This window comes from Lonchura striata, chromosome 2 (genome assembly GCF_050655825.1).
Source record: "Lonchura striata isolate lonStrDom1 chromosome 2, ASM5065582v1, whole genome shotgun sequence".
Lineage (NCBI taxonomy): Eukaryota > Metazoa > Chordata > Aves > Passeriformes > Estrildidae > Lonchura > Lonchura striata.
The window spans coordinates 107,418,348-107,664,632 of NC_140704.1; the positions used below are offsets into that span (position 1 = coordinate 107,418,348).

The window sequence follows — 246,285 nt, forward strand, 5'->3', positions numbered from 1 at the left end:
CACTGCAGGGCTGGTAAATGTAACACCATCCCATTGTGAGGGGTCCCACCCAGAGGGGGAAGCCAAGCACTCTATTATTGTATAAAGGGGTAGCTTTTTGGGGAGACGAGGCAGCTCTCTTCGAAGGATTCCCAGAGAAGCAGCTCCCTCTCTCTCTTTGCGGGATGTCACAGCGGAGCAGCCGGAGCACAGGGAGGCAGTGGCGGTGGAGCTCGGAGGCAACCCCGGCGCAGAGGAAGACCGGCCCCACTGCCACCAGATCTTCAGAGGAAAACTATACCCTTCAAAAGATCACCACTGCAGCTGCAGTTCATCAGCCACTGCAAGGGGAGCAATCGTCCCAGCAGGACTGCCACTGGCACCCCGAATCCTCAGGTTGTGGACTTTTTTCACTGGTTTTGTTTGTACCAATTGCATTTGCCTTTTTAAATTGTTGTCTAGTTTTTCTCCTAGTAAAGAATTGTTACTCCCATTCCCATATCTTTGCCTGAGAGCCTTTTAATTTAAAACTCCTAGTAATTCAGAGGGAGGGGGTTTACCTTCTCCATTGCACAGGAGGCTTTAGCCCTCCTTCACAGACTCCTGTCTTGTCGAACCAAGACATGCCTGAAGCTATCACCTTTCTCTGCAGTGCCAGGGGAAGAGGCTGGCACCTTCCTGACATGAAATGTGGGTAAAGGAGGTGTCTCTGCTTTCTTCTGCATATGTACAAAGTACAAGACTATGGAAGGGGAAAGCCAGCTGAACTAACCACTATAATTCCCATTTGCTTTAATACAGAGACATACAGCTCTTGTTTAGTTGTGTCCAACCTGCAAAATAAGTAACATCCAGGTAAAATACTGGCCCATCTGATATTTAGTGCCTAACAGACACCATGGCATTCCTGATGAGGTATTTACAGAATACTATTTCCATTGGCTTTGGCACCCTATTTATTAGAATAACTAGTTTAAAAAACATCCAGTTAAAAGCAAATGAGACACAGGGACCCTCCTCCCAACTTGCTTGGAAAGTACTTCTCATTGCACTGCAATTCATAATTGAATACTTACACAAAAAGTCATGGTGGGTAATATTTATTGCAAGTTCTCTCCAACCCCAGTGTTGTACCATTATTTCAATACCTCAAGTTACATTCAACTATATTCAATTACAATATAGTAGTAGATTGCATTTCTACATTAAATACTAGTTCTTATAAAGAAAATTACTCAAAGAGAAAGAAACAGGCAAGTTAGAGACCATAAAGAGAAAAAAAAAATTGTAGGAAAAGAGCAGCAAATGCAGGGATCGTAAAGAGTGAATCTAACTGCCCTCTGGATCTGAATTTCACAGTGTAATTTCCATACAGTAGTCATAAAGATTAATCTTCTTCAGCAATATAAAGATTTTCTTTTCAGAAATTCTCTCCATCTTGTTTTACATCGTAAGTGTCTAATAATCAAATATATTTCAGTTAATTTGAATTAAAAAACAGGGAAGAAAAATTCTTGGCTAAAGCAGAACACCAACAAAATGTAAGACTTATTTATTACTGCTTTTATATTCTCCACCACAAAGCTGAAAAAACATTATTATTTGAACAGAATTACAGAAGCTTATTTTGGCTTGGTTGTCATTAGAGACTAAATAGATGAATTTGGTAGATATTTGGTTTCAAGCACTATTCTGAATTGTCAAGATTAATCACAATGATACAACATATTTTTTTTTTACTTAATGTCCCAAAACAAGTTATTCTACTCCCAAGATAAGTGAAATTAATTACCCTACTATAATTATAATAACCCTAAAACAGAATTAAACTCAATTGGAGCCTGCACACAGTAAACCCCCAAATGTTTACAAGTGCAGGTTCACCATGCATTTGCTACACTCCAGTGCCATCTGTCTATAAAAAGATAATTAACATTTTCAATAAGAAGAAATACAGCATGTTGTGTAGTGTATTTGGTCCTAGGCCATTGAATCCACTTCAGTTTTTACAATGAATGATGCTGCTAATCGTTTTCTGAATTAGGAAAAAAAAAAAACAAACAAACAAACCAAAACCTAAGAAACATTGTGCCCTCAGTGTATATTTGAAGCAAGATTTCCTGGAAAAAAAACAGAAATAAATCCAGAATGCCTTGATATAGAGATGCTCCCTGAGGCGTCACTCTTATAGTACCCCAAAATAAACTTATAGGCTTCCTCTAACAATTGAGATGCCTTTTGAAGACCCCAGAGGAGCTGGGAATAGCTACTCTGCAATTTGCATTTAGAAGACCATTTGGGGACAGCCTTTTCAAAGTCCACAACCTTCAGTGGAGGGACACAAAAATAAACGCTCTGCCAAGCACTGCAACACAAGGGATCTGACAGACCCCAGCGAGTACAAAGCAGGTTCATTAAATGCAGAGCCTTTCCTTTCCTCCTGCACAGTGGCTGGCTGGGGAGGGTTGTTTTCCTTCACTCTCTGTGAAAGTTGTACAAATACAGCCTTTTCTTTTTTTTTTTTTTTTTTTTTTTTTTTTTTTTTTTTCCAGAAGTATGGTAACAAGTTTTAAACCAGTCTGATGTTATTTTAACAGAGTTCATCCTGGTCATTCTGCCTAAACGTGTATGCGCACACACCTCGTAAGGAAGCAAAAGGAAGCAAAAATACCGTATGCTTGATGCTACTACACTTTGTGTGTGTGTGAAGGAGAAGCTACTTCTTGATCACACACTTTTTGAACTGCACAATTTTCTCCCAACAGAAGGGAAAAAAAAAAAATATATAAAAGGAGCTGTTGAAATGCAAAGTATCCCTTTTCAAAGGTTCAAAGGGCAATTAGAGCTGATAAGGGAAGAAGCACGTTTCCAGGCGCCCGACCAGCCGCGGCTGTGGCTGCGCGGGGCCGGGAGGCGGCCGGGCCCTTCCCGGACCGCATCTGGCTCTGCAGCGGTGCCATCTGCTGGTGCCGCTGCTCCGCCGGGAACCATCCCCCGTGCCGGGCTCAGCTCTGCTCGGGCCTCGGCCAGCAAAGGGCAAAGCCAGGAAGCATCAGCCCCAGCCAAAGCTTCGCTTTAGAAAAGCACTCTTGTATCCCACTCAGGGCACTTTATAAAGACAATTCGTTAGACAAAGAAAAGGAGAGGAAGAGGAAAACAAAAAGTATTTAGTGCTATACCTCATTTTCTTCCAAAACCGCTATTTCCTTAAGTCAGGCAAAATAGTTTTCTCATTAAGTAGCTACTAGGTCAAAGGAAAGCATGTATTCGCAATAGTATGTTAACAACTAACACCATCTACCTGTTACAGACATGCAATGAATGACCGTGTTGCAATCATAGCTTGGAGTCACAAATGAGAGCAGGTGTAGGGATTAAGCAAGAAGAGGTGTCTTTAGGCAGGAATCAGAGGCGGGCAGGCAAAGGAGAAAAGCTGAGGGTGCAGGCCTAGGGCAGGGGGTGAAGCAGGGCAGAAGGAAGCTCAGCCAAGGTAGCAGCATGCATTTGGGCACCGAAGGTGTCTGGCAACAATGTTTGTGACTGCTGATTCTCTAAGCCACAGCTCACTCATCTTTGCAGTACACACACTGCGCTGTGTCATTGACACATTGACACACACTGATGGTATAGGTTTTGAGCTAGGCATTTCACCATCACAATATTCAGTGGTGTTCCCCTCAGATTTTGCTCTACTTTTTTTCATCAATCTTGGAATAAAACCATTTCCTGACAAAAATGAATTCATCATACCCATCCCTCTGACCTCAGCCCCACTGTACCTGTTTGCTTTCTCCACCCTCACCAAGTTCACCAAGGACTGCAACAACTTTATCCCAAACTTGTCTGACCAGGTTCAGCATATTCTGTTGCTTCAGTTTTTTGCAAACTACCATCTGTTATCTTTGCTTTTTCTTGTTCCATTTCCAAGCTTTTCAACACATCTAATCTTGCTGGCAGCAGATCAAGTACTGCGCAGATATCTCCAGCTGTAGAAGTCCCATCTGCAGCTTCAGGCTGTCCCTTTGCCTCATTCATTTCTTTTTCTTTAATTGCAATTGAGGCCTCCTCAGCAGCATTTTCAGATGGTTTATCATCAGCTACTGCTGTTGAGACAAGCTTACAGCTTGCAGTAGTTGCTCCTATTTCAGCCTTCACTACATTGTTTGGGAGGTCTTCACTGCTTATTTCTCCCACATCTTCTGTCTGCATTTCTTGCTCTTTACTCTCTTCCTTGCTACTGGAGCCCACATTGATTGAGCACTCACAATAATAGTAACCAGATTCCTGCTTCTTCTTATGCATGGCACAGAGATCAATTTGATGGAGGACCTCTGTGCCAAAGTGGCTGTCTTCATATTCCTTATACAGATCCGTACTAATTTTCCTGAAGCCCTATTTATTGAAAGAGCAATATGACATGATATGTATAATATATGTGCACAAATACAGAGGCACATTAGGAAGGTGTATCAAGAATTATTTTAACAAAACCCAGCAAAGAAAAAACTGCCCTCCCTCCACCCCTGATTTGGGCAACAGCATCAACTTCATGGTAGTGTTTAGGTTGAAACTGAGAAAAGCCAACCATTACAAATTAAAGTTATAGAAATCTTAGCTTTTGCCCAATCCTCCATCTACCCCACCCTCCTCAAGAATAAGAAACATGCCAAAGATACAAATTCAGATCAATTTAACCTACTGTTATATAAATGCATCCACCTAATTTTAGATACTTCAGGCAAGTTCACAGCCACCATATATATAATTATTCTGAATTGCCTCTAGAAGGAATTGCTTGATTTCACTTAGAGTTTACCTTACTCAGGTCCATCTTAAAGCTGTCTTAACAGACTGAAAAGTTAACCCTTCTCCTTGGTGCTCACTCTCCACAACAGTAATTAAATTGTGCGCAAAAGACAGGTTAGAAATAGAGCTCATGCACCTTCATTCCTGTAAGCAAAGTAATGCTCAAAAGAAATTTAACTCTGTGACTAACTGGGGAAACAAGCTTATTTCAGCAAGCCAGAAAAGAAAAATAAAACCTCAGCAGCTCTTAGATAGCTACCAAGCACTGTCAGTATCTCAATGGCTAAATGCTACAACAGTCACAGCACACAACTGAAAGGGTACATTCCTAGAGATGCATTTTTAAACACTGACACATTCTTTTCAGACTAAGAAAGGTTTCTTCTATTGCCATAACCAAAGCACATGCTTAGAAATCATTGCAATATGACTGTCAAGACCAAAAATCAGCAGCTCCTCAGATTTGTTTTCTCCCCCTCAATAAGTTTGGGCATAGCAGCACTAGCTGCCCTGTACATGTGTCACTGGGGATGAGTGACCAACCCAACAATTCCATTGTTCCAGGCTTTTAATTCTGACAACAACAGGCTTCCAATTTAGCCAAGGAGCTCCCACAAAGCATTTAGCCTATAGCAAACCACATATGCTAGAGGCACATATGGAGATGTAATGAAGGACAGATGAACCATTAAGCAACAGAATAGTCTCCACCTTCTCCTAACTTAATGAGTATGTGAGCTAACAAGGCTCCAAGGAGCTCCTTGCAGCACATTGCCTCAAAGTATTCTCAATCAGTTTGTTCAGCCCTGCTCCCAAACACCAGGGGAAGAAAAAAAAAGAAAGCATTTTTACAAGATTTCTTCCTCATAATGACAGACTTATTAGCAGGTGGGTATGTACAGTTCACAGCATGGAGGTTGTGAGAGGACAGTCAGAGTCACCTGGATAGAAGTAGATATAAATAGCTTCACAACCGAATACATCAAACCATTAGGCACTGCTGCCCAAGGTGATTAAAACACTTGAACATTTAAATAAACCAACAGCATGCTTTCTGTGCCCCAGAAATACCTATGTGTCAGTCAGAGGGAGGCTGCTCAGGAGCCGGGAGCTACATGTCACCTAAATGCCATGAGGTTCAAGTTCTGCTGAAATGCAGAGACACACCACGCATGGGTTGTTTTCTGGGTAATTCAGGAGGATAATGGAAACTTGAGCAAGGTCACATCATTGAAGATAACTTACCAAGCAGCCAGAAGAGGGCAGGATTAGGACTGCCCTTCCATTAAAACGCACCAAATATTTTAACACAACTATGTGACTTGTTAATTCTTGTTAAATAACAAGTATGCTCTCTCACAACCCAGGGTAGCTATTTTCACACTTCTATTTTCACCAAGTGAATCTACTTAAAGCAGCATTAAAGGAAACAAACAAACATTTTCCACTTTAGCACAGAGGCACTTGATCCACCACTTTGGTCCAGCAGAGGTGAGATCAGGCAGTGCCAGCACTAAAGGCTAACAGCCCACACTGCAAAAATTCTTTGCCTGGAAAAGGCTCTTACTACAAAGTAATGAAGTAGATTCTCTTAAGAGGTGAACTGTTCCCTTTTGGCTTATTGGAAAGGTAGAGATCAAAATACCTGAAGAACCCATGTTTATTTATGCCAGGGTCACACTTCCTATTTTGAACCTGATCTTCAAACAGCACATACTGCTCCTTTGGTAGCTATTCTGAATAAAAAGCACACAATCCAAGATCTCTCCAGCCTCTTGAGATATTTAGACACACAACCAAAGCCAAAGATGCACAACTTCACAAGGTGAAAGTTTACAATTGTATCAGTTTTAAAAAGAACCAGCTCTTTCCCCACAAATGAGAACCCACCAGTATCACCACATACCTCTCATTAACAAAGTATGCTTGAGACAGAAAATATAAACTGCCTTAGCAATTACCTCTTAAGCTTCATATAAGAACTTCAACTGTGTGAACAGCACCCTTTCTACAATGAAACAGTTATTTATGGTATAAAAAAAGCAATTACAGCCAGTAGATGGCATCATAATAACTTAAGTGATATTTTGTCTTATTCATACTTTGGCATCTTCTAGTGTTTAGGAAGGCTGATTTCTCTTCTGCACTATTTAGGAATTGGATACTATAAAAGTAAGCAGTTTCCTCCTTTTATTTATACTATATTTTGAAAGAAATGCAGTAACTGGACAGTGAATGGTCTTTGAGGTTATGTCATATGTCTAGGGTTAAGCCTTACTAACCTCAGGGAGATTTGTACATGGACTTACAGAGCTCACATGCCCCTAATAATCAACTCAACATATGGCCCTACTCCAGTTTCACAGTCCTAATCTGCAAAATAATATTTTAGGGGCAATCATTTTATTGTGAAAACAAATTTGCATAGAAACGAGTAATGCTTGGTAAACAAGGGAAGAGCAGAGAATATTGTCTAGCTGAATTCCAGGAAATTTTTTGACACTGTTTCCTGTGAGATCTCCATAGAGAAGGCTGATGAATTATTAGCTGGCTGAACAGTGAGGTGGATTGAAAATTGGCTGAACAGCCAGTTCCCTATGGCGGTAATTGGTGCCACAAAGTCTAGTTGGAGGCTGGTAACTAGAGATATACACAAGGGGCCAGTACTGGGTCCAGAACTGTTTAGTATCTTCATTAATGATCTAGATATTGGGGCAGAGTGTACCCTCAGCAACTTCACTAATAACAAACTGGGAGAAATGCCTGATTCACTAGAGGGTACTGCCAACCAGAGGTATCTCAATAAGCTGGGGAAATGGACTGATGGGAACTTCATGAGGCTGAACAAGAAGCACAAAGGTCAGCCATAGGGGAGGAATGAACCCAGGCACGAGTACAGGCTGATAGCTGACTGGGAAGGAGTTTTGCAGGAAAAGGACCTAGAGGTCCTGGTGGACACCAGGCTGACCATGAGCCAGTCGTGTGACTTGCAACAAAGGCAGCCAGTGGTATCCTGGGCTGCATTAGGAGGAATGTTGCCAGCAGACTGACAGAGATAATTCCCCTTGGTTCAGCACTGGTGAGGCCACACCAGGAATACTGCATCCACTTCTGGGCATACCACTTGATATTCTAACATTCAAAGATGTATACACTTGCATATTTATATATATATATATGTACACAATGAGACAGCATACATAAATCATGTTATGCAAGATTAAGCTATATTTAGTGCTAGAGATCAAAAGAGGAGAGCATGCAGGAAATTAAAATTCTATTTTTTAATTTTAAATTTCATAGTAAGAGGAAGTGTGAAAATACTCCAGCCAAGAGTCAACAGTAATTCCTACATACCTACTGTATGTTTCTTTTGCATTAGACATTGCAGATGCCTCTGCTCATGAAAATCCCTACAGGCCATATAAAAGAAAGAGCCTCCAGCACAGAACTATCAGTCCTAGCCAACTTTGATTTTATCATGTATACAAAAGGCTAATATCAAGTCAATACAAAGTACTTGAACAAGGTCATTTTCTTCAGCTATTATAGCTTTTTCTGTTTCCTTTCTGCATGCTCCTCTAGTGTTTCAGGTTTGCAATATATTGACCTCATAAATACAAGTATTATTCCTGGAAACAAGCTGGACAGTATTCCACTGGGAAATGAGCAATCTAATCAGAGTTGGTTTTTACTTTAATTGTTTGTGATAAATCCCATACAATGCTGCAGTAAAGGTTAGGAAAGCACATCACACATTTCTAATATAAATCAAAGCACCAGCCTGACTTCCAACATGACATTAATCTTGTTCTGAGGTAAATATTAGTCAGAAGACAAATATTGCTCAGAAGCCATCCTGCCCTATGGAAACAGCTTGACATTGTTTTTGTGCAGATTTGACCAGCCACAATGGAAGGGAAGCAGTCTGTACTCTACAAGGGAGCCCTACAGAGTGTTAACAACAGATCTCATTTCTTCCAGTCAGATATGAACAAACAACTGTGTTGCCCAGCTATATATAAGCTTTGTTAAATAAGAGAAGTTATGTTGTTCTCTGGTTGCAATCCCAAAGATTTCATTGAAGGAAAGTCAATCACTAGAACCAATTCCAGGAAAAATATTCTTTCACCCTGTTACTTACCCTTCTTCGCAACCTTGATGCTTTAGAGAGCTTCAGGAAAGTTAGATGTGGTTTGAAGTCCTTACTTCCTGAAATGTCTAGATTCATTTCAATAAAGCATTCTTCCACAGCTTCTGGAAAAAGATAATATAAGCAAGAAATAAGTAGTAGTGGGGAGGTAGGGAAAAATATTTACAGAGAGGTTAGACAAAAAGCCACTATCCCTGTCTTAAACAAGACAGTTAAAACATACCCCAGGTAACCAGTTGCTGCACTATCACAGGCAACAGAAAAATTTGAAAAAAGTACTCAAACCCAAAGTTCTGCATGACATAAAGACATCAGTTGTAAACCTGAGACTAGATCCAAACTTTTGTGTTTGTGTTCTGTGTTTGCAACACAATTCTTTCAGAATTCACAAATTCCCTATCAATGGTGAGCTTGAGAAAGCACCTGCCCATGGCAGCCCTGCCAGGAACAAGATCCAGCCACCACCAGTGGCTACAGCTAGGGTCTGTGGCAGAACAGATTCTCCCCAGTTACTACAAACAGCAATGCAAGAAGCAAAGTATATAGCAAGGTAAGGTTTGCATAAGGCAGATCCCTACAAGTCAGGTAAAAATAGGCGTGTTTTGTTCAACAGTTGTGCTTAAACAGTGAGAAACCTGAGACTGGTAATTCCAGTGAGAAGTAATTCCAAAATTACATTTAAAGCCTTGACTAAGGCTGAAGTACCCCCCAGAATTTTTTCTTATTGACATAGATCTTTATACCTTGATTATATAAAGCAGATAAAATGAGGAGGAGGGGGGAGGGGGTGGGAAGAGAGTTAAAAAAGAAAAATCAGCATTTTAAAATGGAAACCTGCAGATTTTGTAGCTCTTCTGGTCAGATCCCCCCATCTTGAGGCCTATTTTTGTTACTGTTCAATTGCTTAAGCACTGAAAGAAGGAGGATCAATTCTGAAACTGTGTAAAAAATAGCATATTACATACCAGATGAGGGCCTTTTTTGAAATTGAAATCCCTCTGCTTCCATTTTGGTTTTCCACCTATCAGGTAGTCTAACTACATGCGTGTTCACTAGTTTGTATATGCATTTGTATCAAGGCCAGGTCTCTGGCTTGGAGTTTAGCTAATTAATAGTTTAAAATGTTTCTTCTCAGAGTATTTATGAAGGAACAGCAGCTGGGGCTGTCTGATCACTTTGCCAAGGCAACAGCTTTTTATATTTTCCATCTGGAATACACAGAGAATAGGATCCAGTTGTCCAAACAAGCATCTAATGTCCTTTTAGGTGCCTTACTGGATGTCCACCTGGCCTCCAGCTGCTGCTGCAGAAGGTACAGTCCAACTGTAGGTCTGGTGTGAGTGCTCAAATGCTTTAGGACATCTGAAAATTGTCCTAGGTGATTATGGTTAGGTATCAAACCACCCCTAAAGTGCCCCTGGTACTTTGTCAAATAGAACACATTAACATGAAGAATTTCTGCATATTAAGTCTTTTTGTTCTCATGCCAGTTGGTCAAAGCACAGCAAGCCCCAGAGAAAAAACACAGCAGAAGAGTGTCTAAGTTTCTTCTAGAAAAAGTAGCCCTTCCGCATGCATTATCCAGCATGCAACCTCCCCAAGCTGCATAAAAAGAAACCAGGTAGCTATTAACCTAAGAAAGGAAATCTGAAATCAGTATCAGAATCCAGCCTCCAGAACCAGCAGGAAGGGATCAGAACTTCATCAGAAAAGCAGATGATGGAAGAAAGATCAAGGCCAGCAATCATCTTCAAGAATCAATATAGGAACAAGGCTCCTGGATGGTGTGCCCTGTCCATGCCAGGTTGGCTCTCAATTTTCCAGCCACTGTCTTCTCTAGCTCATATGAAAAATATCCTACTCATGTTCCAAGACATCTTAAGCAGTATCTTTTCTCCAAAGTGGATGAGGTCACTAGCAGCAAGATAAACCAGGTAGCGCCCAGAAATTTCCAATTAATTGCAGTTAATTGATCTAGAGATAGGTTAACTCCACTTTGAAAGTGAAGTCCATGATGTAGCACCAAAAACAGATAGAGGGCCAGTCACCTGGACAATATCAGGAATACTTCAGAGGCTAAAAGACTCAATTAGAGCAGGCAGAACTCTTAAACTTTCTGACAAACCATCAATAAGGGCATGATGAGGCAGAGACAGCTGACAGGAGTGTCTTGACCTTTGCCAGCCAAATAATTGGCCCATCATGCCGCTCAAAAAGACAACATTTAAACTTCTCACCTAGCTCATGACAACCAAAAAACATTGACCAAAAGGTAAAGAAAAAAAAATCCCTATTTATTGTATAATAATTAATTCAATTGCTTTACTGAGAGAAGGGGAGACAAAACCAATCTCTTTGGAGATGTCATTGAAAGGATAGGCTTTGATACACATTTGCATAATTCCCAGACTCATTAAGTTATAGAAATGGTCAGAAGTTATGCAGAATAGAACAACACTGGAAGCTACAACTCTCTGAATAGCAAAATCATTGTTAACAGCATTAACAGCTTGAAAACTGGCAGCTTGTCTCCCAGTCAAGGAATTATTTCAGGCAATCAGTGAACAATCATATTGCATTAAAATCACAAGTACTGGCAGAATATTCCCAGGGCTTGCAATCAAAATTTTTCTCCTCTATCTAATTAGGGGGTTCAGATCAAAAGCTAGATATTAGGTTTCCTAAACCCTGAAGATGCATGTTACCCAGGCAGAGAACATGAAGGATCTGCCACCCACTATTGCAATGGCTTTTAAAGCTAATGCAGGTCCAAGATGCTATTTAAAGAGCATCATAGCATGCATTCTGCAGAACCAAAATTAAACACTTATGATGGTGATGAAACAGCATGATAAAGATCGACCTTGTATGGTATGACTCATTGGGAATAAAATTCTGAGTTAAGCAAGACAATGAGTCCAGGGAAACCAGTTCCTTCCAGATGAGGAGTGAGGTACCCATTTCTGTATCTTTCAGGAGAGAGGAAAGAGCCAAGGCAGTGCTGTCAAAACAGTCAAATCAGGCATCAAAAGAATCAAGCGGCCCCTTATTTCAATGGCACTGAATTGTATATATATTGTAGACCAGCATGTACCAAATATGATCTTACAGGAAATTGCATCATCTGGCTTCTACTTTGTTAACTTCCAGTTAAAGCCTTGAGAAGAAGCAGTTTGTGCATGAGCAGGTTTGTTGAGGTTGTAATCCTAATATCTAGGGACAACCTCAGAAAAGCACAGCTGTTTTGGGTCAAAATTAGCTTTGGGATGGATGGAACAAGAAGAGAAGTGAAGCTCAGAGTCAAGCAAGAGGTAATGGATAGTCAAGTGGCTAATTTTATATAGCTGAGGCAAAGAAGCGGTTCATAAAGGGCATCCCCTGTCTTATTATAACTCTACTTAAGAGATAAACAGGAGGATAAGAGAGCAGAATTATAATATCAAGCCTGAGAACTAGAGGAGGTTGGAAACAGTATCAACAAAAAAACCGACTGCTCTGAGAATCATAGTCTTTGAAGTGTACAGTGTCCTTGTATTGAATGACTCTTTGAGAAGCATTAGTTGAATTATGCTTCCTTTTTGCTTAGTATGAAAATAGCAAGGAAAAATAATGTATATTGATTATTTTTGTTCTGTTGGAACGGAAGCCCAGAACACAGATTAGGTTCTGCATTGCAGGCTAAAGCAGGTCCTAAAAGCAGAACTGGGTAGGGAGGAAGAAGAGAGTATCAATGCCTTCTGAAACTGTACTCAGATGCAGGTAAGCAGATCAAAAATCTGGAACATCTCATAAACCCTTCAGTGCCTTGGGAAATTAGAGCAGAGAACAAGCTATCCTTACACTTCTGTTTCATCTTCTATAGTGGAAGCAAAATATTGATTTGCTGGTGTTATACATGCATATGCAGAAAAATACTAATTTTTGTGACCTTCCACCCCAGAGGTACTTGCAATTTCATGTATATTCCAGTTTAAAGGAAGTTCTTTTATACTCAGAGGGGGCCAACACTTAATAGGCTTTCAGATTATTAGAATAAGCACAGCCTCAGCTAGAAGTGCCACTTTGAACACTGTACACACCTCAGGCCTGTGAGATTCCAGCTGCAGAGAAGGTTAAGTTAGCCTGTGTGATCTTCACATGAATGTCCGTGCATCTCACCTGTTCCATACTGCTACAGACAACCTATTTTAGGCCTACTGCTTTGCAGGAACTCAATTGATGGCTTCATATTTAACAATTAAGAAAGAGAGGAGATGAAAGGCAGTACATCACAGCTGTGCACAACAGCTTGGGCCAGTGCTTAGAGGAGCTGATGGACTCTACAAACTGGTTTATAAAATAGAGAATAAGGTATTGTACTTACCTGCAATTCTGTTAAGCATTTCCTGGTCTTCCTCCAACATTTTCACATATAGCACTTTGTTATTAAATTCTCCAATCCCATGGAATGTCAAATTAAGGTCTTTACCCTGCAAGATGTCTTCCACTTTAGTCTTGCTTTGCTTCAGTGCCAGAACAGCCCTTAAAAATAATCAATATATAAATGCTGAAAGTTATTATGTTTTTTACATGTGGAAATATTGTTTTATTTTAATACCTTAATCTGACCACTCTGCAACACTATGTAACATATCACAGGCACACTGTATTTCATTGTTAATTTTTTTTTAACAGTTAGAAAACTGTAAATAAACTACATCTTTCACTTCAACCTTAGTTTATGTATTTAGATGTGAGTTTTGTTAGTGAACATTCAAAATATTAATCCATAAAAATTATGAATATATGCTACTGAAGAATCAAAAGTCATTAAACTGAACTTCCATTTGTGTCATATAGTTTAAAACTTTATCACTGTCATTTTCAACTGTCTAATTTTATTCTTAAACTAAAACAAATTCATTATCCCACATGAAGCTCAATTAGCATTTTTCTCCATTATATCCTCTTATTCCAGCGTAGGCAAAAAAATTTCGAATTGATGGTTATGTTCTTAGCTCTGTATCCCATGTTAATAAAGTTTAGTTATGCACACCAAAATCTCAAAAATTGAATTATCCAAAGACACTAATACTTCAAATTAAAACATTTTTCTTAAAGACATACAAAAAGTATAACAGTTAAATTTCTAATTGTAGACACCAGAATTCCAACTAAACACCTGCTGAAGTTTTACAAGTGCCCTTCTTTGCCCTGGTGTCTCAGGAAGGGGAATCCTGTCAGTCTTCAAAGTTTGACCAGAAGCCTTCTAACTAAGGCTTCATACTCCTAACAAACTGCAACATGACTAAGGACTGCAGGATGCCATCCCATAGGTTTCTGGGCCTCCTGTAGCTACATTTCCTTTATCATTACACCTAGAACAAGTTGTGACTGCATTCATTCCACTCTTTAAAAATATTGGACCTGTGTAACATACCAAAAGAGACCAGGCAGTAGAACCCACATAGCACAAACTAATGCCCTTTGGAAAACCTCTTTAATGCATACAGAGGTCACTTCAGCCAACATTATGAACAGTCCTCACTACTACATTGGAGTTACTTCAGCTATAATAGCATAAGAGCAGCTTCTTTCCAAAACTTATGGGAACTCAACGATAAAGATACAGCAAGGACAGGACTGAAGTTGGAAAGAGTGAATTCTTTGCAGAGGATTTTTATTTTTCTACCTTAACAAGTATGGCTAATCTAGCCCTTCACTTAAGTTCATAATGTTTAAGCAAAAATTAAATACTGCTAAGACAACTTCTCCCATAAAATGGTTTCTGTTGCAAGGGACCTTAAATATAATCTAGTTCCAACCTTCCTGCCATGCGTAGGGACAACTTGGAGTAGACCAGGTGACTCAAAGCCACATCCAGACTGCTTGAATATGCCAGGGATAGGCCAATCCACAACTTCTCTCTGTTCAGGGCCTCACTGTAGTAAAGAATTTCCTATCAGTATCTAATCTAAACCTGCCTCTTCCCAGCTTGAAGCCATTCCCCCTTGTCCTATGTCAATGTAAAAAGTTCTGCTCCAGCTCCTGCCCTAAGATTTGAGGGGCTTCATTCCTACTGTGAGGGGCTGGGCCAGCTGTATAACAGTGCTGCTAGCTTGAGAAGTGAGAAACATTTAAGCTCAAGGAAGTCTTTCATATGACAGCACAGAGCAGTAGCCACTGAACTACAGCCTCATTTAGAGGAGCTATGGAGGTCGGTAAAAGATACAGGATGAAAAACATTTGGCAAGGCAGATCTGCTTTTCATTAGGTATGTGCATTATTTTTACATTACAGACACACATCCACTCTTAAGTTCATTAACACCACTTAGCTCCACTCACCTCCCTAACCAATTGATTCCCATTTTGATTGCTGCTCTCAACTAGCTTCCTATTCTCTTGGACATCAGCCTGCCCAGTCAGCAGCACTGCTACAGGGTTTTATTACTGAATTACTGTATACTGTCTTCTGTATGTCTCCTTAGCCCATATAACACTCCTTTTTTTTCCTCCCTTCAGAAACCCTAAAAAAATCTCTGGAATGAAAAAATAAAGCAGGTAATTTTAAAATAAGGCACATACAAGCCTGGCATATGCATCTTAATCATGCTTAACTACTGCTGCCTATATGGGCAGAAGAGGTTTTGTCTAGTCATATTGGGGTTTTTGACACCTTTCCAGCTAGGCATTCTACTTTACACCCAGCAGATCCTGTGTGACACTCATATGGTGTTGAGGCCTGTTTTTTGTTCCCGTGCTGATATGTGCCAGGATTTCTGGAGAAAGGGCTGTTCTCATCAAGTTCCCACCTATGCCACATGATGACTTCCCAGGCACATAAGGGCCTTTCCTTTCTGCCTCCCTGTGTCCAGGAGTTCCAGGTTTCCCAGTGTGGTACAGTAAGGTAAGGCTTAGAGAAAAAAAAAAAACAAAAAAACATGCAGCAGACTGGCATTATTTTCTGGACCTTTCTATCAATTCTAGCCTTCCTGACCACAGGGCAGCTTTCCTTAGTCATCTGTCAATAGCTCCATCTTAATTCACGGGGCCCCAGTGACAGCCCACAGTTTCCATTCAACAGGAGAGCAGCTTGGGAAGCAACTAGGCAGATTTTTTTGTTGTTGTTGTTTTCTTCTTAATACAACAGCTAGCATTTTCCAGCTGACAAAAAAGCTGATCTGAAAAGCTGTGGTTTCTCAAAAGACAGCAGCTCAGGAAAGCTTATATCTGTTGAGCTAATTTGTGGTAGTAACACAGTAAGAAAGCAGTAATACTATTTACAACCACAGAACTTTTTCTCTTCACCCCATGGCAGATAAGAAAATTTCAATCTCTGATGCACAGTGAGATTTTTGTAAAGATCTTTCCCCACAGGTACTGAAAGCAAGCCAGAAAATGATCAAAAAGTTTAAGAGAAATTGTGTGCTGGCCCTAATAAAACATAATGATTCACAATAGCAGCAGTAAGGCTACCACATTTACAGAAAAATTAGCTGCTCTTAAATTTGGCAGGATTCTTACTTTTTCACTTCTTCTGTTCCCAGATGAGCTACTATTATAGTAAGGTGCATTGTTTGAACAGGAAGAAGAGCCCTTGACAGGTCAGGTTCTTTAGAGACTATGAGTTCTTGAACATCTTCAATTCTGTCCAAAATCTGCAGTGGAGTAAACAGGGGAAAAAAATAAATTTTCATTTTGAAATGCCTATACATTACTGGAAAAATTCAGAATACCAAAGCTTTATACAAACAAAAATGTGACTCTGTGTTTAAGCCAGGAACTCAAAGCCACCTTCCTCCCCCTCCCCACCCAAGATTTATCATGTAGCAACTTTCAGTTTCATACTTGATTTCTCAGGAATTGATTTATCTGTTTTCCTTTTTTAAAGCCTACAGGCTAAATTCATAGCTCTCCTGTGAACCAGAAGCCCCATATCTTAAAGTAGGTATTAATCTAACCCTAAGAATGTTATTAAAGCTCACAGCACTGTGTAAATATTAATGGGATCTTCATGCAGTTGTCAGTTGTTAATAGACTGTGGAAATTAAATGGCATTTCCATAATTAATCTTATGCCATTTTCTGATTACAAGTTTGATCACAGATTAAACTGATATCTCTTCCCAAAAGGATAATGTAGCAGCAAAAAAAGTAGATTGACTGGGTAAATATGCCATTTTCTGAGCTGGTGTTTCTCAGAACTGAGTGGCCAGTTTCTCACTCTTGTGGATCTATCTGTGCCTTTAAACAATTGACTCCAAAGATTTTTCTTTTTTCAATATGTGCTGTAAAGGCTTATAAGCCAGTCATGGGAACAGGCAAGAGAGAGAAGAATTAATTTGCGCAGGTACTAAGTATCTGGTGTAATCTCAAATTACAAAGAAATCATTTATAGATTTTCAGATTATTTCAGTAAGAAAACTCTGCCTTACATGCCTAGGTGCTCATACATATTAGAGCACCCCTTTATTCTTAGATAGATCGAAACAGCTGGGTCAATATGCTTTTGTTCTGCAGTCTTTCTCCATAAAGCCTAGCAATCATTGTGCAGCCCAGTAAATAGTCCACAACGTGCACATTAGAAGAGATTAGCATAGCACATTCCCAATAAACATGAGGATAAAAGCCACACACAATTAAAATAACCATTTGAAGACACAAACTCCCTAAATTCACCAACCTTATGGTACATTTGTCACTGTGAAAAACACAGCACTGACTCTACATTAAGTTAATTCCTACTACAACTGAAGCACAATTTATTGCAGCCTTCTATTTAGAGCATATGCTTAGACTGTGAAAACATTGAGCAGGAATCAAGCCATCAGGCTGTCTGACCACACAAACTACAACTTTTGCTTCAACAGACTAAGCTAACTATTAACAGTAATTCTACAAAAGAGCCTCCTGTTGTTCTCCCTTACCCAATCTTCCCAAGAACATCCTTCAAATAAGAAAGAAGATGCTTTTTCCTTTCAGTTTGAGGTTTAGACATCTGGGAAGCTTAGTTTGAGTGGAATTCTTTCGTGTAGTTATTTAACTGTTACAGACCAGTGTTAATATCTTTTCTCACCTCTTCTTATCTTCACATATGATTCTTCACAACTTCCTGCTCCTACTCCCATGGGAACCATCTACCCTATCACTACATCTTTTTCTGGGGGGTTCATCAGTCTTTAGCATTTTTCTATAAATGCTGGGTGATTTATGGGATAGATGGTGGGTTTTGGGAAGTGAGGACCATGAAGGAAGCACTTAAAATGGAGTACTGAAAGCCTGAGACCATAACATTATTAGATTCAATCCAGTACAAGCCTGGTATCCAGTCTCTTGGAGCTCTGCTTAGACACCAAAGAAAAAAGGGCTGTGCACCCACCAGGACTGGAACAGAACTTTTCCTTTGTCCTTTTGAAAGGGAGAAAAATGTTGACAGCCCTAGGCCCTGCCACTTGGAGAGCTCTCTTAAATAATTAAGGCAAAATAATTATTCCTGAAACACTGACAGCATCTTTAAAACCCTTCTGTAATTGGCAAGGTCTATAGAGCAGCAGACAACCAAATTGTATGGTCAGTGAGGTCAGAAACCTCTGCTTTAAAGGTAAAAACATCTAAAGTTACTAAAACACTATTATATGTGCATGCCCATATGTGTATATACACATACATTTGGCCAGCAGGTCAAGGGAGGTGATTCCCCCCCTCAACTCCATTTGGTGAGATCCCACCTGCAGCGCTGCATCAAGCTCTGCATCTATCCTCCAGCATAGGAAAGGCATGGACTTGTTGGGATGAGTCCAGAGGAGACACACCAAGATTATTAGAGGGATGGAGCACCTCTCCTGTGAGGCAAGGCTGAGACAATTCTGTTTGTTCAGCTTAGAAAAGAAAGGGCTTTGGAGTAACCTAATTGCTGCCTTTCAGGTGCCGAAGTGAGACTACAAGAAAGATAGAGAAGGACTTCCTACAAGAGCATGGAGTGACACAAGGAAAAGTAAATTCAAACTGTAAGAGAATAGGTTTAGATGTGATATTAGGAAAGAATTATTGATTGTGAGGGTGGTAACAGGTTGTCCAGAGGTTGTGGATGCCCCATTACTGGAAGTATTCACAGCCAGGTTGAATGGACCTCTGAGTAACTTGGTCTAGTGAAAGGTGTCTTTGCCTTACAGTACTGCATTCTTCAGTGTTTCTTTCAAGGCCACTCACTGGACAGTCTCAGGTCACTGATACTCTTCAGGGTAACACTTAAGAGAACGACAAACTAGCAATATCTTGGGCAGAGCATCCAACCAGGATGCCAGAGCTGCCAAATTACCAGAGCTGGTGCAAATGCAGGGAAACCTGTGAAAGCAGAATTGAGAGAGAAAAGAAAAGGAAAAAGAGGTGAAAGACATTCTTTGGGCTGCATAGGATATGGTCCCAGGCCATATATTAAGACACTCAAATCTGATTAAAATAGCAGAATAAGTTAAGCATTCATGACCCTTCAAGCTGTTCCATGATCTCATTCTTCAGACAGTAGGAAACTTTCCAGTTTCTAGCTTAGATTTATTCTTTGCCCATTTCATACCCATTTGTTCATCTGCCAACATTGTCTTCAGCTTACACAGTTACTTTCCCTTCCTGGCACTTATCTTCCTGATGTGCTCTGCACTTTTGTTCACCTCTCAAAAGCCAGTCATATGTAGGAATCGCAAAAGTTATAGGAGGCCATCCTCCAGATAACCTTCAAAGATCATTCTCTGCCCAAGACAAAGCCAGAGCAAATAACTGCCTACCAAGAGGAAGGCACCTTTGACATCTTCCTCTAACACATAAGTGCATAAGTGTTTTTGCACTTAACTTAGGTAAAAACAAAAACTCAGAAGCCTGCCAAAGCAGGCTACTGTACTGCAACTGCTTGTCACGTTGGAGAGAAAAAAAAAGAACAATTCTGTGCAACAGATACATCACTCTTACTTAATTACTGCCTTTCAGCAGCAAAAATAGTCATGCCAGATACCACATGAAAGCTTAAGCTGGGGAAGAAAAAGGAATCAAGTTATATATTGCAACAAACAAGATCTATTTGGTTCATTGGAAAATACACCATAAACTACTAGCAGAAGCTGATAGTAGAATGTTGTATTTTTCACTCTGTTCATACAAGTTTTTGTCTTTTACATTTTTAATAGGAAAAGATACCAAGATACATATATAATAAAAATATTAATAATTTACAGAATTTATATGCCGTTTCTCCATTCTGCCCATGCTAGCTAGACACAGTAGTTTCTGATTCAAATTACGATTTTCCCCTGCTGGTCCCTGTCAGGTGGAATAGTCTGCTCATTTTCTTAGCATTTTCAAGGCTTTTCTTTCTCTTCATAATATATTTGAGTGCACAGTCATCTGCTGCCCTTACATAAAGGTCATAGGACATGTTCCACCTCACAATGCTGCTGTTCCACAAATGTTGGAACAGAATCCCGTCCAAGTTTCCTTGGAATAACAGCAGATACCAGGACAAAGTGAGAACTCTGTCTGCTTTTGCTTACCTTGAGCAGCTGCATAAAAACCCCATTGCCATCAGCAGGTAACAGTTGTCTGTGAAAGGTTAAAAAAAATCTGTCCACTGCAGTGCTGCTTTGGAAATGAGACAATTCATAGTCTTTTTTCAGAAAGCTTTGAATTACCTTCACAATTCATAGCAGCAGAATGGGAATAAGTAGCTCAAGGTGAGCCAGTATCTTCCCACTTTTTTTACAAGTACAGAGTTGTGCAGAAGTTGTGCAAGACTCATTTGAAGCCCCTAACTGCTAAATAAAGTATGAAATCTGTCTCTCCAGCTATTGTATAATTTTTGGAATTTCATTCCATGGATCATAAGACAGGGCCTGTAGCAGCCAAGCCCTGCAAGAATGCATGACATATTTCAGAAGAAACATTTATTATGGTGACTGGAATGCTTTAGGTCCCCCCACAAAGCCTCTAGAGGAGAATATGTCTATTTGTACTTCCACTGTTTGCTGTACTTTGTCTTAACTTATAACTCTACTTAGAGGTAAAATGATCTGTTGCTTTTTCCAATACTGCTTAAACATGGGAGTCACAGCACATCTTGAAGTATGAACATAGAGATTGCACACATGGATTCTTGAAATTAACTATCTATATAGGATCTCAGGGCCAATTTATTGGATAAAAGATGGAGAAGAAAAAACAGATCAATTCTCTATAATCTTCTGCAGAAGAGAAGGAAATTCTCTTTCTCCATTGTGAACTTCAGTGGACAAGGAGATGAACAAACAAATCCATACCCTTGCATTAAATACAGCCCTTAGAAAATGTAGGATGGGACAACACAAGATGATGAAAGCCAGGTCTTTTATTTTAAAAAAGATTACAGAATAGAAAATACTAATTATGAGAGACACCACCTCAGACCCTATAGAAAGGGCAGTGGCAATTGCAGAAGTGATTTTTTTTCCCTAGCAGTAGCAGAAACATGGATGTGTATAAACACACAAAAATAAAGCACAGCACCTAAGGGTTGCTATGAGGAAGTTAACTTCATCCCAGACCCAACAAACCACTTGGGGTAAGCAGGCAGAATTTGATCGCTCTTGGCTTTTTAACAACCCTTGCAATCAAGACAGGAAATTAAGCCTAAGTTAGGTTTTTTAATAAAACTACTTCAAAGTACCTGATCATCTGTTATTGGAATAGCAACAAAATAATTTGGAGGCTCTCTTCGACGTTTCTTAGAGAGTTCTTGTCTTAGGTCTTCCTTCTGGTCTTCTACAATCCCCCTGGGCCCTTCTTGGATATTACCTTGCTCCTGTATTATCTCTGTACTTCTTTGGTCTTCCTTTTGCAGCAGCAGGTCTGCTTTTAGCTGTTCCTGCTCTTGGCTCTGGTCCTGCAGCTGTTCCTCTGTCACAGTCCCATTCAGGTTTGCTTTGTCTCCAGCCTGCATGCCATGCAGCTCCACCACTTCTGCTCTTTCCTCTTGGCTCTGATCCTGCTGGGCTTTTTCCACTTCTCCTCTTTGATCCTGTTTTTGGCTCAGAACCCCCTGTTGCTCCAGCTCCACCACAGCAAGCTCTCTCTCACTTTCAGATCTTGTCATCATCTCCCCCTGATTTTTTTGGGGGGTCCACTGTCCTCCATTAGCTAACACTCCTTCACCTTGGTTCTGGAGGCAGGTTACCTCTTCTGGGTCACGGCCCAGCTGCAGCTGCACAGTGACCTTGATGCCAGCAGTGCCTTGTCCCCACTGCTGGGGCTGTAGTTGCACAGTCACCTGTGGGAGAGATGGCCCTGGGCCCTGCTGCTGCAGCTGCACCTGCACCGCCACTGATGGGGCTTCCCATCCGGGGCTTGGCCTCTGAGGCTGCACCTGCACTGTCACCTCAGGGGAGCCCCACCCCTGGCTCATGTTCTGGGGCTGCACCCTGACAGTCACTTTTGGGAACTCCCACCCTGACTCTGTTGGTTGTGGTCCCACGTTTGGGGCCATGCCTCCCTGCACTGGCTGCCTCTGTGCGTGCACATGGATATCATTCCCTCCCTGCGGCCCTCGGGCAGAGGCCCGTTGCTGTGCTGCTGAGGGATGGTTTCCTTGGTCCAGCTGTACTGGTGAGCAGATTCGCTGAGCTCCTTCTGGGCTTTCATCTGCCTGAACATGCTCCTGGACCACCTCTTGAGGCTGAGCTCCCTCTGGACTTCCATCTACCTGAACCACCTCTTGACGCCGACTGCTGCACATCTCCCGTTTTATCACATTCATCCTGTAACAAAGCTTTCTTCTTCTAGGCTGGAGGTTCTCCAAGATCCTCCTCTTTCTCTGGGGCTTGAAGTACTTTTTTAAAGGAACTGGGGGAAAAGAAAAAAGCCCAGCAGTTATTTTTTAAAAAATATTTCAGTGTATTTTAAACTATCTTAAAGTTCACTCTGGGTTCAGTTCTGCAATTGGACTCACTCTGGGGCAGCTTCAACCCAGTCAAACAGCCAACTCTAAAAACCTCTGGAGAGCCTGACTGAAGATTGAACTACTGCTTCTAATCACTCTACCATGGTCCTGACTTCTGCTCTTGCCCTGATTAGGTCTCCCATGCTTTAAAGCATGAGTACACCATTTCACAGCATGCAGCACCACAGAGACAGAGGCCTTATCAAAGGACTGCAGGTGTGCTGCCTAGAGGTGGTACTCACAGAGATTAAGAATAGCCTGAGCCAGACTCAGAAGCTGAATACATACAGAAACAAGATTGCCCGTGAAGCTCTGGTCTCCTGTAACTGCAGCATGTTGCCATCCAATCAGACCTGCACACATGATTTTTTTCTTTCCTGTATATACCTTACAGGTTTTTTTATACAGAAAACTGCTGCCACATTCTCATTTGTCTTAATGCCTCCCATTCACCCTGTCTCATTCCCTTTTCCTCTTCTGTGAAGTTGCAGAGGGAGATGCTTTTCCCACCCATACTGTTTAGATACAAGTAGTGAAGGCACTGACAGAGCAAATGGATTTTTTTCCTCCTCAATGCAGAGGTTAATTCCACAGAAGCCCAAAAATACAAGAGTATTTCTTAATTAGTCAATGCAGCTCAATTGCACTCAACAGAAACAGCACTTTTTAAAGAAGATGTCTAAGCAAATAAATTCTACAGACCAACCTCTATGAGAAAAATATTTCACACCCCAGGTTATGACAGGCCTTGACTAAGTCCTTCCAAGTCATGGCAACACTGAGGGTTTTTTCCCCCTGAAACAATAAAAGGTAGGCAGATATTTTTATAAATCTACTCTCCAAGACAACCAAAATGTTTGTTCAAATTTTGCAGGAAAACTTGATCCCTTCGCACCCCCACAAAACCCACAACCATGAAAATAGTCAAAACTAAATAGAAAAAGTGTAAAAAAATTGACATACAACCTACATGTTTTAATGTTGGGTAATCCAAGAGAGAGGTAGTACAGTTATCTCTTTATTTAAAAAGATAAAAAACAACCCAAAAATTTATTTTTGTAGTGGGATAAAGATGACAAGTTTAAGAAACTCATATTGAATTCATATGAAGGCTATTATATGTCCTTTCCAGAATTCAGATGTTGGCACTTTATTCCATAGAATGGACTAGTTTTTAAAAGGATGTTTGAATGCTTGCATATACTTCACATGTAATTTCACTCATCAAAAAGCTACGTTACTTATACTTTATTATGCTTTAAGAGTTTTGTTGACTGTATGTCAAAACTAAAGACTTAAAGAAACTACTAAAAATTTTTAAGATGCGAGAGGTCAAGTGCTTATGAAAGTAGACCAATCTTATCTCTCTGGAGAGAAAGAACTGTGGTCATAAACTAGCGATGAAATTGGCTGTTACCCATGATATTTGGGACTGGACTCCAAAAGAAGCTTTTGTCCTTTGGAAGAGTGTCTAATCAGGGATATGAAGAATCCCTGATCAGCTCAGTGATCCTTAATAAGGAAACAATCTAACAAAGTACTTCATCCTGAAGCAGCACAAAACTTACTTTCAAACATCTCACTGACCAGTTTTGACAAAAACAAGCTCTGCCTTTGTTTTCATGTCTTCAATGTCCAAATGAGGAACTAGAAGAAAAGAACAATATTGAAGTCTCCCAGAGAAGCCCTTTCAACCATGTAACTGCTGTAAAGCACTTGTTCATTTTTTAAGTACTTATAATGGCACAGCAGCTCCTGAGACACCATTACACTCCTCTGCCTTCTCTCACTGTCATGGATCTTGAGAAAGCAAGCCTTTTATTCCCTTTCAGAAGCCATTATGTAAATTAAGCCTCAAACCAGTGCAAGCTTTGGTAAGTACCTGTAACAATAGTTCAGTCAGCTTTAGATAATGAACATCTAAATTCTCTGTAAACAAGTATTTAGAAACATGTAGGTGAGTCAAAGTTTAATGCACCTACAGTGACAGGGTTCATGCCACTGAAACATCATAAACAACACTGAAAACTTTGTTTTACTACCAGTGTGCAGCTAAGGCATAACAGAAGTTTTAAAAGTACCCTTCTCTTGCACTCAGCCTAAGCTGCTCTGTGAAAAACCATTAAAACAGGTAACATCTTGTAACAAGCTGCTCTGGTGTTGGACATTTGTTGTTGGCTTTGTTAGGCTTCCTTTCCTTAAATAACACGTAAAACCATGTTTTACATGTTACTTAATGTCTCTTGCATTTGTGCCTGCACAGTAACCTTCAGTAGGGATTTCACAGACCGTCATCAACCTAGCAAAGACAATGCAACAGCTCAGGTTGAATATAGAAGAATCACACAGAAAGAAGCCTCAATGTCCTTTACAAGCTAATGGACTATTTTAATGGTTTTCCATACATAGCTTCAAGGTACTCTAATCAATATTGCACAGTTCTTGTCCCTACACTACAGTTTTGCTCTTAAGCCTGTATTGCTTCATATGTGCACATCTCCCACAAAACTTTCATTAGATAACCCCACCAATCTAAAAAGAGCTAGAGATGCAACTATTACCCAGCCATCCCTACACTGCTGCGAGTCCTTACAGCCATTGTGTGACTGTCAACAAGCTGAGAATTATGGGCTCAGGTTTTTTATGCCTTGACTTAGTACAACCCAAACTCATCAGAGGCTAATGAAATGGCAGCACCTTGCTCCTTCAAATACTTCAGTACCTGTGTAAAACAAAACGTTGCTGGATATCCTGAGTGGTAGAAGCATCCCAGAGAGCCCCAGGCTTTCCCCAGGTCCCCCTTCTAGCTTTTATCCAGAGCCCTGCCAAGCCATTTAGGCCAGGTGACAATGCCAAATACTTGTCCACACACAGCAAGGTCCAGTGCAATTTGGGCAGCCAAGATCCGAAGACTGCAGTCTATACAAATAGGAAAGGTTCCTGCTCCTGTAGCACAGAAATATGCCCTTATGAGGTCCTGAAAAAGGCAGGAAGACCACCCACCTGCATCCAAAACATTTAAACCATGAAGAAAGCTATTTCTTCAAATAAATAGTTTGCTCCATTTTCAGCCTTTTGACAGACAGAGCTCATGCAGACCCTTGTATCCCAGCCAGCAGCTCTGAAACAACAAACACACAAGCTCCAAAGGCAAGCTTCCCCTACCCTCAATCCCATGCCAAAGGCTGGGGACAGATAACTGTGCCTAACCCTTGATCAAAAGGGTTCAGGAATATCCAGAAGGAAAGCTGACCTGTCCCATGAAGATGCAGGCAGCATTTGCCCAAAGATGTGTCTTTGCTGCTTCAGACCTCAGTCTGATACTTCCCACTTCCTCAATCTCAGAAGAATCAAATGCCCAGTGTGGATGACAATAGAAAATTAAACTCTGCTGCCCTAGATTTGAATTGCAGTGCAAAGCAATTCCCCTCTGCCCAGCTGACTGCATTGCCAGTATTAAGAGACACTCTGGAAGGCAGGCAATATTCACTTCTACTCAGAAATAGATTTTGTGCTCCATAGAAGTGCTGGAAAACTGCTGACTGGCTAACATTGCCTCGGTGTCTCTAAAGGATGATGTTGAAGTCTGCTTACAGCCACTCTGATGCATGCAAAACAGCTTCACTGCACAGAAAAGCCATGCAAAGAGCTTTTACACAGTTCTGCTTCATCAGATAGATCAGAAACTCCTCAGCTGTGACAGTGACACTGGTCTGGAAGCCCAAAACAGTCTGTTTATAGGCCTTTGTGTAAAAGTCTCTCCCTTGTTACTCAGTTGCAGGAGAGCAGGATGCAGATGCAGTTCAGTAGCTGAGGGGCAGATTTGAATCTCGGGTTCTGAGGGAAGCTTAAAATGCTGGAGATGAAGGGAAGATTTACCAGGCCCTGGACAAGCATAGAGACACACCTACTATAATAATTCACTTCCTGTGTTTTGGTCAAGATCTGAATGGCTTCCTGGGCTTTCAGTTCTCCCTCTGTTCCTCTTCTTGACAGAGCTAGCAGTTTACTGAAGTAATCTGATGCACATGAAGCAAAAGGCATTTGAAGTGAACAACCTTTCCTGCAGCACCCAGGTCTTTTTCTCTAAGCAATACTGCCCTCTGGCAAGCCATGCCTAAAACATCCACCTCATCCTGCCATGCCAGACAGCTGTAATTATATAAGTTGCTTTCCTCAGTCTTATGATATAGTTGTGTGGTACCAGGCCTTATTTCTTCCTCTCCCATCCCCCCCCCCCCCAGAATAATTGCATGCTTTGCAGACTGGACATCTCAGATACCTGCTTTTTCTGTTAAGATGCCTTTTCAGCATTCAGCTATCACAATGTTAGAGGAGAAGAGGAAGAAACAAGTCAAGGAACCTGACACAAATACTCTTAGAACATTTCTATATGAATTTGCATCCTTTAAGTCATCACAGTATGCCACAATTTCTGTTCATTTTATTCCCTATCAATCAAAACTAAATTAAGTTAGATCAAGAGAAAGCACATAGACATTTTTTGGGCCTAAGATTCTCCTTCTTACCAGTTTATTGCACCTTCATAAGTTGAAATTTTGTTGCAGTTGATGAGAAATTATAGCAAGAAGAGAGAAACAAGTTTAAGTACAATTAGAGATCATCCATAAAATAATATTTCAGCTAGAGAATTGTTTTTCTGAAATGTATTTGGCCCTGTCTCATCATACCTTTTGCTAGAGGTTCACTACAGGGCTAGGAGGTAGTGTGAAGGTGGAGGGAACACAGAGCCACAGTTAATTAATCCATAATAGCAAATGAGTGGCAACAGTGTTCCATGGTCTGTACCTACATGTTTCTTCAGACTGGACCAAAACCCTTTAGACTGAAGTAAATCCTTCAGCTGCCTTACTTATTTGTATGTAACACTGCTGATCAAGAGGCACAGAAGTTCCAGAGTTTCTTGACATTCATTAGCTCCATTTTCTCAGTATAAAAGTGGTAAAATCTGGCAATTCACACCTCTCAAAACTGATACTGTATTTGGTGATGTCTATTTTTCTCTGATTAGTCACCAAAGTAGCCAATGAGCTTCCCAAAGGCAGAATTCCAAGCTGCTGTTTAGCAGTAGGCCACTAAGTCCTTACCAAGGCTAAATTTAAAAGGTTTGTTCACCTACAGAGAGGAAGCCAACAAAACTGGGTGGAGGGTGAAAATAAGAGAAATGGGAGCTCTGAAATGAACAATATTTATGTTTGGTGGAAAGACATTAGAGACAGAAACAGCACCCTTCATAGGAGCAACACATACTTTACAAAGCTGCTTTTTCCTTAGTGGCTCATTAGGATTCCACACTTTGTCAGACCACACTGAATGAATTGTTCCCAGAGTAGAGATGAAAGATAAAAAAGGCTTGACTTATACTTAATGATTCAGCATTACCCTATCTGTATGTGGGTGGAGTTTCAGCATATAGGATGCAGTATGCATATAATAGTGACTAGGGTGTCTCAGAGACCACCACTAACTGGTGGAGAAGGAAAGCTGACACCACCATTCCCTTGAAGATGAATGAAGTTATTAGCTTTCCAATGAAAGTGTATAGCTTGCTTTATTAGCCATTGTTTAAAGCACCATAATTAGAAAAAGTGTTAGATATGCAAGATAAACCATCCTCCTTCAAATACTACATGCTCCCCTGCGAGTTATAATCATTATACATCGTGTTAAAGAGGTTTTGTAGAAGTTTCTTTACAGTGACTAGAACCATGCAATCATTGTGCCACTTTCACATTGCAGCAGAAAAACCAATACATCCATAAAATGTGTCCCAGTCATTGCTTTTCTTTATGAGGATCTCTGAGCAGCTATTAAACAGTAATTATCTTGGATGCTGTACTAATCTTTTAGGTGTAACAGAGGCAGATATTCTGCCCATTGTCAGCTGGTTCAGTTGTTATCCCTGCTGCCCCTCTTTCCCTTAGCCTCAAGTGAAGCAGAACTCAGTTAAGGTATAATTCATCTGGCCAAGTTAGTCTGCATTTCAAAGTGTATCTTCATACTTCCTAAAATGAAACAAGTGTGCTACCCAAGATAAACTTAAAATTATTTGCATAAGATAATCAGCACACACTTGAGATTACTTTGATTTTTGGTAGGCATATAATTTATGCAAGCAAACATTCTTTAAAAAGGTAAGATTCATCACTTCTGATACATGAGGAACTAAAATACTGAGACTGAAGTTATAATTAACAAGGATGATGTTACAAACAATTAGCTGCTCTCCAGCATACATGGCAGGGGTGTCCTGACTTCATTACTCCTTCACAAAGGCAGCACCAGAGCTCCCATTAAACTGACAGGTGGGAGGGCTAAACTCAAGACTGATTTGAAAAAAACCTTTTATGGTAACCCCTCACTTGGGCAGAACCTTCAGGTCAAGCTCTCCACATCTGGACACCCTGAGCCAGTTCAGCCAAACCTGGCACCCCCATCACCCTTTGGCACCAGCACTTCTGAGGCACCCATGGGCCAAGTGAACACCACACAGGAGGGACATCTCTTGCACAAGGGCTTGTGTCTTTATTGGAAAGCAGGTTTTGTGTGCATAGGTGGGGTTTAACACTATCAGATTTACAAATTCTACAGCTGTGGCTTTGTGACAACATAGTCCAGGTATTGTCCCCTTTCTCCACCACAATTTCTCATTGCACTTACACAGATTCCATTATCTCAGCTATATTTCACAAGTCAGAATAGTTTAAGTGTCTACTTCCCAGCTATCAATTCAGGAGATAATCTTTAATCCGAAATACAGTGCATTACATCACCTCAGCTTCTGCTTATGATTGTCTCCTGCAGCATCCAGCCAGCGTGACTGTCTGCCGTCTAAAGGATTTACTCAGTAAATTAATGGCTCTTCTTAAGTATCTCATATCCACTTAGAAAAGCAAATATAGATTATTTGTTCCTTTAAAAAATTTATTCTACAAGCACACAAGAAGTCTCCATCTTAAGTGACTGAGTATCTAGCCTTGGAGAGAGAGAATGCTGTATTTGAACAGCTAAGCCCTCACAAGTTTTAATTTATAGCCATATTTCCCAACCCTGCCTCAGCATCCAAGCCACTCACTGTCAGATCCTTAGTTCACATCTCCCTGAAGCCTTGCTAATCAGACAATTACACAAACACTGCTCAGACAAAAAGAGTGAAAGGACTCAAAGACAGACATTCTTTAGGATCACAGGATACAGGCAGAAAACTGCAGCCTGGGTACCAGTCAGCTGTGCAGAAAGTGGTGCAAGACAATACCTGACCACCACAGAGCATCCAGTCCTCCTTCACCCACAGCAGCCTGGGCTGCAAGCAGGGCTAGAGGCAGGCAGAACTGCTAAAAGTCAGCATGTTCCTCTCCAGAGGAGTATACCTGAAGGACCAGAAAAAGTATCTCTCAAGACCATTAGAAAACAAAGCACCTCAACTTTTTTCTTTCTACTTGCTTGGAGACTGGAGGTCATTTTAGAGAAACAAAACTGCAAATATCCTTTAAAAAACATCTGCCCTTTAAACAAAGAATAAGGAATTATTTTAATCTTGAATTCTGTTACTAGATCTAAAACTGCCCAAAGGTACTAGTAAGTCACTGGCTTTGACACAATACCTAATGCATGCATTATACTATAAATATGTTGTACCTTTCGTATAACAGAAACATATCAGCTGGAAACTTATTTAGTTCAGCTAAGCATGTTTCATGTTATTGTGAAAATTACCTTTTTGGTATTTAAACAAGGGTTTTAAGTTGGTAGCTTATATAGTTAATTTGCAAAGAAATATCTTTCACTTCTTTATTAAGTGTTTCAAACTACATTTTCCACTCTTCTGTTCAAAGGAACATAATATGTACCTAACAGCAAAACTGAATATTTTTCTATAAGAACCTGCATTACACACACACTTCCTTAGAAATTTAAGCATGTTAAATAAAAATTATCTTTTTTATTGGTATATGTAAACAGAATGAACCATTGAGTCACAACTGGGACGATTTTTTCTGCCATGTAAACACACTTCTGCAGAGTCATACTCCTCTTGCAGTTCACCCTGCACTGAGGAACTGCAGATCTAGTCAGACATGAAAAGGTAATTTGTTTTGGGTTTTTCTTTTCCCAGCCTCCCTACCTGTACACTCAAAGGAAAACTCAGGAAAATCAGTATATATGCACAGTCCAATAAACTACTTCTATTTCAATAAGTAGCTCACATTATGCATGCCTTCTGTCAGATGAACACAGATCCCTTTTCCAAAAATTATATAAAAGCATCTGAGCAGGGGGATGGAAACTGTGACGTAAGAGGCAGCCAGTGGAAAGACATATGGAGGCAGAGAGATCAGAAAGATATCAGCAGTTGGCAAATCTCCTCTTACATTTCACATTCATATGCTCACCACATTTAGACACAAAAACAGTATCTAATACTCCAGCACCAGAAGAGAGGCTGTTTCCAGCATTCTCCAAAGAAGCACATTTTATTGTAGACATAGCCCTGTGCAGCACAATAATCATACATTGCTCATCTGAATTTTGTATTTAAGCCAGACATACTGACAACACACTGGACTGTAGTGAAATCATGCTACACATTACTATTACACCATAATGTAAGTATGAATTGTCAACTTGTATTTATACATTGCCTTTGTGTCCTGGGAAATGAACAGAGTGATACCTGACTGTCATCAAGAAACCTTCTCAAATTGAAAATTAATTGTTGAGTACAAAAAAAAGTAATCCCTGAAGCATCTTGCTGTATTCACTCTTGTCAGGTTATACTAATGAAGTTCTCAAAGTTTTTCCTGTTTTTTTAATTTCTTGGTTTAGGGTTTGTTGTAGGGGTTTTTGAGGGTTTTTTATTTTTTGGTTGTTTAGGTGTTTATTTCTCTGTTTTGTTTGGTTTTTTTAGAAGGATTAAGGATTTTCTATTTTTTGTTTGTTTAATGTTTTTTTGGTGGGGTGGGAAAGGTGTGTGCAGGGTAGTGTAACAGGACATTTTCACTTGCATTACTGCAATATGTCCAATGAAGAGAGTCAAGAACTACTGCTTCTATGCCACAAAATACATACTGTAACATGCTTCTACCAAACCCTCCTTGTGGTGCTTATGCCTTTTGCCCAGAGGACAAATAAAAGTAATTTCCTACAATGGCAACATACTCCCAGCTATCACTGTGGATGCTGTACTTGGACTGGTAAGCTTCAGAGAAAAAAAAAAATAGAAGCAAACCTATTTTGTCCTGGTTCTCTTTTAGCAGGATGGATTGAGCTGTATTGATCCCTCCTTGTATACCAGGAAGTGACTACCCCTAGAAAATGCTAGTTGCAACCAGTAGTCTTGGGATGGGTTAGAGAGCTTGCAGCAGGACAGGGTAGAATGTTACCTCTGACTGTCCCCCAACAAGCTGTCACAAGGAAATGAAAGTTTGCTGCACAAATTTAATCTGGTACTGCACAAAGTTTTATTAAACTGCACAATATGCCCAGACTTACAAGTTATAGGATCAAATATTAGTTTGGACAGAGCTCAAGTCTGTACTTAATTATCCAACTTAATATGATCTGCTGCTGCTGAAGGTCAGTAAATGCAGAGCTTTTCTCCTTTCCATCCCTCAAGATTTTTTTTTTTTTTTTTGAAGCAACACATTGGGACATCCCAGGTAAGGAGCATTTGACAATGAGTTCCCAAATGTGACACCAAAAAGCCAAACTCTCATGCAGCCTATTAACCCTATTAAGTAAAGTCATGGTTAATTATCAGCCATAAAATGTTGAGATCTGTTTGTTGAATACAGACAGAATTTCTTAAGCATCCATTAAGAAGCTATTAAGACACATGCAGGCACTTGAGTACAGCAGGAACAAATTAACTGCTTTGATATATTTTGTGATTGTTGTTGAGTCCTCAAAGAAATGGCAATCCTGAAAGATAACTTTTCCATCTTAATTTGTTAGGATCCTCTTGGGGAGGAACAACAGCTCTAGGTATGTATTATTGTCTTGGTTTGACAATTATGCAAACATTACTTACATGCTGTGGCTTGTGCAGCACGTCAGAATTATTGTAAGTAATTGCTACCCTCATATTCAAACAAAATTAATGTGGCACAAACATCTTATAGCTATTGTCATTTTCCATGGCTGAAGTGCTCTTGTGCCATTTCAGGCAGGTCAGGAATGCTCAAAGAAGAGGTGATTTTTTGCAGGTCAGTTATCTGCACTTCAAATGTGATGCCAACACACAAGAGAATAGCAGGAGCAGGAAAGGAAATGCAGAGCACTTACTAGATGAGATACTCCAGGGAACAAATAAATGGGGATTTTTGAAATTTCAAGCTTGTTTCTGTAGAAGTTTTAACAAGGCTATAACTCAGAAGCATTCACAGGAAAAGAAAATATTACCAAATGGTAAAAAATAAGTAATTGCAATATATTTGTGGAATACACCTTCAACATATATATAGGCTCACACCCTCTTTAGAAACTGCTTTGAGTTTTGTTCAGTCTCTGAAAAGGGAAACCATGCTTTACTTAATTAACTGCTCAAACGATCTATAAAGAAGGTATTTGCAGGAGTTATTTTGTCTTTATTATGGATTTTTAGGAAGCAGTAATTCACCTTTCTATATCAAGAAGGAGGCAGAAGAGAGAGTACATAAAGCTATAAATACTATTAATTGCAGAGTAAGACACAATATCATTAAGAGTTATGGAAACTGTCCCATCTCCTTTATTCCTTTTGTATCCGACTACCAAGTTTAAGAGAAAGAGTAATTGAACCATTCCATCAAAACCCTGGTGTGGATTAAACCTTTGCCAAGAATAGCTAGCATTGATTACTTATAAGAGCTAGCAGTTTTAGAGCTGGTTTAGAGGCACAGAATAAGCCCAAAACCTCAGAAGTTTGGCCTTGAATGAGAAGACAGCTGTGCCACCAGCATGAAGGAGACAAAAGCATATGATCAGTAGCTTCAGAAGCAATTCAAATAGATCAAGAAGAGACATCAGCTGTAGTTGATCTATTTAAATTCATGAGATCATATTTGGAAACATGGAAGAGAGCTGCAGGAATAATACATCTCTTTGAATTAAGTCTTGCAGAAAATTTATCTTTTGATAGTCTGTCTTAACATCTCAAGGCAGACTGACACCATTAGATGCAACATCAATAAAAGGAATAAAGAACACAAAAACTAATGATTAATGAAAGAGCTCTAAAAAATGCTCTGGGTTGGAAGAGGGCTGTTTTTTTAGAATTAAACACTATGGCAACAAGAATCTTTAGTTACAGCTTGTATACATATATATACACACTTTGTATGTGCGTATATATACATATATTTTTGTAACCTAAACATGCATCTTAGACTGCTGATATGTGCCAACATAAGAGTATAAATCAGATCACTCTCTCCTTAAGTGTGAATACCCTTTACATTGCATACCCATAAGTTCCTTTCAGCACTAAAAGGATCCCAAAAGCAAGGACAGATTATCTAACAGAGAATAGCAAGGATTTATCCCTGTTAGCAGTCTGCAGAGGGCCCACAAATCCACTCTGCAGATCAGAGCAAGCAAGTTAAGGAAGCAATTTTCCCCTCACAATATCACCCAGAGTAAGTTATCTCCCAAGGCCATGCTCTTATTAAAGCAGTTAAAAAGCCTAAAGAAAGACACAGCAGACTTACTGCATAGCTAAGTGGAAGAGAAGCAAATTTGATTTAAGACAATTATTCCATAGGTGAAAAGGAACACCAGCCACAAACAGGCACTTCAGTCAGCAAAACAGGACAGGCAGCCAGTGGTCAGCAGGGGACAAGGGCAAAGTGATCACCCCTTTTCACTGCATCTTACCCAAGCAGAGCTCCCCAGACCCTCAGCAGTGTTGTGTAGAGCCAGAAGACATCAAGACATCCCTTCAGAGGTGATGGAATGCTCTCAGCTCAGGCTACCATCCTTCAGGCACCCAATTAAGTACTCCCAGGGCAAGGTAGACCTGCATTACCAGGGCTCATCTGCACTTCTTGGGCAAACAAAACAGAGGTTTTACACTTCAAAGCTACTAACCTGGCATTGTTCCAATAAGCACCAAGTTCCTATCCAAGCTACTATCAAAATCACATGCCATACCCAAAGGACAAGCTTAAGTCTAAGAGAAACTTTACTGTCCTGTTTCTCTGAAGAGCATCATGACAGCAAACACTAAAACATAAGCAAAAATAATATACACAAGTTGTGAAGAAGTGGGACACTTCTGTCATTAACTATTCCCAATGGTGGCAGCTGATTAGGCCTATAGACACCTGGTAACTACCTTAGATGTAGGTTATTCAAGTTGCAGGTCTTTGAAGGCCTATTAAGGGCAATAACAGAATTGCTCAGAATTTGCTCTTCTGTAGTTTTTCGATCACATTAGCATCACAAGTTAACCCAGCCAAAAAAAATCTGAGAACAGAGATTTAAAACAGGATCTGTATAAACAATTCATAACTCAAATTCATAGCAGACTGCTACCTCCTGCTACACAAGCCAGCACTAATGGACAGCACTACAATAATCTTATACCTCAAGGAGCACATTTCAAAGGGAGATCCCCTTAGAAGTAAAAACAGGGTCATAAGGTACAGTATAGAACCATCATAAAAAGCCACAAAACAAAAATGCTGAGCAATTAAATTTTTCTGCCTATAATAGTTTCATTTTTACCTCCACTAATATCAACTTAGCTCAAACCACACTTTTTCCTCCCTCCCAACCCACAAAGTCCTGTTGCCCTCTAACTTTTCAAGCACATCAGCAGAAGCCATAATTTGCCATTTTTCTGCACACAGCACATTTGCTTAACCGAATATACCTCTTCAAATTGCAACACTATAACCATGAAAACAGTTATGAAGTAAAATGTAACCATTGATTAATTTACCTACCTGCTCAAAACAATACCAACAGCTTACATGGAAGTCCTTTGAAATGCTTTGGTCAGCAACAACTATGACACTAGATATAAATCTTCTAACTAATGTTTTCACTACCTATAGACAGAAGGGAGACAGCACTGGGATGGGGTTTTATACCAAATCCAATTCACATGACTGAGGCTTTCTCATGAGTGTGACTCATCTGCACCTGTGATAAATAAAGTGGTTTAAGCTGAACTACTTGCTACAAGTTACTGCTTATGAGATAGAATTGGGAAAGCAGCAGAGCAAACATTGATACAGAAGAAATGCCTATTTCCTCAATAGATTTACTGTTTTGGCCTGTTTTCTTATACAAAACACCAGAGGATCTTGGACACTTTCAGGCAATTGTTAATGAATAGATGACTAGGATTGGTTGTGACCTAATTGTAAAAAGCTTCTCCTTTACTGTGGGTTCTTCCTTTTTTATTGTTGCTCTTCATGTGCTTTGAAATTGGCTGAGACTACACTCTTGGTGGCATTTAGAGCTGAAGTTAAGTTAAGGTGTGTGCAGTAAAGCTTTGTAGGCAATGTGGCTATTTTGGCATGTTGCTTTTAAAGGAAGGGATCCAACTTATTTGATATGAGGCATTTTCAGCATTTTTTAAATTAATAAATTGACTACTATTAAATATGTGCCCCTAAGCAAGCAATATAATTAGATGAGCAGTGAGTGTTTAAATAAAAAAAATTCTTAGAATAGTCTGACCTTTGAGGAAGCAAGAAAGCTAAAGCAGTTATTGCACAACTTGCTGGTACTACCAAATTCTCTCAAATCATGCTTCAAAGGGAGAATGCAGATTACGTTGCAGACACTACTGAGTCCTGTACTAACTCTCTCCCGAGTATGTTAGGGCCTCTGCATTTTTTTAGTCATAAAAAATTACATTGCATGTCATTGGATCACAATAACTGATGTCTTTACACAGTGCTGACAAGTATTTTATGGAAAACATTTCATTCAAGGTTAGCTATGGATCAACTAAAAGACGGATTCACCAGTTAAACAGGAAGATCCTGAAATCTTCTTACACAATATATCCAGAAAATAAGGCTATTTTCTTTACCTAAGGAAGTCCAGTTACTGACAGAATTTATCTGTATTTGTGGGCCCAGGTGATTTATGCAGGCCACAGCTAGGTTGTTTTCTTGTCATCCTGATCTTTCCCTTTGGTTGTGGAGGAGTCTGCACAGCCATCCCTCAGCACCCTACTCCTTGTTAGAGACAAGGCATAAAGACTGGATGACCCACTTAGTGTTCAGCACAGGGACTGGTGATAGAAACCCTACATGGTGAAGTAAATCTTGTGGGAGTAGTTCCTCTTGGAAGGGAACTGGACCCTCATTGCTGGACCTGAGTTGATGCTCCTGCTGTTTGGAGTGTGGCTGGAATGACCTTATCCCTACCACTGTCCTAAGCCAGAGCAACCTCTCCTCCTTCCCTTTTGGGGCAGAGTGGGGGACTTTCACCTCTCTGGGGCCATATATGAGCTGTAGCTGTAATGGCTTACTGCGCAAGTGAGAAGCATCACTTACTTCTTGTGAGTGCTATCAAGGGTTATTCAGGTAGGTGTTTTCTTAAGTATTATTGCTTTGTGAAGTTTGACTATTATTTTTTATTGACTTTGTAGGCAAATGAATATTTGAACCAAGCAAAGTTTGTATCTGCCCCTAGTTCAGTCACAGCCCCGCTAATTGGTCTACTGGAGCACACTAATAAAATTTGGTGCCTGCTGCACGGGCAGAAGGCACTCACTGTTTCAAGAGGCAAGAAGGGACAGCTTGGTGGGCAGTGAGAGGCAGTGATGTCCTGTGACAAATTTCTGTATCAGAAATAGCCAACAATTTTCAAATGTTCCCAAGAAAGAAAAAACACATTCCAAAGGCTTGTATTAATTGTTCTTTTTATTTTATTCTTCTTCTTTTGTCCTATGACAAACATATTCTTAATTTTGGACTAAATCTGCAATAAAATATTTTTATGGTTATCTAAATGGGTTGCTTCAGATTTTAATTACTCACTGAAGACACGTCCTTTCCCTGTTGTGAATGCTGCTACTTGAACAGCTGACTCAATTACATTTTCAGAGAGGTAGTTTTTAAAAAAGGAACAGTATTGGAATAAAGTGCTTCTATTTCTCTGTGGTTTAGTTTAAATTAACTATGCAGGGCATTCTCCAGAACACTATAATAATTAGCTGTTTTGTTGTGCTGTGTTGAAAATATCAGAACAATCCTTGCCCGGGGAGACTGTTTTGATAGGAATCACTTGCTTTTGTGCAGAGATTGCATGACCTTTAAAGATTTGATACCCTTCTCTACCATTTACAGATGCTGTGGTGTACATTTAATCTCAGGGATGTTAACCTTACTAAATTTTGAAGTGTAAAAATCTTCTGTTTCTCTGTTCTGAGACTGGTTTCTCCTCAAAGGAAATCTTATGGTTTTTGCTCATCTGGTGCCTCAGCTGGTATTTTTCTGTCCAAGTCAGCCTCTGATGGGTTCTGGCTAGGATGATGTCAGCAGTTTTACTTAGGTGATCCCCAGCTACTCAGTCCTGTCTCTGGGCCTGCAGAAAGAGCTGATGGCAGATGGGCAGTTGGCTGTGACTCGCCAGTCTCTTACTGCTCTGTACTGGGGACAGGCTTGATGGCTTCTCCACCAGCAGACACAGGGCAGGACATGCTTGGTAGTCTAAGCTTAGGGACTTCTGTGTGTAGAACATGTATTTTTGGGCACAAACCTGGACTTTGGGCTGCACCAGGTGCACAGCATGAACCAGCCTTTGCAGTGTGCCCTATGGAGCACATTGCAGGGATGGGGAAATTGATGCTGAATCTCCTACGTAGTTTCCCACCAACCACTTGCACAGGATGTGTAAAAGCATAATCAAATTAGATGTGTCCTACCCATAGCTGGTCTTGATGTAACATGTGTGCAGGGACAGAATTTTTTTAATATTTTCTAGCTTCTGGAAGTGGCAAAGGCCTACACAATGAAATACACTGGGGATATATACAAAGCTAATGTAATTGCCAAGAAACAGTTAGGAAAACAATTCCTAGCCCTCATTCCTTCACTCAAAAGCGTATTCATGTCTTAATTACACTCTTGTGAGATTATCCTTTAAGAAGCAGATGGATTGTAACTGCCAGCCGGTAATACCAGGTATCTTTTCCTTTCTACTGAGTCCATGCTCACAGTACTCTTAACAGCACATTTTCTTGGAGCATGTTTCTTTGCTTTTGCTAACTGGAGGGAAACCTTCAAATATTCATATATATGTATATATATCTGAAATATAGAAGGTCCTTGAAGTCTGCCATCTGGGTACAAAGAACTAAAAATCACATAGGAGATCTAACAGTTAATTTTCCTTTAATGGTCTGTCTCTAGGAATATCATCCTCTGATTTTCTCCAGTTCCTAAAGAATAATTTGGCTGCCTGTGCAAGCTCAATTTGAGTGTGATTCCACAGCTGCAGAAACTCATTGATGTGTGGTAGTGAGCAAATCACTGCATTTTTTTCAGGGCTCAGCTGTTTAAAATATACTGAATGCAAAATCACTGGTAAGTTACAATGTGTTTTAATTACCCTAATTAAAGCTTCTGTAGTATGGCACAGTCCATGATATTTCATTGCAAATTATAGCTCATGTACCTACCATGGCAAGCAGGCATTTTCCCGCATCTCTTTATTCAAAAACTAGGAAGAATGGGAAGAAACAAACTTTTCAAGCTAAATTGCAGACTAACTAGTTGAAGTCTTTTGACACATTTTTAAGCACCTCTACAATAAGAAAAACATTTAAATTATGGGTCTGAAGAGCTTCATCTGATGGTAGGAGAATAAGTCATCCTTCCTTAGGCTTTGGTCTGGTTCTATTTTTATTAGGTTGACTACACCATACAAAGGGGTGCACTTAATATTGCTCATCACACTGTGTACCATACCGTGCAGATTGCAAGTCTTTCTGCTGCAGATAGGAACACATCACACTCATTAATGGCAAGTAGATGTCAAACCAGTTTGGGAAGTATTTATTTGGGGATTTTGCATCAAGACGAAGATGAGAATCTTAGGAAATGTTTTTCTGGCTTCACTGGATAGATGATATGGATTTCCTGGAGTGCCCTTCCATGTTTCCTGCTACAGCTTGAATTGCTTTTCCTGTCTTGGCATGGCCAAAGACAGGCCTTTGTAACTTTATGGTTTTTTCAAAGTGCCAAGTAAATGTTAACAGTAGTTTCCATCCAGCCTGGTTACAGTCACCCAGATTGGGTATGGACCTCTTCACTACTGCTGGATTTGACCAAGTACGGCAACTGAGCAAAACTGAGTGCCTGAAAGAAGCCTCAGAGACCCAGGAGATACTGTCCTGAAAGGCAGAGGAACTTAGAAGAGCTGGTTGCCCTCCTGTGAGAACCCCAGCCTTGCTTTGGGTCCTCATGTGGTGGTGAAATTCCTCCTCCAACCCGTGCTTCCAAAGAAAAACTCCGCAGGCTTAGCTGTTCGGTCTCAAGGCAGTTTATTGCTAGTTATCTAACAGATTATGTTCTTGGACTGCGGCTATTTGATCAGCGGCCTGGGTAGAGGCACACACACACCCTGACATCCTCTCTGTCTGCTGTCTTCTTCGTCTCCCCCTCCGCCCAGGGTTGCTGCTATCTTTTATAAGATATATTACGTATAACATGTTTACAATTATTCCCCAATACCTACTACCTACGTTGCCAAGTGTTTTTCTACTCTAAACCAATCTGTGAGTGCCAACATCACTAAGAACATGGAGGTAAGGAAAAAGAAGGAGGAAGAACAGGATCAGCCCACTTTCCTCCATCTTAGAACTTCTGACCCCCATGTACAAAGTGAAAACCCCCCTGTACATGTGTTAAAACCCCCCTGTACAATACTAAAAAAATTTCCCCTCTACTTTGTAATTACTTTTACTATACTATCTAACCTTTTGTGACTGCTCGTTCCACCTCCAAAGTTGGCAATTCATTCCATGGCTCAAACTCAAAATCACAGCTGTTTTTCAGCTGTCTGCCAGGGTCTAGAATGCTTCTGACCAAGGCCTGGAACCTCTAAAAATGTCTGAGAGACATTTTGAGTTCCCACACCCTTCCCAAGCAACCTTCTTAAAAGGTAAGGAAACTCTGTTTCTGTGCTCAGGAAAATTAATGTGTGTCAGGATGTCAGCTCGACTGAGTGTGTAATTCCCAATGACCTCAAGCCACAAGAGTTGGAGGCAGGGACAGACAATCCACAGACATTGTTGAGTTACCACCCAGAATTATTTCAGGGAGAAAATTTGGAAAGCCAAGCACAACTGAATTTGACTCCACATAGATATGAAGGCTAAGAAGGCAACCTTCTGCAAGTTCTTCGGCAGCAAAAGGAATACCAAGGCATATGGTACTTACTGCTGTCTAGGAGCAGACAAATTAACAGCAAAGGGCATTGATGAGGGCTTGATTATCAAGGTCCTCTTATGCTCTTTATTAGCAAGGTTTGATATCCGACCTCACTGTTTCTGCTCTTAGTAGCAGCACTTAGAAAATTGAGGGAGATGAAATGAACATACATGTCCCCAGTGTGATAAGGGAGAATTTAATTCAAGGATGGAGCTGAAGGAGCTGGTCCATGTCATGCAAAATTGCTCTTGGTGTTCAGGAGAGTTTTCTCATTACTGCGAAAAGAGGAATCTTATTTTCATTTAAAAAAAAAAAAGAAAAAAAAAAAGAAAAGAAAAACAATGAAGAAACAACTACAGCGTGGCCAGCCTCACATCAGGAAGTAGGAACACTACAAAGCAAGTCCTCACAGAAACCCTGTCCAAGTACATGAGAAACTGAAAGTTTTGGAAACAACTAACACAGATTTATCATGAACAAATGGAAACTGATTTACCTGATTGAATTCTACAGAAAAATGTGAGGCTCTGTCAATGAAGAGAGAACAGTGGATATTGCTTACCTTTATTTTGGCTTTTACTTTAACAGGTTCCTCCATGGTAAACTTGTAGGCAAACTGGGAAAACTGTGAGGATTCACTGTAAGGTAGACAAAAAATTGGCTTGTTTTCTTGACTAACACAGTAATAGTGAGTCATTGAAAGGCTGGGCAGCCATGTACAAGTAGTATTTCTCAGGTATCACACTGTATCTCCATTGGTTTTGATGCCATTTAGGTTTTGATTTCTTTTTTACATGTTCTCTGTATTCTTTCATATGTATTTGTAACTCTGTCACTTATTGTATTAGTAGCTAGTTTTCCCAGTACTTTCCCATGGCCTTTCTCTAAGCAGAAAGACAAAACAAATTCCAGAGCTCCAAGCCCCAGGATGTACAAGGCCCCAGTGCTGTCTTGGCTCTTCCTGGGAGCCAAGGCCAAGAGCAACTCTTGGAAATACATTGTCATGAGCAAAGTACAACCAGTGCTGAAGGGGAGACTCCAGAGAAGGGGCTAGACCTGGCAGGGAATTGCATCACCACTGGTCCTCCTAAATGGGGCTTTTATCAATCATGCTAATTTCCTAAAACCTATAAAAATGTACTCACCCCTAGGGGGGTGGGCTTTTGTGAACACCTTTCCGTAACTGCCTCTGGAGGCCTTCAAATAAGGATCCCCTTTTATATTACCTCCTTACTAAAATTATCTCAAGTTTCATTTCCAGGTTAAGAAAAAGACATCAGTTATCTTGAATGAAAGGATGAAGTGTGCTTTTAGCAAATTGATGGGTGATAAAAAATTTGCGGTGGAGTATCTGAAGGACTGAAAGGAGGGCCTTCTGCAAGCTATAGCAGTGGACTGACAGCAACTTCATGATGCTCAATACAAACAAGAGTGGAGTCTTGTATCTGGGATGTATCTAGGGTAATCCATCATGTGCATTGGGGCTGACTGGCTGTGGAGCAGCACTGCTGGATGGAACCTGGAAGTCCTGACAGACAAGCTCAACATGAGTCAGCCACATGTTGTTATGGCAGTGGGAACCATCTACACACATGCATTGGGAGAGCATGTGCTTCTTCCTTTCCTCTTGGCACTTGTGAGACCTCAGTTGAAAAGCTGTGACCAGTTTCAGTCTCGCCAGTACAAAGAAATACATGGATGCGCTGGAGAATGTCACAAATATGTCTGGAACAAAAGAATAGGAGAGGAGAAAGAATTGGATTTTTCAATTCTAAAAAGGAAAGGGCAAATAGATTAAATTGCTGTCTACAAGCACCCATGAGGGTGTTTACAGTGGAGATGGGGATAGATTTAGCAGTACCTAGTGACAGGGAAACATGATATGCTGCAGGCATTGAAAACCCCAGTGGTTAAACTCTGGAGCAAGCTGCCCAGGAGGTCTGAGTAGAAAATGCTAAACATCAGGGCTTATTCTTTCCTGTCATAGTCCTAAAAGCATGCAGAACATTTGCTGATGAACATCTATTTAGCAAAACCTTTACATGTAAGTATAGCCTCTCCTTTGTCTTTCTCAGCAATGTCTAATCCTTTCTTCCTTTCAACGTCACGTGTTTTAAACTGGTTTTCCCTGGGTATCTTTTCTCTCCTTGGAATTCTGTCTGCACTTAGTAGCTTCGAGAACTGGACACTGAGCCCTAACTACAGATCCTAGGCAACACATGACATAAAAAAAAAAGCCAAACCTGCTTCTTACAACTTAGGTATGATTTTTAGGTTACAGGATACAAAAAGTTAGTTTGCTTTTTTTTAAAGTAGCATCGCAACATTGGCATATATGCAGTTAGGGATCAACTGGATGAGCTAGGTCAGCTTCTGTAGTGTTGGTATTTGGCTGCATGGTTCATACTCTGGTTTTTTAATTTCTTCTCTTGCTCCCCTGCAGTTTGATGCATTGAAATTAATTTTGCAAATTTCAGACAGTTACCTCTTGTTTTCAAAGTTGTAGAGTTTGAGGTACCCTTTTCAGAGTGCCACAAATTGTCTTTGGTTCCTTCTCTGATATGGAATTTATTAACAGAAATATTGGATTGTGGTACTGTAGTACCCACCACACCAAATTTGTAGCTAACATCATGTTCAGTTGCAATAAGAGACCTCTTCAGCACTGAGAGTAAATAACCAACACCAAAAAAGCCCCAGCATTTCTTGACACTTTTAACTTGTTCTTCCTTAGTCTTAAAGTTAAGCTTTCTGGTTTGTTCCACAAATTTATTTTTCACAGATGCATTCTGAACTTTTCCTGTTCTCAGACCTTCTTTGTCCTCAATGAATATTCAAAGAGAATTGTTCCAAGATTACTTTGGCTTATTTCCCTAGACTCCTTCCTGGAATTTCAACTATCCTGACAATTAAAATACTTTTAACTCTTTATGAGTATTATATATGTTCTTCTAGATTATGGCCTGTGCCTTAAGTCTTCTGCTTAAAATTGCATTAAATGTCTGGCCACAAATAGCCCTAATTGTAGATGAGATACAGATCCAAAGTACACACTGACTTTCACTAAAAAATCCCTTAAAAAAATCCCAACATATAAGCCACTGGTTTTTCAGATAACTGGTTTTTATGTAAACACAACTGACTTGGTTCTCCTGGGTCCTTTTTCTTACCTTTTTTCTCCATACAATCTATATTAAGTGTGTAACTATTTTTTTTTTTTTTACTGATTTTACTTTTTCTGTTTTGCCTTAGAAATACTCTTCACTTCACATTGGTCAATGTTTAATCTCCACATTGATATTCATTTCAAACTGGACACTTCAGTATTGTCACTTACTAAAGCCTTTTCCAGAAAGTAATCTGACATAATGAATGTTTCACAAGCTTCATGTGGGCTGACATTACTGAAGTTGTGCTATATGCTGTTAAGGTAGAAATTATGTACTTGTTTTCAAAACAAAAGCTTGCTCTTAGTAGTGAATTTTTCATGATAGAGATTTGGTCTAAATATTCATAACTGAGCCAGTTCTTTAGGAAAAGTGACAAAAAAAATCACGTGCATCTTAAAGACTGAAATTACATATTTTTTTAATCAAACATTCTGATTTAATATTAAATATACAAAGGCTATAAATAGGTATTTTTGAGGAATGTATTACTTAAATGCAAATCTTCAGATGCTAGTATTTACATTACACTTCTTTCTATCCTCTGAACAGGTACTGCTTAACAGCTAAGGACAAAAAACTGGTAGAAGGGAAGTAGTCTCTCATTCATGGCAAGCTTAACATGAAGCAAAAGGAAATGGAGAAATAATCTTCATAGCTCGTATTGATCCCTTTATATTATTACAAGCTAGAAAGTCAAGCTATTTATTGACTGAACTTTGGATAGCCACCTCTGATTAGCTCAGCTTTCATGAGCAAATCTTACAGTTCAGTGAAAATGCTGCATGCTGTCAGAAAGTGTAGGAAGATGTGAGGTTACAAAACAGATGTCATTTTTCTTCTTTACCAAATAAATTCAAAAATATTCAAGGTTAACCTTATCACAGTTGATGATAAAACAGAAGGTGTTGACATGCTTCTGAACTTACAGTTTTCTCATTTTTATTGAAAAATGAGTTAAGATATTTGTCAAAGATTGACAAAATATAAACTCACAAAACGGGATATACTTCTGAACTTATAGTTTTCTCATTTTTATTGAAAAATGAGTTAAGATATTTGTCAAAGATTGACAAAATATAAACTCACAAAACGGGATATACTCAACTGTAAGAATTGCTTACTGAAGTTCTCAGACCAAATGTAATGATGCCTCTACATTCATGTTGCCTTTAGCAAACATACTTGCGAGTAATACCTCTTAAATTCCAGCCTGGCATCCTCTGGTCACAGAGATTTCTCCTTGGAAAATTGAATTTGCAAGACTGGCAAGTTTGGATTCTTCACTGGCAAATCAAAAAGGGCTGAGGGACCTGCCCTAGGGCACTGTCCTGTGCCATCTTTAGCAGTCTTTAGGTTCAGATAGAGAGGACAATGTAGCTCTTGATGTCTTACGTTCTATAACTTCTCAGCAGTCTATACAAACTCAGCAAAAAAGCCTACAAATACAGTTATGAGACCAAGAAAATCTAGAATAATGTGTATTTCCAGACCTGTTCCACGAAATAAAACTTCTTACTGTCTGAAGACCTTTGGTCAGAAACAATTCTGTGCTCCACATTCTGTGAAAACAGATCTCTAATACCCCTTTAATGGTGGGTTTGGAGAAGGTGTAAATTTTCTTCAGAATCCAGATCTAGAGGTGAGTGTAACCATGAAGTTTTGAGCAAGACACATTAGCTAGGTGCCTAGTAACTTGGATTTTACTAGAAATAAAGACATACCCTCATTTTAAACCTTCTTTCTAGAATAGGAAAACTTCAAAATATTAGAGCTCAATTCAACAGGAATGAGAATAGAGGAAAATTGAACTTACAAATAAGTGGAGTAAAGAAAAAAAAGGTGGCATTAAGACTAAACAGACAAAGTATTCTCAGGAGACAAGGATAAAGTCTTCTTTTAAAATCCCATAATCATACACTCATAATCTCATATACCCAACTTTAGCTGCACAGAATAGATCCCGTTGCTAAAAGTTAAAGCCAGGTAATATGTATTAACTCTCTTCATGATGCTTTTCCACAGATGATCTGAAATACCAAGCTGTAACTGCATTGGGTAACAAAAAAACCACCATTGAGTCTAAAATCTAACCTTAATGACCATTCTTATTGATCCAATTGGATAAAAAATTAAGGCCTTGGAATTCGTTTCCTCCAGGGGATGCAAAGTACCCAGTTCCCTTCACTGGGATGATCAACTCATGAGGGATCCAACATGGCAGAATCACTTTTTTCCCCCCTCTTCCTTTGGACCTGTAGTGAAAGAGTACTATTTCCAATGCAAACCCTCTCTTCTGAAAGAAATTAATTTCCCATTTATATTGAATCAGTTGCAATGCTAGAAAGCACTGGTTGACTTTTGCTGGCATTTTCCTAAGCTTCTTAAATTCATCATGTCTTAAATCCAGAAGATAAATATTCACAGGATTTTTGGTTTAAAACTAGTCCTTTTGGGGTGCTTTGGAGCAAACTTATAAAAGTGCTGCCTGAAATGAAATGCAAAGTAACAGCATCTGGGATTAACAAACAGCCATTTTTAAAATAGCTGCTTTTAATTACTGAGCTCTAAATCAAAAAGTCAGTGCAACATCAAGGGGTGCTTTTCTCTATTGAATGTGAACACCATTTAAAAGTGAGATGTCTTCTAACCCTTTAATTTACACCTTCTAGGGATGGTTCTGAGTCATAGTTTTAATTTCTTCCTATTTTTCCCTCCATGGCTTGAAAAACACATTTCAAAGTCTTAAATAAGTGAAGAGACCTGATCCAAAATTCCTTGGCAAATCTCCCTCCTATTGTGAGGAATATTTGCTGCCAAGAGTCCAAGACTGAACTCTGTAAGGACAGTGTTTTCCCAAAACTCCTGGGTCACTTCAAATATCTTTTGAAAATCTGATCTTTGTATATTGAGTGGCTGAAGTGTTGCTATCTGTATTTTCCTACAGTAATATTCCTTTATCCCTAACACTGGGATAAATGTTGACATTTGTCATTTTGACATTTCAGAAAATTAGAAGAATGCTTGATTTCTATGTGTCTCTTTTATCCAAAACAGAACCTCCATGTGCGCCAAACTCACATAGAGGAAAAGGAGTGCATTAAATGTTGCCATCACTGAGCTCTGGTATTCCTCCCAAAAGCATCGTGGAAGACTATCATAATTATGTAAAACTTTTTACAAGGCTCATAGTGTTACTACCACAACATTTCTTCTGACATGAATGAGATGAGTTTCATTCACAAGAGAGACAAATTTCATTCAGGTATTCGTTACATCCTACTGATGACTTGTAGTTTCTAGTATGTGATTTTATCCTAGGTAATAGAAGAAAACATTTCTTGACTGATATTTTCTGAAACCAATGTACTAAAGAGGTGCAGAAGGCAAGCGGTGTGGTGGGCGATTGCTAATGTTCTGACAGTACATGGTTTGGTATGGGGGAACATTTATTAAACAAACAATGTTAACCTGACCTAAAACTGAAGTTTGATCTCTAACAGGAAGACCTATCTAATGATTAAACCATGGAATTAGGCTGTTAGGACTATAGCTAATAAAAGCCTGGGGTGCTTATAACTGAGATGCTGCAATTCTTCATTCCAGACACATGCTGACCGCAATGAAATCCAAGGACCTCGGGAGATGATTTAAAGCCACTCACTGAGAAAAGAGCTGCTTCCAGCCAGCCCAAGGAAAGGATTAATACAGGAGTGAAGGCGGGACTCTGACCTCTTTCAAGGCTAGGTGCCTGAGGGAAGCATACCAGGTGATTCACAGCAGGGCAAGATTCACTGAACCAGAAGGGAGGTCTTAAGGAAGCTGACTCCGCTTTTCCTAGCTCTGTGGTATGTAGCTGGGAACAGGTAAGCTTTGCCCTAGGCAAAACAGGCTGCTTTGCCCTAGGCAATTACAGAAGAGTTGGAATGACCCTGAGACCAGACAAGTGGGGATCCCCACCCAACAGGGATGTGATATAGAAAATTAGGTACTGCCCAGGAGAGTGGGCTCTGCTGGGAGAAGAAGGAAAACGGAGGGTCACTTATTACCCCTTGACACAGCAGATTGATTTGGCTGAATGAATGGGAGTACAAAATGCTGCCACTCTTTCTCTCCCCTACCTGTAACACCAGCCTTTAAGTCTTAGAGAAGCTGTGCTCCTGCAGTGACCTGATAAGATTCCCAAAAACACGCTGTTAGAGCACAGTATCTAATGTGTTCATTAACGTGTTCATTAATGTGTTCATCAATGTGTTCATCATTCTTTAAATTTTTTTTTCTGTAGCAAAATGTACAGCTTTTAACATGAGTTACAATAATTACAGTAAAGTCAAAGAGAGAGCTTTGGAGTTTAACAAAACCAGTTTTAAAATATGCAAATTTGGTGAGTTTTTTGCAGTGGGTTTAAAAACAGCTGTCAGAATGTCCTTACAATATGTGGTGTGGTGTGGCATAATGAATTTGGTGCCACCACCAAATTTTAGATATTGAGGCCTAGATAGGTACTTGAAGAAATTTAGGTATTCAGACCTATGAATGTTGAGGGAGCCACATGAGGATGATGAGAGCTGCCTAAACTCAGATGGATGGAGTCCTTCCAGGTGCCTGATGGTGCCCAAATAATCTGCATCGGGCAGGCAGATCCGGACATACAGGAATCCCATACTCTGTTGGAAAGGCCTCAGGAGGGCACCCTATGGGGAATCCAGTGAACTCTGAATATCCATGACAAGGCACTTGAACCACTTTCTCAGTTTTTGGGGCAGTGTTTACTGCAGAACAAGAGATGCCCATATGGACCCTATCTGCTCAGCCCTTGCTGTGGAGTTCCACACCCCACTGCATTTTGTGGGGGAAGACCATTACAATGGGTAGTATCCATGTCCAAATTCATCATTTTTCAAGAGAGGAATATTTTTTTTATTCTGATCCGTAAAACCTAAGGGAAAATTGAATCCTAAAACTGTATTTTATTATGTGTTGATAAAGCACTGCAAAGATTTTCAATGCTTTATTAAAGGTTCTTAATATGCTTGATTGCATATATCCCAGTCAAAATCTTCTCCATCCTACATAGGTATTTATCTCAGCCAGCAGATTTTGTTTGCTCAGATCCAAATTAGAAAGTATTTAAAGAAGATAGCACATTTCTAAAAATATATTGAATTTACAATGAAGCTTTAACATTCTCTTGCTAAATTTCACACATCTGATTTGCTTTCTGAAAAGGAAAGGTAAACACAGAAAATTTCTTCTCTAGTTCTCATGCACTGCTTGCAACAATAAAAGAGGAATATTTCCTATATTACTCCCATGTATTTTAAGTAGAGAAAAAATGCCCATTCCTTTTACAGGCAAGGAAGTCAAATTTCCAACTGCAGTTAAAGCCATGTTTTGTTCTATTTATTGGGAATATAAGCTCCTATGCAAATTGAATTGCTGCTGTTCAGACCCCAGATGAATACAACAGAGGAAGATGGAAGTAAATTACTTCTGTCTGTCTTAACAGAATTTTTTAATAAAACCTACTTTACCCAGCCATGAATCTTGCCAGGTTAAATTCTCACTTTAGCCATGTTCACATTCTTAATTTATTTTAACTGCAGCACAGAAGGTTAGGGTAATGGGAAGAGCTGAAAGTGGAATGGTTACAGTGAAACCTACTGCCTGTATTTAGATAATTTTCCTTCCAAGTGACAGCCCATTAAACCACTAAAATCTTTTATTTGCTATTTAAAAAAAGACTTTGAGTCCCATGACCTAATGAAAGAAGCCTTAGAAGAAAATCAGCAGATTTTGTAAAAGTAGAACTAATATGATGTGCAGAGCTTTTACAATACTATAACTTTTGACTTTGTAGGAAATGAGATAGTGTATCACAAAAGATACTTGTTACAGAGATTACAAATGTTTCTTTCTCCCTTAACTTTAAAAAATAATACTTTCAAAATTCAGGTTTAACAAATTCTTCTAATCACTACTTTAAAAAATCAATTTCTATGTAAAATATATGTGGTATCTTAGACAAAGTCCATTATTTTTGCTACTGAACAACAGAATATAAAAAGGGTTTCCATCTTAGTGTCATACAAGTCTACCTTGATTTTTATCACAGAATTCAATATAAATAACGTTTTGAAATATTCAGTTATCCAAAACTTTTAAGAAATTCTGTAGATCAGTTTATATGGTATCTTTTATTTTCTGCCCCTTTCTTCTCTTTACCTGATAGGGCCTGCTTCACTTCTTCTACATCTCTTAGCTGGTCCAACCACTGCAAATACTCAAACTAATTGTGATGATAGCAGGAATCACTGCAACAATATGATACACATCTCCTAAGTTATGTGCTTGTAACCAAATGTTACCATTATGCTTTAAGTTTGAGTACATTATGCTCTCATATTTGTCTGTATTTTTCTGTATATTTTTTGTGATGTCCCACTTGCTAAGAAATATAACTTTTCCTACTTCTATGAACATTTATGTTTGGTCAGAGAGCCCAAGCTGTCCAAGCGTGTTCGGGTTTTCACATTTCACACACAACTCTGGCTTTTAAAAACTGCTGAGAACATACTCCTGGGCAAAAATGGACCCTGAGCCATCCAAAAGAAATATAAACCAATGAAGGAAGAAAAGACAACTGTGCAGCTTTATGTCTGTACTTGGGAGTATGAGAGATTTCAGACAAGGAAAACAAAGGATGACAATGTGATAAAAGAAAATACATGCAGCAAATTTCAAATGGAATTCTTAATTCATTGCAGGAAGAAACAATATTTAAAATACCTGTTCCAGGCTGCAGAAGAAATTTTAAGCCATTATATTAAAAAACAACAAAACCAAAATGAACAAATAAACAAACAAAACAAACAAAAAACCTTTCCTTTTTATGACAAAGTGGGAAAGTTTTAGCTTTGTTTACAATTCCAGAAATATCTCAAAAAATGTAAAAAGTCAGTAAAGTAGTTGTTTAAAAATACTATTAAAAATACTATTACCTTCATATTTAACACAGGATTCAGTTTGATGCATGCACTGCTCATAGAACTCAATTTCTTTCCTAGAATGTGTGGTGTTTTCTACTATCCATCAAGGCCGGTCTTGTGGATGGTACTGCCTTGGCTAGACACTGGCAAGGAATTTTTCAAGTCAAATACAAATATAACTTTGTTAAATATACGTTTTATTTAATCTTCTGTTATGACACATGAAGCTATGGATGTTAATGAAACACCACAAATCAACAGAGTACATAGAAATTAAAGAATTGACTTTTGCCTTTTTTTTTTCCTTTGTTTTTTAAATTTTTCTATACAATATGAGTAAAATATAATATAATATAATATAATATAATATAATATAATATAATATAATATAATATAATATAATATAATATAATATAATATAATATAATATAATATTATAGAGTTATAATGACTGCAAGACAAAAATTTCCCTATTTTTATAGCCAGACTGAATGCTGGTCTGGTTTATGATTCTTACAACTGGTACTTCAGTAGTCACTGACTGAAATTTAATACAAAATTTTACCAATATGTAAAAATTTGCACAGGATCAAAAAACCAAGACTATTCTAGAAATTTTGGGTATGACCCCAGGAAGACTTGTGGTCTGACCTTCCTGCTCAAGCAAGGATGCTCAGAGCCAGTTGCCCAGCACTATGTCCCTATGGCCTTTGAAACTCCAAAAATGGCTGGAAAACTCACAACCCCCCTGGACAACCTGGGTCAGTGCTTGGTCACCCTCACAGTAGAAAAGTGCTCCCTGCTGCTTAGAGGGAACCTCCTGCATTTCACGCTGTGCCCATTGCCTCTGGTCCTGCCATTGGGCATCACTGCAAAGAGCCCAGCTCCATCTTTCTCACACCATCCCCTCAGGTGTTTATAGACATTGATGAGATTGTTCCAAGTTGAGTCTTCTCCAGGCTGAGGAGCCCCAGCCCTCTCAGCTTTTCCTCAAAGGAGGAATGCTCCAGTCCCTTCAACTTTGTGGCACTTTGCTGGAGTCTCCAGTTTGTTTATTTCTCTCTTATACTGGGGAGTCCAGAACTGGATCCAATGCTCCTGCTGTGGCTTCAACTGTGCCAATCACTGTGGCACAGACTTTTAACAGAAACCTTTGATAGGCACCTACTTCAGGACAGTCTTTCTCCTTATCAAAAAGATCACTTGCTGCTGTCACTTTTCGGATAAGTAATGCCCAAATGCTCAGCCCAAAGGGTGGGAGGAAAAAACAAAGGGGCTGCAGATTTCAGCATTGATTTGTCAAAAACAAAATACTCATTGCTTCAGATGTACTTGGAATTTTTTAATATAGACTGAAGTCTATATCAATCTGACCAGCCTGGTCTTCAAGAGGTTGAATTCCTTGTAAGCTTACCATAGAGCTCTCTGAACTTTTGAGGGTTTCCTTTTTTCCTTTTAAGTATGAAGCAACCACTAGCTACTGCTGTGTGCCATTTTTCTAATCTATATAGACTGTATAATTTGTATGAGATCCTTAATATCTTGCTTTGTGAACCACTTTCATGAACCATGAAACCCAAGAGTCTGCAGATAGTCAAATCTACTTCCTCAGAGCAAAGCTGTGTAACTCAAATACATCTTCAAATACGTTACTGAATTTGGAAGGAACATTTGAGGCATGTTGTCCCCGAGTTAACCCCTCCCCAGAAAAATACAGTGTGGAATTAAGACAAGTTTCTACCAGCAGGATGACTATGTCCCACACTTATGAAATATTTTTCTTCTGAGTTTGGAGCATTTCATAGAAGCATCCTGATCAAGAGTGGTGCCCCACTACTCTTTCATGGTCTCCCATGAAAGGAGAACCTCCCGCACCACTCTGGTTTTGCACAAAAGTGGCCACTGTGAGGTTGTAGTGGATGGACATCCTGTTCCCCTAAGAGGACACAGCTTTGGAGGAAGCATCTCATGGGACCTGTAGCTGCTGAAAACAGAGGCTGCTGTGCACCTGATCCACCAGCCAGCTCGTTCAGCTGGGCACACTGTTCACAATGACAATGGTGTTTCATCACCTCTGCAGTTAGGCCCACAGATATGTTCAGGAGTGTTGAGACCTTTTATTTCCCCCTAGGCACAGTATGGAAAATGGGTTCTGTAAATTATATGGCAAAATGACCTGACCAAATTGCTGCCTACACTTTCCTTTTATGTGGTACCAGGCTGGATGCTACATTTGTTAGTTCCCCAGAGGGCAGCCAGCCCTGTTAGGTGCTCTGCCTTCTGATTTCACACACCATGAGAAGTGAAGTGGGCAATGCATTGTATTTGGGTAAAGAATATTATGCTGACAATGAAATCATCCTTTCAGAGTTTTATTTTAATAGCAATTCCCCCCACCCCAGGAAAAGATAATCAGACTATATAACCTTACTATTTGCAATGCAAGTAGCGTGGAGCTTTTTCTTTATGAAAGCTGTACCATGGTCATGGTCCCTACACATATCTTGGAATAAAAAAAAACAACAAACTAATAGCAGTCAAGTAAACAGAACTGTATTTACCTCAGCAATAACACCTTCTTTGTGACACACCATTTTCCTTTCCCCCTTGCAACTTCGTAAGCTTTGGAAAACATGTTTTTGAAATACCTCTGTGTGTGAAGCTTATTAAATTAGTCTGTTCTGTTCAGTATTTTTAAAAAAGTAGATTAAAACTCAAGTCATTTCATGGTCTGAAAAGAGTGTCAATAAAAGTGAAATAATGTTTGTACAGTTTAGCAAGGTGGGTTAACCTTTCAAAGAACGTAGCAAATGCTTTCTGGAAAAAGAAATTACAATCACATGTCCTCTTGGCTTCGCAGAGGTAGTTTTCTAATGCATCATGAAAGAACTGCAAATACATGTATTGTACAGAAAGTATGCTGCTAGTTGCCCTGTGGCAGGTTTAAGAAAGGCGACAGCCAGAGTACACAGCAGAATGGTTGCTGTGTCAGTTTTGACATCTGTTTTGGAAGAATTTTGTCTGTCTCTAAAGCAGTGTGAACCTCAGTGTACAGTCACTTCTGAAGTGTTAGCTAGTCCATGTTGTGCTGAGCACATTGATGCTTTGAAGTGTCAAAAGCTGCTCAAGATATTTTAGCAATATATAAGCCCATTTCCTTTGACAGAAGATTCAAGACAAGGCTGTGGGAGAGTGAAATTTCTTCTGGAAGATTACACCCATTTCTATATTAAGTGGCAGAAAATCTTCCAGTCACTCTAGCCTTTGAAAATTATGATCTAAATTCTGAGTCTGCTTATATCCTTCCCCTGATTGGGTGGCTGAAGCTCAGGAATTGTCTCCACTGAAAACAAAATGACTGTGGATGCAGGTGAGGAAAGCTCTGGGCTAGAAAGAGCCTAGAAGAGTAACCAAAATGGGGAAGGCAGAGGAATATGGTACAGCATGGAGAGCTCTGCGCAGTTTAATCATTTTCCTGCACACGTTTCTTCTGTTCCCTGTAATAGCTTATTGTAATCTAAAATTCAGTTCATTATGAACTTTTTTTCCTATTCTGTTAATTTGAGAGACTTTTACAATTAGAATTCTTAAACCAAATTCATTTAATGCTCAAAAAGACAGAATTGTGGCTAATTAAAGATAACGGCAAATCAACCACATAAAACAATCACATGCTGTACTGAGTATGATTACAACAGCCAATGTATTGAGCACTGTGAGATATATCTTCTGTTGCTGATGGGGAAATATGCTGTGTCTTCTCTGATATTGCAATTTCCACCCCCTTTGCTCAGGTAGCAGTTATCCATTTTTTTTAAATGCTGTCATCCTGCAGATTAGTTGCAGGCAACAAGGCTTTTCATAGTCTGGTTCTAATTCCCCATTATGATACAGCACTGTGCCTTAGGCATTGCACTGCAAGCAGTATCAAAGATTTACTTTCTACCAGTCAATGCTGCACAGGCACCAAAGCCAATCCTTCTATCAACACTGCCTGCTTAAACAGCTATGGATGGTTCATCAACCCCCCCTGTGCTAACAGGATAGCACACAGCTCTCATCATTACTTTTCTTCACAGTTTTCTTTATCCTTCAGTTTTGTTTTTCTTACTGAAGATTTTAGCAGGCCACAATAGAGCGTATGTGGTTAATACACAAGGCATAAAATAAGTTTGGAAACATATTAATCAATTTGAGAGGAATTTTTAGGTACTGAAATAACTGATTAGCATCCAAACTTGTGCATAGATGGAGACACACATTATCAGCATCAACTTAGATGTCAATTTAAACCTGCTAGCTGAACTCAAGGTCCCCTTCAAGAAAATCTTGGGATGTACAGACAGCTACTCAAAAATAAAAAGCTTTGAACTCTGTTGTAATAGGGATGACACTGAGAGTGTCTGGACTAAAATTATTCCACTCAAGATTCCACCATTAACCTTAAAGCCCGAGACTAATTTCACTTTATATAAATTAAACGAAAATCTGGAGCGTCAGATATAAGTAGTTAAGAGGGTCTACTTTTGTCTCAAGAGTGACCCTCATTTATGAGGTTGTGGATATAGACTTGAACAGGCATAATACGAATAATTGCACTAAAGTGTGAAATTTTGGAGAGTCAGTGACTTTTGTATTGCAGACCATTATTACTAGCACAGAAATAAAATAATGGAACAAAGATACAACTCATCTCTTGGAGGACTTAGCAATGTTTTAGGATACTTTGTCTGCTGACAGATGCTAACTAAGCTAGAATAGTAAACATAATCTTCAAGTGCTCCTCTTTGTGGAGAGTGTTTATCTGTTCAGCTAAACCAATGCAAAAGCCACAGCTTTGCCTAAGACATATAAGGCTCCAGTGCAAAAAATATAGCTGTTCACTTTTAAGAAGCAAAACTACCTTTATTCTCACTTATAATGGATTTGTTCTGAAATTATGGGAACATGAAAAAGAATTGCAGAATTCTCTTGCCAGTTTTGCTCACTTTCAGGGATTCTTGAGCTGTCAGAAGGGGACAGAAACTTACTGTTCATGAGAATCAAGCCCACTGTATTTAACAGCACAGAGAACTGTTCAAGAATGGATAAATCTAGTAAAAATAAAAGGTAATCATTAATTAGATTTGGAATATATCACACACCTCCCAGAACAAGGACCTTTTAATTAAAAATGAGGCTACAGACTTCAGTTTTCCCTGTATGAAAAAGTCATAGACTTTATTTTTATCTACAATTGTTCTTGGTAACCCATGCCAATCTGTAAATACTCTGGATTTTGTCCCAAAACCCTCCAGTAAATTACCTCATTAAAAATATAACAGTATAGAACAAATTGGCAGAACATGATTGCAGCTTCCAAAAGTCTTAATCTTTTAATGTGCACAATTACTTTAGTAACTGGGGGCCAAATGCAGATATAGGTGGAAGATCTCTGCTACTTAATAGTAAAAGAAATATTAATATTTAATATCTGTTTGTGTCTGGATTTAGTCTGGCTTATACTGTCAATTGACTTAACGAAGGTACTGCTAAGGCATTTTTTCCAAAATGAATGTTTAAAATCTGTGAGGGTAATTTGGGAAAGCTTGTTATTTTGTAGACATAGCCTTATTTTTGTATCTTCTTTTAATTATCAGGATATGTCTGGACATTTCTGAATTTCACAGATTCAGAAACATGCGAAACATTATTTGTACCAGAGGTCCTGGGTCATATCACTTTACAGGAAAAACAACAAAACCAGAGTTGATTTCATTCACATTTCTCAGAATGAGAATTTGGAAATAGAAATGTTACTATGAATAACAATGAAAAAAGTAGATTTTTACTAAAGGGCTAATTTTTCCTTAGAGCAGGATCACTATCATTCCAGTATTTCTGGTCTTCTGTTTCTCAGAGTACCAAGATATTACATATTCAGTGCAAACTGCTCAGAAATTATGATGTTGGGACAGCTTTCAAAAGTATTTCACATCAAGTCAAGTACCTTCTGATATTTTTATAGGTATAAAGAAAAGGATTTTTTTTTAAGACCATGATAAAAAGCTTCATTTGGAAAAGGTATGTTTACACCTTCAAACAGAAATACCTATAATTTTGATTATGTGAAGCCATTTTTTCTACAATATTTATTCATCATTTGTGACAGTCACTTTGGCATCATCTCCTTCAGCATTCCCATTACAGCCAATTATTTTAGTAAGTCAGAGTAATACCCTGGAATGCCTTTGACATGGAAATCTCCCTGGGTTTGGGGACTGTTCTTGCTGCAAGGGTCTGATTTCAGTAAGTAGGATGGACTAAGGGCTCAGTCCTGAAAATCCAATGCAGTCTTGCTGCTGCTTGCCATGGCAATCCCCAAGGAAAACCCCGGGGCGCCCAGATGCTGAAGTAGGAGCACCTGGTTTCCTCCCAGGGAGTGCATGGCTTCCTCCACACTCCAGCTTGGTGCTCTGGATTCACCCTGAAGGGGTTGAAGTTGACAGCCCATGTCCATGTGACTGCCTGCTTGCTCTGGCACCATGTGTTGAAGGGACAACGTGGACAGTTCCATGCTTGTTATCCAACACTGATTATATTTGGGTAGTGCTGGTCTTGGCGTGCACGAGTGCTGATCCCCTGGTCTCAAAGTGTGGTGGGTCAGCTTTGGCTGCAAAGCCATGTTCTTCCTCTCCTTCCTCATCAGTGCAGAGGGGAATGGATTAGTGCAAGGTGTGATGAAGCCAGTGCAGCAGCAGGTTTCCTCTTCAGTTACATTTCTTTAATTTTCCCCTCAGACTCTTGTCACTCCTCTCACTTTATTAAAATCCAATCTGTTAAAAATGTTTTTACTGTTAGTTCAGCTGAAAACTGAGCTAGGGTCTCAGAGTGCTTTAGTCGAGCTCATCCACAGTCTTTTTCTTTCTTCATTTTGTTTTTTTTTAATGGGGCTCTTGTGTAATACACTCACCTTTCCTCCACACAGAGCTATAATCCTCTATCACCAAGGTAAGAACTACCCCCATAGGTCTTCTTTTCTCCACATGAAATCTCACACAATATGGACATGTTATGGAAATTTAAATGTCAGTATTCTTCCACAATGCCTGATGATGATCAGGAATGGCAAGATGAGACCTTCATGAGTTCCAGACAGAAAGAGACAGCATATATTTGGTGTTTCTAGAAAGGGAGAATATAACTGCACCACTTAAGCTATCTGTCCTGTGATCATCTGCATGCCTGCCTTCCTCCCTTACCTCCCCAATTTTTTTCATCCATGAGACAGGTGAATGAACAACAAGATTTAGGGCAGCAAAGGTAGGAAAGACAGAAGACTTGGAGGGTGATGGGACTGGTGCTACCCATTCAGAATCTGACTGCCAAAAGTAATGGCCCACAGAACATAGTCCCATCCCTTAAGACTTGTTGGGGGAAAAAAAACCCAATTTTTCCACCTTTCTGAAGGAGGGTTTACCTTCATCTTCAGCACTGATGTGCTGGTCCATGCTGAGTGGAAGAGGGAGCCTTGGCTTAGAGACTCATGGTAGAGTGCAAACACTACAGGTGGAGGACAAGGGGTGGGGGCAGAGCAAGGGAGGGGTAGCTGCCCCTATCCAAGAACACAGTTTTTAGGAAAAAAACATGCCTTGTATGTGTATTGACTTTTTCATGGCATGTCCCAAGAGAGATAGAGCTACAGCTGCTGTGCCTGGTGAGTGCCTGTCTGGATTGCATTTGCTCCACCACCTGTTGCAAGTGAGAAGTCATATTGTCTATTGTAGAACTAACGACAGACGTTAATTGCAAGCAAATAAGCAAGGGCATGGCTGCAGCTCTGCTGGCTCTATTTTGACCAGCTGCAGCTCCATGAAGAGAATGCCCAGGGGAGAAGAGAGAACCTAAGCCCTGGTAAGAGACTTTTCAGTAAAAGCAGAAGAGAAAATTCACTGTTTCCCCATAAAGATAAAGAAGTAAATAAATAAATAGAATAGCTCTCCTTTAATTAATTTCTTCTACCAAACAGCTATATCTGAAGTCCTCTTTTAGTTCAGAGGATTGCAGTTTATTTCTAGACACTGAAATTTATACAGAAACCAACAGGTTTTCCTGACTAAATAAAGCATGGGAGAAAAAGCTGTAAGCATACGGTAGCCTTAGAAATCTTATATGCATGTTGCAGTGAAGATGGGAGAAAAACAGCTACTCTTGCTAAACACGTCACTGAATAATCCACTCTGTTACCATGATAGCCACACTGCTACCTTGAAAGAAATCATGCTTGTTTTAATGTGGCATGATGGATGAAAAAAATAACCTCAGATCCACAAGGAGCTGGAGAAAGAACTAATCAATCATGTTCCGTTTCATTCTTTCTAAACAACTATTGTTCCTGATAACAGGTAAGTAAATAGAATTTATTATCCCAGTGGAGGAAAGCTGAATTAGTTGCCTGATGATAAGCTTCCACGCCGTGAGCAAATTGCCTGTTTGCAGACACTCCGAGCTCTAGGGAATGTGTAAGGTCAGAGGCATTCTTTCTGCTGAAACAGTGCACTTGGTTTGAAAGGCTGTGCAGCTGGTGATCCTCACCCAGCAGGGATTCACAGGCTGCATTTGGGGGCCTCTCTTGCTTGCAAACTTGGCTTGGCAGTACCAGTGCTTTTTATGTGGCCAGGCATTCCCTGACCAGGAACCCAGGATAAGGCTTCACAAATGTAGGATTCAAACCTTTCTGAGCAAATCTAATGCTGTATACACTGGAAAAAAACCTTCTGCAAGCTGCCATATGGGGCATGAGTCCCTTTGGTCTGGACAAACGGGGCTTGGGGGCTCATGTGACTGATTGAGCAAGTGTGGGTGTGGGTGTGAACGTGGGCTGGGGGAGTCTGTCTCAGCTCACATACTCACCACTGGCCAGATCTGATAGTGGGTCCAAAGTTATGCAATCTTCACATCCTGAAAGTTGCATGGAAATGAGCTGTAGCACAGGTCCAAAGGCCATCTTAGTGCTTCCTCCAAGGGGAAGTTTGCTATGGAATTATACCCCTTATATAGGTATATACCAGACAAAGTAAATAATGACCGGGTTGCTCACTTAAAAAAAAAAAAACAAAAAAACAAAAACAAAAAAAAAAAAAAACAAAAAAAAACCAAAAAACAAAAAAAAACAAAAAAACACACAAAACGCAGTGAAGATGAGATAGTTCACAAATTCAGAAATCCCTGCAGGAACTGTCACTACAAGAATTTTATGAGTGATTAGTTGCTCATCAAGTTATTCCTCCCTTCTGCTTTTCCTCAGATAGTTCCCCTGTTAACCTACTACTGCTCTATAAATATATTTAATTACTGTGGAGCAAAATAAAATGTCTGCTACAGAAATGTGCTTTACAAGAGCAGCAAAAAATTTGAAGACTCAATTGGCCTCAGTGTGTGGGATCAGGCAAAGGTCATGTGGATGAAATATAACATGATCACCTAATTAAACACTCACAGGGAGTACACACATGGAGAGTTCTGTCTGTTAACTCAGTATGGTTTTCTTAAATTTTGAGTGCTTTGTTCTGAAGTCCTTTTTTTCTTTTTTTTTTTTTCCTTAATAAAAAGGCTCATTTGGAATTGTTTTGAAGGGCTTAATGATTTCTTCAAAGAACAGGCATGCATCATTTGAACTTTAGCAGCAGTATTGTTAATACTCACAAGTACAGCATAAATCTTGGCTTCCTGATCACTTTTACTTGTGGAATAGTGCCTTGCTAGACTGCAAGCAAGACGTTTGGAAATGAGGGAAGGTGAGATTCACACGTTGTTATTAGATTTCTTAGATACCTAACAGCAGAAAGGGTGGATGTGCTCCTGGGATCTCTACCTCGCTTCCTAGAGGGCAGAATGCCCCAGCAGCTGCAGACCGTCTGCCTCCATGATCTCTCTTTACTTTGCTTTTACCCACATAATTTGGTCTTTTATCCATCCATCTCTACCACACACCCCAGTGTCCCAATACTTATCCCATGTGCAGTTGTTCTGCCTCTCCAGTCCTACTCTAGCCTTCTTTTCCCACAAATGAACCCTCCCTCAGCCTTGACACCTCCTCAGATGCACTTCTTTAACACTCCTTCTTATTTTCAATCCCAGGCAGGAATTTCTGCCCCTCCAGCTGGCAGGAGATCCCACAGCAAGGTGCTGAGCTTCCTGCTTACAGGATTTTGACTTGACCACTCCATATCTGGCTGTGGAGTAAGCTGGCTGCAGGCAGAATTTCAGAAGACAAGCTGCCTCCCCCAAAGCTGTGACATGGACATCTAAACTGAAATTATTCATTTGTCAAGTAAGTCAAAAGAACATTTAATGATGAGACCAGTTCCCTGCCTACAGGAGAAAAAGAAGAGGATGATCATAATATTTCTTAAAATGAACTGGAAAGTGGATTCTTTCCTCATCCCATCCACCAAAGCTGTTCTGTTGTGAAAACTCTGGAGGGGGGGAAAGTCAGCTGGTGGAAGGTGTTTTTTACATGGGTTGCTGCCCCACAGTTACTGTGCAAGGCAGCAGAAGTGGCTGTCAGGTGAAGACTGTCAGTCTGTGCCATGGTGGGGGTAGCTCTCCGTCCTGCCTGGTGTAGCAAACCTCTGTCAGCAAGGGGACAAATCTCTTGGATTTGCCAAGTATTGGCAAGAATTTACTCTGCTTCTCCCACAACCCTTTTGCAAAGAAAATGTTCTCTATTCAAATACCCAATGTACCTTCTAAGACCCCTAGATAACTTCCCTTCCCTTCAAAGGGAGGTGTCCTGACCATATTTGCAGATCAGTATTTGCAGAGGCAATGCCTTGTGTGGCTATCTCACTAGAGGAGATCCAAACTTGGCTGGAAGCAAGCCTTTTGTGATTCCCATCCTCACAGAGACACATAATAGAAGAGGACTGTGATCCAAAAGCTAAGCTTTCATTAATGCCAAAATAAAACTCATTTATAAATAGAATGTGAACCAGGTCATTCTTGCCAATCCAAGTTTGTAGACAGTCTGAAATAACAGCTCTGAGCAGTATATAAACTGTTCCCATTCTTCTCAATGTGGTGCTAACTAGGAAATCTAATTATCACAATTTAAATGTCAGCATCATTAAATGTTTTGCTACTGAATACTCTAACAGAAACATCCAGCTAATATGCACTTATTACATTCCCAAACCACCTCCCATATTTTTCACCATGTGCCAAATGTACCACCTGTCCTCTGCCCAGTCACCAAAACCTCCAGATTCCTCCTTACAATTTTACTACAAAGTAATTTAGCATTGTCAATCTGGCAGCTTGGGATTCATCTTGAAAAGCTGGGGAGAAGGTAAATAAAATTTGGTGTTGAAATGGAGACAGCAAGAAATCTGTTGCATGCAGCAATACTAATTTAACTGAATATAATACTGGTTTTAGTAATCTTTTTTACATTCGGTTTGACCAGTAAGATGTTCATGATTGCATTCATCTGGGTTTGATGGCATTTCAGACAGTGTCATTCCAGTTTGTTGAGGAGTTGGTAACAAAGATGTTGGCTAGAAAGATGAGGCAATGCATAAGGGTAAATATTTGTCAGAAGAGCAGTTGCTTGCTGGTTCCTCAGTACAAGCACTTTTCACTGGTTGTTGCATATGCTGTGCCAGAGGCCATATTGAGCAAATGGCTGTTAAAAAGTTGCAAATAAACTCATTATTTATTTCACTACTCACCCAAAGCTTTTTTTTTCCCCCCTGTTGAAGATAAGAACCTTTGTTTGAAACACTTAAATCAACTGGTTGTTTGAAATAAAAATTGAAATTTCAGACTCACTCATGACAGAATCATAGAATCATTAAGGTTGGAAAAGGCCTTCAAGATCATTGAGTCCAACTGTTAAAAAAGCATTGCCGAGCCCACCACTAAACCACATTCCGAAGTGCCACATCTACATACCTTTTAAACACCTCTAGGGAGGTTACCACCACTTCCCTGGGCAGCCTGTTCCAATGCCTGCAACACTTTTCAGGAAGAAGTTTTACTACACCTCCCATGGCACAACTTGAGGCCATTTCTTCTTTTCCTTCTGATTGGTGTTTTGGAGAAGAGGCTGACCACCACCTCATTAAAACTTCCTTTCTGTTAGTTGTGGAGAAAAATGAGGTCTCTCATGAGTCTCCTTTTCTCCAGGCTAAATACCCCCAGCTCCCTCAGCTGCTCCTCATGGGACTTGTGCTCCAGACTCTTCACCAGCTCCATTGACCTTCTCTGGACACATTCCAGCCCCTCAATGTCTTTCCTGAACTGAGGGGCCCAGAAGTGACACAGGATTCAAAGTGTGGCCTCACCAGTGCTGAGTAGAGGGAGGGACAATCGCTGTCCTGGTCCTGGTGACTGCACTATTGCTGATACTGGCCAGGATGCCACAGGACTTCTTGACCACCTGAGTGCACACTGGCTCATGTGTTCAGCCTCTGTTGACCACCTCCCAAGGGATCTTCTCCCGCAGGCAGCTTTCCAGCCATGCTGCCCCAGCCTCTGGTTCTCCAGGGCATGCAGGACCCAGCACTTGGTCTTGATAGAAGGGCAGTGAAACTGGTGAAGGTGTGAGCACCCATCTTCATCCATGGCAAGTTGGTTGCTCTGCAAGAATGTTGCAGGAAACAGTATCAATAGCTTTACAAAACTCTAGGTAGACAATATCCACAGCCTTCCCCTCATCCACTAAGCAGGTCATCTTTTCATAGAAGGAGACTGGATTAGGCAATCAGGACCTTTGTTTCACAAGCCCCTGCTGGCTGATCTGCATGAGTCATGGCATTCAAGATTATCTTCTCCGTGAGCTTCCACAGTACCCAAATCAGACTGACAGACTGACAGGCCTCTAGCAGGCCTGTAATGGCCTAGAGCTTGTATGTGCAGTGTGTAGACAAAAATTATTTTACTGAAATGCATGTTCTATGTATGAAAAAATCAAGAGATGAAGAGATGGATTGATGTAAAACTGCCATAGTATGGCTCTGAGCTTCTGAAGAGGTGGATTCCCTCAACTCCCTCTAAAACCCTGTGGTTGGAAGTGCACAATTCTGGCCTTTCTATCTGCTGCCATGCCCGAAGGGTGCCCATGCATGGCAGCCTGTGTGCCAAAGCAAGTCCTGTGGATGGAGCAGGCTGAGATCTTACACAACTCCTGAACATGTCTGTAGCCAGTAAGTGAATGGTTCTGCCCATGACACAAGCCATGACACATCTGTCCCAGGCAGATCTGATTCCAAATATAACATTTTTTAGTAGGAGAGACAGATCCAGAACCAGCAGCCAAGGCTTCTTGAGGAAAGGCACAGACACCTAACTTTGGCTGCTGGCAAAGGAATGTGTCCAAAGTAAGAACTGCAACCTGAAGAACCTGTGAACAGAGCACCCATCCACATGGGTCCTCCACTGATCACCATAGGTATCTTACATTGCAAGACATCACTTCTCTGAGTGGTTGCCATTGCTTCTCTGGGTCATGGCAACATCCTTAAAATAACAAAATATATTATAGAATCAATCTCTTGAGATCATGGGTTTGAGGTAAGACTATGAGCTAGAGTTGCAGTCCTGAAAAGAAAGACTGTATCTGAATTCCTGATGGTAAAACATATTTAGTGTGAATTACACTGCATTGCAGAGATGGCAGCAGTCAATGACACTTTACACTGATTCTTTAGTGTCTCTTGTATCAATAGATGTATAAACAACTGCCACAGGAACTGTGCAAATGGAGCAAAATGAGCAACCAGGTATCTGAACTATAGCCTTCTTTCCAGATGTTCATGTGAGACATGGGTTACAAAAAAATGTCTCCCTGATGATGTAATCTTGGACAGGAAGATAAAAAAGAGCTTCTTTTGTCAAAGCACCTGTACTAATCACATGCTCTCTGTCCTTTAGATAATATCACTGCTGTCAAAATCAAATTTAATACTTCATAGTTTCAAATCAGGAAACATGAGTGTTCTCTCACAATAATCTCTAGGTGAGATTCAAATTGCAATTCCCTTTAAAATGTAGGCTACTGTAGTCTGTGTAGTTGTTCCAAGGTTTTTCAACTCAACAGGTTGCTCAAAAAAGGGAAGGCACAATTTTCACTGGTACCCACTGTAGACTACAAATAGATGCTAATTGTGATTTTGGAAACAACTAATCAATGAGCACATTAGCATAGGGACTTTATCTCCCATATAACTGACATATAACTTTAAAAATCCCCTTGTTTGGTACTCCGAAGAGGTCCTCTACTCACTTAAGCTGATCAGCTTAATAACTTCTCTTCTAAACTTGGTGTCTCAACCAAAAAGTGTAGTGTGGGCTACTGCTTGTTTTGGGTTACTTCCAAGAGCTAATTGATAGCTATTTGGATGCAGCTTTGCCATCATTTTTGGAATGATACACCAATGAGAAAAAAAAAAATTCATAGCCAGTCCACAGAGACCAAAGATCTCTTGTGAAGAACTTGGTGAGGAACCATAAGAGAACAATTCAGATGGAAACAGCATTGGATTTCTAAGGGTATTTTGTTCTTGTTACATCTTTTAATCTCTTTCCAGTCTGCTGATGCTCAGAGCAGAGAGTGTGTGGTCTCATTGCAGCCATCCAGAAGGAGAGAATTAGTGGTCTGCTCCATGACAAGATTAAAGAAGACAGACTTGTAAAATAAATAAAAGTTTAGTTGGATACAAGCATTGTCAGTGGGAATGAAAACCATCCCAAATTTTAAAGTACTATTTTAAAAGCCACCCATTCATAGAGAAAAAAATTAGAAAAATAACCAGATATTCAGTAGTGTGTCAGATCTTAAGCCTCTCTAGGGAAAAAATAGTCTCCAGAGGTGAGGAATCAGCTGCTGGAACATGTCTGCAGCAGGATCTGGAGCTCATCTGTGAGTCTCAGGATGGTGCTGGCTGGAAGCGTGGTATTTCCAAGCAGGCAATGCTTTATTGTGTGCCATACTGCAAATACTTTTGCTGTTCTGATCTTACCAGACTGTAAACTATTTTCTTTCCTGCTCCTGGGGGATCTCACAAAGGAAAATTATAAACAAACAAAGTCTTCCTCTTTGTTCCCATGTCCTCTGACTGTTCAGTGAAGTTCTCCTATGAAGAGGCCTGAACTGCAGCTGAATGGGCAAGCTGAGCTGAATAAATGCATTTTGATGAGTTGAGATCTCAGAAGTCGTCAGTGGTAGAAAGTGCATTGATACAGATCCATCAAAGAATTTAAAAACTATGTCCAAGGCTCTTAGTACTGGTGATATTTGACCTATAATGAAAGTAATTTACTTGGCATCATCCCTTCCAGAAAGATAACACACTAATGGCTTGTTATTTGATAAATTACTTCAGTGGAAACATTTCTCATTCTTGAATAAGGTTTTCATCCATAAAGAGAGTATCAAATCAATGGTAGAGGTCTTTGCTAAAGTGAAAAAGTATTTGGAGACTCTTTTGAAAAGTCCTTTCCTTTGGTTCAGATAGTTTGCATAAAGCAACATGATGAGGTTTCCACTTTGAAAACTATTTTCCCTGAAAATAGGATAAAATTTTAACCAAGAAAGTATATTTTATGTGATATATCTTTTGTTCTAATAAATTATTTCTTCCTGCAAATGGTCTACTAATCAAAATAAAAAATGAATGTACTTTTTATTCTACCCATGTATGCTATTGTAATTCTACTTTATTCAGCTACTATAAAAGGAACTTCTTTTTTTCCTTAACTGTCTTTCTTTCCAATTGAATAAATATACAAACAAAATATGTAATACAAAACACATACTGGAAAAAATGCTTAAATGTAGAAATTAGAGGCACTAATATGGTTTCTGCATTATTTATTTTGCAAGGAGCAAAAAATGCTGGTCAGGAAGTAGCTGAGTCATATTAACCTCTGCCAGCCTGAAAGCTGGAGACACACAGAGATGATTGTAGGCAGCTCTAAAGTTACCCCAGGTAACTGCAATGCAGAACTGGATGAGGTCAACTTTGGTAAAAGGAAAAGCACATAATGTCTGGAGAGATGAGGGATTGCAATGGCTATTTCTTGGTCTTTGAAGAAAATTTTTTTCCCAAAAACCTCATGTTTGTGTTTACCAGCAGTACCAAAGTTCACTGGTGGAATTCTTTTAATGAAAACATAGTTCTTAAATAAGTACTGCAAATTCTTCAAAGAAAGCCATTTTGAAAAAATGAACAGTAGCCTTTGAAATCTCTTGGGTACCTCACAGTATTCGCCTAAACTTCTAGTAAAAAAGATTCAGATGTATGTTCTTTATTTTATAATTCACTTTTCTTTCTTAACAAATGCTATTTTCTTATCATTTTTACATGGTTGAATTAATCAAGACTAATGAGAATAGCCCTATTTCTATTCAGAAAAGAAAAAAAAAAAGAAAAGATAGGAACCAACCACAAGAGTCATCCTCATACTGGTAAAAGTTACTCAGATGTGCAGTTTGCTTAATAAGAAGAGAAGATAAAGTTTTTGATTTTGCTGGGAGTATGCACTGTGTTTGGAAACATTCCTTATCTCTCTATGTCCTAAATACAAATCTGGAAATTGAGAAATGGCCCCTCCTCTTACAGACATACGGGAGATGAACTGCAGCCTGAAGGATGCACTTGGTTGTGCCAAGCAGTTCCTGCTACTCTTAAATCCTGAAGGATTACTGTTCAAAGGAAACTGGAAACATCCAAACCCATGTCTCACATCCTGGAGGTTTTAGAATTTCCACGGGATTAATTATTTACTGGGACCTAGTTTGGGTCTGGATTACAGTGAGGGAAATTGCATTTGAGTCTGTCAGCACAATATTCACCTCTCTCAAGTGTGAACTCAGCCATCGGTGTCTGCATCAACCACATCAACCAGTCAGCAACTGGAATAAAATTTGAAATACTTTAGGAGAAATTGCTGATGGTTTTCTGCCTAGAAACAAGATAAAACAGATTATATCTGCAATTCTGAGGCACTCTCTTAATTCTGAAGTGGTAATGTTTTCTAGACCAAAATACAGTTAAACTGAGGGACAGATAAAAATGGATAATAAATTATCCTAGTTTATTGTATGTCTTTTGATAACATTTTCTAGACATATGTTTGTGGGACTGGAGTTATAAATCTATAAAGGTTTTAATTATAGAATTCTGAGGTTAAGTATATTGAGTCTATGCTGTCAAATCTTTAATTCTAAGATGTTTCTCCCCTTCTCCCCTGTTAATAAATTGAATGATTTTGACAAGGAATGTCATTGATTTTTTTTTTTCATTTTGCATTTCATTCATGACCACTTTCATTTTTCAGAAAAAAAACCATTTCTGCAACAACAAAATTTATTGGAGAGTTGAACTTCTACTTACTTTTACTGCAACATCCTTCTTACTTCATGGTAAGTTATTCTATAGGATTTTCTCTCTGTGTAGTGACTTACTTTAAAAAGGATAATGAACAGAAAAATCATGCAATTCTTACAAATCTCTGACATTGATGTAGAATGTTTTAATGCAATATAAATGGAAAGTTTCTGTGTAAGACTTTGTAAAAATTATCCTGTTTAGGCTGCAACAGTCCATAGCATCACAAATTCATCTTCATTGTGTTGAAAAGTCTTTCACTTGCTTGAACTCTCAGTCTTTATCTTATATCACAGTAACCTTTGGCAGTCAGTACATATTAGCTGTTTTCCTTCTGTTTATTATAAATCTGAATTAAAATCTCAAATCCTGTTCCAATAACCTGCTTTATTAGCTTTATTGTAGGCATGAAATCTAGTCATAATGTTCTAATAGAGGGGAGCACTTAATGGTTGTATATAAAAGTAATTTCATTCCTTTAAAAGCTTTACTGAGCAAGGTGCTTGAGGATTAAAATTGCCCATAATGTTATCAAAAGAATGTAAAACATATTGAAAAAGTTTCATAAACAACATAAAAATGCACATGTTTTTATTATCAAGCTAAAAGGTCATGGAGTAAATACAAACTGACAATTTTAATTCTACTATTAACTTTGAAGGCACAATGCATCCTCTGAAGTGGCACAGTCACAGGCTTATCGGAGAAGTGGTGACACATAAACCACATGATTGATCTTCCTCCCAAACTGCTGAACACACTTTTCAGTGGCTTTCTAGTTTCCTGCACAGGTGTCAGGTTCACGGATCCTCCACCAAAATCAGTCCCTCACACCCCTTTACACTACCCATGACTCTGGCATATGGCATGTATGGCATGGGATGGCAGGTGTGGCTGCAAGCAGTTTGGAAAGATTTTTAGAATAAAAATTCATTCATGAATAACAGGCTAAGAAAACCAACCTTAATCGCTGCAAGCAAGATAGCCTACTAGATTACCTGTGTAAGGCTTAGTGTAGTGGGATTGAATAAATAAATCATAAAAAATGTTATGACTTTCACTAAAATAGTACATAAATTGATATGTACATTCATTTTTATTCTTTAAGGATTCTATGTATTCTCTAGTCAGCATACCAGTAACACTCAGAAGTCAGAAAACATATGACCCTTCCTACATTCCTAATATCCCAGAATACTAGACTTCTGCTCTTTCTATGCTCTTTTAAGCTGTCTCACTGGAGTGATGACCACAAGACCATCACTGGAGTGATGACCACTATTCAGTTTCACCCATAAACCTCACACTATTTACAGGTAGGGTTTGGCTGTGTAATTAGAATTTTTTTATGCCTAGTCTCCACATTAATATCCATGCTAGAAGTCATAATTTAAGTCAATTGCTGTCTTCTGTTGGGCCAAGACCCCAAAGTGGACAAGCTGTATCCTTTGCTTACAGCTTCATTGTCTTTCTAGCAGCACTTGAAAAACACTTGAAAACATTGTCTTTCTAGCAACACTCAGTTATGAAAAGCTATATTCCTCCACTCATATCATTAAGAATGATGCTACAGGTGTTAAAGAATTACTGAATTTAGGCATATCCATTCTGTTGCTTTTGCAGTTCTATGCATTTGATTTTAGTGTGTGGAGTTAATAAATTTTATAAAAGCGGATAAATGTGTCAACATATTTATAGTTATTGAGTCTAATTGATGCCATTCTGTATTTCTTAATGCATTACCTATTGTTTGCAGGATCATTTTCATCTTTCAGCTCATTTGAAGTCTTTTGTTTTTTAAGTAGGGCCCTCATGAATGTTAATCTTTTTTTTTTTTACTGTAATAAGTATGAAGTCTATTTGAGGTCCTATTTTAATAATTAGTTTTGATCCTTTTAGTTGAAATTTAAAACGAGATTAAAAAGAGATTTCATGTTTATACTCACCCAAGACAAACGTTATCTCACTAAGGAATTACCATCTTCTCTCTTTCACTCTCTACTGTGGAAGGGCTGAACTGATTTTCTGGATTTTTTTTAATGATATATGTACCACTTGTCTTGTGATAACTTTTGCAGCTGTCAGGAAGTTTAACCCTTCCTCTCCAGAATTTGAAATCTGTGGTCTAGTGAGGGATAACAGTGTGGTCTGAAAACACACGTAAGTTCATTAGACAGTCCTGCTTCAAGCATTTTTTATTTTTGCATATAACATTCCCTGCAGATTATGAATTTTAAGTATGTGCAATGATTCTTTTGAAATCAATCCAAGATCCATGCTGCTAAATCACATACAATAATCTAAATGGTTTTAATAGTAACTGTCACAGTAACTGTGACATTGAGGAATGACATAGTGTTAATACAAAGGCTGTCAGGAAGCACCTTTACAAACTTTCTGATCCTCAGAATGTTTTCAGTTCACTTGTCATCTTTGTTTCTTCAACTATAAAAGCCAAAGCTTTAAAAGAAAATAGTGAAAAGGCAGCTACACGAGCATGCCCTGCTTAATGTCTTCTTAGGCTTCTTGGCAGCTCACATCAAAACAAGCCCAGCCTTACCTACAGCTGGACCTGGCTCTTCACATCCATCCTAGCCCACCTCTGTCAGCAGATGCAGTGCCCATCTGGCTGGGGGCTGACCTCTGAGGGAACCAGCGGGAGATGTGGCCAGGAGCTGTGAGAGAGAGAGCACAGGCTCAGCAGAGCAGGGCAAGCCCCACAAATCACAGCACCTACCTTGGAACTAGCTCTGATCCCCAGCTATAGCAAAGGGAAATGACAAGCCCCTACTACTTCATATTGTCAAGAAAAATAAAAAGAAAGAAAAAAAGCAAGAGAGAAGAAAACAAACAAAAAACAAACAAAAACCAAGGGAATCTGCAGCTTGTAAATATTTGTATGATTTCGATCTGTAGGCTCATCCCAAACTCCTGAGGATCCGAATCCTTCTGCTTCTCCTTCCCTCTCCTAACATGTCAAAGCTTACCTCCCACTTCAAAGAGCTGTGTACCCTTCCCAGCTCAGCCCTTGGCACAAACCAGGTGCATGAGAAGACAAAAATGGGGAGCTGCCATGCTGTGCTTTGGGTATGAGTCCTTAGCATTGCAGTGGGGTGGTAAGAGGCAGTGACCTATAATGGATATGATAAAAAATATTCCAAATAAGTATACATCTATCTTTAACTATAAGGCACCTGTTCATTCAGAGGATTAAGGCATTGCTAGACTTCTGTGAGTGTTGGCACAGAAATGCAGGCTAGAATTTTCACCTTCAGATTGGAGCTATTTTTGTTGTATCAGTGAAAAAGCCCAAATTACAAACAGCCATCTAAGAGTACAGAAGCATAATTTCCACTGTCAAATTAAAAAAGGTTTAGTCAGACATGAAAAAAAGCATTTTATGTGAGCTTCATGAACATGTTCAGAAGAAAAGATGGATTTTCAACAAGATGAAAGGGGACACATTAAAAGCAAATGTAACGAAGCTTTGCTGCTCTGGTACTGTATAGCATCCTGAAGGGATTTTTCATGTCACTGGGGTAGAGAGCAGTGTTTCTCTTGAAGCGTTTCCCTGGACAGCCTCAGGAAATCAAGCTGTGACACACATCTGGATAGCTCTGTACACAAATGGCATCACATTTAGAGATGGAGTTGGCACAGAAAAAACCGTAGTCCATGCACCATTACACATTTCTGCAGATTCTCAATTCAACAAGAACCATAAGTAGACTGAACAGCTTTGTCAGCAAGTGAATATTTTTCTGTGCCACAGACCATCAGATATAAAACTTTACCTGGAGAACCATCTACAGCACAGTTGGCTAATATTTTATCATTTTGAAAAAATATCAAATCACAAATCTTTAAAAAAGCACAGTAGGAAATATGAAATATAGTAGCATGGCATGATCCACTGTTTGCACTAAAATAATAGCTGTGGAAGATTAACACATTCAGAAAAATCAGAACAGCTTAAAAATTTGTCAGACTGGAAGTATTTAAGACGCTGAAAGGGTTATTCATACAAATTAGATGTTGCTTTACTGTTTATCCCTAAAGGAAGAAAGGTTTCATAACTTTGTGGAAGAAGCTGTATTGCTCCAAGGCTGCAATACACATCTTTTTCAGTCTATTTTGTGAGAGGAGTTCTAATTGACAGCAGGATGAGACTCTAGCCTGCTTTATGGAAGACTGATTTAAGTGCTGTGGGTTATATGGTGTTGCAGTTAGATAAGGCTGTTCCTTGCAGGAAGCCAAAGTTCACAGAGTTCTAGGGCTGCTTCAAGTTGACATTGTTTTTACAAGTTGGAGAAAATCTGTTTGTTAAAATAGAAATATTTTTTCCACTGAAACACAGAAGGACAAGAGAGTTAGCTGTCTTCCTGTTTGTGAAATCTTTTTCTGGGCTTTTCAGGGTTGGAAAGAAAAAAAAGTCATTTGTTCTTGGCTACCTTTCTGGGGCCACACACATACTCTGCCTGTCTGATTGCCTGCTTGGTTTGTGCTTCTTTCCATCCACAAGCTAATGCAAAGCTTCAACCAAATCAGTGCCCCATTTCCTGGTTTTGCAACCAGTTTCCAGTGAAATCCCTCTAGCCACATGGCTGAGCTTCCGATCCAGCCTTCCTATATTGTGCTGCACCTTGGGCGGTAGCTTGTCTTGTTTCAATTATGACTAAATAAATGAGACTTTAATTCTTCTTTCATTTCTTCTAAAAGAAAGATGATCAGCATGCTCTTCCACTTCAGTGTGGTCTGGGATTGTCCAGACTTCACACTTGCAGGCAGACACCAGTTCTGTCCAAAAACACAATATGCCTCCTGCATATTCACATCAACCAGACCAAGGACAGATATTTCTCTGGTTTTACTGCACTTTTGGCCTGGACTGATGAGCCATTATAAGGAAGAATGGCCAATCTGCAATATTGCCATCTCCTTTGCTTTGACATAGCTTTCCGATTGAAAATCATCTAATTTGTTTTAATTTGAAACACTAGAGTGTATGTGTTCCATCTCAAACTTTGAACAGAAGTATTTTCATTTCAAACTAAAGAATGTACATACTTGGCAGCACTAACTGGGAGATCCATGTGGATTTATTTAATTTTTCAGATTAACTCAGAAATAAATTTGATGGCAATGGATGAAAAAATGCTCTTTATTTTACAAGCATAATATGGTTTTAATATGCTGGCATGTTGTTAATGATGCGTAACATATTTCCGTTCATCAAAGTCAGAAAATGGAATTGCAGTGGAGTCGTTTGTTGTTTTCTCATTGAGAAGTAGGAAGAATGTGCTCTGTGCGGTATCTGAATTACTCACAGAATCACAGAGTGGCTGAGCTTGGAAAGGACCTCTGGAGGTCACCTTGTCCAACCTTCCTGCTCAATCAGGGACACCTACAGCAGATTGCCCAAGGCCCTGTCCAGATGGCTTTTAAATATTTTCAAGGGTTGACCTCTCTGGGCAACCTGTGCCAGTGTTTGACTGCCATCACTGTAAAAAATTGTAGGGGTTTTTGTGTTCAGATGGAATTTTGTGTGATTTCATTTGTGCCAGCTGCCTCTTGTCCTGGCACTGAGAATTACTGAGGAGAACCTGTCTGTCTCATCTTTGTTCCTTCCTATCAGGTATTGACATACATATGTCAGATGCTCTTTCTCTTCACCAGACTGAGCAGTCCCTGCTCCCTGAGTCTCCCCACCTCAGAAACTCAGATGAATTAATGACCTTTAGGACCATTAGCTGGACCTCTGCAGTACGTCTGTAGCTTTCCTGTACTGGGGAGCCCAGAGCCTGACCCAGCACTCCAGCTGTGGCCTCACCAGTGATGACCAGAGGGGAAGGATCACCACCTTTGACCTCTTGGCTACACACCTGGTCATGCAGCCCAAGGTGCCACGAACCATCTTTGCAGCAAGGGCCAGTTGCTGCAATGAAGGTCACATTGCTGGCTGGTGGGCAGCTGCTCACACATCAGAGCCTCCAGGCCCATCAGAATCTCCTGGATGATCCACCTGACCAACCCCCAGCCTGTACTGGTGCTTGAGGTTGATCCTCTCTAGTTATACTTTGCAATTTCTTTTTATTGAAGTACATGAGATTCTTACCTGCCCACTTCTCTAGCCTCTTAAGGTCCCTCTGGATGGCCACACAACCTTCTGGTATCTGCCACTCCTCCTAATTTTGTCTCATCTTCAAAGTTGTATTCTGCCCCATCATCCCAATCATTAATGAAGAGCTTACAAGATACTGACCCCCATCATTGAGCCCTTATGTGCTAGGGACTTGTCCTCAGCTGGATCTACTGCCATTTACAACACTCTGGAGCTGTCATTCAGACAGTTTTCAGTACACCTCACTGTCCTTTTACCTAACATATATATTGGCAGCTTATTTACCAGGGTCCTACAGGAAATAATGTCAAAGTCCTTTCTTGCTTTGAAAAGATAAACAATGTCCACTGCTCTCCCTTCACACACTGAGCAGGTCACCTCATTGCAGAAGCCTGTCAGTGCACTTAAAAAAATACAAATAATTTATTTATTGTTATTCTTTTTAGGGGTCAATTTATGGAGCCTGAAAAAGCAGCATTTAATGACATTATGACAAGATCATAATTCACAATAGTTTATTTAAAGTCTTTTCTGTACAAGGCAATAGATATGCACTACAGATTGTTATTATTATAAAATTAATTGAAATTATTCACTAAATAATGAGACAATCAATAAATAAAAGCTCATGAGACATAGAAATGGCTTTTTAGGTTGCAATTTTAAAACAAAAAATGACATTTTCTTATCAGCAGTGAAAAATTGCTCTCCTGACATGAGCAAAGAATGATGAAAAAGTAAATTCCTTTCACTTTCAGAATGAAAATATGGGTTGAATTTAAAATTTTAAACAGCATAATGTGGACATGCAATTATAGTCATAGCTGGCAATAAACGACCAGTTAGATCATCTGGTCAAGTCCCCTGCCAATGCTAAATTGAATTTTTTATGCAGTTTTTATTTTTTTAGGCAGTCTGGACACCTTCAGTAAATGTGATAAATACATTTTTAAATAAAAGTTTTTTTGTGGTGTCTCAGAAGCCTGGAGAGAGAGAAAGAGAGAGAAAGAGAGAGAAAGAGAGAGAAAGAGAGAGAAAGAGAGAGAAAGAGAAGTATCACTTCAAACTACTCACTGTTGATACATCAGGTTAGTCTCATTTCAATTTTGCAAGGAAAAGCTGGCAAGCTTTAAAGGAGGCCTCACTGCACAAAGAAATCGATGGTAAAGTGCACATTGATTTCAATAAATCTCTTTCAGTCACCAAACCGTACATATTAGCTGGGGAAGAAATGCTGCCTCTTCCTGTCTTTTTGTCTTTAAACATCACATGCACTGATGATGGTATAAAAATAAAACTGGGCACAGCTCTAATCCCAGGTAATAATGGTCTCCAGTTTGAAAGCAATTCTTAGGGACTGGCAAATTACAACAAACACTGCCCTGGTCCCTCTAACAAACCCCAATTTAAAATAACCAGGCAGGGACAAAGCTGCTTCTGAGGTGTAGAGTTTCCTTTACTGGAAACAGAGCATTTAAAGAAACGCTCTTGGATTTTGCTGTAAGCAGGTGAGCTGTCACACCGGGATACTTTTCAGGAACATGTTGCCATATGGCACAGCAGTGAGGATTGGTGCCATGGTGGAAGGTCTGCAGGATGCCCCTGGGGCCAGAGGGCACCGATAGCCAGTGCTGCCGGCTGATGCGCCGGCGATGGTGGGGATGCGGAGACTTATCAGGAGGGCCGTTCTGCAAAGAAAACACCATCTGCATAGTATTTTGCTATAGTATTCATCACCACTTTTATGTGAACCTAAACTTAATTGCAAATCTGCACCTCCAGTGTCACGCTCAGAGCATAGATCTCAGGAAAATGTTGGACTCCTCCTTCAGAGTATGAAGTTCAATTCCGGCCAGTCCCGCTCCGACCACTCGATCTCCTGGAAGTGTGTTAATAAGCAGTGGCAGATGAAACATTATTAATTGGGTTCATTTAAAGGAAAAAACCCACCGCTGCCACACAAATAATACAGAGGCCCCATAAAAGTTTGGATATATGAGGCCAGCCCACACTAGGAACTGCTGAAATGTGTGGAAATAATGATGCTCTCCTGTACAAATGGCTTTTTAGAATGATGCTGCAAATTCTTCCCTTCATTCATCACCCTGTGCTTACAGGCTCTGTGCTCTCCTGAGTCAGACCCCTGGGGTATCCCATATTCATATCATGGCCAGAGATGAACGTTTTCTCTGTCACAAGGATTCAACTTTTTATCACCTATTACCACAAGTTGTCATGTTAGGTTACTGTAAATCAGATTAACATTCTTCTAATGCAGACTTCGCAGGGAATACTTGGCAGGGGAGTTTCAGAAAGGGGTGCTTAGGATAGTAATTTTAGTAAGGAGAGACTCCCATACAGTGTGCTAAAAGCACTAACCATAATATAAGAAAAAAAAAAAAAAGCCTTAGATCTGTTACATCCTATTAAGTAACGATGTAACAAATATATGTAAGCCACCTCCTGAAACGTGTCTTTGGAAATAGGAGTAGAAAGCACCAGCGGAGGGTCAGCATGATTTATTTCTGTTTTACCTGCCCCAGAACACCCTCATTTCCTGATGAACACAATGGCTTGGCACAACTTGAAGCCCAGCAAGTCAGATTTCTCTCAGCAGACATCCTGATACTCCAATAGATATTTTAGGAACTCGCCATTAGTTCCTTTAATTAATGCCTCTCCAACAGGGACTGGCGTGGCCTTTTCCCACATCAGCAGAAGAAAAAACACTTCAGCCATTTTGTCCCAGGGCTGGGTGATTGTTATGAGTTACCTGAAGCCAGCTCCCCTAAAGCCCCAGGTACCTGCTGCCACCCTGGCAAAGCACCAGCTTCCCACAGTCTTCCCAAACCTAGCACTCACTTTGTAGCACTTGTTCTACACACATGACTCCTTCCTAGAGCCCACCTTGACCTTAGCAGAGATAAGAAACCCCTTACAGGGTGTGGTGCACTGTCAGTCCATTCCACAATAGCCAGTGGAAATCTGTGGGGAATGGCATCCACTTTCCTGCTCACAGTTTCACTGCTTGCCTCACAGCTCTGCTCCTGCTGGGAGCCCTGGCCTCACTGCTCCCAGCTGGAGCCATGTCTCCTCTGACATCACTGGATTCCTGCTGATGCATTGGCCAGGGTCGTGTCCCATCTCACTCACCTTGTCCTGTGCATCTCTTGCATATCAATTTGCAAAGCTGTAAAAGTCAATAGCTGTACATAGATCCACAGTAAAAAACAACAAAAAAACCCAAACCACTAGTGCAGGCGCCCAGGAAATTTGCTTGTCACACAACTCCCTGCAATAGCAGGATGTTCTGTCTGAACCAACCTAAGCATAACTTATCAGAGAAAATTATCTCATGTGCTGAACAAAATTTTCCCCATTGGAACTTCAACCTTTGCCACTGGTGGCTGGCACACCGTGCCCCGCCTACCAAGGAGATCTCCCCCACGGTTATCCTTTGAACTCTTAAGGCTACATCTGATGGATCTCAGCAATTATTTTCACTGTGGGCAAACTTCAAGCTGAGGTGCCAGTAGGGGCTGCTGGCTGGAAGCCAAGGGATGCCACAGCCCTTCCTAACGCTGCCTTGCACTGTGGCCTTTGGGACACAGCCCTCCCTGCCCTGTCGCTTGCCTCCTCCGGGAAGGGAGACGGCCTTCCCTGCTGCTGAGCAGAGGGATTTGCTGGGCTCTGCGAAGCCAGCAGGCTTTCTAAATGCAGCAATTCTGGCTGCCTCCCACGGGGGATAAATCAGCCTTGGCGTGATTTACAGACCTTGGCAGGGTCAGGCATAATCTTGGTGTTAATGACTTAGGCGTGACACCCAAAGCTCCTGGTCTGGGAACAGTCTTCTGCTTGTCTGGAGGGACATCTCACTACCATTTTGCCAAAGACAAGTCAGCTGAGAGTAGTTCTGGCTCTTCTGTATGCTTTGGCCCAGGAAATTCTCACTACTGTATGGGTATTCCCATCACCTCCAAATGTGGCTGAACATTTCCCATCTTGAGACAGCTGTGTTCCCAGGAACTGCAACTTCACTTCCCCAGAATTTCAGGGTGGTTCCTCCCAAATCCAAGGGGGAATTTCCACTTTTTGGAAACTGCTTTTTTCAAACTGCCATCAGTGCAGCTGCATTCTTGTTTCTGTCCCACAGCTCTCAAATGCTGTCCTTTTATTTTTCTAGAGTGCACCCGTGAAGGGGCTACCTATAATTTAAATAGAAAAACAGACTGAAAGTACGAGGTGCTCAGTTTTTTTGAGGGCAGCATTGCTTGGGAAGTCCTCAGGAAGCCCAACCGGCCGTATCCTCTAGCAGTTGCACAGAAGTTTGCGGTTTCCCTGGATCTGTCACGGACTACTCACCAGTGACATCCTGCCTGAGCTGCCGCTGCCTGCTCGGGGCATTAAAGTAACCATGTTCAGATGGTTCGGACCGGGCGGCAGCGCCTGCATCAAAGCCTCTCAGCGCCTGCTGCGGCAACGAGCTCCGCTTTAGCGTAACAGCACGAAACATCGGCATAAAGTAACCTCACGGACCCGCTTTCAGTACTTTGCTTCTTCCCTCAGAAAAGAAAAAATAAAAACCACAAGCCAAACCATGGAGGGCGGTGGGGTGGCAAGAGGAGCTGGTGCGTCGCACGACTCCTCACCTGTCCGGGCCGCCAGCCCCGCGGGCAGGAGCGTCCCGCAGCGCGCTGCCCACCGCCGCCCCCGGGCGCTCCGGGCGGGCGGAGGCGGGGCGGCGGCGTCTCCAATGGGGAGGAGGGGGGCGGTACGAGCCGTGCGGTGCCGAGCCGAGCCGAGCCGTGCTGTGCCGGCTGCCGGAGTCTGACGGGCGCTGCAGGTGGGAGCCCGGCTCCGCGACGGTGCGTAACTTCGCCGGGCCGGGGCTGTCCGGGCCAGCCTTCTTTGAGGAGAGACGCAGGAGCCGCGTCCCTCCCGCAGCGGCGGCGGAGAGCACCTCCCGGGACAGGCTCAGGTGAGGAGCCCTCGCTTCCCCGGCCGCCCTTGCTGCCGCCCTGGCCTGGCTCCGGTCAGCGGGGCCCGCGGGTCGCGATGCGCAGCGGGACCGCCGAGCTGTCCTTGGCTTGAGGTCAGCGGGGAGGGCCGAGGGGCGTGCGCTGCCCCCGCGGGCGCGCTGCCGCTGCGCATCGCTCCGCGCCGCTGCGCGGGGAGGAGGGCTGGGGCGGCGGGGCTGCGGCGCGGGGGTGTCTCTTCGCCTGTTTCCATTCCCTTCTCCCCGTTTCTCCTTTTGGCAGTCCCGTGCCCTCCTCGTCCCCGCCGTGAGTCGTTTCGGGGGTCACCGGACAGGGTTTTCCCCGCTTCGGTGGCGGGGCGGACTTGCTGCCCGCGGTGCGGAGCGGGATGCGCGGCGCCAGGCGGTGCGGTGCGGGAGTGCCGCAGGCGGGATATGGCTCCTGCCGGACCCTGTCCCTCAGCCGCCCTTCCCGCCTTTCTGCCCTCCGCGGAGCGCAGCATCCCGCGGAAGATCAGCCTGGGCGCTGATCGGCGTCCGCAAAGTTACGCGCGGTGCGCGGCGGGGGTGGGATGCGGGGGCGCGGAGGGGCCGCGCTGCGCAAGCCGGAGCGTAGCCGGGGGAGCATCCGCTGGTAAGCCCAGTCGGTGATGATGAGGCACTGAAACCCCTTTTTGGGGCTTGGGGCCAGTCGTGATGAAGCCGCAAGATTTTGCGGGCGGCGGGGGTCGGTGCTGCTTTAGCATTGAAAATGTCTAATAGTGGATATTAATGAGGTGTTCCCCACCTCCCCTCCCCCCTTTTCCCTACCTTTTCGGATGTTTAAAAAAAAAAAAAAAACGGAACTACTCAGCTGGTGACATTTACATTTCTGTAGTAACAGCAATTCATTAGTAAAGTGATACTAGCAGGAAAATGAAAAGTAGTAGTAATGGAGCCTCGGGGTGGTTGCAGATAGTGCCGAGGGACCATAGTTTCCCCCCGCCCCTCCCCGGCAGTGGACAGCGGCGTGGGGGAGTCGGGGGCGTTTGCGAGCCTGTGGGAATGCGGGGGGCTGGGAGCGCAGGGTGCAATGCAGAACTGGAAGCGCCGAAACTCTGCATTTTGTGCATAGTTCAGTGCTGGGTGGCCATTTTTCTAATATTTTTTCTGTCAGGCTGTTGGATCCCTAAAATACTAATTTGGGACTTGAAAAAACACCACCTCAGGCTCCCCTACCCTTTTGTTAGGGCTGTTTCGATGCCAGATACTTGTGGTTTTGTATTCCAAACGGGTGATCATTCATCAAGCTTTAAACCACGTCAAGATGTAGCTAAACATTTATGAGGAGGATCTTTTCCCCTTCTCTCTGGAGTTTGCATGTTTGTTCATCTGTTACTTCCAGGGAAGGATTTAGTCCCTAGTATGATGGCTGAAATGGTGGCACACAATTCAGTGTTCTGTCAGAGGCTTACCTTCTTTCAGAGTTTGGGATAGGCTCAGGCAGTATTAAAAGCTTGCTAAGAGGATGCTGTTATATGGTTTCCTCCATTTTTGGGATCTGTTAGAAGCAGTCTAAAAATACTGGATCATCATTCCTCACACTTGTAACTACAAGACTTTCAAAAAACTGTTATTAGATATGCACCTTTTTTTCTTTCCCCTCCCTTTTTTAACCTTGCAAACTATCAGTCCTGGTACTTAATACTCTTGTATTCTTGTTCTGGCAATTTGAAGGCATTACTATTGATGCTGAATTGAGCAGTTTTTAGCATCAAATCCTCATTATTACACAGGGTTGGGTATTTTAACTTGCTGAAGAGTTGGGTATTTTAACTTGCTGAAGAGATACCCCCTAAAGTTCCTAGAAGCACTCAACCTTTGCCAAGTGCCATAAATGTGTGCAGTTTGTGCAAACTTGTCAAGAAAATGGCCTTTTATTATTTTGTTGTTTTTTAATTGGGAAACAGATTATCACTATCTCGGCACTACTTCTGTCCTTCCTGCAGCAGCATTTATTTCAGCATATGAAGTTTCTTGAAGTCCCTTGCTCAAATATTGGTTGCACATTACTGCCCAGAACTAGCTTAGGAAGGCACTTTACTATCTCATGCAACCTTATCTGCCATTCCACAACTTCATAACAAACCCATTGGAACATGAAATGACCTTGGAAAGGTATCTTTCAATCTGACACGAAGCATTCTCTTAACAGGGAACAGCACTGCTCCACAAAGAGCTGATGTTTTCAAATGGATGCTTCTAAACTGATTTTATTGTTTTTTTAAAAGAAGGAAGGGAGATGGGTGGAATATTGAATTGGAAAGGAAAATATTTTTTTAAAAACAAACCCACTCAGCTGAAGTTGAAGCACCACTCAGCTTTAGGAGGTGTATTAAGAATGTACATATGATTGTGATACTTAAGTCTAGGGTGAAAACAAGTCTTTAATTTTAATCAAAGAAAAACAGTATTTCCTCTTCCAGTTCTGATTTGTTCATTCATAAGATCTTCAAAAGCCTAAATTATTAGTGGGATTAATTGAAAGCTAGCTGGGTGTGTCAAATGGAGAAAAGAAGTGATGAAGTCTGAAGGAAGCTTTACATTTAGTTGTATTGTTCTTGATATCATAATGTGATGCTTCTATATGGAAAATATTCCAGGACCCTTTCAGTCCCCAGAATACTGCTCCTCTGGAAAGGCTGCAAGAACACTTGAGAATCAGCAGCAGTCAAGGGGGGAGCCTTGCAGCTCTTGGGGGAATTAATGGAAGGGGTGCCTGGCCAGTAAGCTAAATGGGATTTCGGCCCAGATGCTGGACTTTACCTTGCATCAGGCCTTGCAAAAGGGTGGCGGGTGCGTGCCCATGGTGCTTTCACCTCTCGGTGAGATGGTGCCTCTCATAGAGCAGCGCGGAGTGCCGGCCTCGGGAGCTCAGGGTGTGAGTGCCACCTGCTGGGTGCTGAGCCACTTTATATCAATTATACACCGTTTATACATATGCAGGATGCATTTGTGTTTATGTACATACGCTATGTTTATGCATGTATTTATTTGCATGCAGGTGTACAGCTTTTCCCAGACATGTTCTTGGGTGAAACTCTGAAACCTTCCCAAGACAAACCTAAGTTCCTCACCTTCTGAGGACTTAGCACAGCTTGTGTTTGGTGACACTCAAACGGGACTTGGGCTTTGAATTTCAGGGGTAAAGGGGAGGTTTTGATACTGCTGACATTTAATTCTGCCTTTGTTTTATTGAAGGCAAGCGAGAATTTTCAGCTGTATAGCTCATGGCTCATGGTGTGGTAAGCTTTCACAAGCACCTCAATGGTCAAACACCAGGCTGGGGAGATAGAACTGAAATGGAGGCCTAACAAACCAAATTCAACTTTGTCCATGTACCACTTCAATGTAAAATCTTCACAGCATTGCCGATTTTATATTTTTCTTCATCTTAACTCACATATGTCCAAAAGATTTATGATCATCCCACCTGGATATGAAATATCACTCCTCATTTAAATTAACTGCAGACCTATAGGACTTGCAGAACATTGATGGACTTTTTTTTCCCCTCCATTTTAAAGAATACATTTTTCATATTCACTCTCTAACATTTGCATGGAAGAGTAAAATATAAAAGTTTGATTCTGACCTAGAATTGCTACACAATAAATCCAAATCTGACATCATTCCCAGCAATGATTTTCCAGTTTCCACTAGCTTCCACCTCTCCTAGCCTACTGGGGCATTGGCTGGAATGATGTTTAAACACCAGTTTGATACAGCTGAATACTGAGTGATATCTGTTGCAGCACCAAGGCTTGTAGTTGTTCTGTGTTGTACTGACAGTATTAGGGAAAGATGCGCAGCCCTGGGTATTGGGGCTTTGCTGGACAGCTAACCTCATTAAGGCTTTATTGCTTACTTATTTTGTGGTGTGCTGGTGCCAGATGAGTCTTTTACCCTGTCTGTGGATTAGGAGTGGGTCCAAGCTGAGCTATAAAAGTTTTCAGGAAACTTTTAAATGCTTTCAGCTGGAAAACCTATATTGACGTACTCTTGTGATAAATTGATAAAACGCTTCACATGGTTTTGAAAGCGTATTCCATGACTTGAGATCTGTACTTTCAAGAGTGCATAACAGTCAGGAATGAGTTGATGGAGCAAAAAGCAAGTAGTGTAATTGCAGAGTTCATCTTCAAGTGTGATTCTAGCAAAAAGAAAAAGGCACCTGCCATTTCAAGAGGGATTGCAAGATAGATTTTTGAGGAAGGGGACCCAATAATAATGCATAACTCAAGTTCACTGTCCCCTAAAACGTTTACAGTTAATTTGATGCTTGACAAATTGTGATTTCAGTGTCTGGTGAAGAAGCAATTGACCCTAAAATTGCTGCCTGAAGCTGAACCAACGTTTTCAGTTTCATAACCAGTGTCATGCAAAAACAGTATGTGAAGAGGAACACGGGAAATGCAGAATGTCCCTGTGGTCTTGCTCTTGTGTATCTCTCTTCCCCCTGACCCAAGCAACTGGCATGTGGTGTAGGCAGTGGATGCTGCTGCAATTCTCAAGGCAATTTGCATCTCATTCATTCATCCCTCCCATTATGGCATATTGTGACCTTTTTTCTCCCCTCAAACCTTCTGAGCTGATAATGGAACTCTGCCCCTTATAACATGTCAAACTTCAACAACCACGTCCTGTTTTGTCTCAGAAGTGTATCTGCAGTATTGTCAATGGGTATGCTGCTCTCCTGTCCCCTCCCCATTCTAAATAAACCAGTTCAGCAGCTCTCCTGCATGAATTCTGCCAGCTCTGAGTCATCCATACATTTTTGTTTTGTTCCTTCCTCGTGTTTTTGCACACTATGTTTCCCGCCATTCCCACCTACTCAACATCTGCTTTCATGTGATCTCTCATATCCTGATAAATTTCTTAATTTTAAGCTTGCTCCATGCCACCTTCAAAATCTCACTTTCCTTAATATGAAGGCCTGTGTCCAGTCAGGTAACTCAATGGCCTTTACAGTCCTTGGGAGTACCCTGGAGTCGTGTCTGCTCCAGTAAAAATGTTCTCCAGTAATCTCAGCTTCCCTTGCAGAGGTAAAAGACAGGTAATATCTTGAGGGCAGTCTGTAACTACAGTCACACTGACAGTAATGGTGCATGGTTGCAGCTCTGGGGAAGGACTGGGGTACACAAGACTGACAAGAGAAATCAGAAATGAAGGCAAATATTTTGCAATCTCTTTTCCCTTTCCTCTCCAATATTCTTCACAAGAAGGCACTGGAATGTCTCCTACTGTAAAAGCACTCCTACAAAAACAGCAACAACAACAACAACAAAAAGTTGTTTGCTAGCAAAGTGGTAAATATGTGAGCAATCATCTCCCTTTTTCTGCAGCATTTCGTGCTGTCTTATTAATGGGCCGTGAAGGCTGAGGAGGAGGTAACTCATCAGCCATTATCCATCGAAGTAGGGGAGCTGCCAATTAGTTGCTTGTGCCAGTTTCATTTTCTTTTTTGACACTAAGAGATAAATTTGCCTTCATATGGCATAGTTTCTGCAGAGATCAAATAGAAAACACATCCCCGCCCTCCTGAGTTGCTTTGAGATTTATGGAGGTGAAAATGAAAGTCCCTTTACTGGTACCCAGAAAAAGAGCATTGAGTTGTGAGGATGTTCCTGAGAACAGTTGGTTTGGAGAATTTGTATGATTGAAACATGTGAACTGAGAAGATATGTCCCAATCTGTTGGAAGGGACTTTGCCATGGCCTTTGACTTTTTGACATCTTGTCAGCCTTGGCCTGGTGATCAATCTGATGGTCACAGAGCTGCTGGGAGATGATGACAGCATTTCCTTCACTGCCTCCTTTCCTTCCACCTCAGGCTTAAGCACTCTCCTCGCCTGCTCATCTGTGCTCAGGACCTTGTGCACTTCCTGAACTTGCACATGCAGTTGATTTCTCTAGTCAAAAGAAGAGCATGCCTTTGTCTGCCCTTACATACACACATGCAGTTTGTTTAGGTTATCCCATAGCAATTGGCATTTTGTAGCTATCTCTTTAAAGCATTTTGTCTCCAAAGGAATAATAATGAAAAAAACCCCAACCAAACAGAAAAGCAAAAAAGCCCCAAATGCTAAATTGGTTGAGTGTTTTGGAACAGTTGCCAAAAGAAATCAATGCTGAGCCTGGGAAAGCTGTAAAATTCTTTCTTGGGTTTTTATTAGTAGAAGAGAAGTGACACACACTGAGTTTGGTCACTCAGACACTGTTCAAAGTCCAAATTGAAAAAAAAAAGTTGTTTCAGCTTGGGTGTTCTTGATGATTTGCAGATGTGTAATAGTGCATAGATACTCAGCTGTGGGGTAGGCTGCAGGTTCCCTTAATTGCAAAGAATAAATTACCAATCCCCCATCCATGACTGAGGATTCTGAAACTGAGCAGTTGCTGTGGTGGCTTTGCCTTACTTCCTTGCAAATGTTACATCTCCTCATCAAGGATTTTGAAATGTCAGCAGTATAAGAGAAAATAATATACCTTTTACTATTTGTGATACTGCACACCTGTTACTGCCTGATGGGGGAAGTACAGTAGAAAGTTTTTTTTCTTAAAAAGATATTTTTCTCCCCTCACAAAATGTTCCTTCTGAGGTCAGCCTTGACAGATCTTTATTAGATTGTAATTATTGTTCTTTTATTAACATGGATATTGTGAGGGTCTTTTATTTCTTTCTAGAATAAATTGGAGAGTGGAGGGTTGTTTATGTTCAGTCCATTTAATGAGTTACCTGAAACTGTCTTGTAATGCAGACTTAACAGAAAGCAGTAGTGTTGTGTTGTTCATTGAATCTTAAGAGGTTTTTTTTTCTTCTTTTTCTCTTCATTTTCCTGCTGATGGCTATGACTTGCTGAAACCATGGATTTCACAAACTGGATGAACGGCTGCCTCCTGGAATATGGATAATTATGGTGAGTGTGCAAAATGAGTATCACTTCTGCTTGCTTGGGAGAAAGAGGAGAATGTTATGTATTGGAAGTTGTGCTTGATGAAAATTAAGGCTGTTTTTGCAGTGTTGGTTTTGTCAATGCAACAGGCAAAGCTTACTAAATTTCAAATTATTTTTGATGAAGTGGCTTTTTTTTTTCCTTATTCTGTTTTATCACTGGCACAGATGAAGGAATTAACATACTTTGGATTAATTTGAAATAGTGTCATGTTATGGGATTGAGTGTTATTGTCTTTGTAATAACTTTTAAATTACTTTTCTGTAAGACATGCTGTGAAGCAACAGCTTAGAACATTTTAATTTTTCTTTTCTGACTTATTCAGTTGATTCTGCAAACAGTTCAGACAGAAGATTCATTGGATGGCTTTTTAGAAAAGCACTGTGTCACTGTCCTTACTGTTCCTAGTACTGGTGTTGCCTGTGGTGTGAACTTTTAAGGGATGATGTGTTGATAACATGTTTGTATTAAATATTGTAAAAGAATTTTCTACAAAAAGGTCTTCCATCACAAGTAGTCTCTGGGGAGGTTTCTTTTTATAAAATGAAAAAAAGCGCAGAGCTCTGTCAGGGTCACACTCTTTCCTTGTGTGCAGATGCCAGACCTGCAGAATATTCTTCTGGGGGTATCTGCTGTTGCTATCTGAGGAGGAGATTTTGGCCCTTTGGGCTTTTAATAAAGGTGGCTGGACTGCTTCAGGGAAAACATTTGCTTTGAATGTATCAACCTGGAGATCTGCTCCAGGAGCATGGTTGGAGGCAGTAGTATTTACCCAGTGTTGTCTGTAGGAGTAAAGAAGCTGCCTCTGAGCACTGAGGGGAGGTTGGCAGCTTAGCAGTCTTGGGATTTATCTCTGAGCTATTTAGACCTAGCAGAAGTGACTTGTTGCTACTAATAGGTTTAATTAGGGAAAACAACTTGCTTCACCTCTCACTGTGTGGTGACAACCTTGCTTATGCACAGCCTTAAGTTTTGAGGGACAAGACAAATGTGATTTGGGAGCAGTGTTGGCTGTGTGTCCTATCTCAGAATGAGGTGAGTGTTCCTGGTGTGGTGATGGCCCTGTCCTGGGTAAGGCGTGGGAGTGAGCGTAGGGCTGGCACTGGCTACTTGCTGACAGATTGTGGCTGACTTTAGCTGGTACACACCTCTTCTGGGGGGAGGGAGGAAGGTTGACATTGGCTCTTTCTCCCTCTCCTTTTTCAGTTTCTTGAGTGTGCACAATCTGCATCACCTGCATTCTTGCGCTGTTGCAAAGAGCCTAAGACGAAAAGATGGACATCAAACTTAAGAATTTCTTATCAGGGACTGATTTAGAGAAAATTTGAGATAAAGCCCGATAGTTTACTTTCAAGTATTTCTGAAATATTGTTGCTTAATCCTTTTTATTGATCCATAGCTTATGCTGGGAAGCTCTTGTCTCAGGGCGATTTCCAGAGTCCTGGAGGAGGATAATGGCATTAACCACATATCACGTGACCTTTTAGGCAGGATGAACATTTGTTGCACTACTGCATTTACCTTCACTCTTAGTTCTGGTTATGTCTTTTATTCTTCAGCTGCATGTCTTAAGAGTGCTGTTAAGAAGCCTTCTGCATGACTGTACATGGTGATTTGGTGATGAGTAGCAGTAAGGTCTGTAAGGCGACTGCTGCTTTGGATTGCTGTCCTTTGATGTGCTAAGGAGCCTTGAGGAGCCTGAGAGAGCAATAGCTTCTGGGGCCAGGAAGCAATGCATATTTCCTGTGATGGACACACTGCTCAAAACTCTTTGAGTCTGAAAACTAGCAGACTGCATTCCTCATAGCTTTGCTCCAGCATGTATCTTGCTTTTTTGGCCCATTTTGTAATATGCATGAATAATTGGCTCTCATGTTGCACCTATATAAAGAGATGCTTCTTCCATGTCTGGAAATGCAGTACTGAGTGCTGAAGTGCTGCCATCACCATGGCACATCAGGGAAAGTTTGATGTGATCACATGGGTGAGTTTTCCACCCAAGTTTTATTCTTAGATTTGTTTTTCACTTTCACTCTGATTTGGTTATATTTGAATTTTTGGCAAATGCTGTTAGCAAAGTTAAAATCTGAAACAGCAATCTAAATCACAGAGCAAAGTGTACTTTGCATAAACAGATAAATAGCAGAGCTAAAAGTATAAAGAATGCTTTATTTTCACTGAAAGAGTGACATCATTGCAGGCTCTTCTCAGTGGTGGAAGGCCAAGAGACAGTGGATACCAGCTGAAATGAGAGAAGTTCACACTGGTTACAAGGATAAAGTGTTTTCACTGAGGACAGACAGTTGGATAAGGACACAGGTTGTCTGGTGAGGCTGTGCAGTCTCCAACTGGGAGTTTTCAGGACCTGACTGAACAAAGCCCTGAGCTGGATCTCACAGCTGGCCCTACTTGAAGCAGAAGCCTGGACCTCATGAGCCTCCTCCTAGCCTGAATTAATTTGTGATCCATTAAAAAACACTTGAGGTTCCAGGTAGCTATATGCTGGGAAAAAGAGTAAAACAGGAAGAGTTAAGTGGCAAGGTCATGGACAGTGTTGTGATGACAGCAAGTTGTTGGGGGCTGCTATAAGATGAAAAGGGATGTAGCATCTGGAGTGCTGTCTGGGGCTGCCTGTGAAGGTTTGTTGCTTTTGGTTTTTAATTGAGCAAAGCAATTAAAACTTGATGCTTGCTGCTTCTGAAGAAGCCCTATGCTTACCTTGTGAGAAGAGATTTCAGAAGAAGTAAATTCTTCATGCAGGAGATTTCCAGTCTTTAAGGGATTTTTTTGTTTAGTCAGTTGTTTAGTTTCTTTTTTTCTTTTTTTTTTTTTAATATATTGATATATGGCTATTTGCATTCCTTCAAAAATTGTGTGAGAGTACAAATAGGAGGTGGATGAAAATCTGTGGGTTGATCAGACTGAACATGATCCAGCTCCCCAAAGTGATGTAGGTGCTTATAGGTGGTTATGTGAAGCCAAACAGTGCTTCTGTAGAGGAGGAGAAAAGTGGTCAAGGTACTGATACAACCATGCAGGGTGAAACAGTGAACCTATAAAGAGGAGTGGACATCTCAGAGATGACAGCAGCACTTTTGGAGGACCAAAGCATTGCTAATGGTTTACACAACCCTCCAAGTGTGTTTTTCTCTGTGTTTTCAGGAAGATGGATTGCAACACTGGAGTTAGTCTGGCAAACATGTGAAAGAAAACAGAAAATTTCTAATTTTTCTTTCTCCTGGAAGGGCATTAGTTTAGATTGACTTTCCTCCGTTGTGTTTGGAGGCAATACAGGTGAATGTGGAAAGCAACAGTTAGTAAATCCAAATGGGATTTTAAAAGTTTTTGCTGAGTTTTGCACTTCTTGAACCACTTTTCTATCTGCTTCCACCCACATGCTTAGTGAACTGTCATTCTTGCCAGTCATGCCCCAGCTGTGATGGGATGCAGTCAGTGGGTGGGCTCCCAGCAAGGCCAGAGATTCATCCCTTTCATGTTCTGAGACTGAAAGCCATCAGGAATATTGCTGTGAGAAACTGAAACTTTAGATTTTAGGCTTAACTTTACGTTGTCTGTAACCACTGTGCTCCGTGTGTCTGCACAGTGTTTCCAGAGTTACACTTGTGTGACTGTAGTGGCTTTGTGTCCACTTTCCCTACAGCACTAGATACTACACTGAGTAATTTGCCTTTTCTTTTAATTTCTTTTATACATATGCAAAGCCTTTGTATTTGTTCTTCTCTGTGTTTTTCCCATAGCTGGTTATTTTCAGCTGTTGCATGGATAATAGTGCTGATGAATAAGTATTTAGTCTGACACATAAAAGCATAGCCATAAAGAAAATGAAGCAGGGAAAATTACAGTGGCAAAGGTTCCTAAATTATAGTTGTACAGGAAGATTTTGATAAGGAAGTAGTTAAACATTGTTATTTAGTCAAACCTACAACTGTAGCTGCTGCTTCGATTGTGTCCTCCTTTTGCTGACATTTAATTTGTGTGGTTGGTGACATATTCTTCCTTCTAATAAAGTCCCTGTTTTATTGAACCAGAAGCTTGTGGAAGTATATGGGTGTGTTCTTCCAGATGGTTTTAGGTGAGGAGTGAAACAATTGCTAATTATTTTCAGATTTACTTGTAAAGGAAATGTTAGGTGCTTGCTATTAAGTGCTTACCCACTGTTAAAAAAATAAACAAACAAAACCAAGACACAAATCAATCTTTCCATCTGGGAGCAGATACATGCCCAGTTTAGATATACTGGAAGGCAAACGTAATAGGACTGAACCAGGATGTTCACAGACTGAAGCATGGATGTTTGAGCAGGCTGTGTACTTGCTACAGCTGCAAAGCCCATTGCTTTTATGGCTGCAGTATGTTTGCTCACAAGCCCCAGCTCTGACAAACAGATTGTGATTATCGTCCCATGCATGCTTGTCGTGGGGTCGAGCGGTCACTTGTCAGCATGATGGTGAGTACAAGCCACCATCTCCTAGCAGCAGGTCTCATGTTTGAAGAGCTTTGCTTGCTTTTAGAACATCCCAGCAGTAACGTGCAAGACTCAAAGACCATCTTTCATCCACAAGGCTGTGGGACCAAGGAAATGTTCTATGTAGGCTTTTCACAGAAATAAGGAGTGAGTAGGGCCCTTCAGGGAAAAAGAAAACTTTCACCGACCATCACAGATGCTGTATTTTCTCTTCTGGAAATAGCCATTAGGATCTGTGTTGGTGGTAGGTCAAAACTTCCCTTTGACTCTCCTCCCAGCCAGTTCATAAAATGCCTTAAGGCAAGCTGGGTTACTGTGGTTAATTTTGTTTGAACAGGATGGATCATTGTGAGCAAAAGGTAGCTTTCAGTGGTAAAGATAACTGCCTTTGTGCTTATCTTAACTCCATGAAGCTATTACCATAGGTTTGTTAGGAAAAGAATGAGGTGAAGGCAGTGGCCTGGACTGAGCAAAGGCTAAAGCAATCAGTGATAGCTCTGCTGTCAGCAGAATTGCATTGCTGGGAATTGGGTCTGAGGCTTTGCACAACTTTATTGTCTGCTTGGCTTCCAGCTGCTCCTGCAAGCGTGTCCTTCAATAAGCTAAGGAAAGGCCAAGGGTTGTCTGCCTGCAATTTCTGCCTGCCCTTTGCATTGTGAGGCCAGTTCAGAGTGGGGCCAGAATACTGCAGAACTGTTTGTGGTGGAGCCTGAGATAAATGGGTTTACCCAGTATCCATGAGGCTGCTCAGTTTGGATCTTGGCAACTTGGCTCCTTTTTCTTCTTTTTCTTTCTCACCAGAATAGTTGTGCTGGGGTTTGGTGTTGTTGAGTCCTATTTTTAACACCAAAGCTCGCTTATCTCTCATTGAATGTGTGGTATGCTTCATTTGAGAGAGGAGGCATTTTATCAACTGTCACAAATGAGCCTTCTTGCTAGAGCTAATTTCAACCAACTGAAAAAGGATTCTTCCTATTTAATTTTAATTTACATGTGCAAAATTTTCATAAAGTTGGAATCAGTACAGTTTATTGTCAAAATAAAGAGATGTGGGACCCAGCCATAGTTCTTTCAACCCAGCATTATGTTTGTCATATGCTATTACAAGTATTCATGTGCACTTAATTTATTTCAAATATTGTGGGTCTTTACACCAAACTATTATATCTGTAGAGGAATAAAAATTCCTGTGCAGTTGCCTAGTATTTTTTACTTTATGCAGAGATATAATTGCTGGACAGTATATATTTTTGCATTAAAGACAGTTACTGCAGCTGTTTGAGTCCTGTCATGTTTATGCATGACCAGATATCATAGTCAGCTGTAAAAGTTTGCTGCAAGGAGAGCTTTCATTTTGCAGTCTTGGGAAGTGGGCTCCATCTAGTGTTTAAATTAAAGATTAGACTCCAGTTCCTTTTCTTAAATGCCCTTGCTGTGTGGAGAAAGGACACAGAGGAGGAATTGTGATAGGCATTGCTTTCGCTGATGATTCTCTAGAATGAGACTTTTTCCAGTACAGCCACTACTGGAATAGAACCTGAAACACTGCATCTGTTCTATATGTGCACATGAAGCTAAAATAATTATTTTATGAAATAGCACATGGATAATAAGAAATTAAACCAGCATGGCAATATTTTGTGGTTAGTTCTTCTCACAGTGTTTGATGTGGCATGTTGGAAACTAGCCTGGTCATCCATAAAATCAAAATTAGGAAACTAATTGTGGGGTTTTTTTTATGATGTAATGGATTTTGAAATGTGTATTGGGTATTAATATCCAGTCATCAGAGTATCTTTCAATATCTAATGCTTCTATAAAGAAGCATGTGGAATTCCAACCTTTATTTTTATAATTTTCTCAGTATTTCAGTTTTTGTAATATTTAACCCTCTCTCAAATGCTACTTAATTTTTTTATTAAAAAGGATATTGCATTGTGAACTATTTTTAACTAAAATAGAATAGTAATTGATAGTTAATCTATTATGTCTCCAGTGCCCTATTAATAAATGCTATGAAACAGAGACAAGAAATACCAACTTGAGAAAGTTTTTAAATACCTAAGTCTGAAAGCAGATTTACTTCCTACACTCCATACTGAAGAAGCAGGAACTCAGAATTTTAATCAAGAGGGCACAACCAAAACCTGCAGAGAGGAAAACCTTGCCTGTCTGAGGACTGTTTAGTTTTTAGTACAGCGGGGTTTTGTCCAGTTGTGATTTTCCCCTCTCCTTAAAGGGACATTTGGGGCCGCTTAAACAAGCTTTTACCCTGAGCAGTCTGGCACTTTGCAGCACTTGGAGACTGACAGGAAAGATGCAGGTGGGCACCATGGCTGGGCTGAGTGTGACTGCATGCCCGAGCCAGCAGCCCCTCCCTCCCTGCCTGCACGGGAGTGTTGCCAACCTCTGCCCTTACTCAAAGGCACGGTCAGATTGTGAGTGTTGCCCTCGTGTTGCTCACACTGCGGGCTGCAGAGCTGCCTGCCCTTGCGAGGTGGAGGAGATCCCCCACGCAAATCCCCAGGCAGCTCCTGGCTTATTTTCTGGCAGTTGCCTGAGAAGTGTGGAGCAGGGGCTGGGATCCAGGCCTGAGTCATTGGCAAAGAGCCTGTTGTTGTTTCATCTGTAAAATATTTGGGGTCTGGTCTTTCCAGTTGACACTTGTGAGCTGAGTGCAGACAAAGTTAATGGGAAACATCTGGTGCCAGGAGGGAGTGGCGAGATGGTACCTTGGCCACGGGGAAATGGGGAGCTGTTGTGGTGGGGTGCAGGGTTGCCCATGTGTCTGCCATGCTGGGGAAAGGATTAGGAGCTGAAAGGGACAGCCATGGCAGTGGGATGTGGGTGATGAAACCACCTGGGCATTGGGCACCACTGCCACGCCCTGGAGCCTCCCTGAGTTGGACTGTGCTGGTGTCATTTGGCTGAGGAAGACAGCCAGAAGTTGTGTGGTGGGCTAAAGTATGTATACATACACACACTTTCTTGACAGCTCATAGTTTGTTGTTGTTGCTTATGTTGCTTTTTTTTGTTTGTTTGTTTAGGCTTTTGAGACACTGGTGTACTTGGCAACCTCTAAACTTCCCCTATAGGTGTAAACTTGGTCTCTCAACCTCACTAGAGATGATGGCACTGGAATAGACATCTGGATTTCTTTTACTATTAGATGCTGTCTTCTGTAGGAAAAGAAAAAAAACCCACATTTATTTATCTGTGGAATTTTTCTAAAATATAAAATACCATATTGTTAAATTAGTTTTCCATGTTACTTAATTTCACCTGTTGCTTTTTATAGAAGTGAAGGACAATGAAAGCAAACATGTTTATGTCACTTGGGGCTTCTGGGTCTTATGTTAATCCTGTAGATCACTACATATTTTGTGGATTTTGTGTTTATGTTACCTATGTAGAAGCTGTGGTTATATTTCAATTTCTAAACAAAAGTCAGGAATGCCTGTGTTTTCCTTAAATCCTTTTATCACTTTAAGCATAATGAAACCTGGGCAAAATCTAAACTGCTGCTGTACCTTTAAAATATATTTGTAAGACTGCAGACCAAAAAGGCAAGGAGGCAAGGCAGTAATTATTTTTTTTTTTTTTTGGTCTGCCATCAACCCAAACACTGCACCACGCACAAATGCCCTTTGCATGGTAACCAACACTGCACTTTGAGCTGAAGCTAGAATTGAACACAAAGGTCCTACAGGTGGCTTTTGTTGTTACTTGCCAGGTAACAGGATGGGAGTCTTCACTCATGTTGTTGCTTTTAATCTTCAAGAGGTGAGCTGTGAACCTCTGCTTGTCGTGTCCAACACTGCTGGGATCACAGTGGTGGTGTCTCATGACCAAGTGAGTTGGTTTGCTGCTGGCAGGGGACATAAGGTCCCAGAGTAGTTGTTCTTCTCCTCCAACATGGCCTCATGGCACAACTGCACCAGTACTTCATGGCTGGGTCCAGGACAGTATTTGGTAAAACTCTACGGAGGAGGGAAAAAGCTCAGGAAGGCTGGATTTAGCCATGAGGGTTGGCAGCAGGCAATGTGGTGGTGGCACCAGGGGAAGCTTGTGAGTCCTGTGGGTTGCTGCATCCACCAGGTCTCTCTGCTGAGCATGGAAGAGACTAAAGGAACAAAGCAAATGCCAGATAGTCGCTCTGCACTGCAAAATGGGAAATCTGAGGGTAATGTAGAAGAGAGATGCTTTGCTGTACTTGGAGAGCTGTTCCAGAGTTTGTGACAGGAATCGAAAAGGAAAGCATAGCCTTGAGAACATGAGGTTTGAAAGGTTGTTTTGGTACATGAAAAATGGATTTGGAGCTTTCTGATAATTCGTGTTGCACTGTTAGAGAAATGAAATGCTAACACAGAGATGGAATGGAAAAGAGCAGAAATAATTCATGGTTTGAAGTAGTGTATGTCATGAAGATGATGTAATTATTCCTAACCTATTTAACCTGAAAGAAAAAGAAAGCTATAAATAAAAGGGTTGGGAGGAGGAGAAGGAGAAAGTGTTTGACCAATAAGACAACTTAACTATTTTAGACTTGGTATCGCCAAATAAAATTATGGAATAAAATAATTTGTCATGTACCTGTTCTCTTTTAAGGTAGCGGTAACAAATATGTAATGCACTGTGGAAGTAAATAATAGGGGTAGACAGCTGGCATCAGCTAACTGATGTGTTGGGTAGTGTATCGAGAGAGAGAGAGAATGCACTAATACATCAATTAATTGGACTGAGTGCTAAGATTCTTAATTTAGACCAGAGGTATTTTTAAGGTGTGTAGATGTGGCACTTAAGGATGAGTTAAGCAGTGGATTTGGCAGTGGTAGGTTAACTTAGACTCGATGGTCTGAAGGTCTTTTCCAACATAAACCATTTTGCAACAAGCATTTCAGACTGTGGTGTGATCAGGTCCTGGCTGTTAATGTTCCCTCAGCATGATGGGTTAAGCACCTGTGTCACAGTAGACATATGTTCACCTCTCTTGCACTTTTGTCCCTTTTCCCCACACAAACTTGAGCCTGCTGGCCTGGGAGCTGGACCCAACTAGCACCTACAGTTTTGCATTGGTTTTGGTTACCTGACTTGAACTCCTTTCTTGCTCTGCTGGAGATTGATGTCTTTGGTAGCCGCACAACCTCTTGGGTCTGTGCCATGGTAGCATGTGACATTGGAAATTTATGAGCCAGAAATAGGCTGCTAAAAGGACATTCTCTTGAACTGAAGGAAGAGAAATAGGGAAGGCAACTTTAATGTCCTGAGATTGAGAGGATTGGCTTCATGACCTAAACCATTGCTTTTATCATTAAATTTTCTTTTTAGTTGGGAAAGAGATGCTATCATCCTCCTTCTTAATGTGCCCGTAAGAAATAAAAGCAAAAATCATTGTATTGTAGCTCTGTTCTTGTGAATTTGATATTGTGAAGTGTCTTGCTTTTGGTTTCTTCTATGCTGAGAGAGACATAAATCATTCCTGAAAGAAAGCTTGCTCTAATTTGTAGACATGAAACTGGTACAAATTTGCCTGTTATTGCTGACGTCATTTCTTCTTTGTCTGATCTCTTTCACTTGGCATTAAAATCGTATTACTGTATCTCATTTAAAAATTGCTACAGCTAATAGAGAAAACCTTTGCTTTAAGTGTTTTGTTGGCTTGATCTAATCTATGTCCTTAATGTCTGCTCTGGGACTGGATCCAGATCTTCAGTGCTGACAAGTGCCTTTTAACATCATTTATTTATTATGGGGAAAACAATTTAAAAGCTTAGTTATTAAAGCCACTTTTTATAGGGGAAAGTAATGAAATTACCTGGTTTGAAGGTAGAAGTTACACAACTTAATATATAGTTTTAAATAGCATTATTAAACCCGAATACACACGATTAAAATAATTTGAGGTTTATTTGGTTACAAAACCCAAGCAGAGTTTCTACTAAAATGAGACTTTGTAATGCAATGGCCAAAAGTTGCTGCTCTGTCAGCAGTGCAGTTTGCAGGTTACAAGTAATCCAGGTTTTATTAGTTTGCTATGCCAGACTGCCTGCCCTTGCACTAAGGCCCTTTTGCTTGAAGCCCAAGCAGGTTTGCAGCTATTCTCCATTAAAAAATAGGCATGAGGTTAATTGGAGTTATCTGGGGGCTGATTGCTGTGTAAATAGCAATATAAAACTAGATTGAACTAGAATATGCAATAAGATTTGTAATGGTTTTATCCTTCTCAAATTTCTGCTTTGCTCTGAAGTTATAAGGGTGCAACAAATACCAAAAAGCTTTTGGTCCTAGAAAAATGGTATGTGATCTAAATTCAGCAATTAAAACATACATGTTCTTGTATACAAAAAAAAATTATAACTTTGTTTTGTTTTGTTGTTGTTGTTTTTAAGAATTCACAATACAATGTTGAATTAATGAGAATTTCTTTTTCTTGATAGTTTTGGTTAAGGGAAGAGTTGACAACTAGTCAACTGGTGTGTAAAAGAAAGTGATGAATTAATGTTGTGAAAGAAGAAAAGTAGTTTCATTAATTCCAGGGGTGATTTTACTTTTTGTTTGATTTAATGGCTTTCACGCTTTGATTTTCATTAGCATGCAAATATTCTTCCTTGCTGTGCTCAGTGTTGAAAAAGATAAAATAAAGCAAAATAGAAAGAGAATCTATGAAGACAAATCTTTTTCTTCCAAAGGAAAATGTAAATGTTATCAGTACTAGAAGAAATAATAATAAAAAAGTATGCTTCTCAGAAAAGTGCAATAATCAGAGTTTGAATATTTCAAGAACAATTTTGTTGTTACATCAAAATAGCTCAATCAGAGCAGGAAAAAATCAGTATTGATAAATGATGATGCCACCAAGTGAGATATTTCAGGCAGTATTGTCACCAAAGTGTATTTATAGAGCTCACAGGAGCTAATCAATTCTAGACTGCACAGGAGTGGTAACTTTCCTGGTTGGGATTATTTTACCTGCTGTATGTCAATGTGTTTATTTTTTAATAGAAAAGAAACCATCACTTCTAGGATATTTGGAAATGAGAACTTTGACATCCAATATGAAATACACTACTATTTCTTTTTTCTGGAGGGAGGTGGGATAAAAAAGCCTCCTTTTTTTGTTGAGAGAAAATAGTCCTTTAACTTTTTTACAAAGGAAATGTGCCTTGAAAAATCCACTTTTCAGATCAGCCTGTTTTATAACTGCATACATAAGTTGCAATAGGAATTTGGTTGCTTTGCATGTAAAATTTAGTGTTGCTGATGTTACACTGGTACTACTCTGTATATTATTAAAATGGCTTGCTGCAACATTTCCAGCTTAAAAAAAATGTAAGTGGGAAAAGCCCTGTTGCTTGAAACCTGCTGGCAAGAAGTTAGGTGAGGGAAGGGTGTGTGCATTAAGAGGAGTTGCAGTCTGAAAGGGAAGCAGAAGATGCAGAGGCCATCAAGCAAATAAATTAGGCAGTGTTCATGTACGTACTCCACATTTGCTTAAGACAGAGTGTGTGAGGGGCATCAATGTCAAAAGGCTCTCTTACACGGTTAAGTGACTTTATAATTGTTGGATTATTAGGAAGAAATTCTTTACTGTGAAAATGTTGAAGCACTGGAAGAGGTTGCCCAGAGAAGCCATCAATGGCCCATCGCTGGAAGTGTTCAAGGCCAGATGGGATAAAACTTTGAGCAACCTGGTCTAGTGAAAGGTGTCCCTTCCCATGGCAGGCAGAGATGATCTTTAAGGTCCCTTCCAACCCAAATCATTCTATGATTCTATATGTCCCAAGCTGTCTTGGAAAAATATTGCTGCTGATAAATTCTTATTGCTTGAAATAGGAAAGAAAAATTTTAAACCACCTATTCTACCATTAGGAAAAGGAAATAATGAGACAGAAATTGGGAACCTTTTTTTGACAAAAGCAGTCCCTCCTCCCAAAGCACACCTGTAACTCCTTGTTGGGACTTCCCCTTGAAGTCTTACTATGGTTTTGCCTGACCTGTTGTTTTGTTACAATGCTCAGATGTGCTTCTTCCTCCCCACTGCATACAGATGTCTCCTTTGGATCTCCCCTTGCTTCATGATTTAGTGCTAGTGACCTCCACTTGCTGATGTGCTTGGTGCCTCCCCAATGTGTCCAGCCCTTGCTGTCCTTCCATGCCCTCCTGTCATGCTGTGGGAAGCCCAGGTGCCCCTCACCAAGTTCTGCTGGCTCTGGCAGGGCTCTGCCCATCATCTCAGCCCTGTGTCACTTGGATGCCACCTCACTGCCAACCTCATCCATTGTACCACACCTTTGCTGGCCCTGGCCAGATGCATGAGATGCTGTGCTGCCAAGGCTGGTGACTCTCTTTGCACAGACACAAGTGGCTGGTTGGTTTCCCATTCTTCCCTTGTATCCCACTTTTCCCAATTTAAATGCTATGTTTGCATTTACCAGCTCTTTTCATTTCCCTCCTGCTCTGTTTTTTTGTGGCTTTCATAAAGCCTGAAGCAAAATGCTGCAGACCACTGAAACTTTCTCACTGCAATCAGAATGGGAACACAAGGCCCAGGACCCCAGGAGCAGCATTGGAAAGCTTATTTCTGTTTGGATCACTTACCAGGACAAATCTTTTGAACTGCTTTAAAGTTTTGAAAAATGAGTTTCCCTCTAAAAGCCTTGCATTTTCTTATGGTTATAGGCTGAGAACTGATTTGGAAGTGTCCCAGAAGTGGAGCCATTTGGCTTGCTGTTGCTACCTAGAGTGGTCACCAAAGACAGCTTTTGTTTTTTAACCTCTACAGAATGTACCCTGCCCGTAATTGATGATTGATGCCAACCTTAGATATATATATGGTGTCTCACGGGGAGAAGAAAATCATTGCAATAAAATTAACATTTTAGTTAATTATGTGTATTTTCCAGATGTTCATATTTACTGGAAGAAACTTCAATTATTTCACTTTAATGCAGTTATATTTGTTCTTACGTCAGGCAGAAATGAATCAGTACTTTTCTGGCTCATAACATTTATTCTGTAAATTTTTTTTATTATATCAAATCTCTGAACTTTTGAATAGGAATACACAATTCCAGTAGCTTAACTATTTTTATATTCAATTTTGGACATACAGGATGTTAGATAAACACATCTTTTATCCATCATGAGGTACTATGTTTTGAAATAGGAATTGTGTTTTGGCCAGCAACATAAAGATCGACTTGTGGAGTGAATGAATGTGTATCACTACTGCTGGTGAAAACATCCTTCCCTTGCAATACCCCAGGATGTGCTTCCTACACTCCTTCTGGAGATTTTCTTTCTAACCATGGTTAAATGGCAGCCTGGAGATAGCCCAGGTTTTGATGTTACCACTGAGTGGAATAACACAAATGTCCTGCAGTGTGTGTGGCAGATAGTGCCCAACCACTTTGACTCTTCAGGATAAATTAACTCTCTCCTCCTCTGTTATGATGTTTTTAGCTTGGAGCTCTGCCAGTCCAGCAGGAGAGCATCCTTCTCTCAACTCTTTCCTACCATCACCATCTCATATTCATGGTCCAGCTCCTTTTCTCCCTCTCCTTGCAGTACCTCAGCTTTCACTTGGAGTTTCTTCCAGATTGACAATTGTTAAAATGCAGAGTAACCCTCTTATCTTCTATGTTTTAGTCTTCCTTTTACATACTAAACAGTTTTTCTTGCCTGCTGCCTTCCTCTAGGTCCTCCTTTACCCCTGGTTCCTGTACAAAATGTAGCCAGAAAAAGACTTTTATTAGCTATCAAGTTTTCAGACCAGTACCTCAAATCCATAAATGGCTCTTGTGAGCTTTTTATCTTTCTTATGACTCCCTTTTGTGGTGACACTAAGAGAAAAGCAGTGATTGCTAATTACAGGCCTGCTGGGTGTCCATGGGCTTCTCCTGCCTGCCCTGCTGTGTCCCAGGAACCAGCTCTGGCTCCAGTCCTATGCCTCAGTTGCAATAACTGCCTTGAAGCGGCATTTGGGAGGGATGCAACTGCTGTTCCTTTTTACAGTGACATGCCTCCTCCTGATAATGAAAGTAATATACCATTAACAGGCTCTTGTAAAGGAGAGAAAAGCATTTTGCAGTAATTAATCAAATCCAAACATCTTTGCTTCCACCAGCAGGAGATTGGGCTTTTATATGGAGAGATCTATTATCCTTTCTTCTATATGACAGAGAGAGACTTTTTCTGCACAGACTTTGCAGCTTCTTCCATATGCCTTCTCCAGCTGGGGTGGTGTTCTTTGAGTCCAGTGATGATAATAACTATTATTTTTTTATTATTATTATTTATTTTTGCTAGAGCTTTGTGAGAGGTAAATTTCTCTCCCTTTGGGGTAAGTTCTACCTGATATGGAGCTGAGAGATATCCTATCTTCTTTTGTGAGTCTCAAAAAGTAACAATTCAACACAACACATTGGTCAGAGCAACAGCAATTGATGGAAAAATACTATTCCAGCACAAATCATTAAAAACAAACCCCCAAACCAAGAAATCCCCCAAAATGTACTGTTGGTTTTAGAAGTATCCCATCCGCAGAGATCTACAGGATCCTGGGTGATGTCTGTGACCTCTTGCCCAGCAGAGAATTTTTTTTTCTTAATGACAACTGTCTGGGAGGACCACTGGAAGAGATTCCCCCTAGTTGTCTTCCTTCAGAATCTTCCTTGCCTTTTTCTGAGCTGAATATGGAACCAAAAGCAGCTGTATAAGCTTTTTTTCTTTTTTTATATGTGAGATATATTCTTTTTATATGTGAGATGTTACTTCTGCCAAATAAACTGCGTTATACCTGTTGAAGCCATTTTGGTTTGTTCTTTTGTCCTTCAACTTCATGTGGTGTACTAGAGTTGAATAACTTCTATCAAATTGGTTTGGAAGTTTCCATGTAAATTCTGTGTAAACGAAATAATCAAGTTTGATAGGAACAGTTTTTCATAAGTTTTTAAAAGACAATGCATGGCAGAGATCAGTGTATCTTATTTGCTTATGAATCCATCCCCCTGCCCCAAATTTATAAAACGTGCACAGAGTTCACCAGACACTTTGGCAATTGCATTAGCAGAGGTGCCGCTCAGGTTTCTGCATTGCATTTGGCAGTGTCACCCATGGTGCCTGCAGAGGAGAGGGTGAATAGGGTGGCTGGTGGTCAGTGGCCCTAGCTATCATTGCTAAGGGATGGAGGGAGGAATGCTTTAGGAATGCCAAGTGAGTCCCAGGCATTGGTGGCTTTGCAGGGGAAGGAAACTGCTTTTATTCAACTCTGCAAACACTGCAGAAAGTCCTCGAAGTCTCTGAAGCTCAGTAAGTTGTTATAAAACTATTTAACTCTTGAGTGTGTATATTTGGTATAAATATAGCTGTTCAGCTGAAAAAAAAAAAGGTCTTTTTTTTCTGTGTGCATTTTGTTCCTGAATTAGTTTTCCCATGATCGAGGGGTTTGTGCTCTTTCCTCATTTAGAAGTATTCCCCCACCCTCTTTGCAAGTGTAAATTGCTCTCCTATAATGAGATCAATGGACCTTCACTGATTTACAGTAGTAGAGAATAATTTGGCTCGTTATGCATTTGATGAAATACGATCTGTGGTTATCTTGGCATGGAGAGATAGTAAAACGTTAAGAACTAATAAAACATGTCATATTCTCCAATACTGTGCTCTATGTGGATATATTACTGCATACAAGTGGAGGAAAAGTATCCATGCGTCAGCCCAGATGGAGACTTTTCTCTACTTCCTACTTCTGTTGTGAAACTTTGTTCTGTCAGTCAGGGTGGGCAGAGGCTCTGGTTCAGTCTTGGGTTCAGAATGTGTCCTGGCAAAATGCAGCCCCTCCTTGCACAGGCAAAACTGGAGGGTTTGATTGCCCTTTTTTGTCTAATGGAAACACAAATCCTAATGAAGTCTCTTACACTGATACGAGGATGATGTTAAGGGAGATTGTCACTCAAAACAATCAGGATTTAAAATCAAGCAAATCACCTCAAAATTGTTTTTTCCTGTAATTTGGCTGAGTAAGTAACCCATCGCTTTTTGACAGCCAGCTGGCTACAGGAGAGGCTCTCACATTCCTGCAGGTTTGGGGAAGATCCTCAAAAACCTCTAACCTGTGACAGCTCTGGTGAGCAGTTTTTGCTGCCTGGCACTCTTGATCCTTTGGGAAGAAATTAAATATGCTTTCTTAATTTTACTTTTTCTCCAAAGAAAGTGTGTTGCAGTGGTATTTTCTGTGATATTGATACATGTTCCATCGCTGGTATTGAGAATTTTGGAAAGGTAATTGAGAGTATAAATAAAATTGATTGTGAGATGTGTGGAATGTACTTTAAAAGTACTAATGCAAACTATGTGCAGGTGTTTTTCTGTGGTTTGTTTTGAGGTGAATAATTTTTGTTTGTCAAGTTCATGTGTCTCTCAAATTCACAATGTAGGAATGGGAATATTGCTGAAAATAGGCCTAAAGTAAGTTTGAAACAGCTCTGCTGCTGGCCAGCTGGTTACTTCAAGTTCCTGCGAGTACTTTGTAAAAATACATTGTTTCCTCATATGCAAATGTTTTTCCATCTATATAACACTATAATGACTTAGATAAAGATCTGGTTTATTTCTGTCTTGCATGTAGAATTCTCTGTACTGACTTTTTGCCCTATAAAATACACGTGGCATTTTTACTAAACACACTAAGAGGAATGGGAATAAAATGTCTAAAGGGATCACCTTGAGCTTATAACCTTTATCCTTATAGTGAAAAAATTCAGAGAGCTTTGAGTTTTTCACAACGTGGGTGCCACTGGTGAATAGGGTTGAGTTATCTCTGTTTTCAGTAATGGCAGAGCTTTTTAGTAGGTTTGATTTAATAGGTTGGATTTAGTAGGTTGGTTTGATTTTTCAAATCAATCAACAAATTGATTTGTTTTGGGTTTTTTTTTTTTTTGGTAGGGTGGAGGAAGGTGTGGGGTATGGTTTTGTTTTTGATAGAGAACTCTGTGGTGTTTATAAGACTAGAATATTTTAAACACTTAGTGGGTTAGGAACAAAGGAGAACAAAGATGATTTTAGCAAGGTGAAATAATTCTCCAGCCTCCTGGAGAATTGTACCCTGCACAGGAGGCTTGGATTAAATTTCTATGCTATGCTACTTTAAAATTACTCTTTTCCTCCTCTCAGTGCTGATGACCTGAAGGGAGTGTTTTGGCTGCTCAGTGAGGCCTCCCTGCTGTGAATCAGAGACATTCTCTGGTGGCAGGAACCACAGATTAAATATCTGTGAGGACATGGCAGTCCTTGGGGCTGCGTGCTGTGGATGCTTCGCTTTGTTTATTCAGAAGCTGCTTTAGAATGGGGCATAGCAGTGCTGGGGTCTGTGCAGAGAGCTGGTGCCTGTGGCTGTACAAATCCCCAGTGCTCCAAATCCAACAGTGACACCTCTGTAAATCACAAATGTTAGCTTCCTTAAATACTCTGGATTTTCCATTATTTCCTTGAAGCCATGGATGCTTCATCTCATACCTCTTGTCTGCTGTCACCAAAACATTCCTCCGGTGTTCAGCTATGATACTTGTGAGAAACACACGTTTGTAAAAATGGGAGAGGTCCTTGCTTGATGAGGTCAAACCAAGCTGAGGTCAAATCCAGCTGTGGGTTGTTCCAGGGCATCCTGAAGTAGGTAGGAGCCTCATGTGCTAGCTGGCACTTGCAGAGATTTTGCTGCATTTTGTACCAGTTTCAAACTAGATCGGAAAATTAAGATTTAGGGGTTCCCGCTGCTCCACTCCCTCCCCAAGAAGTGACAGCAAAGGTTTTCAGACTTGGTTTTCATTTTCATTTTTTATTCTACCTAAATGCCTGATTCTGCTGCTAGTGGTATCAATGGGAGGAATAAATGCAGATCAACCAGGACAAATAAGCCCTTGGTAGATTTTTGAGATTTGGTTTGGTTTTTTTTAAGAGTATGTTCCACCTAAACACTGATTTCATTCACTTGTATTGCAGGTCCAGAAATGGGAAACCTTGTCTCAAGTTCTGTAGGATATTTGTAGCTAATGTGAACCAGCATCCAGGTACAGTCCCTGTGTCTTTGGCACTGTGCTCCAGTAGTGCCCAAGCACAGCAATGCCAGCAGTCTGAAGCAGGAAGGATTTGGGGTGCTGAAGGGATTTTGTGTGGCATGTTCTCCTAGTGGTCTTCACAGGGATGGAGCCTCAGTACCTTCTCTGATGTCACATATGATTGTGCTGGCATAGAGCTCTTGGATAAGGTTCCCTAAGCATAGTGCTTTTGAAACCTGAGCCTGCTTCTTTGAATTAATCTCTGAAGTCACCCAATAGCGAATGCAAATCTTTTTAATTTTTGGTAATAAGCAATGTGATCCAAAATATCACGTGTTAATTCAGTGTCTGCATTTCTTCTTGTTCCTGAAAACTTGCCAAGCCAAGGCTGTGCTCAGAGCATGGTCTTGAGGTTCATCAACCAGTCTGAGTACCTACAGCTTAAAACTATCATGGGGCTGCTCTTCTCAAGTACAGCAGAAAACAAAACCTGATCATATATGAGAATATGCAGAATAATATTAGGAAGTGGATAAACTACATTAAATTTTTTAATAACTTTTGTAGGACCACAGTCTTTATGATGCCTAAAGCTGTTATTTTCAAAATCTTTCATTGGAATCTGGGTTTTTTAAATTTTATTTTACATGTCTATCATTTCATGCTGTTTAAGATTTCACAAGTGAATATGCTCTGCTTCTGTGGAAAAAGTTAATAAGCTCCAGATGTGATTTCATTCTCTCCAGAGGTAAATTTAAACCTAGTAATTCTTTAGAGGCTTTGAATCAGTCATTCTTCTTTTCCTTAATACCTAGCTGATGAATTACAAAAGTAATTCAAACTTTGTTTTCCAGTTCTTTTTCTTTTCTGCTGGCAACTAGCAATTCTTCTGCTGTGGTGCATATCAAATCACAGCTCACTGAGGCTCCTCACAAACACGAGTGCAAAGCTCTCACATTGCCATGCTCCTTGGGGTTTACACTATTGGGTTGAGAATATGAAGTCATTGAGGACTCTTGAGCTGAGAAGAGAAGCCTTAGAAAATATTGGTTATGCTATTTTAAAAAAATGAATTTCCACCACCCCTGGCGGTTGCTTAAAAAGTCATTACTATATTGCCGCTTTTTATGTCACTTGCACAACTTTTCAGAATAATTTGCTTTAGAAAATTTTGCAGTGAAACAGTCTTGACAAAATCAGATTGAAGGCTCAAATAACAAAGACTGGAATTGCAATGTTCCTACAGCCAATGAAGTGTAATTTACCAAGTCAGTTCAATAATTTGCCTCTAAACTTCAGAGTAAGGTTTTATCCTGTGACTGCCAAATTTAAGATGCCCCAAACCTCACAGATAAAGCAAAGATTATGTTTATAGCCCATTTACACTGGGAGCCAGACTGCCAGTGTGGAGCTGTGCCAGCTTGGGACAGATGAGAAACAGGCTCTGTACAGAGATCATCAGGTCTGTGCTTTTCACATCTAGTTTTTGACCCTGACATCCAATCCAGTAACCACAAGTGTAGCTGAACTGCTAAAACCCAGCAACTTTTCCTTTTATTTTTGTTCCACTGTAGAAACATGTGTCACGTACAAATAGTGGAGATCATCTGCTGTTGTAGCAGCCCTCCTCACAGCATTCTAGCAGAGAGTGAGATTCCAAATGCAATGACACCAAAAACCCTCTAGGAATGTAGCACATGGGGCTTTAGTAGTTTGGGAAGGGCAGAAGATGATAAGGAAGCAAAGCTGGCCACTGCAGGGACACTGTTAAAGTATTTTGTCAGACAAGCAGCAAAACAGCAATGCCATTGGTATGGGAGGTTATTGCACCCCAGCTGAGATCATCATCAGCTGTTTGGTGTGGGGCCATACACTAGACCTCAGGAGAAGCCAGTCACATCACTTACTGGGTCAATTAAATATTGAAGAAACACAGCATCCTACCTACATTGCTGCAGTGGCCATGGTTGGATTTACCTTCCATGAACTTTACACTTGAGAAAAAATTCGTTCTCCATTGTGGGCAAAGTGTAATTAAATAAGAATCTCAGAGGGATGAATCAGCTAAATCTATTCCTTTCTCCAGATTCCTGCTTTTTGTTCAACTTTTTTGTCCAACTTTTTTGTCTAATATTAATTTGATTCTTTCAGAGACAGACATTTTAGTGGATTAAGTATACCCTAGAGGTTGATAATATGTTGCCAATGTTTTTAACAATATGATCCTTTAAAAAAAAAAAAATCATCCATCAGCTTCATGCTTTCCTCAGAGAGGCAAAAAAAAACCCTGTCAATTCTATATCCTTCCTTTTGTTCCCCAAAAGATAGATCATTTCGTCTTGTTGCACATCTGGTTTAGTACTTCCTAGTTGTGTTGATTTTTTTTTTGTCTGCCTTCAAATGAGGATAGTTAATATTTCCAGAAGTGATGATGGAAGAAACATACACTGTTTCTTCTGTGGGAGGTGATTTCGAAGGTCTTCTCTAATGAAGGCTTCAAGAACTTGCAGAATTTGCCCTGTGTTAATGGGGCTGCCTTTCAGAGCAAGCAGGAGTGTCTCAATCCTAGGCTTGGACACAAGCTGTTAAGAGGTGTGCTGGGATCCAGGTCTGGGTGGGCAGTCCTGCCAGGTGACTTTATGCTCCAATGACTTTTCCCTTGGTGAGTGTCAGTGATTCCTGTTCATAGTTACAGTGCCATGCAAAGGACTGAAGTTTTTAGGAGTTAGGAATAGCCACAAAAAACTGCACTAGTGGACTGAGAGGGAGCCCTATGAAGCTCAGCAAAAAAAAAAAAAAATGCAGAATGCTGCACACAGGAGGGAATAAGCCCTGGCTTGGGGGATGGCTGCCTCGGTAAAAGGACTGCAGGAAAGGACCTACAAGTCCTTTTGGTGGACAAGCTAAACACAAGTCAGCAGTGAAGGGCAACGACAGAATCACAGGCCATGAAATCATTTAGGTTAGAAAAGACCCCTTAGGTCATTGAGTCCAGCCATAAAAATAACACTGCCATGTCTTCCACTAAACCATGTCTATGGTTAAAAAAGAGCACAGATGGAATGTCAAGAGAAGTCCCCACTAGTCAGCAAAAGGTTATATCTGGAGTCCTGTACCCAGTTTGTTCCCATGGAAGAATGGCTTTCATTTTCAGAATAAAGGTTATCTAGATAGCAAGGAGGATGAAGAATAAGATGAAGGACCAGTTTCAACTTTCCACCAGAGATGGAAAGTGTGACTTTATTTATCCCAGAGAAGAAATTAATCAAAGGGGAATCTTATGGAATTGTTTATAAATAAGGTGGATCAGCCTCATCCTGGAAGTGTACGGCAGCAGAAGGATGTCCTGCTAGGTGTAACAAAACAAATTTCATAGTAAAGAGGATCAAATATCAGCACATGTTGCCCAGGGAGTATTCAGTCTTCATCCTTGAAGATATTCAGAACTTGACAGAACAAATGCCTGAACAGTCTGATCTAACTTTGAAGTTAACCTTGCTTTCAGCAAGGAGATAGGACTTAATGATTTTGAGACCTCTTTCAATCATAGTTATTCGATGATTCAATTAAAATCCTATACTTTTTTAACTCTTTTGATTTTTATCAGACTGCTAGACAGGTCTTACTCATGGAAAGTGTTTTTCAACCCATAAGTACTCCTGATTTGAAATACTTCAGCTAATTTGTATCTGAAAGGGGTGTATGCCTCACCGGGAGGGGAAGAGAAGGGATTTGGGCTTTTTACCAAGCCAAAATGATCTTAACCTTGTTTTCAGGAATGAAAGGATAATATATTGTTTTACCTACATTAGGATATTTTTCTGTTCTTTCTCAAAAGTTCTGTTGTTCTTGTGCTTTCAGGCAAAGCCTATTAGCTTGGCAGGCTGCATGGCTTTTTGGCAAGGCCTTACTGAGTGAAGTGCTGCACAAAATGTTTATGTTCAATGAGGATTTGAGTTCAGGTTGGTAAGACTAGGTGTGGATGAAGGAAAGCCTTAGAGTAGAGTGTTATGATGATCAGAAAGTGGGGAATAGAAGGAAGCAGGAAAGAAACAAGTCAGGAGAGGGGACTAGAGAGTGATATCTTTGCTATGTCCTAGGTGGAACTTGTTTAGTGGTGTGCTCAGAAGCTGCCAGCCTCCTGTTTATATTTTGCAGAAGGGCTGTGATAATAGGGCAAGGCCATGGCGGTGATGAAGTAGCAGGCTGGACTGGACTGATCCATTCAGTCCTGTCCACTACACTGAAGTTCCTTAGTGAGGCTATGCCAATTATCTGAATTTTACCTCTTCTGAAGTTTGAGCTGTGATTTGAGAATTTCAATACAAAATTGATGAGCTGCAGCTGAAAAGTATTGGGATTGTGCTAGAAGATACCATGTGGTGTAAATGATCTTGCCTGGATAGCACCAGTTGGGCATCCCAAACTGATGGATGTTTTTGACATTCATGTGTGTGCCTCAGTCCCCTGTGTAGAAAATGTGGCTGGAAAGGTGGCAATTATCAGTATTGATGGCTATTCTTGCAGCGCTTGTTTATCAGTGTTAAGCACCACAGGAAAGCAACTAACACTATCCTCATGACTCAGTTCCTTAAATACTCTACCTTTTCCACTGGATAAGGCAGCAGTTCCCTCCTGGCCAAAAAAAAAAAAAAAGGATGAAAGAGGAAGGTTGAACATAGTGCATCAGTAGAAGGCAACTTAATTCTGCCATTTCTAAGTATTGACTTGTATAATGCAAATGTATTCTGGTAGGTAATTTTACCTATAAAACTGTGTTCCTATTAGATTTGTCAATATTTTTGTTGTAAGCATTGGCCCTAATGATTCCTCTGAAGCTTCTCAGTCTGCTTGCATTACTCAGCATTATTGTTGTAAAAGGAGAAGTCCAGGTTGTCCTGTCCAGTTCACTTAAAGAAAAGGTAAAATTATTTTTCAGAGGCTGAGTGGACTGTTGTGCTGCATGGGTTTCCAACCATTCTTTAACCTCACTGACAGTGAATACATATTTCTTCTGAATTTTGGCTCCTGCTTGTGATACTGTTGAAGTCTTTATTTTTAGAGTTGCTATCTTTTCTCCTGCTGCCATATCTGTCTGCTGAGTGTTGCACTCCTGCCAAGTTTCACTTGCTCTAGACACAACATAAACATAATTACATGTAAGAAATGTGAAAATGCTGGGATTCATTGTGAAAAGGGGGTTCAGTTTCAAAATAATTTCACTTTAGTGCTGTTTCTACTCTTAATCCTGGCTGTCTAAAGCAAGGGCTACCTGTTATTGATGTGTAAAGGTTATAGTGTGCTTTAGCTCCTTTCACTGCTTGGAGTTCTGAGATGCTACAAGAGAAGAATTATTAAATTTAATTGGCTTTATGTGTATTATTGTGAAAAGAAATTGTTGTTTTCATACTGACATTTGAAAGGGATCACCAAAACTGTGAAATAAACTGTGTGTGAGGGGGGAAAAAAGAAAATACAGGAGAAAAATATTTTACCTTTCTTAAAAAGAAGGTAGCCCTAGTAGTAGATGGTACTAAGGACAGAAAAGATTTTAGTCATTGTCCTCTGAGGTCTGTCTTCATCCCAAGCTCTTTAGTTTTCTGATTATTAAGGATATCATGTAAACCACAATGAAAATTTAGCCATGTTTTGAGAAAATAAAATATTTGTGCTTGAAGAGGAAAGGTAAAAATACCCAGCAAAACAACAACTACACACAGCTTACTTAAATCAGTTCAGAAAACGCCTGTTTTTAGTTAGCTCTGATGAGTGAAACTTTGAGGTTGAACTTGTGTAATGTGCATTATTTGAACATTGCTTTGATGACTTTTTTTTAAAACTTGTGGCAGAGTCACAGAAACAGAACTGAATTGGTAAATTGGATGAGTGCTGGCATCTGATCCAGTGCTGGTGCAGAAGGATGTAGCTGCACATCACAACTGTTATAGCAACAGAAACCCACTGAAAACAAATTTTTGTTAGGATCTGGGGTGGATGTTATGCAAACACATATTGAGAGACACAGGAATAGTTGAATATAAAATGTTAATTTTATTCCTGCTGCTCTTCTGTATGATGTAGGATTGTCTGATATCTGGTGAGACTAAAAAGGGTTTGATTCTCCCTTATCTAGATAATTTTCTGTAGCTGGGAAATAAAAGTGGTGCCACAAGCAATGAGGAAGGGAAGGAATTGCATCAAGTAATTGCAAAACAAAGTGTGGATGAGCCCTAGGACAGAGGACAAGGCTCTTGGGAAGGCTGCACAGTTCATGGGTGATGTTCTTCTCTAGGACTCTTGTGCCTATTGTCCAGAGCTTGTTTTAATCTAAAAACTACTTCCATGCTGAGCTGTGAGCCCAAGAAAATATTATATTACCCTTGACCACACATGGAGCAGTGTCTTGCAATTATTTAAAGCAAGGGGAAAAAATATTCTGTGGTCATTTGTTTGAATCTGACTATTGGCAATGGTTCTGCTGGCCTGAGTAACTTTCAGGCTAATTTCTGAAGTTCCTGGCAGAGCAGCCCTGGAGTTGTGGGGGCTGTGCCCTACTCTTCCCCTCCTATTCACTCAGAGGCTGATGGCAGCTCATGCCCTGCCTGTGCTTAGCCTGACATCATGCAGAAAGGATGCTCTGTGTGCCCTCTTTCTCTGGTGGGGGACAAAAAGTCAGCTTGGGAGAGAGGGATAGTCCAGACCATGTGTTTTGAGAGTTCTCCTCAACAGGGAAGCATTGGTGTGGTAGGATTGGTGAAAACCCAGCTCTTCTGTGTCTGCTCACATGCTGAGATAAGATAAAGTTGTGAAATGGAGCAACCTATTTAAAAATATACTTCATTGTTAGAGAAAAACAGGGGTATGAAAGAGGGAAAGATGGGGTTGTGGTGTGGGCTGGTCATGCTCTTGTAGCACTCATTTAAATTCCCATTTATAGTTTCCTAATACACACACTCATCTCCTTTTTGCCTCGGAGCTATTTTAATTGAATTTGCTTGTTCTGCCTGCCATTTAGCTGTGAGCTGCTCTGACTAAAGCCAGTTCCAATGCAATAACAAACCAAGCTGTTTCACTAAATTTCCGGCATTAAAAGCAGCTGACCTTCATGTGCTGTGGGAGGATTGGGGGGGTCTAGTGGGTCTGATGCTGAGAGATGCACATAGAATCCACTGCACACATCACTTGGATGAGAAATTATTGTAATTGCACTAACTGTCCATATTAAACACAGTTGCCGTCTTTTTATGTGCAAGTGTGTTTGTGTAATTTTCAAATATTGTCTGCATTTGAATTGAATTATCAAATGGGCTGAAATAGTAAGCTAGAATTCTTTTGGGATGAGTGTGTATTTTGTAATAATTAGTTCATTGCTGAGCATAATTTAGCTGTTTCTCTTGGATGTACTCTTTTCGTTTATTTAGAAAAAAATATTACATTGAATTGACTTTATGTGTATTAATGGGAAAAGAAATTGTTGTTTTCATACTGCCATCTGAAAGGGATCACTAAAAAATTCTCCACAAACACAGCATTGCTACTCTTGGATAAAATGTAAATAAAGTAATTGAGTCAAAAGTGTACAGCTATTAAAATTGTCTAATTTGCAAAACAGAGCAGTTTCTCTCTGACACTGTTGGTTTTGTTTTTCTTGGCCACCCTGCACAGGGCAGGGACACCCTTTCATCATTAAACTGTTGAGTTTTCCCATCCTTTTCAATGGTGAGGGCTTCACCTACTGAACTTTGTTTCAGGGAGGAGTATCATGTTTGCTTATGTAAAGCTATGTGGCAGATAGTATGGATAGAACAGACTTTATTTTTTTTTCCACCTGTGCTGTACTCCTGATAGTCTGTTTAAGGCTCTTGTTGAGTGAGTGATGCAATTTTCAAACAGGTTTGGAAAGTCTCTGTTGTTTCTCAGTGGCTTGGCTGGAAAAGAACATGTTGAGATATGGCCTGACAGTATCACTGATGGGTAACCCGTGTGCAAACAAGCAGAGAGGCAGCTTATTTGTGTGGTTTGTAATGCTGCTGTAATTCCTACTTTTATAAACAACCCAACTGTTCAGACAGAGAAGCCCTCTTGTGAAATCTGATATAATTATTGGCTGCTGCCAGAGAGCAGAGTGTGCATTAGGAAATGGTATGGAGGAAGCAGGGCTGCTTCTGTCTGACCCCTCCTTTCCTCTCACCAATGTGCTCGAGTCAGTGCAGCTTTCAAATCAGATTTGAAACCTGTTTGTTTAAGCAAACTGCTTGCTCTGATTCTGGTCTTGAAATCATAGAGTCATTAAGATTGGAAAATACCTCTAAGACTGTTGGGTCCAACCAATAACCCAGCTCTGCCCAATCCACCACTAAACCATGTCCAAAAGTCCCCCATCTACATGGGGTTTTTTTTAACACTTACAGGGATGGAGGTTCCAGAACTTCACTGGACAGCCTGTTCCAGTGCTTGTTATATTTTTCAGTTAAGAATTTTTTTCCTAATATCCTCCTATTGCTTAGAATAACTTGAGGATACCACTTCATAAAATAACTTACTAGAGAACATAATAGGTGTTAGAACAGGGTGATGCATTCTCAGTGTAATAGTGAACAAATGTGGATTAGTGGACAAAATGTCTTGATTTTTTTTTTTCCTCCTTCTCATAGCCATGATTAGTTTGAATTTCTTCTATGCTAGAGAGCAAACTTTATCAGAATACGAGGACTACAGAAAGTAAGGAAAATGATAGTCTACAGAATATAAGAAGCCTGGATAAGAGCAGATCCAAATATTGTCTGTCCACTAAGAAGTCTGAGATATAGAAAACTAAAAATTTTTTAAAACCTGTCTTTGTTGGGATTCAAGAAATGTCACATGACTCAGCATGGTTCATACCGCCTTTCCTTCCCATGTTTAATTTTCTCATTTGAGTAGCTGTTACAACACTCAGCTTCCCTTCCATGAGTTACTTTACTACTCTTTGGAATATAAGGTTTAAGCAAAGTGGAGATGTAGAGATGTAGGTGGAAGGAAGAACAGAGAACTGAAATTATCAGAGACCTGGTATTTTTTTATTTCCCCAAATATATGTGTATAGAGAGAACCTAGTGTAAAAACAAATAAAGGAACATTGGAAATTTGTGAAATTTCAACAATACAGTTGAAAGTTACCTTATTGCAACATTGCAATGCTTTCAAAATACTTTATCTGGTAAAAATTTCAGGCTAGTTTTAGTCTGCTCCACTTTGTTAATATTTTCATCTCATCTATTTCACAGAACCTAGATTTCTCAGGTCAGATTCATTGTTGGCCCTTCATAAGTGTAGCTATAACTGCTTTCTGTGGGCTAAGTAAATTGTACCCAAAATATTCCTTATTCTTTAACTTAGTAATGCTATAGGCATTTCAAAAATGTCTCTATTTTTCATTGCTTTCTTTTTCACTTGTAGTTAAGCAAAAATAACTGAACTTTTCCTTATACAGGGCAAGTGTTTTATAGGTTTCAGGCGCTGAAAGACGTAACAAGAAGTGGTTAAGAGCAGTTGCTGTACTCGTGGTAGAGAATTTAGGGGTATTAAGGACTTCAAAGTTAAGAAATTAAGATGTAACATGCCACATTATCTTACCATAATAGCTCAGTTTGCATGTACATAATGCAGTGTAACTTCTGTTTTATGGCAAGTTTTTCAGATGCTGTAATTGCCTGGTGAACACTGCTTTGCTACGTTCATTGGCTGATGAATTCTATACAAACTTTAGACACATCACATAATGGAATGCCTGGAAAGTTGCAAAGTGAAAATTTTATTAGATTAGCTGAAATGAAATTGATAAATAATAGGGAAGATAATTTTAGCTTTAAAAAGGCTTTGAAGAGGGTGAGTGAATAAAATATCCACATTGATGATGCAGCTTTTGCAACAGACCTTGTAATTCACATGCATTTCAAGATCACAGTCAATTACAGAAAAACAAAACTTTGCTTTGCTTTACTTTGTAAATTCATCATTGGTGAGTTTGACTTCAGAAGTCCTTACTTTAATCATCATAGTGGACATATGTCAGAGTATCTGATTTCATGGGTGTTGTGGAGTATAGAAAATTTATTTCTCTCAAAGGCTAGACCTTTTGTCATGCTATTCCAAGAACTGGTCATTAAAAGTTAGGGTTTAAAATTATTATTATTATTATTATCATTATTATTTCCTGCTCATTAAAAATAGGGGAATGGAAACCGAAAACCTACCAGTGAGGAATTCACTGATGACATGAGAATACTTTCTTTGAAGTGTAATTTCAGAATACTATACAAAAATGATCTGGCTTTCTGAAGGGGTTTGGCACTCTTGCACCCCAAGAAATGCATCAACACAATTGTGGTGGATATTCAAGGCCGAGTTCTCCAAGAATGTCACTCCATCTCCTGCCTTTTTGTCTGAGTGGAACATGAGAACAAGAGCTCATGTTTCATCATTCCTCTGTATAATCACTTTCAGGTTCCTTCAAAGCGTGGCAGAATCCCCCACAAAGGAAAATAAAGCAAGACTTTGTGTTGCCTAATGCAAAGCAGAGGGTGGCTGGCGCAGGGAGAGCCATGGAGACTCTGCACCACCAGGCACTGCCACTGCATCTGTGATGCTGAGCATTCAAATCCATCCTGTAGTGGTATGACAAATAAAGACAAGCAGTGCTGGCGGTGTAGCCATGGTGGTCCAGGATGGACAGTCTAGAGGAGCAAAGCTTGCCTCTCTCTCTAGGGGACAGGTTTTGTTTGGTGTGAGCTGGGCCCTGTGTGGCCCTAGCAGGCAGGTATCCTGTTAGATTAATCGCAGTGTTTGTTGTGATGGACGATCAGCAGTGCTGCCTGTCAGCTCACACACTGCCAGGGGGTCTGCTCCTTCCTGCCTGGCAGAAAGATCCAGAGGGGTACTCAGAGCACTGAGCTTGCTGGGGTACCCATGGAGTGGAGAGGACTAGGAGCAGTAATAAAACCTTATGAACACGACCTTTCCCATATTTCATTTTCATCTTTTCAATTTTTCTCCCCAAAATGTGAAAGGAAGATAGGAGAGAAACTCATTGAAGTCATCTGAACCCTCTGAAGGCTGTTTTATGAGTTCATTTATCTGGCTTGCTTGTGTTTCTTTGTAACTTCTTTTTTCTGCTGTTCTTCTGTTATTTTCTTCTATAAAAATAATTCTTAGACTATAGATTAGCTGCTGTATGAAGAGCAGTAAAATGGCCCAAACCTCCAGGAAAGGACTTAATAACAAAGTCAGAATTGGAGGAGTTTAGGACATTTTATTCCAAACTAATTGAATTATAGAATTTTCTTGCAGTTGTAAAGGCAACAACTGTGCACTGCATACTGCATAAATGTAATGCTTTGTATCAATGCCAGTGTGTATATTTTTCAACCTGAATATTTGTTCAGATTTTAGTTTAGAAGCCTTAGAAACTTCAGCACACAATTTGCCTTTTTTTTTTTTTTTTTTTTTTTTTTCTTTTTTTTGCTTTCTTTTTTCTTGAATGTGATGACAGGAATTACTGCATTTACTTTTGTACCAAAACCAAATTGTGCACCCAAAAATTAATTTTCTGGGAAAGTAGCAGAGCATCTCTACTTCTAAATGCAGGATCTTTATTCAAGATTGTACATTCCTATCAGCCTATTTTTCCAAGCAACTTTTTTAAGCAGGCGAGCTGGCCTGATGCTTAAGGCATTGAGGATGTTGCTTGGCAACTTTGGGCTGTGCATGCGTTTCTCTGGGAGCAGCTGGACAGATGTTTGCACACAGGCTGACTGGGAGCAGTGCCTGGTGGTGACCAAGTAAACCGAGTTCTAAAATGATAGTTTCAAGGGATCTGTGATAAATTAAACATTTACACTGTGAGAGGCTGTTCATGATGCTTGTTATTTGAAAAGTGTAAAAAGCTTTACAAAAGGTGAGAGGCTGAGATGCCTTTCTGGCTATTTTTCAGTGCCTAGGGGACAAGACACATACCATTTGTCATTTGGATGAGTGAAATTTGCTTTGTTTAAAGCTCTGAGTTGAGGTTGATTGTTTATGGTGTTGCCTTTCCTCTCAACAGTACCAGTGTCATTTTCATGCTATTAAGAGGATTTACCCTTCAGAGATCCCAAGGCAGATATCACAGGGTTGTTTGGTAGGTCTGTGTCCAGTTAACAATTGACCACATTTCAGTTAGAAAGAAGACAGCAGAGTGTGACCTTCTGCTACTTTCTTTCCTGATATACAATTTGCTGGGGGCACACAAGGCATCTAACTTTAAGGTATGCCACTATATATGCCAAGGAAAAATACATAGAAAACCTGGATAAGTAAGTAACTTGTGATTTTTCCCTGTGAGTACTGATAGTGAGAGTGAATTGCAGAGGGAGTAAGCTGTTGAAGCAGAAGGAAGGGATGAATGTCTCTTCACTACCTTCATTTTAACTGGCAGTATCCCAGTTGATTTGAATGTGAGACTTAAACTGTAATCTGGATCAGATCATGTTTTAAGGCATTTTGAAAGCGTCTGAGCAGCTATGAACGTCAGGTGGAGGAGCTCCTGGCTATGTGCAGAGGCTGTTTGCTGGTGCCAGGCTGGTGCCATGAACCACACTCAGGTCAGGGCTGAAGGATAGGCATATAATTTTCATCAGTTGTTCCCATAAATAAAGACTGATGCCCAATATTATCATCTAATGCCAGCACAAGCTGGTATAGCCCTGATAGAGGCAATGGTGTGATATTGCTGCCACTCTCACAGCTCATGTCACACCACACCACCCACTCCTCAGTCTCGTACTGATGAGATCTCACAGGGAATCATAGTGAGGAATTGATCAGATTTATTGTTTCTCCTCTGTTTTCACTTCTAACTTGAAAGGGTTTGCCTTCTTCTTCCCACAGACTTAATAAATATTTGTAGTGGCTTAGTGAAAAGGGCAGGAGATGGAAGTGGGAAGGAGCAACTGAGAAATTGTGGGATTGATAAAGAGGTTTCTCCTGTTGGTATTACAGATGTCTAACTGGGAGAATGTAGCAAACTGGGCCAGGGACAGGCTGTGAGGAACAAGGATGACATCTGGCTTGGTGGGCTTGGAGCCAACAGGCTCAGCCCCAGGTCCTTGTAGCAGCCACTTCTGCTGTAAAATTTTATGTAAGGAAAGACAGAAGAGCAAGGTGAAGCAGCATACTGGGAATAACTTTGCACTTTTCTAACAAGAGACAGAGAAATTACAGTGCATAAATTGAGGTTTTGCTTTGTTGTTGTCTTCTTCAAAAAGTATATTTGCTAGATTAAAAACACCAGTCCTTCCCCTTTCTGAAAGTTTACTTATTGTTGTCCAATCTGGGTTCTTCTACTCTTTTGTCACTCTTAGAGAATAAAACTAGAGAGGGACAGCTTGACAGGAAAGATAGCCAACCTAAGGTTCTCGCTTAGACATGTCAGGCCACAAATGTTTCAATTGTAAGGAATCTTTGAGCCTAAAGGAATCCTTCAACCATTGAAGAAAGCAACCTGTGACATCATAGCATATGAGACAACACAGATACAGGATAAATGTGTTCTGTTTTGAGCAGACCTTCTTATCTTTTCCCAATAACATTTTAGTATGATGATAAACATTCATTGTATTTTAAACAAGAACCTACTACAGCTTCCCTTAATTGCTATTAACTTTCATTAAGATGAGAGTTGAACTGTGTTGGGTGCTATGCAAACATTCCTTAACGTGCCTTCCCTCTCTGGTAAATCTTGCAGCTAATGAAGACAAATGCTATGAAAGCAGTTGGGGGCTATGCCTATTAACCTGGCCACTGCAAGCCATTTTATTACAGGTGTCATAAGGAAGAGGCGTCTTCCTCATGGGATTTGTAGAAGACGGTTATGATTCAGGATGGCATTTCTATTTCTGATAGTAGTCCATAAATATGAGCATTGATTCTTCTTTGCCTCAGTGAGACTCTAGCTTATGCTTAGGTAAACTTCAGCTTAAATCCTTTCCTGAATTAGATGAAAAGATATAGAAGAGCTAAAAATAGTATTATAACTAAAGTGCAAGACTAGGTGTAATTGTATGGAAAAGAATGAAGGAAGCAACCTAGTAAAGGAAAATAGTCTGTGTTGACCTCCATAGAGATGCTGCCCATCTGGGAAGTTTGTGGTCCTAAGTTGCTACTGGAAAGTGAAAGTTGTTCTTGCCTCCCTTATTGCTGGGCTGTTCAGAAACACTAATGAAATGAAAATAAATTTGTACTGACTGCACATTGTGTTGTTGGTTTCCTGTAGTTAGTGTATATTGAATCAAACTACGGTTAAACCTTATTAATGACTATGAATAAACAAAATAAATAAAAAATTAAAACCTTAACTGATTCAAAGCTTCAGTTTATTATTCTCTCTGAAAGATAACTCAGGCACATCCCAAAGCATCATGTATCCATAAAATATGGCTACCTTTGGTTCATAATGGGGGCTGGAGAACTGAAGCAGGAGGTAAGCCTTGATAATCCTGTTAATGCTTTCAGTCAGAAAGTAGCCACAGATATGAAAGTGGCAAAGGGCAATGTTGAATTAATTGCAGTAAATCTTCTACGGGCAGGATTTCAGTTGCACAGCACTGGGGCCAAAATTACTTATTGTTCCTTCAGTAGTCTTAAAATGGGGTGGATTTGGCAGTGACTGGCAGAGTGAGAGTTACAGGCAACAGACCAAATGAATCTCTTCTCTGTCAGTAAACCAGTGTCAAGAATTAATCTAACCTGCTGTGTCACTGAGTTCTGCTTAAGGATAGCTCATCTAAAGGTTTACTACTGACATATTTTAAGGCAACTATTGGGCATTATGTTTGTAGTGAGTGAAGACAAAAATAGAAAAATTGGTTTGATTTCTAAATCTTACCTTCATCTCTTCACAGTGATCATTCTTAATTATGAGAAATTTGTTTCACTGCCATGCAGAAAGTTAAGCTATGTGAGTCATGGACAGAATGGTTTGCTTTTAATAAATGGAAGTGAATACGGTAATAATAAAAAAAAAAAAAGAAAAAAATCAGTTAGACTCCAAACCCATCTGCCCGTCTAGACAGATAGTGCCAAGCTCCTGTCTGCTAAGAAGTATCTTCTTAATAATGCTGTGTTAATGCTAGTACTTTTATAGTGCTTGCCATTTTTCAAAGTGCTATGCCCAGCTAATTCATCGTTGGCTGGACTTAAGACGGCTTTTTGCTGAGTTTGATAGCATTTTTGTGTTTTGCTTTTCTGTTATGTGCTATTTTGAATGCCATGTCCAATCAATTAGGGAATCACAAGAATGTTTTAGGCATCAGTTCCCAGAGCTGGGCAATAATCCTTGTCCCTGTTCTTCCAGGGTTGCCTATTCACTTTTCCTGGCAGAGACCATGTGTTTCCCCATTCCTCTCCCTTATAAAAAAAGTCCTTGTAGTGGCCAAATGCTTTGCACAGGCCTCTTTTCCTTACAACTGTTTTCCTCTGAGTGGAACCCCATGGGGAAGGGGTGTGTGGGGGTGTGTGTGTGTTGGCACCTTTTCCTTCCCCCCCCTCTAATTTACCTGCTTCATGTCAGAGGCTGTGTTTGCTATTATTCTTCCGTGGCTTTTTCTTCCTCTCTTTGAAGGGCTTTCCCAAGCAAGTTGTAAGTGTTCACCAAAGGTGAGAAACTGAAACAGCAAAATGGGTGGATGGATGGAGAAGAGAATGGAAGACAGAACTTTCCACCTGTTTTACCCCTTTTATTAGCTGTGTGTCTTTCTCTTGAGTGACACTGACTCTTGCTCATATAGTTGGGTCCTGCCATCTCAATACAAAAAATGGAAAAAATACAGGGAAGGCATATGGTATGAGGGGAAGGAAACTGCTTTGGAGGGAAGATGAAGAGATGACTCTTGTAAGGGCTGAGGAGGAATAGATGGTTGGGAAAACCCTGGCAAATAGGTATGGTGCTATATGGTGCTAGAGAGGGGGGAGAATGGGCCAAACTGGATATGAGAAGAGGAAAGGGGATGGTGTAACAGGAGGAGGCTGGGAGAGGTGTTCTGCAGGCACTGAAATGGAGAGGAGAAGGTATGTGGGTAGTGGCACACAGGGAGCTCATGTCTAGAGCAGCAGGGTGTGGGGGGTCCAAGGGCTGTGCATTTAGAGTGACTGCCAGTGTGTGGCATCCTGCATCCCACCCAAACTGTGCTGTTTTTAAATAAGGACAATGTAGGAGTTAAAGGCTCCTCCATGGCAGGCAGCAGGGGCTGCATGACTTGCTGGCAGCAGGGCCTTATGTGGAGGTGAGAAGGGACTGCCTTGGGCTGCACCAAGCCTGATGTGTTGGGAGTTAAGATGAATGGAACTCAAATGGAACTATTTGCTCCTGAGATCTAGGTCTGAAGCACCACTTCCAGAAAGAAAAGAAAATAGCAAAAATAAAATTATTGTCGTATAGCAAGGCAGGAGACTGGTCTCTTCTCATGCTACCTGGATTCATCATCTGGTGTCTTCCTTTTGTGTAAACAGACACTGCTTTAATTCAAGTGAAGTGCAGGGGGATTATTCACATTTTCCACCTGTGTAAGAAGAGTATGGATTCAGGCTCGTGATAAATTACTGAAAAAAAAAATGAAAATGCTGATTCATGGAAACCTTAACTTCCTTGGAGCTTCCTTCTGACAAAAGTCATAACAAGTTGGGCAACAAACCCACTTTGGAATTAGAAATTAACATTTGAAAATTAAAAAAGAAGAATACTGTGAGTGTTGACAGCACTGAAACTTTGGCCCCTATTGGTAGCCCAGAGGTACCAGCTGCCTTTAATCTGTTGCAAAGATTTCTTGTTTATAGGAGCAGCCTGTTAATACCACTTGATGCTTTGAGGTTAAATCAATGTGCTGGAAGCCTTCTAGAGCCTCAGATGAAAGATGCCATTATGTATGCAGAATATCCACAAAAGGGATCACAGAGAATAGTGTAACTGTGGGGTAAATCTGCCTGCAGTACTGCTCAAGGATGACATGGATGGCTGGGGAGCACTAATATTCCTGTGATGTGTCTGCATAAAAGTGATGTCAGCGCCTTCCTCTGTAATGGGCAGTGCAAGAGCTGCCAAAGGTTGAGCTGATAAATTCTTGATTTTTTTTTTCACAAACATTTCTTGAGTCTCCTAGTTTGCTTTTGAGACTCAATCTGATTCAGAGCAAGTCAGTCCTTTTCCTACTTTCCTCTCATTTTTTTTTTCTTTTTCAAATCAAATCTTGTTAACTCTAATGTGTGTCTTAGCTGTCAAGCCCATTCCCTTGTGATTTGTGATGGCTTCCAGAGCTCCTGGTGGAAAAGAGTATACAAGTCTTGTTATTTCAACTGCGTGACCAAAGGTAAGCCTTCTCTTAGCTGATGGCCCGCTTTTTCCTTTTGAACTCTTTCCTTCTCAGACACATTATGGTGTGCCAGATCTCCTCAACAGCGCTCTTGCATAGCAGGTGAAGAGGGCGGTGTGTGTCTGGCTACAATTCCATGTGAAATACAGAACAGCACAGTTTTGCAGGTCTGAGAAATGGTGTGCTTCTGCCTACTGTCAAAACCTCCTCTTCTTAAATCCCCCAGAGATGCTGCTAATTAAAAGAGCTATTCCCTGTCTCTCCCTTTCCCCTTGATTCATGTCAAACCCTGAGTATGATTTGGATCTCATAAGTTTTCGGAGCTTTTTAAGTGCCCTATCTAAAGAGAAAATAACAAGCCCCATTTCTTGTTATTCACTGTACCAGGATTGAAAGTGCAGCATCAGAGTGTGTTGATCTGTCACTCCTCTGCAGCCAAGCCATCACTGCCCTTCCTGTGGTCAATTCCTCCTACAGAAAAGAGCATATTCAGCTGCTTCTGGTCCCCCAGAAAGCAAATGAGCAGTGCCTCTAAGCATGGTGCTGTAGCAGTCTCAAACCCAACAGCCACTCCTATGTGTTTAGAGGGGAGAAGTCAGTTTTGTGCTCTAAGAGGAGCTATGCATTTACCACACTGGAATGGTGCAAGTAGGATTAATCCCCTCCCAAAATGCCTTTGTATGCACTACAAATTTTTTATGCTTTCTGACATGTGGCATGTTGTGGTCTGTACTGGAGCACAAACTTCAAAGTCCTCTTCAGTTTCACATTATCCCTTTTGGATCAGGATCTGATGTGCAACAGGACTTCTATTTTTTTTTTTTTTTTACATTTTGGCAGTCTTCTTGAGTGAAATACGGTTCATATTTTCAGAACATGTAGTTTGTCACTGAAAATTAAAATTGAAAAGGCTGGTAACATGCCCCCCATCAAAACCCCCACATGTAATTCAAAGCCAGACCTTGCCAGCTCACAGCTTGCTGCTTTTAAGTTGACAGGGAGCTTCTCAATCGCAGGGGTTTGCCTGAAACTGCTAAAGCTATACTCATCTCCCTAAATACACGGATTCATTTAGCTGAGCCAAAAACCGGCCGAATCCCTCCAGACACAGGTGGGGATCCCTGTGCTGCCGGAGTGGCTTTATGCAGTGCCCGGGGAGCAGCCTTCGGTGGCTCAGGGAGTAGGGCAGGCGGGAAGGCTGCCTCCACAAACCTGCTGGCATCCAGCTTTTGCCGCTCTCCCCTGCGTGCAGTTCTTTTTTTTTTTTTTTTTTTTCCCTTCCTCTTTTTCCCTCCCTCTCTCCGGAGGAGCCTCGGCAGCCCTGATTTGCTGGGGAGCGGCGGAGGCTCGCTCTGGGCAGAGCCGGGCTGCGCTGCCGCTGCTGACGCGTGGCCGCCGCCGCGCCGGGAGCAGCCCCGCGCCCGCCGCCCCCGCTCCGCTCCGCGGCCGAGGAACCTCCGCGCCGCTCCGGCCCCGCTGCCTGCGGTGCCCTCCCCGCAGCGGGGAGCTGAGGGTATGCCCGGGGGGGCGGGGGTAGATTGCATCTCCCCCCTCTTATAATATATGCGTATTTATTTTTGTATATGTGTGTGTGTGTATATATAGACATATATATATATAAATATATGTCTATATATATTTACATCATTCTTAGGAGCCATTTCTAAGCTGGGGGGGCGGCGTGTGTGTGCGGCCAGGCTGCCTGGGGGAGCCGGGCGGGCAGCGAGCGGTGCGCCCCGCAGAGCGGGGAGAGCGGCGGGGGCTCTGCGGGGACACACACAGCCTCGGCTGCTCCGCCGCAGCTCTGCCGGGGCACGGAGGGTGGGAGGGCGACTGCAATTTTAATTTTTTTTAGGATGATACGCATTTCTGTGGGAAACTTCTGTAGGCGGCGGAGGGGGGCGGGAGAGGTGTGCGGCGTGGTGGGGCGCACCCCGAGCCCCCCTAGGGCCGTGCCTTCCTCAGTGCCCCGCTCACCTGGGGGACACACCACCTGGGCGGTGCAGGGGCCCGGCCGGGGCTGCGCTACTCGCGATGGGGGGGTTACCCCCTACCCCCCCCCTCCCCGCCCCGGGCCGTGGCTTCTGCAATGCGGTGGGTGTGGTTATGCACGGAGCACATCGCAGCCCCGGACCGCTGCAGTGGCAGCAGCGCGCCGGCCCCTCCCGGCCGGCAGCGAGGGCCCGCCGGGCCGGGCTGCCCGCTCCGCCCCGCTGGAGGGATCGCGCCTGCCTGCCTGCCTGACCCGGCGCGGGCTCCCAGGTGCTCGGCAGCGCGGCCCGGATGCTGGAACCTCTCTCTTCCCCATCCCTACTCCTGGCCCCGCGGAGCGCGGCGTGGAAGTGTCGGTCTCGGCCAGGTCTGTGGGGAAAGGGGAATAGAGAAGCCGCGGGTGCGACCAGCGTGAGGGCTGAGCGGGTCCGTCTCTGCTCCCGCATCCTGGGTGCGGCCCCGCGCCCTTGGGCTGCCAGAAGGACCGGGGCGGGTCGGTGGAAAGGGATTTGGTCTTTTTCGGTTGTCCCATTTTTCATTCAAAGGCGAAACTTCATCACATATAGCAAGAAGCTTAAAAACTTGCACTCCTGTGGAAATCGCAATGGCAAATTATCCCTGTCTGGCCTTGTGCTGTCTTGATTTAATTTCTCTTGGGGCTGTACTGGAAGAGGAAAGTGCTAGGTCAAGGCAGTTGTTACTCTCACTACCGTTCTCCGGCGTGTGCCCCTGTTTGAGGCAGAGATGGAAACTATTTTCTCCATTGAACATCTACGTTGCTTCGAAGTTGAAGGGAAACTATTTACAATGTTAGAGGTCTTTTCTGTCAAAATGATTGCAAGTCAGAGGCCCGCTTGCCAAAAAATTAAAAATAAAAAAAAAAAAGAAAAAAGCTCTAGGTTAGGTGTGTCCCATGCATATCTGTTCTTTTACAGCCTGGTGAGCTGAGTGATACATTTTTGTTTTACTTTTGGTGTTGTCAGCAATTGTCTCTGTCCATAGAAATCTGAAAGGTTTGTATAAACAAAGCAAGTATTATTAAATCCCATTAAAAATGAGAATATAAGCAAACTACATAAGGCTTGGACCAGTAAAGGTCAGATGCAGTTGAATGTATGCTTTTTCTCTAATTCTATGGAGAAGAGTCCTTTCACAGAGTATTAAAAGGTCAAGATCATCATGCTGCATCACTGATACTGTTAAATTCACTGGTCTTGCTGCACCTCTGAGTGTGTACATGCATAATAGACTATAGGCAAATAGTGCTATGCTGGTCTGCTTGGGTTGGAAAGTTTCAGCTCTAGTGTGAGGATGAGATCTGCATGGCAATCAGGGGAGAAGAGGAGAGCCTGAGAGCACTGCATTGGAGTAAGAGCTGCTGGAAGTTTATTCCTTATGGCATTGCATGAACGAGAAGGCTCCTTAAGCTGCTGGCATGCTGTAGACCTTCCTGCTGCAGCAGGGAACATGACACACATCGGGAAACATTAAAAATACACTGGTTCTGTTTTATCAGACAGTACAGCCCCGGCCTCTCCCCTTACTAATTGCCTGCAGTCACATCCCTCTGTTAGTGGTGCAGCTGATGGCCTTTTCTCCCCAAAGGCTTCCCCATAGGACGAGGATCTCGTCGGATGCGCATCAGGAGCTCATCCCATGGGAGCCCGCTGCTGCGGTGGGCAGGTTTAGCCTTGAGGAGGAGCAGCGGGGGAGGGGGGGCGCAGGGTGTGGCACCCATCCCCAGCCCCCCCTGCGCCTCAGCCTCGGCAGCTCCTCGCTGGCTAGGGCTGTGTCTATCTGCTGGAGAGCTGCACCAAAACTGCTGGAGAGGGCTGGTTTTGGGTTGGGGTTTTGTTCTCTCTTCCAAGAAGGAGCAAGTGAAGGTGAAGTTGCAACTTACGTAATTTTTCATTTAATCAGGATGAAATCTTTTATTGTCTGTAGTGGAAACCTGCTGAATATTTACTCTTTAATGATAAATAATTGTTATTCAGAAATTTTTCTTTGAAATCCAGGAAGGGGTAGGTAATAGTAGATTTGTCCCACAGCAACATGGTCGCACCTATGTTTGTTATGTTTGTTGTTTGATGCATGGTTGTGAGTTCCGTGGGGGTTATGCATGGCTGTTTTCTTAAAATATGTAAAATGTCACGGGTTTTTTATTTCAGGCATGATTTTGAATTAACAGAAAGTTCTTGAAATGTGTTAAATGTGTTATTCACGGTGGGTGACATTCAGACTTGTTTCATGGTAATCTCATGTACCAGTAAATGACTGCTTGTTGTCTGAGGGAAACGTCAAACCATTTGTAAGTGGTTATAAAAGGCTTCTTGTCTCTTATGAGTCGAACCATCAGCTTTATTTCTTGGGCTATGGCATTTTCAACACAAAAGTGTGAAACTATGTGACTTTGTACTTCAAAATACATCCTTGGCTGAGAATCTGTGTGTAGACAGTGCATGTTTAACATAAGTTGGACTTTGAAAACAAAGGGTCAGTCTATGCAGGGAGGGCTGTTGTGAGTCTGCAGGATTGTGTTTTTTTCAATCTGTACAGCATGGCCCTAGGATTTTGTGGTTTAGCATCTTATTTATCACATTTTTACAGGAAATATGTCTGCAGGGTTTGAATGTTCAAAGTGTTTTGTTCAAACAAAATTTCTCTCTAATCAAGTGAGTATAAATGGATGTATATAACTGAAAAATATGATTGCTGTCAACTAAGCTGAAAATTAGACTGAAAAAGTGTTTATTCTGGATGATGAATTGTTTCTATTTTGTACAAAAGTTGTACAGCATAAGAGTGTTACCCAGAACTAGACTTAAATAAGCATCACTAAGCAGTTTGAGTCAGTAGCATAAAGGAAGTCTTTAAAAGAGATGATCCACTCATGAAGAAGAATGATAGATTAGCTAGCTTTTACAGCATGTTTATCTAAATTTTCAGTCTTGAGTATTAGCCATTTATAATGGCTGGGTCCGTTATAAATGGTCCAAGTCTAAATGAGTATATGGACACAGCACTGGTACTCTCAATAGCTGGCTTAAAACAAACACCCAAAGAGAAAGGCTTGTTTTCTTTGGGAAGATCTCTATTTCTTAAAGGGAACAGCCCAGGTAGTAGAAGAGGACCATGAGCACTTTCTGTGACTTCAGTAAGAGAAAACCTACGTGCCCTTTGCTCCCTTCCCTGTCACTCTCAATCATTTTCACCATCACCATCAGTGCAGAGGAAGCTTGAGAGGATTGCTGAGGACTGAGTACCTCTGGAAAAGCAGAAATGGGTCAGTATTTGGGACAACTGAGTTAATCTGAGACAGTGTGCTGTATAGACAATAAAATCAATATCTCCTGTACCCTTCCTGAGTATTTGATATAATACAATTTGAATAATTGTCAGCTTTTTGTCTCTGGAGGAAAATGAAATCTTTATATTTTACTTCATCTTTCTGTCAGCAGAGCTGGCTGTTTTTGTATAAAGTGGGTAAAAGCAAAAAGGAAATGATTATCTATTAAATCGTGAACCTATTCGCATCCTATGGGATGCAGTACATGAAAGAGTATTACATAAATGAAAGTTTTAAAAGTACACAGAACAAAAAAATAAAATGGGGAAGGCAGCTTTTCTACATAGACCTCATAAATTTTTATCCTTTCCTTTATATATTTTGGAAATACTTTGTATGCCACAGATAGAGACTCCTTTCCAGTGGCTTCACTATCTATCAAAACTGATCTGTTGGCAAGATGAGAAACAAAAGAAGTATGGAAATCTGCATGAGGATCACCCACCAGATGTTTGATCCCATTGAGAAAAGTCTTTCAGTTTAAAGGGTTAAAGAAGAATGTGGAAGCTGGGGACTCAGAGCATGTGTTGGGGATAAAGGGCTAGAATAAATGGAAAACACATGTGAATACAAAAAAAAAATCAGGAAGGGTAAGCGAATGTGAAGAAAAAAAAGCAGGATACAATTTTGAATACCTGCTCATGTGCGAGTATTTGTATGAAACAGATGTTTATTGGCAAATGGGACAGGAGGAAGCAGTCACAGCATTGCTCTATTAGGTGAGACTTGGAAGAAGAAAGCTCCTGTGTGGAATAGAGAGTGGTTGATGATTCTAAGTTAGGGCTATGTTAAAATTAGGACTACCAAAGTGTAGCATGTACCCATTGCCTGGCTTTTACGACAGGCTTTTTCCTAAAACAAGACTTTTTTGGGTTTTTTTTGTTCCCAGATGGGCTGCAGGTACCAAGTGAGTGAATAATTTGAGGTGGCAACAGCTGACCCTGGTGGGCTTTTGTTCGGAGCTCTGTTGACGAACAGTGAGATGTTCATGGGAAAGAGGCAGGGAAAACACCTGCAAGGCAAGACTAGGGCAAGCTGCACACTTAGGTTTTCTTCTGCTTTGTAGTTGTGTCCTGCTCCCCTAGTCAGGCTCTTGCCTATCGCTCCCCCTGCGTGTCCCCTTTCCCTGGCTGAAATCACTGGCTGGGTCCCCCTGTCTTTGGGCTCCTTGGTGGAATGCCTGCTGGAACCCAATCCTTTGGCACTCTCCGTTCTTCCCATCACCCAAGATAGTGGTCAAGTACCTGTGTAGCTTCTCTTCCTCCTCATCTGGGCTTTTTCCTTCATATTCCTCATCCTCAGAGCTTCATCCCTTGCAGCAGCTCAGTCACAGCACTCTCCACCTCCCTGGAAGAGGTGAGTAAATCCTGGGAGACAGTCACGTGCTGGGGTGCACCAGCAGCCCTTTTCCTGCTTGCAGGAGGTGACACCACTCATAGCATCCAGGGAACTTGACACTGCTGGTAGCAATGGAGCAGGAGGACTCCCTGGTGGTGGAGGCTGCTTTGTTTAGTCTTTATGAATCTGAGGGCAATTATGTGTAACACCTCCAGTTCCCTAGGAGGTACTGGCTGCAAATAAAATCTAGTTTAATAAGCCAGGAAATGTAAACAGGCTGTGAAGAACAGAAGAAGAAAAAAAAGAAAAAAATACGCCAGCTCTTCCAGACCTAGGAAACATATGTTTATACTAACTGAGGGACATGTTCTTGCACCCTGATTCATGTCGGGGAGTATCTTGGTCCACCAGTCTTCCCATGGAAATTGGTAAGCCTGGCTGTGAAGCAAGGCTCAATCTGGTTTAGGTGGAGGAATCAAGATCTGACCCAGCCAAATCGTAGCTTAGGTCAGGAAGCTGAAACCTTTCTAAGGACACTGAAAATTATTACTTCACCAGGTGCTCTGTATTTATCACTGTTTTCTTTCTATTAAATTACTGCTGTTGCAGAGCAACTGCTGGGGTAGACAGAGCTTAGCCCCTCTGCTCCCAGCATGGTGTGATTGCTGAAGGTGCCCCACAGATGCACTGGAGTCCATACATGGACATATGCATATATACAAAGAGAAACATCACTGCTTGCCTGTGAGAATTATTTGTGGCAAGAAATCTGATACCTCTTCTTTGTTTCTGGTAGTGGTTCCTAACCTTTCATATCAGCAAATACGAGGTTTGACAAAGACAGTGGGTGATGTATAAAAGTGTGTGCTCAGGAAATCAAGGTCTTTTAATTTGGCAAGATAGTCTTGATAGTCCAGGCACTGGTTGCACAGAGCCCTTTGTGTGCAGCATCTGGCACTGGCATTGGCTGGGGAGGTTGGGGAATGATGGGCAGCTGCTTTTTTGGAGGTCAGCAGGTCACTTTGTCTTGAAGCAGGCACAAAACACAGGTCTCACTTCCACTTGGGGGACTGGCCCAAGGCACAGTGGCTTCTTGTAAGTAGGTTTCTTAACTAATCATTTTTTAATGATCGCGCAGTTTGCTGACACCACCAAGCGGTTTGGTGTGGCTGACATGCTGGAGGGAGGGGATGGCATTCAGGGGGACCTTGACAGGCTTGAGAGGTGGGCCCGTGTGAACCTCTTGAAGTTCAGCAAGGTCAAGTGCAAGGCCCTGCACAGGGGTCAGACAAACCCAAGCTCAAATACAGGCTGAGAGCTGGATTGAGAGCCAGCCTGAGGAGAAATACTTGGAGGTGTTTGTGTTAGAGAAGCTCAACATGACATCAAGGCATGATTGCAGCTCAGAAAGCTAACAGCATCCTGGGTTCTGTCAAAAGCAGTGTGGCCAGCCAGCTGGGGAATGTGGTTCTCTTCACTCTGCTCTCATGAGACCTTACCTGGAATATTGCTTCCACCTGTGGGTCCCCAGCACAGGAAAAGTGTAGACCTGTTGGAGCAGATACAGAGGAGGGCCATGAATGTGATCAGAGGTCTGGAGCATCTCTGCTAGGAAGACAGACTAAAAGAGTTGGAGTTGTTCAGACTGCAGTAGAGGAGGCTCTGGGGAGACTACATTTGGACATTTCAGTTTAAGGGGGCTTACAGAAAAGATGGAGAGACTTTACACAAGCATGTAGTGTTAGGACAAGGTAGAATAGCCAGGTTTTCTAGAGAAGTTTTGGATGCCCCATGCCTGAAAGTCATAGAATCATAGAATATACTGAGTTGGAAGGCCCCATCAAGGACCATAAAATCCATCTCCAACTTGGGGTGTCCAGAACACGCCAAGATTCATACCGTGTACCTAAAAGCATTGCCAAAGGCCAAGTGTCAAGGCCAGGTTGGATGGGGCCTTAAGTAACTTGATCTAGTGGAAGGTGTCCCTGTCCTTGGCAGGGGGGTTGGAACTTGGTGAGATTTAAGGTCCCTTCCAACCTAAATTATTCTAGAATAAGGGCAGTATGTGGCTACTTTAACCATGTGTCTCACTAGGCAAGGGCTGTTGTAAAATCTCAAAAACAACACTGGATGGAAGAGCCCAGCTGTAGGATTGAAAGGTGAAGTGAGATGACAAGGGGCTTTTTTTAGCCTTGGAATTTAATTTGTCTTTTCTATTTCTTCTATCTTTCCCATTTAGATCATTCCAGAAGACTAAGGTTTTGGTCAATTATATGTGCTTAAAGAGAAACACTGTAATGTAGTTTCCACTGTACTGGAGCATTATTCTTGTACAGCTGGAGCTGGCAGCCTTTCATTCCCTTACCACCTCCTTTTTTTCTCCTAAAAATAGCAGCACACTACAGCAGTATTACAGGAGAGGCAGAAGAACGTTTCCTGAGCAACAATTTTTGCTGGATAGTGGTTGAGGTAGCATCAAGAGCAGATTTGGGGGAAGTTGGAGGAAGATATAAATAGGAGCAGAACAAAACGGGACAAAGATAAAATTGGTACAGAGAAGATGAGGCTGGTCATTGAAAAGGCTATGGATGGTGATGTTCACTGGGCTGTGTAACAGTCTGCCTGGGGAATTGGGAGAAACCTCAGCACTTGAATCATTTAGGAGTTGTCGAGACGGAGCACTCGGCAGCACTGTATGGGTAACAGACTCATGGTGCAGATAGGAGGCGTGGGTGACATGACCTAATTTTCGTCTCTGATTTCTATGATTTATTAAAGAGTTTTGCAGACTTTCTCTTAGCAGGCTTAGAGCTGGAATTTGAAGCATGGCAATTAGGAGGTTCCTTTAATACTGTGCCAGCACTGTCAGGGTTTCATCAGTTATTTGCAGGGGTAGTGTGCTAAGTGAAGAAAACAGAAGTTGGGGACAGGCTCTATGCCAGCTTGGACCTGGTATTGAGAGTGGTTTGCTTTCTGTGTTCAGTTCTGCCCTCAGTGCCACTACTAGTATTTGTGGATTATAATCACCTATTCATGGGCTATAGTAGATACTTTGGAAAAAAAAAACAACCAAACCCAAAAAACAAACCACCACCCACAGCCACTTCTTATGCCACCCTATTTAATGACACTCTCAAGAAATAGAGAATAGTTGGTTTGCCTCACTATCCTGATCTTCGGAATCCTTTTGTGCCTGGGTTGGAGAAGCAGAGCTAGCGGACAGTGCTTCTGCCCTCACTGGTTTTCCAACATAGGGAGAAAAGACAGCACCTACTTCCTTCATCAGTATATTTAAATATATTCAACCAGGCTTTCTGTCTGCATAAACAAGCTAAATATGCCACACAGTTATTGTGATGGTGAAATGCTGATATACTTCAAAGTATATATGAAAGAAATGCTGAAATTACTTGAAAGCTAAACGAAACATACTTGAAAAGCTGATCTTATGTTTCTAAGTGTTGGTGCTAAAGTTGTTATTTCTGATCTGTTAACTGTTGACCACAGCTCTTGTGAACCTCAACCACACAGAATTTCATGCTTCAGGTTTGAAAGTATTCTATCCTCACCTTCTACTTCTTTGACTTCTATTTCTTGACTTATTCTTCATTGTGTGAACCTGAAGTTTTTCTTACACTTGCACCATATATAAACTAGGAATATTTTTCTCTTTAGCTTCTCTGTCAGCATGATAATGCAGAGCAGTAAAGCCAGTCCTTTTCTCAGCCCTAGGGGACAGTGATTGAATTAAGGATGCAGAGTGAAGAATAAAAAAATTCCTTCTTTTTAAATTGTTACCAACTTTCCATTGCTGTGCTGTAGGAATAGACACAAAATGTCTGTTGTCAGTACAGGGCAAACTGCATGGTTTTGGGGTTACCCATGGGGTAAAAATGGTTACATTGACCATTTTACAATGGTTGCAGGATAGCAGCAGCTTCTGTAACAGCAATGTCTGTATTAAAGCAAACTCTTTACCTGGCTTTGGACTTCCTCCCTCTCAAGCACCAATGTTTTAACCTATCTGCTTTGTAGACACGATCGCTGTATTTTCCCCATCCTTTGTTGTTCTGAATCACCTTCCTTACCCCCAGTAGAGGATTGATTATTGCAATTTATTTTTCTGTTTCCCTGTGTTCCTGCATTTTCCATCATCTAAAGCGCCCCTTTCTAGCTCTAGCCAGTGTTTCTTCCAACTAAAAGCAAAATAGCTGGTATGAAAAAAGATGCCCTCCATGACCTTCTGATCCCATGATGTTGCTTTGAAGAACACCGTTGGTGTAGTTATGCCTCCTTCTTTAAACCAGTCTGTGGAAATCGATACGAGTGTTTGATATTTCCATAGATTCATAAGAAATCTTGCTGTGCTTTTTTTCCCTAAGTGAAAAAGTGCTGGCATGCACTAGAAGATGTGGCAACAAAACATCATATAAGAAATTTTCGAATTGCATAAGAAGATACCCATCACTCTCTGGCTTCCGAGCAGTTATAAAGGAATAAAACAGATATATTAACTACATACTGCATTGTGTACTTCACTGAAAATGCTTTGCCACCTTTCTTTAAAAGCACGCCAAGGTTATCATTGTTCCTAACCTGCAGAACTGTGAGTGTGCTTCCTTGATAGTGTCCTCTGTGCCTGGAATGTTGTTCTAAGAAGAAAAAGCTCTGCAGGACAGTATTTGGCAAACAGATCAAGGTCTCAGCCAAGGAAATACATTGTCTGTTCATTTTCTAAACAAAAGTAGCTCAGCTGAAAGCATGTGTTTTGTATCTGGTTTCCACTGGCTGTATTTTGATTTTGTAAAGTAGATGTGATATGCAATTATTTCTGCAAACGTGACATTGTTTAAAAAACACTAGTTGTTAAATATTTCTTAATTAAATGTTGGCTGCTGAGCCTGAAAGAAACTGTCCAGAAATGCAGAAGGGATAGCACAAACATTAACAAGAGTCTGAATAAGAGTTTACATAATGAATGGAATTATTTCCTACTTAAAAGCATACTGGAGATGTGGGCTGAGCAGAATTCACTCTTTGACAAATCTCATGTTTAAGCCCAACATTTCTACATTTCCAGGCTTTCTCCTGGCATTTAGTCTTCATTTTAATACATTTGATAGCCTACTCTTAACCTACTATTCTGAAGTTGTGTTGTATGGAAACCCCATTTTATTAACACTGTGGAAATTTTTAGAACTTTATTTCTTTCTCAATAGGAAACTATTGATCACTAATACTAGAGAGGCACAAAATTGGGACGTAAGAGTAGTGTATAGAATTGCTTAAGATAACAGTTCTGAAAAATGTATGATATCTTCCAGAACTGGGGTGACAAGGCACAATGACAAGTGCATTCCATTAGAAAAAGTTAATTCCTTGAAAACTTAGTATGAGCTTGGAATATTTCACAGACTCACCAAATAGGCTGAATTGGAAGGGACTTTCAAAGATCTTCAAGTGCAATTCCTGGCCCAATCATCACACCATGTGCCTGAGAGTATTGTCCAAACCCTCAAACTCTGCCAGGCTTACTGCTGTGACCACTTCCCTGGTGAGCCTATTCCAGTGCCCAAGCACCCTCTGGGTGAACCTTTTTTCTAATATCTAACTGAAACCTCCCCTGACACAACTTCAGGCCATTCCCTCAGGTCCCATCCCTGGCAAATGAAGTAGTGACTAGCAACAGATAAAGTTTTCATTCAGTTTCAAATAAAAAGCTGCTCTGACTCCTTAGTCCTCCCTGTCTGAGCCATAAGCACAGAACACACAGCTCTTTCCGGGTGCAGATAAGGCCTCAACTTCATTTCTGTCACCTTCCTTGCAAACCACAGCATTTCTTATCGGTGGACTTGTCCAAGGTCCTCCCTGCTTTGGAAAACAAAAGGTAGGATGTAGCAGTGGGGACAAGGACGAGGTCCTGGGTCCTCCTGGCTGTTGTCCTTGCAAGGAGCAGGACTTGACCCTGAGGTGCTGCAAGACATGGCTTCCCCTTCTCAGGGATGTTCTGTAGCAGCTCCTGGGGCTGGTGGCTGACTGCCTCCTCTGCTTGGTCTTTTGTCGTAGGCGCCGCCAAGATGAATAATTCAGTTTGTCAGGTGAAAATTTAAATTGCATCAGTCACACCTCTTCTAGAGTTATCCTGTGATTAAAAATGACAAATGGGTTTCAGTGAAACACTGTTTTCATATTCTTCTAACCTTTCAACACATACATATTTGAAGCTTAAAGAGTGTCACACGCACTCTTCGAAATCCATCTTTCAAATTATATGTTTAATGTAAGGAGGGAGAAAAGTTTCATCTGTAGTTTAGAAAGAACTGAAAGTGTATCCATTTTCACCTAAAATATTGACCTCTCTTGCCTTGCTGCTAGGAACAAAGCCATAGCTGTTCAGGCTTTGAATTTCTACACCTGTCTGGCATGATCTCTTTGCTGAGAAGTTATGCTTTTAGACTTGACAAAACCTGAATTATTAATCTGGTAGCCTACAAAATAGTCTTACAGTAGTTGATAAATCCTGCACAGTTATGGAAATCCATTAAAACCTTAATGTTGAATTGTTGATCTCAAGCAGGAGTTTAACATGGAAAACCAATGCACTCCTTTCCTGAAGGGGCACCACTTTGTTTAAATAGCTGGTAGCTTTCAGCAAGGTTGCAGCCTCATCCTCTATGAAACTAGCCTGCAGTTTCATAAACATGAAGGCTGTATCTTGGCACTCAATTTTCCTCTGCCACATGAGGCAAAAGGCAAAACCAAAGCATGCTGTGACTCCTGAACATGTTGAAGGAGACACTGAGGTAGCTGATCCTGAACATCCCTGAGTCTTCATCAGCAGGCTACAGGCTGTGGGCTGTCAGGACTGCCAGCTGGCACTTGCCAATCCTACTATGAATGGAGCCTGCTGGCTGTTTTCAGTGATGGTGCTTCAGCAGTCAAGCAGATGTTGCCTTCCTCTATAACAGATAGTATTTGGAGATACAGGCTCCCGGGTTTTGGTGTGCAGAGCTGCAGAGCTCTGGGAATGAGGATGATGTGTGCATCTCTCCAGCCTGCAGGTTTGGGTTGGGGAAACCTTTTGGGCTCAAAGGTTCAGCAGGTGTCCCAGACATTTGGGGCTTAGAAAAATAACAGCATCTTGTGGCTGTTTAGAGGGGGTTTTCTTGTAATGGATCTGAAGGGCTTGTGGATGATGAGTCTTTGAACCCCACAGTGTGTGTCCACTGGGTGTTACACTGCCTTCACTGCCTTTGTTCAGCTTCCTTGGAGTCTTGTTGTGTTACACTACCAAAAAATACAGCATTAGCTTCAGACTTCTTCTCCCTTTTTCAACTGTGAAGCCAGTAATTTTCTTATAAAATATCAAGTCCTCTTGAGCACTGCAAGAATATTTCCAGACGGAAATGTTGTCAACCAGCTCTTCTATTCAAATAATCTCTTACATGAATATGAAAAACACATTTTCAAGATTGAAGTGCTAACCCAAATTTACTGTTGAAATATCAGGTCTTTCATTATTTTAATTCAGGCTCCTGTTTAAACTTTGGACTTGAACCAAACAGCTTTGTAAATGCTGTGGTTATAGAGCTCTTTCTCGTATATTTTCCATATGAAATATGTAAGCACTTGCAGTGTTTATGCATCAGTTTTCAAGCTCTGCATTCCAGCTATTGGCACTATAAAAATGCATTAGTTTAATCATTAAGATAATACTAGTTGGCCATTTAATTTCCCTGGTAAAAGATGAGACAGTTTCTAAGTGAATGGAAGGTTTTTAGCCAAAAACTTGTAAGGATAAGAGGCTTTGATTCTAGTCCATGGTCTTGGAAATTGGAAAAAGAGCTTTTTAAGGACTACTTAGAAATAAATGATGGATATTGGTGCCATCTCTTAGTGTGGCAGCTGGAAAGTTTAATTATAGGCTGGGAAGTCAGTTAGGGATTAAGGAAAATGTTAGCAGAAGGGGTGAATGTTAATGACAGCTGTTTGCTGTAGGCTTCAGTGAGGCAAAAAACATACAGAACATAAGCATAGGGACAAACATATGCTGGCTTTGAATATTCAGAAACACCAGGCCTTTGTGCTTTGGCACGTGACACCAGTTTGCGTGAATTCATTTTACCATCTCGCAGTTGTGGAGGGTGGAGAAATTCTTTCTTTGAGTTTCAGAGTCCTCAGCACAGGGGAGCTTGTGTTCACAGTTGGAAAACAGCACCTGGGCCAGGGATAAATATAGACTGGTAGAGAAGCATGTACTCATATCCTCTTTAGGAGAGTGGAGTTGGCCTGATGGAAGGGGATCCATACAATGAAATGTTTGGGCTGAGGCCCTGACATGCCCATGCCTTGCACTGGCTTTGCTCTTGTCCCAGGCAGCACACTGCCTGTGCCTGTCTGTGAACTAAAACAAGTTAGAAAACTCATGGCACGGAGTGTAGGGGCTGTAAGCACATCGTACCTGCTGTTGCAGACCCACACATGCAGTTGGTGGGAAATTCCAAATCCTTTTGCTTTTGAAAGCGACACATTGGGAAGTAGTCCTGCATCTGCTCAGAGTACCCATAAATCCTGTTGTGCAGGTCAGGCACCACTGCTGAGGTTAAAAACAGTGCAAAGGGCAAGGATGGTTAAAGCAAACACAGTGTCAAGGCTGTAGTCTTCCTGTTCTGTCATTTACCTAGGTACTCAGTTTAGGTTTTTCATTCAAGTACATTCAGTCTGTTCTGAGATTAACTGACTAGCATTTTTTTTTTTCTTTCTATGGCACAGGTTTTTCACTATATAAATTTTGTTTGAATGAAGAGGAGTTGGAAGGGATGTGTGCCAGACTCAAGCTTGCTAGGTGCATACATGTCTTAACAAGTCTGCTTTCTAATAAAAAACTATTTTCTGCAGTAAGCAGATGTCATCCTCTGAGAAAATGATAACATAAGCCATCTTTTGAGAAAAACAAAAACTCCCCAAAAAATTATCAAAACCCCCACCCACCAAACCCAAGAAACAAACTCCCAAAGTTAACCCAAAAAGGCCAACCAGCCCACAAAACCCAAACCAAAATTTTTGTTGTGAAGTGTTTGAAAAGGATGTGCAATCATGGCTTGTTGGAGTTTCTACTCTTAGAGAAGTTTGGATTTATCCTTCTTTTATGTGAGTTTTAAAATTGCTGTTTATTCAGCCTTATTCAATGCTTTACCTTAGAGACTGCTATGGCCACAGTATTAGAGGAATAAACTCAAAGAGTCATCTTCTCCATTAAAATTGATCTAAGTTGAACATGTGCTTTATTTATTCATTTCGTAGATTTATAGCTGTACATGATCTTCCTTGACAATTAAAACTTGCAGTGCACAAAAATATATCTCATTTAATAAGCTGCAAAACTGTCTCCTGTGAGACTTCTGGGTCTTACAATATTGAGGTTGTTGCAAAAATAATTCAGCCTGTCTGCACTTACTTGCATGTGACCAACCATAATGAGCGTATGGCTGTGGTGTATAGGGTGGTACAGTCAAGTGTTTGGAAAATAACAAAATAATATTCATAAAAAAACTGGGAGTTCTGGGTGCTTGCCAGTTTTGGTTACAGCTGGAGCTGGGTGGTTGAGTAAAGGCACTGATGGTATCTTCTGTCCTTGCTGGCTTCAGTGGGTGCTGGGTGGGTGCAGTGGCACATAGGGGTTGTGGGCTCCCTCTCTGGCCCAGCTGTTTCCCACTCACTGAGGAAGAACAAAGGTATTTATACCTCTTTTTCTTGGAGAGCTTACAGTTCAAGGGAAGCTGTCTGGCATTGGACAGAAAGCACTTCATGCGCTATTTAAAATGCTGGACTAGAATTCACAGCAGGCATTTCCTGTCATCTGAAGTGTGAGCAGAGGAAGAGGAAAAAGGAAAAAACCCTAATAAAATGCATCTCACTTTAGGGATGGTGAAGCTGCATACTTGAACCTGTGTTACTTAAGGTTATGTCAGTGCAGGTCAAGTGCTGAACTGCAGATGAAATAATAAATAAAAAGAATCCTGGTATTTTTGAAGGCAACACACTTTTACAAGACTGTAAAAGATTATAAATGAGGTAAAACAGGGAAGTACCTCAAATGTGTGTGGTTTGGAAATTGTGCCCTTGATTGTGTGCTTGCATGTGAGCAAGAGAAGAAATCTCTTTCTTGCTCAGTCTGCAGGCTGCTGTGATTTTCTGGGTAGTTTCAGTTTTGGTGGTTTGTTTTTTTTTTCCCTCCAGTTGATTTTTCTCCCCTCCTCCCCCTGCCCCTTCAAGTCCCCCTTGGAGAACTCATTAATTGCAGCTGTAATTCTGAGGCTTAGATGCAATTCTGGGCACACGTGACGCTGCCATGTTCCTGGTCTTATTTACTACTAATGGATTAGGCAAAAAAGAAAGTCTCAGAGCCCCACCCTGAAATATTGCAAGCTGCTTTTCTTCTTAAGAACTCCTAAATATCCAAGCCCACACTTGCATCCACTTAAGCCAGCTTGAACTAGCTTCTCTGCAAGTTTTCAGTTGTCTGAATGCCAGCCATTGTCTACCACTTGATTGGAATGAAGCAGTATCCTATATTGGCCTGTCAACCCTTTTTTGGCTTCATGCCCCCAAGGCATGTTTACTCTCAGAACCGAAGGTAGGAAGAGAAGGTCTCCGTGGTAGTGTAATGTAGGCTGGGGTTTTTGTTCCCTCTTGAGAAACCAGTACTGAAATTATTCTTAAAATACATATTAAAGGAATCAGTCTCTATATCTCTCTTGACTATTCCATTTTTTTCATTGGTAAAGCAGAGCAGGTAGTTCATTTCATGAGCGCATTATGATGCCCAGAATTAACCTGAAATTGCAGTCTTTCCCCACCATTTAACTTCTGGTTCAGTAAGGGTTGAGGCAAACATTTGCCAGCCTACTGAGAGGAACCTGACACTTCTATTGTAAATAACTTTTCCCCAAAAGCACTGCTTGCATTGGAACAGTTTGGGCTCTGGCTTGCAGCCATGGGTTCACCTAAGCATGTTACACGAAGTGACAGGTAGACAGAGGAAATACATATTTTAGTGTGCTTGACTCAGCTAGAGACCATAAAATGAGGTAGACTAGACTTTGCCTTTCCTAGCAGATGTGAGCTTGCTCTCAATTTATTAATAAGTTGCGACACTGCCAGCAGTGCCACTCAGGTCGGCTTAATGGCCCTGTGGCTTTTGAAGGTGGACAAAAACATTGAGTTCCTGCCTTGTTTGGAAGGTGTTCTCAGCTCCTGTGAAACCATTGCAGCAAACATGCTGGGGGGCAGCCTGGCCAAGTTTCTGATGCCCCCAAGACCTGTCAAGAAACTGGAGTGCGTATGTCAGGAGTGAGTTGAAGCTATAGGTGAAAGTGGAAATGTTTCCAATTGGTACTCCCTAATATTTGAATAAATATGAGAGTATCATGGCATGAATGTACTTTGGATGCAGGGAGCTGCAGTTGTTCTAACATAAATCATGCGCGCTCTTGGCACTGAAACGAGATCTTTTATAGTAATAAATATTTTAATTTTTTGAATGATACCCAACAAAAGAGAAGGGACTTTGTCAGTACAATTTTTTTTAAAAAATCAAATAATATCTAGCCAGTAAGTAGAGCTTTTCCCTCATTTTTTGTTGAATAAAATGTAGCTAAGTTAGTTTTTATCCACTATGGAGATCCTTTGGCAGCAGTGTGGAGAAAACAGTGTGGGATTATGAATGTATCAATTGTTGATAATTGTCATAATATAGTGAAAATATTAACTCTTTGCTAGCTGGACGTACAAAGAGAAGTATTGTTTTTAGACATAAAGTTGTCCTTGCAAGGTACAGCATCAGTAAGGACAGTTGATCTTCAGCTGAAATTAGGGTTTGGATGCTGTTGCTCTGGAAAGAGGTGAACTGATAGTAAAGAAAACGGAGGAGAGAAGGAAGAGCCTGAGAGAGGACTAAAAATAGGACTGCCAGAAGAAGCAGAGGCGAGAGTGGTCTGAGAGCCAAACAGCAGCTGTCTGCAAGCTGCAGAGCCAGGCTATACATCCACTATTGTCAGGGTGAGGAGAACTCGGTACACTTCAAGTGGGAGGAACTAGGTCAGACATTTTGGAAAATTTTCCCAAACAGCAAGGCTTGGGAGCCATTGCAATAAATGGCCTATGGGGAACATGTAAACTTCAGCATTGTGGGATTTTAGTAACAAGTGACATAAATATATGTCAGGTGGTGTTTAGGCAGTATGTATCTGATGTGCTTGTTTTGTGGTGGTACATTTGGCATGTTTGCATGTCTGTATCTCTCAAAAAAAATGTGGTGGCTGCTGCTGTAGGGATCATTAATGGAGCTGGGGGAAGGGTTGGTTGGTTTCTAGCTTCTTTGCAAACCCAGCTGTTGTAAAACACATGTATATAGTGAAGGTGACAGAGAGCAGAATGGGTTGGAGACCAGCTGCAGGGTACCAGTTCCCTGGAGCATTCATGACATCCAGGGAGGTGGTGGATTACCTCATTCATTTTTTAGCTCAGATGTAATGGCCCTGTGAATATTGGCATAGAGTTGTTCCCCACAGAAAACAGACTACAGAGAGAGCAGAAGAGTGGAAGGAGAGGTGAAGTGTGACTCTGTTGTTAATCTAGCATCAGACATAGCTCTAGGAGAAGCTTGTGGTTGTTGAGTCACCATTTATGATGCTCTAGGGAGTAACTGTATTTCCTATTTATTAGCTTCTGAGAAGGTTGAATTGTGCACTAAGGTATCAAAGTTGTTTGATATGTTAAACTTTGAAAATAAAATAATCATTAGTTGCATGCACAGCAATCCATTGTCACTTGACCAGAGACTCTTGTATAGGATCCTGCATAACATCAGGAGGAAAGATGGCAAAACCCACTTGTTCATGGACTTAGTTCGCTGATTTGGGCACTTACCTTGTTAGCACATGTGACAAGTTTGAAACTCAGCACATTAAATAGCATCTGATATCAAAGTCTCTCCCTTTATTTCTGAACTGTAGCATTCTCCCGTAAATTAAGGTAGATTGTAGTGACAGAATTAGTGGCCTTCTGTAGTGGACAGAATTTGTAGGCTTAAAAACACATTATCAAATATCTAGCAAAGGTATGTTTAAAGAAAAGTATGTGGGGAAGGAAAGAATTTAGGTTTTAAAGTAATTTATTACAGAGTTTGGGAATTGCAACATCTAGCTTAATTACCTTCACTTCTCCTCTCAAATTATGAAACCCTAGTGATTTAAAAGCTGCAAAGAGCTTTTCTTCTTTCTGCTGCAAGAGTTTGTCCATTCCCGCTTATGCTTTTTTTTTTTTTTTAATTAGGCTGCATTACTGCAACTTTCTGCTTTCTTGTTTTCTCCTCCTCCCTCTTTTTTTTTTTTTTCTTTTTCTGACCGCTGTCTTGTGGGGACACTTTAGGCCACCTGTCTGTCCCAATTGCCTCAACCCCTTCTGTCCTCTCTGAGCTGCTGTCGTTTCTACGTGTCTGAACTCCAGGAAGGTCATACACATTGTAGAGGAATTGCCAGATCTGGTGACATCCATCTTCAGAGACAGCATAATCCAGTATAACACTGGGTCAGGAGTATATAGTGTAATTACTATGGAGCAGTATGTGGAGCATTTCAGGGTTTAAGAGGTAAAAAGGGTTAGAGCCTCTTTAAAGAAAGCTATTTTCTTTGTCAGGCTGTATTCGATGCTGGTCTGCAAATCCTTGTAGTATGGTGTAGCTGCACAGATGGTGAAAGATTTTGGCTTTACTGGGATGTTATGTGAAGACACTGAAAGCTTGTTGTTAATTCCTTACAGAGCTGATTGTGCAAAGGACCTTCAGGACTGAACTAGTGTGCATTGGGAAGTGTAAAGAAGCTTCCCATGCTTTGGAAACATTTAACTGAAAAGGTTCTAAAACATCTAATCAAAGTGTCACTGGCTCTGGAAGAGAGTCCCACTTTCTGGCTGATTTTAAGTGAGATCACACTACAGATGCCTGGACCCACCATAAATATACTTGTTGTTTATGTGTTTCCACTGACCAATTTGTTCCTAGAAGTCCCAAAGCATCCTCAGATCTTGGTTTGCATCCAGCCCATGATTTTACAGCTGGTGTCTATGAGGCATTAGGGCTGACTGTGGTATGTGCATTTGAGTTTTGGGAGCAGGGGGGAGGGAAATGTTGGACTGCATTTTCAGAGGTTTCCAGGAGATTGTTTTTGCAGTGACAGTGTAACCTGGAGCACACGTGTTATGGGCTAGCTGCTGGTGCCAATTGAACAGTATTTTTGTAATCTCTAGCAGGTAATTAAAGCTCTGGGGAGTGTGGAGATCCCGGAAGAGTTAGGTATGAAAACGTAGCTGTCTGATGCCATAGGTTTGGTTGTTTAGGCACACAAGATTTTAATTTGTTTGGTGAGCCAGTGGTTTCCTGATGCAGTGCTCCACAGTGGAAAGTCTTTTACTTGATATTGCAGGATGTGTTTTATATTTAAAACTGACATGAATGCCCAGGAGATTAAAATCTAAATATGAAATGAATAATCCATTTCTGAAAAACAAATGCTATTACAACTAAAACCACTGTGATGCCTCACCATCAAGTAGTCTTGCTGCATCAGACCCATTTAGTGCCTTCAAAAGTTGAAACACGGGGTGTAAAATTAGTGTTAGTATAGGAAGGAACAAAAGGAAAAGAGGAAGATGAAATAGGAGCACTTCTGTCCCCAGGCCTTAGCATGATGGCTTTCCTCACACAGAGCTGCCTACCTTTAACTAGGACCCAGCATGAATTCAGGGTGGTTCTTCTGCATTTTTTTCACTGCCTGTGACTTCTTCCTTCCTTTTGTATCTGTCTGAATTTTTGACGTTTTCTCAATTATTTTAATCCAGCATTGAGGAATTCACCTGGAGCTCCTAGGGGTGGAGAGCAAGCACTGCTCTGGGATGTTGTGGGGGAAACCATTGCTCAAGAGTTCTCTGCTTTGGATGACCCAGGTCAGACATCTGCCTCTGAGAAGAAGTGATTCATGACCCCCTTAAAAAACTGCTTTTAAAATGCTCAGTTCTGGAGAGTTGTATGGAAAACTTGCTGAAGCTGAGCATGCTGCAAGGCAGTGGTGCCTGTGAGCCTGTGCCACAGCTGGGAGCTGGGAGCAGAGCTCGCAGCCGCAGTGCTGATTTGTGTCCTGCTGGGAAGGAGCAGTGGTGGACACTGGAAATGGCTGTGGCCAGCTGAAAGAGGCATCAGGCAACTGGCTACAAAATGTCCATCTTCCTTTCTTCCATCCCTGAGCCACACTGGATTGGAAAAAAGGCTACAAAAATGTAACAGTGAATTCCCTCCAAACATAAAAATGGGGGAAAAGTATCCAGTCACTGAAAAAAAATCCAAACTCAAAAAAAATTATACTGCTACATTGCTTTTGGAAGCAATAAGCTAGGGAGGGTTTAATTTATCAGTGAGCAGTCCTTTGTGACTTTTTCAAGCACTATTCAGTAAAATAAAGCAAAAAACCAAGTGGTTTCACTACTGGATTCTAATTAATAAGATAAGTCAATAAAGCTGAGGTGATATATTAAAATTACAGTTCAAATTTTCTTTTACTTCATAGATTCTTCCATCACCTCAGCTGGAATGATAAATGTCTGATCAGAGGGAGTGAGAAGCCCTTGGAGGAGATGGGCTTGATGCTCTGATTTGTACCTTGTCTGTCTGATTCTCTTGTTTCTGTGAGGTTAGGCAGGTCACCGGCTTGGGAGCACTGGAGCACGGTCTATTTAGGTACTGCATGAAACAAAAAATATTGTTCACAGGTGTTACAGTATTTTGGCCTGAGGGTAGTGTGATAATGTAGCACACCTGCCATGTGTCAGCAACCTCGTGCAACTCTTTTTTTTTTTTTTTAAGTTTGAATTGGTTCTATTTTCTGCTCAATATAATAGACTATGAACTTTAATGATGTGATGCCTGAAGCACACTCAGCTTCTGTGACATTAAATACAACTTTTAAATAGTGAATGGTGCATAGGGAGCCCCATGTGAACATTTGGCTCCAGAGCAATTTAGAAAGGTCAAAACCTCATGTAAATGTAACCCAAGTCATCAAAGTCACTTGTTTGCAGAAAATCATCCTGTGCCATTGAGGGCTGTTTCTTGCCTTTTTAGTTTCTGAATGAAGGATTTATCAATTGATTGTAATCAAACTTCAACGAGTTTTGCTGTGGTTTTTTTTTTTTTTTTGGGCCAAGATTTTTTCAGTGAAATGTGGAAATGAGGGGTGAAGTTAGGTGTGTTTCTATGCAATTCTCTCATGATCAACATCTGTGGGATGTTGCTGTATTCTCCATTATGGGTTTCCTCATTTCCTGCTTCTCCTCCTCACATCTGCCTCCTTCCTGTAATTCCCTGTTTTTTCTCACTGTACAGACTTACTAAGTTATTTGTGTGTTGTTTCTGGTTCCCTTTACCTTCCTGCAATGCAGTATTTGAGCAGATTAAAGTTTTTTTGCGAGGAGATGGTTTGCTGAAGTCTGTTACAAGCAGCAGTTCATTGTGTTTCTCAGAAGTTCTGCCTTCACCTTTTGATTATTTTTTAATGAATAAAACAGCTGTCACGTTTGGGTTAAGTAGTGCATTTCTATAGTTACACTCAGCACTCTCAGAGAAGTGTGTGCTTGCCAGCTTGTGTACGTGAGCTCTTCCAGACAGGAGCCATCTGCAGGAACTGGTGTGAGTGGTGAGCAGTGGCTGTAATCAACACTGCTTTTGGATCAATCCTGGCAATCAATCCTGGGGGATGAGGGGAGCAGAGCCAGCCCTCACTCTGGATGCCAGGAAGGGTGCAGGAGCAACTGCATGCCATGCCTGGAGATCTCAACAGAGAAATTAGTGTGAAAATGCAGTTCCCTTCTTCCACTGGAAAATCCATGTTTGCCCCTGGGGAAAACTGCTTGGATCAGCAGGACAGGAAAAAGTGATCCAAAACATGTTATGATGGCCTGATTTTTCTTCTCCTGTTCAGAAATTAGGGTAGCCTTGGGGTGCTCTAGGTGTTATGACCTCCAGAAGGTGATCTGATGTTTACAGGGAACCTGGTCAGTCATACTCTTCATAAACCTCGTGTGCAAGTGGGGCAGCAGAAATGGCAGTGATCCTGGGCTTTATTGCTGTGTGAAGCCCCCCGTTCAGAGAGCAAAACAGACCCAGGTAATTTCATTGACTCATAGAAATTAAAGGAGAACAGGAGACAAAAATGTCACCCTGTGCATCCAGGTGCTCTGAAACCAAAGCAAATATATGCATTTTGTGAATTTAGGGTTGTCAACCCAGGTGAAAGGGGTAGAAAAATAGAAGAAATCTTACTATCTTATGCTTCACAAAGTTGCAAACAGAGAATTTTGTTGCTGCTTTTTTATCAGTATCTAAGTGTCCCATGATGACTCCACACAGCTATAGATAACCTCTTCTTGACTGTCATTATAGTTGATATGCTGTCTACCCTAAATCCCACTTGATGCCAGTCAGGCTCTTGCTCCACTGTTAGCAAATGCTTGATTACTTTCTGTCTGCAAGAAGCTTGAATGTATTGCAGGGCTCTTATCAGCCCCTCTTTCTATTCCCTTTCCCAGAGTTAACAAATCCAGCTCCTTAAATGTTTTTCCACTGGTGGCATTTTCTGAAGCTGCTGTTGTTCTTCCTACTCCCTTCTTGACACTCTTCAATGCATATTTTTCAAAAAAAATATGAATCCAAATCTTTAATATAATATGCTGTATACACCCCCCTGGTGCTGCAGAAGGCAGAACACCTCCAGCATTATGTCCCTCAGAAGTTCATCAGACTCTCATGCTGCTTCATTCCTGCTGCCTAACCCACATCTTCCTCACCACTTCTTCACTTCTGAGGCCCCACTGCTGCTGCCATTACCCTTACAGGAATGTAGTCAGATTCAGCATATATATGGCTTTCTTTCAGACTGTTCTGCTCTTCTTTAAGTCAGGAGAGGATGCCAGTGGCGAATCCCAACCTCATCAGTGTGATACTGAGCACAGATCAGGCACTCTCCCATCTTCCACTGATCCCCAAATAGCTGATTCCTCAAATGAATGAGTTTTTGCAGGTTGTCATCATGGTGCTGATAACTTTGTAGGCTAGGATTTGGGTTATTTTAATCACTTGTACACCTTTCCACCACCCCCCCCCCCCCCCGCTCCCTTCCTTTTTCTTTTTGTGATAACATAAGCTATTTCTGTAGTTCACTCATGAAAAAGTCATGTGGGGCTGTTTTAAAAGCCTTTCTAAATATAGGCTCTGACATCTGTACTACTCTACTTCCTTTTTATCAGCTGGGACAGATGCCCTGTCAGAGAGAGTGAGAGAGGCATTACTCTAGTTTGACGTGACTTTTTGATACATTAATGCTGGCCATTTGTTTTGTTTTGTTCCTAATCTCATTATTTTTACATTATTCCTAATCTCATTATTTTTACAGCATTAGAAATCCTTCTGCAGTGAGCTCCAGTAACTTGGCTATTAGAAGGATTCTGGCTTTTCTGCTCCTACTTTGCTTTGTAAGTCTGGGTGCTGTGTTTGGTCTTTTTGTTTCTTTTGGACCTTACCTGGCCTTTCTGGCATCTGCATAGCACTGGTTAATGGTTTAAATATGATTGATGGTGGTTCCCCAGGCACTGTAGGGACATTTTCAGTGCCCCTGCTGACTTGAAACCACTTGGCTGACTGATGTGTTTGCTCTGTTCTTCCCTTACTCCATCCAACCTGAACTTGCACATCCTGTGTGTCAAGTGAAATATGCCCCTATTATCTGGTCCCAGCTAGCTGCTGTGAAATGAGGCACTGGAGAATTCAGCCTTTCTCATGTTTTGTAACAGGTCTGGTTTTCCTTCTAATGTATTTATAGAGATTCCCTTCTTATTGTTTGTCACATCTCTTGGTTAATTCTAAGTCACTTGGCATCCTAGTCTTCATTTCTCCTTTTATGTTCATCCCTGAGTCATGTGTCTCTGGTTCTGCTTTGGTGTACAATCCCTTTTTGATATATTTCTCCCCTTCCCAGGTTCTTTCAAAGCTTCTGACAGTTTCTGTCCCCAGGCTTGGTAGGTTAAGTTTCCCCAGAAACACTTGGCTCCATTTCCATTTTGTGGTGGTGCTGCAAAGGGGTGCTTGTGTACCTGGGATGAGGGAGTTTTGGGTCCTGACAGGTAACTCATGTCTGCAGTTCCCTTTTTGTCCCCTTGGAAGGGTGTGTCTGGTGGTTTTAAGGTGCCTTCTCCATCTCCTCCAGATAACATTGCTCCTTCCTTAGACATTGCCTCTGGTTTTCCTCTCATCTTCATCAAGAAGCTTTAAAGAAATCTGTTTCATGCACCTTCCTAGAAGGCCAAACAAATATCTTCAATCATGCTATATCTTGCAACACCAACCTTTTTTTATAATTGCTGATTAACACCTCCCTTCCCTCCCTGCAGTCTACCTCCTGCATCTGTGCTTGGTCCCATGTCCTCTGCCACCACATCTCTTAAGTCATTTAGCTGGGAGCACTCTCTGCTGGCACAATGGCAGCTCATCTGGATGCTTAGAACCTTTCACCATTGGTTTTCCTTTTATGTCTTTTCTTATTGCTTTTTTGACTTTATCTTCATGTCTTTTTTTTTTTTTTAATCTGTTGACTCTGATGGATTTGTACTTATATGTGTATAATTTAAGATGCAATAGTGAACTCTCCTCGCAGCCGGTGTGTTTGTGCATTGAAGCATAAGGGTCACACTTGCTGGGCTGGAGCCCCACAGCCATGTCAGACAGATTGGTACCCATCAGTGCCCAAAGGAAGGCTGGTGCTTCCCCCTCCCCATCCTGGAGAGATCCATCCCTCCCAGCTGAACCACCAGGCCCCCAAAGTCACACTGGTGCCACCATGAGAAAAGTGACAGGAGTGCTTGGGAGGGGGCATCCAGTGGCCCGTTTTGAGGTTGTTCCCACCCATGTCCATTCAGGACACATCTCTGCAGTGCCTTTGGCTTGTTGATGCCCACTGAAGTAACTGTAAGGCCAGGGAAGCCTCTGCAAGGCTTCCTGTTCCTGCGGGCTCTGGTGATGGGTCAAGAAAGAGCTGGTTTTAACTCTTGGGGACCCTGTGCCAGGCATTTGTGGCTTGGGTGCCTCCTGCTTGTGAGGGTGAAACTCATCCACATTAAAGAGGATCAACAGAAAATTATCATTTTCCTAAAAAGGAACCCAACTGGAATGAAATGATCTGAGGTTTAGGCAGTTTGATGAAAACAGTTTATATTTTGAGCCTAGAAGTCAGAGTTCTGGTGTGTATTCTTTTCTTGAAACATATATTGGCATTTCTGTCACTGCTCATTGCAGCAATATTGTTCTCCATATGCTCTTCTCATCAGCATCTCATCATTATTGGATAAATATGACTCTCATTATGCAGAAAATTATTTTTGAAGTATAGAATCATTATTTTGTTACATAATTTCCAAATTTGGACCTTTGCAAAGATTTATAACAATCTTCAAGAATTACTGTAATTAAAAAAGAACTTTCTACAAAAAGAATTAATCAGATCAAAGAAGCATTTAAATGTAAATCATTAATCCATGCATTACAGGAAATAATTAGTGGCTATGTATAGTTCATTTAATTATACTTGGTTCAACTTTGTTTTCTCATTACACCATCATTTATTTAGAATTAATTTGCAATTTCTTGTCTAATGTGACTTCTGTTTGCTTAATATAGCGGATATTTTCACTAGCATGTATTTATATATAAATAAAGGTTTATTAATGACTGCAGTGTTAATTAAACTGTGGGCTCTGCTGTCAATTAGCTGTGAATTTTGTTGCTCTGTGGATGCAGCACAGAAGCTCTGTGCTCTGAAAACAAGAGGTAGAGTGTCAAGTTTTTGAATGTATGAATTTATACAGTAGATTGTGGCTGTCACTTGCTGCAGGGGAGCAGGTGACACAGAGGACAGCATGGTTTTGGCTCTCCTTATGGAAAAAAGTAAATTATGTTCTCTAAGTCCATAGTGAGTAATTGTTAATGGAAATGGGAATCTCCCAAGCTGCAATAGGTTGGTAGCTGAAGGAAAGAAGGTCTAGGTGTTGTGTCAGGATTTAGGATGTATGGGTTTTTTTGCATAAGTGGTTTGCTGGTTTTGTAATCCTTATGTAATGCCTTTGTGTAGTGTGAGGGTAGGAAAAGATTTATTTTCTGTGATTTGGCTACATTATAGATAAAGTGCCATGTTGATTTTTTGAAGTTGTGTTTTAATACTTTGCCAGTATATTAATATCTGTACTCCCTTACCTGTTGTCAGCATCACTAAAACATGGACATTTTAATATTTTACTGATAGTTTTATTTTACACTGCTGACAGTACATACATTTTCGTATGTAAAATTTTAGTAGTAGATTAAAAAATGCTAGTTTTGGGCTCCCCCCTTCCCCTCTACCTCTCCCTTTAATCAAAAGACTTAATTTTCATTCTGATTTTCATTCTGCAGCCAAATGTACTTTTGCCTCGGTCTATCTGAGGCAGCATCTGTGTTAAGTTTGGACTCAGCTAATCTTTTGGAATCTTTGAAGACTGGGTTGTAAGCCAAAGTGTAGCTATCCAAGAGCACATCTGGCTTGCATAGTATTACCTCATTTGTATAAGGTAGTGTTCCCAGTTTCTCTTCATTGCTTTGTTTTCTGCTTTCTGGAAAGGGGAATTTGATACAGAGGCTGTGCTGGCAACAGAAAAAGTTTAAGGAACTTGAGTGTTTTCTTTCTTCCTGTGCTGAAATTCACATTAGAAGTCATAGCTTCGGTACATAGCCAGTTACAGTAAATAATCAAAGAAGAATAAGAAATTCTTAGCCAGCTGAGTACTTGATAAATGTTTAGGCACTACCAGTTATTCTGTCAGGTTTGCTGCATATAAACAAAGGTAGAGTAATATTTATGTTGGTAAATTTCTTAAGATTACTGTTATTTCTTTCAATAAATGAAATTACCTCTTCCTAGGAGGGTTGTTGTGCTACTTATAACAAATGAAATGCTGTCAGAGTTCATGCGGATAAGCAGCTGTTTGCTGAGGAAGGCAAAACAACTTACTGGTTTGCACTGAGAGAGGAATGTTCTTTCCTGCCTTGTAATTTAGGTATTTTCCACCTGCTCTAGATGGAAGGAAATAAATCTTAACAGTACTCTCGTCTGAGGAGTTTGTAAGAAATGGGATTTGCGATGGGATTTGTGATGTGTTTGCTTTGCTTCTATTTACACCTGTGAGAGAACAGTGTGGGAAGAACAGTATTTTGTTCTCAGTATTTGTTATTAAATGTGCTGCATGCATGGGGAAATAAAGACATTTGGAAACGGGCAACACTGGGTTTATTAAATCCATCTGTTGTCTGACTAATGATAGTAATATTGTATCCAGGAAATCTCTTACACTGAAAGATTTGATAAAGCACATGAAGTTTTCTAATAAAGCACTCTTAAAGCCAGCAAGAAGTCATGGAACTGGAGAGAAAAGAAGTAATTTCTAGAGAATAACTCAGTATTGTAAGGCTATGCTTCATGCAGAATTGTCCCGGAAGAGTATAAGAACCTTGTTTCTTGTTCCCTGAGATTCAAAATGATAAGTGGCAGGAACAGTAAAACTTGTTTACATCTCATCCTACATGAAGTTGCTTTTTGTGGGGCTATTTTAAATGTCTATTTCCATGCTTACAAACAAACAGTATACAAATGTTTATTAGGAAAGAAGCTACACAGGCTGCAAAAATGAGCTTTCAGTGGCATGGCGATGGCTGCTGAAAGAAGAGAGACTTTTGGTTAGTACTGGCTGGGAATCTGATCCTATAGAGAGTAATACCTCTTTCTAAAGAGAAATGTATATCATACAGCAAGTTTTTATTTACACTGTTCTAAATAATATCAAGAGGGCATAAAAAGTATTGTATCTTACTTCATGCATTACTCTTTATATTGGTCATGGGTGCTATTTTGTTATTGTTTGAGCAATGATTTTTGTAGCTGTAAGTTAGGTTTTGGTAACTTCCTAATTCATAGTTTCTGGAAAAGTAAACTGACCACACAGTTTGAGTTTACTGAAATAATTGTTTGATTAATTTGCATTTCATGTCCTCAAGCACTTGGACAAAACAGGGTGGGGGGTGGGTAGGGGAAAACTTGAGACATTTGTGGAGACCTAGGTGCTTTTAAAGCAAGGCAAATATAATGAGTATCAAATGAAGAATAGTTTATTCCATGTTGATTTGACAGATGCGTAAAGCAAAAATCTGAGAGATTAATATCGTTGTTCAATTTAACGTTTAAAGCGTACAAAAAAGAATGGCTTAGGATAATTGAACATGGAAGATGGGTTTGAGTGATCTACATTGGAGATGCTTGTTTAGGTTTCCTTCGCAGCAAATTGAAGTCACTCTAGTATGTGATTTATCACAGCTTAAAGCAGGAATTTAAAATAGGTCAGATGAATCCCTCTCTGAAACGTCTGCTTTTCTGCTCTGCATTTAAAGTGACCATCTCAGATATGGACAGCTGGAGTTTGATTAAATGAACACCTTTCTCACTGTCACATTTTAAGACCCAAGTTAATTATTGCTTTTTGTAGATGCTAAGGACAATTTGTTAAATAACACATTTCAAAAGGTATTTTTTTATACGGTTGTGCCAGTCTGAGTGTAGAAATTTACGATGTGTTTCTAAACACGTGTGTCACATGTTAGTACCTTGAAAATGTGGCCTGAAGCATAAATCTGCCATGTATGCTTTCTAGCTCAGCTTCTCTCTCATGCTGTTTTGGCTGGCAGGGGGTGGGAACATGCACCCCCACTCCTCACACACAGAGCAGGAGCTGAGCACAGGCTGAATGCTGTGACTTCCTTTGCTCTGCAGAGCCGTGTGTTCACTGGAGAGATTAGCCTTGAAAGTGCAGAATACACAAGTGTGTTTGAAAATAGTAGTTGGCCTCGTTTAAAACATTTCCTGTCAACCAATTTAGCTTATCAAACATTTAAATGATGAAAAAGAGAAAGGTTTGTACTTTCCTTATGTTCTACAATAAACTTGCTTCTACTAGTAAGCATTGTAGTGTATGCTAGGAGTTCATAGTGACTTGATACGGTGAATTAGCAGATGCATGTTTTGTGGAATCACCTATAATTCCACAGTAGCCATGGTTACCAGGTTAAAGAAATCACATCCCAATGACTAACAGAAATAGATTACAGCAGACTGGTTTGCCTTCAAGTTGCTTAGTAGCAAGCTATTCAAGAATAAGTTTGTGAGGTCTGAGAACATATGAATAACAAACATCAAAGAACACTGCCTTTGCTGAACTGACACAGTCTGCTTTTTCAAATCCTTGTTTTGATAAAAAAATCACAGTATTTTTTTAAAAGCTTGGTTATGCGTGTATTTTGTTTAAGAATTGGGTGCCAACCACATATTTGCACCAAAACTATTTAATTAAAGTAGCTAGAATTTTGAATTAATATTTCTAATATTTTCATTTTTATTTAGTACTGGACAAAATTAAATAGAAAATAGACTTTTCACATTCAATGGAAGTTGTATTCCCTTTATTTGAAATCTAACACTTAGAATGACTTAATGGAAGTCTTTATGTTTTCTTTTAAATGCTGTAGCACTTAGAAAGAAATGACAGAAATGTAGATTAATTCAAGTGGGAAGGACAGAACTAGGTTTAAGGGCAAATGTATGTTTGCACTGTATATATGCACAGGGCATACAGAAACATTTCAGATGTTTCTAGCATGTATAGAATTATAAAATTGTTTAGGTTGGAAAAGACCTATAAGATCATCTAGTTCAACTATTAATATATTGCTTGGAAGCATCAAAAGTACTTGAGTACATTTCCAAAAGGGAGTGCAGATGTTGAGGAGCTCAAGTTCTGTTGATTTCAATGTGAAGGACAAAAGATTTAATTTTTCAAGTTTCCACATGGTTTAGAAACCCAAACTCCACTGGCTTTTGTTAAATTTAAGGCCCAATGTGTTACGTTCCCTCTATGAATTATGAACTGTGTATTCTGTATTTAACTTGCACGTAAGTCCTATAGCGTCTGTGTATTACTGTGTAGAATCAGATTTTTGCAATATTTTTTCCCCTACAGTATGGATGCATTTAGACCTGGTCTTTTTGCACCAGGGAAGCTTATCTAGGGATCCTGATTGGGCCAGTGTGATAGGCACTTAAGTTTTGAGGATATTGAGACTAAAACTATCAGATCTTTCTTTTTATATGCCTATCTTACAAATTCACAGCCATGAGACTGTGCTCAGTAGGTCTGCTCACCGTGTGTTGCAGAATAACCAACCATGACTACCGAATCGGGATCAGACTCCGAGTCCAAGGATAAAGAGCAGGATCAGGAGGAGAGCCCTGCGCAGGAAGGGACGGCGGAGAGCCAGCCGCAGGAGCAGCAGCCGCAGCAGCCCGGTGAGGAGCACCAGACCGCGCTCGAGCAGTTCTCGGCCGTGGCAGCGCACAGCACGCCCGTGAGAAAGGAGCAGGTAAGGCAGCCCACGGACACGCGCCCGCTGCACGCAACTGGCTGAGCACCCACCTACTGCTGCCAGGAAATAGCCAGCCTGGCAGGTGTGCAGCGCAAAGATATATTCAGATACGTGTGGAAGGGTGTTTGACGGGATGCTGTAGATCTGGGCTGGTTCGTCTTTCGTGTTTAAAGGAAAATAGTTCTCATGCAGAATGTTTTTAAATTCATGGCGGGTATTTCTGCCCCCAGTGCTTAAACAGGAGGGCGGTCTCATTAACTAAGTAGGAAACATCTTCAACCTTGCCTTTGCATTAGATAGCAAACAGTGTCAGTTTTTATGAAGCTGAAAATGTTTTCAGAGTTCATTTCTTTTGACACCTGCTGAACACTGATTTCATGCTTGCTTGTCTGATGTGTGAGCCATGAAGAATCTGTGGTCCCTTAAGTTTCTCGTGGGTCTGAAATGACTGCATTATAATTACTTGAGCTATTCATGTAATAGGTTTCAGAAGAGCTAGTGCGTGCTTTTCCATTTAGTTCATTGTTGCACTTATTAAATTTCCAGAAGCTGCTTTCTTCTTTCCGTTAATAATTTCCAGACAATAGGATTAACAGGCATTTTTCTTCATGGGTAAGTGACACACAATTAATGGGGTACCTGAAAATCTCTTCCTTTAGCTTTGTAAGGTTATGACCCTCATCTGATTACATTTACCTTTGGAGAGTGGAATAAGCCAGTCTAGCTCCTCCTCTTCTCTTTCCTTTTAAAAATTCTGGCTGGTTGAAGTGGTTGTGGTAGACAGTTCTGGTGAAGCAATTTTGATCTGTCAAATAGATCAGAAGTTTCCTGGAATTAGTTTAGGGAAAAGAAGCAAAGCTTCTCCAAGAGAGATAGGTGTTGAATAAATTGGTCATTGATTAAAAGTGTAATTCTGTCAGTCTTAGGCATAAGTATTATTCTCTATATAGATGTTTTTCCAGACATCTTCAATAATCCTTCCACTTCAAGTTTCTTTTCACATTAAAAATGTAAAACAAATAAACAGCAGCAACAAAAAACCCCAAACAACAAAATAAGCCCAACTCCAAAATAACCACACACACAAAAAAAACTAAACTAATTTAGGCACCAAGCCTGTCCATGTGTGTTTAGAAGTGTGTGGTGTTTCATGTGCTGCATGATCCCTTTCTTTCCCAAAGATCACCAATTAACTGGTTTCTGTAAAAGGCAAGATAGAAGAACTGGGTTAATGAAGGGGATATGTGACACCTTCCTGCTGAGATCACCAGACTGAATCCAAATGTCCATGCTGTAAGCAGACTGCCAAATCCAACTGCACTGATAGGCTCAGTGTCTTTCATAGTGCCTTAAGTGTCTGTATCTCAGGAAAGAAATGTTTAAATGCAGCACTAAGAGACAAAGCTGTTTGCAATAGTGTCATTAAAAAGCCAGAAACTGAAAGATCTTATTCTCCCTCTTGCTGTCCATATTTGCAGTGAGGGAGTGGATTTTTGCTCTTACATGTATAAGAGAACCTTGAGAAGGAAGATTTAAGTTACCAGTCCATGAAGTAACTTTTCTTTGTCTTCCTGTGCACATAAAACCTCCCAACATTTTAATGTAGGTTAATAACCTTTTCATATTGAGATTAACAGGTATTAGAGAAATGAGTCCTTCCTATCAGTTGTAATAATGCAATTTCACTTTCTGCCTGCCTTCCTGTCTCTTTGAAAAAGAGAAGGTGGCATCACACAAGGTTGGGCACCAAAGTTTCTGAGTGTACCATAAGTAGATGGGATTAATGTGTTTTGCAAGTGTGGCAACATCACTTCATACCCCAGTGAGAAGCTGCAAAGCATCCAAGATCTTTATTGCTGATTCCCATGACTCCAGAGGCATCCTTTGAGAAAAGATCTAGTTTTAGAAGGGCTTGAACATACCATGTCATACATGAGAGAGATTATGCTCCAAAATGTAAACCCTGAAGCAACTTGTGCTGCATTAGTATTTAGTCCATAGTGCTTAAAAAATACTGCAAAAACAGAGTACAGAAACTACAAAAAACCAGTGCAGAAATACCTTGGACAAAAATTTAGGAAAAAATGAAGCTATGCTTGCAGGGTAAAAAATAATTCACTGTGTACATGGGTCTTTCACTGGCCATTTTTTTTTTCCTGGATTCCAGGATGTCAGGTTTCTTTAGGAAGAAGAGACTTAATACAGTCTGAAAGTACCTCAATGCCTGAACATGTCAGCATAGTTTGGGGGAATCTTCTCTAATAGTTCTTGGCATGTTTTGTTCTCCAGAAAAATGAGAGGAAAACCTTTTGTATGATTTTAACCTAGACACATTTCCCTGATCTTAATGTAGAAGGGAACCTTAACAAACAAAATAACTCAGTAATATTTTTAAGATTTATAAATAAGCAAAACTCTGCAGTAGTCTTGATATACTGACTGTCTTTATGAAGGAAAATAATGATCAATCCATTGCGAATCACATAAATTGCTTACAGGCTGAGTATGGTTTTGAAGTTTAAATGGATGAGGGGTGTCGTTGTTGTGGAAGTTTTTCTCAAACAGTTTTTCAGTTTTCTTGAAAGAGATTAGTTCCATGCTGGGATATTTTTGTTGGAGCACAGTGCTAACTCTCACATGAGAAATGTAATGAGCCACTGGGTAAGACAGTGTATTTTTTCCCCATCACTGGAATTATTTTTTTTACCCACATATATGCATGTGCACCTTTCCTGGCAGATTTCTTTTGACAAAACATACATAAATCATTACAGCCCCTCTGTCCACCAGCAGCAGTGCAGTTATGCACAGAGGTCCAAACAGGAGACATCTTCAGTGTTGTTTATTTCTCACTGCACAAGGCTGGACTGCTTGCCAGCTGGCTGCAGATGTGGTAAAAGGCTAGCTGGCCTCAAGCCTTGCTGTGAGCCCAGGAAGTCTCTCCCTCTTCATCACAGCTGCTGTGATTGTTAAATGCTCAGCAAACAGCTGATCCACTTACATATACTGAGCCTTCATCTCCCACCAGTTTTCAAGCTATGATATCCGGGCACAGAGCTCGTGTCCAACTGCTGGAGGAGGAATTTCTTTTGTGCTGGAGGTAGATGGGGGAAGAGATGGCTGGTGCTAGGCTGTTCCTGAGGAAGAACATTCATGGCCCAGGAGATGCAATAGATTTTGAAAGCAGCTCTTCTTGCCTTTTTATCTTTTAAGCCCCACTCTTTTCCAGTTTCCCCATCCAAGAATGCCCAGGAAGGCCATTGCTGTGTCCTCCTTTCAGGGAAAGGAAGACTGTGAGGTCTTGCCATACCTCTTTGTAATTTGCTGGGCTTTGGTGAGAGCTAACAATGTAGGGATCACAACCAGCTCCAAATTGTCCTTTACCCCATTGTCAGAAGGCAGAGGAGAAACTTAAAGCTTGTTTTTATTAAATCATTCGGGGACAGTACCCCATGATTTAGAAGTACAGTATTGTTTCAGGTTATATGATGCAACATTGTTCTGGTCTCAAAGCAGCTTAAAGCCTTTGGATGGATTTGCTCCATTCTTCTGAAGGTTTATTATATATAATGAATGAAAACAGACTTACAGGATTAATATACAATATATTTCCATTAATGCTTGTTGTTTGTTACATTGAAAGAATTCAGAGCCAGAGTAGGCTGGGTTTTTTTGCCTTGTAGTGAGATAACAGAAAGATGTTTTTATTTAACTTATGCTCTAGCTGAGGTATTACTGCACTCCTGTTGAGGTTTTGTTTGGAGTCTATCAAGGATATAACTGATGAGAAGGGTAATGACTGCAGCACAGAGCTGTTGCTAGGAAGGGTGAAATGCTGTAGAGCTGTCTGGCTTTCATCTAGTGCTGTGGAGAGGACTGTGGGCTCTGCTGCATCACAGTAAATTTAAATGGCCTGACCCTCAGATAAACCCAAGCAAAAGCAACCATAGTCATTTACTTCTAGCCCCTCTTCCCTGCCTTATCTTTGTCTTCCAAATAGCACCTACTTCTCTCCAGCTTGAGAGACTTACTGGGCATTAGCAGAGACCAAAATTCAGCCTCTCATCATTGGGGAGCCTTTAACTTTCCCAGGGACATCAGCATCCCCTTATGAATTTGCACTGTTCAGGAGGGATCCATGTCCTCATTCAGGGACTGTTTTCCCATTGACAGAAAAATTAGTGCAAACTTGATGGTGTTTTTCTATTCTGTATGACACCACGGAAACATCATATTATTTAACAGCTACAGGACTTCAAAGTAATATCAAGAAGGTGTAGGAGTATCTGTTCATCAACAAAATTTACTGATTACTCAGTATTTCCAAATTGCCAAAAAAAAAAAAAAAAAAACAAGTACAGGAAGAGGAAGTGGGATTCTGTACCTGTGGAAAAAGTAGAAGCCTTAAAATATTTTCATGAATGCCCCTCCTTCATGGGTATTCTGTGCATTTTGGAGGGAGAATGTAGGGTTGGAAGGAATATGAGAAGTCTTTTCAGTAAGGACTCTGTCCTGCATCAGGGGCTTTCTTGTCCAAGCCCCAAAAAAGGCTCACTTAAATGCTTGGGTGCAGCATGTAAAGTGAATTGCAGGGCATGATTGGTTTACCTTATTTCAAAAAGTATCTTTCTTTTCTCCTTATAGGCCACAGAGAAAGAACAGGAGTTTGCTGCTGCGAGTGCAAAACAGCTGGAATACCAGCAGCTAGAGGACGACAAGCTTTCTCAAAAATCTTCATCTAGCAAACTTTCCAAGTCTCCTCTAAAGATCGTCAAGAAACCGAAAAATATGCAATGCAAAGTGACACTCCTGGATGGATCGGAATATGCATGTGAAGTAGAGGTAAATGGCTTTTTGTCATCTTTTTTTTTCTTTTCATCCTGTCAGGAGATAAATGGTGAAAATTGTATTTCTAATTTAAGAAAAAGGATGAATGGTGTGATATTTCACCAGTGTCAAACACAGAGATACTTTCATTGTTTTCTCTAGAGGTTGTTGAAGATGGTGCAAAGATTTGAGCTAGGTGAGGGATTCTGAGTGCTCCCTGAAACAGCCAGAGACTGTGGATTAATCTTCTGTTGGCACTTGCCACAGAAGAATGCAGAAAGCAAAGTATGGGCTACAAAGCCCATAAGAAATAAGGATTTTGATCTCACTGGGCTTTTCTTTTCCTTGGTACTTTACTGAGTTGAGTCTTGCGTTGAGTCATTGTCCATACAGAAAATCTGACTATTGAGATTGAGATTACTGTGGGCATGAGAGACACCCTGGGCAAGCGGGGAAAATGTCAAGCACAAATAGCAGTGAGAATGGAGAGTTTTGTGTGCTATTCCATGATGTCTGTGAATCATAACTATGTTTGAATGTTCTGGCAAAAGGATGTTGTGATTTTTCTGTAAGGAAGCTTTCTTTTCCTGCTGGGACTCTGATAGGAACCTACTTTTGGGAGAGATGGTCTTCACTGTCACTTAAAGCCAGTCTGTACCTATGGGCAGACCTAGGCTAAGACAGTGCCTTCAACTCCAGAAGGCCACAGAAAAGCAAAAATTGAGCACATTTAGCACCTCAGAGTAAGCATGGAAAATTCAGCATCTCAGGGTGGACCCTTTCTCTATTCCATCATTGTCACCAAGGTGACTTTTGGGCAGTGGACCAGCCTGTCCTGTTTTAGGTCAGAAGGTCATGCACACAAGACAAGGCTGAGCCTGATCAAGCAGTGCCTGCAGAGGAAGGATGAGTCTTGGAGGACCTGGCTAAGCCAACAGTCCTTTGGGTAACTGGAATTCCATGAGGAAAACCACTGGGGAGAACAGGAGAGTATGAAGGCAGAGATGAAATAGTCTTCAGGCTTGAAAGGGAAATCCCCAGGAACATGGAGAAGGAGAAAGGGTAGAGAAAAAGAGTATGTGACTGGTAGCCAAATCATGGCATCTTTACAATCATGTTACACTCAGCCCTATTGTCCTTCAGCTGCTCTCATTTTAGGTGCATTGGAGAATGGCAGGTGAGGAAAAACCTTATTGGTTTTTAGTTAACCCTGGCATTAACGTTTGGGTCAAATGTTGTGATGCTAGGAGTGCGCTGCAAACAGAAGCTGGTATTTTACTACTCTTACAGCAAATTAGCTGTCCATGTGGCTGAGTATCTTTTAATTTCACTGGCCAAGTCCTGTGTTGTTTCCTTCAGCCTAGGACTAGATATCTAGGGCAAGTCACATCCTTTGTGACTATCAAGTGGTCATTTCTTGACCTGCTGTCTCAGTTTTGTCACGCAGGGATAGTGGGGGAGCCATTAAATGGAGGAATGACTCATACTGACTTTGATGGAAAGAGTCAACTCATTTCAGCTTTTGCCACTTGCTTGTAAAATATGAGTCACTTTTTGGAATACAATCAAGCAAATCTTAACAAATAAGATTTCTATGGAAATCTTGTCTAGCAGGCTGAACTTTTTCAGAATCTAAGATGGAACAGAAAGGGAGATTTGTTACGTTAGATTTCCACTTATGCAAAAAAAATGCTGTTAATAATGCTTTTTATAGGAAGTTTCATTCTTTCACTAAACTTGAGTTCTCTTGAAGCATAAAAATGTTGGCATATGGTAGCCATCATATTTTACTGGTTTTCAGATTTCTCTGCTTTGCAAGTCCTGAATTGCTCTTGAATAATGTCCAGTATAAGTTTTGTATAATTTTTTCCTACTTATATTGTTGAAATATTTTCAAGTTGTATTGACTGTCATCAGTAATAATTTTACCTACTTCTAAGATGATCAGGCTTCCCAGGCAGAATGTAATATTGATGAGAATAGAGCTCCTAAAAGGATGACTTTTCAAATGACTGTAAGGCTATAATGGTGAGTAGACTATGGGGCACATAGAAACAAAGTTAGTTAGGAGGAACAAATACTTCAGGGAACGAGTGCAGCTGGAGTGGTGATACACCTAACATAGCTTAAACAGTGTGATTCAGACTTCGCATCCTTCCTAGGTAGTTTTATCAGTATGTTGTATGTACTGATTATACAAATGCAGGTGCTTCTGTGGCACAGCCTACTCTAGCCCGTGGGAATTTTTGGTAGATCCAAAGAACGTTCACTTCCTACATGCATAAAGTTCAGCTACAGCAAAAGGATGCTGAGTCCAGCCAAGAAAAATTATGTGACTTTCACTGTGTTTTTTTCTCCAGAGGAGTAAAAAAGTATTCACAAAGGGAGTTAGTAGGGCAGGGAAACTGAGGGTCTGTCTCAGGAGACATGCCAGGAAATTGTGTAGGAGGCTGAAGGTGAAGTTCTGCAGAACTTTTGGGTCAGGATTTTGGTTACACAGAAACTCAATGCTGCAGTGTAAGAAACCATCTATGTTATTTCAGAAAAATGCTATCATATTTTAAGGATCACCTTCATGTGAACTCACTATATCAATTTAAATGGAAGGGAAATGTATATATGCACAAGCAAATATACATTTATGCATACATATATACATACATACATATATATGCATACATATATACATATATATATATATACACATATATATATACATATATATATATTCTCTGTCAGCAGCACACAAAGCTATGAAGTTTTTACAGAATCACAGAACCCAAAAGGATCATTAATTCCACCTCTTAAATGAATGGCCATTAGGCCATTATAGGGATAGAACCCATCCCCTTGGTGTTATTATCACCATGCTGTAAGCAAGTGAGCTAATCTCAGTTCTTCTTTCATATATATATATATATATATATAAAATATAAAGTATACTAAGGTGCCTAACAAATTATGGAGGTCAGTAAATTCCCCAAGACTAATTCTTTAAAAGAAAAGGGAGAGGGACAGATAACATGGCAATCAGGTATTCAATACTCCCATTCCTTGTGTTCAACCCACATATCTGCATCTTTCAGAGTGAACAGTGACCCAAGGTAGGGATGTGACAATTTTTAGATGTGAGTCAGAAATGTCATCCTGTGTTGTCAGTTCCTTTCTTTCTGCTCCATGTGTATCCATGCTTCTACCTACTGAAGGCTACAAAACAATGTAATCTGGAAGGACCTGAAACTTAGAAACCTAATTTTGAGCTAGAATAATAGCTCTGTCAGTGAATCTTGATTTGGATGTAGGCCAGGTATTTATCTCTCCAGACTTGCACTCCCTAGTCTGGGAGTTGAGGATCATTATAGAATCCATCAGTTACTCTATAAAGTGCTTTGCAAATGACAAATGCTTTTTATGTATGTTAAATATTAATGTAATTTAAAGGAGCTTATTGCTCTCCTGTAGAGCACAACCTGCAGCTTATCAATTATGTGTTCATCCCACTAATGACCTAGCAGCCAAAGTGGCATGTACTCACAGATTGAGACACTTCTGAGGCAAGTTTGGTTAATCCATTATGCCCTTGCTGTCCTTTGTTTCAGAAGCCCCTCTTTCTTACTCCATATTTAATGCTGAGCATTTTCACTGTCTGCTGCTCTATCTTTCAATCTCTCTTCCATTCAGTGCTTTACATTTGTGACACTGAGGGTCTTTTCATGTTGTATGAGATGTATGAGGGAAAGTGTAGCGGAGTTAACTTCAAAGCTGAGGTTAACAGGGGGTCATCTAATGTAGTCTCCATTCAGTGAAAGGATCTTAAGCAAATACCAGGTAAAAGCTTTCCCTTGTGGCCCTGCAGTGGTAGTGTCTGTGTGCTCTATCTGTCCTGACCCAGAAAGTCTTTCATGCAGTAACTCATTACAAGCCAAAAGCAGGTTAAGGAGGTTACTCAACCTGTTCATTCTTCCTCCTCCAAAACCATAAACCACCAGCATTACCATCTGTACCCATGATGCTGCTCTTGTCAAGAAGCCTGCAGATGGTAGTGGCAGCCTTATTTCAGAGAAGGGTTTCCTTTCCAAGGTGGGATGGCCACCTAATGGTGCTTCCCCTCCCCAGGGAAAGCTGCTGGCTTTTGGAGAAGAGGTATTTGTGCACTGACATTGTCTCCTGTCTGCCAAAACAAACAGCCTCAGGGCAGCTGGCTGTTTCTCCCTTGTCATGAAGAGCCTGGAGATTTCTGAGGGGTGTTGGATCACAGGAGTCGATGCAGTCCATTCAGAGGGACAAGGCGTGGTGGTTTCCACCTAGATGTTCACCCCTGCTGGCAGTGGTACTCCTTGGGTTGCTCATTGTGCTCTCCCAGCCAGCATCATGCTCAGAAATGTTGATTGTCAAAGTGTCCAAGGCCAGAGCTCTGGCCAAAACTGCACTTCAAATTGTCTTTTTCAAGCAAGTGAGACCTATGTTTTGCATTCATTGGTTTTAAAAGCTAAGGAGAAAGCAAGAGCCAAGACTAGAAATTAATGTCAGATAACCTGAAAAAAGTAATGAACATGCTAGTTCAAGTTTTTCCTAAGATTTGAGAAAACAAGCAAAAATAACTTACTTCTGGGTTTCTTCAGCTTTAAGTAGGAGTCTTCAAATGCTGTAATACAATTACATTTTTTCTAGGATTTGTTTCCCTTGTTGTCCATATCTGCCCCATCTCAATTTTCTGTTATATAGACCACTGCATTTTAATTAAAAGATGCAAGTAGAACAAGCTGTCATGCTCTCCATTACACATAGCCTAATTTAAAGTGTCTTTCTAAAACAAGTTGGAATTTGTCTTTGTTTCTACTCTAAATATATACATGCTGTCACTCACAATGTGAGGGCAGAAAGCTGTAACATAATCTGTCTAAATAAATGGTAAAATAATTAGATTTAATTTTGAAAAGCTCAGCTGTCTGAGGCCATTGGTAATTTATACTCTTTCGTCATTCCTGTACCACTCAGAGTTTCTTATCATGCAGGCCACCAGTGAATGAAAACAAATGTTTCCATGGCAGCCTGTCTGTGGCATCTCTGCAGCCCTACATCAAAAAGCAAGTTGACGTAGGATCCAGATAAGCTGCACAGCACATAGAGAAACAGCAACTCACAAAGTATTAATGTTAACCCCACTTCTGTCAGAGGGGGGTGGTCTGCTGAGGTAGAAAGGGACTGGTAAAAATACACTGTATATGGGTGTGTTTAGCTCCAGTTTTCTCAGTCATGCTGCCACTGCAACCTGGGCAGTGTCCCATACTGTAGCCACTTTTACACCTTTGTAATGAACTTCTGGTGACTTCCTCCCTGGTGGAGACCCCACATCCTTAATAGATTTCCCCACATCCTCAGGTGACATCAGAGTAGCATGCTTGAGTTCAAATAGCAAGAAGTTTTCTTTTCATACATTTGAGACCAGGATTTGTAACATGGACCAAAGCAGACTGGAGTGAACTGGTCCCTTTCTGCCCTACACAAGTATGGGTTGATAATCCTTTTGAAGACAAAATGGACATGAAATAAATGTATTCTCTAATAGTTTAAGTATTGCTTTTTGAATTTCTCATTTTCCTGTTAAAAAAAGTGAGAATACATGATGCTTCCTTAAAAAATAAGTCATTGAAGATTGTCTTAGGACAGGCTTGAAGGGTTGAGAACAAGCAGAATTATTTCTGCACTGCCACCTCTGCCAGAAATGAAAGAGAGCAGTGGCAACCTGTGCTGCTTTTCCTGACCTGCAAGACTCCCTCTGGAGGAAAAATCCTCATGTGTTTCTGTATGATAGAGGGGGAATGCACAGCCCCCTGGTCCCCCTCCACATCCAGTCCCAGCTAAGCCTTCCCTAGGAGTTTCTGTGTGTGGACCTGCAAACCACTTTTGCATGGGGAGTTTAGTAACATCAAATTTCTCCTCGGTTTTGAGGTAGATTTTAAGGTCAGGAAGGAAACCTTCCTGCACTCTGCATTCTGAAGGATACAGTTTCAGTTACCCCCTGCACATTTTAATTACTTAATAAATTCCACACAGCCTCTTGCAAATGGCTTTACATGTGAAACTGATTACTGAATGCAAGAGGACTTTTTAAAATAAGTCTTTTCCTTTTGACCTACTCATTGCTTACACTTCACTTAATTTAATATGAAGACCTTTGTTTGGGGTTTTGTTTCTTCCCCAGGATATATTTCAGTAAAAGTGACTGAGTTGAGAGGCATCATCACTGTTACACAGCATGTTTTGTGTCCCCAGACCCTCTAATTAGGGCTGACTTGGATTAGCCAGGGGATTCACTTAAGATCTATGTTACCTGACACATGTCAGTAGGAGTCTGAGTATTGCCTGAATATGTTTCAGCTGAATAAAGTTAAACAGTTCTTCTGACTTGCTTTTTCCAAATACCCTAGGCCTCTTTTTATGAGTTAAAATAATTGTCGATTCAAGAAGCATAATGATCTGGAAATCAGCACCAACGTCATGATGATCTCATAATGATCAACCGTGAGGCTGAGGAGAGAAAGGTTTTTTTCTCTTCAGTTTGGTAATTAAAACAAAAACAAAAGTGTTCGGGCTCCCTTTTAGTGATTATGGTTATTATTCTTATTTCACTGAAGCTAAAGAAATCTAAATCAAAACAAGTCAGTTGAACTAAGCCTTTTGGAAATGCCACAAGGCTGAGGGAGTGGGGCTGGAGCATTTCTGCCTTGCCAGGGGAGGCTCAGTCCCCCACAGCCTCTTGTGGCTGGGAACGTGTGGGTTGTGTAGTATTCAAGGAGGACATCTCTTATAACCTTGGTAGGGAGACACCTAAACAATTAGACAGATATTATCTCCAGTTAATATGCAAGTATTTTAGAGACAGAATGAGGAACCAAGAATTAAAAGTAAGTCACTCCTTTAGATGGGTGGGCCTTAAATTACACATTTTGGCACAGCAGAGGACAAGGTCATAATCAAATGCCAGAAGCTTTAAAAAAAAAAATTGTATACATTTTCTCCACATCTACATTTTCTGCATCTAATCCTCTTAACCAGTGCCTTTTGTTAAAAGTTTCACTGCATAAAAATTATTTGTGCAGTGAAATGTTGAGCTTATCAGGCAAAAATACTCATTTTGATACCTTAGAGGTGCCAGCCATTTTTCATAACATTGAAAACTATTGTTAGCAGTCCACCTATATTGACAAATACTTTCAGCTGCTCTGAAACTGCATATATTTTAGGAATAAATGGTTACCTGAAAACTTTCAACTGCAATAGTTCCTCTGGTTCCCTCCCTTTGGGGAACCAGTTGGATACAAGCCAGGCAACAAGACAGCTTGTTCTCCATCTGGCAAAGTTTTTAAAAACTAGGTTTGATCTTGCATACTCAAACTGAGATACTGCAAGGTTCATTGCTGGTTAATCTGTTTGCAAGAGCCCAGGAGAGAATGATCTTCTACCTGCCTTTCACTCCAGATTGAGAGATATCTGTTAGCTCCAGGAGTCCTGTCTTTGTCACCATTTTTGCTGATGGCCTCACCAGGGTAAGACTGCATCAGTCCCTTCATGTTTGTCTTCTCCAGGCTTATTGCCTGGTGTGGTCTTGGCCCCAGAGAGCCTCCAGCTTTTTACTGGGGTGCCTTGTGCAGCCAGCACCCAAACTCTGCATGTATTTTTTAATGACTGCCGGAATATAAATTAAAAAGAGTGGATGACAGGCTTTGTCTTTTCCCTTTTCCAAATGGACACTCAAAGCCTTCTGCTGTTTTTGTACAATGTGTGCATTCCTCTACCCCATGCCCAACCAACACAGAAGTTGCTGATTTTCATGTCACTGCCCAGTCATGCTTCTGCCAAGCCTTCCTGCATTTTGTCATGTTTCCTACTCTGTTTCTGTCTCAGTGAAGTGCCTGCTGCTTGTTCGAGTCCCAACCGAGCTAAGTTCATCAACTCTGTTTCTAGTTGCTCCAATTTATAGGTGCTGTCCCCATGTTTACACTTAGAGTTGCCATTTCCAGACCCAAACTATGTAAATCTTTACTTTTATTATCATCCTCTAAATATATTAGCATATAAAAAAAAATCTTAATGCCTCATATGGGTGATTTTTTTTTTTCCAGTTGAGCCCCATGCAACACTGGGCTGCTTTTATGTTTTCTCATCCTTGTCTGTTGATACAGTGAGCAGAATATCATAGACAGGACTGTGTCGTGAAATATCTGCTTGCAAAGCAAAGTGTTGATAGGCAGCAAGGTATGTCTCTCATGGTTTATCTCACTCTGGCAGAAATGGTTTTGATCTGAAGTGGATAAAGCTTGGATGTAGCTTAAGAACAGGTTATGTTAGTTTTCATGAAAACCTCAGCATTGATGGTGCAATACCATCTAAAGCACCCCAAATCTAAAAGCCTGATCATTCTGCTCCCTCTTCCGCCTCAAGAGCATCTTTCTCTGCAGTATAGTGTTTTGTTTTTTTTTCTCCACTCCAGGCTGGCAATGTAGGTCAGAGAGAGCTCTGTGGCTCTTAAATTCATATGGCAAGATTACTCTGTAAATCGGACTATGTTGACATAGAGCATTTTCAGCTGAAAATAAACAAACTGTTTATGGGGGTTTTTTGTTGATATATGCCAAGGACTATTTATATCTCAGGTAGTGATTAATTCCCCTTGCTATGCTGATACTAGGCTTGTGCACAGTTAGTTAGCATATGAAATGAGGAGAGATGAGTGTTTGCTCAGTTTGTCCAAGTATAGGTAGAATAAGCAAAATATTTCTAGCCGCCACTGGAAAGCTTCAACTGCTGTAGTGAATCCTAAGAGACCCACCTGAGTTACTGCAGAGTGTCTTACAGGAGGTGGTAGAGCAATCAGGAGGCATGGATAAGCTGCATGTCCAGCTAAAATCCAAGCCCAAACAATCTGTGCTCCCAAGAAAGCTGAGTGAGGGGGTTAATTTCTCTGCTGAAAAGCCTTCATAAATGGAATACTGCTTATTATTTTATGTCATGATTTAGCAAATGTGTAAAGCTAATAAATGTGCTGAGAACAGAACTTCTAATTGAGAAATTGTGTCCACTGTTTTTATATTCATTTATCACAGAGTAGTGCTTGAAAGCTGGTAGCAGACCTCAGTTTATATGGTGTTCATTCTTTTGATGCACTTAGGATGCATTTGAAAATCATCACATTTGACAGGTATTTCTGTAGCCATTGTGCATGTGCAGACATGGCTCTCACACTTCCACATACAAAAACATGCTCCAGAGTGTTTATTTTTCATCAAGTGCCCCCAATGAGGTTTCATTGTCATGAACAGAGTGCTCACTATTTTTTACCAAGGATGCAAACTGTGCAGAGCACCCATCAGGATGCTTAGAGCTTGTGTGGTGCCAGTGCTGGTGTGATCTCTGCTGCTGATGTAGAAGGCAAAAACCCTAATTTGGTTTGATGCCAGAATCGGGACTAGGTCACCAATCTTCTTACTGGGATTTAGCAGTCCTCTGGGTTTTTTTAGATTAGTGCTGGCTGTTTAGGATTGCCAGCTCAAATGGCATTAAAGAAGGTTGCCCCTGATAAAAACTATGTCATATTATACAATGTCATTGACATTTGCTGCAGGTATCTAACTGTAGCATAGGCAGTGCTACATATTTATCTATTGATCTAAATGCTTGATTAGTGGTTGACAGAAATGTTTATTTTCAGGAATGGTAATACATTTCAATATGGTGTGTTACAATAAATATCAGCAAGATGCTGGATTATAGTACTACCATCATGGGGGAAAAAAAGAAAGTGGTCAATCATCACTGTATGTTAAAAATACCTTCTCTCTACTCTGTTTCCTTATGTGGCATTACTTATATGTGCAAAGCAGTATAAGATAGTGTTCTAAATTAAAAGGCAGAGGCAGAGATGCAAAATAATATTGCAGGTTTTATTTCAAACTATTACTCTATATCAGTCACCTACTGGGATGTTTTATGAAGGTTCACACATAAAGAAGTTAATAAAGAACAGTTGGAAAGCTTCTATTGATATGCAGCTTTCAGGAAAAGCATTTCTGTACATGAAGTAGCTTCATAACGAAAAAAAAAAGTCTTTTTAATATAGCTTTTATTCAGAAAAATTATTTGAAATTGCCTAATTCTTAGTTCTTCCAACTTTTGGCTCAATATTTTATTAAGTAGATATTATCTGGAGTTTTGATTTGGGACATTCCCAAATACAGTTTACCACTGAAGTATGGAAAACTTTTGAGAACCAAAAAATGAATGTTATTTTGCTTTGAATGTTTTCTTTTCTTGGAGTGTGTTGGTTTTTTTTCCTTTGCATCCTGAAAAGCTGGCAAAAATGTCTTGTTCAATATCTCATACACTTGCTGGCCAACTGGTTACAAACTGGATGAGAGCATTCTGCCCATCCTGGGGATACATTTATGAACATTTATTATTAATGATTATGTGTTATATTTTGAACATTTATGTCTCCTCCTCATCCAGGGGAGGGTGACAAAGATTCTCAGAGGGCTGGAGCACCTCTCCTGTAAAGACAGGACTGAGAGGGTTGGGGGTTTTCTGCCTGGAAAGGAATCCAGGGAAACCTTATTGTGGCCCTCCAGGAGTTAAAGGGGGCTTACAGAAAAGAGGGAAAGAGACATTTTACATAGACAGATAGTGATAGAACAAAGGGAAACTGTTTTAAACTAAAAGAGGGAATATTTAGATTGGATGTTAGGAGGAAATTCATTACTGTGAGGGTGCTGAGACACTGCTTGTCCAGAGTAGTTGCGGATGCCCCATCCCTGGAAGTGTTCAAGGCCAGGTTGGATGGGACTAAAAGCCATCTGATTTAGTGGAAGGTATCCCTGCTTATGGTGAGGGGGTGGAACTAGATGATGTTTAAGGGTACTTTCTCCCCAAGCCATTGGTTTATAATAGTTTGCATATGCAGATTTTTTCTGCAAGAAATGAAGTAGTTAGCATAAAGAGAAAATATGAGTTAATTTCCTTCATTTTAAGCTTTTTTTTTTTTTTTTTTTTGTTGGTTGGTGTGGAAGAGAAGAATAGGGCATTTGTTCCTTGCTTTGTCAATATATATCCTACCTTCATCTTTGGTGTACAGTGTTGCACTGATAACTTTGGCAAAGGTTTTTTTCCCGAGGAGAAATGACTTGAAAATGTTTTGTGGAATGCTTAGAATATGGCTTGCAACACATTGAACTTTCAGATGAATTAACTGTTATTGATGCTTCTGGAACTGCCAGTGCCATTTTCAGCAAGCAGGGCAGGGGATTTAGAGACCTAAATTCCAGTGGTTAAGTCATGTTATGCTGCAGATGCTTTTATCCTACACATTACACGTGTGATATTTACTTCAGTAAACAGGAGGGAAACTTGTTGATTTTCAGCCAGTTAAGACTCCAGGAAAGATTCTCTATTCTGTTTTTCTTTCTGGATTCTCCTCACTTAGTTTCTTGCTGGGAACTTCAGTTGAGAAATGAGAGATTTGAAGAAATTCAGGAGTTGTTTTCTCTCCTGTCACCTTTCTGCTTAATCTTCTTTTCCCTGTGGAGAGAAACAGAGGAGAAGTATAAACAGGGAAAGAGTAAATCCTTTGAAAATGCAAATTACAAATGTGTAGAAGTGAAATGAAGTTCAACTTCTTCAGAATGACTTTTTCACTTATCTTCCTTGAGAAAAAAAATTGCTATTTCTTTCTGCTGACTTCAATCAACACATGTTCAAAAAACATGTCCTCCATGTTTGGAAATTTTCTGGCCTAAGGTGCAATGATCAGCTTCTAGAATTTCTCAGTTCAGCTCTTTGGTTCTTGAACAGGTCAAACTCTTTTCAGGAAAGACGTTGGAAATGTATGTTAATTATTATTTCATTTACAGATAAAAATGTGCTCCTTGCCAGAATGACTGTGTGAGTTTAGAATCTCTGACTGACTTTCTGTAGATAGAGAAGCAGCATGATGAGGCCACAAGCTTTTCTACATTTGGAACTAAAATGAACATCCACTTACAAATTCACATCTGTTTGTGTGCACATATTGTATACATACTTGCCTATGCATATTAATTTATGACATATGTGTGATGTTCATATCCCTCCCCCTGAAATTGGATTCTTGGTACAAAAGTGATTTTGCAGGCCTGGTAACTTTAGCTTACAAGTAGTGAGTATTTGTAGAAGTATTGGGGATTTTTTTTTGGGGGGGGATTTGGCATATATTTTCTGTAAATGGGGTAGTTCATGAGGAAAGAATGAGAAATTGTGCTGTCAGGAGGCTGGAATTCAGCAACTCAGAGACTCAGCTGGGGGAATTTTGTTAAGAGAGTGCTCTCTGTGGTGAGTGCAAAGTATTCCAGATGGCCAGTTAATCATTTTCACTTGTTTGTGTTGCAAGAATAATTGGAGAAGCTGCAAAGTAGAAGCTTCCCCTTGTGTATGTTTCTTATTTTTTGCCATACACATTTTAAGTTTTTCAGGTGTTTTACTTGTGTTTGCACATAGGAGACTACCATGCAGCCCAGGCAGTGTAGAAAATGAAAGTATCAAGCAAATTAAATTGCAAAAAGTAATTTAAATTGTAACAGTAAAATGAAATAAAATCAGTGCTCTGCACACAATTGGAATATTTTTCATCAAAAAAACATTGAAACGTTGGAAAGAGAAAAAAAAATTAACTACTTCTTCCCCACCAGAAGGAAGAGGGGAAAAGAAAGAGGTTAGTACAGCCACATGCCAAAATACATTACAGCATGCAAGGGTAGAGCCAGCCCACACATTTGTGCAGTGCATTGTTGAGATCCATCGGAAAGTGCAAATGCTAATTAGGAATGTGAACCAGATAACCTCAACATCAGTTCGAGTCCAATTATTCGTACTGGGATTTCATGATACTGATCTGTTTGTCCTTATTCCAGAGATCCTGCCTAACTAGAGTTATTACAGTAATTGTATGAGTTGGATGCCAGGCTAGAGCTAGTGTGACATTGCTCACTGGCAGCTTGGCAGCTTTTCCCAGGAGAGCAGCAAGGTCATTTGCATATGTATCTGTGCAGAAAGTTACATGCAAACTCTGCTCTTTCAAAATCCAGGTCCACAGCTGTGATACATTTTAATCTTGGTGAGCTCCTTGACTGATCAGGAAGGGACGTTCATTGGGCTGTCTTGATCTTGTGGCTGCTGTGCAGTGGAGTTGATGGTTATTGGTGGCAAAAATGAATCCTGTTATAGATATTTGGCTGTAGAACTCTGTTCTCACTTTGTGTTTTCCCTAGCATTGCAACATTTGGTCTGAATGTGATCTCTTGTAATTGATTCCATGCTGCAAGCGGCCCTTGCTCAGCATTCTGCACCCACATGAGACTGCAGCATTGAATGCCAAAGCAGAACCTCCCCAAAGTGCATCACTTTGGAGGCTGCAATGGTTTTCATTTCTCTGAAGCAGAGAGGGCTGCTTGCTGCTCATCAACTCCTCATCCTGTTTCCCTCTCAGTGAAAGGAGGGTAATCTGCTAGTGAGCAAAAATAGAGCCTTGAGAATGGACCAACACTCTACCCTGTAATCAGACACTGAATCCTTTAGCACGTGGGGAGGTGCACAGGGATCCCAGTATCATGGTCATGCTGGTTCAAAGGGACTGGAGAGGCCCCTGACATGAGCAGGGCAGTGGCCAGGGCAGTGAGCAGGTGTGGGCAAGCCAGCTGTGGCATTGCCTGGCCAATGCCTTGAAACCCTCTGAGAACAGAGGCTCCTCAGCCATGTTGAGCTACCAATCCCAGAATGGCATTGCCCCTGCAGTGAGAAATCTGTCAGACTGAGGGCTGGATTATGTCTGAAGGAAGCCTGAGTGCTGACAGGTCCTCAGCATGGATGACTCTAGCTGGCATAGAGCTAGGAAAGATGGTTGGTCCTGTAGGGTGGAGGTTACCCAACAAGTGAAAGTGGGTCATTCAGGGTAAGGTGCAGCAGAAGAGGCTCAGGCTGCATTATCAGGGTGGGTGCCAATATGGCCCTGCAGGAAGACTGCAAATGATTGTGTTTCAGGGACAGGGCAGGTTTGCCAAACCAGGAGCCACAGCAGCTTGAAGACCTTTTGGAGAGGTGCTGCCTCCTGGCATGGGGCAGCCAGACCTACTGCCTTTCACAGAAATAAAATTTGTCTCTTGGAGGTGGCAAATCTGAATCCTGATAAATTTTTCTCTGGCACAACTGACTTCCAGCCTGGGATGCACGATCCAGCACATAACATTTGAAATCTTCTCATCTCTTCCCTATATGTTACTGACTCCCAAAGGAATTTTCTGGAGTCTTACTACCACCTGTAGGACAAGGAAGTTAGCATCATATCTTTGTATTAAATTGTTGGTTGCTCATTTTCTGTGTCATTTTCCTTGTGGCTTAACACAGTACAGTAACATGTGAGCATGGTTGCTGGGTTGTCACAATACAAGGGTTTTATTACTCAAGGGTCCTGATGGGCAAAAAGGTGAACAGAAGTCAGTCATGTTCCCTAGCAGAACAGAAGGTCAGTGCTATCCTGGGCAATGTTACCAGCAGGTTGAGGGAGATTATTCATTCCCTTTACTCAGTCTTGAAATGCTGAGTCTGATTCTGGGTTTCCCAGTACAAAGGAAACATGAGCATACTGGACAGAGTTCAGCAAAGGGCTACAGAGGTGAGGAAGGCCCTGGAGTATGTCTTTTACAAGGAAAGGCTGAGAGCTGGAACTGTTCAACCTGGAGAAGAGAAGGCTCAGGGGCACCTTAGCAATGTGTATCAATATCTGAAGGGTGGAGTGAAGAAGGCAGAGCCAGCATGTGGTCAGGGGTGCACATTTGCCACAAGAAGAGACAAGGGACACAAAGTGAAAGACAGAAATTCCCATTTACACAGGAGAAAAGAAAAATTCACAATGAGAGTGACCCCCACAGGCTGTGGAGTCTCCATCCATGGAGGTATTCAAAAGCCAAGTGGACACAATCCTGACCAATCTGCTTTAGGTGGTGCTTCTGGAGAAGGGAGGATGGATTAGGAAATCTCCAGAGGTGCCCTCCAGCCTCAGCCAATCAGTGGTTCTGTGATTGCCATACACATAGTTTGTGGCTGAAGTGATAACAAAGGCTTGTATTTTTTAACTTTGATAATGTTTGCTTATTATAAGTACTTTGCAGCTTATGGGTTTAATAATAATAAAGGAAAACTTTCCTATTATTGTTCTGCATTAAGAAATACTGAATGTCGTATCTAAGTGTTTGCCAATGAGAATAATTGACTTGATAATAATCTTGTTATTCAGGCAGAGCAAAGGTGGAAGTACTTTAATTTTTGAGCTCTTCACTATGTGTTCACACAGTCTTGGTCTGGTGATCTTGTAAGGTGATGGGTGTATGATGGAGGGATATGGACTGAAGGAGACGTGGAAAGATTTGAGCATGGCACAGAAGCCAATTAGGGGACAAGAGAGCCTTTTGTGACCTTCAGCATCTCAAGGAAGGAGAAACTTAGCTTCAAAACTGAGGAGAAGCTGGTGAGCAGAGAGGAGGCTTCTCCTTGTGTGTGAGAATTGCTGGCAGGCACTGGCTTGCCAAGTTTGCTGCTGCTGACTCCTTTCACTGGGAACTTTACCAGGAGGGTGTTTATTCCCATTCCAGCTTCAAGAGAGAGTGCTGGCTTTTATAGACCTGTAGGGATGAGGCTGTGAAAAAACGTAATGTTTTTGCTCCCAGACCTTTGTGTTCATTTATACTGTTTAATCTGTGTGTTGTATGTCTTCTTTCCCAGAGCTTAAGCGGAGACTCTTTTTTCGCATCTGCACATTTCCTTTCATCCCATTCATGCCTGAAAAATATCTAAGAATATTTCTAGGGGATGCTCTTGCCTGATTTACCTTTCAGAATTTTTTTTTATTTATAAAGTCAGCATTTTATAGCACAAAGTTTTCTGGTTTTATTTATTTTTTGATCTACATTTTTGGACTGCTGGGAATTGATTGGCATTTTTGGCATTAACTTGTGATCCACAGTAACCAGCAGACTGTCAATCTTTCATCGTCTTAGACTTGTCACTCCAACATAATGGAAAATGAAGGTTTAGGAGCTGTATGAATTTGTAAGTTGACTTTTCTGTTCTTCTCCCATTCTCTCCCTGCCAAAGCAATGATATCCTTGCCTTTCATGGCAGGGTAATTTGGGCATGCACTAAAATAAAAACAAATAACAAGGGCAAAACAGATCTGTTCAATTGCTTTAATTATATATTTCTTAATGAACATCCTAATTTCCCGTGGATTTATGCAACAGCTTTCCTTCATTTTGTTTCTGCACAATGATGCTTTGGAAAACAGTGTGCTTACTCACAACATGAAGTGGCATTGCTGCCTATGTGCAGGGGCATGAGGATTCCTCTTGCTTTAGAAGAGCAGGGGTGACTCCATTTTGGGCTGCTCCAACTCCCAAGATGATCAGAGTCATCTAAATTTTTCTCCCACTGGTCATCTCTGACCTGGGAACAGGCAGGATGAGGGGCAGTGGTGAGGCTATGATGTGAGGCTCATCCAACACTCAATGTGAGTGTTTGGACACTAATGGCTCTTTCCAAACGAAACAGGAGAAGTGATCTTGGTCAGGTTTTCCCTCAACCATCACACCAGTTCTTAACCTCATGATGGTGAAGAGAAGACCCTGGCCAGGAGGGACTGTTAGTTACATTTTGATTTCTCATATCCTCTTGTACCACCAGCAGGGTTTTTCCACATTCTGAGCAGCAGGAATTTTGTAGAAAATTACTTATGTACAGCTTGGGCATCTTCATACAGGAGGAGGAAGAGGAGGTTACATTGCCATGGAAATTTTCCAGATTGCTGTAGTTACTCTCACTTGTAGGATGTAGCCAAACAAGAAATACTGAGCACTGGGGGGTTTCTGGGCATTTGGTTTTTATTACAGCACAGTCCTGCACAACTGTTTCCTGTAATCCCTGTTAAAACACCATACCTTGCAGCTGCTAGCTACTATTTCTCAAAACAGACATCTGTATAGATCTCTGTAGCTGTGGATTGGCCACATAAAACAGCTCCTGTGTTGGCCTTGAGTGACTCTTAAAATTAAGAGAGCACTGAAGTCCCACAATTTAAATATAAGTAAATGGTTCTCTGGTGCAGACATAGTGTTTTTCAGAGCTGGTGTCCTCTAGAGTTAACCTGCTTGTTTTTCTCAATTCATTACAACTACTTAGTTTTTTAACAAGTAGAACAGCAAGAAAATAATCAAAATGCAGCATTGCTTGCTTACAGCAGAAATGTGACCATTTTGGCTTGAAGTTTCTGAGTTGATTCCTCTCCACGCACTAGTATTAAGGACTTTTTTATCCACCTCTTTCTCTACAGAGGGCACCAAGTATAAAACGACCAACCTTTTGTTACCTACTTTCAATTTTGGGGCGTGAAGAATTAACTAAACATTTGTTTGACATTATAAAGGCGTTGGGGCATATTTATGCTTCCTACTTACAGGGTGGAAAGCATGTGACACACAGAATAAGGCCCTAGAGCTGTTTGCTCAAATAATGCTGGAAGGCACAGCAAATGAAATTACAGGAATACACTTGTAATGCGCTTCTGGGCCTGGTGTTTCATCCTCAGCTGGAGAATATTTTTTAGGCCACCCTTCAGTTTCTCCATTGATAGAAAAATAAAGGATGTTTTCCAGTGTCCTTTCCAATATACCATTTGAATGACAGTAAAAATACCAAATTTAACACAAATTAGTTTATGCTGCACAACTCCCTCCATCATCTCTTGTGATGTTTTCACTGGGTGTTAGGCAGTAGCCCCTTTTTTTTTTTTATCTTGGCTTGCTTAGGACTTCTAAAATAGTTTGAGGCCAGCCTTGTGTTCTGTGGGTTTGTTGACATAGCTATGTCAGCTTGGATTTTGAACTACCCTCTCCCAAGGCTGCTGGGCTGGAAGCAAAGCCCAGATACAGCCCTGTTGACAGAGGCACGTAAATTTGAAGGTGGCATTCTCTCCTCTTTTTTGTCAACTGCTTGCATTGCCTTTGAAGCAAGTAGTGTGTTTCCATTCTGCTTCTTTGTCATGTGTATTCTACAGATAAAGCAAATGCTGCACTGACATCAACTAAAATAGTTATGTATGCGTGTGGTCAGAATAAAGTGGGGAGATTTTTTCCTTTATCTGAGTTGCACTTTGTGAAGCAGGCAGTGATGAAACACAGTGATAAATATGGCCCAAATAATTTTGAATTTTTTATCGTAGTTAATACATCTCAAAGTTGGCATGAGTATGTTATAAAGAGGATGTTTCTGTCTGCTTGGTTTTCTGGAGAATTATTTTCTCAATTTCATGTACAACGCTGAGAAACCAGATGACCTGAATTTATACTGTCCAGTAGGATAGATACTATGAAGCTTCTACTGAGGGCTCTAGATGTTGACAGTGAGAGGTCTTCTCATCTGACATGCCAGTAGTAAAGAAGGTTAGTGGGGCACTGGAAAGCTGTTTTTTTACCCAGCTGCATTCCCAGTCAGATACTAGGCTCTTCCTGTGATTTCTGTAGATAACTACATATCCCTGTGTATTAGACAAAAATGGGTCCTGAAACCAATCCACACTGTTAGTGAAGGAATCTATCAGTCCACACTGAAGCAAAAAGTATGTCCATGTTTGGTTTTTCCTTCAGTGGATTGTTCCCCCAGTCACAATTCTGATAATCCATGACCAAGAATATTTGTTGCTGCTTGCACCCAAAGAATTGCTGTAGTTTGCAGAGGTGTGACCTCATCGTGCTCTTGAAGCTGCAGTTTCTGAAAGACAGAAGAGATTTTCCTATTAGAAGTTGAAACATGGCATGACTTATTTTTAACTCTGCAGGACTTGAGGTTTTAGGAAAAGAAGATTTGCCCCATTCAGCAGATTCTTATGAAGCTCCAGGTCAATAGGTTGGAAAGATGGGTGTGTTGATTTGAATAATTTTGAGGTTACTGGTTTGACAGAAAAGGTGTTATTTTAATGCTTATTTTACTTTATTTTACAAACTTAATCATCTTTTTATTTGTTTTCTGTTCATTTCCCACAGAAACGTTCCAGAGGTCAAGTGCTATTCGACAAAGTGTGCGAGCATCTGAACCTTTTGGAAAAAGATTACTTTGGGCTAACATACAGAGACACAGAAAACCAAAAGGTAACCTAACCCACAAAACTGCAGGTGGCCTTTGGCATGTGAACATCAGAACTCCCTGAGACACTCGCCAGACAGCTGTAAACAATACAGAAGTTGGTTTTATCTTCCTTGCCAAGTTGCATAGACACAGTTTGAGAGAGTGTTTTTTTGTGACACTACTTCTCAAGAGCATCTCCTGTGTTTCCTTGGGTTCCCACTCTTTCGGCAATTTATGGCATGGAAGATATTAATAATATAGCTGGTGCTCTTTCTAATATGATTTATGCCTTTACTGTCATAGATAAAAGTCAGATTTACACTTATAGATACACTGCAAAACAAATAATACTAAAATATGGCTTAATAATAGTGGTTGGAACACAAATAGGTAGGAGACGCCTGATTGTTCCTGCTGACTGCTAAGATAAGAGAAGGCTCTAAGCCTTGACTTTACCTTAGCATTGTTGTTGATTTTAATAAAAAATTAGTCTTCAGAAGCAGTTGGTAGCAATAGTGAATCACGTTCTTCTGTCCTGCATTCCAACTTCTGTATGAAACAAGCTGTGTAGTACAAGTGTTGAAGATCATCTAATGTGAAGGTGTTTGGAACATGGTACTGTGAAAGAGAGAGTATCAAAGGATAATTTAAAATATGTTGTGTTATTTTGGCATTTTCAGATAAATATTTTAACAGAAAGCAGTACAAAACTTCTTAGCAATATGCATAGTAGCTCAGCAGAGCTCACCAGCTGAAGGTATTTTGTGCTTTGTGAGGCCTGAAAGGTCTTCCCTGATGGAGCTGGAGCTTCTGCTACTTTTTTAGCTGTTTATATCTTTTGGGAACAACAGTTGTGTTTTCTAGGCTTCCTTTTGTTTCAAATATATATGATATTAAAGAAATCAATATTTTTGTTTCTTTTTTCCCCTTTCTTTATAGACTTCTTTGTATCTAATTCAGAAAATCACTTAAGCAGATACTTGGTCCAAGCCAGCACAAGATAATACTTTAGCATGTGCTTAGTTTTGAGTTTTGAGAAAAGCTAGGCAGAAATCTAAGTGCATTTTCAGATAGGTAAGCTTTCCTCTGGGAACAAGAAGCATGGATTCATTATTAACATGTGGTTTAGAAGCACTAATTGTTTATAGGACACCAGTTACTTTACAGAGCTGAGCAGTTAAAAGAACAACTGCCTGCCACCCCTTTTATTGATCAATAACATGCATATTTTTAATGTCAAAGTACTTAGCAATTCATCTCCATCCTCTGTCACATAACTTCCAGCCAGACAACATATGTGCCCACATCCCATGTCATCTTTGTAAACAGAAACCCTAAAATGTCTTTAATTTCTTGCTGCATAATGTGCTTTTGTGCTCAGCAATAGCTGGACATCTTCAGGCTCGGGTTTTGCACCACAGAGCAGGTTTGGACAGCTGCAAGCTGGTTGTTTTTGTTGGGGAGGGATTGTTGTGTTCTGCTTGTTTGATATTTCTTTAGTGTTTTATTGTCTGATACATTTATTTATCTTTCTTTGGAGAAATTGGAACTTTACTAGGGAAAGCGAACTTTTTGTTCTGGGCTCTGACGCATTTTAAATATTAATTTGATTCTCTTAGAGGTCAAGATAGCAGAGGCACTAAGACCCCAAGCTGCTGTGTGCCTTCTCCAGAGGAATTTAATCTGCTCCTTGGCATCTATGAAATACTAACACATCACTGGGATGATTCTCCACCTCCTCTAGCAGGGGTTTTGTCTTGCATAGTCACTGGGCTCTGCATGGTGTGGATAGGGGCAGAGGTGCTGTGTTCTGCCTCTGGTTTTCCCTGGAGAGCCCCTCATGCCTGCTGTGTTGCAAACATCCCTAGTCTGCACTTGCTTATCCTCTAGCAAGTATTTTCAGCCTTTCCAGGATTGGAGAAAAAAAAAAAAAAAATCAATCAAAACCACATCTTTATTAACAAGTTCGTAGAAATTCAGTTTTCCCTGAAGATACTATGCAAAAAGATCTCTATGGGCTTATTTTAGCAATTTGTATTTTTTATTTTATTTAAAATTATTTAGGCCCTTAAAGTCTGTGAAGGTTAATAAAAATCCTGTTTCTACCCAGGGCCACATTTGAAAATTAGTGTTAGCCCTGCCTACTACTACTTCAAGGAGAAAGGAGTGGCAGAGCATCACATGTTCTAGCTTTGACTCATAGCACTGCTTTAAAAAGAATGCTTATTGTGTTTTTTAATTCAAATTGAAAAAAGGAAACATTTTCTTTGCAGAATTGGTTGGACCCTGCCAAGGAAATCAAGAAGCAGATCCGAAGTAAGTTTGTTATCATTGCCCCCTTCTACATGTCTCCCCACGGGGACAAAGCATATTTCACAATCATCTTTTGTATCCTGTCCCAAGTCTTTAGCAAAGGAATTATGTACATCCTTTAGATATTTTGCGCTGTGATGATGGTGAAGCATGACTGATGCTCGTAACACGTGAACTTGCATTACTGAAAACAACTTGACATTTGCAGTGATGCAAAATCCTGAAGTTTGACATTAAGCAATGTAACCTTAGGGACTAGGCAATGTATTTGAATTATTTCTTGCATTACTGATATTCATATCATATCCAGAAACACTGCTCATGCCCCATACTGAAATAATTCACTGACATAAAATAGTACTCCATCTAAAATACCTTTCCTTTCTTCATTTCAAAAGATTGATCTCTCCTCCTAAAATGACCATTCAGTCAAGTTTCTGATTCACATTAATATTTTTAAAAGCTAAGTTGTTATAACTAGGTGTCTGATACATTAGAAATTCAAAAACCTCTCAGAGGAAAACCTTTTTGAGACTGCTGGGCTCAAAACTTGACTTGTGTTTTTTTACTTCCCCTCACTTTTAAAAATTGACAAAATGTCTATGTGTAGGAGTTCTGTGGGCAGAAAAGTGTCAGTAATTGTTTTTTTCTTTGCACATTTTGTAAATGACCTCTTCCAGCATTTGTGCTTTCACAAACAAATGTATCTGGTAGTTCACATTTGCTGGGTTGGACCTGGCAAAGAAATCCTTTCCCTCTCCAAGATTAGAAGGGTTCATTTACACTGGTGGGAAAATTTCCCCACTTACTATGAGCAACTTCCCCTTTCCTCCAGTATTATTTTCATTACAAGTAAGTGATCTGCAATTCAAAGTAATGTACATTTGCCTTTTTACAATCTCATGAAGGGATTGATCTGGAGAGGAAGGTGCTTTAGACCACGATGAGTCAGGTTACACAGATGGTCAATGCAAGTAAAGCAGCTCAGCTCCCCACCACATATTTGAAATGCATTTAATATGTACCCAAGCTATGAAATAGACAATGAAAGTTTGTGACAGTGAGAGATTAACCAGGGCAGAAGAGTTTCATCTTGGACTTCAGGCAGTGGACAGTTGCATTTGTAAAAAAATGACAGTAATAATTTGCTTTCTTTGTACAGTTCATCCCAGAAGTTTGCAACAGGCCAACAGAAGAAAAGGAGTGCTGTTACCCATAATGCTTTCCAAAGCATACATATAGTCCTGCTAAATGCTGGCTGAGCTGTGCAAAACGCAGACCACACTTCTGGGACTTCATCCCAGTGCTTGAGAAAGGCTCTTGGTTCACATCCCACTACTTATAACCCACTAACTTGCACAGTGTTAGTTTTCATTCTGACCCTGTAAATATGGGGTGAAGACTGCTTACTTCTCTGTCTTAACCATCTGTGCTATTATAATAGACTTTATCATAGGTTTCATTTTTTTTTTTTTTTTGCCAAGGAATAGATTTACAGGCCATGGTTCCTTGCATCTTTTGTGGAACCAGGTGTCACCTCTGGCTGCATTCCCACCTTGGGGATAGTCTACTCTCTGCTGGGACCATGCCCCATCCTTGCTGCCAGCCAAATCTTCCTTTCACCATCTTTTATGTCCCAAGAAAATGGAAAAGTTCCTAGAATCAAAGACTTTAAAAATCTTGCCAAGAGCTGAACTCCTGAGGATGAACATCAAAACTCTTCTTTCCCATTCATAGAATCATTGAATCATTTGAATTGGTTAGGACCTTAAAGATTACCTAATTTCAACCCCTGCCATGGGCAGGGACACCTCCCACTAAACCAGGTTGCTCAAAGCCCCATCCAGCCTGGCCTTGAACATTTGAGATTAGATGTGTGGATGACCAAAGTGAATGGGACCTCCCATGGGATAAAATTTCCTTGTTACATGTAAGAACAGTGCAGTTTGGGGTTTTATTACTGCTTTTCATTTGCATTCGAGTCATGTGCTACTGTAACCTAACCCTTTTTTTTCAGAATAACTTCTAAATTTACCTACCATGTTCAACTGTATTTTAAAATCCTGATATTACTTTAACATTTAAAGCTAGCATTCCAGAAATAATTTTGCCAACTCTGGAGATACAAACCAGTATCCATCCCATGGGTCAACTAAATTTAGTGAAATAATTAAATAAGAATTCCCAATGCTATGTACTTTTGCAGCCATGCTCTCTGTTTGTCCTTGCAGTTTTGTCTGCACAATAATTTATGTCTGCTGGAGAAAGGAGCTATGTGCTGAGGCAGCACTCTTATAGCATGCTGTGAGCTGATGTGGGCAGCTAGACCTCAGCACATCTCCCTACTCCAGAGCCCATTTGTACTCTAGCTTGTGGTGTTTCCAGTGCCTCTGTGCTTTGGGTTATTGGTTTTTAAAACTTGTACAGACTGTGTGGTGCTTACATTCAATAAACCTTGTTCTCACACTGAGAGGTGTTTTTAGTATTAGTAATAAATTACTGCTCACTCAGAGTCCTCACTTCAGTGGAAATCCTGCTAAATAAGAACTGCAAAATCTGACCTAATACAGTATCTTCAGTACAATGTGTGGGAAAAATATTCTAAAACATGTTCTTATTAATTGTTTGTCTCGGATATTTTTAAGTCTGGTGGTGATTGAATAGCATGGGCATCTTTGTTCGCATTTCCAGTGTCTTTTCAGTCAATCTATGTTCTTTTTCAGGTGGTGCTTGGCAGTTTGCATTTAACGTGAAATTCTACCCTCCAGACCCTGCCCAGCTATCTGAGGACATTACCAGGTGTTTTAAACATTAAATACCTTTTTAGAAGTGGCTTAAAAGATATTCCTGGTAGTACTTACACACCTATTATACAAGAAAAGAAACGCTTTATATTCCAGTTGTATCTCTTTTTCATATGAGCTTATGGAAAATATGCAATATTTTGACAGAAAAGACAGTGTCTATCCTCTGTGTTATGAAGTGTTTTGTGTAGTTTAAGCCTAAATCCCAGCTTTTTCAATATGTATATTCTTTAGAATTGATTTTAATCTTCTCAAAGATGCCTGATGGCCATTTTTGCCAGAGGTAACAAGTTATTACTGTAAGTAAAATCATGACTGTGAAAGGAAATAAGTAAGCTAATGTTGTGGTTTTATGACCATACTGAATCCAAAACAGAGCAAGCACTGTACCAGCTACTTAGGGAAAAATTAACTCTTTCCCAGCTGAAGCCAGGATAGATGAGAATAAGCATGCATATGCAAATTTTGTGTATCATTTAAGTAAGTAAGCAATTGATGTGCATGGAATAGAGAACATGATGGTAATTAATAGCTGCTTCCTCCTCTCCAAGTCACTCAGCTCTGCACTCTGTACCTCTGCTCTTTGGTTTCGTATTCACATTGCAACAACAAAAAAAATAATAATAAAAAAAAAAAAAAAACAAAACAAAAAAAAAACCACCCTCACTTGATTTCCTCCTTGGAAGAAGGCACAAAAGTTTTGATCTGTGATGAGGTTTTGTGCCTTTGAATATTTTTAACCTATATATATTTAACCTATATATATATATATATATATATATATTTTTAATATTTTATGGACTAGTTGTTGCTTTTCAGGTAGCATAAAGCCTTTGGCCTTGATCAGGGTCCCCTGTGGTAGGCACTGTGCAGAGAGGGAGTGTGCCAAGAGTTCAAAATTGAACAGAGGACTTACAAAGGAAAAGATTGCTTTGCTTCTCTTTAGACTCCTAAATTTCCCCTGGGAGCTCTGCCTTTGCCACCAAACCAATGCTCTTCACTTTTTTCCTGTTTTCATGTATCTGGTAAAACCTTCCATTGCATATTCCTTTGGTTTTAATAGCATTTACTGCTTAAATGTATTTTTGAGAAAGCACAGTACATTGATAAAGAGACAGCTTATGTTTTTTGAATGACTTTGAGTTCTGCTATTCTTAGGTGAACAGTATATAAGAATTTTAATCACTTTTTTCTCCTGAAAGAATTATCAGGTAGTTTTATATGTAAGTGGTCTGTGATAGAAATCTAGTATGTTTAGTGGGTATTTCTTCATCTAGGTCGCTAAACAAAGTAATAACTTTATTTAGAGATCTCCATGCTGCTATAAGATAAATTTGTAAAGATAAATTAGGTGTTCCTACTGATAAATTAGGCAAGAGCTTGGGGTTTTGGGATTATTTTTACAAAATTATTATTGTTCTTGTAAATGGCTGAAGATCTCTGAGCTTGGCGGTCTGCAAATGCCTGTTGGAACCGAGGCCTCTTTCCAGTGCTCGGGCGCTGCTTCTTTGTGGGCAGCGGTGGAGGAGCCCTGTCTGAGCTGCTTTGGTGCTCCCTTGCAGGTACTACCTCTGCTTGCAGCTGAGAGATGACATCGTTTCGGGCCGGCTGCCCTGCTCGTTCGTCACGCTGGCCCTGCTGGGCTCCTACACCGTGCAGTCGGAGCTCGGCGACTACGACCCCGACGAGTACGGCAGCGACTACATCAGCGAGTTCCGCTTTGCGCCAAACCACACTAAAGAGCTGGAGGACAAAGTGATCGAGCTGCACAAGAGCCACAGGTAAGCTGAGGGCATCAGCGTGTGCTCCAGCCTGCTTCAGGTACCATCTCTGTGCATCAGGAGGTGTTAAGTTCTGCAGTGGTGTACCTAATTGTGAGAACCCCAGCCTTGCTCTGGGGTTTCATATGGTGGTGAAATTCCTCCTCCAACCCGTGCTTCCAAAGAAAAACTCCGCAGGCTTTAGCTGTTTGGTCTCAAGGCAGTTTATTGCTAGTTATCTAACAGATTATGTTCTCAGGTTGCGGCTGTTTGATCAGCAGCCCAAGCAGACACACACACACACCCTGGCATCCTCTCTATCTGGTGTCTTCTTCTTCTCTCCCCGTGCCCAGGGCTGCTGCTATCTTTTATATGATATATTACGTATTACATGTTTATAGTTTTCCCCCAATACCTAATACCTATATTACAAAGTGCTTTTCTACTCTAAACCAATCTGTGAGTGCCAACATCACCAAGAACATGCAGGCAAGGAAAAGGAAGGAGGAAGAACAGGATCAGCACATTTCCTCCATCTTAGAACTTCTGACCCCCATGTACAAAGTGAAAACCCCCCTGTATATGTGCTAAAACCCCCCTGTACAATACTAAAAATTCTCCCCTCTACTTTGTAATTACTTTTACTATACTATCTAACCTTTTGTGACTGCTTGTTCCACCTCCAAAGTTGGTAACTCATTCCATGGCTCTAACTCAGTTACAGCTGTTTTTCAGCTGTCTGCCAGGGTCTAGAATGCCTCTGACTAAGGCTTGGAACCTCTAAAAATGTCTGAGAGACATTTTGAGTTCCCACACCTAATATTTTTCCAACAAGACTCCTCTGCATGTCTTTGGAGAGAGAAGAGCTCTGCAGCATGTGAGTTAACAGGTTCTGCGCTAGAGTTGTGGCTCTGGTAGGTACCCAGCCACCAAAGGGGTATGACTATAGTTCTGACAGGCTGAAAATGTTTTCCAGCTGCTGGATTTTCTTTTGGAGTCTGTTTCCTTAACATTTATGCTAGAACTGGTTACTTTTCCACAGGGGAATGACACCTGCAGAAGCTGAGATGCATTTCCTGGAGAACGCCAAAAAACTGTCAATGTATGGAGTAGATCTCCATCATGCCAAGGTATGTACTTTGGTTTTTTCACTGGCCACGTGTCTCCTGTGGCATAGTACTTGGATGTGCATGGACTCCCTGATTTATTTTTCCTTGTATTTTTGAGACAGGATTTTTGTGAGATGAATCGTGTGTCAACATGTGGAAAGGTGACTCATGAAATAAACATAAATATATCTTTAACCATAACATAATTTATCCTATAGATTCAAAGATGTTGCACATCAACTTTCATGTTGATTAAACAATGCTGTCATTGAGGAGAATACTGAATGGATGAGCTGATGAGGGAGGATTTTAGAAACTGTCCAGAGAGTACTGAATTTTCTTTTAATTCAGCTACATTTCCCAGTTTAATAAGGCCAACCGTGCTATCTTAACTGGATAGCAGATCATTTTTATGCTGCAAAGGACTTTCAAGCAATTATTTAGCTGTCCTGGAAACCTAATCAGATTGATGATAACGGGGAGAGAGCATCTTGTCTCTTTCTTGAAGTGTGGTTGTTGTGGTTGACAGGGAGGGCAGTAATTCTCCTGGAAACATTCTCCCATGATCAAGCAGTTTCTCTAATCATCAGCAGGCTAAGTTATGAATAAAACATGGTCATTCTTACTTTGGCTGGAGAGAGTGACTTATTAGCCTTGTATTGGTTGTTGGAGTTTTTGTTTTAGGTTTTTTTTTTTTCCCAAATAAATAATTACTATTGTTTTCTTCACTCTCCAGAGTAAGACTAATGGATTTTAACATTTTTGAGGTTAGCAAGCGTCCTTGGAAAATGAATATGGAACCAAAGAATTCTGCCCTGTGGAGGGAACCGCAATTTCTGTAAAGGTCAAATTATTGTGAGCCTGCATTTTTTTGCTGCAGCAGCTCCTTTCAAGAATTGAGATAAATTTGCAGCTTGGATTTTGAAAGAGCCTGCAACCATGTCCTTGGGGCATTTCATAGGATTTGTGCATGTGTGTTACAGAATTCAAAGCAATCCTTTGAGTTCTGTTAATTGCCTTCACTGAAAGTGAAGGATCTGTGTACAGCTTAATGGGCAACGTCTACCAGGAGGGATGCCACTGCCTTCCCCGTGTCCTGCAGATACACACACTGTCTTGAGGCACATTTGGAGCAGAGAGAAACAACTGGCAAATATCACTTGATAGCTTTTTTCTCGATGCAAAGAAGTCCAAAACCCAGCAACTAAATAGATTACTGTTTTAAATAAGTTACAGTCTTTGTTACTGAAAGTTTTACATTACATAGCATTAAGGCCTAAGTATTTTTTCAGAATATTGTAGAAAAACTGTGAAGTGTAAGATGGGATGTTATAAGATAACTATTTTATTTATTCTTTCCTGAAAAAGTATCATTATTCTGGTTCACTCTTCTTTTTCATATCAAAAGACTCAGAGCAAGAGAATTTAGTAGAAAAGTCAATCTCTCTTGAAACTGATGCTCTTTATTTTAAAAAGCTGCGATGATAACCAAGATGTGTCTGTCTGTGGGTTAAGGATCCCCACAGTCATCTTGAAACCTGAACTGAAGGTGGGAAAAGAAGACTCTGTGTGAGAAGTCATGTTTAGTTTTAATTAGGTCTGCCAGGGAGGTTTGATGATGTCAGGCTTGGGGACAAGTATCTCTGTGCATGTCTTTTGGACGTCATGCCATGGCAAATGTCTCTGTGTAAATGTCAATTCATTAAGATAGTGCCAATATCTTCAGTGTTGGACAGATGTTGGACTCACCAACTCAGATTAAAACTAGTTCTCAATTATCAAATGTAAGGCTGTGATTAAAAATAATGTTCAGATAGACAGTCTTGTCCTCTGGGCTGTCACCATTTTGAGGAAGGTCACCCTATCTTTATGCAGAGCTAGAGGGATATGCCTCAGACATTACAGGTAGCAGGTTCCCATGTAACCCATGTCTCGTGTAACCACACGGCTCTTGAAAATAGCCTAATCCTTTTATTTAGGTTTCATTTTACGTTGTAAGTATCATATTGGAAAACAGTCTCTGACACCAACAAGTAACAGAAGTCTTGATTAAACTTAGGTTTGTGGTGAAGATGGAGGATGAAGATATTTCTCAACAATTTTTGAGAAAGCATATAAAAAGAAGCCCCTTGCACCTGCAGAAACATGCCATGTATGAGCATACTTACATTTCAAACATTCACCAGGCAGTGTGATTACTGCAATGAAACTTTTTACTTTAGAATGTGTTCAGTGTATTTAGGTTTTGCTTTTTGCTTAGGAAAGTGAAACTGAAGTACACTAAAAAAAATTACTTTTGTCTTTTCTGTAGTGCCTGATGGTGATATCACACATGAGCTATATTTAGGAAAAAATGTATCTTTAAGTGGTGATGCCATCATTGTTGGAACATATGTCCTCTATTGGTGTGTTTTCTAACACTGGAGTGATTTCGTGACACTATTTCTATGTTGTGATTTTAGAACTTTTTTTTTTTTCATTTCTAGCTGTGCCATAGCTGTTTCATCATGACTGACCATGCATACCATTGTGTTGGTTTTGAAATGTAATCAGATTTTCACCAAATGTCTAAAAGGTGGTTGGTTGGGAAAACCAGAGGAAAGTTGTGAACTCATTTCATGATTATCCTAGGGTGATATCTTCATATCTTCTGTGTTTAAGTTTTTGTGACTAGGTTATTTAAAAACAATTTGTGAAGAACTCAATGCTTTGAAGTGGATTCTTCATTTCTCTATCAGTACTAGTACTTTAGCTAAACAAAAAAAACAGTGATAGAAGATAGTGAAGATTGGTTTTAGACTATTTGAAGACTTCTAAAGGAAAGAAAAATATATATTTCTTACTTTAAAAAATACATATTTATGGGTATGTTCTGATAAGATTGTGGACTAATCTTTTGCAGTGCTGTTGTGTCTGAGCTACAGCCTCCTGGCAAATGTAGGTTATAGCACAGTCACAGTCACACAACTTTTAAAAAATAATCCCTTCTGGTCCAAATGCCCAACTTTATGCCCACTGGGCATTTCATAGTGAAAATACTGAGCAAAGGCACAAGAGCATTAAAGACACTAGCAAACCTACTAAAGCCAAGGTGAACAAGCTACTGAAGAAAAATTTATCTAAGGATTCACAAGGCTTAGTCATGGTGATGAGTGATACCAGGAAAAGTAAATTTGTATGCTGTCATACTTACTTTCAATCTGGTATTTATGCTAATAAAGCTTTTTTATTATGCTAATAAAACTTTGCTGTATGATTGATGTATTTCTTTTAATGACATCTAAAATTTCCCTCCTCCTTTAGGAGTCTTTGTAAAATATAAGGAAACATTTGAAACCCTCAGTTTCCTTCACCCTGCCCAACCTTACTATTATTTGCATGAATGCATTCAGTGAGTAGGGTAGCACTCAGAAATCAGGTCACTACAGCTGATGCATTAAAAAGACATAGCTCAGATAGAAACACAGGATACAGGAATCTGTAGTACTGTAGGATGCAAGGATAGAAATACTCAACAAAGTGCATTGCTTGCTATTCCAGGATTCCGAAGGAGTGGAAATCATGCTAGGAGTCTGTGCAAGTGGACTCTTAATATATCGAGACAGACTAAGAATAAATAGATTTGCCTGGCCAAAGGTTTTGAAAATTTCCTACAAGAGGAACAACTTCTACATCAAAATCCGACCAGGAGAGGTAAGGGCATCCTGATTCTCCTAAGTGGATGAGCCTCTTGAAAAAACATATTTTTTTATTGATTTTTTTGATTTGTTTTGTCTTATAAGCTTTTAACATTCCTCTCCATTCATATTTCCTAATTTATGCTGATTTTCTTAGGAAAGGTTAGGTATTTAATTTCTTTAAAATTCAGGTAAAAAACAAGTTTCTGTTTACATCCATGAACTAATGTAAGAAATAAATATGGCCATCTGCACATAAAAAGCTCATCCGTATTATGAATACTTTGGGCATTTAAGTAGCATATTTCTTATTCATGGAGAGCTTGTTATCCTCCCTCATGTTGTACATTAAACTGGCATTTATCTCACCCACTAAGAAATGTAAACAGGCCATACCAAACTTTATAAGCATATCAGACCAGTATATTTACAGCATTTGGGGTAGCTGCACACATGAGCTCTCCCAGGAGAGCTCCCGCTCTGGCTCTGGAGAAGGGGATGTGAAACCTCGTACAGTGAGTGCCCTCTCGTGGCTCAGCCGGATGCGAAGCAAATACCGACCTCGTGGGCTGAGCATTCACTCACCCAGAAATCATGGATGTCATGGAATGGTTTGGGTTGGAAGGGACCTTAATGATCATCTAGTTCCAACCCCTCTGCTGTGGGCATGGACACCATCCACTAGACCAGGTTGTCCAAAGCTCCATCCAGCCTAGCCTATGAGATGCTAACTCTTGAGAAATTCAGTATCATCAAAGGCAAAAGAGGATTTCCATCTTAAATGCTGGCACAATAATTGGCCTGTGATAGATGAAATCCCCATATCCATTTAGAGTGTGGAGCTGTACAGCAGGATAGAAATCACTTAGATGAGGACTGGCATTTCTCTCTTAATGCAGCCAATGTCTCTGGGACTGACTTCATAACTGACCTGGGAAACTTGCTGGGGCTCCCCACTCCTGAGCCTGAGCCTTTTTTAGAGTCCTAAACCAAAATCCACAAACCTATGTTTCCTGCCCCTCAGCAGACACAGTTTTAATAACCAAATTTCTAGCCTTGAATTCAATTTTAAGAACTCAAACAAATAGTCATTGGCATTCTCAATGCCTGCACTCAAGCTCTCTGCCACTGCTACCCTGTTGAGCTCTGATGGTCTTGGTGCACAGTATCCTGTGACCAGGCCACAGTTCCATGTGTAAAATAATCAATGCAGCCTCTGTCCAAATTACATTTGATGATAATGTGATTCACTAACCCACATCATCTTTATTATTTTGTTGTTTCCTGCCTTATTTCCCTGTCAGCTTCTGTAGGGATCCAGACTTCCTTGCAAGTGCCTTTCTGTCTACCTTTCCCCCATCATAGCAGCTGTGTTTTACCTACTTAGCTGTCTGCATGTATCCATCAACATGTTACTGCAGATATAGCTGGCACAGCTTCTGCATCTGAAATATATAAATTTGCAGCACAATCTAAAGAGGTCTGTTTTTATCTCTGGACAGCTCTTTTCAATTACCTGTCTTGCCTCATCCTCCTCAGATGAATTAGCTGTAACCACTGTGATTTACTAATAGTAGTACTTCCTCTGTAAATATCCTTAATCTAAGATGTGTGAGACCAAGCCAGTCCCTAAGGACAATTGCTCACCTCCAGCTATTACCAGGCTTCTCACTGTAGTTCTGACTAGTGAAATTAAATCAACAGAGTGAAACACTTGAGTGATGTTTTCTCAGAAGTCTCCCAAATCTTAACTGATCTCTTTTTTACTTTAGGGTATAAAACATCACTGTCACTATAAGAAATCTCTTGCTCATTACTAGTGTTTTCCCCTAGAAATGATCCTCAAAGGTTGCCATAGATTATGATTTACAGCTTCTTTCCCAGAATTCTTTCTCTAGAATCTGAATATATGTGGTTATGTACATGAGCATATACATCCCCCCTTGCAACGAGGTCATACAGACGGAGGAAATGAAGATGAACCTTGTGTACACTGTCTAAAAAGAGATGCACAGCATCAAAAACATACTTATTCTTTTTTCCTACCTAGTTTGAGCAGTTTGAAAGCACTATTGGGTTTAAGTTGCCAAATCATCGTGCTGCAAAGCGCTTATGGAAAGTGTGTGTTGAACATCATACATTTTTCAGGTATGTGGATTTCTTTTCCTAAAGGTGTGATGTAAAATGCAACAGAAAATATCAGTTTTGTCAGCAGAGATGAAACCCTTCAAATCAAATTGTCTTTCCGATCATGAGGTACCTCTGAGCAGATAAAAGAAGGTTATTGCTTTTTCAAAATTTGAGATGTTGCACCCAAATTATTCATACTATTTCAGATAGATGCTGCTAAAAATCACCATATGGTCCTAATTAATCACTTTGCTTTATCTGTGCCACAATATTATCAGCTGCTATAATTAAAGAGATGCAGGACTCTGCTGCACTACTGCATATAAGTTTGCATAGAGAGAACAGCTTATATGGAAGATTGCTGAAGGATATGGCTAAGAGTTTAAAAAAGAAGAATATTTTTTTTAATTAGATATGAAAGTACAGACAGTAGTCGGTCATGGTTATTTTTGGTCACCCAGAATACCCAACCCCTAGCTGTAATTTTTGGATTACTAAGGAATTTTGCACCTTTTTTTTTTTACTTCTAGGAAGAACAGAGAAAACTGTGGGTTAGTGAAATAAGTGCTGTAATTAGTTTGCACTAAGATACTCACTAAACAGATACTTTAAAAGGAAAACACAAAAGGGTGAGATTTTCAACAGTTTGAATGGGTGTCCATTGCTTAAGAACCACCTCTGGGAAATGTTTGGGAGTATTGAAGAATGTCCCTCCTTTCCTAAAACTGTTAGTTCGGGCTGTCTATACATTCATATGAAATACAGTCTTAGCAGCAAAAGATCTAAAGAGAAATGGAGTGTGCATTTTTGGGATATTTTCTGATTTTTAATGAAAAATCAATGTCTGAAGCATAGACTCTGTAGCAGCAGAATGGCTTTTTCAGACAGCTGCCATACCCAAAATACAGAGGGTGGGAGAGCTCTAACCTGAAAAATGTCTACAGCCCTGTGAATGAATACTGCCTGTCATTCACTGGAAATCAGTTCTGGCCCTGTCCTGAGCATAACATTACCATGTTAAATTTGAAGAGATACATCCGCATTTCAGCCCAATCAAGGCCTCTGGTACAAGGAACACCTTTTTAGTTTTGGTGATCAGAAAATAGTAAATCTGATTTTCAAGCATGAAGGAGCTGAGTGATTCTTGCCCATTTGGAAGAACTCAGATCTTCAAATGCTTTAGCTAAGTGGTTTTGTCATGCTGTATCAGGGGCATCCTTGATTCCCTTTCAGCCACAGACCGGTGGGGCACAGATTACGATGAAGAGTGGTACCCAGGAGTCGTCTTCTCTGCAGAAACAGTGGACTGATTTTGGAGGAGGGGGAATAACAGGTGCACTGCTTGGTGTGTTTTAGGCTCCTGCTGCCAGAAGCACCTCCAAAGAAGTTCCTCACCCTGGGCTCCAAGTTTCGATACAGTGGCCGGACGCAGGCCCAGACGAGAAGAGCCAGTGCCCTCATAGACCGTCCTGCTCCGTACTTTGAGCGGTCCTCTAGTAAACGTTACACCATGTCTCGCAGCTTAGATGGGGGTAAGGTCCTCTCAACTGACCTTATCAAACATCATCATCACAGTGGTCACTGCTTTAGATTAGGTGTAAATCTCATCATCTCCTCTCCTTGAGATTTGGCTGAGTGGAAGGTGTGAGTACCTGCACGTTCACTGCAGGGGTTGAGGAGGATGCAGAGAAATTCCATGCTAAATGTACTGCTGTGGTCCTTACAGAGTGTTTGACTGGAGGATGTCCTTTGGAATCCACGCTTCACAGAGCCTCTGTCCTTGGCCTCATATCTGCTTCCCTAATTTGGGGAAGGATGAGATGGATGTGCCTGCCCAAGAATGTCAGGCTTCAACACTTTTTCAGGGTTTGCATGAGTAACTGTTTGGGTTTTGGTTTAATCTGAGATTTTCTTCTGTGTAGGTTTTTCACTTAAATCTGTTACAACCCAGAAATTATTATTTCCCTTGAGTGATAACACTTGATTCCAATTACCTCACATCCTGATCCAATGAACACTAAGAGACTTTTTTCATATGTTATTTTAGAAAGTTTGAAATTGAGAATAACTTACATAGATTAATAGTACATCCTTCCTCTATCCTTGCTTCATGGAGGTCATGGTTCTGCTGCTGACTTTGGTTAAATCAGTTTGTAGTTCAGAGTATCAGCTACTTCCATCAGCTATTACTGTTGTCAGCTGTTGAGTAAAAAGAGGCTGTAGTTTTGCAGTTTATTTTTGTAAGAAAAAAGAAGACTGAGACTAAACACAGATTAATTACAGATTAAAAAAAGGTGAACTCTCTTGCAGAATATCACAAATTGCAATGAATATAATTGCTGATGGGGATGGGTGAAGTTTTGATTTAAAAGTACACATGACAAGCCTTTTCCTCTCCCTCTAAAGGTGCTGCTTGTCATTGATTATTTTGGAATATTCTAATTCTGATGTGCTTCTTGCTCGTTACCAAGCAACTGGTGACCTGATTGCTGTGCATGTGTTTCAAAGCAGAAATTATCCTTCTGCATTATTTTGTTTGTAACATCTAAACAAGATGTCTCCCTCTACTCCCTTTGCTTTCTTCTGCCTCCTGAACTTAATCCCAAGAGATGAGATACCTGAAACACTTTACCCAGCATTTGTTAGACTCTGCAAGATTTTTATGATGTTAGTTTGCCTAAGTGCAAATGGGGGAAAGAGGTTTTTTAAATCAATGCTTATGATTTCTTCACTAGCGTTGTTACTATAGTGCAGATGTGTCTGTAACATTCTGCATTGTGCTTACATTGTGATCCAGACTCTGACATTTGTTACAGATGCAAGTGAGTTTATAAATGTGAAAATTCCTATTGGTTTAGAAAACAGTTACCCAATAATCAAGAGCAGGGTCTGGGCATATGTTAAAATTTTGATTACATTCTATCTGTAAAGGTACTATTTCTTTCAAAATAACTTTTATATATTTAAATCTGATTCATTATTGAGCACTTGCATCCTAAAATGTACTGAATGTCGTCACTTTGCAGAATTTTTTAGGATAATAAGCTCACCTAACTGGCAGACTTTAGTACTCAATAATACAAGGATCACATTTCCTTTTTATCAGGTATTTTGCCTGTGTTATATCAATGCTGTCATTTTCTGTAATGCAGCACGTTACTAAATCTGCATTTGATCTGTGTTTTTATATTCTGACAGATTTTTAAAAAAACCATCTCTTCCACCCCCATGGCTGATGTCATAGTTGGTTCTCCTTATGCTTCCTGCCTGATAACTGTGGCAATGCATTGCTTTTTTTTTTTGTGGTGTTTTACTACTGTAATAATTTTAACGGCTTGCTAACATTTAACAACTGTGTAATGCACACATTAGCTACAGTAATGTGTGTATACACATCCATAATATATGTGTATGCATATAAAAGCTATGAGCTTGAAGTAAACAATTTATTTAAATGTATGCACATGCTTCTGGTTTCCTGAAACATGACATAGTTGTGTTTTTAGTGTTATCTCAAATGTTTTTCTAAACCAGCTTTTTTAATTTTGTGCAGCTTCTCAGCAAAAGCTATTTCAGATTTTCCCTCTTTAAATATTTGCTTTTAGCATCAGTGAATGAAAACCATGAAATGTACATGAAGGATTCTGTGTCTGCTGCAGAGGTTGGTACTGGCCAGTACGCCACAACAAAGGGCATCTCTCAGACCAACTTGATAACCACTGTGACTCCAGAGAAAAAGACAGAAGAGGACAAAGATGATGAAGAGGGCAAAAAGAAGAGAGCAGAGGAAGTCACCCCGATTTCAGCAATACGCCATGACACCAAGGTAGAATTTTCAGGGTTTTGTATTAAACAAGGCTGCCTTGAGAGTGCTTGGAGAAACATAGAATTTTTAGGGAAGGGGGAGAAAGAGGAAATAAAACTAGTTCTGTGAAAGGAAATATACTATGTGTATTTGCATGTCTTGAACCAGTGTTTTTGCAGTCCTTTCAGTTTGCATATAATGTTGTACAAGTTAGTTCCTGCCTTGGACTTTTCTTTTAAATATGTTTAACAGTCAGATTGATGTTTTTCACGCAGCATTCAACATCTCTTTAGGAATTTCCCAGAAGTAGCCTGGTGGTGCATGTTTGTTCTTCTGGTTTTCAGTCATATTTTGACTTTAGTATGACCATCCTATTTTTTTATTTTGATAAGGCAAAAAAATAGTTCTGTATGTAGCCCTGTGCTTTAAACTATTGCTCTTATACTTCTCATAACACTGTTTCTTTGCATGAATTTCAGTGGACATTTTTTCTCTATTAACTTCTGGATTCTAATCTGCTGTTAAAAGCAATTCTTTTCTGGCTTACAAAAGCACTTGCTTCACTTGTTTGAAGTTTCTGTTGAAGAAAGCATTTTTTACTGATGGTTCTCTTATCAATTCTTAAATTTGAGTCATCCCTCATCATCTTCAATCCCACCACCAGCACACACACATGGTTTTGCATAATATATACTGAGATATTAAAACAGGGTAAACCTAACAGAAGGATGGAGGAAATAGTGAATAGAGGTTAACAGTGAAGAGGAATGCAGTAAAATAGCATTCAGAAAGTGTACTGTGGAATGCATTTGCTAAACAAGTAAGGTTTACTTACCCTCATCTTTTAGGAAAAAAACCCTTGATATATATATTTATAGCCACAGAACTGTCAAGTATGCAAATATTAGAACCTGAACTTTTAGTTTGATCATATAAGGCCACGATGAGCTACATAGCAAAAGGATCAAGTTCTCAAAAAGAGTTGCAGTTAAGGTACTGAAAACCAGAAACAAATTGAGTTACTGAAAATTGCTAATGAGAGAGGTTTTCTTTTGAAAGCGTGTGCTGTATTGTAGCATTTAAAAGATAATCTTTACAAAATTTAACTGGGGTCTTCTTGAAACTCCATTGGTTTCCACACAGAGAAAGAATGATGAAAATCAAGTATGTAGAAAACATCCAAAAGAAGCTAGTTCTGTTCCAAGTGTTCATTAATTTAAATCAATGGAGGGATCAGCTGCATTTTGAAGATCATCTAGCTGTTCCTTATATATGGCTAGAAATACTCAGAGATCATTTAGGAGACTAATTTGATGGATCTTATATATGCACAAATGATTGATTTTTACCCCCACTCAAGAGATGAGTTCTTTTTAAACCATCATAAATAGAGTTTCAGTTCTGTAATCCTACAGAGACCTCAGTCCTGCTTCCACATGGACCTGCTAACAGATTTGTCTGTCATCATAAAGGGAATGTCTCAAGAAACACAATACAAGCTTGAAATCAAATCCCTTTTAAGGGCATATAAATGTTTTAGGTATGTTTGCAGCTTTTCCTTAAGACATTTTGCCTTTGTTTTATCCATGTGTATTTAAGTACCAGAAGTTATTCTAAATATTAATACTGTAAATATGTTAGCAATGAATAGTTTGAATTAGAAAAGAATACATTTACTTTGGATTTTTGTCTTTACAGTAAAGAGAAGTTGTATTAGTGTGTGTATTTAGCTCACACAAAAACCTGTGAGTCCATCAGCATTGTTTTGACTTGAGCTTACTACATTAAGCCCATAAAGACATTTGTAAGTGGTTTGAAGCTAGGCTTGGTTCTGATTGCTTAGGTTGGGAATACAGATTCCTTGAATTGATAGATTGTTAGAGAAGAGAGAAAGGGAAATATGAAGGAGGAAGGAAAGAAGTTCTTCTATGTAATTACTTGGCTTATGTCCCACTCCTACCATTAATATACCTGGTAAAATTCAGGCTTAGTAGCAATTGGCATTTAAAACTTGAATCTGCTTTTTGCCTTCAGTTCAACACCGGCTTGAACTGGAGGCAAATGCTGTTGTGGCTTTAAAGTAATTTGCTTTTGGGAGCCTGGAGTGAAAGTGAAATGGCTATTATAGCTCTCTGGGGAGATATGATATGGATGGAGCAGCTCAGGCACTTAGGGTTTTATCGTGGATACTGTGGGCCATTTCAGCTATGTGCACTTGGTGGATTTTGGCCAAAGCATCTCTGATCCATCAGCGTTGTGGCAGATATTGTAGTGGGTATGTGTCTTGGTGATGACAGTGGTTTTTGTCCTTCTAAAGAGCAGTGGTGTATGCTTGCAGGGAACATGTGAAATGACAATCACCATTTCCACTGAATCACCTCCCTCCTCCTACCAGTTTTTTGACCTCAAATGTCCTGAAAGGCTAGTTGAATGCCCTACAAGTGGCATATCAAAGCAGATGCTGCTTGTTGGTAGCCAGTATTCTTGGCATTTTGGTAAAACTTGTAGCAAAAGCATCAGGGTCATTTTTGCCTCTTCACTATGGGTAAAGGATTACATTTTGATTATGAGAAGACGTGGCAGTGTGGGGCAAGGACTCTTTCTAGCCAGCCCCACTTCAGATCCCCAGTGAGAGAGCATGGGGTCTGCTGATCCACAAGTCTCAACTCCCTTCTTTCAGTGTACAGCCAAAGAAGTGGCAGCATGGAGGGGCTGGCAGGTTGCATGGCTGGGAGGGGCTGAGCCCCAGCACTGCCTGCTCGGGCTCACAGTGAGCAGAGGTGAGGGCAGGGCTGTGGTGATGCCCAGCAGGGGCCAGTGGTGGGAGCTGTGCTGAGGAACCGGCTGCTGGGATATCTGTTGAGCAGTTTTTCTCCATCAGGAGCATTGAAGAATGGATTTCTGCTCCCCCCATCAAACAACAATGTGTTTTAATTTGATTTATGGTCTCTATTTTCTTTTTAAAATATTGCAGTTGAGGAAATTAAAGTCCTTGGATTTATTTTAATTATATATAATAATATTATATAATGGAATTATTTTAATTATTACTGCTGAGGTTGTCCAAGGCATAGATGGGAAGCATTCAGCCCTCACCGTGTCTCCTCCCGACTGCAAGAATGCTGTCACAAGTACTGCTGGTACCAGAAATATGTTTCCTTCTTTGTTGCTCTCCATATATTTCATGTTTGAAAACTTTATGATCGGAAACCAATCTTGCAGTAAGTGAAAATTGGCAACACCTGAAACTCCCTATGTGGCCATGGAGGCTTTTATGTAAATCCTGCGCTGCAGAGGACTAGACAAATTTTGAATCAAGAAGTTGCCTTTTGTAAGCTGGAAGCGTGATTCGCTAATACCTGTGGTGTGTGGCATGGGAACATGCACCATTCAATTTGGTGGAAACCTGTAGCGTTAAAATACTGTTTATAATTTTATATATATAATATATATTATTTATCATCACAGAAGAAAATTAACTAATTACAGTTTTCTTTTTGTCCTTTTGCTTTTGCGCCTTGTTTGCTGCTCTTTCTCTGTCACCAGCCATCTTTGCTTGGCACTGACTCCCACCACTCCTCGCCATCCTTTCAGCCTGGCCCCCATGTATCTTCAGCAAAGCTTCGCAGGAGATGCAAGGAGAGCACTTGGACAAAGTCCTTAGGCTGTGAGGCCCCCAAAGAGAGCGCTCCAAAACACAGCGAGTTGGAGCCAGACTCTGACAGAAAGGGGCGAGTTTGCTCCGCCGAGCAAGACATGGCTTTTGGCTACAAGCAAAAAGCTGGCAGAGGCGGAACACTGTTTTCCTTCTCCTTGCAACTTCCAGAGTCATTTCCTTCCCTCCTGGATGACGATGGCTACCTGTCACTCCCTAACCTCTCCGAAACCAACCTCCTGCCTGCCAGTGTGCAGCACTACCTCCCCATCCGCTCCCCCTCCCTCGTGCCTTGCTTCCTCTTCATTTTTTTCTTTCTGCTCTCTGCCTCTTTCTCAGTGCCATACGCCCTCACTCTCTCCTTTCCTCTGGCTATGTGCCTCTGCTACCTGGAGCCCAAGGCGGCCTCCTTGAGTGCCTCACTTGCCAATGACCTGAGTGACAGTTCAGAGGAAGAGGTGTGTACCTCGGCATTGAACACACTCTTTTTCGTGTTCAGTGCTTCAGTCCTAACCAGTGTTAGATTGCTGCAATAGTGGTCCTACTTTCAGAGCCTCATTTCTGTCTGTGCTGATATGTTAGAAGGGGTTTATTTTTTGGTTTGGGGGTTGTTGTTTTTTGGTTTTTTGGTTTTTTTTTTTTCTTCTTCTTTTTTATTTTTTTCTCATTCTGGGAGTACAGCTTGGAGCCCAGGGTTAGGCACAACACTGTGTGGAAGAGGCTTGGCTTGAACTGTGTCAGTTGGTACAAAGTGACTAGCACTAAATGAAAAGAGCTTTTTCTTCCCTCTATCAGTTTATACTAGGGTTAGAGTAGTTATCTAAATAGTCAGTATTAAGTATAATTTTCTGCATAATTACTGAAGCATGCAAATATATTAATATGTATCTATATTTATATGACTAGCTACCTAACAGTGATGAGCACCCTCACCAGCTTTTGTCGTTTCAAAGTCCAGATGGACTCAGCTTTTTGCAAAAGGCTATCAGCTGTAACTGAACCCCAGAAAAGGCTTTCTGGTCCAGCAAAACCTGGATCTTGATTTTCAGCCTTGATCCCATCTCTGCTGCAGATTAAATTGTTTTCCCATGGTTAAATCCAGCATATCAGTGAGGGGTCAGATTGGGACAGCTGTTCTGCAGCTGTTGTGGGAGTTTGCCATGTGGGCTGTCTTGACATTTGCAGTGTTAGATTAGCACTGCCAAAACTGATGCCTCAAGCCACCAGGGTCATCATGGGCAGAGGAATCAGCTACAGTAGGAGTCTGCAGTGGTTCTGGGTACTGTGGATGTGCTGGTAAATCCAGAAGTAGGAAAGGAATCTGCTTAAGTAACAGAGTAACTGGCATCTCAGTTTTTGCTGGAGCCTGATTATTCTTGGTTGACAGAATAAAATAACGAGTTCAGGTTTTCCTTGATTTTCTATTTTCTTCTTCAACTTCAAATACAAAAGTATGGTTTTGTTTTGTATATAAAGAAAAAAACCCAGATCAGATAATCACAGACCAGTTGGCCATGTAAAACGCCACCTTGGCCACTTGTCAATAGTCCATTGCAGTAGCTCTCTTCAATAAACCAGCTAGAACCTTCTCATCTGCTGCTGTTGCTTTGTAAGACTTGGTGCAAGATTTCATTTTTCTTTTTTATGGAAAGCCAAAAGTCACATCAATTTGTCTTGTAAAAACATTGTCTTTAAATGCTTTTGGCTCTGTGATGCCTTACAACTAAAAATAATGTACAATTTCTGATAAAAGGCATCCAAAATGCTGCTGTCTTATTTCTTGTCCTCATTTTGAGACAGCATTTAAGTCTCAATTTGCATTAGCTCTGCACTTGGATTAATCTAATAGCAGTAACAGCATTAATATAGTTCCAGCCCTAGAGGCAATAATGAGGCAGTGTGTTTATGTAATACGTTAGTCTGTTCCTCTTTCAGAAATGAGCACTTCTTTTTGTTAGTAAAGTTAGGAAGTATTGAGCATAAAAACATCTAAAATAGGCTTTTTAGTATCACTCTTTTATGAGGGTGATTACTCTGGCAGTGCTTTCTGGCAGACAACACAGACTTGTGCCTAATCCACGGGGTATTTCTTGTTCAAAATATTGCATGAAAGTGAATATGTCTTAAACTCGGGCATGTCTGCATTACATTGGCAAAACAAATCACAGCAATTACGATCACAAGGTAGGAGAGGTGCAGCCACAGCACATCAGCAGAAGCTGCCTTCTGTCCTGCTCCAGCCCTTGGCTGCCCGCTAGCCCCACCTCAGCTGTACCTCAGCCCATCTTGGTGCTGAGCCTGGCCTTTCTTAGTCTTCACTCCAGAGGAGACCTGCCTTGCTTAGCCTTAACTCATCATTCCCTGCTCTGTGATAACCCCAGATCTTTATTTCAAGTAACTCAGTAATGTTGTCTTCGACTCCATGGCTGTTGATTGGCTTATCAGCAGACATTCATGTTGCAATAAAGCAAGCTTTATGCTTTATTTAGGATTTCATTCCACTTATGGCAAAAGAGATAGGAACCTTTTCCACCCCCACAGTTCACAAAAGATTGCACACAGAGATGCAGAAGACTACAGCCAGTATCCTGAACCAGTGCCTTATGTTGTTGAGCTTGTTCTACCTTGAGCTATGCATCTGGAGTTAGTCCATGCAAAGACAGAATCTCACCCCTTGGAATTCACTAGCTTCTGTGTTTTTTACCTTAGCAGCTAATTTTCTATTGACTTCAAGTTCTTAAAATGAACCCTATCTGCCAAACTTGTGTTACAGTGCCTTGACACAATTTTTAATTCTTTTTAAATGCCTAGATGCATTAATTACTCTTTGCTTCTTTTTTTTTTTTTTTTTTGTAAACAGGAGTGACAATGCATACTTTTTTTCTATTGCCATACCTTTACAATTGCCTATAATTTTATAAAGATATGAGATCCTTTTTTAATAAAGCAATAATTTTCCAGCATTTTAATGAAAGCAATTGGACCAGCCTAATAGACTGCTTTGACATTATACTTCCATTTAAAAATAAATGTGGTCTGTCTCAAGAGTGGTCATGGCTTGAAAAATTTAATGTGACTTGCATTCATGCATTTAGCAAGTAGTGGAAAATGCTTGTTTATTCTTCTGTCTGTCATACAAACAATAAAAACTCTTCAAAGAATAAAAAAGCTATTGAAAAAAATCAAAACATTGTCTCATGACACAATGGAGTTGTTAGAAAATGGCAAAAAATTGGAGGAAATTTTTTAGCTTAGGAAAGCTAAGACTTATATTCCATCCACCAGTAGGTTGTTCTTGTATTCTTATTCATATTGATGTGATTGGAGGATGAAATGTGTTGTCTTGGCTTTAAATTGACTGCCTAGGTTACTATCTAAGGACCACAGAAAATCACTAATGGAAACCAGAGCTTTCACTGCTATCAAAACAACTTGGATCTGCCAGTCTGGGGCAGTAGGGTGTACTTTACTTACTAGTTTTCCATATGCTTACCTGACATCAGGGTAGTTGTTTGAACTCTCTTCTCAACCTGTAGTAACCTCCACTCCACTCTCTCTTTGACACTTGAGTTCTTCACTAAAATGTTCTTCATGCAAAGCAGGGATAGATCAGTCTGTGCAATGCTGTGCTTTGTTTCATTTTTATCACTCATACCTACTAAGTGTTTGGAGGGTGGGGGGAGTTACTTTTGTTTTTCTCCTGCTTTCATCCATACTCTTAAATGGAATGGGAAGTATTTTTTTTTTCTTCTTTTAATGGCAGTTTTCTTTCTTTTTACTATCATTAACAATTATCAGCTGCTCTTTATTGGAACCGAGTGGGATCTGAGCCTTACCATTACTCCACAGACAGACAGTAGATGGGCTGGGGGTGCAGTTATTTGAACTCCTTGGTAATGGTGTGTAAATGTGGAGACAAGAACAACCTCTATACAAATGAGGGGCTGAAAGTCAGATGACTGTTAAAGTAGCTTTGTTGTGGTTGTTTTCTTTAATTGTCTTTTTCCCCTCCAGATAAAAATTTAACCACCATTTTATATTGGCTAGAACAAAAATTAGTTCAATAATTTTCTGTAAAAAATCATTATGGGAGGAAAAGTTTGATTAGAAAATATTAGTCACTTTTTTCCCCATTTTTTAAGCTACCTGGTTTTCTTAAAAAAAAAAAAATGTTATTCAAATAACACTTTTCCAGTAACGTTTTGTTTGGCTTACAAATTTGTTCCAGTAAAGCTATATACTGTGTACAGTACGCCTCGAGTCTTCCTCTGAGTCTGTTCTGTTTACTAATATAGCATTTTTATTTTGCTTCTTTGACATGTGCGTTGTTCAAAAAGCAATGCTAATGCAGTTCACAGGGATGTTGAGTTTAACAGTTCCCCGTGTGAGCCGCGTGTACTGATGAGCTGGGTTTATTCTTTATTCCTGCCTTCCTCTCGGGACCCGGGTACTTGTCTAACCCAATAGACTGACAGTGAGCAGACGGATACTGCGGCTGATGGTGAGACCACTGCCACCGAGGTTTGTACAGTCGCCAGCACCCAGCTATGGCAGGGGAGAGCGTTTGGCCTCGTCTCTTCCCGACCCTGGGCCTTGGGGCTAGACCGCATGTCTGCTACGGCAGCTCAGGATCCCTCCCTGCGCGTGTGTGCATGTGCGTGCCTGCAAGCGGGAGAGCTTTGCTAGGAGAGTTGAGTTTCCAGTGCTCCCTGTGGGTTCCTCGTATTGCTGACTTGGGTTTGGAAGCTGCAAGGCCTCTGCATTGTGCGGTTAGTGGGGCAGTGGTGGTGTCACCCGTGCCAGGGCTGCCCACTCAGTGGGTTCTGCTGGCCAGATCGTGCCCTGGGGATTTTTGTTTGCTTGTTTGCTCTTATACTCTGAAGCCTGAGTGGGAACGTGAGGAAGAGACAATAAAAAGCTCTTTTCAAATTTACTGAATATTCTCACATTTTAAATATCTTAAGTTTTTTCTTTAATTTCACATGGCATCTTCACATATGGCCACTGCTAGTCCAGGTATTCTTTTCAGAGGAGAAATGTAAAATGTTTATATTTTCCTTGCGCTAAGAAGCCTCATATCCACAACATGGTACATAGACTGTGTAGGCAAATTCAACCCTATGTGACTTCACTGAAGTGCATATAATGCTTTCATAATTAATATGGTTGCAACTGCAAACATGAGCTGAATTTCGTCTGACATCTGCTAGAAGACAGTGTCTTACTACAAACATTACTCTAGGTTTTCAGAAGGATCTCATTAATATTTGAGACTTAAAATTATCGTCAAGGAAAATTTTTCTGTATGACGCATCAGGACGATTCAGCCTTGGCTGTAAATAGAATAAATTTGAACGGAGTTGTAAAGTAATCAACAGATTTTCCCATGAGTTATTTGTCTAATTAGGACTATATGAAAAATTAACAATAAAATAGCAGCACGGGCATTAAAAGAATTCAAACAGTGCAACAGCATAAAGTCTGTTGAGTCAGAAGTACAAGATGCTTTGAAGTGCTTCTTTCACTGCATAGCTTCAGGCCTTCAGCACTGTAGAAAGTAAAACATAATCATACAACTGTGAAATTTAAAATGTTCAGTTTAATACTCAAAATTTCATGTTAATATCCTAGTTGCCATCTTTATTTAGAGGAGAAGATATAGCACATTTCAGTTTTTCATATGGATACCTGATTTTCAAAATATGTGGTATATTTGCCACCTGAAAATTGCACCCTTGGAAACAGGGCTCCTGGCACTGTCTTTACAGTGCTGCTTTTGAAAATGGGCATTGAAGTGGACAGGATGTGTGAGCCATTCCAGATGATAGGTCGTGAAAGAATGTATACAGGCGAAATATGAAATAAAATTACAGAAATACAGAAAGGGACTGTGGTTAGGGAAATAGCATTTTAAGCAAATAAAAAGTGCTTCTTTCTTTAGAAAGTGTTGCAGGTTGTTTGCCCATGGTGAGTTTATGCAAAGCTTTGCCTGTGGCCCAGATTATGTCCTATGTGTAAATTCTGGAATTACGGAATTCCGAAGCATTTTCTGTTGCTGTTCTGTCCTAGATTAGCTGCGACCTTGGTGAGAAGGTACAACCGCTGCTCTATAAATCAAGATTTATTAATCTGGAGTGTAGCAATATTTATTAAAGGGAAATGTTTAACACCCTTTTGATAGCAAAACACAAATCTGAGAAGTGGGCCTTTGCTCTGAGTTAGGAAAACCGTGCAAAGCTAGTGTGTCTACTCCTTCTCCTTAAACCTTTAATGAGGAGAAAATGGGATTCTAACCTAGTGTGTACCTCTCACCAATGTTCACAAAGCCTTCATTCATACAAGTGGGTAAGGTGTTGTTTTCCAATCTTTCTTATGCTGGCAGTCGGATCAAGAGGAGGACGGAGATCTAAAGGCACAGGTACAGAAACAAAAGGTCTAGATGTTGCTCAGGTATAAATGTTGGAGGTGTTCACCTCTTTCAGCATGTTACTGTCAGTTCTCTGTGAAGAAATGTGTAGAAACAGCATTTTGTATCCTTTCAATACTGTGTCCCTTACTTTTCCCTTTCTTTTTCACTTCTTTCAGAATAGTCTGATTAAGCGAATACAGGGTGAAAATGTGTATGTCAAACATAGTAATCTTATGTTAGAGGTTGGTATTGGTATATACCAGTGCATGTACGTACATGTGTGTTAGTTTTAGTGGTAAACTGTGGATCTGCACTATGATGCATGAACTGTGTACTCCCACCTGCTAATAGATTATTTTTTCTCTCAGATTATGATGACTCCTCTAACCTGTACTATCAATATTGATATATGCGTGTGCCTCTATGTGTGTGCCTCCACGCACATATGTATGTTTGTATGGAGCCTCTTTATCAGGTGCAAATTATAGCAATATGGACAGGCTCTTTAAGAATGTATTTAGACTCACTTGTATGAGATATGCTATGCTGTTCTCTTTCAAAATGCCACATTTTCACAGAGTGTTGTGTTAGTGCTGTGCTCCCCGGCTCCCTGAGCTGTTACTTCCCTCTATACTAACCAAGTTGTGTGTTTTGGCTCTAAAGTTTGGTTGGCTGAGGATGTATCACAAACTGCTCTATTCTTTTAAAACTGTCTAGGATCTAGACAAAACCCAGGAAGATCTGATGAAACATCAGACCAATATAAGCGAGTTGAAACGCACCTTCTTGGAAACCTCCACAGAAACAACTGTGTCTAATGAGTGGGAGAAGAGGCTTTCCACATCTCCCGTTCGGCTTGCAGCAAGGCAGGAGGATGCTCCTATGATTGAACCACTAGTGCCTGAAGAGGTCAGCGTGAGCTGAAAGGCTTCATTATGTATTTGTCTATGCATTTTTACTTATAGCAGCTCTCACTAGATTAGAGACCATAGTTAGAAGCCAATCCCTGCTTGGAGGCACTCCCTTTTCTCAGAACATAGGCAGCAAAGATAGGAGGAAGAGTAGAAACCATAAATATATACATATCTAAATACATGTGTACATAAAGAATTCACTGGAAGCTGCATGGCAGAACTGGGTCTCTCTGAGGGTGCAAAATACAGGTGTTGTTACAGGTTCAGTGAGCTTGAGGAAGTCCAGCCATGCATGAAAGAAACCATGAAAGTGATGGAGAGAAAATTTAAACAATGGTGACTGGTTGGGAGACAGGTGGGGGCTGTGGTGCCAAGCTTGAAAAGAAAATACAGAACTAAGGGCAGAACTCTCAGTTTCTGAAAATAGGGAAGAAATAATGATGATAATTGGACCTTCTTGTTCAGTTCCATAAGGAACCTGATGGTTGCTGCAGTCTGCTGGATGCTGTCATTGAAGACCCAATGCAGATTGCTAAGTATCTGCATTTTCCCGCAGTGTGTGTGTGTGAAACAATCTTACTCACTGTGCAGTCTTGAAGTGCTTGTAAGAAACTTGGCAGTTTAAAAGCTGGCGTTTACTTGATCTGTAGGTAGATAAGGACATGTAGGGGTAGCAAGGGCACAATTGTTGTGCAATAAAATACATAGCGCAGAGTCTTGGCTTAAGTCCAGTGGAGCAAAAAGAAATAAGCTTGTATGGTCTGCCTGAAAGTTTTTTTATTATTATTATTCTATTATGAATGCATATATGGTTTCTGTCTCACAGAAATTATCTTTATGACTTTGTCTTGGTTTTAGCATTAAAAACCAATAAATGGTCATAAGATTTGTTTCTGTGCCCACAGCACTGGGGGATGTAATGGTATAGGGAACTCAGTAAAAATTGTCTGGAAAGTATAAATTGAAAGAGTGTTCTGCTTTCTCACCTCAGAGGTTGGTGTTGCAGACCCATAACTCTGGGGAAGGGCATCCCTGGAGGCATGCAACTTCTCCTTATAGGGAAAAGGGATATTGCCGAGGAAAGGGGTCTCACGTCTTCCTCTCCCACCTTATAGCCAGTTGCTGATGCTGGCACCAGATGTGCATTACTGTGGCAGTCATGTTGCATTAAAATACATAAAAATACAGGCTCAGTGCTCAAAGCTTCCTTTTTGAGGGGAGGATAGAAGAGTTTTAGTGTTGCTCCTACTGCCTTGCTCAGGAATTGTAACAGACCCTAAAAGCAGGTTGGTTTGATTGTAGTTGAAAATAAAGATTTATCCTTCTAAAAAGTAAAATTGTAAGTACAATGAACAGGATGCATTTATCATCATAAATATATAAGGAACTGTTGGAAAGGGTGGCTAGCTGAGCCTGAATCAGAGGATTGCGAAGGAAGGAAACTTAACACCAGCCTGTTTGTTTAATATCTTTATGTAGTAATGTACTACTACATCTTTATTACTTTAGGAATGTAATAAACAGTTTTAATTAAAACACACAAGCAGTATAAAAGTGTTACACAGCTATGTAGGCTTCACCCTGAGAAAATACATCTGAATTTAACCATTCATTTGGAAAGGAAAAGAACAAGAATTATACATACATCTAAGTAGCACATCTGTTTCACAGAACCTCATCTAAATGAAGGTATTTATTTGGAAAATTAAGAACAGACTTGAGCTATCAGAGCCTAACTCTGAGGCGACTTCTGCTGTAGATAACATTCCTGGCCATTCCTTTGGTCCCAGTAAGTGAGATGGTTTCAGTTCATTTGTCCTGATGAGAGGGGATTTTTTCAGGAAAAAGCTGAAGCCATCCATAGGTCAAAATCAGTACCTGTATGTCTACTAAGAAATGCAGAAGCAGTCAAGATGGTGTAGTGCCTTCTGCTAGTCAAAGAAGCTACACATTATCCACTTTAGAAATATGTTCAGTGCTGTTACCTGTAGCTCCTTCTTATAATAAAACAAGAACAGAAGAGAAAATATGTATTTTCAAAATATGATCTTTGAGCACATAGCACGTGAGTGTTTGGTCAGTGTGACTTTAAGCCACTGGTTGCACTTGGTTTCTTAGAACAGATGGGGAAATAATTTGGTTTTCCTTAGTGATGAAAAATATATAAATATCTTCCATGATCATAGCCAGATAGCTGTAGAACATGAGAGCCATCATATTGACAAAGTCCTTGACAATGTTTAATCTGACCTGAATTGGATGAAATCAAGACTTTAGGAGTAAAGGAGTTGTGCATCTCCTCGCAGTCAGGGAGCTGAACCATTTATCCCTTTCTAGTGACATATTTCTCTTTAAATTTCTATCTTTCCTCTTGAGAATATGTACCCTTTTATCATGCCAGTCATAGGATTTCCATTGGCATATTTATTGAGTGTAGTATTTACTGAAGTCACTAGAAAGGGTTTGTCAAGAAACCCATTTTGTTCTGTAGGGTCTTACTTTCTCTGGTCAAATGACAACAGTGGCCAGCCCAAAAGGTGGGCTCAAAAGCCTTGGGAAATTGAGTCTTACCTACATTTAACATTTTCCCAGTTGTTCAAGATAGTGAGATACTCTTACTATTCTCATAGCACTGGGAAAGCACTGATGGGATAAAAGTGAGGAGGTTTCGGTGTCACACAACAGGATACAAGAACACCAGTTAGCTCCCTCTGTAGGAAAAGTGTTCCTAAGACTTCTGATACCAGCAGGGAAAAAGGCAGAGCTGAAATCGTGGCTGGGTACACCTTCTGTCTGCTTCAGCAGAGAGGGCTGCAAACTCAGGAGAGAGCCTTGCCCAGAGTGGAGGTGGAGGGGCCGGTTCTGGGTATTGGTGGTCGCTGTGTGAGCTGGCATCAGCCCCAGTGAAACGAATCACAGTGCATCCACACCTGGGTCTTACGCAGTTCAGTGGGTTTTGTGCTACACTTGTGCATACCATTTCTATACTCATGTCTCCTTTGCATTCACCATAGAGAGACACTGATTTCACTTCTCATTAGAAACCTCTGTGCTGCAAAATGATTCTCTTTAGTTCTGTTTCCTAGTTTTCCATGAGATTAATAATTTGTAGAGAAATGTGAGCTACTGTGAAGTATAGTGAACTTTATACCCTCCATTTACTAAAATCATTTATTCCCCTGACATTAGACCAAAGAAGAAACAGAAAAATCAGAAAAACTCATATTTTTGCAGAAGGGAGGTACTACATTCCTTGAAATGCAGGTAAAAACAAACAATACTTCATTGAAATGCAGTCAGAAAAGATGGCAATGATTTTATTATTTTCTTTTTTCCTTTCCAAGCCCTCCCTTTTCATATTTTTAAATTGTTATTATTTAATAAGTTCCAGGCAGAGATATAATCTGGAGACCAAATTCTAAGGAATGGGTCCTCTCCAGAGTTTATGGCTTCCTAATGGAGACCAATTTCTCTGCTACTTAGAAATCTACTTGCACGGTGCTGTTTGGATGTTGTTTGCAGTTTGCATGTATTTCCAGCATAAACCTCACTGAGAACGTTACGGTGAATGAGGCACTTCTGTCACAAGAATGTGTTTCCTTTATATTGTCAACTGAATTTAGATTATGCTGAGTGATGGTGAACTCTATATTTTTATTGGTTTTTCTATTAGCCAAGTGTGATAGAGAAGAAGCTGCAGGAAGGAGAATCTGCTGGCACTTTGGTTACTTCTCATCAAATCATTATCCAGAAAAGTATCCCATCATCTCTAGAGGTTATTTTTAATTCATTTGATTTTAAACTACATCATTTGCTTAGTTAAATACAGAAGTTATGGTCTTAAAGTCAAATAACGGGATGCTGATTGCATAATCAAAACAAATCACATAGCATATTTGCATGAGGAGGAAAAAAGATGCTGCAATTAAATTTCATTCAGAATTTTTAGTAGTATGCTTAGTTTATACAGTTTGCAGTGTTGTGCTTCTCCATTTAAACAATCCTGAAGGGTGTTGTTTTCTAACGAAAACAAGGAAATTCATTGCAGGCTACATACAGAAGAGTACTATTCTAAAATGTCATTAACAGCATGTTTGTAACAACTAGGGTACAGTTGAATGGGCTTATTTGCCCTATTTTTGTAATTTGTTTTTGACTGTCGCTTTGTGAAGCACTGCAATATGTGATTTTTAAGCCCAGGTTGATTCTAGTCACTATTATAATTATGTGCTGACCTACTATTTTGCTTCAAACAAGTACAGAAATAGTGTGGCAAAAGTAATATTTTTGGGTCCATGTTATATGGACCTCTGAAGAAAGAGAATATGCAAAGAAATCATATTTTGCCTTAGGTGCTTCTGTTTATTTGCTTGATAACTGCTCTGAGAGGTACAATGATAGAAGTTACTATATGCTTTCAGAAGAAGCAACGTGATTTCTTAAAAGTCTTCATAATTTAGTGCTCCTGAAGTACAGACAAACCCACAGATATTCTAATTTAGCTTTTATATCTCAAATATAGGGCACTGAGGATTGGGTTATTATAGACAAAATACCCTCTGAGGTAGTTGATGGTGAATCGGAAAAAAATCTGGCAAACAAAGTAGTGACTGTGAGCAGTAGAACTGCCTTTCCACCTGAGATATTAAAATCCAGTACCATTCTAATGCAGAGCTTTGAGGACTTGGAAAGTGAAATACAATCCAATGAGGAGAATAAGCAGAAAATCTTCACCCTAGGAAAGTCCTATGATACCGTATCTGGGAAAATTGTAACCATGACAAGTAAAGCTAAAGAGGGTGAGAAAGCAGTACAGCCTTCAGGAGAAACTTTGCAAAAACTGGAAAGGGAAGTTCAAGAATCTGTGAAGATCGTTCCAATAGTGGCCAAGTATGAAATCCTCACTGATGAGAAAGCCAGGCGGGGATCTGATGTGCAGAGCACGAGAAGAAAGCTGTCTGACTCTCTGACACCCATAAAGGAAGCAGAATCTCAGTTGCAGAGTCCTGAAGATGAGAGTTTGAAAAAGACACTAAGGATGGACCAGGATTTGCAGTTACTTGGTACACTGGAAAGCTTACAGCTTGGCAAAACAGAAAAGCACCCTGGCGGAGAAGCTGTAAAAGCAGGGGCATTTGCCCGGACAGATAAGAGACTGTCTGAGTGGAGATACTCCAGAGAACAGCCATTTACCATTGCTACTGCTCACTATGTTACTGAGTCGTCTGCATCAAAAGTAGTGGTAACAAGTGGCTTTGACTTCACGCCACGATTTAAAGATAAAAGCATGACTTCTTTTAGGCAATCCCTTCACACCACCCTAGCTTTCAGTTCTCTTGCTGCTTGGCTTTATGTTGACAGCAGCCAACCCAGCTTATTTTTTTTCTCTCATACTTTGAATCCGTCTCACAGTCTGAAGCAGACATTATATAAGGCTTTCAACCTTTCTGGTTTACGTACTGAAATTCAGTATTGCTGCTGTGGCTTGTTAATAAAAGGGAAAAAAATTGTTTGCTTGAACCAGCAAAATGCCAATGCTAACAACTACGCTTTGTAACTATTGCTTACTACAGCCATTATGAATTTGCTCTGATTTATTTTCCCATTCTTTTCCTGTTTACAACCTCTCCGTGCCCCTGCAACCTTCTCTCCTTTTCCTCCGTCTCCGCCTCTGGTTTTGGCAATTAATATGTCTGTGCATATGGGTCTGCCTTTTTTCTGTGTATGACTCTACATTTCTTTGTCTGTTTAGACTAAACAGTCCACCAGTGAAAAAACCTTGGATGGTTCAGATATCTTCACTTTAATAGAGTCCGCCAGAAAACCAACTGAGTTCATAGGAGGGGTTACTTCTACTTCCCATACTTGGGCTCAGGTGTCTGCTTGATTCCCTCCATCGATGTCATAACCATGCACCAATTACTTTTGGTTTTCTATCATTTTGTGGTTTTTTGCACAATATGGAACTGTATAACTAATGCATGTATTCATGTGTGTTTTCTTTTGATTCAACAGACCACAACACAAAAAGGAAAAAAAAAAAAAGAAAAAAAAAGGCAACAGCCAGCTTTTCTTCAATTTCATTTTATTTTGGTCATTTTGCAGGGTTCTGTATTTTGCCTTTTTAAAACTCACACAAAAATACCATTGAGAAGAACACCAACATTGAAATTTCTCTTAACTTCCAAAAATTTTGCTTCTTGCTTTGTTTTCCATTTCTGCTATACTGATAATATCCTGAGAACAAAAATCCATGCAACATGGGAGAAATAATTTGGCAAAATACAATGCCCATTTTTTTAAAATTTATGTTCACAGTACATTAAGCTTGGGCACTACTGCAAATAGTGTTGTCTGCTTCTGATGCTGAGAGTTTTTTTTCCTCCTTCCCTGCAGAGAATAGAGACGACGACGTCTCAGGAGATAACTTCCAGTGACATGAAGCAAGCAGCTCAGCCGGATCAGGATACAGTGCAGAAGGTTGTACAGGAGACTGTAGTTGTCAAGGAGAGACATGGGATGGAGGTGCATGCAGGCGGGGATCCTGCTAAAGTGGCCGGACTTTCGCTGGATGCCCAGGCTGAGGCAGCGTCGGCGGTGGCTGCCGGCGTGAAAGGGAAGGAGGGCTCTGCTGGGACTGAGGGGGCGAAGGAGGAAAAAAGGGAGGAGGCTGGGAAAGCCCTAACCAAACAGGAAGGAGTCTCTACCCCTGCTTCATGTGAGCAGGCAGAGGAGCACAGAACAACAGTCCAACTTTCAGAGTCTTTGGAAAGAAAACCTCATTTTGAGGTAACTTGATGTTAAATTGGTCGTGTCTGTGCTGTATTGTGAATGTAGGCAATAGTAGGCTAAGTTAATTCCTGTCATTGAAAGTTAAGTGTTCCCAGCTTGTATGATTGCACTTTTACAGAAGGCAGGTTTTTTTCTCCTCTTATTTCCTCCTTGCATGCCGTCTGCAAGGCTTGCTGCTGGTTTCCATAGTTAGCAAAATGTCATGCATGCTTTACTTGAAACTGCTTTTTATGCTGCAGAGAAATACCAAATTTCATGGCATTTTATGCAACAGATAACAAGATTAGCTGGCATTAAGTTTGGGAAAGCCTGTTGAGGTTGGCAAAGTTCACATATCCTCAAAGACAGAAAATAGACTGTTTTGTCCATTCTTGGTGCAATTATAAATAAGTGTACTATGTCTTAAATAGGCAGGTTCCTTATCTTAGCCCCATTAATAGAATTTCAAGACCTGTTTTGTGCAGGGGTTTTTCCCCAGAGATAAAAAGACTAAGCCTGCACAGAATTCATTCTTGTCATTCTAAGAAAATGTAGAATCACAGATTCTCAGAACAGCTGAGGCTGGGAGGACCCTGTGGAGGTCATCTGCTCCAATCCCGTGATCAGGCAGGGACATCCAGAGGGAGTTGCTGCCCAGGACCATGTCCAGAGACCTTCTTCTGAGTATCTTCAAGGAAGGACATTCCACAATATCCTTGGGCAACCTGTGCCAGTGTTCATTCACTCAGAGTGAAAAAGTGTTTCCTGATATTCTCATGGAACCTCCTGTTTTTCAAGTTGTGACCATTGCCTCTTGTAGTATTTTGAGCATTTTGGTCTTTGTTTTTGTAAAATCCAGGGAAATGCTAAATTGTCACCAGCATTATACACATGAATGTACCACTGTAATGAAGATAATTTTCTCTCTCTTTTTTTTTTTTTTTAATGCAGAACACTTTTTAGTTTTTCTTTGCCCCAAGCAAAAAAAAATGTTCTGATAAATCCATAAGCTTTGCTAAATGTTCCAATTCTTTCTTTTTTGTTCATGCAGTCGCCAGTCGTGAAGACTGAGACTATAAGTTTCAGCAGTGTTCCCACTGGTGGGGAAACCCTTGAAATTTCAACAAAGGAAGTGCCAGTAGTCCATACAGAAACAAAAACCATTACATATGAGTCTTCTCAGGTAAGAAATTCTGCAAAAGACATGGTCTAATTTCATGTGTCTTTAAGGAACCCATTTTTTCATCCATCTTTAAGTGTATGCTTTAGTGTGAACTGGTATTAAATATTAGTATGAGGAGAATGTACATAAGAATAACTTACCTGAGGGCCACTCTCACATCCTGGTGTAGGGGCCTTTCAAGAACATTGATGAAACTGCAGATTTAAAAGTGCCATATTCTCATCTGTGCTTCCAGAGGGAAAGGACAGCCTCCAGATGCACAAATACAGACATGTGGTTGCCCTAACAGCAGTTTTCCCCTACCATAAGATACTCACTTTATGAAGAACTGTAGAAATGGGGAATTTTAATAGTCCAGTTTTTGCTTCCCTGTTCTCAGGAGCATTTTTTTCGGTGACTGGTTTTCTCTTCTGGTTTCTAGGTGGATTGTGGTGCTGACTCCGAACCAGGTGTATTGATGAGTGCACAAACAATCACATCTGAAACCACCAGCACTACAACTACTACACACATCACCAAAGTGAGTCATCAGAAAACAGGGAGCTCCTTTATCATCAGTGTGTATGCTATCTTAGCTTTGGTTCTATTATTTATTTTAAAAAGGGAACACATTTTTATATTCTTTTGACAAAATGTTGTACATTTACCATATATAATTATCTTTGTCCACCTGTCTTTGGCTATGATTAACACATCATCCAATGATTTGACATGAATTGTAAACCCTTAGGGTATGTCTATGCAAGCACAAAATCTTGCTGTACAGAAACACTTGATTTAGCTGTAAATGCTACCTGGAACTGGAAAGAATATTTGAATCATATGGTAGCCTGGAAGGAATAACTTATCTGAACATGAGGGTCCATTCACATGACTATGCCTTTCAGCCCTGAGATATCAGCAATGCACAGTGTTGAAAGCAAATAATGAATCTATATCCTATAGCCATAACAGGACATTCAGTCAGCTCCAACACCTTGGCTGTGTTCTGGATGGTACCCTGAGGAACCTGCCCACAGCCAGACTGAAAGCTCATCTGCACAGACAATCCATGCTGTGTCTTCCAGGTTCTAAGGTAGCATTTAAATAAGAGTTCCTCCCTGAGTAGAAACTCTCTTAGTGCTGTGACAGCTCTCCTACCAATATTCACTAAGAACAGGATTTCATCTTTCTGCAGTGAATCTCTCCCATTAGTAGATGAGCCATACAAAGGCCATGCCACCCCATATGTTATTCTGAAACAAGCAGTTGGACTTGAATAGGTCTGAATACGAGGCTGTCTGTATTTCCATTCTGTTTTTCTTGAGACAAGTTAGCCATTTTTGATATATAAACATCTCTCTTGATGCATGTGGAGATTAACTAGAATTATAAAATTACCTGTGTTGAAAGGACATCTGGAGGTCATTAGTCCATTCAGAGCATTCAGGCCAACTCCAGAGCTGCTCACTTGCACTACAGGGTTGTCCCCTCTACACAAGCTGTTTGAGCTGTTTTGGTCCAGTTCCTGCACTGATCATCTGGGGATGAGTAACAGCACTCTAAAGTAAGTTATTGATAGGTATTTTTGTCCCTCCCATCTAGACTGTGAAAGGTGGCATCTCAGAGACAAGAATTGAAAAACGAATAGTCATCACAGGAGATGCAGATATTGATCATGATCAGGTAAAATCTACAAACTGTTAAAAAGGCTTCCCTGAAGACTGACAAAGAGAACATATCTAGACATTGTTTTGACAGATATTATTCATACTGGCATGCCTTAAATTAAGCTGGAATAATAGTTAAATCAGTGATGGTATATTTCATATTTTAATCATTTTCCTCATTTGTAAATTGTGTAATATGTCATAAATCTCTCCACCTTGCTACTGATCATGCATGTTCCACCTCCTTTTTGTTTTTGCCCTTCTGTGGTTTCCTTGGGATAGGCGCTGGCTCAGGCAATTAAAGAAGCCAAAGAGCAGCACCCTGACATGTCAGTGACCAAAGTAGTGGTACATAAAGAGACAGAAATCACACCAGAAGATGGGGAGGATTGACCACAGGTAAGAGGACCAGATGATTTTCCTAGGCATTTACTGGGCTGGCATGTTGCAGATGTTGTTTTCCTACCATATTTCACCTTTAACTCTTCACTTTCTCTCACTGGCATTTTCAATTTCCTGGTTAGCAGTTCTGATACTTGAAAGTAAACCACGTTCAGCTCTAGACATCTGCTTTCATTAAACAGTGCCAGCTGGAGAAAGAGAAATTACTCATTTGCTTTCGTTGGCTCTCTGAAAAGTCCTCATTGTCCATGCTTTGTTATAGCCTAATTTTCTCCTTCTGAAGTCATAAAAAAATCTGTTGTCTGCTTTTGTGTCATTTAAGAACAAAAACAATTTGTTCTTAAAGGTGTGCATTTTTGTTTAAAAATGCCAAGGGAAAAACCCACAGCTGCTTTTTAAATGTGTTGTGCAGATATGTTAAAAGTTATGCTTCAGTTCCCAACTTGCAAAGATATGGTCCAACTTGCTTTTAAACGCAGTGAATTAGTTTGTTGATATTTGGGTGTCTTGGCTTTCTTGTACTTGAAAGAACATTTAATGTTTTAAAGCAGCATTGTTTATCAGGACGAGATGATAATGCAGCTTTCCTTGCGTCTAGCTTTTTCTCAGTAAAGGCATGCTCTCCAATAGTGGCTGGCTAAACAGACGTCTCAATATTCCTATATTTATTCTGTGTGCAGAAACATGTCATGCATACTAACCTGCTATGCAGAAGCTCTTAATGCCAGTACCATTGCACAAATTGCTTTGAATGCTGTATGCAGAAGGGGAAGAAAAAGCTGCTTGTCAGATTTGTTGAATCGATAGCAGCATTTTATTCTTAAAACAATATGTGTTCCCTAGCACTTGGTGTAAGTAACAGAGTATAATGCACAGCACCTTTTGAAGCTCTTTGGCTCTCCTGCTTTTGGATATACAGACCCTAAAGAAAACTGAATTTCAGTGTCAGTTATTTATTTGGAAGATGGAACCAGTCACTAAGGAGTGAGTAGCTGTGATTCTTGTGGTATTCTGCTAATTGTTTCAGAGACAGCTCAATGTGGCTTGCTTAAAAGTCTATTGATGTCACCAATTCTTTCAATTGGCGTCAGTGGACTTTGGATTTGGTCCAAGTTGCTTATAGTGGGATATGCCATTTTGAAACAGCTTTTCTTATATGAACAAATTGACAAAATCTCTTCTGCAAGAGAGTCGTTCCTTTGAATAATTAACTCAGTTCTCTTTTCTGCAGGAATAACCTAGAATGCATATGAATCCAGACATGCATACCAGTAGGAATACGAGAACCTATACGGAGTCTCAGTTCCAACCTGACTGACTTGTATCTGTCTATGGAAAATTTCAGTACAGAAGAATTGATCTTGACTGTTAATAAAGAAACTGACAGAGATACCTTCCCATAGAAAGCAATCTGAATCAGCAGCAGTTAAACAATATTGCATGAAGCAACAATAAAATTACAGAAAAGCAGCATTTTTAATTTTCTTAAAATGTCTAAGTTTTCAGCTTTACCTGCACGTTCATAAACAATATAAACAGTGATCTCATGTAACACATAAACAGTTCATGCCTTTCACAGTTTCTGAAAGTCTAAACAAATTAAAATTTGTTAGGTGGCAAGTCTTTTGTTTACAGATTGTAAATGAAGATTACCCCGAAAATGCTAGAAGCTGTATAGGTACTGTGTATAATGTTTTACCACACATTAGATGTGCCAATAACACAGTTTATTCAGTAAACAACTTGAATCTTATATTTGTTTCATCTGGTTTTATTACTGCCCAATAAACAATGATGAAATGATGAATCTTTACTCTTATCAAAACATATAAATGCTTACAAAGTGTGCTTTGTATACCTGACTGAACACCTTATGAGGTAGTAATGATTTTAGTATATTAACTTTAATGATTTTGTCAGCATTGTTCAGAGTCAGCTTCCAGTCACCCTTCACAGATCCTAACCTTGTAAATTATATGTAGTTATTTTGGAGGAAAAAAAAAATCTGTATTTTACTTAGTTTGCAGCTTTAGAAAATTATTAATCTGAAATAACCGTGATGGTTTTCTATTGATTTCCCTTTTGTTCTCAGAGGAAAAAAAAAATCTGTTTGAGAATCTGGCCAGCATTTGCTATCTAGTTCTGAGTCAAGCCTTAACCTGTACAGAACGTCCACTGAAAACTCGCTAGTGTCCAGCTCTAATACCCACGGAAGGGATAGCATCCATTACACTGTCAGCTGCATCACAACACATGGTGAATGTATGTTTCTGCATAGTGAAATAAAAGTGGTAAATGCATCTGAAATCGTATTGTTCTGTGTCTAAAAGCACCTAGTGGTCTTTAGTATTCAAAACATCAAAATGTTATGTTTGTAAGACACCACAGGTTTCACTCATGTGCACAGTAGATGTGTTTGGTCTTCAGTGGCTGACACTGCACAGTGCAGACAGTGGGAGTTAGTGGAGAATCCAAAGGGATGACAGTGTTCACCTTTGGGCATATGACATTTGCAAAGGAAAAGGACTGTTTGGTTCCTTCTGTTTTCTCTGGTTGTGTAACATTTCACCAAAGCTAAATGAAAAATTTTGTTGTTGCTTAGAAAGTAAAGGCCAGTAGCGCTTGATCCAGACCCACCCTCTTTTTGTACTTTGCCTCTGAAACATGGATAAAATTCTCTTTAAGCCAGTATTACTTACTGGTTCCTTTTTTTTTTTTTTCCCACTTCTTTGCTGCATCTCACTGACACTCCCCTGGTAGTTTAAGAGAAATTTGTAATGATTAGTTCACCCTTCAATCTGTATTTCCTTGCAGGATTGAAAGGCCGTGGGTACAAGCAGACTTTTCAGGACATAAAGGGCCAAATTTGCCCTTCATTGTTTACACGGGGCTCCCTCCCATTGAAGTTAATGGATTTGCCTTCAGTGGTGAGCAGGATTTGACCCGGTGACTTGTTAATAAATGTTTATTTTCATAATTTAGAAAGAAAAATAGTATATATAGAGAGAATAACCTGTAGATAATAATTAAAAGTAATATCCCAAGGCTTTTAAAGCTTTGCCCTTAGTCTCCAAAACATCTTCCTTCCACCAGCCATTCTTCATGCCTTTAAATATGGAGTGCTAATGATGTAATCCCTCCCCACATTGTTACCTCTCACCTAAGGACCGATGCAAAGCTGATGGTCTGTTGTGATCTTTGATGGCCCTCTCCTCCTCCTCCTCCTCCTAGTCCAAGTCCATCTCTGTTCTCATCCCCCTGAGTGACAGTAGCCTCAGCTCTCTGGTGCTGCTGGTGCCCCGAGGCTGTCACGAGTGGAGGAGGTCCTCACCCTGTGCTGGCCGATGGCACACCGGGTCCTCACTACTGCATCAGGAGTTTAAAATTAAACTCTGAAGCCATATTGATCCTCCTTCAGGTGCCCCTCATGTTGTCAGCTAAGGAACAGCATTGTTTTACCTCAGAGAGACACAAGGTGATCACACAGCCTTCTCTCCAGAGTTAGCATTATATTTTAGCATGGCTTGAGGAGATTGTACTCTGGTGATCCTTCACAGTATGTACGCTGTCTAAAGATATTGCATTGTAGGAAGTTAGTCTCCTTGGAAAGGACACTTGCCACTAAGATACCGCCTAAGCGCATATAAACTATGAGGAGATGAGAGTGGACAGGCAAGGACATCTCAGTGCCACTGTTGGTAGTAGACCCTTGTTTGGGGGATGGTTCCTGGAAGTGATAGCTTTGGTTTTTGTTAGAAACTGTTTCTTGGGTTGTCTGCCTAATGCTGTGCCACATGAAATAAAGAGCACCTGCCTGTTTCTACCAACCATCTTTTGTCTCCGTCTCTTCTCATTTATTGTTGGTCTTTGGCTTCTTGACATAAACCAGCCTGGAAAACAAACCACCAGGTAGTGTATTACTTGTGGGCAGCATTTCCAGCACAGACACCAGCACGGGAAGCAGTCTTCCTTACTACAGCTGGAATCCCAGCTCAATCCTGAGAGAACTGGCTACTCTGAGCCATTGTGGTAAGGGCTTTGCACACCAGACAAGAATGAGTATAGCCAGTGACCATATCAATAGTGAGCATTTCACATACAGAAAGAGTGAATACATCACACTGACATTTTTAAGGCTGCTTGGAATCCCTTAACATTTATGCCCCTGAAGTTTTTTAAGGCTGTCTCATCACAAATAGCAAGTAATGGTGTTTCTGTGCTCAAGCAAATAAAAAATCATTCAATGAGCTTCTGAATCCATATACCAGATCAAAGCAAGGGTTTAACAGCTTAGCCTTATTTCTTCCCAGAGCAGATTTAGGCAGCTGGTGAGATGATGTGCTTCATATGTCTAACAATTTGTATCTGCAAAAATGATAGCTCCTGATAAATAGTTCTTCATGGCATATAAATTGTACATTGAGTCCAGACTTCAGTTTGGCAATCACACTGGCAAGTCTTGCTGCAGGTTTCTTTTCCTTACACCAGAACAGTTCTGTCAGTTAAGATCAGAAAACCCATTTACAAGCATCATCTTCACATCTTCACAGGTAATAAGGACAAGATAAAGAAATGCATTCCCTTTTTTTATACCAGAACAATAATGGTCAAGATTCTTCAGAACTAGGAATCAAATCATTATTTTTAGTAATGTTTCCTAGTTATTAAATGCTGAGATCTCCTGCAGTCCTATATAGATCCCAAGGTACAGTAGTGGTTTGAAGTACTATGGGTGGACAAGTGGATGGCTATGAGAACCACTAACTCCATTTTTTATGTTATTTTTAAAGAAAGAAAAATAAACCCTTTTCTTAAATCTACAGATCCCAAAGTCTGTATCAATCTTACACTGCCAATAGAGGGTTTCTGTGTCTCTTGTCACTGATGTTATGCCACATCAGAAAGTCTGCCCGTGGCTGCTCTAGTGTCTCAGAGCAATGCAAAATACCAGCCTTCCTAATTAAAACTTGGTTGTACTTAAAATGACTATTATTACTTCTGCATATTGTAGTTACATCTCAAGGATTTACATATAGATAAACAATGAAGCATATTGTTGTTAGTTTTTTCTATAAAAATATTTCCATAAGTTCCTGTATTCACTTACTGTAACTAGATTATTCCATTACCTTGTAATAATGTTAGCCCCTGTTCAGACTGTACACTAGTCTTGTTTATGCCTTTTGTTTCCACCTCCACCCTTTTTTCTGACTCCTATTCAACATCAGTCTTGCTCCTCAGCTGGAACTAATGGTTCCTGTAAGGGCTCCTGGAGCAGAATTTCAAAAAATCCTTGTTTAAAGGGAAACCAGTGTGCTCAAATTACAGAAAAAAAGTCAGTCAACTTTCTTCCATTATCTCATGTTCCCAAATTCAGCTATAACCTCCATAAATCAGTGACCTCACCATTGCAGCTGAAATGACCATCACTCACTGTAAGTAGAATTAATGGCCCATCTTTGAACATGACTACAGTGACATAAAAGGGAAAAGAAAAATGAGAAAGAGTTCTGACTCTGGAAATTGTTTTCTTTTTTAAATAATTAGATTTTTAACTCTACCAGCTCTACTTTCTCCAGTAAGCCTTTTATTCTTGGGTGGGGTGGAGTTTTTTCTGTCCAGAGCTTGTCTAGAAATTTCTTTTCCGTTTTCTAGAAGTATCTTTGCTGTCTACTGTGGTACCATGACTCTTAACTTCTGTGCATAACCAAAACTTGGGCAATGTCAACTAATAGGAGCAGATCCCAGAACGCGTGCAGCTTTTGAGTTGCCTGCCTGAATTTCAACCCAGAGGGTGTGTTTCCACACAAGCCTTGCTTTACAGTGCACATGTAAAGTACTGGCCATGTGCTATTTTGTGGATAATCCTGGGTGGCTATAGAGTGAAAGATACAAGATTAGACAAAGCACACTAAAGGGCTCAAGGAAGGTGTATCATAAATTGTACAAAAATGCAAAGAAAAATTAAAGCAATATATCTGAGTATGCGAAGCAAATAATTAAGAATTTTCAAAGCCTTCTCCAGTAGGAAAAGTCCAGCTAATACAATATTTCCTTAAATCAAGGGTGTTCCTAGCCCAGATGTCCTTTCTTAGTGGATTTAGGAGGCTGTTTCTCAGACATACTGTTTTTCTGGCCAAACAGTTGATGCATTTGGCATATGAAGGCTTCTAAAGGCATTTATATTCCTGTAGTCCAATCTCCAATCAATATACAACTTAGTTATAGTTGTATATCATTTTCTATAGTCACAGAGGTGGTGACAATTTAACCACTCATCTTTAGAGCTCCTAAATCCTAAGCTACCAAACTAACATACACGCACATTTCCACAGAACATTTGTTCTAAGAGTATTTTGATGAAATCATCCTTGAATATATAACAATATATTTTTGTTTTGGTTTTCATTCAAAATGCCATTTGGTGATTGACACGTAACAAGATTTTTTTCCTGAAATTAGACGAGATGTCAGTACAGGTACTTTTTGACATAACATTCTATAAAAAGGGAACAAGACAAAAACACTGCAACATGTGGCCTGATATCAGAGAAGTAAATTACCGACTTGAATACCTGTGTGAATTTGTTCTTGTGATGAGGACACATCTGTTTACTCTGGGAAGACAGTCCGTAATAGTTACCCCACCACTTCCCAGTTATTTTAAACTCTTTTTGTCCCTTCTTGCTTATTTTCATATTCTCCAGCTTAATCCACCCGTGTTTGATCTGTCAGGCTTCTCTCTGCATCTTTTCTTCTTCCAAATTTTATCCCAGCTTTTGAGCAAACTGTATCTGATGCTTCTCTTTTTATTAATTTTGCTGTTGTATATCACCACACCTATCAACCCTTTAAAGTCTTGCTAATTCTCTGTCCTTCAGTCTTCCCAACTCATCCATAACCACTTCAACTCCTACAATGATGATACATCCAGTCTTTAAGTGCATATTTCTTTGCTTTCATATCTCTCTACAAAGTTCAGTCTTGGTTCATTCTTCTCATCAGTGGTGTCTTTCCTATGAGTGATTTTATCAAGCAGCACTCTGATATTTTTTTTTTTTATAGACACTTTCTCCCTCTTCAACCTTGATCTGATCTCTTTCAACATTTGCTCATTTTCCCTCACATTGACACTTGGACCTTTCATGTTTTCTGGTCCATTAGCTTTGATGAGTTGTCATCTGCTTTCAGACCTTTCAAACCCGATCCCTATTTTCTCTGCTCCTTTTTCTGACCTGTCACTGAAAAACATGCATGATGGAAATGCTGTAGATATTTTGCCTTCAATAAACACTCTTTTCTCTAACAATATTAAACTACATTCTTCTATTTAAATAAATTCTACCCCCCTCCCCCCTCAGAAGAAAATCTATGTGCTGCCTGTTGCTTCTACTTCTTGTTACTCCTGCCCATACTTTTCAAGGAGAGCATAATTAACATGCAGAATTAACAAGCATTATCAACCTATCAATTATCAGCCTATCAATTTCCTCTTCATTCTCATTGCCCTTTTCACAGCCATAGAAGTATTTTGTCTATTTTAACTCCTGACAGCCTCAATACATCCTTATGATGCATCCCAAGGGATCATTCTCCTCACAGTATCAATTTTGTTTCCTAAATTTTTAGTTCCTCTCATGGTAAAAATATCTGCTCTGGTACCCACCAAGTCTCAATTTCACATCTAGGATCATGTTGTCGACATTATCTAGAAGTGCTCTCTCCCATTCTGGAGGCCAGTCTGTTTTTCCCCACAAGAAAAGAAGAGCACAGCAGCTCTTCTCCAGGTTCAGGCTCAGGACCTGTACTTTTCTGTTGTCCCCCATGACTTGCCCTCTCTGTAACACATTCCACACTTTTCTGTCTCAATCCTCCTCTCTGTGCTCATTTAAGCCCTTCTTACTCTCTATCCACTCTTTTAGCAAAGGCCCTCCTTGTTTCACTCGTCTTTTCTGTGGAAATCTTTGGAGCTCATGGCATGCTTCCAATCTTCCTTTACACTGCCTTGCTGATCTTCCCCAAGAATGTGGATTCAGCCAGCCCATATTTCTGTCTAACTTACTGAAAGTAAGATTAGTATTGCTTCTCTTCAAGCAATTTGTGTATATTTACAGCTGCAGCACTGTTTAGTAGAAAGAGCTCTGTTGTGTGTGTTACCACATAAGAACTTTTGTGTGAAGGCAAAACGAACATACCCCCAGGAAATGTGATATTTGTTAGTGTATGAGAATAAAGAGGTAACATCATTGCTATGCTGACAAAAAAACTGTTCTGGAATAAACCACCAGTTTTATTTCCACTGATAAAAATGCCCATGACCAAATGGGCATCTTCACTGGGGCCCAGCATTGTAGTCTCTGAACTGGTGCTGCATTCTACCTGATCAGAGCAAGGGCTGAGCAACGGGACTGTTTCCTCCCATTCCAGTTCACATGACCCTTACACAAACCTTAGGAATACAGTGAAATGTTCAGATCCACGCAAGCCAGGCTGCTGTGACACAGGCTGAGCAAGTGATCACTGATTACATGAGTTGCTGCATTTGTACTGTAATGGTGCATCAACACCATTTATTCAGTCATGCTACTAAGCTGTCCTTCAGTGCATTTAATGCTGCAGGAGGACGATGGCATAGCAGAAGAGAGGCAGGCCAAGCACAGACTCTGCCATAGTCTTGTGGGTGACAGAAACCTTGGCTGGCACTCTGCATGTTCCATCTGTGTTGTGAAGTACATCAATCCCTCCAGCAATTAAAGCTAATGGATGTTGAGACAACAGTAGGCCAATTGGTTACCTACCCAAATTTTATCATTATACATCCTTGTTTTTCCAGAAATATATGTACAATGTTGGAAGCTGATTCCAGTTTCTCCAATGAAGTATGTTAAACTCTTATTGATAATTAACCCTGCAGTGTCAAGGAAACCACATGGGGCTGTAGCAGGCCAAACTCCAGTGCTATAATGATTTGGAACAGGGTTTTTTTTTGGTCAAAGGAAAATTAATTTGGCCAAAACTTAAAACCTACCTTTCACAGTGATGTGAAAAGATCCCACCAACAGCCTTTACAAAATCCCATTAAAAGCACCAGTATTGTTGACATGCTCTGGTGGCAAAATCAATTCCTTCACTATGTATGATGGAACTTATTTTTGAGTCTGGAGAAGATCATGTCACTGAAAGACAAAGTAATTGGTAATAGTTCAGTATCAAGAAAGCTGCATTTTATGCCCAAGTCTCAGTAAAAAACTTTGCTATCGTGTCTAACTCTATGCTATTTTAAAGCCTTAATTTTGTACTTCTTAAGACAAAAACAATGGTGGCAAAGGGGAAGAAAAATCTTGTGGCTACCCATAAGAGAACAATCATGTGGAAGAAAAAACCTTCAGATATGTGCAAGTAAAATAAGGGAGTAGTGTTGCAACAGATGGGTGGGTTTTGTGAAAATCAAAAAACCTTCAGATATGTGCAAGTAAAATAAGGGAGTAGTGTTGCAACAGATGGGTGGGTTTTGTGAAAATCGGGGTTTTTTATTTAGGAAAATGAGGTAGGGCAGACAGTGCTAATGGAGAACTTCTGTAAAGGTAACACAACCTATTTTTTTGAGTGATGCTTGGTAAAAAAATAAATCAGACAAAATGTACCACAGGTGTAACAAAAAGTTCAGATCTGCATGACGACATATCACTTCTGTTAGCATGTATCCTATAAAATGTATTCTTAGTCATAAAATGCTAGCATTGCTATCTCCAAAAGGAGTAAAAATAGCAATGGACGAATATCATCCACCATCTGAAACAGGCATATTTCACCTTTACATGCTATTACTTGAAGACCTCGATGAAGAAAGGTAAGAACAGAAAAGGCCATCCCCATAATGTTGCTAAATTCCACAGCATGTCCTCCTTTTATATAATACTAAACTGTATCTCTAATCTTGTCTTTAAATACCAACAGCTGTGTTGTTATTTGATGATATTTTTAATGTGTGCCAGGGAGAAACTAGGGAATAGAGTCTATATCCAATGCCTGTACAGTTGCTGTGCTGATAGCTCAGCCATGAGCAAAAAATTTCAAGGGATTTCATTATACAGTAATATTTGCATTTGTACTTTCCCCTTCATAAACAGGCATGAAATTACAAATTGTGTGAACAAGATTGAAGTATTTCATTACAAAACCAGTAATATCTCTGTACCTATATGAAATCATGCAAAGCAGCTATTGCTGAGACTCCCAAGTGATCTGATTTCAGCTGTACATAATTTGATAATGATGCTCATCTTAAATTATCTGCTTGGTCAAAGAAGACTTGCGTGCTCAGCTACTCTGGCAAATAGATTTGTTATAAGTAAATTAGTAAAGCTTTTGTCAAAATTGATGCACGCTCTGTTAGTACCAACAATAAAAGCTCACCCACCTCTTGCACTGTTTTGCTGCTGGAGAGAGACATAATGACCTTTTGAGACAACAGTGGTATCTAAGACCTGCTAATATAGATGTCTCTGTATCCATTTCTCTCCCAGTGGAAGAAAAAAGAAATGAAGACAGCTGGATTTCCCTTTTGATTATCTTTGGAATACACTAATGGATTGAAGTCATAATCCCATGCAGACTTTGCTTCTGACAGGGCCAGCCATTGTCCTCAGAAAATGTGGTATTTGAGAGCACTGAGAGCACTGGATCTGATGCTGTCTTTTTGATCTGGTGATGCCTTTTCTAGCTGGTTTTCAGCAGTCTCCTTGCCAGCCTTCCCTGCCCAGTTACACTGTAATTAACCTAGAACTGCTCAGGGGAGAAACCTGCCTCTCCTGGTTCTGCTTTCTATATCCTTCCCAAGTGTTCTGCAGTGTTCCTCACTGTTATGTATTATGGACCCCTTGGCTCTTATCCTTCCTCTAAAAAAGCTTCCGCTTAATTTTGGTCCGTTTCTCTGGGATGAAGTCACAGCCACACTTACTGTTGAGCTTTGCTGTCATCTTCCTGGTACAAAAAAGAACAGTGACACAAGTCACAAGACCTGAAGATCTGACCTTACCAAGCCTTTTGGTTTAACCTACAAATACAGTATCCCTACTACCTTGATGACCGAAATTTTCATAGGCATCCACATCCATGTAAAGTGGCAGAGAAACTTCCCTTATGCCAACTTATTTGTCAGCCAATACCTGCAGCTTGCTCAGAGCCTGCTATGATGGCAGTCAGGGTAAGGATCTTTCCACATTATCAACACCCATGTACTGGGCCCCAGTCCCTTTTGTGGATATGACTGAGTATTAATCTCTTTGTTAGCAGAACAGAAATGCATAAAATAGCTACCTAAAAAGAAGTTGAATCCTATAAAATATAAGACCTTCCACTATTATTTTTATTTTTATTTTTACCAAATGATAGCTGCAATATGTCTATATCTATTTTCCAACAGTTATTCCATACAAATTCATAGTTCTTTATACCCTGCTGCTGTGGCTGATGAGCAGAAGTTCACAAATGCAGCGTGTGTTAGTATTATTGCCATCAGAAAACAATTTTCAGTCTGTATTCAATATATCCCATTGCAAATATTAAGGTATAATTAATTTCATGGCTGGTGCAGAATAATTGAATATTTCCTTCAATATCCTTAACAGCAACTTCTTTTAGATTGAGCTCAGTCATTTGATGTGCAGAAACAGGCATTCCTCTCAAATTCACGTGAAGGTGACTTCAACAGTAAGAAGCATGTGCCTAGCTCCAGCACAGCAAAGGTGAAAAGAAGGTCAGTACTTCTCCTCAGACAGTTTGTATTTTTGCTTCACTGGGAAAGACACACCCATCTGCTTCACACTAGCGATCTGCTGTCATTCAGAGGTAGCTTCCTCCACATGTCCATTTTATGTGTTATGCTGGTCATCAGCATGGCTTGTCAAGATCTTGCTTTTGTGATGATAGGACAACCAAAATGTTGACAGCAATTTCTTTACTTCTTTCCTTTTATGTTTGAAATAAAATTATCAGGTAGTTCTCAGATCAGCCTTAGAAAATGACAGGGAAACGTGCCATTTTGATTTGATATTATTTTCTGTTTCTTTGTACCAATGCAAGTACAAGTGAATTAGGCATGGCAGTGGCAGTGGGAAGCCACAGTTTCCAACATATGAGAGGAAATGTCACTGGGAGATGCTGTCACAAGACATGGAAATGTGTAGTGTGAGAATAAAAGTGTGCATATTCCTTTCTCTGGTGCCAGACAGGGAAAGAGTTGTGAAGACCAAAAAGGAAATAAAGCATCTGCCTATATCACACAGGTAAACAGAAATATTTGTCTCTAAAAAGAGATTTAATGTGAAAAAGAAGGTCTGTATATCCCAAGGTCTAAGAGTCAAAATAACCTGAATAGATGGATCTGAAGGATGTAACCCTAAAAGAAGGCTAGAGCAAACAAAGATCTATGGCAGATTTACAAGGTTGTACTGAAAGCAGGAGAAGTAATTTGGAAAAGAAAATTTACTATATGTTTGCACTCTAACAACCAAATTTGTCAACAGTACTTGCTAGTATGTTACTTTTGTTAGTACATGATTTAGAGTCTGACTTGAAGCCAGGTGAGAAAAGAGAAAGGAATTCTGGCAAGTTTTGCTGGGGCAGCAAACAGAACTCTGCAAAGCCTTCCCATTTCTAGATACAACCTTTTGGGATTTTAGTAAATTTCATACAGAATATATACATTCCACTGTTAGCAGGAACACAAACTATCTTTTAAAGCCCTCTTGCCCTTTAGAACCGTGTATCTTTAAATGTTGCAGGAAAGTGTTTGTGTAGTATTTCTCTGAAATATGATCTTGCCTCAGAATTTTACTTCAGAAGACCAATATTCCTTCAAACAGGATTTTCCACCCATTATCTGGCAGTAAAATCACTAGAAATCAAAGCAAATCCTAGAACTACAATATCAGAACAGCCCCATAATCACAGCAATGAAAATCAAGGTCTATGAACACACCAGATCTTTCAAGGCCCAAACTGGTGAGGTTTATTTTGCCATGTGAAGGTGAGTCATGAGGCAAATATGCCTTAACTTTGTTAATATTTTTTTTTCTTCCATGGGAAACTGTAAATACGCAATTAGAAGCTCCTGACCACGCCTCTAGGTTTAAGCCAGAATATTGAACACAGGTTGTACTGAACACAGGTTGTATATCTGGCTTGATATTTTCTTATTTCACACTGTCACACTGCAAAATTGTTACTTATTTCTAACTGAAATGGTATTTTTTGAATAAGTAATTGAAGAAGTAATTGAAATTATTATTTGTAACTGAAATTGTTACTTATTTCACACTGACACACTGCAAAAAGAGAGGAACCAAAAATTAATTAAGAGAGGAACTAGCAATTAAGTTCATCATCAGTACATTATATAGTTTGTTTTACTATGCTGTTATGAACCCCTGCTCATGGTCCACAGCTTCATTTTGCAATTTAGAGAGCACATACAGAACAAGAATGTGGATTCTTCCACTAAACAGCTTACAGACAATGCAAGAGAGGACTGCTTAAAGACACCTAGGTGAATAGAAAGGGATGTGAGGGATAAAGGATCCCAGTTCATATGACTTTTAAGCAGGACATGAGAAATACTTTATTCATGTTTATAGAGAATTTCCAGAACAAACTCAAATGCAAGTTTTGATGGCTGGACTAGTGACAGGACATGATTGTGGGGTCAGTGAGGCAAGAAACTACACTGTGCCAATGAAGAATGGAGCCAAAGATCACAGAAAATTTTATTTAAGGAAGACACAATTGCAGTAATCATGCTTTTAGGGCATTTTTAGATAAGCTTATAAGGATGAGGAAATGGGCAGTTATAATCATCCATCGACAAGGAGGTCACTGACATCTGAGCATGAGGGGCCTTGAGAAAAGGAGAAAGACATTCAACAGACAACAGTAAGTCAAAATTAAAGACAATACTCTACAGGGTCTACATACCAGGTACCCAGAAGACATTAGAAGGATATGGTGATATTGAATGACCTCTAAGTCAGAGTGAGTGAGAGTATGTGAAAATAAGAAGACTAGAAAGTAAAAGCTGTTGCATCCTCTCTCTGGTCTGTACTAGTGATCTTGAGAGGGAAAAGGCACCCAAATCTTACTTGAGTTACTGCTTATGTGAAACTTCTGTGAGCAACATATTGTATGTTCAGGAAAAGCAAAGTAATTAACTGAGCAGAATTCATGGTTAAATTGCTCCTACAAAATGATCAAGCAAATGGTTTTAACAGTGTGTTAGAGGACTACAACAGAATATTGCTGAATCAAAGCAGCCTGCAATGCCTAAGGCTGTTATGACATATTTAGCCTCTGTATTGATAATACATAATCCTGTGGCTCTTCAACTGTCACAGCAAAACATGCAAACATATATGGTACTGTTAGCACTTAGTGTAGTAGACTAATAGACAACATACCAACCCAAAGCTCTAACAGATGCTCTGACTTGTGCAGAGCATGAAATACTGAAATATTGTGATCATTAGCAGCTTCTTCTTGAGTATCACATGCAGTCTTGGGCACCACAATATGAAAAGAGATAAAGCTATCAGGAATATCCAAAGGAATGCCATGAAGCTGGTAAGGGATCTCCAGGGAAAGTCTTATAAGGCAAAAGTCACTTGGTTTGTTTGGTCTGGAGAAAAGGAGACTGAGGGGAGACCTCATTGCAGTCTACAAGTCACAAGGGAAAGCAGAGGGACAGAATCTTCACCCTGAGGATGGGTGAGCACTGGAACAGCTTCCCAGGGAAGTGGTCATAGCACCAAGCCTGACAGAGTTCCAAAACCATTGGAACAAAGCTCTCAGGTACAGGGTGGTATTTTTGGTCCTGTGCAGGGCCAAGAGTTGGACTTTGGTGTTGACTCTGGATCTCTTTCGATGCAAGATATTCTGTGATTCTAATAGTCTGTGTGTGATTAACCTACTGAGCTTTATGCTCTTAAGCTAATAAATTCACATTTTCCTTTCATTTTTAATACACAGTTACACCCCAACTTTTCAAGCTAGAGGACTCACAGAGGCTATCTCAGGTTCTTCTGAAATGCAATGGCAATTATGTTAGCAAAAGAGAATCCCCGAGAATTGTATAGCACTTATACTTGGTAGTTTTAAAACAAACAAAAAAATTCCCTTTTTTTTTATCTAAATTTGGATTTGGACAGAGTTACAACACAGCTAAATGCAAATTTTATGCATTACAATATCTCCTAAGAAGCATTTGCCCTCCCAAAGTGCCAAAGGCACCACATGGGTTAAAAGTGAAATGATGATTTCTGGAATATTTTGTGGATGCCATATACATGAAGATGTCATCTCTAAATAGAGGGGCTTCTGCTACTGAAATGAATGATATCTACAGAATCTATGTCAATATAAGAGGTGAAGTTTATAGCTGCTGTCATTTCACTCTCATTCCTGCTGTGTTTCAGTCTGTTTGACAGACACCTCTGAAATCAGGGCTTGTACTGTTAAGGTACCAATTGTATGCCCTAAGAAATTTCTAGTGCATGCTAGGACTGGTTTCATAGGCACTGATGGGAGAAGTTCACAGAATGGTGTTATGGTGTAAGTCAGAAAAAACAGCCACTTTCTCTCTTATGGGTGTATTTGAAGCAAGAGTTATTGTAACACTTTGATTTGCTTAAATGTGTATGGAAACTTGCTTGTTGTGATTTTAACAGCTGTAAAAGCTTTTGAGTGCACACACCTAAGGCTGACAAAAAGAACTCGGGTTTACTTCTATAAATAACAGTATATCTCATTAACACAAGAGGGAGTCTGGAAAATGCTGCAGTTACGAAATATCTCTAGCTTAAAATCTCTAGCCCAAATTATTATTTCAGTAAGTGGTACCATGATAGACAGCACTGGCCAACATGTGGAAAATTATGTTTTGACTATGGTATGCTCAAAGAATGAGAGCCAGTATGCAATAGTGGTGTACCACACACCTGCTTTATTTGCACATATCTCCCCCCAACAGGTAGGAACATCCACAATGGCTATTTAAGGAGTGATGATAATTGAGATGGAAAGGTCTGTGAAGGGACAGAATCTATTTTAAAGTACTCTAGGCTTTTCATTGACTTCACCTACCTGGCACCCACCATTAAAGGATGATCTGGACTGGCAACATTAGTTTCTGTAAATTGGACTACTAGGCAGACAGTAGGCAGAACCACTATGTTAATATTAGGAAAATTGTTTTCTATCCTCTCCATCCCTATCCCATTTGTCTTATATTACATACAGATACTGGGACTAAGAAAGGACTGTAAGAATTGTGTCTGAACTGAACATGTCTATTATGGTATTTATGCAAGGTTTCTGAGAAGCTGCTGTATCTTCATTGGTATCATAGTTGGATGCTTGGTGAATTAGTTGTGAAACTCCTCTAGGGTTTTCCAAGAAGACATTCTTATTTTACCATATGTCTCTCTTCCACATTTATGAGACCAGCTGACTGCTTTCCTACCAAAATAAACATGAAGGAAGACTGCAGAATATAGAAATCCATCTTAGCCATCCACCTTGAATTCTGTGAATAAATACAGACAGAATGGTAAATGCAGGTTAGTTAAATTGCCAGTGCACAACATAAACAGATTGTAAATTTGCAAATATTCTCTAAGTGATTAATGTATCTCTGTTTTAAAGTCATAGCACATTTCAAGCAAAAAGACTTATTGTATTACCACCACAGGCTGTAGCTGTATCACTCACAGTTTTGGCTGAGATGTCAGTGGGCATTTAAGCCCCAACTATGTATGAGGTAAAGCAGAATGAGTAATATTTGGGATGAGCATAAGGCATGATTGTCATTAATCTCTTCATACTGAGACTGAGCAATGTTCACTTGCTCCAAGTAATTTGGAAGTCACAGCTGCTGGAAATATTTATATATGCTCTGTGAAAAAGACTCTAACAGACTGCAGTTATAAAACATAAATTGTTCAAACCAGGCAAACACAACTTCTACTTATTTCCATGGGACTAATAATTCACACAAGCCTGTAATTTATTGCAAGTTATGCTTCCTGTACTTCCTGCAACTTGTACAGTATTGAAGCACAGACCTGAATGTGGCTGCAAAGTCCATGTGCAGTTGAATTCAGTTTGAAAAACACACACACACTCACACACACACACACACACACGCACACACACACACACACACACACAAACACACACACACACACATGCACACACAATACTGGCCATTCAAGCAGATCAAAGAATCTTGATGAAACAAGCTGGTAAGAATAGCCTGGTCTGGCAGAAATTTAAAATTTAGACAATCCTGTGGCTAAACAATGAATGCTGTTCTCAGGCCAAGTCCAGCTGTACATCATTGCTCTAGGAGCAGCAGTACACCACAGCCCGTTACCATTTTAGCATGCAGTAGCTATATCCCATGGACTTTTTCCAATTTTCCAACCACTTTTATACAAACTCTTGGAACTGGAAAATCCAGAGGTTTCCTACCTCAGCCAGAAGCACTTATCAGCACTATAACTTCTTGCTGCAGCAGGCATACTGCAAATTAAATTGTTTGCTAGACCTGTTGCACTATACTTCTTTTATGTTCTAGTCCTTACATTTCTTATTTTATTAACTGTGTTTACCCATCTCCCTGAGGACATACGTTATCCCTGAGGACCTTGTACATTAGTTGCATGCATCTAACCCATTATCTCAGAAGTCAAGGGCATTGTTCTGCTGTAGGTTAAATATTACAAGCTACAGTGTATTGGGTTATTTTCAAGCTTCTGCAATGGTAGCAAAGCTGACCTACAGCTATTAGGGTGCCCTGAAACACCACTGAAGAGTGCTGTGTTTAAAGTCAATATAGAAACACAGGTAGATGTGAGCTTCAGCCAGACAAATTTTTATGTTTTTTGACACTAGACTTCATAAGAAACTAGATGGAAAAAAAAGGAATTTGTGGAGTATGCTCTGGTAAAACCAGACTTTTAAACAAAACAAAAACAAAACAGACAATGACAACAGAAAAAAAAAATCCAAACCACAACAAAAAACAACCAACCAACCACAACAACAATAATAAATCTACAAACCCTAGTCCCTTTGCTTGGAATACTCTGTCCTGATAATTCCTTGTCTGAATTGACACAAAGGATGCAGACTTATGAAGGCAAAATGAATAGGGCTCCACAAAGAGAGAATTATTGTATATGTCATAAACTATTGTATATGTCATTGCTTGTGGGCACCTGTTGTGTCTTTCACTACGGTCCATGCTGACCGTGGAGGAAAGTGTTTTGGTGGCCACTACATATTATTTTCTTATAGCTGCATATCTTTTTTTGTAGTCCAGTAAATACTGAGGACTCAGCCAAGCCTCTGGAAGATGCTGAGTAGACAAGGAACAATAGAAGGAGGAGAAAAGGGAAGAGCTGCTTAAACAGTGTTAAGTTAGTATTTCCAGCACATCATTGCTTTGATATACTTATCTTTAGATCTCTTAGCAATTTATAAAACTGTGGCAAGGCAATTTGTTTAAGATTGCACAACAGATGTATTGATCATGGTTGAGATCTATCATCCTTAACAGGCACCTCTTTTTCTTCTGGGTATGTTTGTGAATTCAAAGTCACAGCCTTTAATTTGTATGTATTCGTGAGATTATTTAAAGGGAAATGGCTGATATGCACAAAGTAAGTGATTGGCAATTATTTTCCTTTACCTCTCCTACCTACAGTTTTCAGTTAAAAACTGACAGTAATTTCTGATCTTATGTAAAGCTTTTTCATGTTTCTGAGACAATGAAAATCATTCCTATCTACAGTTCATATACCTGCATACCAGGAAAGATTTCTCTGTAGCCACCAAATCCCATAACCAACAGTTATACTTCATACTGAAGTATCATGAGGTCCAAAAATGATAACAGGATATCTTTTCTTTTGGGCAAACAATTAGCTACATGATATAAAGATGAAGCTTACACTAATAAGGAGCATGGAAGAAGATCCAGACTAGCTGACAGGGGATTGCTTTTGTTTTAACCAGTAAAACTAATAGGATTCAGTATAACCATTGTCTTTATTCCATATTGTTCACACTGTGTAGCACATGAGGATACAAGTAACCTCAATGCATTGAATTAATAAATTAAATACTGCTTGTGCAAAATCTAGTTCTAAGAAAGCAGACAAGGCAGTAATAATAATTATATTGATTCTAATAGAGGATTTTCATTTTTCCAAACTCTCATTAAACTAAATGGAGAACTAGGGTTTTTTTAATCTTCTAAGAAATTAAACTGGTGATTTACATTAATGGCTTTAGATATATTGAAAATAAATTCTGTTGCATCTGAAAAGACCTAAGATGTGTTCAGTCCTATCTTTAACACTGTTTGACAGTGTCTCCCATGGAAGTCAATGGGAGCCATTTTAGGTACTTTAGTAGATGTTGGATGTGACCTCTGAACACTATGGCATTTGAAAAGCTCCTGAAAAATAGAGAAGCACATTTTAAAAAAAATCCCCAAATGTAGGCTTACATTTTTCTTTCATACTTTAACATACAAATTTTTAGTGTTCTTGAGACTACTAGGAGACAAAGGTAGGCAACATTATAATTTAAAATTCCCTTTCCCCTCTCCCTTAAAAATGCATTTACACTTCTACTTTAATTTGGTACATTTATTTCCTAAATTCTTTGTACAGAGCCATAGAGAGGGATATTTCCCAACAGGTTTAAAAGATTATTTCATAGCTCTATGCATTTTTCTCAACCTAAATTTTACATTTGTTTTCTGTATGTGAAGTGATGTGTTCAAGAACCAATGTTAGTCAATAAGCCAGTATTATCTATGCATTGCATTATAAATTATGGGCCCACATCTGCTTTCCTAATGAGGGGCAATATTCTTACTGACTATGAGGAGAATGAGTTGAAGCAAATTTCTAGGCAGCAATTGTTCCCAGCTTCATTATTTTTCCTAACAGGCCTATGGTAGTCTCAAGATGTTTATATGCACCTCAGGTAACACACATAAATATGAGAAATAAAATTCTCCCTGCAAAGATCCATTGTATTCGGCAACTGGGCAGTGACCAATCTCTTATCTGCACTTATGAACAGAATAACTGTTCTTAATAGGCAGGATCATGCCATCTCCATAACTGTGCTGCCTTTCAGAAAAGGCATTTTGGTGGCCTAATGGGGTATTCTCTCTCCTTGAAGACAATGTATTTTCATTAACTTGACATTGATTCAAAGTGTTCATTGCACCCCTTGGTAAGGGCTGACCCACATAAAAGGGGAAGGAGATGTTTCTATAGATGAAGCTAAAGAATAGTCTGATTTCTAGAAATTTAGGATTAGAATTTTGGTAATCTGAGTGACTGAGCAGTTAAGACTGCATCATAATGCAAATACAAGAGGATCACAGTGAAGATTACTAAAGTAACCTTAATTCTTCCTTCTTTATCTATGGAGTCCTTAACTTCAAAGCACTACTTTTCTTTTAATGCAGGCTTTTGCCAGTTGCAATATTCCAAAGATTGGCAAGCCAAAAATAAATATAACCGTCTAATTTGACCTCCTATATAAAACAGGACACAATGTAACTTGCTGCTGTTACTTTGAGCCAATTAACTGGAGTGTGACTAAGCATAACTTTGAAAGGCATCCATTTTTTCACTTGAGGATTTTGAGAGAAGAAGAATCATTAGTTAGTTTTCTCACTGGTTTATTCCAACAGTTAATCATTCCCTCTGTTTAGAAATAAAGTATGCATCACTGCTTATCTGAATGATTTCATGGTCACAGCTTCCAGCTACAGACAATTGAAGTCTTTGGACTAAAGACCCCTTTATTTGCTCAGTATTTTCTCTCCATTAAGTGTCTTAGTCTCTGCAATCAAGTCATCCTAATGCATACTTGTTGAGGAAGCTAAACAACTAATGGTTCTGAAGTCTCTCACTCTAAAACCCTTCCAACAGTCCTCCAAACAATTTTGAAGCCCTGTTTTTTTCATACTCTTCAGAACATGGGAACCAGAAATGTACTATATTTCAACAGGAGATGAGAGACTGATACCCATAATGAGTCCAAACCAAAACCATGCACACCTACCTCCGTTTACCTATATATATATTTATATATATCTGTATCTATATATCAATATATCTATATATCTATACCTATTCTTTTTCTTGGGCAAAAGTTATGCAGCCTTTTTGGGACAGGTACAGACCTATTAGATTTATGTAACTAATTCTATTTTATGATATCTGCTACATTTTGCATGTCATTAAACACAGAAGAAAAAAAAAGGTACAGAAAAACATGTAGTAGAAGTAAAGCAGACAGCAAGGAGAACACTTTGCCACCTCCCACTGTTCTAAGGTTGGGATCCATTGTAGGAGCACTGGTCCTTCACCCAAGGATGTTCAGACCTCCTCAGCCAGTGGGACCCTGCTAGTGCTGTTGCCTTTACTAGATCTCTGTCAGTTCAACCTTAGATTTCACCTTCCTACTTCTGGTTTATTTTCTGCATTTGAGGCTGCTAGACAAGATTCCACCTTCTGCAGCATTCCATAACCATATGGCAAAAAACATCAGCAAAAAGTGATATCTGAAACAGCCTTATTGCTACTACAAATGAGTCACATCTCAGAGTTGCCTGAAGGCAATGTGTTCTTTGGAAAGGAAAATATTATAAGCAAGAGTAAGCATCAGAAGAACTTCAATTTCTCTCTCTTTGTTTGCTACTACTGTGTGTATTCCTGCCATTAGAAGGAAGATGATTTAAAGAACTGACATTGCAGAAAAAAAATAATTATTTCTCTTGGACAGCTATTGCCACCTTTAATATTAAAAAGTCACTTCAGGGAAGAAAAATGGATACTAAAGTTATTCTTTCTTTTTCTTCACTTTTAATAACTGGTAATGAAGATTTTGTCCATGGAATTGAAAAGCCAAACCTTAGCTCCTTAATTTTGTGTGACATCAGGATGACTATTTTAGCTTTCTAGGCTGATTTCTTCCAATATAATTAATCAAACGCTTCTTCCATTATCTAAATTTTTTTTATTCTTTAATGGGTTACAATTAATTATATTTAATTATTTCAACAGTGTGCAGAAGGTTGTTTTTTTTGCTTCTAACTGGAGTACAGTTAAGCTCAAATGGTTTTTTGTGGCTATGGTGGATTTGGGGTTTTTTGGTGATGCGTTACTGCAGTGATCTGTCATGACTTAGCTGTGAGATGAGATCACTTCTGAATTCTACTTTCATTATCATAAAATTGTTTCCATGCTTTTTGCAAATATTCAGATTCAATAGTGAGATTGAAAATGCAGGTGTTAACAGTATAAAATCTTTCTGATCTCCTTGGAGAAAGATGAAGGCTTAAAATATACAAATTAAAATAAAAGAATTGCTCTCCATTCTAAAATTCATACATTTAAAATGTGAAAGTCTGTGGTCATTAGCAAATGTGCAGCAAATCCGATAGCCTGCACATAAAACATCACACATAAAGCCACAGAGCTTTTTCACTGTAACAAAACTTTGCATCTCTCTTTATGGATATCAATGCCAAAATATGATCAACAGCTTGGGAAAATGTCAGCAGATAAGTGCCTGCAATGAACTAGTGAAGCAAGCAGCTGTACCACCTAGAAGCAGGCAAGCTGTCTTTTAGGGGCAGCCTAATTCCTCTCTACTGATGCCATTCTGTGTGAGGCTTATGAATGCAGGAATACTGGTCATCCAGTGATGTGAAACTATTATATTCTATATTGATTTTAGTTTTTTTACAGAGCACTGACTAACAAATATAGCAATGGGGAATTAAATGGGTTGTTCTTGCTCTAAACAATAAACATCTAACTGTTTTTAAAAAACATGAGGTTGATAAAGAATAAGGTTGGAGGGGACTGAGGGCTGTAGCTGTGAGTTGACTGATTTTTCAATTATAATCTATCCATAATTATGATGAACAGTTTCCAATATTCAAACACAAGATAAAGGCTTGGGTTTTTTACAAAATAAATACATCACAGTAAATAGTACTTGTTTGCATTTGGCAAGCTTGGCTGCTTTCAGAAAATGCAGACTATGCTATGTCCAAATGATTCTATCATTAGGAAAAATGTCTTCAGTAAAAGGATCATCAAGTATTGGAACAGGCTGCCCAGGGAACTGGTTGAATCATCGTCCTGGAGATATTTAAAAGACATGTAGGTGTGGTGTTAGAGATGTGGTTTAGTGGTAGACTTGGCCATACTGGCTTAATATTAGGACTCAGCAATGCTAGAGGTTTCTTGTACCCTAAATGATTCTATCATGAAAATTTAAATGTGAATAAAAATAATTTTTGCATAGCCATGATGAGATCCATGATACCTTGGTAAATATGACTCCAGCTCAAAAAAGAGTTAAATTGCTCTGCTCTGCCCATTCTCATGCCAGGAGATAATGCATCCAAAAAAAAATTGTGTGCCCTACTTACACAAACAAACTGGACAGCACATAAATAATTCACAGAATGGCAGCCTCTTTTATTAACTGCATACTGACAAACTCTGACAGAAACATGAAATATGGCTGAAAACACCATATAGGACCAGGTTGTTTACGTACTCTGTAAATAAGAAATGTACCTGACCTGTGAATGAGAAATGTGTTCTATTTTGATAGATCAGGCATGAGGAAGCTGTTATACACTTCTGGACCAGCTGTTTCTCAGCAGTATGTTATACTGCTGGCAGGACTGCAGTACAAGCAAGAATAAAGCACAGATACAGCTCTCACCAAGTGAGCATTAACTAATTCACCAAAAAGCTTTCTATTCTTCCTATATACTATGCCCTAAAGGTCAAGAAATACCCAGGTTAAAAATGAATGGGTAATTTTAAGCTTTTGTCCATTTGATACCATCTTTACCTAAGATGATAGTATATTGTCCTGGGCTATAAGATAAGCTTGTATTCTATTTGCCATCTGTTGAAAGTTGGGCAAGTTTGTTATCTTTTCCAAGAACCGGTTTTGCTCCTAAGAGGTAATGGTTTGCTAATGGGCCATTGACTGATTCAATGCAGGGCTGGTAACGTAACACCATCCTATTGTGAGATGTTCCACCCAGAGGGGGAAGCCAAGCACTCTTTTATTGGATATAAGGGGGTACCTTTTTGGGGACAGGGCAGCTCTTTACTTTGGGGGATTGCCAGGGAAGCAGCTCTCTTCGGCGGCACTCGCAGCGAAGCAGCCGGAGCGCGCTGAGGCGGCGGCGGCGGAGCTCGGAGGCAACCCCGGTGCAGAGGAAGACCGGCCCCACTGCCACCAGATCTTCAGAGGAAAACTATACCCTTCTAAAGATCACCACTACAGCTGCAGTTCATCAGCCACTGCAAGGGAGCAATAGTCCCAGCAGGACTGCTACTGGCACCCCGAATCCTCAGGTTCTGGACTTTTTCACTGGTTTTGTTTGTACCGATTGCATTTGCCTTTTTAAATTGTTGTCTAGTTGTCTCCTAGTAAAGAATTGTTACTCCCATTCCCATATCTTTGCCTGAGAGCCTTTTAATTTAAAACTCCTAGTAATTCGGAGGGAGGGGGTTTACCTTCTCCATTGCACAGGAGGCTTTAGCCCTCCTTCACAGACTCCTGTCTGGTCAAACCAAGACATATATATATAAATATATAGCCCTCTTTCTTCTCTGGGACCTCTCCAATCTGTTCAGTGGTCTCTTTCCATTGGGTGGTGTGAATAACAGTAGACACTGCTACTCCCTGAAGTCTCAGCTTCAGCACCAGAATACAGGATCACAACTGAATCAGGAAGGAAGGAATCAGGTAGGAAGACAAGGGCACAGAAGTAAGGAGACAAGACAGAACACCATGGGGAAGGAAGAAGAAGTGAAATTTCATTATATGCTTTTGGTACTTGGTATTGGAAAATGGCATCCATTCTTCTTAACTCACTGTCCATATGGTTCTAATCAAATAAGGGTGTCAGCAGAGTCAAGAATTGGGCTGAGAGTAAGAGAATTGTCAATTAAGGAGAAGGAGAAAGAAAAAAAAAAGAAAAAATAGGAGGATGAGTGAGATATGAAGAAGAAATAAATAAAAATACTGAAGAAATAGAGTCCAAACTCAAAACATTAAAAAATATATACCTCTGAAAGGGGTAGGGGGAATAGGGATAGGACATGGAGACAGAGAGGATATTAACAGGGACAGTAATAGGGTGTGTGTAATTATGCAAATTACAGCTAGATCTGACTAGACTATGGGATGTCTTGTGCATGCAGAGTGTGAATTGCCATGCTCATGGCCACACCTTTTTACCTTCTACATTTCTTGATTATCATCTGTCTCCAGGCATTACTATACATGACTGTAGATAAACACACCATAGGAGTAGTAGTAGAATTAACTGGTAAGAAAGTGTAACATTAAAATGTTCATCTACTTAGAATACAACAGTATTAAGTAAGATTTTACAGATCAGGTTCTCTTAACAGGACTCGAGTCCCTTCAGGCATTGGTGCAAACTGCAATCTCCAAGTGCTGTTCAATCATTTGGAGGGTGGTATGGCTTCTCACAATCCATTTGTACAGCTTAGCCAGGGGCTGTGCCACCAAACTCCATCATCTATGCTCTGCTCCTCCCCAGTTGTCTCTACTATTTCCTCTTTTGTGGGAATACTTGAAAATACAGGCAGGAGTAAGTGATGCGAAAACATGACTAACTCACGCGCAAATTTCTGCCGGGAAATTTGCCAGGTTGCTATGGGAAACACACACTGCAAGGAGCATCTGCTCCCTGACTTCCCTTCTCTGTCCTAAAACATTCACTTACACTCTCAGGAGGTTTTGCTGTCCTTGCTGACCCATGGGAATATACTAGCAGGGTCTATGATTCCCTTTCACAAATATTGAGTGGTTCGTATGTTCACCTTCTCTTGTGCACTCAGCCTGACAAGGAATCAGACCCAGAGAAAAGCTGTGTCTTTGTATGACTGTCAATTCTGCAAGACCACGATACAATCTCAAGAAATGAAATCTGGCCATAATATCATGATGTTTCTGTTGTCATTTGGAACTCACACAGACATTATAAACCTAACCATTTCAAACACTCAGGAATCCACTGACACTTAACATATAGTTTACACTGGTCCTTAGATAGAAGCTTCAGTCTTCCCTGCATGCCATCTCCAATGCATTATGCCTGGTTACACAAAGTGGCACTTGTCATTCTTCACTCCTGTTACACAATTTTCTAAACAAAACAAGAACATCCTACAAAGGACTATTTTCCCTTACAGATATCCCTGCAATCCAAACAGTCTGGAAACAGCCTCTTGGTTCCACATAGCCAGAGCATCTATAGTCAACTTCATCAGAGAGGAAAACAGCAAAACTACTTCAAAGTCTAAATGTTAGACACTAATCTGTGCTAGCTAGGTAGAAGATAATTTAATAGGAACAGTGTTTCAGTCATGATTCAAACACTTTTTCTGCAGAAAGGTATTTTCCAGTAAATTGAAAAAAAATACTTGATTGACTGATATGACTACACATATTAGCCCACAGACATGCTAGTAGAGATGCAATGGGTTTTATTCTTATGCTTCACCTTCAAGAATACATATTTTCAATCCCAGGTAATTTCATCCAGACTTTTTGCAACACTTTTGTCTCTCATTTCCAAAACCTAGTGCAACATTCATATGTAACAAAAATTATGACATACTCTACTAGGTTTGTGTAACAACCTTTTGGTAGTGGTGGGGAGGAAACAGAGGGAACTTTTGTGAAAAGCACTAGAAGCTTCCACTGTCTGACAGAACAGAAGAATCCAAGACGGATGCACTGTTGGCCAAGGCTGAGCCCATCATTGAGGGTCGTAGTGCCTCTGGGATAACACAGTTAAGAAGTGAGGGCAAAACCTGTGAAGCAGCTGTGCAGACACCAGAGTGGGTGATGAAGAAGGGGAAGGAGGTGCTCAGCACTGGAGCAGAGATTTCCCCTGTAGCCTGTGGGGCAGCCCATGGTGAGGCAGCAAATATTCACCTGCAGCCCATGGAGAACCCCCAGCTGGAGCTGGAAGAATCCCAAATGAAGCTGTGACCCTGCGGGAAACCTGCATTGGAGCAGTCTTTTGGCAGTTGTAGACCCATGGAGAGAGGAGCCCACACTGGATCAGGTTTGCTGACAGGACTTGAGACCCTGTAAGAGACCCACACTGGGGCCATCTGTAATTAAATCGCTGCATCCCATGGGAAGGGTCCCACGCTGGAGCAGTCTGTGAAGAACTGCAGCTCATGGGGAGCACTTGTGTTGAAGAAGTTTATCAAGGGCTGTCACGAGTGGAAGGGATCCCATGCTGGAACAGGGGAAGACTTTGAGGAGTCCTCTCCCCAAGAAGGAAGAAGTAGCAGAGACAATGTGTGATGAACTGACCACTGACCCCAGCCCCCATTCCCCATTCCCCTCTGCAGCTGGCAGGGAGAAGGAGGAAGAGAGAAGAGAAACTGGGAATGAAGTTACGTCTGGGAAGAAAGCACAGGTGGAGGAAAGGTGTTTTAAGATTCAGGTTTTATTTCTCATTACTCTACTTTGGTTTGACTGTTAATAAATTAAAATTATTTCCTCAAATGGAGACTGTTTTGCTTGTAACAGTAATTGGTGAATGACCTCCCCCTGCCCTAATACCTCAATACACATGCCTTTTAACATATTTTCTCTCCCCTGCTCAGCTGACCCTGACTTTGGTGGGCACCAGGCATCCAGCCAGAGTCAACCCACCACACACTCTTAGATAGTAACAATGATTTTTTTTTTTTTTTTTTTTTTAATTCTGAATCTGGATATTGAACATATGCTTCCCCTATTTTAGTATCTCAGTGGGAGCTACTAATAATGAAATAACGAAACACACAGAAACAAACATTCTGCTGTAGCCTAAGATACAGAAAATCAGAGAGAAACAATTGAGAGCTGTACCTTTTGTAAGGTACTGGGTTCTTTTTTCCATTACTAGTTTAATTCTGATTACTCACAGCAGAGTCTGGCCCTAAAAGCTAGGCATATCCACACTGTCAGGCACAGATAGAGCCGGGAGAGAGAATCTTAACAAAATGAAGTGCCATTTGCTGGTCAGTGTGTTAAACCAGCAGCTATGTATTTCCCAGGAGTAATAAGGTTATTGCAGGAGTGTTTGGGACACTTGAAGAAAGAAATAGCACATTGTGAAATTGTAAAAGGGAAGCTCCTTCCACAGTGGAGAGAGTTCTTTTACAGGAATCAAAAATACTTCAGACTTCATGCAATCGTTGAATCGTTTGGGTTGGGAAGGGAACTTAAAGATCTCCTAGTTCCAAGCTCCCTGCCATTGGCAGAGACACCTTCCACTAGACCAGGTTGCTCCATCCAACTCGGCTTTGCACACCTCAAGAAATGGGGCATCCACAGCTTCTCCTACCAACCTGTTCCAGTGCCGCACCACCCTCACAGGGAAGAATGTCTTCCCTATATTCAGCCTAAATATCCCCTCTCAGTTTGAACCCATT

General features: G+C 40.3%; 2 protein-coding genes across 30 annotated transcripts; one reads left to right on the forward strand and one right to left on the reverse strand.

The window, feature by feature from the left end:
- Window positions 1-258: 258 nt before the first annotated feature.
- On the reverse strand, window positions 259-35,979 carry LOC110467847 (uncharacterized). Of its 2 annotated transcripts, XM_085571944.1 has the most exons (7): window positions 35,823-35,896; window positions 24,444-24,522; window positions 21,607-22,778; window positions 16,444-16,577; window positions 13,302-13,459; window positions 8,930-9,042; window positions 259-4,371 (listed from the first exon to the last, which is right to left on the reverse strand). In XM_085571944.1, the coding sequence occupies exons 2-7, from the start codon at window positions 24,451-24,453 to the stop codon at window positions 3,808-3,810; spliced, it is 2,151 nt and encodes a 716-aa protein (XP_085428070.1). In that variant the 5' UTR covers window positions 24,454-24,522; window positions 35,823-35,896; the 3' UTR covers window positions 259-3,807. The 2 variants fall into 2 exon arrangements, with proteins under 2 accessions (XP_085428070.1, XP_085428071.1); XM_085571945.1 differs by lacking the exon at window positions 24,444-24,522 and having other exon boundaries at window positions 262-4,371; window positions 35,823-35,979.
- Window positions 35,980-80,317: 44,338 nt separating this feature from the next.
- Window positions 80,318-219,994, forward strand: EPB41L3 (erythrocyte membrane protein band 4.1 like 3). Of its 28 annotated transcripts, none has more exons than XM_085571946.1 (27): window positions 80,318-80,531; window positions 154,907-155,079; window positions 159,727-159,924; window positions 179,025-179,129; window positions 181,380-181,422; window positions 184,143-184,218; window positions 185,786-186,004; window positions 187,026-187,113; window positions 190,633-190,785; window positions 192,820-192,917; window positions 194,256-194,431; window positions 196,505-196,725; window positions 200,251-200,817; window positions 204,827-204,880; window positions 206,742-206,777; window positions 206,945-207,010; window positions 207,486-207,677; window positions 210,872-210,946; window positions 211,356-211,457; window positions 212,205-212,924; window positions 213,435-213,557; window positions 214,079-214,471; window positions 215,505-215,636; window positions 216,058-216,156; window positions 217,221-217,301; window positions 217,568-217,684; window positions 218,919-219,994. In XM_085571946.1, the coding sequence occupies exons 1-26, from the start codon at window positions 80,333-80,335 to the stop codon at window positions 217,676-217,678; spliced, it is 4,500 nt and encodes a 1,499-aa protein (XP_085428072.1). In that variant the 5' UTR covers window positions 80,318-80,332; the 3' UTR covers window positions 217,679-217,684; window positions 218,919-219,994. The 28 variants fall into 28 exon arrangements, with proteins under 28 accessions (XP_085428072.1, XP_085428080.1, XP_085428076.1 ...); XM_085571954.1 differs by having other exon boundaries at window positions 214,079-214,162; XM_085571950.1 differs by having other exon boundaries at window positions 212,355-212,924.
- The last annotated feature ends 26,291 nt before the right edge of the window (window positions 219,995-246,285 follow it).

Coding starts and splice junctions, on each gene's coding strand:
- EPB41L3 (XM_085571946.1), top strand. CDS start 80,333: ATGGCTCCTGCCGGACCCTGTCCCTCAGCCGCCCTTCCCGCCTTTCTG. Junction 159,925..179,024: donor AATATGCATGTGAAGTAGAG/GTAAATGGCTTT, acceptor CATTTCCCACAG/AAACGTTCCAGAGGTCAAGT. Junction 194,432..196,504: donor GTCTCGCAGCTTAGATGGGG/GTAAGGTCCTCT, acceptor ATTTGCTTTTAG/CATCAGTGAATGAAAACCAT.
- LOC110467847 (XM_085571944.1), bottom strand. Junction 9,043..13,301: donor AATGCTTAACAGAATTGCAG/GTAAGTACAATA, acceptor ATCTTTTTCCAG/AAGCTGTGGAAGAATGCTTT. Junction 4,372..8,929: donor CATCAAGGTTGCGAAGAAGG/GTAAGTAACAGG, acceptor TTCAATAAATAG/GGCTTCAGGAAAATTAGTAC.